The following is a 288,358-nucleotide window of genomic DNA, read 5'->3' on the forward strand; positions in this document are numbered from 1 at the left end:
TGGGAAGAATGCTTGCCTCATATTGAATTTGCTTATAATCGTTCATTGCATTCTACTACTAAGATGTGCCCTTTTGAAATTGTGTATGGTTTCCTACCTCGTGCACCTATTGATTTGTTGCCTCTTCCATCTTCGGAGAAGGTTAATTTTGATGCTAAAGAACGTTCTGAATTGATTTTAAAAATGCATGAGTTAACTAAGGAAAACATTGAACGTATGAATGCTAAATATAAACTTGCTGGAGATAAGGGTAGAAAACATGTTGTGTTTGCACCTGGAGATCTTGTTTGGTTACACTTGCGTAAAGATAGATTTCCTAATCTGCGCAAATCAAAGCTAATGCCACGTGCTGATGGTCCTTTTAAGGTTTTAGAGAAAATAAATGATAATGCATATAAACTTGAGCTACCTGCAGATTTTGGGGTTAGTCCCACTTTTAATATTGCAGATTTGAAGCCTTATTTGGGTGAGGAAGATGAGCTTCCGTCGAGGACGACTTCATTTCAAGAAGGGGAGGATGATGAGGACATCAATACCATTGTTACACCCACAGCCCCTACTGTTACATATACTGGACCAATTACTAGAGCTCGCGCACGCCAATTAAATTACCAGGTACTTTCGTTTCTTGGTAATGATTCTAATGTTCATGAGATTATGATGCTGCCTAAATTGGATACATTTGTTTTGCTTTCAAATGAAGGGCCTAGCTTGGAGAAGGATGAACATTGGAGCAAGAACACGCATGAAGTTGATGGCATGCGCAAGGGGATCAAGAACGGAGTTACAAGTGATGATTTCAGGACTTTGAAGCCGCCATAAGGAGTGCATGAAGCCATGGACGAAATATACAAGATGCCACTTCATAATATTCGTCCATAGGCTATTCTAGGTGCTGCGTCACCTTATTAATGGGCCAGGCCCATGTAATTTCGAAATACTTAAGTATAGGCTATTTTTAGAGTCCGTATGTGTGGGGAAACAAGAGTTAGGGTTGGTTTCGGACCCCACCCTCAAGGGCCACGAAATTCCCCTCTCTTCCTCCATATATACAGCCCTTAGGGCGTCGTTTAGACTTTGGGTTTTGTTTAGATTAAAAGTTCGCCATAGCTGCAACTTCGCGTACTTCGTTTGTGTCCAACGACCAGACCAAGACGTCACAGAACCCCACCTTGATCAATAAAGCTTTCATCTTATATTCGCAATATCCAGATTGCAATCTCAGTTTCTTGCTTGTTCTTCGTTTGCTCGCAGGAAACAGGCCCTCGTGGTCAGGTTGATCGTGCTCCGGCATGGTCAATAACCCCTCGGAAGTTGGTTTAGCGATTGCTAAGGCGCGACGTCTCGCACGTTCGTAGTCGGATCGTCAAGGTCGACTCCCACAGAAAACGATAGCCACCATCTCATCGAAACATCGGGAGACCTTTGCCTCTATCACAAATGGTCATTGGAACGACGTCACACTCCAAAGTGTCTTCGTAGGCGCCAATTTTGAAGGAGACTTGTACTCGATGCTCGACTTGGATAGTGCCAGAGTCGTTAAGCCATTGAACTTTGTAGGGATGTGGGTGCTTCGTCTTGGGAAATTGGATCTTGGAGCAAAGTTCTTCACTTGCGAGGTTATGACAACTCCCTCCATCAATGATGAGCTTGACGGATCTTCCATTGATGCCGACCTTGGTGTGGAATATGTGGCATCTTTGGTCTTCTTCTTGTTGATGTTGAAGAGTCAAGACCTTGGAGACAATGAGAGCGGCACTTGAATCTTCATCACAAAAGACTTGTTCCATGTCTTCTTCGTTCACTTGCCGGTGTATGGCCACTTTCTCAAGGGGTTCCATTTCTCCTTCACTCATTGTGTCGTAAGTGCCGTCATCGTTGAGGATCATGGTCCACTTGTTGGTGCACTCGTAGGACTTGTGGCCTCGGCCTCAGCATGTGAAGCATTTGAAAGAACTCGTCTTGGTGGTCTCATCGGTTGGAGTAGAGGATGATGAAGCTCTCGGCTTGAAGTTGGTCACTGTAGGAGGATGACTTGGAGTTGATGAAGCTTTCTTGGAATTCGACTTGTCGACATTGCTTGTAGAAGGCTTTGTAGACGGTTATGGAGTCGTTGAAGCTTGGGTGTTGGAGAAGCCATATGACTTGGATGAGAACTTGGCATACTTGTAATCATCTTGCACTTGACGTTCCGCTTTGGTAGCTTGACGCACTAGCTCGATGAGGTTACAGTATGGTTGGAAGTCGGCGATCTTCTTGATAGGATGGTTGAGTCCAGTCAAGAAACGTGCCATAGTTTGCTCATGATCTTCCGTGACATTGGCTCGTATCATGGCAATTTCCATCTCCTTGTAGTACTCTTCAACGCTCTTGGTTCCTTGCTTGAGTAGTTGAAGTTTCTTGAAGAGATCGCGGTTGTAGTAGGCAGGCACGAAGCATGCTCTCATGACATCCTTCATTTGCGCCCAAGTAGTGATGGGTGGTTCACCTCTTTCCTCACGGCGCTCGATGACTTGTTCCCACCAAATGAGGACATAGTCTTGGAACTCAAGGGATGCCATCGCGATATTCTTCTCTTCTTCATAGTTGTGCAAACGGAAGATTTTGTCGACCTTCAATGCCCATGAAAGGTACTCTTCGGGATCGTTGCTTCCATTGAACTTGGGCACGGTGAACTTTAGCTTGCCGTAGCGTTGGTCTTCATTGTGTTGGGGTCGGGGATGATGACGCCCATATTATTGATGATTGTCAAGCTCGTGTTGCTCTTGGTGAGGAGGGTTGTCAACCTCATGTTGCTCTTGTCGTGGACGATTCCCATTGTCTTCATGCTCTTGGTGAACTTGATGTCCTTGAGGACCTTGTGGAGGGGCTTGTCAAGCTCGAGGAGGAACTTGAGGAACTTGATGATGCACGCGAGCTTGAAATCTTCGTTCGTGAGCTTCTTCGCGAAGTGCTTCTTCATGTTCACGAGCTTGTCGGCCTCGGTTGGCTACGGCTCGACTTGAATCTTGGAGGGCTTGTTGCGCCTCAAGTGCTTGAGCTTCACGGAGTTGTTGTTCATGACGTTGTGCCTCGGCATCTTGTGCAACTTGGTGTTGACGCGCTCGCTCTTCCTCTTCATGTTGGCGTTGTCGTTTCCGATCTCGTGCTAGCGTGGAAGCCGCTTGGGTTTGATGTTGTCGGTGTCGCGTAGAGGATTGAGGCTTGCTTGACGATCGTTGCACGCGGCACGTCGCAGAGTGTTCGATGTTGGTGTACTTGAGCCAGAGAGGTTGATGTCAGAGTGTCGACTTGAGCGGCTCCGTCTTGATGAGGACGAAGTGGACGAAGAGCGGTTGAGCAACAAAGCGCGAATCTCGTCCATTCTTGCATCGTTCTCTTGCTTGTGATCATCGAGCTTGTGGTCAAAGTAGTCCCTTGTACGTTGCTCGGAGAGTGGCAAGTCGGTGGCGAGGTTGTCGATGCGTTCACTCATTGCTTGTTGCTCTTGATTCAAAGCACGTTGTGCGCCAAAGAGGTGGCTCTTGGTGACATAGGAGTTCATGTCGTCGTCGTGCTCAATGAAGAGTGGGTTGGTAGAAGTACTGGGCCTATCCATCATTCCAAGAGAAAAATGTGAGTGGTAGAAATAGAAGAACGTATACCAAATGTACCTTGACCGAAGTTGAAGGTGGATCAATGATCACTCCAATGTGGACAAGGAAATAGCACAATTGGTACCAATTCTTGTCAGTTTCTTACACCTACACAAGTGAAAGCTTATGGTGGAGCTTGGTTAGGATGGTGGCACAAAATTTGATGCAATTGTAAGGGAGCTTCAATAATGTTGGAAAAGATTCGCAAGATTGGAATGCAACAAGTAGGCCAAGCAATGTAAGGTACACAGAAACACACACGCAAAAAGATGAGTGGGTCGTGCAGCCAAGGATGAGCCAAAATGTGGAATCCACAAAAATGCTCTTGTTGCACAACACTAGAGAGACGCTAGCACGATTGCATAATAGGTGGATACAAAGACGTGTGCACAACCTACTTCGCAAAAATGCAACGACTTCTATCCCAAGTATGCTCTATGCAAGGTGTTTATATGATATTATCCAAGATGATCTAGTATGACAATCTTAATGTTGTATGATGCTATGGTTCTTGCTTAAAAGCTCTTTGCTTATCTTTCCCTTTTTCTTAAAGCTTGTTTGGCTCTTTGTTTTTTGAGCTCTTTTCTCATGCAATGCTTGAAGAACCAAGATAGCAATTGTGTATGCAATGACAACTTTGTGACACAAGAGATGATACCAATATATGCACCAATGATGTATGTATGCTATGGGAAGTATGATCACTCATGTGCACAAATATCGTTGCCAGCAATACTCAAAAGCTAGTCTCGATGGGAAAGCAACGCAAAGGAGTAAGGCTATGATGTCTATCAATGTAATGGCAAGAATGATGTATCACGATAGCAAGACGAGGTTATCGTTCTCGCTTACGGTATGGTGTCAAAATGGTGGCACAAATACCAAGAAGTAGCCGATGTGGTCGTTGTTGATGACTGATAACCCACAAGTATAGGGGATCGCAACAGTTTTCAAGGGTAGAGTATTCAACCCAAATTTATTGATTCAACACAAGGGGAGCCAAAGAATATTCTCAAGTATTAGCAGCTAAGTTGTCAATTCAACCACACCTGGAAACTTAATATCTGCAGCAAAGTGTTTAGTAGCAAAGTAATATGATAGTAGTGGTAATGGTGGTAAAAGGTAACGGTAGCAAAAGTAATGTTTTGGTATTTTGTAGTGATGATAACAATAGCAACGGAAAAGTAAATAAGCGAAGAACAATATATGTAAAGCTCGTAGGCAATGGATCGGTGATGGAGAATTATGCTGGATGCGGTTCATCATGTAACAGTCATAAGCTAGGGTAACATAGAACTAGCTCCAATTCATCAATGTAATGTAGGCATGTATTCCGAATATAGTCATACGTGCTTATGGAAAAGAACTTGCATGACATCTTTTGTCCTACCCTCCCGTGGCAGCGGGGTCCTAGCGGAAACTAAGGGATATTAAGGCCTCCTTTTAATAGAGTACCAGAACAAAGCATAACACATAGTGAATACATGAACTCCTCAAACTACGGTCATCACCAGTAAGTATCCCGATTATTGTCACTTCGGGGTTAACGGATCATAACAAATAATAGGTGACTATAGACTTGCAAGATAGGATCAAGAACTCTCATATATTGATGAAAACATAATAGGTTCAGATCTGAAATCATGGCACTCGGGCCCTAGTGACAAGCATTAAGCATAGCAAAGTCATAGCAACATCAATCTCAGAACATAGTGGATACTAGGGATCAAACCCTAACAAATCTAACTCGATTACATGATAAATCTCATCCAACCCATCACCGTCCAGCAAGCCTACGATGGAATTACTCACGCACGGTGGTGAGCATCATGAAATTGGTGATGGAGGAAGGTTGATGATGATGATGGCGAAGGATTCCCCTCTCCGGAGCCCCGAACGGACTCCAGATCAGCCCTCCCAAGAGAGTTTAGGGCTTGGCGGCGGCTCCGTATCGTAAAACGCGATGATTCCTTCTTCTCTGGTTTTTTCTCCCCGAAAATGAATATATGGAGTCCAGGTTGAGGTCGGTGGAGAGTCAGGGGGCCCATGAGGCAGGGGGCGCGCCTGGGCGCGCCCCCCACCCTTGTGGACAGGTGGGGCACCCCCTAACGTGGATCTTCCTTCCAATATTCATTATATATTCCAAAATAATGCTCCGTTGATTTTCAGGTCATTCCAAGAACTTTTATTTCTGCACAAAAATAACACCATGGTAATTTTGGTGAAAACAGCGTCAGTCCAGCTTAGTTCTATTCAAATCATGCAAGTTAGAGTCCAAAACAAGGGCAAAAGTGTTTGGAAAAGTAGATACGACGGAGACGTATCAACTCCCCCAAGCTTAAACCTTTGCTTGTCCTCAAGCAATTCAGTTGATAAACTGAAAGTGATAAAGAAAAACTTTTACAAACTCTGTTTGCTCTTGTTGTTGTAAATATGTAAAGCCAGCATTCAAAGTTTTCAGCGAAGATTATGAACTAACCATATTGATAATAACATTTAGGTCTCATGTTTACTCATATCAATGACATAATCAACTAGCGAGCAATAATAATAAATCTCGGATGACAACACTTTCTCAAAACAATCATGTTATGATATAACAAGATGGTATCTCACTAGCCCTTTCTGAGACCGCAAAACATAAATGCAGAGCACCTTTAAAGATCAAGGACTGACTAGACATTGTAATTCACGGTAAAAGAGATCCAGTCAAGTCATACTCAATGTAAACTAACAGTAATGAATGCAAACGACAGCGGTGCTCTCCAACTGGTGCTTTTTAATAAGAGGAGGATGGCTCAACATAAAAGTAAATAGATAGGCCCTTCGCAGAGGGAAGCAGGGATTTGTAGAGGTGCTAGAGCTCGGTTTTGAAATAGATATGAATAAAATTTTGACCGGTATACTTTCATTGTCAGCATAACAACCAAGAGATGGCGATATCTTCCATGCTACACACATTATAGGCGGTTCCCAAACAGAACGGTAAAGTTTATACTCCCCCTCCACCAACAAGCATCAATCCATGGCTTGCTCGAAACAACGAGTGCTTCCAATTAACAAGAGTCCCGGGGGAGTTTTGTTTGCAATTATTTTGATTTGATTTGCATAAAGCATGGGACTGGGTATCTCGGTGACCAGCCATTTTCTCGTGAGTGAGGAGTGGAGTCCACTCCTCTTGAGAATAACCCGCCTAACATGGAAGATACGAACAGCCCTAGTTGATACATGAGCTATTCGAGCATACAAAACAGGATATTTATTTGAAGGTTTAGATTTTGGCACATACAAATTTACTTGGAACGGCAGGTAGATACCGTATATAGGTAGGTATGGTGGACTCATATGGAATAACTTTGGGGTTTATGGGATTGGGCGCACAAGCAGTATTCCCGCTTAGTACAGGTGAAGGCTATCAAAAGACCGGGAAGCGACCAGCTAGAGAGCGACAACAGTCATGAACATGCATTAAAATTAATCAACACCGAATGCAAGCATGAGTAGGATATAATGCACCATGAACATAAATATCGTAGAGGCTATGTTGATTTTGTTTCAACTACATGCGTGAACATGTGCCAAGTCAAGCCACTCGAATCGTTCAAAAGAGGATACCATCCTATCATACCACATCACAACCATTTTAATAGCATGTTGGCACGCAAGGTGAACCATTATAAGCTCGTAGCTAATCAAGCATGGCATAAGCAACTATAATCTTTAATTGTCATTGCAAACATGTTTATTCATAATAGGCTGAATCAGGAATGATGAACTAATCATATTTACAAAAACAAGAGAGGTCGAGTTCATACCAGCTTTTCTCATCTCAATAAGTTCATCATATAATCATCATTATTGCCTTTCACTTGCATGACCGAATAGTGTGGATAATAATAATAGTGCACGTGCATTGGACTAAGCTGGAATCTGCAAGCATTTAATTCAAGAGAGAAGACAAGGTAACATGGGCTCTTTGTTAGATCAACGATAATGCATATAAGAGCCATTTTAACATTTTCATTATGTTCTTCTCCTATCGACCCCCAAAGGAAAGAAAAGAAATAAAACTATTTACACGGGAAAGCTCCCAACAAGCAAAAGAAGAACGAGAAATCTTTTTGGGTTTTCTTTTTAATTACTACTACAATCATGGAAACTAAACTAATTAAAAGCTACAACTTTTTTTATTTTTTATTAAGGTTTATTAAACACACAAGAAGAAAGCATAAAAAGGAAAATAAACTAGCATGCATTATACAATGAAAAAGTATGAGCACCGACAACTAGCAGTGAGTGTGTGAACATGAATGTAATGTCGGTGAGAGATACGTACTCCCCCAAGCTTAGGATTTTGGCCTAAGTTGGTCTATGGCCACGGTTGGCCTGGCGGATATCCAAAGTGATAGTTGGGGTCGTACTGGGATGCAACAGCTATTGCCTCATGAGCTGCCGCTTGGAGACGGGCCGTCTCCGTCCTCCTCTTATACTCGTCCGCCTCCTCCCTGGTTATAACATATCTCCCTTTTCCCTGAAAGTCAAAGAAAGCAGGGGCAGGGAGAGCGACATGATAGGTGTGTCGTTTGTCAAAGATTAGTCGGTACTATAGGAACTGATCGTTCCTCTCAACAAACTGATGACGAACCATGGCCTCATAATCCAAATAAACAAGAGGCAACTCAATATCATACCCACGTATGGGTACACCAAGAAAATTAGCCAGACGGGTTGCATAAATTCCACCGAAGAAATCTCCACTAAATCTATTATTATGCAACCTACGTGCAACAATGGCTCCCAAATTATAATGTCTATCTTCTAAAACAGCACTCCTGAGAACACTGAGATCAGGGACACACATGTGACATGCTTCATCCTTACCATTTATGCACCTACCTATGAAGAGAGCAAAATAATGTATAGCAGGAAAATGAATGCTCCCTATGGTAGCGTGTGTTATGTCTCTAGATTCCCCCATAGTTATACTTGCAAGAAAATCTCTAAATTCAGATTTGCGAGGTTCATTAGGACTACCCCATTGTGGAAGTTTGCAAGTAGTGTTAAAATCCTCTAAGTCCATAGTATAAGAATTTTCATAGAGATCAAACAGGACAGTTTGAGAATTGCGTGATGATGAAAATTCAAACCTCCTCACAAAGGAATCACTGAGATAGTGGTACTGGCGGCATTTGTCTGCCTCAAAGCTCTCAAGATCAGCATTACACACATATGAGTTAAATTCTTCATTGATTCCCACTCGATCCATAAAGTCCTCTGAAGGCCATTCACAAGCCCGTACTTGAGCTTCCCTCGGTGGTTCTTCGTCGGCATCGCGCATTGCGAGCCTGGGTCCTTGCTTCCTTGAAGGACCACCTTGGTACATTTTCCTAAACATATTTCTTCCTCTGAAAAAATTCTGAAATTTTAGTAACTTCAAAATAAAAGTGAACCAAACTCAACAATATTGATAGCAACTACTCCTACAAGTGCCTAGAGGCAATATCATGCATCAAAACTACTTTTGACCATACAAATTTGACATGCAAGCTCAAGAACAGGGTCACCTAAGCAGCAAAAATATGCAATGAATAAAGCACTTGAACAAAAACTAGTTGGACCTGGACGAGTCACATACCAAAGAACAATCCCCCAAAATAATTTTGTGAGAGGTGCTTTGAGCAAGGAGATCGAAAATGGTAGCAAAATGAGCTTGGACTCGGGTTTGAACTGGTTAGTGGTGTTTGTGGGAGGAAGAAGGAGTGTGTGGTAGCTGGAATAAGTGGAGGGGAGGCACCGTGGGCCCACGAGGCAGGGGGCGCGCCCAGGGGTAGGGCGCGCCCTCCACTCTCGTGGCTAGGTGCTTGCTCCCCTGCTGTGTTCTCAGTGCCAGATATTCTCAAATATTCCAGAACAAATCATATTTAAATTTCAGGGTATTTGGAGAACTTTTATTTTCGGGGCATTTTTATTGCATGGATAATTCAGAAAACAGACATAAATTACTATTTTTGATTTATTTAATATAAATAACAGAAAGTAAAAAGAGGGTACAGAGAGTTGTGTTTCTAAATTCATCCATCTCATGCTCATCAAAAGGAATCCACTAACAAGGTTGATCAGGTCTTGTTAACAAACTCATTCCGAATAACATGGAACCGGAGAGTTTTCGAATAACACTAGGTTACCTCAACGGGGATATGCACATCCGCAACAATAAGAATATCATATTTCTTCTTGACAGTAGGAAGAGGAAATTCAAAACCTCCAAAAATAATCGATGTAATTTTTCCAATAGAGTTTATACTATGAACTTGAGGTTGTTTCCTTGGAAAGTGTACCGTATGCTCACTGCCATTAACATGAAAAGTGGCATTGCCTTTGGTGCAATCAATAACAGCCCCTCTAGTATTCAAAAAGGGTCTTCCAAGAATAATAGACATATTATCGTCCTTAGGAATATCAAGAATAACAAAGTCCGTTAAAATGGTAACGTTTGCAACCACAGCAGGCACATCCTCACAAATACCGACAGGTATAGCAGTTGATTTATCAGCCATTTGCAAAGATATTTCAGTAGGTGTCAACTTATTCAAATCAAGTCTACGATATAAAGAGAGAGGCATAACACTAACACCGGCTCCAAGATCACATAAAGCAGTTTTAACATAGTTTCTTTTAATGCAGCATGGTATAGTTGGTACTCCGGGATCTCCTAGTTTCTTTGGTATTCCACCTTTAAAAGTATAATTAGCAAGCATGGTGGAAATTTTAGCTTCTGGTATCTTTCTTTTATTAGTAACAATTTCTTTCATATACTTAGCATAAGGATTCATTTTGAGCATATCAGTCAAATGCATACACAAGAAGATAGGTCTAATCATTTCAACAAAGCGCTCAAAATCCTCATCATCCTTTTTCTTGGATGGTTTAGGAGGAAAAGGCATGGGTTTCTGAACCCATGGTTCTCTTTCTTTACCGTGCTTCCTAGCAATAAGGTCTCTCTCTTATCATAGCGTTGATGCTTTGATTGTGGGTTATCAAGATCAACAACAGGTTCAATCTCTACTTCATTGTCATTACTAGGTTGAGCATCAATATGGGCATCATCATTAACATTATTACTAGGTTCATGTTCATTACCAGATTGTGTTTCAGCATCAGAAATAGAAATATCATTAGGATTCTCATGTGTGTCAATAACAGGTTCACTAGAAGCACGCAAAGTCCTATCATTTTTCCTTTTCTTCCTTTTAGAAGGACTAGGTGCATAATAATATTTCTCTGAGAATCTGGCTCAATTCTCTTAGGATGGCCTTCAAGATACAAAGGTTTCCGAGTCATTTGACCACCTCTAGTCATAACTCTAACAACATTATCATTTTTCTTACTATTTAATTCATTGAGCAAATCATTCTGAGCTTTACGTACTTGTTCTACTTGAGTGGTAACCATAGAAGCATGTTTACTAATAAGTTTAAGTTCACCTTTAACATTAGCCATATAATCACCCAAGTGTTCAAGCATATGAGCATTGCATTCTAATTCCCTACCAAAATAAGCATTGAAGTTTTCTTGTTTAACCATAAAGTCATCAAACTCGTCCAAGCATGGGCTAGCAAGCTTAGTAAATGGGATTTCATCTTTATCATATCTATAGAGAGAATTTACTTTACTACCCGTGTCGGGTTATCAAGACCATGTATTTCTTCAATAGGAGGTAAATTAAGACCATGTATTTCTTCAATAGGAGGTAAATTCTTAACATCTTCACCTTTAATACCTTTTTCCTTCATAGATTTCTTTGCCTCTTGCATATCTTCAGGACTGAGAAATAGAATACCCCTTTTCTTCGGAGTTGGCTTAGGAGTTGGTTCAGGAATTGGATTAGGAATTGGATCAGGAAGTGTCCAATTATTTTCATTAGTAAACATATTATTCAATAGAATTTCAGCTTCATCTGGTGTTCTTTCCCTAAAAACACAACCAGCACAACTATCCAGGTGGTCTCTGGAAGCATCGGTTAGTCCATTATAAAAGATATCAAGTATTTCATTTTTCTTAAGAGGATGATCAGGCAAAGCATTAAGTAATTGGAGAAGCCTCCCCAAGCTTGTGGGAGACTCTCTTCTTCAATTTGCACAAAAATGTATATTTCTCTTAAAGCAGCTTGTTTCTTATGAGCGGGGAAATTTTGGAAGAGAAGTAATAAATCATATCCTGGGGACTACGCACACAACCAGGATCAAGAGAATTAAACCATATCTTAGCATCACCCTTATGAGAATGCAAATATCTTAAGGATATAATAGTAGCGAGTTTTCTCATCATTAGTGAACAGGGTGGCTAAGGGAGTCCTGAATTAGGGGGTCTCCGGACAGCCGGACTATATCCATTGGTTGGACTGTTAGACTATGAAGATACAAGATTGAAGACTTCGTCCCATGTCCGGAGGGGACTCTACTTGGCGTGGAAGGCAAGCTTAGGCAACACAGATATGTATATCTCCTCCTTTGTAACCGACCTTGTGTAACCCTGGCTGTAACACCCCAGATATGACTTTTCCAATATGTAATCCAACTCTTGCCGTTTCCGGCCTTAAGTTATTTTATTTTCTCGGGTTCGGGTCTTTGTCTCCGTGTGTTGTTATCGTTGTCATGCATCTCATATCATGTCATCATGTGCATTGCATTTCCATACGTGTTCATCTCATGCATTCGAGCATTTTCCCCGTTGTCCGTTTTGCATTCCGGCGCTTCGTTCTCCTCCGGTGGTCATTTCTACCTTTCTTTCGTGTGTGGGGATTAAACATTTCCGGATTGGACCTAGACTTGCCAAGCGGCCTTGGTTTACTACCGGTAGACCGCCTGTCAAGTTTCGTACCATTTGGACTTCGTTTGATGCTCCAACGGTTAACCGAGGGACCGAAAAGGCCTCGTGTGTGTTGCAGCCCAACACCCTTCCAATTTGGCCCAAAACCCACCAAAACCCTCTCCATCATCTAGTGATAGAGGCTAAGGTGTCCCGATGTTTCGATGAGATGGTGGCTATCGTTTTCTGTGGGAGTCGACCTTGACGATCCGACTACGAACGTGCGAGACGTCGCGCCTTAGCAATCGCTAAACCAACTTCCGAGGGTTATTGACCACGCCGGAGCACGATCAACCTGACCACGAGGGTCTGTTTCCTGTGAGCAAACGAAGAACAAGCAAGAAACTGAGATTGCAATTGGGATATTGCGAATATAAGATGAAAGCTTTATTGATCAAGGTGGGGTTCTGTGACGTCTTGGTCTGGTCGTTGGACACAAACGAAGTACGCGAAGTTGCAGCTATGGCGAACTTTTAATCTAAACAAAACCCAAAGTCTAAACGACGCCCTAAGGGCTGTATATATGGAGGAAGATGGGGGAATTTCGTGGCCCTTGAGGGTGGGGTCCGAAACCAACCCTAACTCTTGTTTCCCCACACATACGGACTCTAAAAATAGCCTATACTTAAGTATTTCGAAATTACATGGGCCTGGCCCATTAATAAGGTGACGCAGCACCTAGAATAGCCTATGGACGAATATTATGAAGTGGCATCTTGTATATTTCGTCCAAGGCTTCATGCACTCCTTATGGCGGCTTCAAAGTCCTGAAATCATCACTTGTAACTCCGTTCTTGATCCCCTTGCGCATGCCATCAACTCCATGCGTGTTCTTGCTCCAGTGTTCATCCTTCTCCAAGCTATGCCCTTCATTTGTAAGCAAAACAAATGTATCCAATTTAGGCAGCATCATAATCTCATGAACATTAGAATCATTACCAAGAAACGAAAGTACCTGGTAATTTAATTGGCGTGCGCGAGCTCTAGTAATTGGTCCAGTATATGTAACAGTAGGGGCTGTGGGTGAAACAATGGTATTGATGTCCTCATCCAATACACTGTCATGTCTTTTGGCCTCGTCAACGCTCCTCCGACGTTCTCTCGCATGATGAACTTCATCTTCAACGCCTACACCAATGACTTCGTTTTGATCTATCTCGACGACATCCTGGTTTCTCGAAGAACAAGGAAGATCATGCCAAGCACTTGCGTTTGGTACTCGATAAGCTCAGAGAACACAAGTTCTACGCCAAGTTCTCCAAGTGCGAATTTTGGCTCGATGAGGTTCTTTATCTTGGTCATATCATCTCTGTCAAGGGCATTGCGGTGAATCCTGAGAAGGTGTCTGCAATTGTGAATTGGGAACCTCCTCAGAACGTGAAGCAACTCCGTAGCTTCCTCGGTCTCGCAAGCTACTGTCGAAGATTCATTGAAAACTTTTCTAAGATCGTGAAGCCTCTCTCAAATCTTCTCCAGAAGCACGTCAAGTACGTTTGGTCTCCGGAGTGTGACATTGCTTTCAACACTTTGAAAGAGAAATTGATCACCGCTCCAGTTCTGACTCCGCCTGATGAATCCAAGCCGTACGAGGTCCTTTGTGATGCCTCTCTCCAAGGTCTTGGCGCAATGTTGATGCAAGAGAATAAAGTTGTTTCTTATACCTCTCGCCAGTTGAAGCCCAATGAGAAGAACTACCCCACTCATGATCTCGAGTTGGCTGCAGTTGTGCATGCTCTTTTGAGTTGGAGACATCTTCTATTGGGAAGAAAAGTGGACATTTTCACTGATCACAAGAGTCTCAAGTACATCTTCACTCAGCCTAATCTCAACCTCAGGCAAACTCGATCGGTCGAAATGATTCAAGAGTATAATCCGAGTATCGAGTATACTCCAGGCAAGGCCAATGTGATTGCTGACGCATTGAGCAGGAAGGCTTACTACAACAGTCTGATTCTCAAGCCTTATCAACCCGAGCTTTGTGAAGCTTTCCGCAAACTTAATCTGCAAGTTGTTCCTCAAGGTTTCCTCGCCAACCTTCAAGTCTCTCCTACCTTGGAAGACCAGATTCGCCAAGCCCAGCTTCTTGATGCTATGGTGAAAAAGGTGAAGATTGGGATTGCCAAGAGTCAACCCAAGTACAAGTGCTACCGCCTTGATGACAAGGACACTCTCTTCTTCGAGGATCGTATTGTTGTGCCCAAAGGTGACCTCCGTAAAGTGCTCATGAATGAGGCTCACAATTCTCTCCTCTCCATCCACCTTGGGAGCACGAAGATGTATCAGGACCTCAAGCAGGCTTATTGGTGGACTCGAATGAAGTGCGAGATTGCTCAATTCGTGAATGAGTGTGATGTCTGCAGAAGAGTGAAGGCAGAACACCAAAGGCCAGCTGGTCTCCTCCAACCTCTTGCCATTCCAGAATGGAAGGTTGACCACATTGAAATGGACTTCGTGACTGGGTTTCCAAAGTCCAAACGTGGCAATGATGCTATATTCGTTGTCATCGACAAACTCACCAAAGTGGCTCACTTTCTGCCTATCAAAGAGTCAATCACTGCAGCTCAATTGGCGGAGCTCTATACCTCTCGAATTGTCTCTCTGCACGGTATTCCACAAGTGATCTCTTCAGACCGTATTACCTCCAAGTTTTGGGATTCGTTTCAGAAGGCCATGGGCACCAACATCTGCTTCAGCACAGCTTTCCATCCTCAAACTAGCGGTCAAGTCGAGCGTGTCAATCAGATTCTTGAAGATATGCTCAGGGCTTGTGTGATCTCCTTCGGCATGAAGTGGGAGGATTGTCTTCCTTATGCTGAATTCTCCTACAACAACAGTTTTCAAGCAAGTTCGGGCAAGGCCCCATTTGAAATTCTGTATGGCAGGAAGTGTCGTACCCCTCTCAACTGGTCTGAAACCGGTGAACGTCAGCTTTTGGGTAATGACTTAATCACAGAGGCAGAGGAAATGTGCAAAGTCATTTGAGATAACCTCGAAGCAGCCCAATCCCGCCAGAAGAGCTACTATGATAGTAAGCACCGTGATTTGGCTTTCGAGATCGGAGATCATGTTTACCTCCGCGTCTCTCCTATGAAAGGTACTCATCGCTTCGGTATCAAAGGGAAGCTTGCCCCCAGATACGTGGGACCTTTCAAGATTGTCAGCAAGAGAGGCGATCTCGCCTATCAACTCGAGCTTGCTTCAAACTTTGCAAATGTTCATGATGTGTTCCATGTCTCTCAGCTTCGAAAGTGCTTCAAGACTCCTGACCGCACCGTCAACTTCGAGGACATTGAGCTCCAAGAAGATCTCTCCTATCGTGAGCACCCCGTTGCTATTCTCAAAGAGACTGAACGCAAGACTCGCAACAAGTCAATCAAATTCCTCAAAGTCAAGTGGTCACACCATTCCGACCGTGAAGCTACCTGGGAACGCGAGGATCACCTCCGTTCTGAGTACCCGACATTCTTTCAGTCCTAGATCTCGGGACGAGATCCTTTCGTAGTGATGAGGACATCAATACCATTGTTACACCCACAGCCCCTACTGTTACATATACTGGACCAATTACTAGAGCTCGCGCACGCCAATTAAATTACCAGGTACTTTCATTTCTTGGTAATGATTCTAATGTTCATGAGATTATGATGCTGCCTAAATTGGATACATTTGTTTTGCTTTCAAATGAAGGGCCTAGCTTGGAGAAGGATGAACATTGGAGCAAGAACACGCATGGAGTTGATGGCATGCGCAAGGGGATCAAGAACGGAGTTACAAGTGATGATTTCAGGACTTTGAAGCCGCCATAAGGAGTGCATGAAGCCATGGACGAAATATACAAGAAGCCACTTCATAATATTCGTCCATAGGCTATTCTAGGTGCTGCGTCACCTTATTAATGGGCCAGGCCCATGTAATTTCGAAATACTTAAGTATAGGCTATTTTTAGAGTCCGTATGTGTGGGGAAACAAGAGTTAGGGTTTGTTTCGGACCCCACCCTCAAGGGCCACGAAATTCCCCTCTCTTCCTCCATATATACAGCCCTTAGGGCGTCGTTTAGACTTTGGGTTTTGTTTAGATTAAAAGTTCGCCATAGCTGCAACTTCTCGTACTTCGTTTGTGTCCAACGACCAGACCAAGACGTCACAGAACCCCACCTTGATCAATAAAGCTTTCATCTTATATTCGCAATATCCAGATTGCAATCTCAGTTTCTTGCTTGTTCTTCGTTTGCTCGCAGGAAACAGGCCCTCGTGGTCAGGTTGATCGTGCTCCGGCGTGGTCAATAACCCCTCGGAAGTTGGTTTAGCGATTGCTAAGGCGCGACGTCTCGCACGTTCGTAGTCGGATCGTCAAGGTCGACTCCCACAGAAAACGATAGCCACCATCTCATCGAAACATCGGGACACCTTTGCCTCTATCAAGTGGTATCAGATTTCCAGGTTGCTTCGTGAGATTTTTACAGTTTTTCGTAGATTAGATCGAGTCTGTTCTTCATACCTACAGTCCACGAAAAAGCCACAAAAAAAAATTAGGGTTAGTTCATCATATCCGAACCAATCTGAGCCTTTGTATAATCTTTTTAGGGTTTTTGCTTTGTTGAATTTGCGGTTGCATCGTCGTGTCAAGTTGCTGGTCTTAGAGTCTAGTCTTTTAGAGTTTCGAGTTCTAGTCATAAGTTGTCACGCCGCCGCCGCACCATCATCATCGCCCATCTACCACCATTGCTTATCCGCCACCGTTCTGAATCCGTATCCATATACCACCACCAATCTGTATCCATATACCACCACCAATCTGTAACCATATATCCACCACCAATCTGAGTTCTTCTCATATTAGGTTTGTTCTTGAGATCAATCTAAATTCCGATTCGTGTTTCCTTGCCTGCGTAGGTCTCGGGAAAAAAAAAATTCACGGGCAAAAATATTTTTTCCCTATCCTATTTTTAGGCTTTTCTGAGTCTTTTGATCCACGTGCCATCATAGTGATTTTTTGTCGCACTTTTTCGTCGTCGCTGCCCTGATTTCCGAAAAAAAAGTGAATTTTTTTTTCGTGCCATCCTATCAGTTGGACGAGGGAAGAGTTTTGATACACTCGCCATTATAGTAATTTTTCGCAAAAAAAAAGAGGAGCGCAAAAAAAAAGAGGTGCGCAAAAAAAAGCAAAAAAAAGTTCCAGAGTGTTCTTTTCCCTTATTTACGTGCAGCGCCGTGATTTTGTTAGTGTTCTAGGCTCGCGTCTCTAGCACGGTCTAGCCTAGGACCAGCACAGTACCGTCGTTGAGCGTTGATTCAACTTTGCATCTCTGAATTGATTATTGCTGACCCTTTTTGCTACCATACTATAAGCCTTCCCAGCTCCACATACCTCTACGTCGTGCGTTTGACTCTCCCTGGCAGTCGCTCTATCCAAGCTTTTGAGAGTTTTGACTACAACGGTTGCCGATCACCGCCTGCTGCTGGGTAAGAACTGGTAAGAATTTGAGATTTGCTTGACGGATTTGTGACACCCGCCACCACCACCTCTTGTTAGTATTCTGTAGGATCATATTCTTGTGTGTTTTCTATTGTTGCTAACCATGGCAGGATCACAAGCCGACGAGACTGACCGGGAGAGCATGACGAATCAGGAGTTGCATGATAAATTTCAGCAAATGATGAATGGACAGGTGCAGGATGTGCTAAACAGATTTGAAGAGGCCATGGAGAAGATAGATGACATGGAGAAGACGTTCGAAACAAAGCTCGATAACAGGTTTAATGAATTGCTCGCGCGTCTTCCACCACCACCACCGGCTGCACCTAACGCACCTCTACAACAACAACAACGACGACTACCTACACATCGTGAAACAGCCCTCCGCCGAGCGAGCCGTCTCCCTCTTGCACCTGGCCAAACTGTTGGTGCTGCTGTTGCTACTTCTGTGGCTCCTGCTGCTGATGCGGAGGAGGATGATTTTGCTGGCGATTACGAGGATGAGGTTGATCAAAATCAGAACTACGTGCCACCACCAGCACAGCAACCATCAGGTCGTCCACATGCAAATAATGGCAATGGTAGGGCTCACCCTCAGGTACGAGATCATGACCATCTCCCTAAACTAAAATTGAATATTCCACCATTTGAGGGTAGATATGTTCCTGATATATATCTTACTTGGGAGTTAGAAACTGAACAACGATTTACATGTTTACAATATCCCGAGGAGAGACGTGTTCCTGCTGCTGTTTGTGCATTCACTAGTTTTGCATGTGTTTGGTGGTCTGAGCATTGTAGATTATATCCCATTCCTGCTACTTGGGCTGCTTTGAAAACTGCTATGCGTACTCGTTGGGTTCCACCATATTATCAACGTGAATTACTTCAAAAATTGCAGCGCTTAAGACAGGGAAAAAATTCTGTAGAAGAATATTATCAGGAATTACAAACTGGCATGATTCGATGTGGTATTGTTGAGGAGAATGAAGCTATGCTTGCACGTTTTATGGTGGATTAAATAGGGAGATTCAGACGATTCTAGAGTATAAGGAGTATACTAATATCACTCGTTTATTCCATCTTGCTTGTAAAGCTGAACGTGAAGTGCAGGATCGACAGGCATTGGCGCAGACTAACTTTTCTGCAGGTCGACCTTCTTCATGGACACCACGTGCATCATCTACTTCCACACGTTCTGCTTCACCGGCGCCTCCGTCAGCTGCCACCTCCAACCGTGATACAATAAAGCAGGCACAATCACCACTATCTGCCAAGAGCACACCTTCTGGGCCTGCAAAGAGCTCTTCTTCATCCATGGCATCAACAGGGCAAACACATGATATTATTTGTCGACGTTGCAAGGGTGGAGGTCATTATGCGAGAGAATGCCCATCTAAGCATGTGATGATTGTTACTGAGGATGGTGGGTATGAGTCCGCTAGTGACTATGATGAGGAGACTTTGGCTCTTATTACACATGACGAACACGGTGGAGACGATTCTGATCATGAGACGCAATACATGGCTCCTGAAGATGCTGACAGGTATGAATGTTTAGTTGCTCAACGTGTTTTGAGTGTGCAGGTTACACAAGCTGAGAAAAATCAGAGGCATAATTTATTCCATACAAAGGGAGTTGTGAAGGAACGTTCTGTTCGCGTGATCATAGATGGAGGGAGTTGCAACAACTTGGCTAGCATCGAGATGGTGGAGAAGCTATCTCTCACCACAAGACCACATCCACATCCTTACTACATCCAATGGTTCAACAACAGCGGCAAGGTTAAGGTAACACGTACTGTTCGTGTGCATTTTAGTATCTCTACATATGCTGATTATGTTGATTGTGATGTGGTACCTATGCAAGCATGTTCCTTATTACTTGGTAGACCATGGAAATTTGATAAAAATTCTATTCACCATGGTAGAAACAATCAGTATACTCTTGTTCATAAGGATAAAAATATTACTTTGCTTCCTATGACTCCTGATTCCATTTTGAAAGATGATATTAATAGAGCTAATAAAGCAAAACAGGAGAAAACTAAGAGTGAAAATCAGATTGTGGCAAAAGAATTTGAGCAACAAATGCAGCCTAATAATAATAAACAATCTAGTGTTGCTTCTGAAATTAAATTGAAAAGTGCATGTTTACTTGCCACCAAATCTGATATTGATGATCTAGATTTTAGCAAATCTGTTTGCTATGCTTTTGTGTGCAAAGAGGCATTATTTTCATTCGAGGACGTGCCTTCCTCTTTGCCTCCTGCTGTCACTAACATTTTGCAGGAGTTCGCCGACGTCTTTCCACAAGACGTGCCACCGGGATTACCACCTATTCGCGGGATTGAGCATCAAATTGACTTAATTCCCGGTGCATCATTACCCAACCGTGCACCATACCGTACCAATCCAGAGGAGACGAAGGAGATTATGCGTCAAGTACAAGAACTGCTCGACAAAGGTTATATACGCGAATCCCTTAGTCCTTGTGCTGTTCCTATCATTTTAGTGCCGAAAAAGGATGGTACGTCGCGTATGTGCGTTGATTGTAGAGGCATTAATAATATTACTATTCGTTATCGTCATCCTATTCCTAGGCTAGATGATATGCTTGATGAATTGAGTGGCTCTACAATATTCTCCAAAGTTGATTTGCGTAGTGGTTACCATCAAATTCGTATGAAATTGGGAGATGAATGGAAAACAGCATTTAAAACTAAGTTTGGATTATATGAGTGGTTAGTCATGCCTTTTGGGTTAACTAATGCACCTAGTACTTTCATGAGGTTAATGAACGAAGTTTTACGTGCTTTCATTGGACGATTTGTGGTAGTTTACTTTGATGACATATTGATTTATAGCAAATCTTTGGAGGAACATTTGGCACATTTACGTGCTGTTTTTATTGCTCTACGTGATGCACGTTTGTTTGGTAACCTTGGAAAGTGCACCTTTTGCACCGACCGAGTATCTTTTCTTGGCTATGTTGTTACTCCACAGGGAATTGAAGTTGATGAAGCCAAGATTGAAGTTATTGAGAGTTGGCCGCAGCCCAAAACGGTCACACAAGTGAGGAGTTTCCTTGGCCTCGCTGGTTTCTATAGGCGTTTTGTGAGAGATTTCAGCACCATTGCTGCACCTCTCAACGAGCTTACAAAGAAGGATGTACCTTTTGTTTGGGGTACCGCACAGGAAGAAGCCTTCACGGTATTGAAAGATAAGTTGACACATGCTCCTTTACTCCAACTTCCTAATTTCAATAAGACTTTTGAGCTTGAATGTGATGCTAGTGGAATTGGATTAGGAGGTGTGTTATTACAAGATGGAAAACCTGTTGCATACTTTTCTGAAAAATTGAGTGGGCCTAGTCTGAACTATTCTACTTATGATAAAGAATTATATGCTCTTGTTCGGACCTTAGAAACATGGCAACATTATTTATGGCCCAAGGAATTTGTTATACATTCTGATCATGAATCTTTGAAACACATTAAAAGTCAAGCAAAACTGAACCGTCGACATGCTAAATGGGTTGAATTCATTGAGACTTTCCCTTATGTGATTAAACACAAGAAGGGTAAAGAAAATGTTATTGCTGATGCCTTGTCTCATCGTTATACTATGCTTTCACAACTTGACTTTAAAATATTTGGTTTGGAGACCATCAAGGATCAATATGTTAATGATGCTGAATTTAAAGATGTATTGCAGAATTGTAAGGAAGGGAGAACTTGGAACAAGTTCGTTCTTAACGATGGATTTGTGTTTCGTGCTAACAAGCTATGCATTCCAGCTAGCTCTGTTCGTCTTTTGTTGTTGCAGGAGGCGCACGGAGGAGGATTAATGGGACACTTTGGCATCAAGAAGATGGAAGATATACTTGCTACACATTTCTTTTGGCCAAAGATGAGACGGGATGTTGAGCGTTTTGTTGCTCGCTGCACTACATGTCAAAGAGCTAAGTCACGACTCAATCCTCATGGTTTATATATGCCTTTGCCTGTACCTAGTCTTCCTTGGGAGGATATATCTATGGACTTTGTTTTAGGTTTACCTAGAACAAAGAAGGGGAGGGATAGCATATTTGTTGTCGTGGATAGGTTCTCGAAAATGGCACACTTTATACCATGTCATAAAAGCGATGATGCTGTTAATGTTGCTGATTTGTTCTTTCATGAAATTATTTGCTTACATGGTGTGCCAAATACTATTGTTTCAGATCGTGATACTAAATTTCTTAGCCACTTTTGGAGATGTTTATGGGCTAAGTTGGGGACTAAGCTGCTTTTTAGTACTACTTGTCACCCCCAAACTGATGGACAAACTGAAGTAGTCAATAGAACATTATCTACTATGCTTAGGGCTGTTTTGAAGAACAACAAGAAAATGTGGGAAGAATGCTTGCCTCATATTGAATTTGCTTATAATCGTTCATTGCATTCTACTACTAAGATGTGCCCTTTTGAAATTGTGTATGGTTTCCTACCTCGTGCACCTATTGATTTGTTGCCTCTTCCATCTTCGGAGAAGGTTAATTTTGATGCTAAAGAACGTTCTGAATTGATTTTAAAAATGCATGAGTTAACTAAGGAAAACATTGAGCGTATGAATGCTAAATATAAACTTGCTGGAGATAAGGGTAGAAAACATGTTGTGTTTGCACCTGGAGATCTTGTTTGGTTACATTTGCGTAAAGATAGATTTCCTAATCTGCGCAAATCAAAGCTAATGCCACGTGCTGATGGTCCTTTTAAGGTTTTAGAGAAAATAAATGATAATGCATATAAACATGAGCTACCTGCAGATTTTGGGGTTAGTCCCACTTTTAACATTGCAGATTTGAAGCCTTATTTGGGTGAGGAAGATGAGCTTCCGTCGAGGACGACTTCATTTCAAGAAGGGGAGGATGATGAGGACATCAATACCATTGTTACACCCACAGCCCCTACTGTTACATATACTGGACCAATTACTAGAGCTCGCGCACGCCAATTAAATTACCAGGTACTTTCATTTCTTGGTAATGATTCTAATGTTCATGAGATTATGATGCTCCCTAAATTGGATACATTTGTTTTGCTTTCAAATGAAGGGCCTAGCTTGGAGAAGGATGAACATTGGAGCAAGAACACGCATGGAGTTGATGGCATGCGCAAGGGGATCAAGAACGGAGTTACAAGTGATGATTTCAGGACTTTGAAGCCGCCATAAGGAGTGCATGAAGCCATGGACGAAATATACAAGATGTTATCTTAATGCATCTATATTTTTGGTAAAGGGTGGAAGGCTCGGCCTCTCGCCTAGTGTTTTGTTCCACTCTTGCCGCACTAGTTTCCGTCATATCGGTGTTATGTTCCCGGATTTTGCGTTCCTTACACGGTTGGGTTATAATGGGAACCCCTTGATAGTTCGCCTTGATTAAAGCTTTTCCAGCAATGCCCAACCTTGGTTTTACCATTTGCCACCTAGCCTCTTTTTCCCTTGGGTTTCCGGAGCCCGAGGGTCATCTTATTTAAGCCCCCCCGGGCCAGTGCTCCTCTGAGTGTTGGTCCAATCGAGCGATGTCCGGGGCTACCAGGGGCAACTCTGGGCTGGCCTACCCGACGTCTGGCTCATCTGAGTGTGCCCTGAGAACGAGATATGTGCAGCTCCTATCGGGATTTGTCGGCACATTCGGGCGGTGTTGCTGGTTTTGTTTTAACTTGTCGAAGTGTCTTGAAGAACCGAGATGCCGAGTCTGATCGGAATGTCTCGGGAGGAGGTCTATTCCTTCGTTGACCGTGAGAGCTTGTCATGGGCTAAGTTGGGACTCCCCTGCAGGGATTTGAACTTTCGAAAGCCGTGCCCGCGGTTATGGGCAGATGGGAATTTGTTAATGTCCGATTGTAGATAACTTGAACCTTAACTTAATTAAAATGAATCAACTGTGTTAGTTACTGTGATGGTCTCTTCTCGGTGGAGTCCGGGAAGTGAACACGGTGTTGGGGTAATGCTTGCCGCAGGATGCCCTCTAGTTACTCGCTCGCGCTTTGCCCTCTCTTCTCGCTCTCTTTTGCGAACATGATAGCCACTGGTAACTCCTCTGGAAATACTTCAGGGAAATCCCTTACCACTGGTACTTTGATGAGGACATCAATACCATTGTTACACCCACAGCCCCTCCTGTTACATATACTGGACCAATTACTAGAGCTCGCGCACGCCAATTAAATTACCAGGTACTTCCGTTTCTTGGTAATGATTCTAATGTTCATGAGATTATGATGCTGCCTAAATTGGATACATTTGTTTTACTTACAATTGAAGGGCCTAGCTTGGAGAAGGATGAACATTGGAGCAAGAACACGCATGGAGTTGATGGCATGCGCAAGGGGATCAAGAACGGAGTTACAAGTGATGATTTCAGGACTTTGAAGCCGCCATAAGGAGTGCATGAAGCCATGGACGAAATATACAAGATGCCACTTCATAATATTCGTCCATAGGCTATTCTAGGTGCTGCGTCACCTTATTAATGGGCCAGGCCCATGTAATTTCGAAATACTTAAGTATAGGCTATTTTTAGAGTCCGTATGTGTGGGGAAACAAGAGTTAGGGTTGGTTTCGGACCCCACCCTCAAGGGCCACGAAATTCCCCTCTCTTCCTCCATATATACAGCCCTTAGGGCGTCGTTTAGACTTTGGGTTTTGTTTAGATTAAAAGTTCGCCATAGCTGCAACTTCTCGTACTTCGTTTGTGTCCAACGACCAGACCAAGACGTCACAGAACCCCACCTTGATCAATAAAGCTTTCATCTTATATTCACAATATCCAGATTGCAATCTCAGTTTCTTGCTTGTTCTTCGTTTGCTCGCAGGAAACAGGCCCTCGTGGTCAGGTTGATCGTGCTCCGACGTGGTCAATAACCCCTCGGAAGTTGGTTTAGCGATTGCTAAGGCGCGACGTCTCGCACGTTCGTAGTCGGATCGTCAAGGTCGACTCCCACAGAAAACGATAGCCACCATCTCATCGAAACATCGGGACACCTTTGCCTCTATCACGTAGTGGTGGAGTGATGTAACACCCCGGATATGACATTCCCAATATGTAATCCAACTCTTGCCGTTTTCGGCCTTAAGTTATTTTATTTTCTCGGGTTCGGGTCTTTGTCTCCGTGTGTTGTTATCATTGTCATGCATCTCATATCATGTCATCATGTGCATTGCATTTGCATACGTGTTCATCTCATGCATTCGAGCATTTTCCCCATTGTCCGTTTTGCATTCCGGAGCTTCGTTCTCCTCCGGTGGTCATTTCTACCTTTCTTTCGTGTGTGGGGATTAAACATTTCCGGATTGGACCGTTTACTACCGGTAGACTGCCTGTCAAGTTTCGTACCATTTGGACTTCGTTTGATGCTCCAACGGTTAACCGAGGGACCGAAAAGGCCTCGTGTGTGTTGCAGCCCAACACCCTTCCAATTTGGCCCAAAACCCACCAAAACCCTCTCCATCATCTAGAGCGTTCGATCATGATCGCGTGGCCGAAAACCGCACCTCATTTGGACTCTCCTAGCTCCCTCTATGCCTATATATAGACCCCTCATTCCAAATCTCGGATCCCCTCGTCTCTAACCCTAAAAAATTGCCCCGCCGCCACCGGACACGTCCGCCCCGCCGTCAGACGAATCCCGCCGCCGCCTCCGGCCAATCAGCGAGCGCCTAGTGGCCCGCGCCCACTTCCCCGCCGCCGGCCCGGGAGGCCCGAACCGGGCCCCCGAGGCCCATCGCGCGCCGCCCGCCGTCCGCCCGCGCCGCCTCTCCTCTCCCGCGACGGCGCCGGACCACCGCCGCCGTCCCTTCGCCGCCCTTCGCCGGCCTGCCGCCGCCCTGCTCCGGCGGGCTTCTCCTCCACCGCCCGGAGTCCGCCGCCCCGCCGCGGACGTCGTCCTCCATCGCCCGGCGCTCGCGCTTTGCCTCCTCTTCTCTCTCTCTTTTGCGAACAGGATAGCCACTATATATGCTAGTCGCTTGCTGCAGCTCCACATATTTTTACCTTGCCTTACCTATAAGCTTAAATAGTCTTGATCGCGAGGGTGCGAGATTGCTGAGTCCCTGTGGCTCACAGATTACTATTACACCAGATGCAGGGCCTGATGATTCCACTCCAGGTGACGCGCTTGAGCTCAAGTGGGAGTTCGACGAGGACTCTCAATGATACTATGTGTCTTTCCCTGATGAACAGTAGTGGTGCCCAGTTGGGGTGATCGGGACCGTGTCGCATGTTGGGTTATCTTTTATTTTGGCGCCATAGTCGGGCCATGAGTGTTTGAATGATGTAATGCTATTTATGTACTTGATTGACGTGGCGAGTGTTAGCCAACTATGTATCTCCCCTTTTATTATCTATATATTACATGGGATGTTGTGAAGATTGCCTAACTTGCGACATATGCCTTCAATGCGATTATGCCTCTAAGTCGTGCCTTGACACGTGGGAGATATAGTCGCATCGAGGGTGTTACACTAGCCCCCTCTGGTGTCTATATAAACCGGAGGGTTTTAGTCCGTAGGACAACATACAATCATACCATAGGCTAGCTTCTAGGGTTTAGCCTCTCTGATCTCGTGGTAGATCTACTCTTGTACTACCCATATCATCAATATTAATCAAGCAGGACATAAGGTTTTACCTCCATCAAGAGGGCGCGAACCTGGGTAAAACATCGTGTCCCCTGCCTCCTGTTACCATCCGCCTTAGACGCACAGTTCGGGACCCCCTACGCGAGATCCGCCGGTTTTAACACCGACATTGGTGCTTTCATTGAGAGTTCCTCTGTGTCGTCGCTGTTAGGCTTGATGGCTCCTACTACCATCGATAGCGATGCAGTCCAGGGTGGGACTTTTCTTCCCAGATAGATCTTTGTGTTCGGCGGCTTTGCACTGCGGGCCAATTCGCTTGGCCATCTGGAGCAGATTGAAAGTTACGCCCCTGGCCACCAGGTCAGGTTTGGAAGCTTAAACTACACGGCCGATATCCGCGGAGACTTGATCTTCGACGGACTCGAGCCTCTGCCTTGTGTGTCACGTGGTCACGATGAGTACGATTTAACTCTACCATCAGACAGTGTTAAGGAGATCGCACCGGCAGCCACTCCGACCCTCAATTCGGAGCCAGTTGCGCCGTCCATGGACGGGTGGATGGACCCCGCCACGGAGGCCTTACCCTCAGCAGCGACCGAGCCGAACATCGACCTTACCTTGCACGAGAGCCGTGTTGTTAAACTGCCGGATCCTTCTCCGGCCACGGACTCCGAACCGCCTGCACCCGTTCCTATCGAATCTGGCTGGGCGCCGATCATGGAGTTTACCTCCATGGATATCTTTCAGCACTCGCCCTTCGGCGATATACTGAACTCATTAAAGTCTCTCTCCTTGTCAGGAGGATCCTGGCCGAACTATGTCCGGCAGGACTGGGATGCGGACGATGAAGAAATTCACGGCCCACCCACCACCCACTTAGTAGCCACTGTCGATGACTTAACCGACATGCTCGACTTCGACTCCGAAGACATCGACGGTATGGACGACAATGCGGGAGACGAAGAGGAACCACTGCCCACAGGGCACTGGACAACCACCTCATCATACGATATATACATGGTGGATACACCCAAAGAAGGCAATGGCGACGAGACAGCGGAGGATGACCCCTCCAAGAAGCAACCCAAGCGCTGACATCAGCGGCGCCGCTCTAACTCCCGCCAAGGCAAAAGTGGTGATACCGGCACAGGAGGTAATAACACTCCGGATAGTGCCAAAGACAACAACAACCCCCTCCAACAAGAGTTAGAGCAGGAGGATGGAGGAGCCAGCCCTCCTGAGAGAGCGGTAGATGGAGAGGCGGAGGATGATAATTACATGCCCCCCTCCGAAGACGAGGCAAGCCTCGGCGATGACGAATTCGCCGTGCCAGAGGATCCCATCGAACAAGAGCGCTTCAAGCGCCGGCTTATGGCCACGGCAAATAGCCTTAAGAAAAAGCAGCAGTAGCTTCAAGCTGATCAAGATCTACTAGCTAACAGATGGACTGAAGTCATCGCGGCCGAGGAATATAAACTCGAGCGCCCCTCCAAGAGTTACCCAAAATGCAGGTTGCTACCTCGACTGGAGGAAGAAGCATATGACGCGGCTGACCGGCCACCTCGTGGCCGTGATAGAAAGGCATTCCAGCGAAAAGCTCAGCCTGCACCCCGACGCCATTCAAATAAAAAAGCATGGGGAAACACGCCAGACCTGCGAGACGTATTGGAGGACAAAGAAAAACATGCAAGATCGATCTACGGATCACAAGGGCGCGCCACTATGCGAGACGGTAAACGTCACGCCGGATACAGTAAAAGTAAATCCGGCCAGGCCAAACACAGAGGGCAAGACCCATTTGAGATGCGTCGCGATATAGCCCAATAAAGAGGCGCCGCACACCCCTTATGCTTCACAGACGAAGTAATGGATCATCAAATCCCAGAAGGTTTCAAACCCGTAAATATTGAATCATACGACGGCACAACAGATCCTGCGGTATGGATCGAGCATTTCCTCCTCCACATCCACATGGCCCGCGGTGATAACTTACACGCCATCAAATACCTCCTACTAAAGCTCAAAGGACCAGTGCGGCACTAGCTTAACAGCTTGCCAGCAGAGTCCATTAGCTGTTGGGAAGATCTGGAAGCCGCATTCCTCGACAACTTTCAGGGCACTTATGTGTGACCACCAGATGCCGATGACTTGAGCCACATAATTCAGCAGCCAGAAGAATCGGCCAGGCAATTCTGGACTCGGTTCCTAACAAAGAAAACAAATCGTCGACTGTCCGGATGCAGAGGCCCTAGCAGCTTTCAAACACAACATCCGCGACGAGTGGCTAGCCCGGCACCTTGGTCAGGAAAAGCCGAAATCTATGGCAGCCCTCACGACACTCATGACCCGCTTTTGTGCGGGAGAAGATAGCTGGTTGGCTCGCAGTAATAACATATCAAAGAACCGTGGTACTTCGGATACCAAGGACGGCAATAGCAGGTCACGTCGCAACAAACATAAGCGCCGCATTAACAGCGATAATACTGAAGATACGACAGTCAATGCCGGATTCAAAGGCTGTAAACCCGGTCAGCGGAAAAAGCCATTCAAAAGAAGCACTCCGGACCCGTCCAGTTTGGACCGTATACTCGATCGCTCATGTCAAATACACGACACCCCTGACAAGCCAGCCAACCACACCAACAGGGATTGTTGGGTGTTCAAGCAGGCCGACAAGTTAATTGCCGAAGACAAATATAAGGGGCCACACAGCGATGACGAGGAAGAGCCCCGGTAGCCGAACACCGGAGGACAAAAGAGGTCCCCCCACAAGTGCGGACGGTGAACATGATATACGCAACCCACATCCCCAAGAGGGAGCGGAAGCGTGCGCTCAGGGACATATATGCGTTGGAGCCAGTCGCCCCAAAGTTCAACCCATGGTCCTCCTGTCCGATCACCTTCGAGCGCAGGGACCAACCCACTAGTATCCGTCATGGCGGATTTGCCGAACTGGTCCTAGACCTAATCATTGACGGATTTCACCTCACTCGAGTCCTTATGGACGGTGGCAGCAGCCTGAACCTGCTTTATCAAGACACAGTGCGCAAAATGGGTATAGACCCCTCAAGGCTCAAACCCACAAAAACGACCTTTAAAGGCGTCATTCCAGGTGTAGAGGCCCATTGCACAGGCTCAATTACACTGGAAGTAGTCTTCGGATCCCTGGATAACTTCCGAAGCGAAGAATTAATCTTCGATATAGTCCCGTTCCGCAGTGGTTATCATGCACTGCTCGGGCGAACCGCATTTGCGAGATTCAATGCGGTACCGCATTATGCATACCTCAAGCTCAAGATGCCAGGACCTCGGGGGGTCATTACAGTTAATGGAAACACAGAGCGCTCTCTCCGAATGGAGGAGAACACTTCGGCCCTCGCAGCAGAAGTGCAAAGCAGCCTCTCAAGGCAATCCACCAGTTCGGCGTTTCAAGACCCAGACACCTTCAAGCCCGCTCGGAGTAATCGGCAACTAGACCGCCTGGCACGATCTGAGCTCGCGTAGCAATGCGGCCCCCACCCCAGTCCCAGCCAAACGTCAAAATCCGTGCAACGCATACATAATTACGCATTAAAAATACCATGGGCACAGGTGGGGAGGGGGGCACAACTACGACACGCCCCAAGACGCGGCTTAAACCGCACTAGGGGATTCCCGCTTTGTTATTTTTCTCTTTTCAGGACTTTAATCTCTGGAAACCTTGTCCGACAGCATGATTGTCGAACACATGATGCAGCAACCAAGGAGGCAGAAAGTTACGTCACACCACAGAACTCCCAAGTGGATTATGATAACGATTGAAATATTTGCTTTAATACTATTCCTCAGCTTGCCCTTGGAAGGGACATGGTCCCACTTTTTTCTTATTGCACTATCTGTATCATTCTGCTTTAACGCACCTTTTTTAATAAACAATGCATAACATTACGACTATTATTGCATTCTTGTTTTATATATTTGTGTTCATTAATGACGCCTTGCAACCGTACACTTTGGTACGGCCAATACACCAGGGGCTTATGTACCCCACAATATGGTGTGAAAAGTCCGAACACTTTCACAAGTGCGGCACCCCGAACTTATAGCATTTATGCATCAGCTCCGAATCATGCCTTTGGTCAAATGTTGGGTTTGCCCGCCTCCTATGTTTTGGTACCTTACGTTCCGCTCTATCGGCTAAGGTAGCGCTAGGAGAACTACTGTGATTGTGCCCCGGTTTTGCTGGGCTAAGCACCTCAGTAGAGAAAGCTAAAACTGACTGTCATGATAAGGCGACAGACTGGTCGCTGTTCGGCGAGGTTTCGAGTCCCTAAGGACTTATGTCGCTTAGAGCGAGGAGCCGGTCCTGTCCGGCTTAAAGGCGTGCATCGCGCCCCGAATTCAGCCTTCCGAATACCAGGGGCTTCGCCAAAATTTAAAATTATAGGATTCTATGGCTAAGTGAGAGTGATAAAGCATTATTAGTTCGGTTGCCTTGTTCGCTGTGCTGAGCACCTCCCTCGAAGGACCCAAAAATGGGAACAAGAGTGCTTATGTTTATCCCGAACACCCCAGCACTCGCGCCATGGGGGCAGAAGCCGAGGACTAGCCATCTCTCAGATTGGATAAACAACCAAACAGAAGGTAATATTTTAAATTCAAACAAGCGTTGCATAGCGCATATGAACAAGTTTTCATAAATACAGGATCACACGAGCAAGTTTCACTCAAATATTACATCTTTCGTGCTCTCGTCCGCTACGAGACGGGCACCCTTCAGAACACCCTCGTAGTACATCTCGGGGTGGCGATGCTCCTTGCCCTCCGGCGGCCCTTCCTTGATCAACTTCACGGCGTGTAGCTTGACCCATTGCAACTTCACACGGGCGAAAGCCCGGCGTGCACCTTCAATGCAGACGGATCGCTTGACGACCTCCAGCCGCAGGTAGGCATCCACAAGCCGCCTCACCAGGCCGAAGTAGCTGTTCGGAAGGGCGTCGCCAGGCCACAGCCGGACTATAAAGCCCATCATGGCCTGTTCGGCCGCCTTGTGCAGCTCGACCAGCTGCTTTAGCTGGTCGCTCATTGGCACCGGGTGTTCGGTCCCAGTATATTGAGACCAGAACAGCTTCTCCGTTGAGCTTCCCTCCTCGGCCTGGTAAAATTGTGCGGCATCGGACAGGCTGCAGGGCAAATCTGCGAATGCTCCTGGAGAGCTCCGGATTCAGGTAAGTAACAGGTAATTTACTTTCACATGCTTGCTTTGCATATAGAATGCCTTACCCGCCGCTATCTTCTTCATTGCATCAATCTCCTGGAGGGTCCATTGGGCTTCGGCCTTGGCATTCTTCGCGCTCTCAAGGGCCGCGGCAAGCTCAGACTCCCGCGTCTTCGAGTCAAGCTCCAACGCCTCGTGCTTCGTCACGAGAGCTTGGAGCTCTTGTTGCACCTCGCCCACCCGCGCCTCCTGCTTTTGTCGTTCGGTGCGCTCCTTGGCCGCTTTGTTTTCGGCCTTGGACAGCGCTTGCTTTAGGGTCGCCACTTCGGCCCTGACCCTTGGCAAATTCATGATGATCCTGTCATTTTGCAATCGCATTCTTTTTATACATATCCATAGACTAGGTATTACTTACCTTTGTTCTCCTCGAGCTGCCTCTTGGCAAGGCCGAGCTCGTCCTTGGACCCTTTAAGGTCCTGCTTCAGTGTGGCGACCTCCGCAGTCAGTGCAGCAGATGCCAGCAGTGAAGCCTGCATACGCATATAGACATACTTATATTAGACTCCTGCGATATTGTTTGATCCTCTGTTCGGCTTTTCTTTGTGAACACCGAACATAGCATCAGGGGCTACTGTCTATGCGGTAACATTTTTTCCTATAGTTTAAACACTTACCTCAAAGCCTGTTAGAAGGCTGGCACAGGCTTCAGTCAGTCCGCTCTTGGCGGACTGAACCTTCTCGATCACCGCACTGATAATAGTGCGGTGCTCTTCGTCGATGGAATCGCTGCGAAGCGCTCCTAGTAGATTGTTTGGTGCCTCTGGATGGACAGAGGTCACCGGCACATGCGTCTTGGCTCTCTTGGAAGGAGGCCGCCTGCTCGAGGCCGGAACCATTGGAGGTTCCTGATGAGGACATCAATACCATTGTTACACCCACAGCCCCTACTGTTACATATACTGGACCAATTACTAGAGCTCGCGCACGCCAATTAAATTACCAGGTACTTTCGTTTCTTGGTAATGATTCTAATGTTCATGAGATTATGATGCTGCCTAAATTGGATACATTTGTTTTGCTTACAAATGAAGGGCCTAGCTTGGAGAAGGATGAACATTGGAGCAAGAACACGCATGGAGTTGATGGCATGCGCAAGGGGATCAAGAACGGAGTTACAAGTGATGATTTCAGGACTTTGAAGCCGCCATAAGGAGTGCATGAAGCCATGGACGAAATATACAAGATGCCACTTCATAATATTCGTCCATAGGCTATTCTAGGTGCTGCGTCACCTTATTAATGGGCCAGGCCCATGTAATTTCGAAATACTTAAGTATAGGCTATTTTTAGAGTCCGTATGTGTGGGGAAACAAGAGTTAGGGTTTGTTTCGGACCCCACCCTCAAGGGCCACGAAATTCCCCCCTCTTCCTCCATATATACAGCCCTTAGGGCGTCGTTTAGACTTTGGGTTTTGTTTAGATTAAAAGTTCGCCATAGCTGCAACTTCGCGTACTTCGTTTGTGTCCAACGACCAGACCAAGACGTCACAGAACCCCACCTTGATCAATAAAGCTTTCATCTTATATTCGCAATATCCCGATTGCAATCTCAGTTTCTTGCTTGTTCTTCGTTTGCTCGCAGGAAACAGACCCTCGTGGTCAGGTTGATCGTGCTCCGGCGTGGTCAATAACCCTCGGAAGTTGGTTTAGCGATTGCTAAGGCGCGACGCCTCGCACGTTCGTAGTCGGATCGTCAAGGTCGACTCCCACAGAAAACGATAGCCACCATCTCATCGAAACATCGGGACACCTTAGCCTCTATCAAGTGGTATCAGATTTCCAGGTTGCTCGGTGAGATTTTACAGTTTTTCATAGATTAGATCGAGTCTGTTCTTCATACCTACAGTCCACGAAAAAGCCAGAAAAAAAATTAGGGTTAGTTCATCATATCCGAACCAATCTGAGCCTTTGCATAATCTTTTTAGGGTTTTTGCTTTGTTGAATTTGCGGTTGCATCGTCGTGTCAAGTTGCTGGTCTTAGAGTCTAGTCTTTTAGAGTTTCGAGTTCTGGTCATAAGTTGTCACGCCGCCGCCGCACCATCATCATCGCCCATCTACCACTTTTGCTTATCCGCCACCGCTCTGAATCCATATCCATATACCACCACCAATCCGTATCCATACACCACCACCAATCTGCATCCATATACCACCACCGCTACCATATACCACCACCGCTGCCATATACCACAACCATATATCCACCACCAATCCGAGTTCTTCTCATATTAGGTTTGTTCTTGAGATCAATCAAAATTCTGTTTCGTGTTTCCTTGCCTGCGTAGGTCTCAGAAAAAAAAAGTCTGGAGACCCCCGGGCAGTTTTTAGGCCAAAATTTTCACGGGCAAATTTTTTTTCCCTATCCTATTTTTAGGCTTTTCTGAGTCTTTTGAGCCACGTGCCATCATAGTGATTTTTTGTCACACTTTTTCGTCGTCGCTGCCCTGATTTCCGGAAAAAAGTGAAAAAAAAAATTTCGTGCCCATCCTATCAGTTTAACGAGGGAAGAGTTTTGAGACACTCGCCATTATAGTGATTTTTCGCAAAAAAAAGAGGAGCGCAAAAAAAAGGAGCGCAAAAAAATAGAGCGAAAAAAAAAGAGTTCCAGAGTGTGCTTTTCCCTTATTTACGTGCAGCACCATGATTTTGTTAGTGTTCTAGGCTCGCGTCTCTAGCACGGTCTAGCCTAGGACCAGCACAGTACCGTCGTTGAGCGTTTATTCAACTTTGCATCTCTGAATTGATTATTGCTGACCCTTTTTGCTACCATACTATAAGCCTTCCCAGCTCCACATACATCTACGTCGTGCGTTTGACTCTCCCTGGCAATCGCTCTATCCAAGCTTTTGAGAGTTTTGACTACAACGGTTGCTGATCACCGCCTGCTGCTGGGTAAGAACTGGTAAGAATTTGAGATTTGCTTGACGGATTTGTGACACCCGCCACCACCACCACTTGTTAGTAGTCTGTAGGATCATATTCTTGTGTCTTTCTATTGCTGCTAACCATGCCAGGATCACAAGTCGACTAGACTGACTGGGAGAACTTGACGAACAAGGAGCTTCATGATACGTTTCAGCAAATGATGAGTGGACAGGTGCAAGATGTGATAAACAGATTTGAAGAGGCCATGGAGAAGATAGATGGCATGGAGAAGACGTTTGAAACAAAGCTCGATAACAAGTTTGCTGAATTGCTTTCGCGTTTTCCACCACCACCACCGGCTGCTCCAGCCGCACCTCTGCAACAAGAGCAACAACATCGACTACCTCCACGTCGGGAAACAGCCCTCTGCCGAGCGAGCCGTGTCCCTCTTCAGTCGGGCCAAACTGCTGGTGCTGCTGTTGATACTTCTGTGGCACCTACTACTGATGTGGAGGAGGATGATTATGTGGGAGATTATGAGGATGAGGTTGATCAAAATCAGAACTACGTGCCACCACCAGCACAGCAACCACCAGGTCGTCCACATGCAAATAATGGCAATGGTAGGGCTCACCCTCAGGTACGAGATCTTGACCATCTCCCTAAACTAGAATTGATTATTCCACCATTTAAGGGTAGATATGTTCCTGATATATATCTTACTTGGGAGTTAGAAACTGAACAACGATTTACATGTTTACAATATCCCGAGGAGAGACGTGTTCCTGCTGCTGTTTGTGCCTTCACTAGTTTTGCATGTGTTTGGTGGTCTGAGCATTGTAGATTATATCCTATTCCGGCTACTTGGGCTGCTTTGAAAACTGCTATGCGTATTCGTTGGGTTCCACCATATTATCAACGTGAATTACTTCAAAAATTGGAGCGCTTAAGACAGGGAAAAAATTCTGTAGAAGAATATTATCAGGAATTACAAACTGGCATGATTAGATGTGGTATTGTTGAGGAGAATGAAGCTATGCTTGCACGTTTTATGGGTGGATTAAATAGAGAGATTCAGACGATTCTAGAGTATAAGGAGTATACTAATATCACTCGTTTATTCCATCTTGCTTGTAAAGCTGAACGTGAAGTGCAGGATCGACAGGCATTGGCGCGGACTAACTTTTCTGCAGGTCGACCTTCATCATGGACACCACGTGCATCATCTACTTCCACACGTTCTGCTACACCGGCGCCTCCGTCGGCTGCCACCTCCAACCGTGATACAATAAAGCAGGCACAATCACCACTATCTGCCAAGAGCACACCTTCTGGGCCTGCAAAGAGCTCTTCTTCATCCATGGCATCAACAGGGCAAACACATGATAGTATTTGTCGACGTTGCAAGGGTGGAGGTCATTATGCGAGAGAATGCCCATCTAAGCGTGTGATGATTGTTACTGAGGATGGTGGGTATGAGTCCGCTAGTGACTATGATGAGGAGACTTTGGCTCTTATTACACGTGAAGAACACGGTGGAGACGATTCTGATCATGAGACGCAATACATGGCTCCTGAAGATGCTGACAGGTATGAATGTTTAGTTGCTCAACGTGTTTTGAGTGTGCAGGTTACACAAGCTGAGCAAAATCAGAGGCATAATTTGTTCCATACAAAGGGAGTTGTGAAGGAACGTTCTGTTCGCGTGATCATAGATGGAGGGAGCTGCAATAACTTGGCTAGCATGGAGATGGTGGAGAAGCTATCTCTCACCGCAAGACCACATCCACATCCTTACTACATCCAATGGTTCAACAACAGCGGCAAGGTTAATGTAACACGTACTGTTCGTGTGCATTTTAGTATCTCTACATATGCTGATTATGTTGATTGTGATGTGGTACCTATGCAAGCATGTTCCTTATTACTTGGTAGACCATGGCAATTTGATAAAAATTCTGTACACCATGGTAGAAACAATCAGTATACTCTTGTTCATAACGATAAAAATATTACTTTGCTTCCTATGACTCCTGATTCCATTTTGAAAGATGATATTAATAGAGCTAATAAAGCTAAACAGGAGACAAATAAGAGTGAAAATCAGATTGTGGCAAAAGAATTTGAGCACCAAATGAAGCCTAATAATAAACCATCTACTGTTGTTTCTGAAATTAAATTGCAAAGTGCATGTTTACTTGCCACCAAATCTGATATTGATGAGCTAGATTTTAGCAAATCTGTTTGCTATGCTTTTGTGTGCAAAGAGGCATTATTTTCATTCGAGGACGTGCCTTCCTCTTTGCCCCCTGCTGTCACTAACATTTTGCAGGAGTTCGCTGACGTCTTTCCACAAGACGTGCCACCGGGATTACCACCTATTCGAGGGATTGAGCATCAAATTGACTTAATTCCCGGTTGATAGAGGCAAAGGTGTCCCGATGTTTCGATGAGATGGTGGCTATCGTTTTCTGTGGGAGTCGACCTTGACGATCCGACTACGAACGTGCGAGACGTCGCGCCTTAGCAATCGCTAAACCAACTTCCGAGGGGTTATTGACCACGCCGGAGCACGATCAACCTAATCACGAGGGCCTGTTTCCTGCGAGCAAACGAAGAACAAGGAAGAAACTGAGATTGCAATCTGGATATTGCGAATATAAGATGAAAGCTTTATTGATCAAGGTGGGGTTCTGCGACGTCTTGGTCTGGTCGTTGGACACAAACGAAGTACGCGAAGTTGCAGCTATGGCGAACTTTTAATCTAAACAAAACCCAAAGTCTAAACGACGCCCTAAGGGCTGTATATATGGAGGAAGAGAGGGGAATTTCGTGGCCCTTGAGGGTGGGGTCCGAAACCAACCCTAACTCTTGTTTCCCCACACATACGGACTCTAAAAATAGCCTATACTTAAGTATTTCGAAATTACATGGGCCTGGCCCATTAATAAGGTGACGCAGCACCTAGAATAGCCTATGGACGAATATTATGAAGTGGCATCTTGTATATTTCGTCCATGGCTTCATGCACTCCTTATGGCGGCTTCAAAGTCCTGAAATCATCACTTGTAACTCCGTTCTTGATCCCCTTGCGCATGCCATCAACTTCATGCGTGTTCTTGCTCCAATGTTCATCCTTCTCCAAGCTAGGCCCTTCATTTGAAAGCAAAACAAATGTATCCAATTTAGGCAGCATCATAATCTCATGAACATTAGAATCATTACCAAGAAACGAAAGTACCTGGTAATTTAATTGGCGTGCGCGAGCTCTAGTAATTGGTCCAGTATATGTAACAGTAGGGGCTGTGGGTGTAACAATGGTATTGATGTCCTCATCATCCTCCCCTTCTTGCAATGAAGTCATCCTCGACGGAAGCTCATCTTCCTCACCCAAATAAGGCTTCAAATCTGCAATATTAAAAGTGGGACTAACCCCAAAATCTGCAGGTAGCTCAAGTTTATATGCATTATCATTTATTTTCTCTAAAACCTTAAAAGGACCATCAGCACGTGGCATTAGCTTTGATTTGCGCAGATTAGGAAATCTATCTTTACGCAAATGTAACCAAACAAGATCTCCAGGTGCAAACACAACATGTTTTCTACCCTTATCTCCAGCAAGTTTATATTTAGCATTCATACGCTCAATGTTTTTCTTAGTTAACTCATGCATTTTTAAAATCAATTCAGAACATTCTTTAGCATCAAAATTAACCTTCTCCGAAGATGGAAGAGGCAACAAATCAATAGGTGCACGAGGTAGGAAACCATACACAATTTCAAAAGGGCACATCTTAGTAGTAGAATGCAATGAACGATTATAAGCAAATTCAATATGAGGCAAGCATTCTTCCCACATTTTCTTGTTATTCTTCAAAACAGCCCTAAGCATAGTAGACAATGTTCTATTGACTACTTCAGTTTGTCCATCAGTTTGGGGGTGACAAGTAGTACTAAAAAGCAGCTTAGTCCCCAACTTAGCCCATAAACATCTCCAAAAGTGGCTAAGAAATTTAGTATCACGATCTGAAACAATAGTATTTGGCACACCATGTAAGCGAATAATTTCACGAAAGAACAAATCAGCAACATTAACAGCATCATCGCTTTTATGACATGGTATAAAGTGTGCCATTTTCGAGAACCTATCCATGACAACAAATATGCTATCCCTCCCCTTCTTTGTTCTAGGTAAACCTAAAACAAAGTCCATAGATATATCCTCCCAAGGAAGACTAGGTACAGGCAAAGGCATATATAAACCATGAGGATTGAGTCGTGACTTAGCTCTTTGACATGTAGTGCAGCGAGCAACAAAACGCTCAACATCCCGTCTCATCTTTGGCCAAAAGAAATGTGTAGCAAGTATATCCTCCGTCTTCTTGACGCCAAAGTGTCCCATTAATCCTCCTCCATGCGCCTCCTGCAACAACAAAAGACGAACGGAGCTAGCTGGAATGCATAGCTTGTTAGCACGAAACACAAATCCATCGTTAAGAATGAACTTGTTCCAAGTTCTCCCTTCCTTACAATTCTGCAATACATCTTTAAATTCAGCATCATTAACATATTGATCCTTGATGGTCTCCAAACCAAATATTTTAAAGTCAAGTTGTGAAAGCATAGTATAACGACGAGACAAGGCATCAGCAATAACATTTTCTTTACCCTTCTTGTGTTTAATCACATAAGGGAAAGTCTCAATGAATTCAACCCATTTAGCATGTCGACGGTTCAGTTTTTCTTGACTTTTAATGTGTTTCAAAGATTCATGATCAGAATGTATAACAAATTCCTTGGGCCATAAATAATGTTGCCATGTTTCTAAGCTCCGAACAAGAGCATATAATTCTTTATCATAAGTAGAATAGTTCAGACTAGGCCCACTCAATTTTTCAGAAAAGTATGCAACAGGTTTTCCATCTTGTAATAACACACCTCCTAATCCAATTCCACTAGCATCACATTCAAGCTCAAAAGTCTTATTGAAATTAGGAAGTTGGAGTAAAGGAGCATGTGTCAACTTATCTTTCAATACCGTGAAGGCTTCTTCCTGTGCGGTACCCCAAACAAAAGGTACATCCTTCTTTGTAAGCTCGTTGAGAGGTGCAGCAATGGTGCTGAAATCTCTCACAAAACGCCTATAGAAACCAGCGAGGCCAAGGAAACTCCTCACTTGTGTGACCGTTTTGGGCTGCGGCCAACTCTCAATAGCTTCAATCTTGGCTTTATCAACTTCAATTCCCTGTGGAGTAACAACATAGCCAAGAAAAGATACTCGGTCGGTGCAAAAGGTGCACTTTCCAAGGTTACCAAACAAACGTGCATCACGTAGAGCAATAAAAACAGCACGTAAATGTGCCAAATGTTCCTCCAAAGATTTGCTATAAATTAATATGTCATCAAAGTAAACTACCACAAATCGTCCAATGAAAGCACGTAAAACTTCGTTCATTAACCTCATGAAAGTACTAGGTGCATTAGTTAACCCAAAAGGCATGACTAACCACTCATATAATCCAAACTTAGTTTTAAATGCTGTTTTCCATTCATCTCCCAATTTCATACGAATTTGATGGTAACCACTACGCAAATCAACTTTGGAGAATATTGTAGAGCCACTCAATTCATCAAGCATATCATCTAGCCTAGGAATAGGATGACGATAACGAATAGTAATATTATTAATGCCTCTACAATCAACGCACATACGCGACGTACCATCCTTTTTCGGCACTAAAATGATAGGAACAGCACAAGGACTAAGGGATTCGTGTATATAACCTTTGTCGAGCAGTTCTTGTACTTGACGCATAATCTCCTTCGTCTCCTCTGGATTGGTACGGTATGGTGCCCGGTTGGGCAATGATGCACCGGGAATTAAGTCAATTTGATGCTCAATCCCGCGAATAGGTGGTAATCCCGGTGGCACGTCTTGTGGAAAGACGTCCGCGAACTCCTGCAAAATGTTAGTGACAGCAGGAGGCAAAGAGGAAGGCACGTCCTCGAATGAAAATAATGCCTCTTTGCACACAAAAGCATAGCAAACAGATTTGCTAAAATCTAGATCATCAATATCAGATTTGGTGGCAAGTAAACATGCACTTTTCAATTTAATTTCAGAAGCAACACTAGATTGTTTATTATTATTAGGCTGCATTTGTTGCTCAAATTCTTTTGCCACAATCTGATTTTCACTCTTAGTTTTCTCCTGTTTTGCTTTATTAGCTCTATTAATATCATCTTTCAAAATGGAATCAGGAGTCATAGGAAGCAAAGTAATATTTTTATCCTTATGAACAAGAGTATACTGATTGTTTCTACCATGGTGAATAGAATTTTTATCAAATTGCCATGGTCTACCAAGTAATAAGGAACATGCTTGCATCGGTACCACATCACAATCAACATAATCAGCATATGTAGAGATACTAAAATGCACACGAACAGTACGTGTTACCTTAACCTTGCCGCTGTTGTTGAACCATTGGATGTAGTAAGGATGTGGATGTGGTCTTGTGGTGAGAGATAGCTTCTCCACCATCTCGATGCTAGCCAAGTTGTTGCAACTCCCTCCATCTATGATCACGCGAACAGAACGTTCCTTCACAACTCCCTTTGTATGGAACAAATTATGCCTCTGATTTTGCTCAGCTTGTGTAACCTGCACACTCAAAACACGTTGAGCAACTAAACATTCATACCTGTCAGCATCTTCAGGAGCCATGTATTGCGTCTCATGATCAGAATTGTCTCCACCGTGTTCGTCACGTGTAATAAGAGCCAAAGTCTCCTCATCATAGTCACTAGCGGACTCATACCCACCATCCTCAGTAACAATCATCACACGCTTAGATGGGCATTCTCTCGCATAATGACCTCCACCCTTGCAACATCGACAAATAATATCATGTGTTTGCCCTGTTGATGCCATGGATGAAGAAGAGCTCTTTGCAGGCCCAGAAGGTGTGCACTTGGCAGATAGTGGTGATTGTGCCTGCTTTATTGTATCACGGTTGGAGGTGGCAGCCGACGGAGGCGCCGGTGAAGCAGAACGTGTGGAAGTAGTTGATGCACGTGGTGTCCATGAAGAAGGTCGACCTGCAGAAAAGTTAGTCCGCGCCAATGCCTGTCGATCCTGCACTACACGTTCAGCTTTACAAGCAAGATGGAATAAACGAGTGATATTAGTATACTCCTTATACTCTAGAATCGTCTGAATCTCTCTATTTAATCCACCCATAAAACGTGCAAGCATAGCTTCATTCTCCTCAACAATACCACATCTAATCATGCCAGTTTGTAATTCCTGATAGTATTCTTCTACAGAATTTTTTCCCTGTCTTAAGCGCTGCAATTTTTGAAGTAATTCACGTTGATAATATGGTGGAACCCAACGAGTACGCATAGCAGTTTTCAAAGCAGCCCAAGTAGCAGGAATGGGATATAATCTACAATGCTCAGACCACCAAACACATGCAAAACTAGTGAATGCACAAACAGCAGCAGGAACACGTCTCTCCTCGGGATATTGTAAACATGTAAATCGTTGTTCAGTTTCTAACTCCCAAGTAAGATTTATATCAGGAACATATCTACCCTCAAATGGTGGAATATTCAATTTTAGTTTAGGGAGATGGTCATGATCTCGTACCTGAGGGTGAGCCCTACCATTGCCATTATTTGCATGTGGACGACCTGATGGTTGCTGTGCTGGTGGTGGCACGTAGTTCTGATTTTGATCAACCTCATCCTCGTAATCGCCAGCAAAATCATCCTCCTCCGCATTAGCAGCAGGAGCCACAGAAGTAGCAACAGCAGCACCAACAGTTTGGCCAGGTGCAAGAGGGAGACGGCTCGCTCGGCGGAGGGCTGTTTCACGATGTGTAGGTAGTCGTCGTTGTTGTTGTTGTAGAGGTGCGTTAGGTGCAGCCGGTGGTGGTGGTGGAAGACGCGCGAGCAATTCATTAAACCTGTCATCGAGCTTTGTTTCGAACGTCTTCTCCATGTCATCTATCTTCTCCATGGCCTCTTCAAATCTGTTTAGCACATCCTGCACCTGTCCATTCATCATTTGCTGAAATTTATCATGCAACTCCTGATTCGTCATGTTCTCCCAGTCAGTCTCGTCGGCTTGTGATCCTGCCATGGTTAGCAACAATAGAAAACACACAAGAATATGATCCTACAGAATACTAACAAGAGGTGGTGGTGGCGGGTGTCACAAATCCGTCAAGCAAATCTCAAATTCTTACCAGTTCTTACCCAGCAGCAGGCGGTGATCGGCAACCGTTGTAGTCAAAACTCTCAAAAGTTTGGATAGAGCGATTGCCAGGGAGAGTCAAACGCACGACGTAGAGGTATGTGGAGCTGGGAAGGCTTATAGTATGGTAGCAAAAAAGGGTCAGCAATAATCAATTCAGAGATGCAAAGTTGAATAAACGCTCAACGACGGTACTGTGCTGGTCCTAGGCTAGACCGTGCTAGAGACGCGAGCCTAGAACACTAACAAAATCACGGCGCTGCACGTAAATAAGGGAAAAGCACACTCTGGAACTTTTTTTTTCGCTTTTTTTTTGCGCTCCTCTTTTTTTTTGCGCTCCTCTTTTTTTTTGCGCTCCTCTTTTTTTTTGCGAAAAATTACTATAATGGCGAGTGTCTCAAAACTCTTCCCTCGTCAAACTGATAGGATGGGCACGAAAAAAAAAATTCCACTTTTTTTTTCGGAAATCAGGGCAGCGACGACGAAAAAGTGCGACAAAAAATCACTATGATGGCACGTGGCTCAAAAGACTCAGAAAAGCCTAAAAATAGGATAGGGAAAAAATATTTTTGTCCGTGAAAATTTTGGCCTAAAAACTGCCCGGGGGTCTCCAGACTTTTTTTTTCCGAGACCTACGCAGGCAAGGAAACACGAATCGGAATTGAGATTGATCTCAAGAACAAACCTAATATGAGCAGAACTCGGATTGGTGGTGGATATATGGTTGTGGTATATGGCAGCGGTGGTGGTATATGGTAGCGGTGGTGGTATATGGATAGAGATTGATGGTGGTATATGGATACGGATTGGTAGTGGTATATGGATAAGGATTCAGAGCGGTGGCGGATAAGCAAAAGTGGTAGATGGGCGATGATGATGGTGCGGCGGCGGCGTGACAACTTATGACCAGAACTCGAAACTCTAAAAGACTAGACTCTAAGACCAACAACTTGACACGACGATGCAACCGCAAATTCAACAAAGCAAAAACCCTAAAAAGATTATGCAAAGGCTCAGATTGGTTCGGATATGATGAACTAACCCTAATTTTTTTTGTGTGGCTTTTTCGTGGACTCTAGGTATGAAGAACAGACTCGATCTAATCTACGAAAAACTGTAAAATCTCACCGAGCAACCTGGAAATCTGATACCACTTGATAGAGGCAAAGGTGTCCCGATGTTTCGATGAGATGGTGGCTATCGTTTTCTGTGGGAGTCGACCTTGACGATCCGACTACGAACGTGCGAGACGTCGCGCCTTAGCAATCGCTAAACCAACTTCCGAGGGGTTATTGACCACGCCGGAGCACGATCAACCTGACCACGAGGGCCTGTTTCCTGCGAGCAAACGAAGAACAAGCAAGAAACTGAGATTGCAATCTGGATATTGCGAATATAAGATGAAAGCTTTATTGATCAAGGTGGGGTTCTGTGACGTCTTGGTCTGGTCGTTGGACACAAACGAAGTACGCGAAGTTGCAGCTATAGCGAACTTTTAATCTAAACAAAACCCAAAGTCTAAACGACGCCCTAAGGGCTGTATATATGGAGGAAGAGAGGGGAATTTCGTGGCCCTTGAGGGTGGGGTCCGAAACCAACCCTAACTCTTGTTTCCCCACACATACGGACTCTAAAAATAGCCTATACTTAAGTATTTCGAAATTACATGGGCCTGGCCCATTAATAAGGTGACGCAGCACCTAGAATAGCCTATGGACGAATATTATGAAGTGGCATCTTGTATATTTCGTCCATGGCTTCATGCACTCCTTATGGCGGCTTCAAAGTCCTGAAATCATCACTTGTAACTCCGTTCTTGATCCCCTTGCGCATGCCATCAACTTCATGCGTGTTCTTGCTCCAATGTTCATCCTTCTCCAAGCTAGGCCCTTCATTTGAAAGCAAAACAAATGTATCCAATTTAGGCAGCATCATAATCTCATGAACATTAGAATCATTACCAAGAAACGAAAGTACCTGGTAATTTAATTGGCGTGCGCGAGCTCTAGTAATTGGTCCAGTATATGTAACAGTAGGCGCTGTGGGTGTAACAATGGTATTGATGTCCTCATCACTGGTGCTTCGCTACCCAACCGTGCACCATACCGTACCAATCCAGAGGAGACGAAGGAGATTATGCGTCAAGTACAAGAACTGCTCGACAAAGGTTATATACGCGAATCCCTTAGTCCTTGTGCTGTTCCTATCATTTTAGTGCCGAAAAAGGATGGTACGTCGCGTATGTGCGTTGATTGTGGTAGTTTACTTTGATGACATATTGATTTATAGCAAATCTTTGGAGGAAAATTTGGAACATTTACGTGCTGTTTTTATTGCTCTACGTGATGCACGTTTGTTTGGAAACCTTGGAAAGTGCACCTTTTGCACCGACCGAGTATCTTTTCTTGGCTATGTTGTTACTCCACAGGGAATTGAAGTTGATAAAGCCAAGATTGAAGCTATTGAGAGTTGGCCGCAGCCCAAAATGGTCACACAAGTGAGGAGTTTCCTTGGCCTCGCTGGTTTCTATAGGCGTTTTGTGAGAGATTTCAGCACCATTGCTGCACCTCTCAACGAGCTTACAAAGAAGGATGTGCCTTTTGTTTGGGTACCGCACAGGAAGAAGCTTTCACGGTATTGAAAGATAAGTTGACACATGCTCCTTTACTCCAACTTCCTAATTTCAATAAGACTTTTGAGCTTGAATGTGATGCTACTGGAATTGGATTAGGAGGTGTGTTATTACAAGATGGAAAACCTGTTGCATACTTTTCTGAAAAATTGAGTGGGCCTAGTCTGAACTATTCTACTTATGATAAAGAATTATATGCTCTTGTTCGGACCTTAGAAACATGGCAACATTATTTATGGCCCAAGGAATTTGTTATACATTCTGATCATGAATCTTTGAAACACATTAAAAGTCAAGCAAAACTGAACCGTAGACATGCTAAATGGGTTGAATTCATTGAGACTTTCCCTTATGTCATTAAACACAAGAAGGGTAAAGAAAATGTTATTGCTGATGCCTTGTCTCGTCGTTATACTATGCTTTCACAACTTGACTTTAAAATATTTGGTTTGGAGACCATCAAAGATCAATATGTTCATGATGCTGAATTTAAAGATGTATTGCAGAATTGTAAGGAAGGGAGAACTTGGAACAAGTTCGTTCTTAACGATGGATTTGTGTTTCGTGCTAACAAGCTATGCATTCCAGCTAGCTCCGTTCGTCTTTTGTTGTTGCAGGAGGCGCATGGAGGAGGATTAATGGGACACTTTGGCGTCAAGAAGACGGAGGATATACTTGCTACACATTTCTTTTGGCCAAAGATGAGACGGGATGTTGAGCGTTTTGTTGCTCGCTGCACTACATGTCAAAGAGCTAAGTCACGACTCAATCCTCATGGTTTATATATGCCTTTGCCTATACCTAGTGTTCCTTGGGAGGATATATCTATGGACTTTGTTTTAGGTTTACCTCGAACAAGGAAGGGGAGGGATAGCATATTTGTTGTCGTGGATAGGTTCTCGAAAATGGCACACTTTATACCATGTCATAAAAGCGATGATGCTGTTAATGTTGCTGATTTGTTCTTTCGTGAAATTATTCGCTTACATGGTGTGCCAAATACTATTGTTTCAGATCGTGATACTAAATTTCTTAGCCACTTTTGGAGATGTTTATGGGCTAAGTTGGGGACTAAGCTGCTTTTTAGTACTACTTGTCACCCCCAAACTGATGGACAAACTGAAGTAGTCAATAGAACATTGTCTACTATGCTTAGGGCTGTTTTGAAGAATAACAAGAAAATGTGGGAAGAATGCTTGCCTCATATTGAATTTGCTTATAATCGTTCATTGCATTCTACTACTAAGATGTGCCCTTTTGAAACTGTGTATGGTTTCCTACCTCGTGCACCTATTGATTTGTTGCCTCTTCCATCTTCAGAGAAGGTTAATTTTGATGCTAAAGAACGTTCTGAATTGATTGTAAAAATGCATGAGTTAACTAAGGAAAACATTGAGCGTATGAATGCTAAATATAAACTTGCTGGAGATAAGGGTAGAAAACATGTTGTGTTTGCGCCTGGAGATCTTGTTTGGTTACATTTGCGTAAAGATAGATTTCCTAATCTGCGCAAATCAAAGCTAATGCCACGTGCTGATGGTCCTTTTAAGGTGTTAGAGAAAATAAATGATAATGCATATAAACATGAGCTACCTGTAGATTTTGGGGTTAGTCCCACTTTTAACATTGCAGATTTGAAGCCTTATTTGGGTGAGGAAGATGCGCTTCCGTCGAGGACGACTTCATTTCAAGAAGGGGAGGATGATGAGGACATCAATACCATTGTTACACCCACAGCCCCTACTGTTACATATACTGGACCAATTACTAGAGCTCGCGCACGCCAATTGAATTACCAGGTACTTTCGTTTCTTGGTAATGATTCTAATGTTCATGAGATTGTGATGCTGCCTAAATTGGATACATTTGTTTTGCTTACAAATGAAGGGCCTAGCTTGGAGAAGGATGAACATTGGAGCAAGAACACGCATGGAGTTGATGGCATGCGCAAGGGGATCAAGAACGGAGTTACAAGTGAAGATTTCAGGACTTTGAGGCCGCCATAAGGAGTGCATGAAGCCTTGGACGAAATATACAAGATGCCACTTCATAATATTCGTTCATAGGCTATTCTAGGTGCTGCGTCACCTTATTAATGGGCCAGGCCCATGTAATTTCGAAATACTTAAGTATAGGCTATTTTTAGAGTCCGTATGTGTGGGGAAACAAGAGTTAGGGTTGGTTTCGGACCCTACCCTCAAGGGCCACGAAATTCCCCCCTCTTCCTCCATATATACAGCCCTTAGGGCGTCGTTTAGACTTTGGGTTTTGTTTAGATTAAAAGTTCGCCATAGCTGCAACTTCGCGTACTTCGTTTGTGTCCAACGACCAGACCAAGACATCACAGAACCCCACCTTGATCAATAAAGCTTTCATCTTATATTCACAATATCCCGATTGCAATCTCAGTTTCTTGCTTTTTCTTCGTTTGCTCGCAGGAAACAGACCCTCGTGGTCAGGTTGATCGTGCTCCGGTGTGGTCAGTAAACCTCGGAAGTTGGTTTAGCGATTTCTAAGGCGCGACGTCTCGCACGTTCGTAGTCGGATCGTCAAGGTCGACTCCTACAGAAAACGATAGCCACCATCTCATCGAAACATCGGGACACCTTTGCCTCTATCAGAGGAGGAACCCGCCTTGCAATGCGAAAGACAATACTGCGTGCCGGACTCATCGTCATTGAAAGCATGGTTCAGGGGCTACTAAGGGAGTCCTGGATTAGGGGGTCTCCGGACAGCCGGACTATATCCATTGGCCGGACTGTTAGACTATGAAGATACAAGATTGAAGACTTCGTCTCGTGTCCGGATGGGACTCTACTTGGCATGGAAGGCAAGCTTAGGCAACACGGATATGTATATCTCCTCCTTTGTAACCTCCGGATGTTACTATCACGTTGGGCGATTACAAGTTTCTTTCTTCTCCGATGGTTCTTGGTAACTCGGATATTGATCTTATTCTCGAGCTGAAGAAGCAACTCGATGTTCAAGAGAGAATGGGTCTCATCCGGCCTAGTTCTTCTCCATGGGGTTGTGGTGTTCTTTTTGTGAAGAAGAAGGATGGAACGGACCGACTTTGTGTTGACTACCGTCCATTGAACAAGAAGACCATCAAGAACAAGTATCCACTTCCCAACATCAATGGGCTGTTCGAACAACTCAAATGTGCCCAAGTATTCTCCAAGCTTGATCTCCGTATGGGTTATCATCAGATTCGAATCCGTGAGCAAGATATTCCCAAGACGGCTTTCAGGACAAGCTATGGTTCATATGAATACACTGTCATGTCTTTTGGCCTCGTCAACGCTCCTCCAACGTTCTCTCGCATGATGAACTTCATCTTCAACGCCTACACCAATGACTTCGTTTTGGTCTATCTCGACAACATTCTGGTTTTCTTGAAGAACAAGGAAGATCATGCCAAGCACTTGCGTTTGGTACTTGATAAGCTCAGAGAACACAAGTTCTACGCCAAGTTCTCCAAGTGTGAGTTTTCGCTCGATGAGGTTCTTCATCTTGGTCATATGATCTCTGCCAAGGGCATTGCGGTGAATCCTGAGAAGGTGTCTACAATTGTGAATTGGGAACCACCTCAGAACGTGAAGCAACTCCGTAGCTTCCTCGGTCTCGCAAGCTATTGCCGAAGATTCATTGAAAACTTTTCGAAGATCGCGAAGCCTCTCTCAAATCTTCTCCAGAAGCACGTCAAGTACGTTTGGTCTCCAGAGTGTGACATTGCTTTCAACACTTTGAAAGAGAAATTGATCACTGCTCCAGTTCTGACTCCGCCTGATGAATCCAAACCGTATGAGGTCTTTTGTGATGCCTCTCTCCAAGGTCTTGGCGCAGTGTTGATGCAAGAGAAGAAAGTTGTTGCTTATACCTCTCGCCAATTAAAGCCCAATGAGAAGAACTACCCCACTCATGATCTCGAGTTGGCGGCAGTTGTGCATGCTCTTTTGACTTGGAGACATCTCTTATTGGGAAGAAAAGTGGACATTTTCACTGATCACAAGAGTCTCAAGTACATCTTCACTCAGCCTAATCTCAACCTCAGGCAAACTCGATCGGTCGAAATGATTCAAGAGTATAATCCGAGTATCGAGTATACTCCAGGCAAGGCCAATGTGATTGCTGACGCATTGAGCAGGAAGGCTTACTACAACAGTCTGATTCTCAAGCCTTATCAACCCGAGCTTTGTGAAGCTTTCCGCAAACTTAATCTGCAAGTTGTTCCTCAAGGTTTCCTCGCCAACCTTCAAGTCTCTCCTACCTTGGAAGACCAGATTCGCCAAGCCCAGCTTCTTGATGCTATGGTGAAAAAGGTGAAGATTGGGATTGTCAAGAGTCAACCCAAGTACATGTGCTACCGCCTTGATGACAAGGACACTCTCTTCTTCGAGGATCGTATTGTTGTGCCCAAAGGTGACCTTCGTAAAGTGATCATGAACGAGGCTCACAATTCTCTCCTCTCCATCCACCCTGGGAGCACGAAGATGTATCAGGACCTCAAGCAGGCTTATTGGTGGACTCGAATGAAGCGCGAGATTGCTCAATTCGTGAATGAATGTGATGTCTGCAGAAGAGTGAAGGCAGAACACCAAAGGCCAGCGGGTCTCCTCCAACCTCTTGCCATTCCAAAATGGAAGTTTGACCACATTGAGATGGACTTCGTGACTGGGTTTCCAAAGTCCAAACGTGGCAATGATGCTATATTCGTTGTTATCGACAAACTCACTAAAGTGGCTCACTTTCTGCCTATCAAAGAGTTAACCACTGCAGCTCAATTGGTGGAACTCTATACCTCTCGGATTGTCTCTCTGCACGGTATTCCTCAGGTGATCTCTTCAGACCGTGGCAGCATCTTTACCTCAAAGTTTTGGGATTCTTTTCAAAAGGCCATGGGCACCAACATCCGCTTCAGCACAGCTTTCCATCCACAAACTAGCGGTCAAGTCGAGCGTGTCAACCAGATTCTTGAAGATATGCTTAGGGCTTGTGTGATCTCCTTCGGCATGAAGTGGGAGGATTGTCTTCCTTATGCTGAATTCTCCTACAACAACAGTTTTCAAGCAAGTTCGGGCAAGGCCCCATTTGAAATTCTGTATGGCAGGAAGTGCCGTACCCCTCTCAACTGGTCTAAAACCGGTGAACGTCTGCTTTTGGGTAATGACTTAATCACAGAGGCAGAGGAAATGTGAAAAGTCATTCGAGATAACCTCAAAGCAGCCCAATCCCGCCAGAAGAGCTACTATGATAGGAAGCACCGTGATCTGGCTTTTGAGATCGGAGATCATGTTTACCTCCGCATCTCTCCTATGAAAGGTACTCGTCGCTTCGGTATCAAAGGGAAGCTTGCCCCTAGATACGTGGGACCTTTCAAGATTGTCAGCAAGAGAGGCGATCTCGCCTATCAACTCGAGCTTCCTTCAAACTTTGCAAATGTGCATGACGTGTTCCATGTCTCTCAGCTCCGAAAGTGATTCAAGACTCCTGACCACACCGTCAACTTCGAGGACATTGAGCTCCAAGAAGATCTCTCTTATCGTGAGCACCCAGTTGCTATTCTTGAAGAGACTGAACGCAAGACTCGCAACAAGTCAATCAAATTCCTCAAAGTCAAGTGGTCACACCATTCCGACCATGAAGCTACCTGGGAACGCGAGGATCACCTCCGTTCTGAGTACCCGACGTTCTTTCAGTCCTAGATCTCGGGACGAGATCCTTTCGTAGTGGTGGAGTGTTGTAACACCCCGGATGTGAATTACCCAATATGTACTCCAACTCTTGCCGTTTCCGGTGTTAAGTTATTTTTATTTTCTCGGGTTCGGGTTTTTGTCTCCGTGTGTTGTTGTCGTTGTCATGCATCTCATATCATGTCATCATGTGCATTGCATTTGCATACGTGTTCATCTCATGCATTCGAGCATTTTCCCCGTTGTCCGTTTTGCATTCCGGTGCTTCGTTCTCCTCCGGTGGTCAATTCTACCTTTCTTTCGTGTGTGGGGATTAAACATTTCCGGATTGGACCGAGACTTGCCAAGCGGCCTTGGTTTACTACCGGTAGACTGCCTGTCAACTTTTGTACCATTTGGACTTCGTTTGATACTCCAATGGTTAACCGAGGGACCGAAAAGGCCTCGTGTGTGTTGCAGCCCAACACCCCTCCAATTTGGCCCAAAACCCACCAAAAGCCTCTCCCTCATCTAGAGCGTTCAATCACGATCACGTGGCCGAAAACCGCACCTCATTTGGACACTCCTAGCTCCCTATATGCCTATATATACCTCCCCCATTCCAAATTTCGGATCTCCCCGTCCAAACCCTAAAAAAACCACCTCGCACCGGCCGGACACATCCGTCCCTAGCCGGACAGCGTCCGTCGCCGCCTCCGGCCATCCGGGGTGTGCCACGTGGCCATCGCCGCCTTCCTCGGCCGCCGGCCCGGGAGGCCCGAACCGGGCCCCCGGGGCCCATCGCGGCCGCCGCCGCCCTTCTCCTTCGCCATCGCCTCCCGTCGCCTCGCCCGATCCACCTCTGCCGCGGATCCGCCGCCCCGCCGCCGTCCAAGGTCGCCGCCGGCGCCGCCCGACCGACCCGCGCCGCCCGCCGCCTCTTCGCTCGCCCGCCGTCCTCGACGCCGACCGCCGCCGCGGCTCACCTCGCCGGCGTCCGCCTCCCCAAGACCCGGCCGGCCCTTCCCCGGCGGCCTCAAGCTCGAACTCCGACGGTCTCCCCGTCCAACTCCGGTGAAGATCCCCCGGCAAACCTCGGGAACCACGCCTCAGATCCAGATCCGGATATTTTGGGTTGACTTTTTGCCCCCGTTTCCAGTAATTTTTGCATACTTCATCGTGCTGTAACTCCTCATCCGTAGCTCCATTTTGGGCATATAGCATATGAAAATGTTCGTATCAGAGAGTACATCGTTTCATCTCATTGCATCATTTTCATTTGAGTTCATCTTGATGCCCGAAATGCTATTAGAAGAATGCTATTTGAGATATTTGTCAGATCTGCTGCTCCAATTAGTTATTTGTCATTTTTGCCATGATTATTGTGTGCATGATATGCCCCTGAGCTCTTCATGAGTTTTGTTATATGTTTTTCCATCTATCCAGAGGTGCAACCCATGTATTTTTGTGATGTGTGTGGTGACTAGCACAAGCTTGCAAAGTGGAGCATTCGTTAATGCTGATTTCAGGGACTTAGCATTTCCACTAAGTCCTTGAGCTGTTTATCTCATATGGCCATATGTTCATGTTGTTTCCTAGTGATCCGTGCCTCTTTTGAGGATGATCAGTAAGGATTTTTTTGTTAATCTTGTAGTGCTCTATCCATCCATGTCTTTGTTTGCAATTATGGAGCACCCTAGCTTGATACAATCGAGCTCTACTTTTGTCATTTCGTGAATCTGGGCAGATTGTCTACTTGTTAGCGATTTTGTCGATGATGTTGTAGTTGATCCGTGCATGCTATGCTATTGTTCTTGCCATGTCTAGCTTTTATTTTGTGTATTCTTGATGGGTGCATGCTTAGATTATCATGACTTGCTCTGTAGTGAGTGCATCGAGCTCGTAAAGATGCCTACTTGATATCTATTTCACCATGCTCCAGTTTTCAGTCTGAGAACTAATTATGTTTTTGCCATGTTCACATGCTTGCAAATGTATTTTCTGATCCCTCTTGGCTCAAGGTCACTAAGGGACTTTTGTTAAGCTCTTTGTGTAGCTCCATGCCATGCTTTACTTTGCCATGTTCAGGTCCTGTAGCATATTGTTTTCATGCTCCAAAAGTGCTATCTGATCTGGAATTCCAGACAAGTGTTAATTTCACTAAGTCCAAAATCTGTTTACCAAATGCATTTTTGCCATGCTTGTTTGAACCTGTTAATGGATGAATTGGCCGTAGCTCAGTGCTAGACTTTTGTGAAGCTTCATGAATAGATCCCTGCCATGTATTTTGTTGTCATGTTTGACTGCTGTAGCATGTTCATCTTGTTGCATTTAGATGGCTACTTGCTATAAAACGCAGAACGTGGTCATATTTGAATTGCTTGCCATTTCCAAACTGTAACTCCGATTCCGGCGTTCTTTATATCGTTTTCAAGCGATTTCTTCTCATCTTTCCAGTGGAACACTTGGATTTCCATGTTGAGGCCAGGTTCATGCTTTCCTTGTCAAATCTTGCATATGCATCTCATATTGCATCCTGCATAGCATACCATGTTTGCATCATATTGTTTGAGCTGTGCACGTGGTTGATTGTGCCCTTGTTGCTTGTTTGTCTTGTTTGGGTAGAGCCGGGAGACGAGTTCGCTAACGAGGAGCCCGTTGAGTTTGCTTTCGAGGATCTAGTCAACTCCGACAACTTTGCAGGCAAGATGATCATACCCTCGAAATCACTACTATCTTTGCTATGCTAGATGCTCGCTCTTTTGCTATGCCTATGCTACGATGCCTACCACTTGCTTATCATGCCTCCCAAATTGCCATGTCAAACCTCTAACCCACCATGTCCTAGCAAACCGTTGATTGGCTATGTTACCGCTTTGCTCAGCCCCTCTTATAGCGTGGCTAGTTGCAGGTGAAGATTGGAGACCGTTCCTTGTTGGAACATTATTTACTTGTTGGGATATGATTATATTACCATGTTATCTTAATGCATCTATATACTTGGCAAAGGGTGCAAGGTTCGACCTCTCGCCTAGTGTTTTGTTCCACTCTTGTCGCCCTAGTTTCCGTCATATCGGTGTTATGTTCCCGGATTTTGCGTTCCTTACGCGGTTGGGTTATAATGGGAACCCCTTGATAGTTCGCCTTGATTAAAGCTTTTCCAGCAATGCCCAACCTTGGTTTTACCATTTGCCACCTAGCCTCTTTTTCCCTTGGGTTTCCGGAGCCCGAGGGTCATCTTATTTTAGCCCCCCCCGGGCCAGTGCTCCTCTGAGTGTTGGTCCAACCGAGCGATGTCCGGGGCTACTAGGGGCAACTCTGGGCTGGCCTACCCGATGTCTTGCTCATCCGGTGTGCCCTGAGAATGAGATATGTGCAGCTCCTATCGGGATTTGTCGGCACATCTGGGTGGAGTTGCTGGATTTGTTTTTACTTGTCGAAGTGTCTTGTAGAACCGAGATACCGAGTCTGATCGGAACGTCTCGGGAGGAGGTCTATTCCTTCGTTGACCGCGAGAGCTTGTCATGGGATAAGTTGGGACTCCCCTGCAGGGATTTGAACTTTCGAAAGCCGTGCCCGCGGTTATGGGCAGATGGGAATTTGTTAATGTCCGGTTGTAGATAACTTGAACCTTAACTTAATTAAAATGTATCAACAATGTGAGTTACCGTGATGGTCTCTTCTCGGCGGAGTCCGGGAGGTGAACACGGTGTTGGAGTAATGCTTGCGCAGGTTGTCCTTTAGTTACTCGCTCGCGCTTTGCCTCCTCTTCTCACTCTCTTTTGCGAACAGGTTAGCCACCATATATGCTAGTCGCTTGCTGCAGCTCCACATATTTTTCCTTGCCTTACCTATTTAAGCTTAAATAGTCTTGATCGCGAGGGTGCGAGATTGCTGAGTCCCTGTGGCTCACAGATTACTTCCAATACCAGATGCAGGGCCTGATGATTCCGCTCCAGATGGCGCGCTTGAGCTCAAGTGGGAGTTCGACGAGGACTCTCAACGATACTACGTGTCTTTCCCTGATGATCAGTAGTGGTGCCCAGTTGGGGTGATCGGGACCGTGTCGCATATGGCTTTATCTTTCATTTTGGTGCCGTAGTCAGGCCATGAGTGTTTGAATGTTGTAATGCTATTCATGTACTTTGATTGACGTGGCGAGTGTAAGCCAACTATGTATCTCCCCTTTTATTATCTATATTACATGGGATGTTGTGATGATTGCCTAACTTGCGACATTGCTTTCAATGCGGTTATGTCTCTAAGTCGTGCCTCGACACGTGGGAGCTATAGCCGCATCGAGGGCGTTACAAGTTGGTATCAGACTCTCACGTTTACACATAGCCCCCTCTATTGTCTATATAAACCGGAGGGTTTTAGTCCATAGGACAACATACAATCATACCATAGGCTAGCTTCTAGGGTTTAGCCTCTCTGATCTCGTGGTAGATCTACTCTTGTACTACCCATATCATCAATATTAATCAAGCAGGACGTAGGGTTTTACCTCCATCAAGAGGGCCCGAACCTGGGTAAAACATCGTGTCCCCTGCCTCCTGTTACCATCCGCCTTAGACGCACAGTTCGGGACCCCTTACCCGAGATCCGCCGGTTTTGACACCGACAGTGGCTATATCATTTAATTTAGTAAGATTGATGAGGACATGACTACCTTGGATACGACCAAAAATATTGCATACATGCATATTTGTCAGGTGATTTCTAATGCAAACTATTCAATAATCTATTTATGTTATCCAGAACAAAAATACTTCACACACTTTTGTGTTTTGTCTAATTGCAGGTGTATGGGACATTTGTACAATCCACAGATGAAGACAAGGGAAAAGGAGAAGTTTAGGTTGTGTTCGAAAAGTCCTCTCACGTCACTTTTGGGCCAAGAGAAGATAGAGTCCAAGTCTCTCACGTTCTGGATTCAGATTCGGACTGCACAGACATACCTGACTCAAAACGCCAACAACTTTTTAATTGGGTGATTCTTTTTTTGTTGGAAACTAGATTTCGTGCTCTTTCCAACCCAATTGGATTCACCTTCAAATTCGTCCAGAGCGTTGAGTTACGGACGAAACAATCTGACGTTGCAGCAGAATCCGAGTCAAACTACAAGCCCAAAGGTGTTGCATCACCTCCACTTGGGCCATGAGCCTTGTACGACTTAGGGTTAGTTTTAGGCTGCCTTGGGACGTCCTCCCACCTCCTTGGCCGCCACCCCTTGCTCCTATATAAGTAGATCTATCTAGTAGCTTTTTCCTTGGGATTTGTTTAGTTAAAAGTTAGCCACTGCAACTTCGTGTACTTCGTTTGTGTCCAACGACCAGACCAAGACTGCTTACGGATCCCCACCATTATCAATACCTCATATATATTTGCAATATTCAGATTGCTTTATCATATTCTTGCTCGCTCTTCGATTGCTTGCAGGAATAGACCTTCGTGGTCAGGCTGACCGTGCTTCCGGCATCGTCAGTAACCTCAGGAGATTGGTTTAGCGATTGCTAAGGCGCAACGTCGTGCACGTTTGTAGTCGGATCGTCAAAGTCGTCTCCACCAAATCGATAGTTATCATCTCATCGAAAGATCGGGACACCCTCGCCTCTATCAAAGATGTGCCACAACTGTTTCAGATTCATAGCCATAGAAAGGATCAGATTCGACTAAAGTAATTATCTCAGGATCAACAGAGAAATCATAATCCTTATCAGTAACAAAGATAGGTGAAGTAGCATAAGCAGGATCATATTTCATTCTAGCATTCAAAGTTTTTTGTTTCATCTTAGCTAATAATTTCTTAAGATCACTCCTATCATTGCAAGCAAGAAAATCTCTAGCAGTTTCTTCATCCATAACATAGCCCTCAGGTACAACAGCTAATTCATATCTAGGGGGAGAGTCTTCATCATCACTTTCATCAATATTATCAGTTTCAATAATTTCATTCTCTCTAGCCCTAGCAAGTTGTTCATCAAGAAATTCACCAAGTGGCACAGTAGTATCAAGCATAGAAGTAGTTTCATCATAAGTATCATGCATAGCAGAAGTGGCATCATCAATAACATGCAACATATCAGAATGAATAGCAGGTGTAGGTGTCGCAAGCTTACTCAAAACAGAAGGTGAATCAAGTGCAGAGCTAGATGGCAGTTCCTTACCTCCTCTCGTAGTTGAGGGATAAATTTTTGTTTTAGCGTCTTTCAAGTTCTTCATAATGATAAGCAGATATAAATCCCAAGTGTCTCAAAGAATAGAGCTATACTCCCTGGCAACGGCGCCAGAAAATAGTCTTGATAACCCACAAGTATAGGAGATCGCAACAGTATTCGAGGGTAGAGTATTCAACCCAAATATATTGATTTGACACAAGGGGAGCCAAAGAATATTCTCAAGTATTAGCAGATGAGTTGTCAATTCAACCACACCTGGAAACTTAATATCTGCAGCAAAGTGTTTAGTAGAAAAGTAATATGATAATAGTGGTAATGATGGTAAAAGGTAATGGTAGCAAAAGTAATGTTTTTGGTATTTTGTAGTGATGATAACAATAGCAACGGAAAAGTAAATAAGCGAAGAACAATATATGGAAAGCTCGTAGGCAATGGATCGGTGATGGAGAATTATGCCAGATGCGGTTCATCATGTAACAGTCATAACCTAGGGTGACACAGACCTAGCTCCAATTCATCAATGTAATGTAGGCATGTATTCCGAATATAGACATACGTGCTTATGGAAAAGAACTTGCATGACATCTTTTGTCCTACCCTCCCGTGGCAGCGGGGGCCTAGCGGAAACTAAGGGATATTAAGGCCTCCTTTTAATAGAGTACCGGAACAAAGCATTAACACATAGTGAATACATGAACTCCTCAAACTATGGTCATCACCGGTAAGTATCCCGATTATTGTCACTTCGGGGTTAACGGATCATAACACAGAATAGGTGACTATAGACTTGCAAGATAGGATCAAGAACTCTCATATATTGATGAAAACATAATAGGTTCAGATCTGAAATCATGGCACTCGGGCCCTAGTGACAAGCATTAAGCATAGCAAAGTCATAGCAACATCAATCTCAGAACATAGTGGATACTAGGGATCAAACCCTAACAAAACTAACTCGATTACATGATAAATCTCATCCAACCCATCACCGTCCAGCAAGCCTACGATGGAATTACTCACGCATGGCGGTGAGCATCATGAAATTGGTGATGGAGGAAGGTTGATGATGACGATGGCGAAGGATTCCCCTCTCCGGAGCCCCGAACGGACTCCAGATCAGCCCTCCCAAGAGAGTTTAGGGCTTGGCGGCGGCTCCATATCGTAAAACGCGATGATTCCTTCTTCTCTGGTTTTTCTCCCTGAAAGTGAATATAAGGAGTCCAGGTTGAGGTCGGTGGAGCGTCATGGGGCCCACGAGGCAGGGGGCGCGCTCCCACCCTCGTTGACAGGTGGGGCACCCCCTGACGTGGATCTTCCTTCCAATATTCATTATATTCCAAAATAATGCTACGTTGATTTCAGGTCATTCCGAGAACTTCTATTTCTGAACAAAAACAACACCATGGCAATTCTGCTGAAAACAGCGTCAGTCTAGGTTAGTTCTATTCAAATCATGCAAGTTAGAGTCCAAAACAAGGGCAAAAGTATTTGGAAAAGTAGATACGACAGAGACGTATCAATGATGCATCCGTGGCGAAGATGAGCGGCGGTGATGTTGATGTCGAACCGTACCTAGATAGCCGAAACACAAAAGGACATGGAACCGCAACTCAAATTCTCAAAGCTCGAAGTGGGAACACGTGTCAGAGTGCGAAATGGGTAAGCAATGGTGGTGGTATGCTGAAGTGGTGATGGTGTATAGGTGGTGGTAGTGCGTATGCGGAAGTGGGGCGGTGGTGGTGATGAAAACTGAAAAAAATCAGTTTCATCAGGGTACTCTAGACGTCCGGTGGTGAGCGGTCGTCCGGTCGTCGGACGTCCGATGGCGAGCGGACGTCTGGTGCCTGGGCACTGTTTGGGCACAGGATGAACTGCACGTGGGCGGGGTGGATGAGGTGAAATTCGTCGAATCCGGGCGATTTCGTGGATGAAAAGGGTGGGGAAAGGGGGAAAAAGCTAGATCCACTCAAGACAAAGAAAATCCACGGATCAAATCCAACAAAATTTCAACACACCAACAAATCACAAAAAAATTGGGGCTATTTTTGTGGGAAGTTTTTGAATTAGGGACGAAATCAACAAGAACTAGGCCAGAAACACAACGAGGAGGCTCCGAAATCATGATCAACGAGGCTCTAGATACCAAGATGATGTAGGGTAGAACCCTAATCGACCGATCTTTCACGAAAGGAGTGGATCCCGCGAAGAACACGAAGAACACGAGGGAAAACACGAGGGGAAGAAAGAGAGAAACACTAAACCAACAAGAAATAGTCACACATATGCTAGATCCTCGAGTACATAAGAGATCACATGATCCACGGACAACTAAGGACGATACAAAGGTAGCCGGTCTTCTACGTGAGGAGGTCTTGAATCCACAAGGGGTTCTTCCCTTAGAGGGGTCTTTAATCCAAAGGGATCTTCTCCGAAGAGGGGCCGCAGTCTCTCTCGTGGAGTAGATCCGATGTGGATGAGCAATGCTCTATCTCTAAATATGAGCTAAACCAATGCAAACCCCAGATAGGATGAATAGGAGGTCTATTTATAGTCTTAGTGTAAATGGGGGCGAAAGGAGGGGGCACATGGGCCTCGGGCCCGAAACTAGACACAACCAGGTACCGGGCGTCCGCTGGGGACCGATCGTCCGGTGGCTCAATGGCGTCCGGACGTCCGGTGGAGTTACCCGAAGTTAGCCCCGAGATTTGTAGGACCATACCAAGTTTTAGAACATATGGGAGAAGTTGCCTACAAGTTGGAGTTACCCGAAGGACTATCAGGAGTTCATGATGTGTTTCACGTTTCCCAGTTGAAGAAGTGTCATGCAGAGATGGTCGATATTCCTCTGAGAGACACAGTGCCTGTAGAAGCAATTCAGTTGGATAATGATTTGACCTACGAGGAGAAACCCATCAAGATTCTCGAGTTTGCCAGCCGAGTTACCCGCGGCAAGGTTATTAAGTTTTGCAAAGTTTAGTGGAGCCACCATACCGAGGATAAAGCCACCTGGGAACGAGAGGAAGACCTACGGAAAGGCCACCCACACCTGATAGAGGCAAAGGTGTCCCGATGTTTCGATGAGATGGTGGCTATCGTTTTCTGTGGGAGTCGACCTTGACGATCCGACTACGAACGTGCGAGACGTCGCGCCTTAGCAATCGCTAAACCAACTTCCGAGGGGTTATTGACCATGCCGGAGCACGATCAACCTGACCACGAGGGCCTGTTTCCTGCGAGCAAACGAAGAACAAGCAAGAAACTGAGATTGCAATCTGGATATTGCGAATATAAGATGAAAGCTTTATTGATCAAGGTGGGGTTCTGTGACGTCTTGGTCTGGTCGTTGGACACAAACGAAGTACGCGAAGTTGCAGCTATGGCGAACTTTTAATCTAAACAAAACCCAAGTCTAAACGACGCCCTAAGGGCTGTATATATGGAGGAAGAGAGGGGAATTTCGTGGCCCTTGAGGGTGGGGTCCGAAACCAACCCTAACTCTTGTTTCCCCACACATACGGACTCTAAAAATAGCCTATACTTAAGTATTTCGAAATTACATGGGCCTGGCCCATTAATAAGGTGACGCAGCACCTAGAATAGCCTATGGACGAATATTATGAAGTGGCATCTTGTATATTTCGTCCAAGGCTTCATGCACTCCTTATGGCGGCTTCAAAGTCCTGAAATCATCACTTGTAACTCCGTTCCTGATCCCCTTGCGCATGCCATCAACTCCATTCGTGTTCTTGCTCCAATGTTCATCCTTCTCCAAGCTAGGACCTTCATTTGTAAGCAAAACAAATGTATCCAATTTAGGCAGCATCATAATCTCATGAACATTAGAATCATTACCAAGAAACGAAAGTACCTGGTAATTTAATTGGCGTGCGCGAGCTCTAGTAATTGGTCCAGTATATGTAACAGTAGGGGCTGTGGGTGTAACAATGGTATTGATGTCCTCATCATCCTCCCCTTCTTGAAATGAAGTCGTCCTCGACGGAAGCTCATCTTCCTCACCCAAATAAGGCTTCAAATCTGCAATGTTAAAAGTGGGACTAACCCCAAAATCTGCAGGTAGCTCAAGTTTATATGCATTATCATTTATTTTCTCTAAAACCTTAAAAGGACCATCAGCACGTGGCATTAGCTTTGATTTGCGCAGATTAGGAAATCTATCTTTACGCAAATGTAACCAAACAAGATCTCCAGGTGCAAACACAACATGTTTTCTACCCTTATCTCCAGCAAGTTTATATTTAGCATTCATACGCTCAATGTTTTCCTTAGTTAACTCATGCATTTTTAAAATCAATTCAGAACGTTCTTTAGCATCAAAATTAACCTTCTCCGAAGATGGAAGAGGCAACAAATCAATAGGTGCACGAGGTAGGAAACCATACACAATTTCAAAAGGGCACATCTTAGTAGTAGAATGCAATGAACGATTATAAGCAAATTCAATATGAGGCAAGCATTCTTCCCACATTTTCTTGTTATTCTTCAAAACAGCCCTAAGCATAGTAGACAATGTTCTATTGACTACTTCAGTTTGTCCATCAGTTTGGGGGTGACAAGTAGTACTAAAAAGCAGCTTAGTCCCCAACTTAGCCCATAAACATCTCCAAAAGTGGCTAAGAAATTTAGTATCACGATCTGAAACAATAGTATTTGGCACACCATGTAAGCGAATAATTTCACGAAAGAACAAATCAGCAACACTAACAGCATCATCGCTTTTATGACATGGTATAAAGTGTGCCATTTTCGAGAACCTATCCACGACAACAAATATGCTATCCCTCCCCTTCTTTGTTCGAGGTAAACCTAAAACAAAGTCCATAGATATATCCTCCCAAGGAACACTAGGTACAGGCAAAGGCATATATAAACCATGAGGATTGAGTCGTGACTTAGCTCTTTGACATGTAGTGCAGCGAGCAACAAAACGCTCAACATCCCGTCTCATCTTTGGCCAAAAGAAATGTGTAGCAAGTATATCCTCCGTCTTCTTGACGCCAAAGTGTCCCATTAATCCTCCTCCATGCGCCTCCTGCAATAACAAAAGACGAACGGAGCTAGCTGGAATGCATAGCTTGTTAGCACGAAACACAAATCCATCGTTAAGAACGAACTTGTTCCAAGTTCTCCCTTCCTTACAATTCTGCAATACATCTTTAAATTCAGCATCATTAACATATTGATCCTTGATGGTCTCCAAACCAAATATTTTAAAGTCAAGTTGTGAAAGCATAGTATAACGACGAGACAAGGCATCAGCAATAACATTTTCTTTACCCTTCTTGTGTTTAATGACATAAGGGAAAGTCTCAATGAATTCAACCCATTTAGCATGTCTACGGTTCAGTTTTGCTTGACTTTTAATGTGTTTCAAAGATTCATGATCAGAATGTATAACAAATTCCTTGGGCCATAAATAATGTTGCCATGTTTCTAAGGTCCGAACAAGAGCATATAATTCTTTATCATAAGTAGAATAGTTCAGACTAGGCCCACTCAATTTTTCAGAAAAGTATGCAACAGGTTTTCCATCTTGTAATAACACACCTCCTAATCCAATTCCACTAGCATCACATTCAAGCTCAAAAGTCTTATTGAAATTAGGAAGTTGGAGTAAAGGAGCATGTGTTAACTTATCTTTCAATACCGTGAAGGCTTCTTCCTGTGCGGTACCCCAAACAAAAGGTACATCCTTCTTTGTAAGCTCGTTGAGAGGTGCAGCAATGGTGCTGAAATCTCTCACAAAACGCCTATAGAAACCAGCGAGGCCAAGGAAACTCCTCACTTGTGTGACCGTTTTGGGCTGCGGCCAACTCTCAATAGCTTCAATCTTGGCTTTATCAACCTCAATTCCCTGTGGAGTAACAACATAGCCAAGAAAAGATACTCGGTCGGTGCAAAAGGTGCACTTTCCAAGGTTACCAAACAAACGTGCATCACGTAGAGCAATAAAAACAGCACGTAAATGTTCCAAATGGTCCTCCAAAGATTTGCTATAAATCAATATGTCATCAAAGTAAACTACCACAAATCGTCCAATGAAGGCACGTAAAACTTCGTTCATTAACCTCATGAAAGTACTAGGTGCATTAGTTAACCCAAAAGGCATGACTAACCACTCATATAATCCAAACTTAGTTTTAAATGCTGTTTTCCATTCATCTCCCAATTTCATACGAATTTGATGGTAACCACTACGCAAATCAACTTTGGAGAATATTGTAGAGCCACTCAATTCATCAAGCATATCATCTAGCCTAGGAATAGGATGACGATAACGAATAGTAATATTATTAATGCCTCTACAATCAACGCACATACGTGACGTACCATCCTTTTTCGGCACTAAAATGATAGGAACAGCACAAGGACTAAGGGATTCGCGTATATAACCTTTGTCGAGCAGTTCTTGTACTTGACGCATAATCTCCTTCGTCTCCTCTGGATTGGTACGGTATGGTGCACGGTTGGGTAATGATGCACCGGGAATTAAGTCAATTTGATGCTCAATCCCGCGAATAGGTGGTAATCCCGGTGGCACGTCTTGTGGAAAGACGTCGGCGAACTCCTGCAAAATGTTAGTGACAGCAGGAGGCAAAGAGGAAGGCGCGTCCTCGAATGAAAATAATGCCTCTTTGCACACAAAAGCATAGCAAACAGATTTGCTAAAATCTAGATTATCAATATCAGATTTGGTGGCAAGTAAACATGCACTTTTCAATTTAATTTCAGAAGCAACACTAGATTGTTTATTATTATGAGGCTGCATTTGTTGCTCAAATTCTTTTGCCACAATCTGATTTTCACTCTTAGTTTTCTCCTGTTTTGCTTTATTAGCTCTATTAATATCATCTTTCAAAATGGAATCAGGAGTCATAGGAAGCAAAGTAATATTTTTATCCTTATGAACAAGAGTATACTGATTGTTTCTACCATGGTGAATAGAATTTTTATCAAATTGCCATGGTCTACCAAGTAATAAGGAACATGCTTGCATAGGTACCACATCACAATCAACATAATCAGCATATGTAGAGATACTAAAATGCACACGAACAGTACGTGTTACCTTAACCTTGCCGCTGTTGTTGAACCATTGGATGTAGTAAGGATGTGGATGTGGTCTTGTGGTGAGAGATAGCTTCTCCACCATCTCGATGCTAGCCAAGTTGTTGCAACTCCCTCCATCTATGATCACGCGAACAGAACGTTCCTTCACAACTCCCTTTGTATGGAACAAATTATGCCTCTGATTTTGCTCAGCTTGTGTAACCTGCACACTCAAAACACGTTGAGCAACTAAACATTCATACCTGTCAGCATCTTCAGGAGCCATGTATTGCGTCTCATGATCAGAATCGTCTCCACCGTGTTCGTCACGTGTAATAAGAGCCAAAGTCTCCTCATCATAGTCACTAGCGGACTCATACCCACCATCCTCAGTAACAATCATCACACGCTTAGATGGGCATTCTCTCGCATAATGACCTCCACCCTTGCAACGTCGACAAATAATATCATGTGTCTGCCCTGTTGATGCCATGGATGAAGAAGAGCTCTTTGCAGGCCCAGAAGGTGTGCTCTTGGCAGATAGTGGTGATTGTGCCTGCTTTATTGTATCACGGTTGGAGGTGGCAGCCGACGGAGGCGCCGGTGAAGCAGAACGTGTGGAAGTAGATGATGCACGTGGTGTCCATGAAGAAGGTCGACCTGCAGAAAAGTTAGTCCGCGCCAATGCCTGTCGATCCTGCACTTCACGTTCAGCTTTACAAGCAAGATGGAATAAACGAGTGATATTAGTATACTCCTTATACTCTAGAATCGTCTGAATCTCTCTATTTAATCCACCCATAAAACGTGCAAGCATAGCTTCATTCTCCTCAACAATACCACATCTAATCATGCCAGTTTGTAATTCCTGATAATATTCTTCTACAGAATTTTTTCCCTGTCTTAAGCGCTGCAATTTTTGAAGTAATTCACGTTGATAATATGGTGGAACCCAACGAGTACGCATAGCAGTTTTCAAAGCAGCCCAAGTAGCAGGAATGGGATATAATCTACAATGCTCAGACCACCAAACACATGCAAAACTAGTGAATGCACAAACAGCAGCAGGAACACGTCTCTCCTCGGGATATTGTAAACATGTAAATCGTTGTTCAGTTTCTAACTCCCAAGTAAGATATATATCAGGAACATATCTACCCTCAAATGGTGGAATATTCAATTTTAGTTTAGGGAGATGGTCATGATCTCGTACCTGAGGGTGAGCCCTACCATTGCCATTATTTGCATGTGGACGACCTGATGGTTGTTGTGCTGGTGGTGGCACGTAGTTCTGATTTTGATCAACCTCATCCTCGTAATCGCCAGCAAAATCATCCTCCTCCGCATCAGCAGCAGGAGCCACAGAAGTAGCAACAGCAGCACCAACAGTTTGGCCAGGTGCAAGAGGGAGACGGCTCGCTCGGCGGAGGGCTGTTTCACGATGTGTAGGTAGTCGTCGTTGTTGTTGTTGTAGAGGTGCGTTAGGTGCAGCCGGTGGTGGTGGTGGTGGAAGACGCGCGAGCAATTCATTAAACCTGTCATCGAGCTTTGTTTCGAACGTCTTCTCCATGTCATCTATCTTCTCCATGGCCTCTTCAAATCTGTTTAGCACATCCTGCACCTGTCCATTCATCATTTGCTGAAATTTATCATGCAACTCCTGATTCGTCATGTTCTCCCAGTCAGTCTCGTCGGCTTGTGATCCTGCCATGGTTAGCAACAATAGAAAACACACAAGAATATGATCCTACAGAATACTAACAAGAGGTGGTGGTGGCGGGTGTCACAAATCCGTCAAGCAAATCTCAAATTCTTACCAGTTCTTACCCAGCAGCAGGCGGTGATCGGCAACCGTTGTAGTCAAAACTCTCAAAAGCTTGGATAGAGCGATTGCCAGGGAGAGTCAAACGCACGACGTAGAGGTATGTGGAGCTGGGAAGGCTTATAGTATGGTAGCAAAAAGGGTCAGCAATAATCAATTCAGAGATGCAAAGTTGAATAAACGCTCAACGACGGTACTGTGCTGGTCCTAGGCTAGACCGTGCTAGAGACGCGAGCCTAGAACACTAACAAAATCACGGCGCTGCACGTAAATAAGGGAAAAGCACACTCTGGAACTTTTTTTTTTTCGCTTTTTTTTTTTGCGCTCCTCTTTTTTTTTTTTTTTTTTTGCGCTCCTCTTTTTTTTTTTTTTTTTTTGCGAAAAATTACTATAATGGCGAGTGTCTCAAAACTCTTCCCTCGTCAAACTGATAATATGGACACGAAATTTTTTTTTCCACTTTTTTTTTTCGGAAATCAGGGCAGCGACGACGAAAAAGTGCGACAAAAAATCACTATGATGGCACGTGGCTCAAAAGACTCAGAAAAGCCTAAAAATAGGATAGGGAAAAAAAATTTTGCCCGAGAAAATTTTGGCCTAAAAACTGCCCGGGGGTCTCCAGACTCTTTTTTTTTTTTTTTTTTTTTCCGAGACCTACGCAGGCAATGAAACACGAATCGGAATTGAGATTGATCTCAAGAACAAACCTAATATGAGAAGAACTCGGATTGGTGGTGGATATATGGTTGTGGTATATGGCAGCGGTGGTGGTATATGAATACAGATTGGTGGTGGTATATGGATACGGATTGGTGGTGGTATATGGATATGGATTCAAAGCGGTGGCGGATAAGCAAAAGTGGTAGATGGGCGATGATGATGGTGCGGCGGCGGCGTGACAACTTATGACCAGAACTCGAAACTCTAAAAGACTAGACTCTAAGACCAGCAACTTGACACGACGATGCAACCGCAAATTCAACAAAGCAAAAACCCTAAAAAGATTATGCAAAGGCTCAGATTGGTTCGGATATGATGAACTAACCCTAATTTTTTTTTGGCTTTTTCGTGGACTGTAGGTATGAAGAACAGACTCAATCTAATCTACGAAAAACTGTAAAATCTCACCGAGCAACCTGGAAATCTGATACCACTTGATAGAGGCAAAGGTGTCCCGATGTTTCGATGAGATGGTGGCTATCGTTTTCTGTGGGAGTCGACCTTGACGATCCGACTACGAACGTGCGAGACGTCGCGCCTTAGCAATCGCTAAACCAACTTCCGAGGGGTTATTGACCATGCCGGAGCACGATCAACCTGACCACGAGGGCCTGTTTCCTGCGAGCAAACGAAGAACAAGCAAGAAACTGAGATTGCAATCTGGATATTGCGAATATAAGATGAAAGCTTTATTGATCAAGGTGGGGTTCTGTGACGTCTTGGTCTGGTCGTTGGACACAAACGAAGTACGCGAAGTTGCAGCTATGGCGAACTTTTAATCTAAACAAAACCCAAGTCTAAACGACGCCCTAAGGGCTGTATATATGGAGGAAGAGAGGGGAATTTCGTGGCCCTTGAGGGTGGGGTCCGAAACCAACCCTAACTCTTGTTTCCCCACACATACGGACTCTAAAAATAGCCTATACTTAAGTATTTCGAAATTACATGGGCCTGGCCCATTAATAAGGTGACGCAGCACCTAGAATAGCCTATGGACGAATATTATGAAGTGGCATCTTGTATATTTCGTCCAAGGCTTCATGCACTCCTTATGGCGGCTTCAAAGTCCTGAAATCATCACTTGTAACTCCGTTCCTGATCCCCTTGCGCATGCCATCAACTCCATTCGTGTTCTTGCTCCAATGTTCATCCTTCTCCAAGCTAGGACCTTCATTTGTAAGCAAAACAAATGTATCCAATTTAGGCAGCATCATAATCTCATGAACATTAGAATCATTACCAAGAAACGAAAGTACCTGGTAATTTAATTGGCGTGCGCGAGCTCTAGTAATTGGTCCAGTATATGTAACAGTAGGGGCTGTGGGTGTAACAATGGTATTGATGTCCTCATCAACACCTATTTTCTAGCCAACCGGAATCTCGAGGGCAAGATTCATCTTAAGGGGGGTAGGTTTGTAACATCCCAAATTTTCAATTTGGAATGTTATACATAGGTCATCATATGCATATCATATTTTATTTGCATCTCGTTCGCGATCCTAGAAATCCTAAGCAACTCAAGGACCCACGGAGAGAGTTGGGGGGTTTCACTATTTTCATATTTGAATTTTTTTCTCAAATTTGAAAAGAGGATCACTTATGTTTCAATATTTTCCCTCTGAAATATTTCCACTATAAAAATAAAAGAGAGGAGATAAAAGGACTTCTCCAAAATAAAGGAAATATTGGAGGAAAAAATGTTAAAATGAAATAAATATTTTTATTTGGATTTTTCTGCTATTTTATTTGAATTAGAAAAATATGCATTTTTCAAAATTGCATTTTTAGGCCAGAAAAATGTTCACTTTGTTCTAAATATTTTATTTAGACGATGAAAATTGTTTTTGGCATTTTCAGAATTTTGTTAATATTTTTTTAGGATTTTTCCTTCAGCGGAATTAATTAAAAAAACGCGAACCGACTCTGGGTCGTGCCCGAGCCGGACACGTCCCGCCCAGCCCCTTTATAAGGCAAGGCCCAAGCCACCCCAGCCCCAAGCCGCTGCCGCCCGAAACCCTAGCCACCGCCACCGCCGCCACTGCCGCCCGTTCGCTGGAGTTCGCCGAAATCGTCGCGCCACCGCCGGGTTTTTTTTCCGGTAAACCCTAGATACGGTTTTATTTCGAGTAGATCGGTTTGGTTTTTCTCGGTTTCGCCGGTTTAGATGGGTTTTTCATTTTTTTTCTCCGTCCAGATCTAATTTACGAACGTTCGTTCGTCTAGATCTAATAACGAACGAATTCGTTCGTTTGCCTCAGTTAGCGGACGCTTGTCCAATATTTTTTTTCTTTTTCAGTTTTATTTTTGCCAGGGACCTATCCGCGATTATTTTTATCGCGGATTAGCCCCTGATCTTCAAACCCTCGCAACTTTTCAACCGTTTGTCCAAATCCAGTGAAACCAACACCAAAATCTTCGTCTGGAACCCCTCTTTTCAGTTAACCAACTTGAACATGATTTTGACAATTTAAAATTTGGTTTCAAGCAGATGTGAATTCGAAGTTCTTTTGATCATAGTTTCAGTTCCGTAGCTCCGATCCGTTTGATTCTTTTTGCAAATCGAAGCTGTTCAGTTGAATTTTCAGTTTGGACTTTCTTATTTGAGTTTTAACCTTGCATCTATGCTTGAGTGGTTATGTATGCTATTGTTTGTTTGTGATAGAATTCCAGGAGTGCGAAGCGTGCTACTACGAGTCTCTAGGGTTTGCAGATCGTCAGCAAGGCAAGTAACACTTTAATCATACCTCTTGATCACCCAGTTGTTATGCATTAGTTTCAACCCTCAAACATTGCATGAGTAGGATCTCTTAACATGTGGGTATTGGGAAGTAGATGATGAGGTAGAACCTATTGCCCTTTTATTATCAAACTCTAGGAGTTACTTCTACGTTATGCTATGCTCGTAGACATGGATTGGGTTTGAGTGTATCCATGACAGATGTGAGATTGTTAATTAATGGTTAACTTAAGGTGGCTACTTAAATACACATCTCGGTGGATTGGATGCGGGCACCTGGAGAATCCAGTGTTGTCCTAGGTATCCCGGAGTACCCGTGTGATCATCCTACGGTTCGCCACCCAGGCTCAAAGGGATCATAAGATTATTCATGCTGGAAACTTCTGTGTGCAGCCACAAGCCATTATGGGCTCTGGCATAGTTAAGTATGTTGTGTGACCTCTTTCAGTGGTAGGCTAGCAGATGTAGGGGATGTAGGTGGTACTGTCTACCCAGAGTAAAGAGTAAATGCTTCTGAAAGACTGTATCTCGGTCATCCGTTTCTCAAACACCATGTAGTGCGAGAAATTCAACGGAGGAGATCGAGTCTTGTGGGTAAAAGTGTGCAAACCTCTGCAGAGTGTACAAACTAATCATGGTTAGGTGTGTCCCTGGTTACGGACATCTTGAGTATCTGGTTCTTGGATTGTCATGTTGATATCATCACTCTATATTAATTTGTTGGGTTATTAATACTGCTTAATTGGGATTGAGTTGGAGGAACCTTCTCAATGTTTATCAACTACCATGATAGTTAAACAAAATATATTCCTTTGTTGGAAGGAAAAATTGGCTTTTCGCAAAAAACATATTAACCATAGAGCCTCCACCAGCCAAATGTGCATATAGTTGTAGCTGTTACTTGTTCATTGCTCTACAATGTTATTTTGCTAGCATATTCCATGTGCTGACCCGTTTTCAGGCTGCAATGTATTATGTTGCAGACTTTTCAGACAAAGAGTAAGGTGCGCTAGGTCGTTGTCGTGCACTCAGCTATGCCGTTGGAGTTGATGGACTCACTTTATCTTCCAAGCCTTTCGCTGTTATCGTATTTAGATGGCCTTAAGCCATATTATTGTAATAAGTACTCTTTTATGAGTTATTCGATGTAATAAGTGTGTGATTGCAACTCTGTTATAAATCCTTCAAGTATTGTGTGTGTGTCAGCATTACCGATCCAGGGATGACACTTAAGCACAGAGATTTGACCGTTGAAGGTCGGATCGCTACATGGAATCAGGGATTTTGCCGTCTGCTAGTCCTTTGCCGTCTGCTGGCAGACAACAAAGAAGGGCTTTGCCATCAGCTACCAAAAAGCGGACGACAAAGAACCGGCAGACGACAAAGAAGGTCTTTGCCATCTATCATTTCTTTCCCGTCTGCTGGCAGATGGCAAAGAATCTTTGCCATCTGCCAGCGGACAGCAAAGAGGTGCTAGCGGATGCTAGTATCCACCCCCCTCTTTGCCATCTGCTGGCGGACGGCAAAGATTCTTTGCCATCTGCTGCCGTACGGCAAATAAGTGGGGCTATCTTTTTTTTGCGGGTAAAAGAAAAACCCGCCCCCACCTCCTCTATCTCTATCCCCCCTCTCTCCACCTCCTCTATATCTATCCCCTCGCGCGAGCAGCTACGGCGGCCTTCCTCGACCCCGCGTCGCTGTGCCACCTCGCCTTCGCTCGCCGGTGCGCGCTGCCACCTCACCGGACCCCAGGAGCCCTGCCGCCTCGCGTTGCCGCCTGCGCCACATCGCGTCGCCACCTCCCCACAAGCTCGCCGCCCCGCCACAGAAGCCTCGTCGCCGGTCGTCCCGACCTTGAGATCCGCCGCCGCCATGGGAGCCAAGCACCGAGCTCCTCTACGCCCTGCCCACGTCCCCGCATCGCCACCGCCTCCACATGCTGCCTCGCACCCGGATCTGGCCCTGGGAGGTCCGGCCACTCTGGATCCGTCCTCCTCCTCGCCGCACGGGCCTCCTCCACGCCAGAGTGACGCCCCTCGTCGGAGCAGCGCCGGCCAAGCCCATCACCATTTTCATCATCATTCAGGTGCTCTTCTGCTCGTTCTCACCCGCCGCCTCCTAGCCATATGTTGTGTACATGTTCCTGATTCATTTATAGTTTCACTTCTGGATCTGCAAGCGGTGACATGTTCGCTGTGCGCATCAATTGCTGTCACCTTGGCCACCTGACGAAGATGGAAGACAGGGATGTGGTTATGGTTTGTTAATTCTGGCTAGGTTCTTTGTTGCTAATTGATGGCTGGTGGAATAGACACGAACTATAGTTGCTGCTCCTCTAGGTTGTGTCGTTGTTGCTGGTTGGAGTGTTGCTCCTTCTCGTGCAGATCCTCCACCTCGTGCTCTCCTCCTCAAGTTGTCAGCCGCCTTGTACTTGGTCTCTTTAGAACTGATGGGAAGACAATATGTTTTACATAGCAATGGGTGCAAGAGCTGGTGAATGCCATATTAGGGTCCATTAATCATTGGAGAGTCGGGATAAAACTGAAAAAATGAATGCCTGAAGGTGACTACTATCTGTTTAGTGGAGTAAACAAGTTCAGGTTGCTCAAGCGTAGTAGCGTGGGATGGATTTGCTTAAGTGTGCTGAGGTTGATGATAGCTTGGTTTTTTGTTCTCCCAGTACGGAACCACCCCCAGCCGTTGTCGCGTTGCACTTGTGCTCTGTTTTAGCGTCCCAGGTCATCTCTCTCTCTCTCACACACACACATAGATCCATTCCCCTTATTCTGCACTTTTCGTCAGCCTAGCAACTTCTGATTTTGTACAATGAAGAATATATGAGGGTGCGAAGAGATTTATTTTAGTACAAGCTAACTTTATCTGTTTTAAGTCATCGTAGAGTGATCCATTAATCTGTGTTAAAAACACACACACAGAGAGAGAGAGAGAGAGAAGAGAGAGATGCCCTTAATTACTTTCTTGCAAGAATGACCTAAGTTTGGTTTCTAAACCCTCAAGTCTATTCAGATTGCCCATTTCTTACAGGACTAATTCAACTAGCCAGTGTAAATTTACCACAACAAATATAAGCTTTCTATACATTGATAACTAGGCTTAATTTGGTGCACTCGCTCAATTCTGAAATTGTTCATATTGATATAGTATACAAGTGGCCTTTCTTTCAGATATTATAGAAGTTGCGCAAACACCCTATGTTGTTGCAGATATAGATAGATACCTCAAGAATACTGGAATGTTAATAGTATGGGAAAGGTAGAGCTCCTATTTTTTATTCTAGCTCCATGCCGTAGGTGAGGTAACCCCTTCTTCCCACATGTTCATGATAATCAAGTAGCCTCCAGAATGAATTGTGATTCTGGTCAGTATCATTAAACATTGGTCATTTGCTTTATTTGTTAGTATTTTGTATCTGTTTCTTTTCTCCTCATTTTTTGAATGTATTATCCTGTACATGATCCACATGGTATAAATAACTGAAATGGATGTGCCAAACAACAAGAAATATCAGCAAACGTCAGTTGATTTTGGGTACGAATTTTGCTTTTTCTGGATTATTAGATTCCCTTTGGTGTTCATAATACTTAGTTGTATTCGGGTAGATTTTTTCATGGATATGCTTTGCATGTGCTCTTCACTATGTAGCATGTCTGATTGCCCTCAGGTTGAGAACCATATTTCACAACAAGCTATTCTCCTTGGCAATAGAACCATATTTTCACTTCTTGTGGATACGACGTGCAGACAAATGCTGAGTTAAAAGGTCATAACTTAACACTAATTTAAGATTGTCTTGATCTCAAGTGCTGGCTTCTACAACATTGCATTTCACCAAGTGAAATGCTACATTTCTACTCCTAACCCATTCTCTCTTTCTTAGTGTTTTTGTTATGCAGGTTGGAAGAAAAGAAGAAGATCCAAAGAAGATCTTAGTAATAAGATACTTTTTAGGAAATTAGATATTTAGTTTTAGGTCATTTCTTGTAATTTCAGATATGGAGTGCTTGTCTTTAGTTTTTGTTTTGACTTTGTGAAACTTGCTACTATTGGTAACATGTGTTGGATATGTGTTCATGGATATGTGTTGGATATATATGTGTTCATGACTATTGGTAATATGTGTTGGATATGCTATATTGGTCAGACACACACACACACTGTGTGTGTGTGTGTTTGATTTTCTATGAAAATGAATTGATATAAGAAAAAACATAATTAAATGGGGCAATATAGGCTCTTTGCCATATGCTGGCAGAGGGCAAAGAGGCCTCTTTGCCATCTGCTGGCAGAGGGCAAAGAGGCCTCTTTGCCATCTGTGAGCAGACGGCAAAGAGCATGCATCCTTTGTCGTTTGCCAATAGATGGCAAAGAGCCATGCTCTTTGTCGTTCGCTGGCTGACGGCAAAGGCCTTTGTATCTTTGCCATCCGCCAGCAGACAGCAAAGTGCCCTTTGCCGTAGCTCGTTCAGCCGGACGTTTTGTCGTCAGCTGGCTGACAGCAAAGGCCTTTGCCGTCCGCAAGGCATGCCTTTGCCGTCAGCCATGGCAGTTGGCAGAGTTCCTGATTCCTGTAGTGTAATGCTGAAAGCAATATTATCCAAACTATGACACTGAAAGAACACATAAAGGAAACCTTCCGGAACACTCCAGAGTCGCTAAAAAGAGGAGATACGTGATACGGTAAGTAAACGGACTCCGAAAAATCCACAAAAATATTTTTTTTTACTTTTGGAATATTTAAAGAATTAGGAAAATAAGAAACTACCAAGAAGGTGACCCTGGTGAGCATAAGACACCAGGGCGCGTCCAGGTGGGTTGTGCCCACCTCGGGTACCTTCCAGACTTCGTTTTTCTTCCGTTTGCTTGTTTCCCAAGATAAAAAATCTTTATATACCCCCTGAACCTATTAACCACGTATCACAAAGAAATCTCATGTTTTCTTTTCCTTGCTGTTTTTTGATAGATCCCATCTACCATGGCCACTTCAAGCTCCTCCAAGGACAAGTTCTTCGAGAACGTCATCAACCCGTATTTGCAGGAAGTCATGCAGCACCCTCAGGCTATCCAGATGCATGAGGGGTGCTGCACATCTGCGATGTGCAAGGTCCCAAAGGGACGGGAACCGTGGAGGCCAGGCTTGAAGCCATGGAGCAGGAGGTCTTCCGGTGCAAGGGGATGGTGGAACATGGACTCAATGCCAATCACCTCATGATCGCGGACTACACCCGTGATCTCAAGGTGGATGGCAAGTCCATGAAGGACATCATCTTCACCTTCAACGAGCAAATCAACTTCCTCCAAAGCCAGATCTATGATCTCCAAAACCAAGTATTTGAATATGAGACGAGGTTTAAAGGTATGAGTTTGGCTGCCAGTTGCAGGACCCGTGAGACTCATTACTCCTCTTATGATGGCGAGCCTCTGCCATGGAAACCCGAGGATAAGATCGCTACTTCATCACCCCCACCTCCTTCTTCATCACCAAAATAAAATTTACGATCAGGTATGGGCACTCCCTTGGCTCGTGCCAAGCTTGGGGGAGGTGCCCCGGTATCGTATCACCTCCACTATCTTTTGCTTTTACTTATCTTAGTTTGATCTATAGTTATCCTTTTATTTAGATGAGTAAAAGTTTAGTTCGATCCTTTATTTTTGAGAGTTTGCTTAGTGATCTATCCTTGTAATCGTGTGCCAGATATATAATCATATGCTAATCTTATGGTAAGTAATGACATCACATAAGGGAGAGTATAAGTAGAAAATTTTATTGGAGATTTACAAACATTGCATTGTTCGATGACGCAATTCATGAAAGAATTAATAAGGGAAGAGAAGATTCACATGCAAGTATACTGTCCTGGACATCTTTTGTGATTGTGAGCCCCCATCAAATTATTATATGCCAAAATTGTTGACGTTGGACAAGGAAGACAACATAATGATTTATGTTTGTTTATATTCACATAGAAGTTATATTATCATAGATCCTTCAACATGTGGTGCTTTCCCCGTATCTTTGCTAGCAAAAAATTCCGCACTAAGTAGAGATACTACTTGTGCATCCAAAAACCCTTAGACCCAAATCTTGTTTTGAGAGTCCACCATACATACCTATGGATTGAGTAAGATCCTTCAAGTAAGTTGTCATCGGTGCAATCGGGCAATAAAAATTGCTTCTAAAAGTGCTAGATCATTTTGTGTAAGAGAAAATTGAGTGTTGTACGAACTTGTGATGGCAAAGAATAAAAGCGACAGACTGCATAATAAAGGTTGCTATCATAAAGGCAATATAACGTGATGTTCATTTTCACTAAGAGATTGAGCATACAAACAAATAAGCGCATGGCAACCTCTGCTTCCCTCTGCGAAGGGGCTATCTTTTACTTTTATGTATTTACTTTTATGCAAGAGTCAATGTATTTCTCTGTATTCCTTTTTATTTTCTCTTTTGGCAAGCATCATGTGGTGAGGAAACATCTAGGCACATATATCTAGTTGAATATGGGTTGCATGAGTTATTATTGTTGACATCACGCTTGAGGTGAATATGTTGGGAGGTGAAACTATAAGCCCCTATCTTTCTATGTGTCTTGTTGAAACGTTTTGCTCATGTGTATGCGGCGAGTCTTAGCAATCATAGAGGACTATATGATGGTTGAGTATGTGGACTTGCCAAAAAGGCTTCGATGCGTGACCCTTCCTGAAAAGATGATGAATTGTAGTTGCAAAGTTGACTGAGAACTTAGTTTGTTGATTTCCAATAGAGTTTATGCTTTATACTTCGATGTTGTGACTAATTATTACTTATTCATAAGAAGTCTATGATAAAAGTTTTATGTTAAAGTTTATTGCTGTTATAATAATATACATGATGCTTCTATGTCCGTATTTTGTTTTTATCGACACCTCTCTCTCTCTCTCTCTAAGCATGAGGACATGTTTTTCGATTTTGTTTTCGCTTGAGGACAAGCGAGGTCTAAGCTTGGGGGAGTTGATATGTCCATTTTGCATCATGTTTTCCTACTAATATTTATATTGTTTTTATGTATAATAATGCTTTTTGGAGTAATTCTAATGCCTTTTCTCTCATAATATGCAAGGTACACACAAAGAGGGAGAATACCGGCAACTAGAATTTTAGACGTGAAAAAGCTACGTCAGGCAACCTATTCCGCACAACTCCAAATGAGCTGAAACTTTAAGGGGAATTTTATGGAATATATAAGAAATATTGGAGCCAATAAGTACCAGAGGGGGCCCACCAGGTGGGCACAACCCACCTGGGCGCGCCAGGGAGCCCATGCGCGCCCTGGTGGGTTGTGCCCTCCTCGGCCCACCTCCGGTGCCCCTCTTCTGGTATATAAATCATTTTGACCTAGAAAAATAAGGACAGGACTTTTGTGACGAAGCGTCGCCGTCTCGAGGTGGAACTTGGGCAGGAGAACTTTTGCCCTCCGGTGGAGCGATTCCGCTGGGGGAACTTCCCTCCCGGAGGGGGTATCATCATCATCATCACCAACAACCCTCCCATCTTGGGGAGGGCAATATCCATCAACATCTTCAACGCACCATCTCCTCTCAAACCCTAGTTCATCTCTTGTGTTCAATCTTTGTACCGGAACTATAGATTGGTACTCGTGGGTGACTAGTAGTGTTGATTACATCTTGTAGTTGATTACTATATGGTTTATTTCGTGGAAGATTATATGTTCAGATCCAATATGCTATTTAATACCCCTCTGATGTTGAGCATGATTATCATTTATGAGTAGTTAATTTTATCCTTGAGGTCACGGGAGAAATCTTGTTGCAAGTAATCATGTGAACTTGGTATGTGTTCGATACTTTGATGGTATGTATGTTGTGATTCCCTACACTACAAAAAAAGAAACATCCATGACGTTTTGGGCCGAACATAATTTTTTTCTGTCATGCTTATGACACTTCTATGACGATAATTGTGACAAAACCCGGTATCATCATAGATGTGGTGGGCTCCTACTTCTATGACAAAAAATCATGAAAGAAAATGGGCTTTTCGTCCTGGGCGGGTCGGAGACGCAGCTGCATGACATTGTTTGGGCCGTCCATGAAGAAAAAACCATGGTAGAAGCGAGGGCGAGGAGAATATCAGGGAGTTCTAGGTTACGGTGGGTGGTCGGGGGCTGAGCGATGTGCGTTTCTCTCATAGACGTATGCGCGTGGTTGCGAGGCGTTGGGCTCTAACTGAACCCAAGTGAGGCATTCGCCTATTGAACCCGAGTGATTGCATTGCAGGCTTTGCATTACTGAACCCGAGCAATCGATCGATCTGGCTGTTAACTGAACCCGATCGAGTGATTCCTTTGGTACTGCTGCTAACTGAAGCCGATCGAACCTGCTACTTCTTGATGAACAGTGAGCATTATTGGGGGGGGGGGGGTGGATGAACAGTTCCCAGTGGGGGGTTGGATGAATAGGACCCCGTGGTAGTAGAGGCCATTACTGCTGGATGAACAGGACCCCGATCGAGCCGGTTGGGGGTGGATGAACAGGACCCCGTGGAGGGCTGGATGAACAGGACCCCGTGGAGGGCTTGTTGAACAATACCCGGTGGAGGGCTAGATGAACAGTAGCCCGTGGAGGGGTTGTTGAACAGGACCCCATGGAGAGGGCTAGTTGAACAGTAGCCGGTGGAGGAGCGGTGGAGGCTAGGTGAACAGGAGCCCGTGGATGAATACTGGCTGGTGGAGGCAGGAGGGGAGACGCCGTGGATGAACAGTCGCAGGTGAAGGCTGGAGGAGGTCGACGGTGGATGAACAGTAGCCCGTGGAGGCTGGAGGAGGTCGACGGTGGAGATGAATAGTAGTCCGTGGAGTCCCATTTTGTGGTACGCTACACCCCTCTCGAGCAACATGACACCCGTTTCGACCGTAGCGCTCCAACACAAGTCCGTTGCCTCCGTTTTGCGGTATGCCACACCCCTCCTAATCAACATGACCCCGTTTCGACCATAGGCACTCGAACACAAGTTGGTTTCCTCCGTTTTGCGGTACGCCAGACCCCTCCTGATGAACAGGATCCCGTTACGACTGTGGCCGGTCGAACAGAAGGCCGTTTCCTCCGTTGAACACAACGACGCAGTTTCTTCGTTCCGACCCAGCCGGTTGGCTGCTGATGAATAGGACGCCATCGCCGCCTCTCCATGTACACGAGCCCTGGCCGTACGTATGTGCGAGTAGGCATTCGAGACCCCGCCCGTATGTATGTACGTGGCCGTATTTACTTTCTTGCACCCTGGTTGTACATACGTGTACATGTTACGTGCGTGCCTCTACTACGACACATGCCCTTCCTTACTCAGCCACGGTTCATCGCTGCAGCCTGCAGACAGACCGATCGACCAGTATGTACATACACGTTCACGACGAAAATGACAACGTGATAGAGGGGGTGGCTGTCCCGATCTTTTGATGAGATGATAACTATCGATTTGGTGGAGACGACTTTGACGATCCGACTACAAACGTACATGACGTTGCGCCTTAGCAATCGCTAAACCAACTCCGAGAGGTTATTGACCACGCTGGAGCACGATCAACCTGATGATAGAGGCAAAGGTGTCCCGATGTTTCGATGAGATGGTGGCTATCGTTTTCTGTGGGAGTCGACCTTGACGATCCGACTACGAACGTGCGAGACGTCGCGCCTTAGCAATCGCTAAACCAACTTCCGAGGGGTTATTGACCATGCCGGAGCACGATCAACCTGACCACGAGGGCCTGTTTCCTGCGAGCAAACAAAGAACAAGCAAGAAACTGAGATTGCAATCGGGATATTGCGAATATAAGATGAAAGCTTTATTGATCAAGGTGGGGTTCTGTGACGTCTTGGTCTGGTCGTTGGACACAAACGAAGTACGAGAAGTTGCAGCTATGGCGAACTTTTAATCTAAACAAAACCCAAAATCTAAACGACGCCCTAAGGGCTGTATATATGGAGGAAGAGAGGGGAATTTCGTGGCCCTTGAGGGTGGGGTCCGAATCCAACCCTAACTCTTGTTTCCCCACACATACGGACTCTAAAAATAGCCTATACTTAAGTATTTCGAAATTACATGGGCCTGGCCCATTAATAAGGTGACGCAGCACCTAGAATAGCCTATGGACGAATATTATGAAGTGGCATCTTGTATATTTCGTCCAAGGCTTCATGCACTCCTTATGGCGGCTTCAAAGTCCTGAAATCATCACTTGTAACTCCGTTCTTGATCCCCTTGCGCATGCAATCAACTCCATTCGTGTTCTTGCTCCAATGTTCATCCTTCTCCAAGCTAGGACCTTCATTTGTAAGCAAAACAAATGTATCCAATTTAGGCAACATCATAATCTCATGAACACTAGAATCATTACCAAGAAACGAAAGTACCTGGTAATTTAATTGGCGTGCGCGAGCTCTAGTAATTGGTCCAGTATATGTAACAGTAGGGGCTGTGGGTGTAACAATGGTATTGATGTCCTCATCATCCTCCCCTTCTTGAAATGAAGTCGTCCTCGACGGAAGCTCATCTTCCTCACCCAAATAAGGCTTCAAATCTGCAATGTTAAAAGTGGGACTAACCCCAAAATCTGCAGGTAGCTCAAGTTTATATGCATTATCATTTATTTTCTCTAAAACCTTAAAAGGACCATCAGCACGTGGCATTAGCTTTGATTTGCGCAGATTAGGAAATCTATCTTTACGCAAATGTAACCAAACAAGATCTCCAGGTGCAAACACAACATGTTTTCTACCCTTATCTCCAGCAAGTTTATATTTAGCATTCATACGCTCAATGTTTTCCTTAGTTAACTCATGCATTTTTAAAATCAATTCAGAACGTTCTTTAGCATCAAAATTAACCTTCTCCGAAGATGGAAGAGGCAACAAATCAATAGGTGCACGAGGTAGGAAACCATACACAATTTCAAAAGGGCACATCTTAGTAGTAGAATGCAATGAACGATTATAAGCAAATTCAATATGAGGCAAGCATTCTTCCCACATTTTCTTGTTATTCTTCAAAACAGCCCTAAGCATAGTAGACAATGTTCTATTGACTACTTCAGTTTGTCCATCAGTTTGGGGGTGACAAGTAGTACTAAAAAGCAGCTTAGTCCCCAACTTAGCCCATAAACATCTCCAAAAGTGGCTAAGAAATTTAGTATCACGATCTGAAACAATAGTATTTGGCACACCATGTAAGCGAATAATTTCACGAAAGAACAAATCAGCAACATTAACAGCATCATCGCTTTTATGACATGGTATAAAGTGTGCCATTTTCGAGAACCTATCCACGACAACAAATATGCTATCCCTCCCCTTCTTTGTTCGAGGTAAACCTAAAACAAAGTCCATAGATATATCCTCCCATGGAACACTAGGTACAGGCAAAGGCATATATAAACCATGAGGATTGAGTCGTGACTTAGCTCTTTGACATGTAGTGCAGCGAGCAACAAAACGCTCAACATCCCGTCTCATCTTTGGCCAAAAGAAATGTGTAGCAAGTATTTCCTCCGTCTTCTTGACGCCAAAGTGTCCCATTAATCCTCCTCCATGCGCCTCCTGCAATAACAAAAGACGAACGGAGCTAGCTGGAATGCATAGCTTGTTAGCACGAAACACAAATCCATCGTTAAGAACGAACTTGTTCCAAGTTCTCCCTTCCTTACAATTCTGCAATACATCTTTAAATTCAGCATCATTAACATATTGATCCTTGATGGTCTCCAAACCAAATATTTTAAAGTCAAGTTGTGAAAGCATAGTATAACGACGAGACAAGGCATCAGCAATAACATTTTCTTTACCCTTCTTGTGTTTAATGACATAAGGGAAAGTCTCAATGAATTCAACCCATTTAGCATGTCTACGGTTCAGTTTTGCTTGACTTTTAATGTGTTTCAAAGATTCATGATCAGAATGTATAACAAATTCCTTGGGCCATAAATAATGTTGCCATGTTTCTAAGGTCCGAACAAGAGCATATAATTCTTTATCATAAGTAGAATAGTTCAGACTAGGCCCACTCAATTTTTCAGAAAAGTATGCAACAGGTTTTCCATCTTGTAATAACACACCTCCTAATCCAATTCCACTAGCATCACATTCAAGCTCAAAAGTCTTATTGAAATTAGGAAGTTGGAGTAAAGGAGCATGTGTCAACTTATCTTTCAATACCGTGAAGGCTTCTTCCTGTGCGGTACCCCAAACAAAAGGTACATCCTTCTTTGTAAGCTCGTTGAGAGGTGCAGCAATGGTGCTGAAATCTCTCACAAAACGCCTATAGAAACCAGCGAGGCCAAGGAAACTCCTCACTTGTGTGACCGTTTTGGGCTGCGGCCAACTCTCAATAGCTTCAATCTTGGCTTTATCAACTTCAATGAAAGCACGTAAAACTTCGTTCATTAACCTCATGAAAGTACTAGGTGCATTAGTTAACCCAAAAGGCATGACTAACCACTCATATAATCCAAACTTAGTTTTAAATGCTGTTTTCCATTCATCTCCCAATTTCATACAAATTTGATGGTAACCACTACGCAAATCAACTTTGGAGAATATTGTAGAGCCACTCAATTCATCAAGCATATCATCTAGCCTAGGAATAGGATGACGATAACGAATAGTAATATTATTAATGCCTCTACAATCAACGCACATACGCGACGTACCATCCTTTTTCGGCACTAAAATGATAGGAACAGCACAAGGACTAAGGGATTCGCGTATATAACCTTTGTCGAGCAGTTCTTGTACTTGACGCATAATCTCCTTCGTCTCCTCTGGATTGGTACGGTATGGTGCACGGTTGGGTAATGATGCACCGGGAATTAAGTCAATTTGATGCTCAATCCCGCGAATAGGTGGTGGGTGTAACAATGGTATTGATGTCCTCATCACCTGGCAATCGCTCTATCCAAGCTTTTGAGAGTTTTGACTACAACGGTTGTCGATCACCGCCTGCTGCTGGGTAAGAACTGGTAAGAATTTGAGATTTGCTTGACGGATTTGTGACACCCGCCACCACCACCTCTTGTTAGTATTCTGTAGGATCATATTCTTGTGTGTTTTCTATTGTTGCTAACCATGGCAGGATCACAAGCCGACGAGACTGACTGGGAGAACATGACGAATCAGGAGTTGCATGATAAATTTCAGCAAATGATGAATGGACAGGTGCAGGATGTGCTAAACAGATTTGAAGAGGCCATGGAGAAGATAGATGACATGGAGAAGACGTTCGAAACAAAGCTCGATGACAGATTTAATGAATTGCTCGCGCGTCTTCCACCACCACCACCGGCTGCACCTAACGCACCTCTACAACAACAACAACGACGACTACCTACACATCGTGAAACAGCCCTCCGCCGAGCGAGCCGTCTCCCTCTTGCACCTGGCCAAACTGTTGGTGCTGCTGTTGCTACTTCTGTGGCTCCTGCTGCTGATGCGGAGGAGGAGGATTTTGCTGGCGATTACGAGGATGAGGTTGATCAAAATCAGAACTACATGCCACCACCAGCACAGCAACCATCAGGTCGTCCACATGCAAATAATGGCAATGGTAGGGCTCACCCTCAGGTACGAGATCATGACCATCTTCCAAAACTAAAATTGAATATTCCACCATTTGAGGGTAGATATGTTCCTGATATATATCTTACTTGGGAGTTAGAAACTGAACAACGATTTACATGTTTACAATATCCCGAGGAGAGACGTGTTCCTGCTGCTGTTTGTGCATTCACTAGTTTTGCATGTGTTTGGTGGTCTGAGCATTGTAGATTATATCCCATTCCTGCTACTTGGGCTGCTTTGAAAACTGCTATGCGTACTCGTTGGGTTCCACCATATTATCAACGTGAATTACTTCAAAAATTGCAGCGCTTAAGACAGGGAAAAAATTCTGTAGAAGAATATTATCAGGAATTACAAACTGGCATGATTAGATGTGGTATTGTTGAGGAGAATGAAGCTATGCTTGCACGTTTTATGGGTGGATTAAATAGAGAGATTCAGACGATTCTAGAGTATAAGGAGTATACTAATATCACTCGTTTATTCCATCTTGCTTGTAAAGCTGAACGTGAAGTGCAGGATCGACAGGCATTGGCGCGGACTAACTTTTCTGCAGGTCGACCTTCTTCATGGACACCACGTGCATCATCTACTTCCACACGTTCTGCTTCACCGGCGCCTCCGTCGGCTGCCACCTCCAACCGTGATACAATAAAGCAGGCACAATCACCACTATCTGCCAAGAGCACACCTTCTGGGCCTGCAAAGAGCTCTTCTTCATCCATGGCATCAACAGGGCAGACACATGATATTATTTGTCGATGTTGCAAGGGTGGAGGTCATTATGCGAGAGAATGCCCATCTAAGCGTGTGATGATTGTTACTGAGGATGGTGGGTATGAGTCCGCTAGTGACTATGATGAGGAGACTTTGGCTCTTATTACACGTGACGAACACGGTGGAGACGATTCTGATCATGAGACGCAATACATGGCTCCTGAAGATGCTGACAGGTATGAATGTTTAGTTGCTCAACGTGTTTTGAGTGTGCAGGTTACACAAGCTGAGCAAAATCAGAGGCATAATTTGTTCCATACAAAGGGAGTTGTGAAGGAACGTTCTGTTCGCGTGATCATAGATGGAGGGAGTTGCAACAACTTGGCTAGCATCGAGATGGTGGAGAAGCTATCTCTCACCGCAAGACCACATCCACATCCTTACTACATCCAATGGTTCAATAACAGCGGCAAGGTTAAGGTAACACGTACTGTTCGTGTGCATTTTAGTATCTCTACATATGCTGATTATGTTGATTGTGATGTGGTACCTATGCAAGCATGTTCCTTATTACTTGGTAGACCATGGCAATTTGATAAAAATTCTATTCACCATGGTAGAAACAATCAGTATACTCTTGTTCATAAGGATAAAAATATTACTTTGCTTCCTATGACTCCTGATTCCATTTTGAAAGATGATATTAATAGAGCTAATAAAGCAAAACAGGAGAAAACTAAGAGTGAAAATCAGATTGTGGCAAAAGAATTTGAGCAACAAATGCAGCCTAATAATAATAAACAATCTAGTGTTGCTTCTGAAATTAAATTGAAAAGTGCATGTTTACTTGCCACCAAATCTGATATTGATGATCTAGATTTTAGCAAATCTGTTTGCTATGCTTTTGTGTGCAAAGAGGCATTATTTTCATTCGAGGACGCGCCTTCCTCTTTGCCTCCTGCTGTCACTAACATTTTGCAGGAGTTCGCCGACGTCTTTCCACAAGACGTGCCACCGGGATTACCACCTATTCGCGGGATTGAGCATCAAATTGACTTAATTCCCGGTGCATCATTACCCAACCGTGCACCATACCGTACCAATCCAGAGGAGACGAAGGAGATTATGCGTCAAGTACAAGAACTGCTCGACAAAGGTTATATACGCGAATCCCTTAGTCCTTGTGCTGTTCCTATCATTTTAGTGCCGAAAAAGGATGGTACGTCGCGTATGTGCGTTGATTGTAGAGGCATTAATAATATTACTATTCGTTATCGTCATCCTATTCCTAGGCTAGATGATATGCTTGATGAATTGAGTGGCTCTACAATATTCTCCAAAGTTGATTTGCGTAGTGGTTACCATCAAATTCGTATGAAATTGGGAGATGAATGGAAAACAGCATTTAAAACTAAGTTTGGATTATATGAGTGGTTAGTCATGCCTTTTGGGTTAACTAATGCACCTAGTACTTTCATGAGGTTAATGAACGAAGTTTTACGTGCTTTCATTGGACGATTTGTGGTAGTTTACTTTGATGACATATTGATTTATAGCAAATCTTTGGAGGAACATTTGGCACATTTACGTGCTGTTTTTATTGCTCTACGTGATGCACGTTTGTTTGGTAACCTTGGAAAGTGCACCTTTTGCACCGACCGAGTATCTTTTCTTGGCTATGTTGTTACTCCACAGGGAATTGAAGTTGATAAAGCCAAGATTGAAGCTATTGAGAGTTGGCCGCAGCCCAAAACGGTCACACAAGTGAGGAGTTTCCTTGGCCTCGCTGGTTTTTATAGGCGTTTTGTGAGAGATTTCAGCACCATTGCTGCACCTCTCAACGAGCTTACAAAGAAGGATGTACCTTTTGTTTGGGGTACCGCACAGGAAGAAGCCTTCACGGTATTGAAAGATAAGTTGACACATGCTCCTTTACTCCAACTTCCTAATTTCAATAAGACTTTTGAGCTTGAATGTGATGCTAGTGGAATTGGATTAGGAGGTGTGTTATTACAAGATGGAAAACCTGTTGCATACTTTTCTGAAAAATTGAGTGGGCTTAGTCTGAACTATTCTACTTATGATAAAGAATTATATGCTCTTGTTCGGACCTTAGAAACATGGCAACATTATTTATGGCCCAAGGAATTTGTTATACATTCTGATCATGAATCTTTGAAACACATTAAAAGTCAAGCAAAACTGAACCGTAGACATGCTAAATGGGTTGAATTCATTGAGACTTTCCCTTATGTCATTAAACACAAGAAGGGTAAAGAAAATGTTATTGCTGATGCCTTGTCTCGTCGTTATACTATGCTTTCACAACTTGACTTTAAAATATTTGGTTTGGAGACCATCAAGGATCAATATGTTAATGATGCTGAATTTAAAGATGTATTGCAGAATTGTAAGGAAGGGAGAACTTGGAACAAGTTCGTTCTTAACGATGGATTTGTGTTTCGTGCTAGCAAGCTATGCATTCCAGCTAGCTCCGTTCGTCTTTTGTTATTGCAGGAGGCGCATGGAGGAGGATTAATGGGACACTTTGGCGTCAAGAAGACGGAGGATATACTTGCTACACATTTCTTTTGGCCAAAGATGAGACGGGATGTTGAGCGTTTTGTTGCTCGCTGCACTACATGTCAAAGAGCTAAGTCACGACTCAATCCTCATGGTTTATATATGCCTTTGCCTGTACCTAGTGTTCCTTGGGAGGATATATCTATGGACTTTGTTTTAGGTTTACCTCGAACAAAGAAGGGGAGGGATAGCATATTTGTTGTCGTGGATAGGTTCTCGAAAATGGCACACTTTATACCATGTCATAAAAGCGATGATGCTGTTAATGTTGCTGATTTGTTCTTTCGTGAAATTATTCGCTTACATGGTGTGCCAAATACTATTGTTTCAGATCGTGATACTAAATTTCTTAGCCACTTTTGGAGATGTTTATGGGCTAAGTTGGGGACTAAGCTGCTTTTTAGTACTACTTGTCACCCCCAAACTGATGGACAAACTGAAGTAGTCAATAGAACATTGTCTACTATGCTTAGGGCTGTTTTGAAGAATAACAAGAAAATGTGGGAAGAATGCTTGCCTCATATTGAATTTGCTTATAATCGTTCATTGCATTCTACTACTAAGATGTGCCCTTTTGAAATTGTGTATGGTTTCCTACCTCGTGCACCTATTGATTTGTTGCCTCTTCCATCTTCGGAGAAGGTTAATTTTGATGCTAAAGAACGTTCTGAATTGATTTTAAAAATGCATGAGTTAACTAAGGAAAACATTGAGCGTATGAATGCTAAATATAAACTTGCTGGAGATAAGGGTAGAAAACATGTTGTGTTTGCACCTGGAGATCTTGTTTGGTTACATTTGCGTAAAGATAGATTTCCTAATCTGCGCAAATCAAAGCTAATGCCACGTGCTGATGGTCCTTTTAAGGTTTTAGAGAAAATAAATGATAATGCATATAAACTTGAGCTACCTGCAGATTTTGGGGTTAGTCCCACTTTTAACATTGCAGATTTGAAGCCTTATTTGGGTGAGGAAGATGAGCTTCCGTCGAGGACGACTTCATTTCAAGAAGGGGAGGATGATGAGGACATCAATACCATTGTTACACCCACAGCCCCTACTGTTACATATACTGGACCAATTACTAGAGCTCGCGCACGCCAATTAAATTACCAGGTACTTTTGTTTCTTGGTAATGATTCTAATGTTCATGAGATTATGATGCTGCCTAAATTGGATACATTTGTTTTGCTTACAAATGAAGGTCCTAGCTTGGAGAAGGATGAACATTGGAGCAAGAACACGAATGGAGTTGATGGCATGCACAAGGGGATCAAGAACGGAGTTACAAGTGATGATTTCAGGACTTTGAAGCCGCCATAAGGAGTGCATGAAGCCTTGGACGAAATATACAAGATGCCACTTCATAATATTCGTCCATAGGCTATTCTAGGTGCTGCGTCACCTTATTAATGGGCCAGGCCCATGTAATTTCGAAATACTTAAGTATAGGCTATTTTTAGAGTCCGTATGTGTGGGGAAACAAGAGTTAGGGTTGGTTTCGGACCCCACCCTCAAGGGCCACGAAATTCCCCTCTCTTCCTCCATATATACAGCCCTTAGGGCGTCGTTTAGACTTGGGTTTTGTTTAGATTAAAAGTTCGCCATAGCTGCAACTTCGCGTACTTCGTTTGTGTCCAACGACCAGACCAAGACGTCACAGAACCCCACCTTGATCAATAAATCTTTCATCTTATATTCGCAATATCCAGATTGCAATCTCAGCTTCTTGCTTGTTCTTCGTTTGCTCGCAGGAAACAGGCCCTCGTGGTCAGGTTGATCGTGCTCCGGCGTGGTCAATAACCCCTCGGAAGTTGGTTTAGCGATTGCTAAGGCGCGACGTCTCGCACGTTCGTAGTCGGATCGTCAAGGTCGACTCCCACAGAAAACGATAGCCACCATCTCATCGAAACATCGGGACACCTTTGCCTCTATCACCAGGGAGAGTCAAACGCACGACGTAGATGTATGTGGAGCTGGGAAGGCTTATAGTATGGTAGCAAAAAGGGTCAGCAATAATCAATTCAGAGATGCAAAGTTGAATAAACGCTCAACGACGGTACTGTGCTGGTCCTAGGCTAGACTGTGCTAGAGACGCAAGCCTAGAACACTAACAAAATCATGTCGCTGCACGTAAATAAGGGAAAAGCACACTCTGGAACTTTTTTTTTTCGCTTTTTTTTTGCGCTCCTCTTTTTTTTTTGCGAAAAATCACTATAATGGCGAGTGTCTCAAAACTCTTCCCTCGTCAAACTGATAGGATGGGCACGAAAAAAAATTTTCCACTTTTTTTTTCGGAAATCAGGGCAGCGACGACGAAAAAGTACGACAAAAAATCACTATGATGGCACGTGGCTCAAAAGACTCAGAAAAGCCTAAAAATAGGATAGGGAAAAAATATTTTTGCCCGTGAAAATTTTGGCCTAAAAACTGCCCGTGAATTTTTTTTTTCCGAGACCTACGCAGGCACGGAAACACGAATCGGAATTGAGATTGATCTCAAGAACAAACCTAATATGAGAAGAACTCGGATTGGTGGTGGATATATGGTAGTGGTATATGGCAGCGGTGGTGGTATATGGTAGCGGTGGTGGTATATGGATAGAGATTGATGGTGGTATATGGATACGGATTGGTAGTGGTATATGGATAAGGATTCAGAGCGGTGGCGGATAAGCAAAAGTGGTAGATGGGCGATGATGATGGTGCGGCGGCGGCGTGACAACTTATGACCAGAACTCGAAACTCTAAAAGACTAGACTCTAAGACCAGCAACTTGACACGAGATGCAACCGCAAATTCAACAAAGCAAAAACCCTAAAAAGATTATGCAAAGGCTCAGATTGGTTCGGATATGATGAACTAACCCTAATTTTTTGTGTGTGGCTTTTTCGTGGACTGTAGGTATGAAGAACAAACTCGATCTAATCTACGAAAAACTGTAAAATCTCACCGAGCAACCTAGAAATCTGATACCACTTGATAGAGGCAAAGGTGTCCCGATGTTTCGATGAGATGGTGGCTATCGTTTTCTGTGGGAGTCGACCTTGACGATCCGACTACGAACGTGCGAGACGTCGCGCCTTAGCAATCGCTAAACCAACTTCCGAGGGGTTATTGACCACGCCGGAGCACGATCAACCTGACCACGAGGGCCTGTTTCCTGCGAGCAAACGAAGAACAAGCAAGAAACTGAGATTGCAATCGGGATATTGCGAATATAAGATGAAAGCTTTATTGATCAAGGTGGGGTTCTGTGACGTCTTGGTCTGGTCGTTGGACACAAACGAAGTACGAGAAGTTGCAGCTATGGCGAACTTTTAATCTAAACAAAACCCAAAATCTAAACGACGCCCTAAGGGCTGTATATATGGAGGAAGTGATGAGGACATCAATACCATTGTTACACCCACAGCCCCTACTGTTACATATACTGGACCAATTACTAGAGCTCGCGCACGCCAATTAAATTACCAGGTACTTTCGTTTCTTGGTAATGATTCTAATGTTCATGAGATTATGATGCTGCCTAAATTGGATACATTTGTTTTGCTTTCAAATGAAGGGCCTAGCTTGGAGAAGGATGAACATTGGAGCAAGAACACGCATGAAGTTGATGGCATGCGCAAGGGGATCAAGAACGGAGTTACAAGTGATGATTTCAGGACTTTGAAGCCGCCATAAGGAGTGCATGAAGCCATGGACGAAATATACAAGATGCCACTTCATAATATTCGTCCATAGGCTATTCTAGGTGCTGCGTCATCTTATTAATGGGCCAGGCCCATGTAATTTCGAAATACTTAAGTATAGGCTATTTTTAGAGTCCGTATGTGTGGGGAAACAAGAGTTAGGGTTGGTTTCGGACCCCACCCTCAAGGGCCACGAAATTCCCCTCTCTTCCTCCATATATACAGCCCTTAGGGCGTCGTTTAGACTTTGGGTTTTGTTTAGATTAAAAGTTCGCCATAGCTGCAACTTCGCGTACTTCGTTTGTGTCCAACGACCAGACCAAGACGTCACAGAACCCCACCTTGATCAATAAAGCTTTCATCTTATATTCGCAATATCCAGATTGCAATCTCAGTTTCTTGCTTGTTCTACGTTTGCTCGCAGGAAACAGGCCCTCGTGGTCAGGTTGATCGAGCTCCGGCGTGGTCAATAACCCCTCGGAAGTTGGTTTAGCGATTGCTAAGGCGCGACGTCTCGCACGTTCGTAGTCGGATCGTCAAGGTCGACTCCCACAGAAAACGATAGCCACCATCTCATCGAAACATCGGGACACCTTTGCCTCTATCAAGTGGTATCAGATTTCCAGGTTGCTCGGTGAGGTTTTACAGTTTTTCGTAGATTAGATCGAGTCTGTTCTTCATACCTACAGTCCACGAAAAAGCCACACAAAAAAAAATTAGGGTTAGTTCATCATATCCGAACCAATCTGAGCCTTTGCATAATCTTTTTAGGGTTTTTGCTTTGTTGAATTTGCGGTTGCATCGTCGTGTCAAGTTGCTGGTCTTAGAGTCTAGTCTTTTAGAGTTTCGAGTTCTGGTCATAAGTTGTCACGCCGCCGCCGCACCATCATCATCGCCCATCTACCACTTTTGCTTATCCGCCACCGCTCTGAATCCTTATCCATATACCACTACCAATCCGTATCCATATACCACCATCAATCTCTATCCATATACCACCACCGCTACCATATACCACCACCGCTGCCATATACCACAACCATATATCCACCACCAATCCGAGTTCTTCTCATATTAGGTTTGTTTTTGAGATCAATCTCAATTCCGATTCGTGTTTCCTTGCCTGCGTAGGTCTCGGAAAAAAAAAAGAGTCTGGAGACCCCCGGGCAGTTTTTAGGCCAAAATTTTCACGGGCAAATTTTTTTTTTCCCTATCCTATTTTTAGGCTTTTCTGAGTCTTTTGAGCCACGTGCCATCATAGTGATTTTTTGTCGCACTTTTTCGTCGTCGCTGCCCTGATTTCCGGAAAAAAAAGTGGAAAAAAAAATTTTCGTGCCCATCCTATCAGTTTGACGAGGGAAGAGTTTTGAGACACTCGCCATTATAGTGATTTTTCGCAAAAAAAAAAGGAGGAGCGCAAAAAAAAAAAGAGGAGCGCAAAAAAAAAGCGAAAAAAAAAAGTTCCAGAGTGTGCTTTTCCCTTATTTACGTGCAGCGCCGTGATTTTGTTAGTGTTCTAGGCTCGCGTCTCTAGCACGGTCTAGCCTAGGACCAGCACAGTACCGTCGTTGAGCGTTTATTCAACTTTGCATCTCTGAATTGATTATTGCTGACCCTTTTTGCTACCATACTATAAGCCTTCCCAGCTCCACATACCTCTACGTCGTGCGTTTGACTCTCCCTGGCAATCGCTCTATCCAAGCTTTTGAGAGTTTTGACTACAACGGTTGCCGATCACCGCCTGCTGCTGGGTAAGAACTGGTAAGAATTTGAGATTTGCTTGACGGATTTGTGACACCCGCCACCACCACCTCTTGTTAGTATTCTGTAGGATCATATTCTTGTGTGTTTTCTATTGTTGCTAACCATGGCAGGATCACAAGCCGACGAGACTGACTGGGAGAACATGACGAATCAGGAGTTGCATGATAAATTTCAGCAAATGATGAATGGACAGGTGCAGGATGTGCTAAACAGATTTGAAGAGGCCATGGAGAAGATAGATGACATGGAGAAGACGTTCGAAACAAAACTCGATGACAGGTTTAATGAATTGCTCGCGCGTCTTCCACCACCACCACCGGCTGCACCTAACGCATCTCTACAACAACAACGACGACGACTACCTACACATCGTGAAACAGCCCTCCGCCGAGCGAGCCGTCTCCCTCTTGCACCTGGCCAAACTGTTGGTGCTGCTGTTGCTACTTCTGTGGCTCCTGCTGCTGATGCGGAGGAGGATGATTTTGCTGGCGATTACGAGGATGAGGTTGATCAAAATCAGAACTACGTGCCACCACCAGCACAGCAACCATCAGGTCGTCCACATGCAAATAATGGCAATGGTAGGGCTCACCCTCAGGTACGAGATCATGACCATCTCCCTAAACTAAAATTGAATATTCCACCATTTGAGGGTAGATATGTTCCTGATATATATCTTACTTGGGAGTTAGAAACTGAACAACGATTTACATGTTTACAATATCCCGAGGAGAGACGTGTTCCTGCTGCTGTTTGTGCATTCACTAGTTTTGCATGTGTTTGGTGGTCTGAGCATTGTAGATTATATCCCATTCCTGCTACTTGGGCTGCTTTGAAAACTGCTATGCGTACTCGTTGGGTTCCACCATATTATCAACGTGAATTACTTCAAAAATTGCAGCGCTTAAGACAGGGAAAAAATTCTGTAGAAGAATATTATCAGGAATTACAAACTGGCATGATTAGATGTGGTATTGTTGAGGAGAATGAAGCTATGCTTGCACGTTTTATGGGTGGATTAAATAGAGAGATTCAGACGATTCTAGAGTATAAGGAGTATACTAATATCACTCGTTTATTCCATCTTGCTTGTAAAGCTGAACGTGAAGTGCAGGATCAACAGGCATTGGCGCGGACTAACTTTTCTGCAGGTCGACCTTCTTCATGGACACCACGTGCATCATCTACTTCCACACGTTCTGCTTCACCGGCGCCTCCGTCGGCTGCCACCTCCAACCGTGATACAATAAAGCAGGCACAATCACCACTATCTGCCAAGAGCACACCTTCTGGGCCTGCAAAGAGCTCTTCTTCATCCATGGCATCAACAGGGCAAACACATGATATTATTTGTCGACGTTGCAAGGGTGGAGGTCATTATGCGAGAGAATGCCCATCTAAGCGTGTGATGATTGTTACTGAGGATGGTGGGTATGAGTCCGCTAGTGACTATGATGAGGAGACTTTGGCTCTTATTACACGTGACGAACACGGTGGAGACGATTCTGATCATGAGACGCAATACATGGCCCCTGAAGATGCTGACAGGTATGAATGTTTAGTTGCTCAACGTGTTTTGAGTGTGCAGGTTACACAAGCTGAGCAAAATCAGAGGCATAATTTGTTCCATACAAAGGGAGTTGTGAAGGAACGTTCTGTTCGCGTGATCATAGATGGAGGGAGTTGCAACAACTTGGCTAGCATCGATATGGTGGAGAAGCTATCTCTCACCACCAGACCACATCCACATCCTTACTACATCCAATGGTTCAACAACAGCGGCAAGGTTAAGGTAACACGTACTGTTCGTGTGCATTTTAGTATCTCTACATATGCTGATTATGTTGATTGTGATGTGGTACCGATGCAAGCATGTTCCTTATTACTTGGTAGACCATGGCAATTTGATAAAAATTCTATTCACCATGGTAGAAACAATCAGTATACTCTTGTTCATAAGGATAAAAATATTACTTTGCTTCCTATGACTCCTGATTCCATTTTGAAAGATGATATTAATAGAGCTAATAAAGCAAAACAGGAGAAAACTAAGAGTGAAAATCAGATTGTGGCAAAAGAATTTGAGCAACAAATGCAGCCTAATAATAATAAACAATCTAGTGTTGCTTCTGAAATTAAATTGAAAAGTGCATGTTTACTTGCCACCAAATCTGATATTGATGATCTAGATTTTAGCAAATCTGTTTGCTATGCTTTTGTGTGCAAAGAGGCATTATTTTCATTCGAGGACGTGCCTTCCTCTTTGCCTCCTGCTGTCACTAACATTTTGCAGGAGTTCGCCGACGTCTTTCCACAAGACGTGCCACCGGGATTACCACCTATTCGCGGGATTGAGCATCAAATTGACTTAATTCCCGGTGCATCATTACCCAACCGTGCACCATACCGTACCAATCCAGAGGAGACGAAGGAGATTATGCGTCAAGTACAAGAACTGCTCGACAAAGGTTATATACGCGAATCCCTTAGTCCTTGTGCTGTTCCTATCATTTTAGTGCCGAAAAAGGATGGTACGTCGCGTATGTGCGTTGATTGTAGAGGCATTAATAATATTACTATTCGTTATCGTCATCCTATTCCTAGGCTAGATGATATGCTTGATGAATTGAGTGGCTCTACAATATTCTCCAAAGTTGATTTGCGTAGTGGTTACCATCAAATTCGTATGAAATTGGGAGATGAATGGAAAACAGCATTTAAAACTAAGTTTGGATTATATGAGTGGTTAGTCATGCCTTTTGGGTTAACTAATGCACCTAGTACTTTCATGAGGTTAATGAACGAAGTTTTACGTGCTTTCATTGGACGATTTGTGGTAGTTTACTTTGATGACATATTGATTTATAGCAAATCTTTGGAGGAACATTTGGCACATTTACGTGCTGTTTTTATTGCTCTACGTGATGCACGTTTGTTTGGTAACCTTGGAAAGTGCACCTTTTGCACCGACCGAGTATCTTTTCTTGGCTATGTTGTTACTCCACAGGGAATTGAAGTTGATAAAGCCAAGATTGAAGCTATTGAGAGTTGGCCGCAGCCCAAAACGGTCACACAAGTGAGGAGTTTCCTTGGCCTCGCTGGTTTTTATAGGCGTTTTGTGAGAGATTTCAGCACCATTGCTGCACCTCTCAACGAGCTTACAAAGAAGGATGTACCTTTTGTTTGGGGTACCGCACAGGAAGAAGCCTTCACGGTATTGAAAGATAAGTTGACACATGCTCCTTTACTCCAACTTCCTAATTTCAATAAGACTTTTGAGCTTGAATGTGATGCTAGTGGAATTGGATTAGGAGGTGTGTTATTACAAGATGGAAAACCTGTTGCATACTTTTCTGAAAAATTGAGTGGGCCTAGTCTGAACTATTCTACTTATGATAAAGAATTATATGCTCTTGTTCGGACCTTAGAAACATGGCAACATTATTTATGGCCCAAGGAATTTGTTATACATTCTGATCATGAATCTTTGAAACACATTAAAAGTCAAGCAAAACTGAACCGTAGACATGCTAAATGGGTTGAATTCATTGAGACTTTCCCTTATGTCATTAAACACAAGAAGGGTAAAGAAAATGTTATTGCTGATGCCTTGTCTCATCGTTATACTATGCTTTCACAACTTGACTTTAAAATATTTGGTTTGGAGACCATCAAGGATCAATATGTTAATGATGCTGAATTTAAAGATGTATTGCAGAATTGTAAGGAAGGGAGAACTTGGAACAAGTTCGTTCTTAACGATGGATTTGTGTTTCGTGCTAGCAAGCTATGCATTCCAGCTAGCTCCGTTCGTCTTTTGTTATTGCAGGAGGCGCATGGAGGAGGATTAATGGGACACTTTGGCGTCAAGAAGACGGAGGATATACTTGCTACACATTTCTTTTGGCCAAAGATGAGACGGGATGTTGAGCGTTTTGTTGCTCGCTGCACTACATGTCAAAGAGCTAAGTCACGACTCAATCCTCATGGTTTATATATGCCTTTGCCTGTACCTAGTGTTCCTTGGGAGGATATATCTATGGACTTTGTTTTAGGTTTACCTCGAACAAAGAAGGGGAGGGGTAGCATATTTGTTGTCGTGGATAGGTTCTCGAAAATGGCACACTTTATACCATGTCATAAAAGCGATGATGCTGTTAATGTTGCTGATTTGTTCTTTCGTGAAATTATTCGCTTACATGGTGTGCCAAATACTATTGTTTCAGATCGTGATACTAAATTTCTTAGCCACTTTTGGAGATGTTTATGGGCTAAGTTGGGGACTAAGCTGCTTTTTAGTACTACTTGTCACCCCCAAACTGATGGACAAACTGAAGTAGTCAATAGAACATTGTCTACTATGCTTAGGGCTGTTTTGAAGAATAACAAGAAAATGTGGGAAGAATGCTTGCCTCATATTGAATTTGCTTATAATCGTTCATTGCATTCTACTACTAAGATGTGCCCTTTTGAAATTGTGTATGGTTTCCTACCTCGTGCACCTATTGATTTGTTGCCTCTTCCATCTTCGGAGAAGGTTAATTTTGATGCTAAAGAACGTTCTGAATTGATTTTAAAAATGCATGAGTTAACTAAGGAAAACATTGAGCGTATGAATGCTAAATATAAACTTGCTGGAGATAAGGGTAGAAAACATGTTGTGTTTGCACCTGGAGATCTTGTTTGGTTACATTTGCGTAAAGATAGATTTCCTAATCTGCGCAAATCAAAGCTAATGCCACGTGCTGATGGTCCTTTTAAGGTTTTAGAGAAAATAAATGATAATGCATATAAACTTGAGCTACCTGCAGATTTTGGGGTTAGTCCCACTTTTAACATTGCAGATTTGAAGCCTTATTTGGGTGAGGAAGATGAGCTTCCGTCGAGGACGACTTCATTTCAAGAAGGGGAGGATGATGAGGACATCAATACCATTGTTACACCCACAGCCCCTACTGTTACATATACTGGACCAATTACTAGAGCTCGCGCACGCCAATTAAATTACCAGGTACTTTCGTTTCTTGGTAATGATTCTAATGTTCATGAGATTATGATGCTGCCTAAATTGGATACATTTGTTTTGCTTACAAATGAAGGTCCTAGCTTGGAGAAGGATGAACATTGGAGCAAGAACACGAATGGAGTTGATGGCATGCGCAAGGGGATCAAGAACGGAGTTACAAGTGATGATTTCAGGACTTTGAAGCCGCCATAAGGAGTGCATGAAGCCTTGGACGAAATATACAAGATGCCACTTCATAATATTCGTCCATAGGCTATTCTACGTGCTGCGTCACCTTATTAATGGGCCAGGCCCATGTAATTTCGAAATACTTAAGTATAGGCTATTTTTAGAGTCCGTATGTGTGGGGAAACAAGAGTTAGGGTTGGTTTCGGACCCCACCCTCAAGGGCCACGAAATTCCCCTCTCTTCCTCCATATATACAGCCCTTAGGGCGTCGTTTAGACTTGGGTTTTGTTTAGATTAAAAGTTCGCCATAGCTGCAACTTCGCGTACTTCGTTTGTGTCCAACGACCAGACCAAGACGTCACAGAACCCCACCTTGATCAATAAAGCTTTCATCTTATATTCGCAATATCCAGATTGCAATCTCAGCTTCTTGCTTGTTCTTCGTTTGCTCGCAGGAAACAGGCCCTCGTGGTCAGGTTGATCGTGCTCCGGCGTGGTCAATAACCCCTCGGAAGTTGGTTTAGCGATTGCTAAGGCGCGACGTCTCGCACGTTCGTAGTCGGATCGTCAAGGTCGACTCCCACAGAAAACGATAGCCACCATCTCATCGAAACATCGGGACACCTTTGCCTCTATCAGGAAGAGAGGGGAATTTCGTGGCCCTTGAGGGTGGGGTCCGAATCCAACCCTAACTCTTGTTTCCCCACACATACGGACTCTAAAAATAGCCTATACTTAAGTATTTCGAAATTACATGGGCCTGGCCCATTAATAAGGTGACGCAGCACCTAGAATAGCCTATGGACGAATATTATGAAGTGGCATCTTGTATATTTCGTCCATGGCTTCATGCACTCCTTATGGCGGCTTCAAAGTCCTGAAATCATCACTTGTAACTCCGTTCTTGATCCCCTTGCGCATGCCATCAACTTCATGCGTGTTCTTGCTCCAATGTTCATCCTTCTCCAAGCTAGGCCCTTCATTTGAAAGCAAAACAAATGTATCCAATTTAGGCAGCATCATAATCTCATGAACATTAGAATCATTACCAAGAAACGAAAGTACCTGGTAATTTAATTGGCGTGCGCGAGCTCTAGTAATTGGTCCAGTATATGTAACAGTAGGGGCTGTGGGTGTAACAATGGTATTGATGTCCTCATCACCTGACCACGAAGGTCTATTCCTGCAAGCAATCGAAGAACGAACAAGAATATGATAAAGCAATCTGAATATTGCGAATATATATGAAGTATTGATAATGGTGGGGATCCGTAAGCGGTCTTGGTCTGGTCGTTGGACACAAACGAAGTACACGAAGTTGCAATGGCTAACTTTTAACTAAACAAATCCCAAGGAAAAAGCTACTAGATGGATCTACTTATATAGGAGCAAGGGGTGGCGGCCAAGGAGGTGGGAGGACGTCCCAAGGCAGCCTAAAACTAACCCTAGGTCGTACAAGGCTCATGGGCCCAAGTGGAGGTGATGCAACACCTTTGGGCTTGTAGTTTGACTCGGATTCTGCTGCAACGTCAGATTGTTTTGTCCGTAACTCAACGCTCCGGACGAATTTGAAGGTGAATCCAATTGGGTTGGAAAGAGCACGAAATCTAGTTTCCAACAAAAAAAGAATCACCCAATTTGGAGTCCGTATGAAAAAGTTGTTGGCGTTTTGAGTCAGGTATGTCTGTGCAGTCCGAATCTGAATCCAGAACGTGAGAGACTTGGACTCTATCTTCTCTTGGCCCAAAAGTGACGTGAGAGGACTTTTTGAACACAACCTAAACTTCTCCTTTTCCCTTATCTTCATATGTGGATTGTACAAATGTCCCATACACCTGCAATTAGACAAAACACAAAAGTGTGTGAAGTATTTTTGTTCTGGATAACATAAATAGATTATTGAATAGTTTGCATTAGAAATCACCTGACAAATATGCATGTATGCAATATTTTTGGTTGTATCCAAGGTATTCATGTCCTCATCACAACGCTACGTACGCTTCGACCAGGTGGGTCCCAACTGTCAGGCACTTCCTTGCGTGCGAAGATGTAGCTGGTGGGTCCCAGCAGTTAGGGGGAAAGATTTTTTCACGAAATACGGTGGCCCGTCCGGTGGGTCCCTGCTGTCAGGTGGAGGAATCATTATTTTGCGCGTAATAAGGATGCACTTCCTTGCTGCGGCCGTGGACACAGCTGTCAGCCTCTCCACGTACAGTACTCTTCCGATGGAAGTCGTTCCTTGACCACATTGACCACGCCGCACCGGGAGCACTAAGGCGGTGAATGACGGTGAGGCCTAGGAAGGGGACGTCGCGGAGCTGGGGAAGACGCGGCAGTGGATGCCCACGTGGAGAGGAGTACGAGGGTTCACTGGTACGGTTGTGGTGTGAGGCGGTCGTCACCATAGAATAACAGGGGGTGTGGGTGAGTAGAGGGATGGCCTGACTAGCGGTGGGAGTACGAGGGGCGGTGAGGCCTCCGCAGCAGCACAGCCGGCCACGGGAGGCAGGAGTAGGCGGCACAACTAGCGCTGGTTTAGGCGGCTGGAGCAAGAGGGCCAGAGGTTGAAGAAGCACTACGGTCGTTGGATGGACATTGTACGGTCACTGGAGCTAGAATCATTCATATTGACTAAGATGACAAAACCCTCCATCCGCGTCAACTTAGTAGGCCCACAAGTCAGCCTCCCACTATGGAGGGGGAGTATTCATTTTTTTGTGCGTAATAAGGAGGCACTTCCTTGTGTGCGAAGATATAGCTGGTGGGTCCGAGCTGTCAGCAGGGGGAACATTTTTTTCGAAATACAGAGGCCCTTCCGGTGGGTCCCAGCTATCAGGTGGAGGAATCATTATTTTGCGTGTAATGAGGCATTTCCTTGTGTGCGGCTGTGTACCCAGCTGTCAGCCTCTCCACGTATAGTCCACTTCCGATGGATGTCGTTCGTTGACCATGTTGACCATGCCGTGCCGAGAGCACCAGGGCGGTGGACGACGGTGAGGCCTAGGAAGGGAATGACACGGAGCCAGGGAATACATGTCAGTGGTTGCCCACGCGGTGGGGAGTACGAGGGTTGACGGGTTCGACTGCCATCGCCGGAAAATAACATGAGGTCTGGGTGCGTAGAGGGACAGCCAGGCCAAGGATGCGAGTATGGTGGGGCCGTGAGGCCTGCCCGACAGCACAGCCGGACATGGGAGGCGGGAGCAGGCACTTCCGCCGGCGCTGGTATGGGCGGCTGGAGCAGGAAGATCAGAGACTGAAGAAGCACGATTGCCGTTAGATTGACATCTAACGGTCTGACGCTGGTAGAGTCGATTGTTGACTAAGTTTATTTTTTGAGAAACCTTGTGTATGCATGAACTTAGTAGGCCCACAAGTCAGCCTCTAAATCTGTGGCACACAACATAGAGCCAATTTGCTATTTTTTAATAATTTGCAGCCCATTTGCTAATTTTTAAGGAATTTATTACAACCAATTTTCTGCCCGGGACTATGGTAAAAAAGTTCAACTTATTTTGCATATTTGATAGAGGTGAAGGTGTCCCGATGTTTCGATGAGATGGTGGCTATCGTTTCTGTGGGAGTCGACCTTGACGATCCGACTACGAACTGCGATACATCGCGCCTTAGCAATCGATAAACCAACTTCCGAGGGGTTATTGACCACACCGGAGCACGATCAACCTGACCACGAGGGTCTGTTTCCTGCGAGCAAATGAAGAACAAGCAAGAAACTGAGATTGCAATCTGGATATTGCGAATATAAGTTGAAAGCTTTATTAATCAAGGTGGGGTTCTGTGACGTCTTGGTCTGGTCGTTGGACACAAACGAAGTACGCGAAGTTGCAGCTATGGCGAACTTTTAATCTAAACAAAACCCAAAGTCTAAACGACGCCCTAAGGGCTGTATATATGGAGGAAGAGGGGGGGAATTTCGTGTCCCTTGGAGGAGGGGTCCGAAACCAACCCTAACTCTTGTTTCCCCACACATACGGACTTTAAAAACAGCCTATACTTAAGTATTTCGAAAATACATGGGCCTGGCCAATAATAAGGTGACGCAGCACCTAAAATAGCCTCTGGACGAAATTTATGAAGTGCCATCTTGTATATTTCGTCCAAGGCTTCATGCACTCCTTATGGTGGATTCAAAGTCCCGAAATCATCACTTGTAACTCTGTTCTTGATTCCCTTGCACATGCCATCATCTCCATGCTTGATCTTGCTCCAAGGTTCATCTTTCTTGTCCAAGCTAGGCCCTTCATTTGTAAGCAAAACAAATGTATCCAATTTAGGCAGCATCATATTCTCATGAACATTAGAATCGTTACCAAGAAACGTAAGTACCTGATAATTCAATTGGCGTGCGTGAGCTCTAGTAATTGGTCCAGTATGTATAGCAGCAGGGGCTGTGGGTGTAACAATGGTATTGATGTCCTCATCATCCTCCCCTTCTTGAAATGAAGTCGTCCTCGACAAAAGTTCATCGTCCTCAGCCAAATAAGGCTTCAAATCTGCAATGTTAAAAGTGGGACTAACCCCAAAATCTGCAGGTAGCTCAAGTTTATATGCATTATCATTTATTTTCTCTAACACCTTAAAAGGACCATCAGCACATGGCATTAGCTTTGATTTGCGCAAATTAGGAAATCTATCCTTACGCAAATGTAACCAAACAAGATCTCCAGGTGCAAACACAACATGTTTTCTACCCTTATCTCCAGCAAGTTTATATTTAGCATTTCATATGCTCAATAATTTCCTTAGTTAACTCATGCATTTTTAAAATCAATTCAGCACGTTCTTTAGCATCAAAATTAACCTTCTCCGAAGATGGAAGAGGCAACAAATCAATAGGTGCACGAGGTAGGAAACCATACACAATTTCAAAAGGGCACATCTTAGTACTAGAATGCAATGAACGATTATAAGCAAATTCAATATGAGGCAAGCATTCTTCCCACATTTTCTTGTTATTCTTCAAAACAGCCCTAAGCATAGTAGACAATGTTCTATTGACTACTTTAGTTTGTCCATCAGTTTGGGGGTGACAAGTAGTACTAAAAAGCAGCTTAGTCCCCAACTTAGCCCATAAACATCTCCAAAAGTGGCTAAGAAATTTAGTATCACGATCTGAAACAATACTATTTGGCACACCATACAAGCGAATAATTTCACGAAAGAACAAATCAGCAACATTAACAACATCATCGCTTTTATGACATGGTATAAAGTGTGCCATTTTCGAGAACCTATCCACGCCAACAAATATCCTATCCCTCCCCTTCTTTGTTCGAGGTAAACCTAAAACAAAGTCCATAGATACATCCTCCCAAGGAACACTAGGTATAGGCAAAGGCATATATAAACCATGAGGATTGAGTCGTGACTTAGCTTTTTGACATGTAGTGCAGCGAGCAACAAAACGCTCAACATCCCGTCTCATCTTTGGCCAAAAGAAATGTGTAGCAAGTATATCCTCCGTCTTCTTGACGCCAAAGTGTCCCATTAATCCTCCTCCATGCGCCTCCTGCAACAACAAAAGACGAACGGAGCTAGCTGGAATGCATAGCTTGTTAGCACGAAACACAAATCCATCGTTAAGAACGAACTTGTTCGAAGTTCTCCCTTCCTTACAATTCTGCAATACATCTTGAAATTCAGCATCATGCACAGATTGATCTTTGATGGTCTCCAAACCAAATATTTTAAATTCAAGTTGGGAAAGCATAGTATAACGACGAGACAAGGCATCAGCAATAACATTTTCTTTACCCTTCTTGTGTTTAATCACATAAGGGAAAGTCTCAATGAATTCAACCCATTTAGCGTGTCGACGGTTCAGTTTTGCTTGACTTTTAATGTGTTTCAAAGATTCATGATCAGAATGTATAACAAATTCCTTGGGCCATAAATAATGTTGCCATGTTTCTAAGGTCCGAACAAGAGCATATAATTCTTTATCATAAGTAGAATAGTTCAGACTAGGCCCACTCAATTTTTCAGAAAAGTATGCAACAGGTTTTCCATCTTGTAATAACACACCTCCTAATCCAATTCCACTAGCATCACATTCAAGCTCAAAAGTCTTATTGAAATTAGGAAGTTGGAGTAAAGGAGCATGTGTCAACTTATCTTTCAATACCGTGAAGGCTTCTTCCTGTGCGGTACCCCAAACAAAAGGTACATCCTTCTTTGTAAGCTCGTTGAGAGGTGCATGAATGGTGCTGAAATCTCTCACAAAACGCCTATAGAAACCAGCGAGACCAAGGAAACTTCTCACTTGTGTGACCATTTTGGGCTGCGGCCAACTCTCAATAGCTTCAATCTTGGCTTTATCAACTTCAATTCCCTGTGGAGTAACAACATAGCCAAGAAAAGATACTCGGTCGGTGCAAAAGGTGCACTTTCCAAGGTTACCAAACAAACGTGCATCACGTAGAGCAATAAAAACATCATGTAAATGTTCCAAATGTTCCTCCAAAGATTTGCTATAAATCAATATGTCATCAAAGTAAACTACCACAAATTGTCCGATGAAAGCACGTAAAACTTCGTTCATTAACGTCATGAAAGTACTAGGTGCATTAGTTAACCCAAAAGGCATGACTAACCACTCATATAATCCAAACTTAGTTTTGAATGCTGTTTTCCATTTATCTCCCAATTTCATACAAATTTGATGGTATCCACTACGCAAATCAACTTTGGAGAATAATGTAGAGCCACTCAATTCATCAAGCATATCATCTAGCCTAGGAATAGGATGACGATAACGAATAGTAATATTATTAATGCCTCTACAATCAACACACATACGCGACATACCATCCTTTTTAGGCACTAGTATAATAGGAACAGCACAAGCACTAAGAGATTCGCGTATATAATCTTTGTCGAGCAGCTCCTGTACTTGACGCATAATCTCCTTCATCTCCTCTGGATTGGTACGGTATGGTGCACGGTTGGGTAGCGATGCACCGGGAATTAAGTCAATTTGATGCTCAATCCCTCGAATAGGTGGTAATCCCGGTGGCACGTCTTATGGGAAGACGTCGGCGAACTCCTGCAAAATGTTAGTGACAGCAGGGGGCAAAGAGGAAGACACGTCCTCAAATGAAAATAATGCCGCTTTGCACACAAAAGCATAGCAAACAGATTTGCTAAAATCTAAATCATCAATGTCATATTTGGTGGCAATTAAACATGCACTTTTCAATTTAATTTCAGAAGCAACACTAGATGGTTTATTATTAGGCTGCATTTGTTGCTCAAATTCTTTTGCCACAATCTGATTTTCACTTTTATTTTTCTCCTGTTTTGCTTTATTGGCTCTATTAATATCATCTTTCAAAATGGAATCAGGAGTCATAGGAAGCAAAGTAATATTTTTATCCTTATGAACAAGAGTATACTGATTGTTTCTACCATGGTGTATAGAATTTTTATCAAATTGTCATTGTCTACCAAGTAATAAGGAACATGCTTGCATAGGTACCACATCACAATCAACATAATCAGCATATGTAGAGATACTAAAATGCACACGAACAGTACGTGTTATCTTAACCTTGCCACTGTTGTTGAACCATTGGATGTAGTGAGGATGTGGATGTGGTCTTATGGTGAGAGATAGCTTCTCCACCATCTCCATGCTAGCCAAGTTATTGCAGCTCCCTCCATCTATGATGACGCGAACATAACGTTCCTTCACAACTCCCTTTGTATGGAACAAATTATGCCTCTAATTTTGCCCAACTTGTGTAACCTGCACACTCAAAACATGTTGAGCAACTAAACATTCATACCTGTCAGCATCTTCAGCAGCCATGTATTGCGTCTCATGATCAGAATCCACTCCTCCATGTTCTTCATGTGTAATAAGAGCCGAAGTCTCCTCATCATAGTCACTAGCGGAATCATACCCACCATCCTCAGTAATAATCATCACACGCTGAGATTGGCATTCTCTCGCAAAATGTCCTCTTCCCTTACAACGATGACAAATAATAAGAGCTTTACAAGCAAGATGGAATAAACGAGTGATATTAGTATACTCCTTATACTCTAGAATGGTCTGAATCTCTCTATTTAATCCACCCATAAAACGTGCAAGCATAGCTTCATTCTCCTCAACAATACCACATCTAATCATGCCAGTATGTAATTCCTGATAATATTCTTCTATAAAAAAATTTCCTTGTCTTAAACGCTGCAATTTTTGAAGTAATTCACGTTGATAATATGGTGGAACCCAATGAGTACGCATAGCAGTTTCAGAGCAGCCCAAGTCGCTGGAATAGGATATAATCTACAATGTTCAGATCACCAAACACATGCAAAGCTAGTGAAAGCACAAACAGCAATAGGAACACGTCTCTCCTTAGGATATTGTAAACATGTAAATCGTTGTTCAGTTTCTAACTCCCAAGTAAGATATATACCAGGAACATATCTACCCTCAAATGGTGTTCAATTTTAGTTTAGGAAGATGGTCATGTACCTCAGGTGGTGGTGCAGTGATAGAGGCTAAGGTGTCCCGATGTTTCGTTGAGATGGTGGCTATCGTTTTCTGTGGGAGTCGACCTTGACGATCCGACTACGAACGTGCGAGACGTCGCGCCTTATCAATCGCTAAACCAACTTCCGAGGGTTATTGACCACGCCGGAGCACGATCAACCTGACCACGAGGGTCTGTTTCCTGCGAGCAAACGAAGAACAAGCAAGAAACTGAGATTGCAATCGGGATATTGCGAATATAAGATGAAAGCTTTATTGATCAAGGTGGGGTTCTGTGACGTCTTGGTCTGGTCGTTGGACACAAACGAAGTACGCGAAGTTGCAGCTATGGCGAACTTTTAATCTAAACAAAACCCAAAGTCTAAATGACGCCCTAAGGGCTGTATATATGGAGGAAGAGGGGGGAATTTCGTGGCCCTTGAGGGTGGGGTCCGAAACCAACCCTAACTCTTGTTTCCCCACACATACGGACTCTAAAAATAGCCTATACTTAAGTATTTCGAAATTACATGGGCCTGGCCCATTAATAAGGTGACGCAGCACCTAGAATAGCCTATGGACGAATATTATGAAGTGGCATCTTGTATATTTCGTCCAAGGCTTCATGTACTCCTTATGGCGGCTTCAAAGTCCTGAAACCATCACTTGTAACTCCGTTCTTGATCCCCTTGCGCATGCCATCAACTCCATGCGTGTTCTTGCTCCAATGTTCATCCTTCTCCAAGATAGGCCCTTCATTTGTAAGCAAAACAAATGTATCCAATTTAGGCAGCATCATAATCTCATGAACATTAGAATCATTAGCAAGAAACGAAAGTACTTGGTAATTTAATTGGCGTGCGCGAGCTCTAGTAATTGGTCCAGTATATGTAACAGTAGGGGCTGTGGGTGTAACAATGGTATTGATGTCCTCATCATGCAGCCCTACTGTTGCGATTTTATGCAGGAGGACGACCTGGTGGTGGTGGTGCTGGTGGTTGCAAGTAGTTCTGATTTTGGTCAACCTCATCCTCGTAATGGTCCTCCACCTCTGCAGTAGCAGCAGGAGAGACAGAAGCACCAACAGTGGGTACAACAGCACCAGAAGTTTGACCAGGCGCAATGGGAACGCGTTGTGCTCGTCCCACTTGATTTGGAAGATGATGTTGTTGTTGTTGTAGAGGTGCGACAGGTGCAGCGGGCGGTGGAAGATGCGCGAGCAATTCATTAAACTTGTGGTCGAGCTTTGTTTCGAACGCCTTCTCAATGCCATCTATCTTCTCCATGGCCTCTTCAAATCTATTTAGCACATCTTCCACCTGTCCACTCATCATTTGCTGAAACTTATCATGTAACTCTTTGTTTGTCATGTTCTCCCAGTCAGTCTCATCGGCTTGTGATCCTGCCATGGTTAGCAGCAATAGAAACACACAAGAATATGATCCTACAGACTACTAGTAATTGGTGGAGAATCACAAATCCGTCAAGAAAATCTCAATTTCTTACCAGTTCTTACCCAGCAGCAGGCGGTGATCGGCAACCGTCGTAGTCAAAACTCTCAAAGCTTGGATACAGCGATTACCAGAGAGAGTCAAACGCACGACGTAGACGTATGTGGAGCTAGGAAGGCTTATAATATGGTAGCAAAAAGGGTCAGCAATAATCAATTCAAAGATGCAAAGTTGAATAAATGCTCAACGACGGTACTGTGCTGGTCCTAGGCTAGACCGTGCTAGAGACGCGAGCCTAGAACACTAACAAAATCACGGCGCTGCACCTAAACAAGGGCGGAGCACACTCTGAATTTTTTATATTTTTTTCACTTACTTTTTACAATTTTTTTGCTCCGCAACAATATTTTTTCGAAAAAGTCTACAAATGGTCTAAAAACTGCCTAGCCAGAATTTTCCAGTCTTCTGCGGGTAGCACGGAATCTCAGGAGTCCTATTCTGTCACGACTCGAAGTATTGCGTGATCTGGAAATCGAAAACAAAGCAACAATTACTGGACTCGGACTGGTGGCGGAGATGAATCTGGTGGAATCTCGGACTGGTGGCGGAGATGAATCTGGTGGAACTCAGACTGGTGGCGGCGATGAATCTGGTGGAAATTGGACTGGTGGCAGATATATGTTGTAGGTGGACTCAGATTGGCGTGATGGCGGCGGATATGTGGTGGCGTATATGGACTCGGATGGGTGGTGAATATGTGGTGGTGAATATGGCAGCGACGATGAAGTTGGTGTGGTGGTGGTATATGGCAGCAACGATGATGATGATGCGGTGGTGATATATGGCAGCGGCGACATGACAACCTGTGAACAGAACTCGAAACTCTAAAGGACTAGACGCTAAGACCAGCAACTTGACACGACGATGCAACCGCAAATTCAACAACGCAAATACAGAAAAGATTATGCAAAGGCTCAGATTGGTTCGGATAGGATGAAGTAACCCTAATTTTTTTGGCTTTGTCCTGGACTATAGGTACGAAGAACAGACTCGATCTAAACTATGAAAAACTGTAAAATCTCACCGAGCAACCTGGAAATCTGATACCACTTGATAGAGGCAAAGGTGTCCCGATGTTTCGATGAGACGATGGCTATCGTTTCTGTGGAAGTCGACCTTGACGATCCGACTGCGAACGTGCGAGACGTCGCACCTTAGCAATTGATAAACCAACTTCCGAGGGGTTATTGACCATGCCGGAGCACGATGAACCTGACCGCGAGGGTCTGTTTCCTGCGAGCAAACAAAGAACAAGCAAGAAACTAAGATTGCAATCTGGATATTGCGAATATAAGATGAAAGCTTTATTGATCAAGGTGGGGTTCTGTGACGTCTTGGTCTGGTCGTTGGACACAAATGAAGTACGCGAAGTTGCAGCTATGGCGAACTTCTAATCTAAACAAAACCCGAAGTCTAAACGACGCCCTAAGGGCTGTATATATGGAGGAAGAGGGGGGGGGATTTCGTGGCCCTTGGAGGAGGGGTCCGAAACCAACCCTAACTCTTGTTTCCCCACACATATGGACTCTAAAAACAGCCTATACTTAAGTATTTCGAAAATACATGGGCCTGGCCCAATAATAAGGTGACGCGGCACCTAAAATAGCCTCTGGACGAAATTTATGAAGTGGCATATTGTATATTTTGTCCAAGGCTTCATGCACTCCTTATGGTGGCTTCAAAGTCCCGAAATCATCACTTGTAACTCCGTTCTTGATTCCCTTGGGCATGCCATCATCTCCATGCTTGATCTTGCTCCAAGGTTCATCTTTCTTGTCCAAGCTAGGCCCTTCATTTGTAAGCAAAACAAATGTATCCAATTTAGGCAGCATCATATTCTCATGAACATTAGAATCATTACCAAGAAACGAAAGTACCTGATAATTCAATTGGCATGCGCGAGCTCTAGTAATTGGTCCAGTATGTATAGCAGCAAGGGTTGTGGGTGTAACAATGGTATTGATGTCCTCATCAATATTTGGGTGGAGCCCAAACTGTTGTAATCCCGAAATGATACGCATTTATTTTTTAAGAACTTATTGATTTGCAAAAACAATTGTTTTGTTTTTGTAAGCAAATAGAACGTGGGACAATTGAGTTGGTTTAAGGGAAAACTAGTGGGAAAAAAATCAACGCGGGGAGGAAGACAACAACAAAATAATAAGGATGTAAATATGAAAAGGGAACTTTATGTATTTTCAATATAACGATACGTGTATATGAACTAGTAAAACTATAGGTAGAGATTAGAAAACGGAATTAGGACATCGCGTTTCAAGAGGAAAATAGAACTGGGTTGTGTGTTTGATTCAGTAAAAAAACTGCCTGCGGATGTTCTAAGACAAAATATAACTAACGATGGCGGGCCAGAGGCCAGTAGATACATGCTAGATCTTTGTGCCCCGTTGTCGTCATGAGCTGGGCATATTAAAAACAAAACCAAGACCACGACATGATTGAGCGTGGAGACATTTGCACCAACATCTCTCCGACAACGACATGTGACGAGTGCCCCAATTGCCATGTGAGGAGAGCCACCACCACATGAGTGACATGAGTGACTCCACCACATGTGACATTGGGAGCATTTCCTATGAGAGGATGAGTGTGACCACCACTAGCCCCACACCTCAGAACATGCCACACATCCTATGTGTGGTTGAGAGTCATTTGAGTAACTCCACCAACCATATGAGTGAGAGCATCCGAGAGGGAGTGAGTGAGCCACAACACTTAGTGAGTGAGGTAGTTGACACGACATGTGAGGCCACTTTGATTTCTAACGACTTAACCTCTACTCCAAGTGTGTTTTCTTCTTTGGTGCTAGGTCTCCTACATGACGACACGCCTATCCTCGACGAGTCCATACCTCCAATGGAGACAACGATGGCCATGGTGGAAGAAGATGCACCACCCACATGGTTCCATCACGATGAAGATGACCACGACTTGGTCTTCGACACCTCACCTACAACACATGGGCGATGCTCCATAGGTAACATAGGTGATGGTGCTTCTCTTGTCCCATTAGTGGACTATCTCACCAATGATTGCTTGCATGATGTAGAAACACCTATTCCCATGCTTCATGCTAGTGCGACTTCTTCATGTCATGACTTACCTATTTATGATGAATATGATGACGAGCATGTCGAGTTGCCTAGTTGTGATGCTATGCTCCATAGGATATCATGTGAAAATTCTTTTGGTCACATCATGTTTGACAATCCATTAACCTTGTCATATGCTATGAGTGAGATATCCCATATTGCATCATTTCAATCTCAACATAGTGACTATGCATGCCCCATTCAAATAAATACCATTTGCACATATGGCATAGATGACGAGATGATGGTCATTGGCTTTTGTCTTTCATGTGATGATATTGATATGCTTCCTTTACATGATTTCCACAATTCATCTCATATGCCATGCCATGAAAATTATTGTGTATCGCATGATTACATCCCGTGTGTGCACCATATGCATTCCATGCACAACAATGCTCTACATATTTCTTGTGATGCATTACACAATTTGAGTCCCCATTATGCTATACATAACAACAAACCTCTCATGATGGATGACATGTTTCTATATCACACATCTCATTTATTTGAGCATTGAATATTTTGTGCTAACCAACACAAGCACGTGCGCATCATGATGGATGATGTGTACATCTACCACGCACACACAATTTTCCTTTTGTCCTTGTTTTGTGTAGGTACTCACGTATACTCGTCAAACCTCTCAATCCCAAGAGTTGACGAAACGAGCTCTTGAGAGCAAAGACGACTTGGGATCCCGTGAACTATCCTTCCCACCGTTCTCTTCGTGCAACGCCGACGCGCATCTCTCTCACTTGGCTCTCACACGGCTATGTGCTATATACCGCTTGTCTTCATGCTCATTTTCCCGTGTTCACTTTGCATGCTATGCTTACTTCTATGCCTTTGCCATGCAATTTTGACCCTTGCTTGCATCTACCCATGATTCACCATTATTCTACTCCTATGTGTATTTGCATGCTTGGTGGAGATCCTTGTTGCTATTGCCATGTTTATCATGTGCCTCATGATATTGATGCTATTTTGCTCATATCCTCCTTTCATGCTTGTGCTATGTCATGTGAATTATTCATGCACACTCTTTGCACCCATGACATGCTTGCCATGATTCCTTCTAGTATGTTGCATCTTCGCACTACTAGCTTGCTTGACTTGATCGCCATGATTGCTTGCTTTATCGCATCACCCATGTTCAACTCTTACTCGCTTTCTTGGGCTGATGACATATATGCTCGTGCCTCTCACATGATATGTCTTGTTCATTTTCGCTTGCCTCCAATTGTTGCATCTATGCTTATTGATCTTGGAGACTTGGACACCTTACTTGTGATGCATGCTTGCTTGATTACGCCTATTGTATTTGGTTGTTCTCGCGTCATATGCCTCCATACTATGAAATGCTCCCTTGTCCTTTCTTATGATGAGCATGATGCATACACTTGTTGGGTATTTTACCACACGATTGATAGGTTTTGCACTTCCGCTAACCTCATTTGTTTTTCGGGTGTTTGTCATGTTCTTTCATTTTGAAGGATTCACAAGGCGGTGCCGTTATGCGACCACTTGGTCATGCGAAGGCATACACGATGTCCAACACCAACTTTTCTGACAATCTCCTAAAGGCGAACTCCTTCCCTTTGAGCCATCCTCAAATACACATATTGGATGGGTCATTCTTTCATTGTTATCTCCTTCTTCTTGTCTACATGTTGCACCTATTGGATGGAGGACCGACATTGAAGATTGGCTCTATGGACCTTCGCATTGAGGAGCGCTCGGGCTTATTGGATGCACCTTCGAACCTCCACTCATGCCACGACATCGAGCATTGGTACACCAACACCTCCATATTTGTTGATTGTGCTCACACTTGTCATGCTCATTGGACATCTTACACACATGACAAATTTGCATCTCATGCATGGATTGACTCCCATTACGATTGCCTTGTTGCATCTTGTATTCCCATGTCATCCATGATATATGAGCTTGTGCATTTCCCTAGCAAATTTGTTGTGATCTTTCTTGATGGCATATTCATACATCATGATCATATTGCCCATTATCAATTGCATGATCACATACTCATCTTGAGCATCCATTGCCATACTCATGCTATTGATAAACCGTCTCACTATGACATCATTTTGCACCATGGTTGCATTCATCATATTCTTGCTTTTGCTACCATGAATGTTGTGCATACATTTCCATATCTTTTGGATAAGCTTCATGCACCTTGTCATGATCAATTGATAGAGGCAAAGGTGTCCCGATGTTTCGATGAGATGGTGGCTTTCGTTTTCTGTGGGAGTCGACCTTGACGATCCGACTACGAACGTGCGAGACGTCGCGCCTTAGCAATCGCTAAACCAACTTCCGAGGGGTTATTGACCACGCCGGAGCACGATCAACCTGACCACGAGGGCCTGTTTCCTCCGAGCAAACGAAGAACAAGCAAGAAACTGTGATTGCAATCTGGATATTGCGAATATAAGATGAAAGCTTTATTGATCAAGGTGGGGTTCTGTGACGTCTTGGTCTGGTCGTTGGACACAAACGAAGTACGCGAAGTTGCAGCTATGGCGAACTTTTAATCTAAACAAAACCCAAAGTCTAAACGACGCCCTAAGGGCTGTATATATGGAGGAAGAGAGGGGAATTTCGTGGCCCTTGAGGGTGGGGTCCGAAACCAACCCTAACTCTTGTTTCCCCACACATACGGACTCTAAAAATAGCCTATACTTAAGTATTTCGAAATTACATGGGCCTGGCCCATTAATAAGGTGACGCAGCACCTAAAATAGCCTCTGGACGAATATTATGAAGTGGCATCTTGTATATTTCGTCCAAGGCTTCATGCACTCCTTATGGCGGCTTCAAAGTCCTGAAATCATCACTTGTAACTCCGTTCTTGATCCCCTTGCGCATGCCATCAACTCCATGCGTGTTCTTGCTCCAATGTTCATCCTTCTCCAAGCTAGGCCCTTCATTTGTAAGAAAAACAAATGTATCCAATTTAGGCAGCATCATAATCTCATGAACATTAGAATCATTACCAAGAAACGAAAGTACCTGGTAATTTAATTGGCGTGCGCGAGCTCTAGTAATTGGTCCAGTATATGTAACAGTAGGGGCTGTGGGTGTAACAATGGTATTGATGTCCTCATCATCCTCCCCTTCTTGAAATGAAGTCGTCCTCGACGGAAGCTCATCTTCCTCACCCAAATAAGGCTTCAAATCTGCAATGTTAAAAGTGGGACTAACCCCAAAATCTGCAGGTAGCTCAAGTTTATATGCATTATCATTTATGTTCTCTAAAACCTTAAAAGGACCATCAGCACGTGGCATTAGCTTTGATTTGCGCAGATTAGGAAATCTATCTTTACGCAAATGTAACCAAACAAGATCTCCAGGTGCAAACACAACATGTTTTCTACCCTTATCTCCAGCAAGTTTATATTTAGCATTCATACGCTCAATGTTTTCCTTAGTTAACTCATGCATTTTTAAAATCAATTCAGAACGTTCTTTAGCATCAAAATTAACCTTCTCCGAAGATGGAAGAGGCAACAAATCAATAGGCGCACGAGGTAGGAAACCATACACAATTTCAAAAGGGCACATCTTAGTAGTAGAATGCAATGAACGATTATAAGCAAATTCAATATGAGGCAAGCATTCTTCCCACATTTTCTTGTTATTCTTCAAAACAGCCCTAAGCATAGTAGACAATGTTCTATTGACTACTTCAGTTTGTCCATCAGTTTGGGGGTGACAAGTAGTACTAAAAAGTAGCTTAGTCCCCAACTTAGCCCATAAACATCTCCAAAAGTGGCTAAGAAATTTAGTATCATGATCTGAAACAATAGTATTTGGCACACCATGTAAGCGAATAATTTCACGAAAGAACAAATCAGCAACATTAACAGCATCATCGCTTTTATGACATGGTATAAAGTGTGCCATTTTCGAGAACCTATCCACGACAACAAATATGCTATCCCTCCCCTTCTTTGTTCGAGGTAAACCTAAAACAAAGTCCATAGATATATCCTCCCAAGGAACATCAGGTACAGGCAAAGGCATATATAAACCATGAGGATTGAGTCGTGACTTAGCTCTTTGACATGTAGTGCAGTGAGCAACAAAACGCTCAACATCCCGTCTCATCTTTGGCCAAAAGAAATGTGTAGCAAGTATATCCTCCGTCTTCTTGACGCCAAAGTGTCCCATTAATCCTCCTCCATGCGCCTCCTGCAACAACAAAAGACGAACGGAGCTAGCTGGAATGCATAGCTTGTTAGCACGAAACACAAATCCATCGTTAAGAACGAACTTGTTCCAAGTTCTCCCTTCCTTACAATTCTGCAATACATCTTTAAATTCAGCATCATGAACATATTGATCTTTGATGGTCTCCAAACCAAATATTTTAAAGTCAAGTTGTGAAAGCATAGTATAACGACGAGACAAGGCATCAGCAATAACATTTTCTTTACCCTTCTTGTGTTTAATGACATAAGGGAAAGTCTCAATGAATTCAACCCATTTAGCATGTCTACGGTTCAGTTTTGCTTGACTTTTAATGTGTTTCAAAGATTCATGATCAGAATGTATAACAAATTCCTTGGGCCATAAATAATGTTGCCATGTTTCTATGGTCCGAACAAGAGCATATAATTCTTTATCATAAGTAGAATAGTTCAGACTAGGCCCACTCAATTTTTCAGAAAAGTATGCAACAGGTTTTCCATCTTGTAATAACACACCTCCTAATCCAATTCCACTAGCATCACATTCAAGCTCAAAAGTCTTATTGAAATTAGGAAGTTGGAGTAAAGGAGCATGTGTCAACTTATCTTTCAATACCGTGAAGGCTTCTTCCTGTGCGGTACCCCAAACAAAAGGTACATCCTTCTTTGTAAGCTCGTTGAGAGGTGCAGCAATGGTGCTGAAATCTCTCACAAAACGCCTATAGAAACCAGCGAGGCCAAGGAAACTCCTCACTTGTGTGACCGTTTTGGGCTGCGGCCAACACTCAATAGCTTCAATCTTGGCTTTATCAACTTCAATTCCCTGTGGAGTAACAACATAGCCAAGAAAAGATACTCGGTCGGTGCAAAAGGTGCACTTTCCAAGGTTACCAAACAAACGTGCATCACGTAGAGCAATAAAAACAGCACGTAATTGTTCCAAATGGTCCTCCAAAGATTTGCTATAAATCAATATGTCATCAAAGTAAACTACCACAAATCGTCCAATGAAGGCACGTAAAACTTCGTTCATTAACCTCATGAAAGTACTAGGTGCATTAGTTAACCCAAAAGGCATGACTAACCACTCATATAATCCAAACTTAGTTTTAAATGCTGTTTTCCATTCATCTCCCAATTTCATACGAATTTGATGGTAACCACTACGCAAATCAACTTTGGAGAATATTGTAGAGCCACTCAATTCATCAAGCATATCATCTAGCCTAGGAATAGGATGACGATAACGAATAGTAATATTATTAATGCCTCTACAATCAACGCACATACGCGACGTACCATCCTTTTTCGGCACTAAAATGATAGGAACAGCACAAGGACTAAGGGATTCGCGTATATAACCTTTGTCGAGCAGTTCTTGTACGTGACGCATAATCTCCTTCGTCTCCTCTGGATTGGTACGGTATGGTGCACGGTTAGGTAATGATGCACCGGGAATTAAGTCAATTTGATGCTCAATCCCGCGAATAGGTGGTAATCCCGGTGGCACGTCTTGTGGAAAGACGTCGGCGAACTCCTGCAAAATGTTAGTGACAGCAGGAGGCAAAGAGGAAGGCACGTCCTCGAATGAAAATAATGCCTCTTTGCACACAAAAGCATAGCAAACAGATTTGCTAAAATCTAGATCATCAATATCAGATTTGGTGGCAAGTAAACATGCACTTTTCAATTTAATTTCAGAAGCAACACTAGATTGTTTATTATTATTAGGCTGCATTTGTTGCTCAAATTCTTTTGCCACAATCTGATTTTCACTCTTAGTTTTCTCCTGTTTTGCTTTATTAGCTCTATTAATATCATCTTTCAAAATGGAATCAGGAGTCATAGGAAGCAAAGTAATATTTTTATCCTTATGAACAAGAGTATACTGATTGTTTCTACCATGGTGAATAGAATTTTTATCAAACTGCCATGGTCTACCAAGTAATAAGGAACATGCTTGCATAGGTACCGCATCACAATCAACATAATCAGCATATGTAGAGATACTAAAATGCACACGAACAGTACGTGTTACCTTAACCTTGCCGCTGTTGTTGAACCATTGGATGTAGTAAGGATGTGGATGTGGTCTTGTGGTGAGAGATAGCTTCTCCACCATCTCGATGCTAGCCAAGTTGTTGCAACTCCCTCCATCTATGATCACGCGAACAGAACGTTCCTTCACAACTCCCTTTGTATGGAACAAATTATGCCTCTGATTTTGCTCAGCTTGTGTAACCTGCACACTCAAAACACGTTGAGCAACTAAACATTCATACCTGTCAGCATCTTCAGGAGCCATGTATTGCGTCTCATGATCAGAATCGTCTCCACCGTGTTCGTCACGTGTAATAAGAGCCAAAGTCTCCTCATCATAGTCACTAGCGGACTCATACCCACCATCCTCAGTAACAATCATCACACGCTTAGATGGGCATTCTCTCGCATAATGACCTCCACCCTTGCAACGTCGACAAATAATATCATGTGTTTGCCCTGTTGATGCCATGGATGAAGAAGAGCTCTTTGCAGGCCCAGAAGGTGTGCTCTTGGCAGATAGTGGTGATTGTGCCTGCTTTATTGTATCACGGTTGGAGGTGGCAGCCGACGGAGGCGCCGGTGAAGCAGAACGTGTGGAAGTAGATGATGCACGTGGTGTCCATGAAGAAGGTCGACCTGCAGAAAAGTTAGTCCGCGCCAATGCCTGTCGATCCTGCACTTCACGTTCAGCTTTACAAGCAAGATGGAATAAACGAGTGATATTAGTATACTCCTTATACTCTAGAATCGTCTGAATCTCTCTATTTAATCCACCCATAAAACGTGCAAGCATAGCTTCATTCTCCTCAACAATACCACATCTAATCATGCCAGTTTGTAATTCTTGATAATATTCTTCTACAGAATTTTTTCCCTGTCTTAAGCGCTGCAATTTTTGAAGTAATTCACGTTGATAATATGGTGGAACCCAACGAGTACGCATAGCAGTTTTCAAAGCAGCCCAAGTAGCAGGAATGGGATATAATCTACAATGCTCAGACCACCAAACACATGCAAAACTAGTGAATGCACAAACAGCAGCAGGAACACGTCTCTCCTCGGGATATTGTAAACATGTAAATCGTTGTTCAGTTTCTAACTCCCAAGTAAGATATATATCAGGAACATATCTACCCTCAAATGGTGGAATATTCAATTTTAGTTTAGGGAGATGGTCATGATCTCGTACCTGAGGGTGAGCCCTACCATTGCCATTATTTGCATGTGGACGACCTGATGGTTGCTGTGCTGGTGGTGGCACGTAGTTCTGATTTTGATCAACCTCATCCTCATAATCGCCAGCAAAATCATCCTCCTCCGCATCAGCAGCAGGAGCCACGGAAGTAGCAACGGCAACACCAACAGTTTGGCCAGGTGCAAGAGGGAGACGGCTCGCTCGGCGGAGGGCCGTTTCACGATGTGTAGGTAGTCGTCGTTGTTGTTGTTGTAGAGGTGCGTTAAGTGCAGCCGGTGGTGGTGGTGGAAGACGCGCGAGCAATTCATTAAACCTGTCATCGAGCTTTGTTTCGAACGTCTTCTCCATGTCATCTATCTTCTCCATGGCCTCTTCAAATCTGTTTAGCACATCCTGCACCTGTCCATTCATCATTTGCTGAAATTTATCATGCAACTCCTGATTCGTCATGTTCTCCCAGTCCGTCTCGTCGGCTTGTGATCCTGCCATGGTTAGCAACAATAGAAAACACACAAGAATATGATCCTACAGAATACTAACAAGAGGTGGTGGTGGCGGGTGTCACAAATCCGTCAAGCAAATCTCAAATTCTTACCAGTTCTTACCCAGCAGCAGGCGGTGATCGGCAACCGTTGTAGTCAAAACTCTCAAAAGCTTGGATAGAGCGATTGCCAGGGAGAGTCAAACGCACGACGTAGAGGTATGTGGATCTGGGAAGGCTTATAGTATGGTAGCAAAAAGGGTCAGCAATAATCAATTCAGAGATGCAAAGTTGAATAAACGCTCAACGACGGTACTGTGCTGGTCCTAGGCTAGACCGTGCTAGAGACGCGAGCCTAGAACACTAACAAAATCACGGCGCTGCACGTAAATAAGGGAAAAGCACACTCTGGAACTTTTTTTTCTCGCTTTTTTTTTTCTCTCCTCTTTTTTTTTGCGCTCCTCTTTTTTTTTGCGAAAAATTACTATAATGGCGAGTGTCTCAAAACTCTTCCCTCGTCAAACTGATAGGATGGGCACGAAAAAAAAATTCCCACTTTTTTTTTCGGAAATCAGGGCAGCGACGACGAAAAAGTGCGACAAAAAATCACTATGATGGCACGGGGCTCAAAAGACTCAGAAAAGCCTAAAAATAGGATAGGGAAAAAATATTTTTGCCCGTGAAAATTTTGGCCTAAAAACTGCCCGGGGGTCTCCGAGACCTACGCAGGCAAGGAAACGCGAATCGGAATTGAGATTGATCTCAAGAACAAACCTAATATGAGAAGAACTCGGATTGGTGGTGGATATATGGTTGTGGTATATGGCAGCGGTGGTGGTATATGGTAGCGGTGGTGGTATGTGGTATATGGATAGAGATTGATGGTGGTATATGGATACGGATTGGTAGTGGTATATGGATAAGGATTCAGAGCGGTGGCGGATAAGCAAAAGTGGTAGATGGGCGATGATGATGGTGCGGCGGCGGCGTGACAACTTATGACCAGAACTCGAAACTCTAAAAGACTAGACTCTAAGACCAGCAACTTGACACGACGATGCAACCGCAAATTCAACAAAGCAAAAACTCTAAAAAGATTATGCAAAGGCTCAGATTGGTTCGGATATGATGAACTAACCCTAATTTTTTTTTGTGTGGCTTTTTCGTGGACTGTAGGTATGAAGAACAGACTCGATCTAATCTACGAAAAACTGTAAAATCTCACCGAGCAACCTGAAAATCTGATACCACTTGATAGAGGCAAAGGTGTCCCGATGTTTCGATGAGATGGTGGCTTTCGTTTTCTGTGGGAGTCGACCTTGACGATCCGACTACGAACGTGCGAGACGTCGCGCCTTAGCAATCGCTAAACCAACTTCCGAGGGGTTATTGACCACGCCGGAGCACGATCAACCTGACCACGAGGGCCTGTTTCCTGCGAGCAAACGAAGAACAAGCAAGAAACTGAGATTGCAATCTGGACATTGCGAATATAAGATGAAAGCTTTATTGATCAAGGTGGGGTTCTGTGACGTCTTGGTCTGGTCGTTGGACACAAACGAAGTACGCGAAGTTGCAGCTATGGCGAACTTTTAATCTAAACAAAACCCAAGTCTAAAGGACGCCCTAAGGGCTGTATATATGGAGGAAGAGAGGGGAATTTCGTGGCCCTTAAGGGTGGGGTCCGAAACCAACCCTAACTCTTGTTTCCCCACACATACGGACTCTAAAAATAGCCTATACTTAAGTATTTCGAAATTACATGGGCCTGGCCCATTAATAAGGTGACGCAGCACCTAGAATAGCCTCTGGACGAATATTATGAAGTGGCATCTTGTATATTTCGTCCAAGGCTTCATGCACTCCTTATGGCGGCTTCAAAGTCCTGAAATCATCACTTGTAACTCCGTTCTTGATCCCCTTGCGCATGCCATCAACTCCATGCGTGTTCTTGCTCCAATGTTCATCCTTCTCCAAGCTAGGCCCTTCATTTGTAAGAAAAACAAATGTATCCAATTTAGGCAGCATCATAATCTCATGAACATTAGAATCATTACCAAGAAACGAAAGTACCTGGTAATTTAATTGGCGTGCGCGAGCTCTAGTAATTGGTCCAGTATATGTAACAGTAGGGGCTGTGGGTGTAACAATGGTATTGATGTCCTCATCATCAATCTTGTTGCACGGACTCATTCTTACATGATGGACACTTTGTGTGCTCTAACCATTGTATTTCCGAGTGTCGTTTGTGTTTGCTATTTTTGCATGTATACCACTCCGGCGACACCTTGGAGTACTTGGATTGCGCAACGTCTTCCACTACGTCCAACTACAAGTCCGTCCACGACTACCGTTTCCATGGTGATGAGGATCACGATCCGAGGTCGGATCTTTCCCAAGGGGGGGAGATGATGCGGAGCATCCCATGTTCATCCCCATGTACACTCCGACTACCCTCCAAGTCCCAATGATACATAAGTTGAGACCTCGACTATTCGCCATTGGACGCAAGGTGAACTCGCTCCTCTTCGAACCATCACTTTCCATACGTGAGACATGGCTACTACCTCAAACATGTGTGCTATGCATGACCAGGAACCAAGAGGAAACCCATGAACAAGGAGGCGAGGACACCAAGTGCGAGGAACAAGAAGAAGAGCTGTGGAAGAAGCTCCAGCCACCGGACGACCGGTCGGGACCGGACGTCTGATGCCTGAAGACCCACCGGACGTCCGGCCCGGACCGGACGACCGGCGCGACCGCACCCGAACCAACATCAGCGGAAGTCTGAAGCTACCGGACGTCCGGCACCCCTATCACAGAACGGATCCGGCGGACGTCCGGAGGAGACCGGACGACCGGACGCTCATGAGACACCGGACGACCGGTCCTTAGCGGACGTCTGGTACCTGGCTGTGTCCAGTTTCGGGCCGAGGCCCATGTACCCCTTCACTTCACCCCCATTTGCACTTAGACTATAAATAGACCCCCTATTCCTTCTAGCTAGGGTTAGCGTTGGTTTAGCTCATACTTAGAGATAGAGCTTCGCTCATCCACATCGGATCTACTCCTCGTGAGAGACTGCGGCCTCTTCGGAGAAGATCCCTTTGGATTCAAGACCTCCTCTTGGAGAAGAACATCAAGACCTCCTCATGGAGAAGACCGGCTACCTTTGTATCGTCCGTTGTTGACTTTGGATCTTGTATCTCACCTTTGTGTTCATCGATCTAGCTCGTGTGTGATATATTCTTGTTGGTTGAGTGATTCTCTCGTGTTTCCTCTTGTGTTTTCCCTCGTTTTCCCCTCGTGTTCTTCACGTTCTTGGACGGGGTCCGCTTATTTCGTGAAAGATCGGGCCATTAGGGTTCTACCCTACATCACACTAGCCCCACACTTGAGAGCATGCCACACATCCTATGTGAGCTTGAGCGCCATTTGAGTGACTCCACCAACCATATGAGTGAGAGCATCCGAGAGGGAGTGAGTGAGCCACAACACTTAGTGAGTGAGGTAGTTGACACGGCATGTGAGGCCACTTTGATTTCTAACGACTTAACCTCTACTACTAGTGTGTTTTCTTCTTTGGTACTAGGTCTCCTACATGACGACATGCCTACCCTTGGTGAGTCCATACCTCCAATGGAGATGACAATGGCCATGGTGGACAATGATGCACCCCCCACATGGTTCCATCAAGATGAACATGGCCACGACTTGGTCTTCGACACCTCACCTACAACACATGAGCGATGCTCCAAAGGTAACATAGGTGATAGTGCTTCTCTTGTCCCACTAGTGGACTATTTCACCAATGATTGCTTGCATGATGTTGAAACACCTATATCCATGCTTCAGGCTAGTGCGACATCTTCATGTCATGACTTACCTATTTATGATAAATATGATGATGATCATGTTGAGTTGCCTAGTTGTGATGCTATGCTTCATAGGATATCATGTGAAAATTCTTTTGGTCACATCATGTTTGACAATCCATTAAACTTGTCATATGCTATGAGTGAGATATCCCATATTGCATCTTTCCAATCTCAACATAGTAACTATGCATGCCCCATTAAAATCAATCCCATTTGCACTTATGGCATAGATGACGATATGATGGTCATTGGCTTTTGTTTTTCATGTGATGATATTGCCATGCTTCCTTTACACGATTTGCGCAACTCATCTACTATGCCATGCCATGATCACATTGCTCCAAATATGCATTGTTTTGAATGTTGTCAATCTTCTCCGTGTGATGTTTCCATTAATGCTCATGAGGAGACCCCCATAGCTTCCTCATACATATTAGGAGATTTTGATGCATTCCATACATTGCATGATTATCATAATTGCTTGCACCATATGCATTCCATGAATAACAATGCTCTACATATTTCTTGTGATGCATTAAACAATTTGAGTCTCCATTATGCTATACATAACAACAAACCTATCATCATGGATGACATGTTTCTATATCACGCATCCCATTTATTTGAGCATTGGCTATTTTGTGCTAACCAACACTTGCACGTGCGCATCATGATGGATGATGTGTACATCTACCATGCACACACAATTTTTCCTTTGTCTTTGTTTTGTGTAGGTACTCACGTATACTTGTCAACCTCTCAATCCCAAGAGTTGACGAAACGAGCTCTTGAGAGCAACGATGACTTGGGATCTCGTGAACTATCCTTCCCACTGCTCTCTTCGCGCCCCGACTACGCGCATCTCCCTCACTTGGCTCTCGCACGGCTATGGGTTATATACCGCTCTCTTGCTCGTTTTACCGTGTTCACTTTGCATGTTATGCTTTCTTCTATGCCTTTGCCATGCAATTGTGACCCTTGCTTGCATCTACCCATGATTCACAATTATGTTACTCCTATGTGTATTTGCATGCTTGGTGGAGATCCTTGTTGCTATTGCCATGTTTATCATGTGCCTCATGCTATTGATGCTATTTTGCTCATATCCTCCTTTCATGCTTGTGCTATGTCATGTGAATTATTCATGCACACTATTTGCACCCATGACATGTTTGCCATGATTCCTCCTAGTACGTCGCATCTTCGCACTACTAGCTTGCTTGATTTGACCTCTATGATTGCTTGCTTTGTTGCATCACCCATGTTCCATTACTCGCTTTCTTAGGTTGATGACATATACGCTCATGCCTCTCACATGATATATCTTGTTCATTGTCACTTGCCTCCAATTGTTGCATCTATGCTTATTGATTGTGGATACTTGGACACTTTACTTGTGATGCATGCTTGCTTGATTGAGCCTATTCTATTTGGTTGTCCTCGCATCATCATATGCCTCCATACTATGAAATGCTCCCTTGTACTTTGTTATGATGAGCATGATGCATCCACTTGTTGGGTATTTTACCACAGGAATGATAGGTTTTGCATCTCCGCTAACCTCATTTGTTTTTCTGAGTGTTTGTCATGTTCTTTCATGTTGAAGGATTCACAAGGCAATACCGTCATGAGACAATGTGGCCATGTGAAGGCATACATGATGTGCAACACCAACATTTGCGAGAATCTCCTAAAGGTGAACTCCTTCCCTTTCAGCCATCCTCAAATATGCATATTGGATGGGTTAATCTTTCATTGTTGTTTCCTTCTTCTTGTCTACATGTTACATCTATTGGATGGAGGACCGACATTGGAGATGGAACCCATGAACCTTCACGTTGAGGAGCGCTCGGACTTAGTGGACTCACCATTGGACCACCACTTCTACCACAACATTGAGCTATGGTACAACACCACCCATAACAAATTTGCATCTTATGCATTGATTGACTCACATTATGATTGCCTTGTTGCACCTATTTCCATGTCATCCATGATATATGAGCTTGTGCATTTCCTTAGCAAATTTGTTGTGATCTTTCTTGATGGCATATTCATACATCATGATCTTATTTCCTACCATCAATTGCATGATCATATCACATTGAGCATCCATTACCATATTCATGCTATTGATAAGCCGTCTCACTATGACATCATTTTGCACCGTGGTTGCATTGATCATATTCACAATACATTTGTGTGCACAATGAATGCTTTTCCTCCCATGAATGCTTTACATGTCATTTTACATCATCTTGATAAGCTTCATGCGCTTTGTCACGAACAATCTTGTCGCACGGACTTATGCTTCTTTGATGGACACTTTGTGTGCGCTAACCATTGTATTCCCGAGTGTCGCTTGTGTTTGTTCTTTTTGCATGTCTACCACTACGGAGACACCTTGGAGTACTTGGATTGCGACATGTCTTCAACTCCATCCAGCTTCAAGTCCGTCGACGACAACCGTTTCCATGGTGATGAGGATCACGATCCGAGGTCGGATCTCTCCCAAGGGGAGAGATGATGTGGAGCATCCTACGTTCATCTCCATGTACACCTTCATAGCATATCAAACCCCAAGTGGACCTACCGGACTTAAGGTGAACCCGCTCCTCTTCAAGATTTACATGAATATCTATGGGACTTGGTCGCTACCTCACCATGGAACATTGTGCATCATTAGGTACAAGGGCGACCGCCGCCAAGCAGCTAAGGAGTTTCCCGGAGGCCAAGGAGAAGGACCCCAAGGCCACAAGGAAGAAGGAGTGCACGAAGATCAAATCTGCACCTCCCAGGTGACCCCGTGCGCATGGGCTACACAGAGAGCTGGCGTCGGAGCACCCCATGCGCACGGGCCTGTACCGTGCCCACGGGACCCCCGTGCACACGGGCCCAGCTTACCCCGTGCGCACGGGCCCTACAGGATGGACGGCTGTGATGGCTGTTTGGGCCTCCTCTTCATCCACCTCGTTCCTCACCTCCAGCCACCTATATATTCTGTACCTAGACCATTTTTTAGGGTTAGCAAAGGATATGTTAGACATATGAGAGCTGTCCTCCATGGATCCACTCCACTAGGAGATCAAGACCTCCTCTTGGAGTGACCAACCTCAAGACCTCCTATGGGAGAAGATCCCTAGTGGATAGATCCCCATCATAGGATCACCAAGACCTCATTCCTCGTAGGATTGGGATGAACTAGCACCTTGTATCTTTCCTTTATTGTGTTTGAATCATTGTATCCCTCTTTGTGTGATTGGATCTAGCATATGTGTGATTGGATCTAGTCAATCGAGTGTTTTTCCTTTTGTGTTCATCTTGTTCTTGGGGATTCCCCCTCCAATTCATGAAAGATCTCCAGTTGGGGTTCCACCCTATATCAATATGGGCCTCCTACAACAAGATAGCTACTGATAGAGGCAAAGGTGTCCCGTCTTTCGATGAGATGGTGGCTATCATTTTGGAGGAAATCGACTTTGACGATCCAACTACGAACGTGCGAGGACGTCGCGCCTTAGCAATCGCTAAACCAACTCCGAGAGGTTATTGACCACGCCGGAGCATGATCAACCTGACCACGAAGGTCTGTTTCCTACAGGCAAACGAAGAACAAGCAAGAAACTAAGATTGCAATCTGGATATTGTGAATATAAGAGGAAAGCTTTATTGATCAAGGTGGGGTTCTGTGACGCCTTGGTCAGGTCGTTGAACACAAACGAAGTATGCGAAGTTGCAACTATGGCGAACTTTTGATCTAAACAAAACCCAAAGTCTAAACAGTGCCCTAAGGGCTGTATATATGGAGGAAGAGGGGGGGAGGGATTTCGTGGCCCTTGGGGAAGGGGTCCGAAACCAACCCTATCTCTTGTTTCCCCACTTATACTTATGTATTTCGAAATTACATGGGCCTGGCCCAATAATAAGGTGACGCAGCACCTAGAATAGCCTCTGGACGAAGTTTATGAAGTGGCATCTTGTATATTTCGTCCAAGGCTTCATGCACTCATTATGGTGGCTTCAATGTCCTGAAATCATCACTTGTAACTCCGTTCTTGTTCCCCTTGCGCATGCCATCAACTCCATGCTTGGTCTTGCTCCAATGTTCATCACTCTTATCCATGCCAGGCAATTCATTTGTAAGCAAAACAAATGTATCCAATTTAGGCAGCATCATATTCTCATGAACATTAGAATCATTACCAAGAAACGAAAGTACCTGATAATTTAATTGGCATGCGCGAGCTCTAGTAATTGGTCCAGTATAGGTAGTAGTAGGGGTTGTGCGTGTAACAATGGTATTGATGATGCGGACATCAATACCATTGTTACACCCACAGCCCCTACTGTTACATATACTGGACCAATTACTAGAGCTCGCGCACGCCAATTAAATTACCAGGTACTTTCCTTTCTTGGTAATGATTCTAATGTTCATGAGATTATGATGCTGCCTAAATTGGATACATTTGTTTTGCTTTCAAATGAAGGGCCTAGCTTGGAGAAGGATGAACATTGGAGCAAGAACACGCATGAAGTTGATGGCATGCGCAAGGGGATCAAGAACGGAGTTACAAGTGATGATTTCAGGACTTTGAAGCCACCATAAGGAGTGCATGAAGCCATGGACGAAATATACAAGATGCCACTTCATAATATTCGTCCATAGGCTATTCTAGGTGCTGCGTCACCTTATTAATGGGCCAGGCCCATGTAATTTCGAAATACTTAAGTATAGGCTATTTTTAGAGTCCGTATGTGTGGGGAAACAAGAGTTAGGGTTGGTTTCGGACCCCACCCTCAAGGGCCACGAAATTCCCCTCTCTTTCTCCATATATACAGCCCTTAGGGCGTCGTTTAGACTTTGGCTTTTGTTTAGATTAAAAGTTCGCCATAGCTGCAACTTCGCGTACTTCGTTTGTGTCCAACGACCAGACCAAGACGTCATGGAACCCCACCTTGATCAATAAAGCTTTCATCTTATATTCGTAATATCCAGATTGCAATCTCAGTTTCTTGCTTGTTCTTCGTTTGCTCGCAGGAAACAGGCCCTCGTGGTCAGGTTGATCGTGCTCCGGCGTGGTTAATAACCCCTCGGAAGTTGGTTTAGCGATTGCTAAGGCGCGACGTCTCGCACGTTCGTAGTCGGATCGTCAAGGTCGACTCCCACAGAAAACGATAGCCACCATCTCATCGAAACATCGGGACACCTTTGCCTTTATCAAGTGGTATCAGATTTCCAGGTTGCTCGGTGAGATTTTACAGTTTTTCGTAGATTAGATCGAGTCTGTTCTTCATACCTACCGTCCACGAAAAAGCCACACAAAAAAAATTAGGGTTAGTTCATCATATCCGAACCAATCTGAGCCTTTGCATAATCTTTTTAGGGTTTTTGCTTTGTTGAATTTGCGGTTGCATCGTCGTGTCAAGTTGCTGGTCTTAGAGTCTAGTCTTTTAGAGTTTCGAGTTCTGGTCATAAGTTGTCACGCCGCCGCCGCACCATCTTCATCGCCCATCTACCACTTTTGCTTATCCGCCACCGCTCTGAATCCTTATCCATATACCACTACCAATCCGTATCCATATACCACCATCAATCTCTATCCATATACCACCACCGTTACCATATACCACCACCGCTGCCATATACCACAACCATATATCCACCACCAATCCGAGTTCTTCTCATATTAGGTTTGTTCTTGAGATCAATCTCAATTCCGATTCGTGTTTCCTTGCCTGCGTAGGTCTCGGAAAAAAAAAGTCTGGAGACCCCCGGGCAGTTTTTAGGCCAAAATTTTCACGGGCAAAAATATTTTTTCCCTATCCTATTTTTAGGCTTTTCTGAGTCTTTTGAGCCACGTGCCATCATAGTGATTTTTTGTCGCACTTTTTCGTCGTCGCTGCCCTGATTTCCGAAAAAAAAAGTGAATTTTTTTTTTCGTGCCCATCCTATCAGTTTGACGAGGGAAGAGTTTTGAGACACTCGCCATTATAGTAATTTTTCGCAAAAAAAAAGAGGAGCGCCAAAAAAAAAGAGGAGCGCAAAAAAAAACAAAAAAAAGCGAAAAAAAAAGTTCCAGAGTGTGCTTTTCCCTTATTTACGTGCAGCGCCGTGATTTTGTTAGTGTTCTAGGCTCGCGTCTCTAGCATGGTCTAGCCTAGGACCAGCACAGTACCGTCGTTGAGCGTTTATTCAACTTTGCATCTCTGAATTGATTATTGCTGACCCTTTTTGCTACCATACTATAAGCCTTCCCAGCTCCACATACCTCTACGTCGTGCGTTTGACTCTCCCTGGCAATCGCTCTATCCAAGCTTTTGAGTGTTTTGACTACAACGGTTGCCGATCACCGCCTGCTGCTGGGTAAGAACTGGTAAGAATTTGAGATTTGCTTGACGGATTTGTGACACCCGCCACCACCACCTCTTGTTAGTATTCTGTAGGATCATATTCTTGTGTGTTTTCTATTGTTGCTAACCATGGCAGGATCACAAGCCGACGAGACTGACTGGGAGAACATGACGAATCAGGAGTTGCATGATAAATTTCAGCAAATGATGAATGGACAGGTGCAGGATGTGCTAAACAGATTTGAAGAGGCCATGGAGAAGATAGATGACATGGAGAAGACGTTCGAAACAAAACTCGATGACAGGTTTAATGAATTGCTCGCGCGTCTTCCACCACCACCACCGGCTGCACCTAACGCACCTCTACAACAACAACAACGACGACTACCTACACATCATGAAACAGCCCTCCGCCGAGCGAGCCGTCTCCCTCTTGCACCTGGCCAAACTGTTGGTGCTGCTGTTGCTACTTCTGTGGCTCCTGCTGCTGATGCGGAGGAGGATGATTTTGCTGGCGATTACGAGGATGAGGTTGATCAAAATCAGAACTACGTGCCACCACCAGCACAGCAACCATCAGGTCGTCCACATGCAAATAATGGCAATGGTAGGGCTCACCCTCAGGTACGAAATCATGACCATCTCCCTAAACTAAAATTGAATATTCCATCATTTGAGGGTAGATATGTTCCTGATATATATCTTACTTGGGAGTTAGAAACTGAACAACGATTTACATGTTTACAATATCCCGAGGAGAGACGTGTTCCTGCTGCTGTTTGTGCATTCACTAGTTTTGCATGTGTTTGGTGGTCTGAGCATTGTAGATTATATCCCATTCCTGCTACTTGGGCTGCTTTGAAAACTGCTATGCGTACTCGTTGGGTTCCACCATATTATCAACGTGAATTACTTCAAAAATTGCAGCGCTTAAGACAGGGAAAAAATTCTGTAGAAGAATATTATCAGGAATTACAAACTGGCATGATTAGATGTGGTATTGTTGAGGAGAATGAAGCTATGCTTGCACGTTTTATGGGTGGATTAAATAGAGAGATTCAGACGATTCTAGAGTATAAGGAGTATACTAATATCACTCGTTTATTCCATCTTGCTTGTAAAGCTGAACGTGAAGTGCAGGATCGACAGGCATTGGCGCGGACTAACTTTTCTGCAGGTCGACCTTCTTCATGGACACCACGTGCATCATCTACTTCCACACGTTCTGCTTCACCGGCGCCTCCGTCGGCTGCCACCTCCAACCGTGATACAATAAAGCAGGCACAATCACCACTATCTGCCAAGAGCACACCTTCTGGGCCTGCAAAGAGCTCTTCTTCATCCATGGCATCAACAGGGCAAACACATGATATTATTTGTCGACGTTGCAAGGGTGGAGGTCATTATGCGAGAGAATGCCCATCTAAGCGTGTGATGATTGTTACTGAGGATGGTGGGTATGAGTCCGCTAGTGACTATGATGAGGAGACTTTGGCTCTTATTACACGTGACGAACACGGTGGAGACGATTCTGATCATGAGACGCAATACATGGCTCCTGAAGATGCTGACAGGTATGAATGTTTGGTTGCTCAACGTGTTTTGAGTGTGCAGGTTACACAAGCTGAGCAAAATCAGAGGCATAATTTGTTCCATACAAAGGGAGTTGTGAAGGAACGTTCTGTTCGCGTGATCATAGATGGAGGGAGTTGCAACAACTTGGCTAGCATCGAGATGGTGGAGAAGCTATCTCTCACCACAAGACCACATCCACATCCTTACTACATCCAATGGTTCAACAACAGCGGCAAGGTTAAGGTAACACGTACTGTTCGTGTGCATTTTAGTATCTCTACATATGCTGATTATGTTGATTGTGATGTGGTACCGATGCAAGCATGTTCCTTATTACTTGGTAGACCATGGCAATTTGATAAAAATTCTATTCACCATGGTAGAAACAATCAGTATACTCTTGTTCATAAGGATAAAAATATTACTTTGCTTCCTATGACTCCTGATTCCATTTTGAAAGATGATATTAATAGAGCTAATAAAGCAAAACAGGAGAAAACTAAGAGTGAAAATCAGATTGTGGCAAAAGAATTTGAGCAACAAATGCAGCCTAATAATAATAAACAATCTAGTGTTGCTTCTGAAATTAAATTGAAAAGTGCATGTTTACTTGCCACCAAATCTGATATTGATGATCTAGATTTTAGCAAATCTGTTTGCTATGCTTTTGTGTGCAAAGAGGCATTATTTTCATTCGAGGACGTGCCTTCCTCTTTGCCTCCTGCTGTCACTAACATTTTGCGGGAGTTCGCCGACGTCTTTCCACAAGACGTGCCACCGGGATTACCACCTATTCGCGGGATTGAGCATCAAATTGACTTAATTCCCGGTGCATCATTACCCAACCGGGCACCATACCGTACCAATCCAGAGGAGACGAAGGAGATTATGCGTCAAGTACAAGAACTGCTCGACAAAGGTTATATACGCGAATCCCTTAGTCCTTGTGCTGTTCCTATCATTTTAGTGCCGAAAAAGGATGGTACGTCGCGTATGTGCGTTGATTGTAGAGGCATTAATAATATTACTATTCGTTATCGTCATCCTATTCCTAGGCTAGATGATATGCTTGATGAATTGAGTGGCTCTACAATATTCTCCAAAGTTGATTTGCGTAGTGGTTACCATCAAATTCGTTGAAATTGGGAGATGAATGGAAAACAGCATTTAAAACTAAGTTTGGATTATATGAGTGGTTAGTCATGCCTTTTGGGTTAACTAATGCACCTAGTACTTTCATGAGGTTAATGAACGAAGTTTTACGTGCTTTCATTGGACGATTTGTGGTAGTTTACTTTGATGACATATTGATTTATAACAAATCTTTGGAGGAACATTTGGAACATTTACGTGCTGTTTTTATTGCTCTACGTGATGCACGTTTGTTTGGTAACCTTGGAAAGTGCACCTTTTGCACCGACCGAGTATCTTTTCTTGGCTATGTTGTTACTCCACAGGGAATTGAAGTTGATAATGTCTAGATTGAAGCTATTGAGAGTTGGCCGCAGCCCAAAACGGTCACACAAGTGAGGAGTTTCCTTGGCCTCGCTGGTTTCTGTAGGCGTTTTGTGAGAGATTTCAGCACCATTGCTGCACCTCTCAACGAGCTTACAAAGAAGGATGTACCTTTTGTTTGGGGTACCGCACAGGAAGAAGCCTTCACGGTATTGAAAGATAAGTTGACACATGCTCCTTTACTCCAACTTCCTAATTTCAATAAGACTTTTGAGCTTGAATGTGATGCTAGTGGAATTGGATTAGGAGGTGTGTTATTACAAGATGGAAAATCTGTTGCATACTTTTCTGAAAAATTGAGTGGGCCTAGTCTGAACTATTCTACTTATGATAAAGAATTATATGCTCTTGTTCGGACCTTAGAAACATGGCAACATTATTTATGGCCCAAGGAATTTGTTATACATTCTGATCATGAATCTTTGAAACACATTAAAAGTCAACCAAAACTGAACCGTCGACATGCTAAATGGGTTGAATTCATTGAGACTTTCCCTTATGTGATTAAACACAAGAGGGGTAAAGAAAATGTTATTGCTGATGCCTTGTCTCGTCGTTATACTATGCTTTCACAACTTGACTTTAAAATATTTGGTTTGGAGACCATCAAGGATCAATATGTTAATGATGCTGAATTTAAAGATGTATTGCAGAATTGTAAGGAAGGGAGAACTTGGAACAAGTTCGTTCTTAACGATGGATTTGTGTTTCGTGCTAACAAGCTATGCATTCCAGCTAGCTCCGTTCGTCTTTTGTTGTTGCAGGAGGCGCATGGAGGAGGATTAATGGGACACTTTGGCGTCAAGAAGACGGAGGATATACTTGCTACACATTTCTTTTGGCCAAAGATGAGACGGGATGTTGAGCGTTTTGTTGCTCGCTGCACTACATGTCAAAGAGCTAAGTCACGACTCAATCCTCATGGTTTATATATGCCTTTGCCTGTACCTAGTGTTCCTTGGGAGGATATATCTATGGACTTTGTTTTAGGTTTACCTAGAACAAAGAAGGGGAGGGATAGCATATTTGTTGTCGTGGATAGGTTCTCGAAAATGGCACACTTTATACCATGTCATAAAAGCGATGATGCTGTTAATGTTGCTGATTTGTTCTTTCGTGAAATTATTCGCTTACATGGTGTGCCAAATACTATTGTTTCAGATCGTGATACTAAATTTCTTAGCCACTTTTGGAGATGTTTATGGGCTAAGTTGGGGACTAAGCTGCTTTTTAGTACTACTTGTCACCCCCAAACTGATGGACAAACTGAAGTAGTCAATAGAACATTGTCTACTATGCTTAGGGCTGTTTTGAAGAATAACAAGAAAATGTGGGAAGAATGCTTGCCTCATATTGAATTTGCTTATAATCGTTCATTGCATTCTACTACTAAGATGTGCCCTTTTGAAATTGTGTATCGTTTCCTACCTCGTGCACCTATTGATTTGTTGCCTCTTCCATCTTCGGAGAAGGTTAATTTTGATGCTAAAGAACGTTCTGAATTGATTTTAAAAATGCATGAGTTAACTAAGGAAAACATTGAGCGTATGAATGCTAAATATAAACTTGCTGGAGATAAGGGTAGAAAACATGTTGTGTTTGCACCTGGAGATCTTGTTTGGTTACATTTGCGTAAAGATAGATTTCCTAATCTGCGCAAATCAAAGCTAATGTCACGTGCTGATGGTCCTTTTAAGGTTTTAGAGAAAATAAATGATAATGCATATAAACTTGAGCTACCTGCAGATTTTGGGGTTAGTCCCACTTTTAAGATTGCAGATTTGAAGCCTTATTTGGGTGAGGAAGATGAGCTTCCGTCGAGGACGACTTCATTTCAAGAAGGGGAGGATGATGCGGACATCAATACCATTGTTACACCCACAGCCCCTACTGTTACATATACTGGACCAATTACTAGAGCTCGCACACGCCAATTAAATTACCAGGTACTTTCGTTTCTTGGTAATGATTCTAATGTTCATGAGATTATGATGCTGCCTAAATTGGATACATTTGTTTTTCTTTCAAATGAAGGGCCTAGCTTGGAGAAGGATGAACATTGGAGCAAGAACACGCATGAAGTTGATGGCATGCGCAAGGGGATCAAGAACGGAGTTACAAGTGATGATTTCAGGACTTTGAAGCCGCCATAAGGAGTGCATGAAGCCATGGACGAAATATACAAGATGCCACTTCATAATATTCGTCCATAGGCTATTCTAGGTGCTGCGTCACCTTATTAATGGGCCAGGCCCATGTAATTTCGAAATACTTAAGTATAGGCTATTTTTAGAGTCCGTATGTGTGGGGAAACAAGAGTTAGGGTTGGTTTCGGACCCCACCCTCAAGGGCCACGAAATTCCCCTCTCTTCCTCCATATATACAGCCCTTAGGGCGTCGTTTAGACTTTGGGTTTTGTTTAGATTAAAAGTTCGCCATAGCTGCAACTTCGCGTACTTCGTTTGTGTCCAACGACCAGACCAAGACGTCACGGAACCCCACCTTGATCAATAAAGCTTTCATCTTATATTCGCAATATCCAGATTGCAATCTCAGTTTCTTGCTTGTTCTTCGTTTGCTCGCAGGAAACAGGCCCTCGTGGTCAGGTTGATCGTGCTCCGGCGTGGTCAATAACCCCTCGGAAGTTGGTTTAGCGATTGCTAAGGCGCGACGTCTCGCACGTTCGTAGTCGGATCGTCAAGGTCGACTCCCACAGAAAACGATAGCCACCATCTCATCGAAACATCGGGACACCTTTGCCTTTATCAATTGATGTCCTCATCATCCTCCCCTTCTTGAAATGAAGTCGTCCTCGACGGAAGCTCATCTTCGTCCCCCAAATAAGGCTTCAAATCTGCAATGTTAAAAGTGGGACTAACCCCAAAATCTGTAGGCAGCTCAAGTTTATATGCATTATCATTTATTTTCTCTAACACCTTAAAAGGACCATCAGCACGTGTCATTACCTTTGATTTGCGCAAATTAGGAAACCTATCCTTACGCAAATGTAACCAAACAAGATCTCCAGGTGCAAAGACAACTTGTTTTCTACCCTTATCTCTAGCAAGTTTATATTTAGCATTCATACGCTCAATGCTGTCCTTAGTTAACTCATGCATTTTTAAGATCAATTCAGCCCATTGTTTAGCATCAAAATTAACCTTCTCCAAAAATGGAAAAGGCAACAAATCAATGGGTGAACGAGGTAGGAAACCATACACAATTTCAAAAGGGCACATCTTAGTAGTAGAATGCAACGAACGATTATAAGCAAATTCAATATGAGGCAAGCATTCTTCCCACATTTTCTTATTATTCTTCAAAACAGCTCTAAGCATAGTAGACAATGTTCAATTGACTACTTCAGTTTGACCATCCGTTTGGGGGTGACAAGTAGTACTAAAAGCAGTTTAGTCCCCAACTTAGCCCATAAACATCTCCAAAAGTGGCTAAGAAATTTAGTATCACGATCTGAAACAATAGTATTTGGCACACCATGCAAGCGAATAATTTCACGAAAGAACAAATCAGCAACATTAACAACATCTTCGCTCTTATGACATGGTATAAAGTGTGCCATTTTCGAGAATCTATCCACGACAACAAATATGCTATCCCTCCCCTTCTTTGTTCGAGGTAAACCTAAAACAAAGTCCATAGATATATCTTCCCAAGGAACACTAGGCACAGGCAAAGGCATATATAACCCATGAGGATTGAGTCGTGACTTAGCTTTTTGAGATGTAGTGCAGCGAGCAACAAAACGCTCAACATCCCGTCTCATCTTTGGCCAAAAGAAATGCGTAGCAAGTACGTCCTCCGTCTTCTTCACGCCAAAGTGTCCCATTAATCCTCCTCCATGCGCCTCCTGCAACAACAAAAGACGAACAGAGCTAGCAGGAATGCATAGCTTGTTAGCACGGAACACAAAGCCATCATTAATAACGAACTTGTTCCTTGTTCTTCCTTCTTTACAATTCTGCATTATATCTTTCAAATCAGCATCATGCACATATTGATCTTTGATGGTCTCCAAACCAAAAATTTTGAAGTCAAGTTGTGAAAGCATAGTATAGCGACGAGACAAAGCATCAACAATAACATTTTCTTTACCCTTCTTGTGTTTAATGACATAAGGGAAAGTCTCAATGAATTCAACCCATTTAGCATGTCAACGATTCAGTGTTCTAGGCTCGCGTATCTAGCACGGTCTTGATAGAGGCAAAGGTGTCCCGATGTCCTCATCATCCTCCCCTTCTTGAAATGAAGTCGTCCTCGACGGAAGCTCATCTTCCTCACCCAAATAAGGCTTCAAATCTGCAATATTAAAAGTGGGACTAACCCCAAAATCTGCAGGTAGCTCAAGTTTATATGCATTATCATTTATTTTCTCTAAAACCTTAAAAGGACCATCAGCACGTGGCATTAGCTTTGATTTGCGCAGATTAGGAAATCTATCTTTACGCAAATGTAACCAAACAAGATCTCCAGGTGCAAACACAACATGTTTTCTACCCTTATCTCCAGCAAGTTTATATTTAGCATTCATACGCTCAATGTTTTCCTTAGTTAACTCATGCATTTTTAAAATCAATTCAGAACGTTCTTTAGCATCAAAATTAACCTTCTCCGAAGATGGAAGAGGCAACAAATCAATAGGTGCACGAGGTAGGAAACCATACACAATTTCAAAAGGGCACATCTTAGTAGTAGAATGCAATGAACGATTATAAGCAAATTCAATATGAGGCAAGCATTCTTCCCACATTTTCTTGTTATTCTTCAAAACAGCCCTAAGCATAGTAGACAATGTTCTATTGACTACTTCAGTTTGTCCATCAGTTTGGGGGTGACAAGTAGTACTAAAAAGCAGCTTAGTCCCCAACTTAGCCCATAAACATCTCCAAAAGTGGCTAAGAAATTTAGTATCACGATCTGAAACAATAGTATTTGGCACACCATGTAAGCGAATAATTTCACGAAAGAACAAATCAGCAACATTAACAGCATCATCCCTTTTATGACATGGTATAAAGTGTGCCATTTTCGAGAACCTATCCACGACAACAAATATGCTATCCCTCCCCTTCTTTGTTCTAGGTAAACCTAAAACAAAGTCCATAGATATATCCTCCCAAGGAACACTAGGTACAGGCAAAGGCATATATAAACCATGAGGATTGAGTCGTGACTTAGCTCTTTGACATGTAGTGCAGCGAGCAACAAAACGCTCAACATCCCGTCTCATCTTTGGCCAAAAGAAATGTGTAGCAAGTATATCCTCCGTCTTCTTGACGCCAAAGTGTCCCATTAATCCTCCTCCATGCGCCTCCTGCAACAACAAAAGACGAACGGAGCTAGCTGGAATGCATAGCTTGTTAGCACGAAACACAAATCCATTGTTAAGAACGAACTTGTTCCAAGTTCTCCCTTCCTTACAATTCTGCAATACATCTTTAAATTCAGCATCATTAACATATTGATCCTTGATGGTCTCCAAACCAAATATTTTAAAGTCAAGTTGTGAAAGCATAGTATAACGACGAGACAAGGCATCAGCAATAACATTTTCTTTACCCCTCTTGTGTTTAATCACATAAGGGAAAGTCTCAATGAATTCAACCCATTTAGCATGTCGACGGTTCAGTTTTGGTTGACTTTTAATGTGTTTCAAAGATTCATGATCAGAATGTATAACAAATTCCTTGGGCCATAAATAATGTTGCCATGTTTCTAAGGTCCGAACAAGAGCATATAAATCTTTATCATAAGTAGAATAGTTCAGACTAGGCCCACTCAATTTTTCAGAAAAGTATGCAACAGGTTTTCCATCTTGTAATAACACACCTCCTAATCCAATTCCACTAGCATCACATTCAAGCTCAAAAGTCTTATTGAAATTAGGAAGTTGGAGTAAAGGAGCATGTGTCAACTTATCTTTCAATACTGATGAGGACATGACTACCTTGGATACGACCAAAAATATTGCATACATGCATATTTGTTAGGTGATTTCTAATGCAAACTATTCAATAATCTATTTATGTTATCCAGAACAAAAATACTTCACACACTTTTGTGTTTTGTCTAATTGTAGGTGTATGGGACATTTGTACAATCCACATATGAAGATAAGGGAAAAGGAGAAGTTTAGGTTGTGTTCAGAAAGTCCTCTCACGTCACTTTTGGGCCAAGAGAAGATAGAGTCCAAGTCTCTCACGTTTTGGATTCAGATTCGGACTGCACAGACATACCTGACTCAAAACGCCAACAACTTTTTCATACGGACTCCGAATTGGGTGATTCTTTTTTTTTGGAAACTAGATTTCGTGCTCTTTCCAACCCAATTGGATTCACCTTCAAATTCGTCCGGAGCGTTGAGTTACGGACGAAACAATCTGACGTTGCAGCAGAATCCGAGTCAAACTACAAGCCCAAAGGTGTTGCATCACCTCCACTTGGGCCCATGAGCCTTGTACGACCTAGGGTTAGTTTTAGGCTGCCTTGGGACGTCCTCCCACCTCCTTGGCCGCCACCCCTTGCTCCTATATAAGTAGATCCATCTAGTAGCTTTTTCCTTGGGATTTGTTTAGTTAAAAGTTAGCCATTGCAACTTCGTGTACTTCGTTTGTGTCCAACGACCAGACCAAGACCGCTTACGGATCCCCAACATTATCAATACCTCATATATATTTGCAATATTCAGATTGCTTTATCATATTCTTGCTCGTTCTTCGATTGCTTGCAGGAATAGACCTTCGTGGTCAGGCTGACCGTGCTTCCGGCATCGTCAGTAACCTCAGGAGATTGGTTTAGCGATTGCTAAGGCGCAACGTCGTGCACGTTTGTAGTCGGATCGTCAAAGTCGTCTCCACCAAATTGATAGTTATCATCTCATCGAAAGATCGGGACACCCTCGCCTCTATCAAGTGGTATCAGTTTTCAGGTTGCTCGGTGAGAATTTCCAGTTTTCCTAAATTAGATTTATTTTCTTACCTATTGTCCAAGAAAAAACCACAAAAAAGAGTTACATCTATTCATCCTTGGTCCAAGCCAGTCTGAGCCTTTGCAATTTTCTTTTCATTGCTTGCATAGTTGAATTATCGGTTGCATCGTCGTGTCGAGTTGCTGGTCTTAGTGTCTAGTTCGTTTAGAGTTTCGAGTTCTGTTCACATTAGTCACGCCACCGCTGCATCATTATCTCTTCCGCTATCCACCACTCATCCATCAATTTCCACCACGTGCTACCCACCATTCATTGTCATAATAATAGTTGAGATCGTTCACATCTTCACTTGATCCAATTTGCATCTTATCTAGTTTGTTTTGGCAAGAGGGAGAAAAAAAGAGAGAAAAAAACGAGAGAAAAAAAAGGAGAGAAAGAAAAAAAAGTGTGAGGAAAAAAAAGAGAGAAGAAAAAAAAACAAAAAAATCGGCACAAACTTTTTCAGAGGAAAGTTGGAGACAAAGTTGTTGATATATCCTGCTTGGCTGTTGTTTCACCTCATTATCTTTACTGCCGTTGTGATCTTCACTTATATCTTGCTGTCCAGAGCTACTTAGTATCCTTCATTGATGCTAGTTGTGCTACGACGTGACCTCATTAGTGTTCTAGGCTCGCGTCTCTAGTTCGGTCTAGCCTAGGACCAGCACAGTACCGTCGTTGAGCGTTTATTCAACATTGCATCTCTGAATTGATTATTGCTAATCTTTTGCTACCATATATAGCCAACCCAGCTCCACATATTTCTACACCGTGTATACGTACGTTCCCCTGGCAATCGCTTTACACAATCTTCAGAGTTATTTGACACCGCTGGTTGCCTGTCACCACCTGCTGCTTGGTAAGAACTTGTAAGATATTGATATTTGCTTTACTGTGAGCGCTTTACCACCACACCCTAGTAGTTCATAGGAACATTATTCTTGAATTTTGTTTCTTGTTTCTACTAATCATGACAGGTTCCGAAGATAGAAGTTCTTGGACGACGGACACATCTTCACCATCACGAGAGTTGGGACAACACACACAAGCACATGGTCAGGTTATCTTTTTACCGTCATTTGAGGGTAGATTTAATCCTACTACTTATCTAGCTTGGGAGCTTGAACTAGAACAAGTTTTTAGTCACCATGACTTTTCTGAACTTGAGCGAGTGCGAGCAGCCACTAGAGCATTTACTGATTTTGCTTCTGTTTGGTGGAGTGTACATTGTAAGAAAAACATGGATAACCAACCCACAACTTGGAAAGTTTTGAAAGCTGTAATGAGACAACAATTTTTCCCTCCTTATTATCGTCGTGAATTGCTTCGCAAATTTGAACAATTTAAACAAGGCAACAACACTGTTCATGCTTACTACCAAGAGTTCAAATCTTATATGCATCATTGTGACATAGAAGAATCTGAGGATGATACAATGAATAGATTTTTTGGTGGTTTGAACCATGATATTCAGGCAAGATTTCAGTATATTCCTCGTTGCATTACTGGTATGTATGTCCGTGCTTGTACCTTTGAGAGACAAATACAGGAGGATGCATTGGGTGACTACAACAACTACTATTCCAGTTCATGCTCACCACCGCCGGTTGGTTACTCCACTATTGCACCTACTAGAGCAGCCCCACCTCAGATTGTGAGCGCGATATCATCTCAAGAGTATGGTACATTGTCAACGTCCGTACCTACATCAGCTACATCTCTGCGAGGTAACAGTAAAGGTCTTGATGATATAACTTCACATGAGAATGAAGCATGCCTAGTTAACTTGAATGCATCATGTGTTGAGTTACCTGTTGATTTGAGCACACCACCTATTTTAGAGACTCTTGTTACTGTCATGAATGCGTCATGTGATCAAACAACTGAAATATCAACAATTTTGAGTGCACCCATTGAATTAACTATTGATGCAAAAGAACCAATGTTTAATCATTTTGATATGACCTCTAATCTTGATGATGATTCTGTGTCCAATGACATATTGCATGTTTGCTTATTTAAGCATGTTGTAGCATGTAAATTTGATGCAAGTAAGGTTTATTCATCGAAGTTAGGATGGTTTAATGATGAACATTGCCAATCTTTTGAAGTGAATAAGAGCTTCACCTATATGTGCAAACTGAGTTGCAATATTTTCATGCCTTCTACTTCTTGTGATAATTTTTTGGCTGTAGATTTTATGAACAATGAAAGTTACACATGTATACATGTGACATATGTGCAAAAATCAAAGGAAGTTAAACTGGATGACATATACATATACCACATGTACACCTTGTCTCTTTTGTTAGCCACATTTCAGATTAAGCAACGCCGAGGACGGCTTTGTTTTCAAAAAGGGGAGGATGATGAGGACATGACTACCTTGGATACGACCAAAAATATTGCATACATGCATATTTGTTAGGTGATTTCTAATGCAAACTATTCAATAATCTATTTATGTTATCCAGAACAAAAATACTTCACACACTTTTGTGTTTTGTCTAATTGTAGGTGTATGGGACATTTGTACAATCCACATATGAAGATAAGGGAAAAGGAGAAGTTTAGGTTGTGTTCAGAAAGTCCTCTCACGTCACTTTTGGGCCAAGAGAAGATAGAGTCCAAGTCTCTCACGTTCTGGATTCAGATTCGGACTGCACAGACATACCTGACTCAAAACGCCAACAACTTTTTCATACGGACTCCGAATTGGGTGATTCTTTTTTTGTTGGAAACTAGATTTCGTGCTCTTTCCAACCCAATTGGATTCACCTTCAAATTCGTCCGGAGCGTTGAGTTACGGACGAAACAATCTGACATTGCAGCAGAATCCGAGTCAAACTACAAGCCCAAAGGTGTTGCATCACCTCCACTTGGGCCCATGAGCCTTGTACGACCTAGGGTTAGTTTTAGGCTGCCTTGGGACGTCCTCCCACCTCCTTGGCCGCCACCCCTTGCTCCTATATAAGTAGATCCATCTAGTAGCTTTTTCCTTGGGATTTGTTTAGTTAAAAGTTAGCCATTGCAACTTCGTGTACTTCGTTTGTGTCCAACGACCAGACCAAGACCGCTTACGGATCCCCAACATTATCAATACCTCATATATATTTGCAATATTCAGATTGCTTTATCATATTCTTGCTCGTTCTTCGATTGCTTGCAGGAATAGACCTTCGTGGTCAGGCTGACCGTGCTTCCGGCATCGTCAGTAACCTCAGGAGATTGGTTTAGCGATTGCTAAGGCGCAACGTCATGCACGTTTATAGTCGGATCGTCAAAGTCGTCTCCACCAAATTGATAGTTATCATCTCATCGAAAGATCGGGACACCCTCGCCTCTATCAAATACCGTGAAGGCTTCTTCCTGTGCGGTACCCGAAACAAAAGGTACATCCTTCTTTGTAAGCTCGTTGAGAGGTGCAGCAATGGTGCTGAAATCTCTCACAAAACGCCTATAGAAACCAGCGAGGCCAAGGAAACTCCTCACTTGTGTGACCGTTTTGGGCTGCGGCCAACTCTCAATAGCTTCAATCTTGGCTTTATCAACTTCAATTCCCTTTGGAGAATATTGTAGAGCCACTCAATTCATCAAGCATATCATCTAGCCTAGGAATAGGATGACGATAACGAATAGTAATATTATTAATGCCTCTACAATCAACGCACATACGTGACGTACCATCCTTTTTCGGCACTAAAATGATAGGAACAGCACAAGGACTAAGGGATTCGCGTATATAACCTTTGTCGAGCAGTTCTTGTACTTGACGCATAATCTCCTTCGTCTCCTCTGGATTGGTACGGTATGGTGCACGGTTGGGTAATGATGCACCGGGAATTAAGTCAATTTGATGCTCAATCCCGCGAATAGGTGGTAATCCCGGTGGCACGTCTTGTGGAAACACGTCGGCGAACTCCTGCAAAATGTTAGTGACAGCAGGAGGCAAAGAGGAAGGCACGTCCTCGAATGAAAATAATGCCTCTTTGCACACAAAAGCATAGCAAACAGATTTGCTAGAATCTAGATCATCAATATCAGATTTGGTGGCAAGTAAACATGCACTTTTCAATTTAATTTCAGAAACAACACTAGATTGTTTATTATTATTAGGCTGCATTTGTTGCTCAAATTCTTTTGCCACAATCTGATTTTCACTCTTAGTTTTCTCCCGTTTTGCTTTACTAGCTCTATTAATATCATCTTTCAAAATGGAATCAGGAGTCATAGGAAGCAAAGTAATATTTTTATCCTTATGAACAAGAGTATACTGATTGTTTCTACCATGGTGAATAGAATTTTTATCAAATTGCCATGGTCTACCAAGTAATAAGGAACATGCTTGCATCGGTACCACATCACAATCAACATAATCAGCATATGTAGAGATACTAAAATGCACACGAACAGTACGTGTTACCTTAACCTTGCCGCTGTTGTTGAACCATTGGATGTAGTAAGGATGTGGATGTGGTCTGGTGGTGAGAGATAGCTTCTCCACCATCTCGATGCTAGCCAAGTTGTTGCAACTCCCTCCATCTATGATCACGCGAACAGAACGTTCCTTCACAACTCCCTTTGTATGGAACAAATTATGCCTCTGATTTTGCTCAGCTTGTGTAACCTGCACACTCAAAACACGTTGAGCAACTAAACATTCATACCTGTCAGCATCTTCAGGAGCCATGTATTGCGTCTCATGATCAGAATCGTCTCCACCGTGTTCGTCACGTGTAATAAGAGCCAAAGTCTCCTCATCAAAGTCACTAGCGGACTCATACCCACCATCCTCAGTAACAATCATCACACGCTTAGATGGGCATTCTCTCGCATAATGACCCCCACCCTTGCAACGTCGACAAATAATATCATGTGTTTGCCCTGTTGATGCCAGGGATGAAGAAGAGCTCTTTGCAGGCCCAGAAGGTGTGCTCTTCGCAGATAGTGGTGATTGTGCCTGCTTTATCGTATCACGGTTGGAGGTGGCAGCCGACGGAGGCGCCGGTGTAGCAGAACGTGTGGAAGTAGATGATGCACGTGGTGTCCATGAAGAAGGTCGACCAGCAGAAAAGTTAGTCCGCGCCAATGCCTGTCGATCCTGCACTTCACGTTCAGCTTTACAAGCAAGATGGAATAAACGAGTGATATTAGTATACTCCTTATACTCTAGAATCGTCTGAATCTCTCTATTTAATCCACCCATAAAACGTGCAAGCATAGCTTCATTCTCCTCAACAATACCACATCTAATCATGCCAGTTTGTAATTCCTGATAATATTCTTCTACAGAATTTTTTCCCTGTCTTAAGCGCTGCAATTTTTGAAGTAATTCACGTTGATAATATGGTGGAACCCAACGAGTACGCATAGCAGTTTTCAAAGCAGCCCAAGTAGCAGGAATGGGATATAATCTACAATGCTCAGACCACCAAACACATGCAAAACTAGTGAATGCACAAACAGCAGCAGGAACACGTCTCTCCTCGGGATATTGTAAACATGTAAATCGTTGTTCAGTTTCTAGATTCTAAGACCAGCAACTTCTGATAAGCAAAAGTGGTAGATGGGCGATGATGATGGTGCGGCGGCGGCGTGACAACTTCTGACCAGAACTCGAAACTCTAAAAGACTAGACTCTAAGACCAGCAACTTGACACGACGATGCAACCGCAAATTCAACAAAGCAAAAACCCTAAAAAGATTATGCAAAGGCTCAGATTGGTTCGCATATGATGAACTAACCCTAATTTTTTTTGTGTGACTTTTTCGTGGACTGTAGGTATGAAGAACAGACTCGATCTAATCTACGAAAAACTGTAAAATCTCACCGAGCAACCTGGAAATCTGATACCACTTGATAGAGGCAAAGGTGTCCCGATGTTTCGATCAGATGGTGGCTATCGTTTTCTGTGGGGGTCGACCTTGACGATCCGACTACGAACGTGCGAGACGTCGCGCCTTAGCAATCGCTAAACCAACTTCCGAGGGGTTATTGACCACGCCGGAGCACGATCAACCTGACCACGAGGGCCTGTTTCCTGCGAGCAAACGAAGAACAAGCAAGAAACTGAGATTGCAATCTGGATATTGTGAATATAAGATGAAAGCTTTATTGATCAAGGTGGGGTTCTGTGACGTCTTGGTCTGGTCGTTGGACACAAACGAAGTACGCGAAGTTGCAGCTATGGCGAACTTTTAATCTAAACAAAACCCAAAGTCTAAACGACGCCCTAAGGGCTGTATATATGGAGGAAGAGAGGGGAATTTCGTGGCCCTTGAGGGTGGGGTCCGAAACCAACCCTAACTCTTGTTTCCCCACACATACGGACTCTAAAAATAGCCTATACGTAAGTATTTCGAAATTACATGGGCCTGGCCCATTAATAAGGTGACGCAGCACCTAGAATAGCCTATGGACGAATATTATGAAGTGGCATCTTGTATATTTCGTCCATGGCTTCATGCACTCCTTATGGCGGCTTCAAAGTCCTGAAATCATCACTTGTAACTCCGTTCTTGATCCCCTTGCGCATGCCATCAACTTCATGCGTGTTCTTGCTCCAATGTTCATCCTTCTCCAAGCTACGCCCTTCATTTGAAAGCAAAACAAATGTATCCAATTTAGGCAGCATCATAATCTCATGAACATTAGAATCATTACCAAGAAACGAAAGTACCTGGTAATTTAATTGGCGTGCGCGAGCTCTAGTAATTGGTCCAGTATATGTAACAGTAGGGGCTGTGGGTGTAACAATGGTATTGATGTCCTCATCAGGTCTAGCCTAGGACCAGCATAGTACCGTCGTTGAGCGTTTATTCAACTTTGCATCTCTGAATTGATTATTGCTGACCCTTTTTGCTACCATACTATAAGCCTTCCCAGCTCCACATACCTCTACGTCGTGCGTTTGACTCTCCCTGGCAATCGCTCTATCCAAGCTTTTGAGAGTTTTGACTACAACGGTTGCCGATCACCGTCTGCTGCTGGGTAAGAACTGGTAAGAATTTGAGATTTGCTTGACGGATTTGTGACACCCGCCACCACCACGTCTTGTTAGTATTCTGTAGGATCATATTCTTGTGTGTTTTCTATTGTTGCTAACCATGGCAGGATCACAAGCCGACGAGACTGACTGGGAGAACATGACGAATCAGGAGTTGCATGATAAATTTCAGCAAATGATGAATGGACAGGTGCAGGATGTGCTAAACAGATTTGAAGAGGCCATGGAGAAGATAGATGACATGGAGAAGACGTTCGAAACGAAGCTCGATAACAGGTTTAATGAATTGCTCGCGCGTCTTCCACCACCACCACCGGCTGCTCCTAACGCACCTCTACAACAACAACAACAACGACTACCTACACATCATGAAACAGCCCTCCGCCGAGCGAGCCGTCTCCCTCTTGCACCTGGCCAAACTGTTGGTGCTGCTGTTGCTACTTCTGTGGCTCCTGCTGCTGATGCGGAGGAGGATGATTTTGCTGGCGATTACGAGGATGAGGTTGATCAAAATCAGAACTACGTGCCACCACCAGCACAGCAACCATCAGGTCGTCCACATGCAAATAATGGCAATGGTAGGGCTCACCCTCAGGTACGAGATCATGACCATCTCCCTAAACTAAAATTGAATATTCCATCATTTGAGGGTAGATATGTTCCTGATATATATCTTACTTGGGAGTTAGAAACTGAACAACGATTTACATGTTTACAATATCCCGAGGAGAGACGTGTTCCTGCTGCTGTTTGTGCATTCACTAGTTTTGCATGTGTTTGGTGGTCTGAGCATTGTAGATTATATCCCATTCCTGCTACTTGGGCTGCTTTGAAAACTGCTATGCGTACTCGTTCGGTTCCACCATATTATCAACGTGAATTACTTCAAAAATTGCAGCGCTTAAGACAGGGAAAAAAATTCTGTAGAAGAATATTATCAGGAATTACAAAAACTGGCATGATTAGATGTGGTATTGTTGAGGAGAATGAAGCTATGCTTGCACGTTTTATGGGTGGATTAAATAGAGAGATTCAGACGATTCTAGAGTATAAGGAGTATACTAATATCACTCGTTTATTCCATCTTGCTTGTAAAGCTGAACGTGAAGTGCAGGATCGACAGGCATTGGCGCGGACTAACTTTTCTGCAGGTCGACCTTCTTCATGGACACCACGTGCATCATCTACTTCCACACGTTCTGCTACACCGGCGCCTCCGTCGGCTGCCACCTCCAACCGTGATACAATAAAGCAGGCACAATCACCACTATCTGCCAAGAGCACACCTTCTGGGCCTGCAAAGAGCTCTTCTTCATCCATGGCATCAACAGGGCAAACACATGATATTATTTGTCGACGTTGCAAGGGTGGAGGTCATTATGCGAGAGAATGCCCATCTAAGCGTGTGATGATTGTTACTGAGGATGGTGGGTATGAGTCCGCTAGTGACTTTGATGAGGAGACTTTGGCTCTTATTACACGTGACGAACACGGTGGAGACGATTCTGATCATGAGACGCAATACATGGCTCCTGAAGATGCTGACAGGTATGAATGTTTAGTTGCTCAACGTGTTTTGAGTGTGCATGTTACACAAGCTGAGCAAAATCAGAGGCATAATTTGTTCCATACAAAGGGAGTTGTGAAGGAACATTCTGTTCGCGTGATCATAGATGGAGGGAGTTGCAACAACTTGGCTAGCATCGAGATGGTGGAGAAGCTATCTCTCACCACAAGACCACATCCACATCCTTACTACATCCAATGGTTCAACAACAGCGGCAAGGTTAAGGTAACACGTACTGTTCGTGTGCATTTTAGTATCTCTACATATGCTGATTATGTTGATTGTGATGTGGTACCTATGCAAGCATGTTCCTTATTACTTGGTAGACCATGGCAATTTGATAAAAATTCTATTCACCATGGTAGAAACAATCAGTATACTCTTGTTCATAAGGATAAAAATATTACTTTGCTTCCTATGACTCCTGATTCCATTTTGAAAGATGATATTAATAGAGCTAATAAAGCAAAACAGGAGAAAACTAAGAGTGAAAATCAGATTGTGGCAAAAGAATTTGAGCAACAAATGCAGCCTAATAATAATAAACAATCTAGTGTTGCTTCTGAAATTAAATTGAAAAGTGCATGTTTACTTGCCACCAAATCTGATATTGATGATCTAGATTCTAGCAAATCTGTTTGCTATGCTTTTGTGTGCAAAGAGGCATTATTTTCATTCGAGGACGTGCCTTCCTCTTTGCCTCCTGCTGTCACTAACATTTTGCAGGAGTTCGCCGACGTGTTTCCACAAGACGTGCCACCGGGATTACCACCTATTCGTGGGATTGAGCATCAAATTGACTTAATTCCCGGTGCATCATTACCCAACCGTGCACCATACCGTACCAATCCAGAGGAGACGAAGGAGATTATGCGTCAAGTACAAGAACTGCTCGACAAAGGTTATATACGCGAATCCCTTAGTCCTTGTGCTGTTCCTATCATTTTAGTGCCGAAAAAGGATGGTACGTCGCGTATGTGCGTTGATTGTAGAGGCATTAATAATATTACTATTCGTTATCGTCATCCTATTCCTAGGCTAGATGATATGCTTGATGAATTGAGTGGCTCTACAATATTCTCCAAAGTTGATTTGCGTAGTGGTTACCATCAAATTCGTATGAAATTGGGAGATGAATGGAAAACAGCATTTAAAACTAAGTTTGGATTATATGAGTGGTTAGTCATGCCTTTTGGGTTAACTAATGCACCTAGTACTTTCATGAGGTTAATGAACGAAGTTTTACGTGCTTTCATTGGACGATTTGTGGTAGTTTAGTTTGATGACATATTGATTTATAGCAAATCTTTGGAGGAACATTTGGAACATTTACGTGCTGTTTTTATTGCTCTACGTGATGCACGTTTGTTTGGTAACCTTGGAAAGTGCACCTTTTGCACCGACCGAGTATCTTTTCTTGGCTATGTTGTTACTCCACAGGGAATTGAAGTTGATAAAGCCAAGATTGAAGCTATTGAGAGTTGGCCGCAGCCCAAAACGATCACACAAGTGAGGAGTTTCCTTGGCCTCGCTGGTTTCTATAGGCGTTTTGTGAGAGATTTCAGCACCATTGCTGCACCTCTCAACGAGCTTACAAAGAAGGATGTACCTTTTGTTTGGGGTACCGCACAGGAAGAAGCCTTCACGGTATTGAAAGATAAGTTGACACATGCTCCTTTACTCCAACTTCCTAATTTCAATAAGACTTTTGAGCTTGAATGTGATGCTAGTGGAATTGGATTAGGAGGTGTGTTATTACAAGAGGGAAAACCTGTTGCATACTTTTCTGAAAAATTTAGTGGGCCTAGTCTGAACTATTCTACTTATGATAAAGAATTATATGCTCTTGTTCGGACCTTAGAAACATGGCAACATTATTTATGGCCCAAAGAATTTGTTATACATTCTGATCATGAATCTTTGAAACACATTAAAAGTCAAGCAAAACTGAACCGTCGACATGCTAAATGGGTTGAATTCATTGAGACTTTCCCTTATGTGATTAAACACAAGAAGGGTAAAGAAAATGTTATTGCTGATGCCTTGTCTCGTCGTTATACTATGCTTTCACAACTTGACTTTAAAATATTTGGTTTGGAGACCATCAAGGATCAATATGTTAATGATGCTGAATTTAAAGATGTATTGCAGAATTGTAAGGAAGGGAGAACTTGGAACAAGTTCGTTCTTAACGATGGATTTGTGTTTCGTGCTAACAAGCTATGCATTCCAGCTAGCTCCGTTCATCTTTTGTTGTTGCAGGAGGCGCATGGATGAGGATTAATGGGACACTTTGGCGTCAAGAAGACGGAGGATATACTTGCTACACATATCTTTTGGCCAAAGATGAGACGAGATGTTGAGCGTTTTGTTGCTCGCTGCACTACATGTCAAAGAGCTAAGTCACGACTCAATCCTCATGGTTTATATATGCCTTTGCCTGTACCTAGTGTTCCTTGGGAGGATATATCTATGGACTTTGTTTTAGGTTTACCTAGAACAAAGAAGGGGAGGGATAGCATATTTGTTGTCGTGGATAGGTTCTCGAAAATGGCACACTTTATACCATGTCATAAAAGCGATGATGCTGTTAATGTTGCTGATTTGTTCTTTCGTGAAATTATTCGCTTACATGGTGTGCCAAATACTATTGTTTCAGATCGTGATACTAAATTTCTTAGCCACTTTTGGAGATGTTTATGGGCTAAGTTGGGGACTAAGCTGCTTTTTAGTACTACTTGTCACCCCCAAACTGATGGACAAACTGAAGTAGTCAATAGAACATTGTCTACTATGCTTAGGGCTGTTTTGAAGAATAACAAGAAAATGTGGGAAGAATGCTTGCCTCATATTGAATTTGCTTATAATCGTTCATTGCATTCTACTACTAAGATGTGCCCTTTTTAAATTGTGTATGGTTTCCTACCTCGTGCACCTATTGATTTGTTGCCTCTTCCATCTTCGGAGAAGGTTAATTTTGATGCTAAAGAACGTTCTGAATTGATTTTAAAAATGCATGAGTTAACTAAGGAAAACATTGAGCGTATGAATGCTAAATATAAACTTGCTGGAGATAAGGGTAGAAAACATGTTGTGTTTGCACCTGGAGATCTTGTTTGGTTACATTTGCGTAAAGATAGATTTCCTAATCTGCGCAAATCAAAGCTAATGCCACGTGCTGATGGTCCTTTTAAGGTTTTAGAGAAAATAAATGATAATGCATATAAACTTGAGCTACCTGCAGATTTTGGGGTTAGTCCCACTTTTAACATTGCAGATTTGAAGCCTTATTTGGGTGAGGAAGATGAGCTTCCGTCGAGGACGACTTCATTTCAAGAAGGGGAGGATGATGAGGACATCAATACCATTGTTACACCCACAGCCCCTACTGTTACATATACTGGACCAATTACTAGAGCTCGCGCACGCCAATTAAATTACCAGGTACTTTCGTTTCTTGGTAATGATTCTAATGTTCATGAGATTATGATGCTGCCTAAATTGGATACATTTGTTTTGCTTTCAAATGAAGGGCCTAGCTTGGAGAAGGATGAACATTGGAGCAAGAACACGCATGGAGTTGATGGCATGCGCAAGGGGATCAAGAACGGAGTTACAAGTGATGATTTCAGGACTTTGAAGCCGCCATAAGGAGTGCATGAAGCCATGGACGAAATATACAAGATGCCACTTCATAATATTCGTCCATAGGCTATTCTAGGTGCTGCGTCACCTTATTAATGGGCCAGGCCCATGTAATTTCGAAATACTTAAGTATAGGCTATTTTTAGACTCCGTATGTGTGGGGAAACAAGAGCTAGGGTTGGTTTCGGACCCCACCCTCAAGGGCCACGAAATTCCCCTCTCTTCCTCCATATATACAGCCCTTAGGGCGTCGTTTGGACTTTGGGTTTTGCTTAGATTAAAAGTTCGCCATAGCTGCAACTTCGCGTACTTCGTTTGTGTCCAACGACCAGACCAAGACGTCACAGAACCCCACCTTGATCAATAAAGCTTTCATCTTATATTCGCAATATCCTGATTGCAATCTCAGTTTCTTGCTTGTTCTTCGTTTGCTCGCAGGAAACAGACCCTCGTGGTCAGGTTGATCGTGCTCCGGCGTGGTCAATAACCCTCGGAAGTTGGTTTAGCGATTGCTAAGGCGCGACGTCTCGCACGTTCGTAGTCGGATCGTCAAGGTCGACTCCCACAGAAAACGATAGCCACCATCTCATCGAAACATCGGGACACCTTTGCCTCTATCACGGTGAATATGTGGTATATGGCAGCAGCGATGATGATGATGCGGTGGTGATATATGGCAGCGGCGACGTGACAACCTGTGAACAGAACTCGAAACTCTAAAGGACTAGAGGCTAAAACCAGCAACTTGACACGACGATGCAACCGCAAATTCAACAAAGCAAATACAGAAAAGATTATGCAAAGTCTCAGATTGGTTCGGATGGGATGAACTAACCCTAATTTTTTTTGGCTTTTTCATGGACTATAGGTATGAAGAATAGACTCGATCTAAACTATGAAAAACTGTAAAATCTCACCGACCAACCTAGAAATCTGATACCACTTGATAGAGGCAAAGGTGTCCCGTCTTTCGATGAGATGGTGGCTATCGTTTTGGAGGAAATCGACTTTGACGATCCGACTATGAACGTGTGAGGACATCGCGCCTTAGCAATCGCTAAACCAACTCCGAGAGGTTATTGACCACTCCGGAGCATGATCAACCTGACCACGAAGGTCTGTTTCCTGCAGGCAAATGAAGAACAAGTAAGAAACTAAGATTGCAATCTGGATATTGCGAATATAAGAGGAAAGCTTTATTGATCAAGGTGGGGTTCTGTGACGCCTTGGTCTGGTCATTGAACACAAACGAAGTACGCGAAGTTGCAACCATGGCGAACTTTTGATCTAAACAAAACCCAAAGTCTAAACGATGCCCTAAGGGCTGTATATATGGAGGAAGAGGGGTTAATTTCGTGGCCCTTGGGGAAGGGGTCCGAAACCAACCCTATCTCTTGTTTCCCCACACATACGGACTCTAAAAACAGCCTATACTTATGTATTTCGAAATTACATGGGCCTGGCCCAATAATAAGGTGACGCAGCACCTAGAATAGCCTCTGGACGAAGTTTATGAAGTGGCATCTTGTATATTTCGTCCAAGGCTTCGTGCACTCATTATGGTGGCTTCAATGTCCTGAAATCATCACTTGTAACTCCGTTCTTATTCCCCTTGCGCATGCCATCAACTCCATGCTTGTTCTTGCTCCAATGTTCATCACTCTTATCCATGCCAGGCCCTTCATTTGTAAGCAAAACAAATGTATCCAATTTAGGCAGCATCATATTCTCATGAACATTAGAATCATTACCAAGAAACGAAAGTACCCGATAATTTAATTGGCGTGCGCGAGCTCTAGTAATTGGTCCGGTATAGGTAGTAGTAGGGGCTGTGGGTGTAACAACGGTATTGATGTCCTCATTAGCGACAAGAAGGTCGAGCAAGGGCCATCCCCTTCGACCACGGCGACTGATACGGAGCATCCCACGACCATCCCCATGGATGCCACCTCAACTATCGAAGCTCCAAGTGGACCAATGACAAGGGCTAGGGCACGTGGTATTCAATCTAAGGTGACATCACTCCTACTTGAGTTTTCCCCCTCTTCAAGTGAGACCTGGCTACTGCCTAAGTTCGAGATACTATGTGTCATCAGGTACAACGCTCAAGACTCGGAGCCGAGGACTGTAGAAGAAGAGACAAGCGTCAACACTCTGGAAAGCCCGGAACTCCCGGCCCCCGGACCTTCCGGCCGACCCGGAGCTTCCGGCCGCCGATGACTTCGACCAGCCCAGGCGTGCCAACTCTCGGGTTAGCCCGGACCCCGTCCCGGACCTTCCGGCGCCCGGAACCTCGGCCTGCCCGGACCTTCCGGCCCCCGGATGCCAGCACATCTTCACCGCGCCAACTCTCTGGTTAGGCCGGACCCTCCCTGGAACCTCTGATGCTCAGAACTTCCGGCCCTGCCTGCGCGCAGCCGCTTGGGACGAGGCCCGTGTACCCTTTCGTCACCTAGACTATATATACTCTATCCCGTACGACTTTTCTAGGGTTAGCGTTGGTTTAGCTCATACTTAGAGATAGAGCTTCGCTCATCCACATCGGATCTACTCCTCGTGAGAGACCGCGGCCTCTTCGGAGAAGATCCCTTTGGATTCAAGCCCCCTTTCTAAGGGAAGATCCCCCCGTGGATTCAAGACCTCCTCACGGAGAAGACCGGCTACCTTTGTATCGTCCTTAGTTGTCCGTGGGTTCGTGTATCGTTCTATGTACCCGAGGATCTAGCACATGTGTGACTTGTTCTTGTTAATTTGAGTATTCCTCTTGTGTTTCCCCTTGTGTTTTCCCTTGTTTCCCTCCTCGTGTTCTTCGCGTTCTTCGCGGGATCCGCTCCTTTCGTGAATGATCGGGCGATTAGGGTTCCACCCTACATCATCTTGGTATCTAGAGCAAGGTTGATCACGATTTCGGAGCCTCCCCGTGATGGTAGTTTTCGCATGTGCTCCGATTGTAGACCCACCAATGCTATCACCGCTTGCTATAGGTATCCCATTCCATGCCTAGATGATATGCTTGATGAGCTTAGCGGTGCCACTATATTTTCTAAAATTGATCTTAAAAGTGGTTACTATCAAATCCGCATACAAGAGGGTGATGAATGGAAAACTGCCTTCAAAACCAAGTTTGGTTTGTATGAGTGGTTAGTCATGCCTATGGGTCTTTCGGAAGCACCGGGCACTTTTATGCGCCTTATGAATCATGTCTTTCGCCCTTACATTGGTATTTTTGTTGTGTTTTACTTCGATGACATTCTTGTGTTTAGCAAATCTATTATAGAGCATGTCACCCATGTCCGCACCGTTTTGCAAACTCTTAGAAAAGAGCGACTCTATGCTAATATGGAGAAATGCCTTTTTGGTGTTGATAAGCTCGTTTTCTTGGTATTTGTTGTTTCTTCTAAGGGTGTTCATGTTGATGAGTCCAAGATTAATGCTATTAAGACTTGGCCGCAACCAACCAACTTGTATCAAGTGCGTAGTTTTCTTGGCCTTGCGGGTTTCTATCGTCGCTTTGTGAAGGATTTTAGCACCATTGCTTTGCCTTTACATGCTTTGAGCAAGAAGAATGCGCCTTTTGTTTGGGGACCATCCCAAGATACCGCATTCAATGAGCTTAAGAATTTGCTTACTCATGCTCCCGTGCTTGCTTTACCAAACTTCGACAAGCCTTTTGAAATTCATTGCGATGGTAGTGGTAATGGCATAGGAGGTGTGTTAACGCAAGAGAAGCGCCCCGTAGCTTACTTTAGTGAGAAACTTTCCGAAGCGCAACTCAATTATCCCATCTATGACAAAGAGCTATATGCTTTAGTCCGCGTTTTGCATGAATGGGAACACTACCTTCGTCCCCATGAGTTTATCATTCATACCGATCATGAGACTCTCAAGTATCTTAAGGGACAAACTAAGTTGAACAAGCGTCATGCTAAATGGAGTGAATTTATTGCGTCTTTTCCCTATGTCATCAAGTACATCAAGGGTAAAGAAAACATAGTAGCGGATGCTCTTTCCCGCATTTGCATGCTTGTCACGCAACTTGAGTTAGATGTCATTGGCTTCGAGCATATCAAAAACTTATATGAGCATGATGCAACTTTTGCCATTCCTTATGCCAAGTGTTTGTCGAATACATCTTGGGAACGCTATTACATCAAAGATGGCTACCTTATGAGAGCTAACAAACTTTGCATTCCTGAGTCCTCGCTTCGTTTGTTGCTTTTGCAGGAATCTCATGGAGGAGGCTTAATGGGACTTCGGACACGACAAGACGTTCTCCACGTTCTCGAAGAGCTACTTTTGGCCTAAGATGTTTCGGGATGTCAATCGTTTCACCAACCGGTGTTCTACATGTCGCAAAGCGAAGTCCAAACCTCAATCTCATGGTCTCTATATGCATTTACCGATTCCATACCAACCTTGGGAAGACATTAGCATGGACTTTGTACTTGGTTTGCCTAGAACTCGAAATGGGAAAGATTCCATATTTGTCGTTGTGGACCGTTTCTCCAAAATGGCACATTTTATTCCTTGTCACAAGATAGACGATGCTTCACATGTTGCTAATCTCTTTTGTAGGGAAATATTGCGTCTCCATGGTGTGCCAAATACAATTGTCTCGGACCGCGACGTCAAGTTCCTTAGCTACTTTTGGAAGACCCTATGCGCCAAGCTCTGAATCAAGCTACTCTTTTCCACGGCGTACCATCCTCAAACCGACGGCCAAACGGAGGTGACAAACCGCACACTCTCCGCTCTACTTCGAGTACTAATCAAGAAGAACATCAAGGATTGGGAGGAGTGTCTACCCGTCGCCGAGTTCACCTACAACCGAGCAAGACACTCAACAACCGGCAAGTCCCCTTTCGAGGTCGTCTATGGATTAAACCCTTTGTCACCATTGGATATTCTACCTCTTCCACTCCAAGAGCGAATCAATTTGGACGCAAGTGCACGAGCGACCCATCTCAAGTAGGTGCATGAAGATACAAGAAACACCATCGAGCGCCAAGTACAACGCCTTGCGACCAAGCTCAACGTCAACAAGCAACCTATGGTCTTCAACATTGGTGATCTCGTGTGGCCACACCTTCGCAAGGAGCGCTTTCCACAAGAACGCAAGTCTAAGCTTCGACCTCGAGCAGATGGACCCTTCAAGGTGCTCGCACGCTACAACGACAACGCTTACAAGATCGACCTCCCGCGCGACAAGTACAACGTGAGCGACATCTTCAACATCAAAGATCTCTCTCCCTTCCATGGTGATGAACAACTCGACCCGAGGACGGATCTTCCCCAAGGGAGGGGAGATGATGCGGAGCATCCCACGACCATCCCCATGGATGCCACCTCAACTATCCAAGCTCCAAGTGGACCGATGACAAGGGCTAGGGCACGTGCTATTCAATCCGAGGTGACATCACTCCTACTTGAGTTTTCCCCCTCTTCAAGTGAGACATGGCTACTCCCTAAGTCCGAGATACTATGTGTCATCAGGTACAACGCTCAAGACTCGGAGCCGAGGACTGTAGAAGAAGAGACAGGCGTCAACACTCTGGACAGCCCGGAACTTCCGGCCCCCGGACCTTCTGGCCGACCAAGAGCTTCCAGCCGCCGATGACTTCGACCAGCCCAGGCGTGCCAACTCTCGGGTTAGCCCAAACCCCATCCCGGACCTTCCGGCGCCCGGAACCTCTGGCTGCCCGGACCTTCCGGCCCCCGGATGCCAGCACATCTCCACCGCGCCAACTCTCCGGTTAGGCCGGACCCTCCCCGGAACCTCCGGTGCCCGGAACTTCCGGCCCTGCCTGCGCGCAGCCACTTGGGCCGAGGCCCGTGTACCCTTTCGTCACCTAGAATATATATACTCTATCCCGTACGACTTTTCTAGGGTTAGCGTTGGTTTAGCTCATACTTAGAGATAGAGCTTCGCTCATCCACATCGGATCTACTCCTCGTGAGAGACCGCGGCCTCTTCAGAGAAGATCCCTTTGGATTCAAGCCCCCTTTCTAAGGGAAGATCCCCCCGTGGATTCAAGACCTCCTCACGGAGAAGACCGGCTACCTTTGTATCATCCTTAGTTGTCCGTGAATTCGTGTATCGTTCTATGTACCCGAGGATCTAGCACATGTGTTACTTGTTCTTGTTAGTTTGAGTGTTCCTCTTGTGTTTCCCCTTGTGTTTTCCCTCATTTCCCTCCTCGTGTTCTTCGCGTTCTTTGCGGGATCCGCTCCTTTCGTGAAAGATCGAGCAATTAGGGTTCCACCCTACGTCAGCGATGAGCACGAACCTCTTCAACAATATGAAGACGGCGCCCATATAGCGACCGCACATGAGACCTTATCTTTGGTCTTGGAGGAGAGTGATGATGTGCCATCTTCGGCCTTCATCCACGGCTACGACTACGACGTGATTGAGCATGGATACATTTGCACCAACATCTCTCCGACACCGACATGTGACGAGATGCCCCAATTACCATGTGAGGAAAGCCACCACCACATGAGTGACATGAGTGACTCCACCATACGTGACATTGAGAGCAGTTACTATGAGAGGATGAGTGTGACCACCACTAGCAACACACTTGAGAGCATGCCACACATCCTATGTGAGGTTGAGAGCCATTTGAGTGACTCCACCAACCATATGAGTGTGAGCATCCAAGAGGGAGTGAGTGAGCCACCACACTTAGTGAGTTAGGTAGTTGACACGGCACGAGAGGCACTATAATTTCTAACGACTTAACCTCTACTACGAGTGTGTTTTCTTCTTTGGTGCTAGGTCTCCTACATGACGACATGCCTATCCTCGACGAGCCCATATGTCCAATGGAGACAATGATGGCCATGGTGGAAGATGATGCACCCCCCACATGGTTCCATCAAGATGAAGATGACCACGACTTCGTCTTCGACACCACACCTACAACACATGAGCGATGCTCCAAAGGTAAGATAGGTGATGGTGCTTCTCTTGTCCCACTAGTCGACTATTTTATGAATGATTGGCTGCATGATGTTGACACACCTATACCCATGCTTCATGCTAGTGCGACTTCTTCATGTCATGACTCACCTATTTATGATGAATATGATGACGAGCATGTCGAGTTGCCTAGTTGTGATGCTATGCTCCATAGGATATCATGTGAAAAATCTTTTGGTCACATCATGTTTGACAATCCATTAACCTTGTCATATGCTATGAGTGAGATATCCCATATTGCATCATTTCAATATCAACATAGTAGCTATGCATGCCCCATTAAAATAAATCCCATTTGCACTTATGGCATAGATGACGAGAGGATGGTCATTGGCTTTTGTTTTTCATGTGATGATATTGCTATGCTTCCTTTACATGATTTGGGCAATTCATGTACTATGCCATGCCATGATCACAATGTTCCAAATATGCATTGTTTTGGATGTTGTCAATATTCTCCGTGTGATTTTTCCATTAATGCTCATGTGGAGACCCCCAAAGTTTCCTCATACATATTAGGAGATTTTGATGCATTCCATACTTGATGAGGACATCAATACCATTGTTACACCCACAGCCCCTACTGTTACATATACTGGACCAATTACTAGAGCTCGCGCACGCCAATTAAATTACCAGGTACTTTCGTTTCTTGGTAATGATTCTAATGTTCATGAGATTATGATGCTGCCTAAATTGGATACATTTGTTTTGCTTACAAATGAAGGTCCTAGCTTGGAGAAGGATGAACATTGGAGCAAGAACACGAATGGAGTTGATGGCATGCGCAAGGGGATCAAGAACGGAGTTACAAGTGATGATTTCAGGACTTTGAAGCCGCCATAAGGAGTGCATGAAGCCATGGACGAAATATACAAGATGCCACTTCATAATATTCGTCCATAGGCTATTCTAGGTGCTGCGTCACCTTATTAATGGGCCAGGCCCATGTAATTTCGAAATACTTAAGTATAGGCTATTTTTAGAGTCCGTATGTGTGGGGAAACAAGAGTTAGGGTTGGATTCGGACCCCACCCTCAAGGGCCACGAAATTCCCCTCTCTTCCTCCATATATACAGCCCTTAGGGCGTCGTTTAGATTTTGGGTTTTGTTTAGATTAAAAGTTCGCCATAGCTGCAACTTAGCGTACTTCGTTTGTGTCCAACGACCAGACCAAGACGTCACAGAACCCCACCTTGATCAATAAAGCTTTCATCTTATATTCGCAATATCCAGATTGCAATCTCAGTTTCTTGCTTGTTCTTCGTTTGCTCGCAGGAAACAGGCCCTCGTGGTCAGGTTGATCGTGCTCCGGCGTGGTCAATAACCCCTCGGAAGTTGGTTTAGCGATTGCTAAGGCGCGACGTCTCGCACGTTCGTAGTCGGATCGTCAAGGTCGACTCCCACAGAAAACGATAGCCACCATCTCATCGAAACATCGGGACACCTTTGCCTCTATCAAGTGATATCAGATTTCCAGGTTGCTCGGTGAGATTTTACAGTTTTTCGTAGATTAGATCGAGTCTGTTCTTCATACCTACAGTCCACGAAAAAGCCACAAAAAAAATTAGGGTTAGTTCATCATATCCGAACCAATCTGAGCCTTTGCATAATCTTTTTAGGGTTTTTGCTTTGTTGAATTTGCGGTTGCATCGTCGTGTCAAGTTGCTGGTCTTAGAGTCTAGTCTTTTAGAGTTTCGAGTTCTGGTCATAAGTTGTCACGCCGCCGCCGCACCATCATCATCGCCCATCTACCACTTTTGCTTATCCGCCACCGCTCTGAATCCTTATCCATATACCACTACCAATCCGTATCCATATACCACCATCAATCTCTATCCATATAGCACATACCACCACCGCTACCATATACCACCACCGCTGCCATATACCACAACCATATATCCACCACCAATCCGAGTTCTTCTCATATTAGGTTTGTTCTTGAGATCAATCTCAATTCCGATTTGTGTTTCCTTGCCTGCGTAGGTCTCGGAAAAAAAAAAGTCTGGAGACCCCCGGGCAGTTTTTAGGCCAAAATTTTCACGGGCAAAAATATTTTTTCCCTATCCTATTTTTAGGCTTTTCTGAGTCTTTTGAGCCACGTGCCATCATAGTGATTTTTTGTCGCACTTTTTCGTCGTCGCTGCCCTGATTTCCGAAAAAAAAGTGGAATTTTTTTTTCGTGCCCATCCTATCAGTTTGACGAGGGAAGAGTTTTGAGACACTCGCCATTATAGTGATTTTTCGCAAAAAAAAAGAGGAGCGCAAAAAAAAACGCAAAAAAAAGGAGCGCAAAAAAAAAGCGAAAAAAAAAGTTCCAGAGTGTGCTTTTCCCTTATTTACGTGCAGCGCCGTGATTTTGTTAGTGTTCTAGGCTCGCGTCTCTAGCACGGTCTAGCCTAGGACCAGCACAGTACCGTCGTTGAGCGTTTATTCAACTTTGCATCTCTGAATTGATTATTGCTGACCCTTTTTGCTACCATACTATAAGCCTTCCCAGCTCCACATACCTCTACGTTGTGCGTTTGACTCTCCCTGGCAATCGCTCTATCCAAGCTTTTGAGAGTTTTGACTACAACGGTTGCCGATCACCGCCTGCTGCTGGGTAAGAACTGGTAAGAATTTGAGATTTGCTTGACGGATTTGTGACACCCGCCACCACCACCTCTTGTTAGTATTCTGTATGATCATATTCTTGTGTGTTTTCTATTGTTGCTAACCATGGCAGGATCACAAGCCGACGAGACTGACTGGGAGAACATGACGAATCAGGAATTGCATGATAAATTTCAGCAAATGATGAATGGACAGGTGCAGGATGTGCTAAACAGATTTGAAGAGGCCATGGAGAAGATAGATGACATGGAGAAGACGTTCGAAACAAAACTTGATGACAGGTTTAATGAATTGCTCGCGCGTCTTCCACCACCACCACCGGCTGCACCTAACGCACCTCTACAACAACAACAACGACGACTACCTACACATCGTGAAACAGCCCTCCGCCGAGCGAGCCGTCTCCCTCTTGCACCTGGCCAAACTGTTGGTGCTGCTGTTGCTACTTCTGTGGCTCCTGCTGCTGATGCGGAGGAGGATGATTTTGCTGGCGATTACGAGGATGAGGTTGATCAAAATCAGAACTACGTGCCACCACCAGCACAGCAACCATCAGGTCGTCCACATGCAAATAATGGCAATGGTAGGGCTCACCCTCAGGTACGAGATCATGACCATCTCCCTAAACTAAAATTGAATATTCCACCATTTGAGGGTAGATATGTTCCTGATATATATCTTACTTGGGAGTTAGAAACTGAACAACGATTTACATGTTTACAATATCCCGAGGAGAGACGTGTTCCTGCTGCTGTTTGTGCATTCACTAGTTTTGCATGTGTTTGGTGGTCTGAACATTGTAGATTATATCCCATTCCTGCTACTTGGGCTGCTTTGAAAACTGCTATGCGTACTCGTTGGGTTCCACCATATTATCAACGTGAATTACTTCAAAAATTGCAGCGCTTAAGACAGGGAAAAAATTCTGTAGAAGAATATTATCAGGAATTACAAACTGGCATGATTAGATGTGGTATTGTTGAGGACAATGAAGCTATGCTTGCACGTTTTATGGGTGGCTTAAATAGAGAGATTCAGACGATTCTAGAGTATAAGGAGTATACTAATATCACTCGTTTATTCCATCTTGCTTGTAAAGCTGAACGTGAAGTGCAGGATCGACAGGCATTGGCGCGGACTAACTTTTCTGCAGGTCGACCTTCTTCATGGACACCACGTGCATCACCTACTTCCACACGTTCTGCTTCACCGGCGCCTCCGTCGGCTGCCACCTCCAACCATGATACAATAAAGCAGGCACAATCACCACTATCTGCCAAGAGCACACCTTCTGGGCCTGCAAAGAGCTCTTCTTCATCCATGGCATCAACAGGGCAAACACATGATATTATTTGTCGACGTTGCAAGGGTGGAGGTCATTATGCGAGAGAATGCCCATCTAAGCGTGTGATGATTGTTACTGAGGATGGTGGGTATGAGTCCGCTAGTGACTATGATGAGGAGACTTTGGCTCTTATTACACGTGACGAACACGGTGGAGACGATTCTGATCATGAGACGCAATACATGGCTCCTGAAGATGCTGACAGGTATGAATGTTTAGTTGCTCAACGTGTTTTGAGTGTGCAGGTTACACAAGCTGAGCAAAATCAGAGGCATAATTTGTTCCATACAAAGGGAGTTGTGAAGGAACGTTCTGTTCGCGTGATCATAGATGGAGGGAGTTGCAACAACTTGGCTAGCATCGAGATGGTGGAGAAGCTATCTCTCACCACAAGACCACATCCACATCCTTACTACATCCAATGGTTCAACAACAGCGGCAAGGTTAAGGTAACACGTACTGTTCGTGTGCATTTTAGTATCTCTACATATGCTGATTATGTTGATTGTGATGTGGTACCGATGCAAGCATGTTCCTTATTACTTGGTAGACCATGGCAATTTGATAAAAATTCTATTCACCATGGTAGAAACAATCAGTATACTCTTGTTCATAAGGATAAAAAAATTACTTTGCTTCCTATGACTCCTGATTCCATTTTGAAAGATGATATTAATAGAGCTAATAAAGCAAAACAGGAGAAAACTAAGAGTGAAAATCAGATTGTGGCAAAAGAATTTGAGCAACAAATGCAGCCTAATAATAATAAACAATCTAGTGTTGCTTCTGAAATTAAATTGAAAAGTGCATGTTTACTTGCCACCAAATCTGATATTGATGATCTAGATTTTAGCAAATCTGTTTGCTATGCTTTTGTGTGCAAAGAGGCATTATTTTCATACGAGGACGTGCCTTCCTCTTTGCCTCCTGCTGTCACTAACATTTTGCAGGAGTTTGCCGACGTCTTTCCACAAGACGTGCCACCGGGATTACCACCTATTCGCGGGATTGAGCATCAAATTGACTTAATTCCCGGTGCATCATTACCCAACCGGGCACCATATCGTACCAATCCAGAGGAGACGAAGGAGATTATGCGTCAAGTACAAGAACTGCTCGACAAAGGTTATATACGCGAATCCCTTAGTCCTTGTGCTGTTCCTATCATTTTAGTGCCGAAAAAGGATGGTACGTCGCGTATGTGCGTTGATTGTAGAGGCATTAATAATATTACTATTCGTTATCGTCATCCTATTCCTAGGCTAGATGATATGCTTGATGAATTGAGTGTGATGAGGACATCAATACCATTGTTACACCCACAGCCCCTACTGTTACATATACTGGACCAATTACTAGAGCTCGCGCACGCCAATTAAATTACCAGGTACTTTCGTTTCTTGGTAATGATTCTAATGTTCATGAGATTATGATGCTGCCTAAATTGGATACATTTGTTTTGCTTTCAAATGAAGGGCCTAGGTTGGAGAAGGATGAACATTGGAGCAAGAACACGCATGAAGTTGATGGCATGCGCAAGGGATCAAGAACGGAGTTACAAGTGATGATTTCAGGACTTTGAAGCCGCCATAAGGAGTGCATGAAGCCATGGACGAAATATACAAGATGCCACTTCATAATATTTGTCCATAGGCTATTCTAGGTGCTGCGTCACCTTATTAATGGGCCAGGCCCATGTAATTTCGAAATACTTAAGTATAGGCTATTTTTAGAGTCCGTATGTGTGGGGAAACAAGAGTTAGGGTTGGTTTCGGACCCCACCCTCAAGGGCCACGAAATTCCCCTCTCTTCCTCCATATATACAGCCCTTAGGGCGTCGTTTAGACTTTGGGTTTTGTTTAGATTAAAAGTTCGCCATAGCTGCAACTTCGCGTACTTCGTTTGTGTCCAACGACCAGACCAAGACGTCATAGAACCCCACCTTGATCAATAAAGCTTTCATCTTATATTCGCAATATCCAGATTGCAATCTCAGTTTCTTGCTTGTTCTTCGTTTGCTCGCAGGAAACAGGCCCTCGTGGTCAGGTTGATCGTGCTCCGGCGTGGTCAATAACCCCTCGGAAGTTGGTTTAGCGATTGCTAAGGCGCGACGTCTCGCACGTTCGTAGTCGGATCGTCAAGGTCGACTCCCACAGAAAACGATAGTCACCATCTCATCGAAACATCGGGACACCTTTGCCTCTATCAAGTGGTATCAGATTTCCAGGTTGCTCGGTGAGATTTTACAGTTTTTCGTAGATTAGATCGAGTCTGTTCTTCATACCTACAGTCCACGAAAAAGCCACACAAAAAAAATTAGGGTTAGTTCATCATATCCGAACCAATCTGAGCCTTTGCATAATCTTTTTAGGGTTTTTGCTTTATTGAATTTGCGGTTGCATCGTCGTGTCAAGTTGCTGGTCTTAGAGTCTAGTCTTTTAGAGTTTCGAGTTCTGGTCACAAGTTGTCACGCCGCCGCCGCACCATCATCATCGCCCATCTACCACTTTTGCTTATCCGCCACCGCTCTGAATCCATATCCATATACCACCACCAATCCGTATCCATATACCACCATCAATCTCTATCCATATACCACCACCGCTACCATATACCACCACCGCTGCCATATACCACAACCATATATCCACCACCAATCCGAGTTCTTCTCATATTCGGTTTGTTCTTGAGATCAATCTCAATTCCGATTCGTGTTTCCTTGCCTGCGTAGGTCTCGGAAAAAAAAAAGTCTGGAGACCCCCGGGCAGTTTTTAGGCCAAAATTTTCACGGGCAAAAATATTTTTTCCCTATCCTATTTTTAGGCTTTTCTGAGTCTTTTGAGCCACGTGCCATCATAGTGATTTTTTGTCGCACTTTTTCGTCGTCGCTGCCCTGATTTCCGAAAAAAAAGTGAATTTTTTTTTTAAAACATCGAAACATCGGGACACCTTTGCCTCTATCAGAGTGGCTCTACAATATTCTCCAAAGTTGATTTGCGTAGTGGTTACCATCAAATTCGTATGAAATTGGGAGATGAATGGAAAACAGCATTTAAAACTAAGTTTGGATTATATGAGTGGTTAGTCATGCCTTTTGGGTTAACTAATGCACCTAGTACTTTCATGAGGTTAATGAACGAAGTTTTACGTGCTTTCATTGGACTATTTGTGGTAGTTTACTTTGATGACATATTGATTTATAGCAAATCTTTGGAGGAACATTTGGAACATTTACGTGCTGTTTTTATTGCTCTACGTGATGCACGTTTGTTTGGTAACCTTGGAAAGTGCACCTTTTGCACCGACCGAGTATCTTTTCTTGGCTATGTTGTTACTCCACAGGGAATTGAAGTTGATAAAGCCAAGATTGAAGCTATTGAGAGTTGGCCGCAGCCCAAAACGGTCACACAAGTGAGGAGTTTCCTTGGCCTCGCTGGTTTTTATAGGCGTTTTGTGAGAGATTTCAGCACCATTGCTGCACCTCTCAACGAGCTTACAAAGAAGGATGTACCTTTTGTTTGGGGTACCGCACAGGAAGAAGCCTTCACGGTATTGAAAGATAAGTTGACACATGCTCCTTTACTCCAACTTCCTAATTTCAATAAGACTTTTGAGCTTGAATGTGATGCTAGTGGAATTGGATTAGGAGGTGTGTTATTACAAGATGGAAAACCTGTTGCATACTTTTCTGAAAAATTGAGTGGGCCTAGTCTGAACTATTCTACTTATGATAAAGAATTATATGCTCTTGTTCGGACCTTAGAAACATGGCAACATTATTTATGGCCCAAGGAATTTGTTATACATTCTGATCATGAATCTTTGAAACACATTAAAAGTCAAGCAAAACTGAACCGTCGACATGCTAAATGGGTTGAATTCATTGAGACTTTCCCTTATGTGATTAAACACAAGAAGGGTAAAGAAAATGTTATTGCTGATGCCTTGTCTCGTCGTTATACTATGCTTTCACAACTTGACTTTAAAATATTTGGTTTGGGGACCATCAAGGATCAATATGTTAATGATGCTGAATTTAAAGATGTGTTGCAGAATTGTAAGGAAGGGAGAACTTGGAACAAGTTCGTTCTTAACGATGGATTTGTGTTTCGTGCTAACAAGCTATGCATTCCAGCTAGCTCCGTTCATCTTTTGTTGTTGCAGGAGGCGCATGGAGGAGGATTAATGGGACACTTTGGCGTCAAGAAGACGGAGGATATACTTGCTACACATTTCTTTTGGCCAAAGATGAGACGGGATGTTGAGCGTTTTGTTGCTCGATGCACTACATGTCAAAGAGCTAAGTCACGACTCAATCCTCATGGTTTATATATGCCTTTGCCTATACCTAGTGTTCCTTGGGAGGATATATCTATGGACTTTGTTTTAGGTTTACCTAGAACAAAGAAGGGGAGGGATAGCATATTTGTTGTCGTGGATAGGTTCTCAAAAATGGCACACTTTATACCATGTCATAAAAGCGATGATGCTGTTAATGTTGCTGATTTGTTCTTTCGTGAAATTATTCGCTTACATGGTGTGCAAAATACTATTGTTTCAGATCGTGATACTAAATTTCTTAGCCACTTTTGGAGATGTTTATGGGCTAAGTTGGGGACTAAGCTGCTTTTTAGTACTACTTGTCACCCCCAAACTTATGGACAAACTGAAGTAGTCAATAGAACATTGTCTACTATGCTTAGGGCTGTTTTGAAGAATAACAAGAAAATGTGGGAAGAATGCTTGCCTCATATTGAATTTGCTTATAATCGTTCATTGCATTCTACTACTAAGATGTGCCCTTTTGAAATTGTGTATGGTTTCCTACCTCGTGCACCTATTGATTTGTTGCCTCTTCCATCTTCGGAGAAGGTTAATTTTGATGCTAAAGAACGTTCTGAATTGATTTTAAAAATGCATGAGTTAACTAAGGAAAACATTGAGCGTATGAATGCTAAATATAAACTTGCTGGAGATAAGGGTAGAAAACATGTTGTGTTTGCACCTGGAGATCTTGTTTGGTTACATTTGCGTAAAGATAGGTTTCCTAATCTGCGCAAATCAAAGCTAATGCCACGTGCTGATGGTCCTTTTAAGGTTTTAGAGAAAATAAATGATAATGCATATAAACTTGAGCTACCTGCAGATTTTGGGGTTAGTCCCACTTTTAATATTGCAGATTTGAAGCCTTATTTGGGTGAGGAAGATGAGCTTCCGTCGAGGACAACTTCATTTCAAGAAGGGGAGGATGATGAGGACATCAATACCATTGTTACACCCACAGCCCCTACTGTTACATATACTGGACCAATTACTAGAGCTCGCGCACGCCAATTAAATTACCAGGTACTTTCGTTTCTTGGTAATGATTCTAATGTTCATGAGATTATGATGCTGCCTAAATTGGATACATTTGTTTTGCTTTCAAATGAAGGGCCTAGGTTGGAGAAGGATGAACATTGGAGCAAGAACACGCATGAAGTTGATGGCATGCGCAAGGGGATCAAGAACGGAGTTACAAGTGATGATTTCAGGACTTTGAAGCCGCCATAAGGAGTGCATGAAGCCATGGACGAAATATACAAGATGCCACTTCATAATATTCGTCCATAGGCTATTCTAGGTGCTGCGTCACCTTATTAATGGGCCAGGCCCATGTAATTTCGAAATACTTAAGTATAGGCTATTTTTAGAGTCCGTATGTGTGGGGAAACAAGAGTTAGGGTTGGATTCGGACCCCACCCTCAAGGGCCACGAAATTCCCCTCTCTTCCTCCATATATACAGCCCTTAGGGCGTCGTTTAGATTTTGGGTTTTGTTTAGATTAAAAGTTCGCCATAGCTGCAACTTAGCGTACTTCGTTTGTGTCCAACGACCAGACCAAGACGTCACAGAACCCCACCTTGATCAATAAAGCTTTCATCTTATATTCGCAATATCCAGATTGCAATCTCAGTTTCTTGCTTGTTCTTCGTTTGCTCGCAGGAAACAGGCCCTCGTGGTCAGGTTGATCGTGCTCCGGCGTGGTCAATAACCCCTCGGAAGTTGGTTTAGCGATTGCTAAGGCGCGACGTCTCGCACGTTCGTAGTCGGATCGTCAAGGTCGACTCCCACAGAAAACGATAGCCACCATCTCATCGAAACATCGAGACACCTTTGCCTCTATCAATACTTTGCATGATTCTCATAATTGCTTGCACCATATGCATTCCATGAATAACAATGCTCTAGATATTTCCCATGATGCATTAACCAATTTGAGTCTCCATTATGCTATACATAACAACAAACCTATCATGATGGATGACATGGTTCTATATCACACATCTCATTTATTTGAGTATTGGCTATTTTGTGCTAACCAACACTTGCACATGCGCATCATGATGGATGATGTGTACATCTACCACGCACACACAATTTTCCCTTTGGCTTTGTTTTGTGTAGGTACTCACGTATACTTGTCAACCTCTCAAACCCAAGAGTTGACGAAACGATCTCTTGAGAGCAAAGATGACTAGGCATCCCGTGAACTATCTGTCCTACCACTCTCTTCGCGCAACGACTACACGCATCTATTTCACTTGGCTCTCACACGACTATGGGCTATATACCGCTTGTCGCTTCATGTTCATTTTACCATGTACACTTTGCATGCTATGCTTGCTTCTATGCCTTTGCCATGCAATTGTGACCCTTGTTTGCATCTACCCATGATTCACCTTTATGCTACTCCTATGTGCATTTGCAGGCTTGGTGGAGATCCTTGTTGCTATTGCCATGTGAACCATGAACCTCTTTTTCTCATATCTTGCTTCCATACTTGTGATAGGTCATGTGCATTATGTATGCCCACCATTTGCACACATGACATGCTTGCCATGGTTACTCCTAGTACATTGCATCTTCGCACTACTAGCTTGCTTTACTTGATCGCTATGATTGCTTGCTTTATCGCATCACCCATGTTCCACTATTACTCGCTTTCTTGGGTTGATGACATATATGCTCATGCCTCTCACATGATTTGTCTTGATCATTGTCTCTTTTCTCCATTAGTTGCATCACTCATATCACCTTGTATTGAGTGCCAACTTGCTATGCTTGATCATGGAGACTTGGACATATTACATGTGATGCATGCTTGTTTCATTGAGCCTATTGTATTTGGTTGTTCTCGCATCATATGCCTCCATACTATGAAATGCTCCCTTGTCCTTTCTTATGATGAGCATGATGCATACACTTGTTGGGTATCTTACCACCCGAATGATAGGTTTTGCACTTCCTCTAACCTCATTTGTTTTTGCGAGTGTTTGTCATGTTCTTTCATTTTGAAGGATTCACAAGGTGGTACCATCACGAGACATATTGGCTATGTGAAGGCATACAAGATGCGCAACTCCAACATCCTTGGGACATTTCTAAAGGTGACCTCCTTCCCTTTGAGCCATCTTCAAACAAGCATATTGGATGGGTCATGATAGAGGCAAAGGTGTCCCGATGTTTCGATGAGATGGTGGCTATCGTTTTCTGTGGGAGTCGACCTTGACGATCCGACTACGAACGTGCGAGACGTCGCGCCTTAGCAATCGCTAAACCAACTTCCGAGGGGTTATTGACCACGCCGGAGCACGATCAACCTGACCACGAGGGCCTGTTTCCTGCGAGCAAACGAAGAACAAGCAAGAAACTGAGATTGCAATCTGGATATTGCGAATATAAGATGAAAGCTTTATTGATCAAGGTGGGGTTCTGTGACGTCTTTGTCTGGTCGTTGGACACAAACGAAGTACGAGAAGTTGCAGCTATGGCGAACTTTTAATCTAAACAAAACCCAAAGTCTAAACGATGCCCTAAGGGCTGTATATATGGAGGAAGAGAGGGGAATTTCGTGGCCCTTGAGGGTGGGGTCCGAAACCAACCCTAACTCTTGTTTCCCCACACATACGGACTCTAAAAATAGCCTATACTTAAGTATTTCGAAATTACATGGGCCTGGCCCATTAATAAGGTGACGCAGCACCTAGAATAGCCTATGGACGAATATTATGAAGTGGCATCTTGTATATTTCGTCCATGGCTTCATGCACTCCTTATGGCGGCTTCAAAGTCCTGAAATCATCACTTGTAACTCCGTTCTTGATCCCCTTGCGCATGCCATCAACTCCATGCGTGTTCTTGCTCCAATGTTCATCCTTCTCCAAGCTAGGCCCTTCATTTGAAAGCAAAACAAATGTATCCAATTTAGGCAGCATCATAATCTCATGAACATTAGAATCATTACCAAGAAACGAAAGTACCTGGTAATTTAATTGGCGTGCGCGAGCTCTAGTAATTGGTCCAGTATATGTAACAGTAGGAGCTGTGGGTGTAACAATGGTATTGATGTCCTCATCATCCTCCCCTTCTTGAAATGAAGTCGTCCTCGACGGAAGCTCATCTTCCTCACCCAAATAAGGCTTCAAATCTGCAATGTTAAAAGTGGGACTAACCCCAAAATCTGCAGGTAGCTCAAGTTTATATGCATTATCATTTATTTTCTCTAAAACCTTAAAAGGACCATCAGCACGTGGCATTAGCTTTGATTTGCGCAGATTAGGAAATCTATCTTTACGCAAATGTAACCAAACAAGATCTCCAGGTGCAAACACAACATGTTTTCTACCCTTATCTCCAGCAAGTTTATATTTAGCATTCATACGCTCAATGTTTTCCTTAGTTAACTCATCCATTTTTAAAATCAATTCAGAACGTTCTTTAGCATCAAAATTAACCTTCTCCGAAGATGGAAGAGGCAACAAATCAATAGGTGCACGAGGTAGGAAACCATACACAATTTCAAAAGGGCACATCTTAGTAGTAGAATGCAATGAACGATTATAAGCAAATTCAATATGAGGCAAGCATTCTTCCCACATTTTCTTGTTATTCTTCAAAACAGCCCTAAGCATAGTAGACAATGTTCTATTGACTACTTCAGTTTGTCCATCAGTTTGGGGGTGACAAGTAGTACTAAAAAGCAGCTTAGTCCCCAACTTAGCCCATAAACATCTCCAAAAGTGGCTAAGAAATTTAGTATCACGATCTGAAACAATAGTATTTGGCACACCATGTAAGTGAATAATTTCACGAAAGAACAAATCAGCAACATTAACAGCATCATCGCTTTTATGACATGGTATAAAGTGTGCCATTTTCGAGAACCTATCCACGACAACAAATATGCTATCCCTCCCCTTCTTTGTTCTAGGTAAACCTAAAACAAAGTCCATAGATATATCCTCCCAAGGAACACTAGGTACAGGCAAAGGCATATATAAACCATGAGGATTGAGTCGTGACTTAGCTCTTTGACATGTAGTGCAGCGAGCAACAAAACGCTCAACATCCCGTCTCATCTTTGGCCCAAAAGAAATGTGTAGCAAGTATATCCTCCGTCTTCTTGACGCCAAAGTGTCCCATTAATCCTCCTCCATGCGCCTCCTGCAACAACAAAAGACGAACGGAGCTAGCTGGAATGCATAGCTTGTTAGCACGAAACACAAATCCATCGTTAAGAACGAACTTGTTCCAAGTTCTCCCTTCCTTACAATTCTGCAATACATCTTTAAATTCAGCATCATTAACATATTGATCCTTGATGGTCTCCAAACCAAATATTTTAAAGTCAAGTTGTGAAAGCATAGTATAACGACGAGACAAGGCATCAGCAATAACATTTTCTTTACCCTTCTTGTGTTTAATCACATAAGGGAAAGTCTCAATGAATTCAACCCATTTAGCATGTCGACGGTTCAGTTTTGCTTGACTTTTAATGTGTTTCAAAGATTCATGATCAGAATGTATAACAAATTCCTTGGGCCATAAATAATGTTGCCATGTTTCTAAGGTCCGAACAAGAGCATATAATTCTTTATCATAAGTAGAATAGTTCAGACTAGGCCCACTCAATTTTTCAGAAAAGTATGCAACAGGTTTTCCATCTTGTAATAACACACCTCCTAATCCAATTCCACTAGCATCACATTCAAGATCAAAAGTCTTATTGAAATTAGGAAGTTGGAGTAAAGGAGCATGTGTCAACTTATCTTTCAATACCGTGAAGGCTTCTTCCTGTGCAGTACCCCAAACAAAAGGTACATCCTTCTTTGTAAGCTCGTTGAGAGGTGCAGCAATGGTGCTGAAATCTCTCACAAAACGCCTATAGAAACCAGCGAGGCCAAGGAAACTCCTCACTTGTGTGACCGTTTTGGGCTGCGGCCAACTCTCAATAGCTTCAATCTTGGCTTTATCAACTTCAATGAAAGCACGTAAAACTTCGTTCATTAACCTCATGAAAGTACTAGGTGCATTAGTTAACCCAAAAGGCATGACTAACCACTCATATAATCCAAACTTAGTTTTAAATGCTGTTTTCCATTCATCTCCCAATTTCATAGAAATTTGATGGTAACCACTACGCAAATCAACTTTGGAGAATATTGTAGAGCCACTCAATTCATCAAGCATATCATCTAGCCTAGGAATAGGATGACGATAACGAATAGTAATATTATTAATGCCTCTACAATCAACGCACATACGCGACGTACCATCCTTTTTCGGCACTAAAATGATAGGAACAGCACAAGGACTAAGGGATTCGCGTATATAACCTTTGTCGAGCAGTTCTTGTACTTGACGCATAATCTCCTTCGTCTCCTCTGGATTGGTACGGTATGGTGCACGGTTGGGTAATGATGCACCGGGAATTAAGTCAATTTGATGCTCAATCCCGCGAATAGGTGGTAATCCCGGTGGCACGTCTTGTGGAAAGACGTCGGCGAACTCCTGCAAAATGTTAGTGACAGCAGGAGGCAAAGAGGAAGGCACGTCCTCGAATGAAAATAATGCCTCTTTGCACACAAAAGCATAGCAAAAAGATTTGCTAAAATCTAGATCATCAATATCAGATTTGGTGGCAAGTAAACATGCACTTTTCAATTTAATTTCAGAAGCAACACTAGATTGTTTATTATTATTAGGCTGCATTTGTTGCTCAAATTCTTTTGCCACAATCTGATTTTCACTCTTAGTTTTCTCCTGTTTTGCTTTATTAGCTCTATTAATATCATCTTTCAAAATGGAATCAGGAGTCATAGGAAGCAAAGTAATATTTTTATCCTTATGAACAAGAGTATACTGATTGTTTCTACCATGGTGAATAGAATTTTTATCAAATTGCCATGGTCTACCAAGTAATAAGGAACATGCTTGCATAGGTACCACATCACAATCAACATAATCAGCATATGTAGAGATACTAAAATGCACACGAACAGTACGTGTTACCTTAACCTTGCCGCTGTTGTTGAACCATTGGATGTAGTAAGGATGTGGATGTGGTCTTGTGGTGAGAGATAGCTTCTCCACCATATCGATGCTAGCCAAGTTGTTGCAACTCCCTCCATCTATGATCACGCGAATAGAACGTTCCTTCACAACTCCCTTTGTATGGAACAAATTATGCCTCTGATTTTGCTCAGCTTGTGTAACCTGCACACTCAAAACACGTTGAGCAACTAAACATTCATACCTGTCAGCATCTTCAGGAGCCATGTATTGCGTCTCATGATCAGAATCGTCTCCACCGTGTTCGTCACGTGTAATAAGAGCCAAAGTCTCCTCATCATAGTCACTAGCGGACTCATACCCACCATCCTCAGTAACAATCATCACACGCTTAGATGGGCATTCTCTCGCATAATGACCTCCACCCTTGCAATGTCGACAAATAATATCATGTGTTTGCCCTGTTGATGCCATGGATGAAGAAGAGCTCTTTGCAGGCCCAGAAGGTGTGCTCTTGGCAGATAGTGGTGATTGTGCCTGCTTTATTGTATCACAGTTGGAGGTGGCAGCCGACGGAGGCGCCGGTGTAGCAGAACGTGTGGAAGTAGATGATGCACGTGGTGTCCATGAAGAAGGTCGACCTGCAGAAAAGTTAGTCCGCGCCAATGCCTGTCGATCCTGCACTTCACGTTCAGCTTTACAAGCAAGATGGAATAAACGAGTGATATTAGTATACTCCTTATACTCTAGAATCGTCTGAATCTCTCTATTTAATCCACCCATAAAACGTGCAAGCATAGCTTCATTCTCCTCAACAATACCACATCTAATCATGCCAGTTTGTAATTCCTGATAATATTCTTCTACAGAATTTTTTCCCTGTCTTAAGCGCTGCAATTTTTGAAGTAATTCACGTTGATAATATGGTGGAACCCAACGAGTACGCATAGCAGTTTTCAAAGCAGCCCAAGTAGCAGGAATGGGATATAATCTACAATGCTCAGACCACCAAACACATGCAAAACTAGTGAATGCACAAACAGCAGCAGGAACACGTCTCTCCTCAGGATATTGTAAACATGTAAATCGTTGTTCAGTTTCTAACTCCCAAGTAAGATATATATCAGGAACATATCTACCCTCAAATGGTGGAATATTCAATTTTAGTTTAGGGAGATGGTCATGATCTCGTACCTGAGGGTGAGCCCTACCATTGCCATTATTTGCATGTGGACGACCTGATGGTTGCTGTGCTGGTGGTGGCACGTAGTTCTGATTTTGATCAACCTCATCCTCGTAATCGCCAGCAAAATCATTCTCCTCCGCATCAGCAGCAGGAGCCACAGAAGTAGCAACAGCAGCACCAACAGTTTGGCCAGGTGCAAGAGGGAGACGGCTCGCTCGGCGGAGGGCTGTTTCACGATGTGTAGGTAGTCGTCGTTGTTGTTGTAGAGGTGCGTTAGGTGCAGCCGGTGGTGGTGGTAGAAGACGCGCGAGCAGTTCATTAAACCTGTTATCGAGCTTTGTTTCGAACGTCTTCTCCATGTCATCTATCTTCTCCATGGCCTCTTCAAATCTGTTTAGCACATCCTGCACCTGTCCATTCATCATTTGCTGAAATTTATCATGCAACTCCTGATTCGTCATGTTCTCCCAGTCAGTCTCGTCGGCTTGTGATCCTGCCATGGTTAGCAACAATAGAAAACACACAAGAATATGATCCTATAGAATACTAACAAGAGGTGGTGGTGGCGGGTGTCACAAATCCGTGAAGCAAATCTCAAATTCTTACCAGTTCTTACCCGGCAGCAGGCGGTGATCGGCAACCGTTGTAGTCAAAACTCTCAAAAGCTTGGATAGAGCGATTGCCAGGGAGAGTCAAACGCACAACGTAGAGGTATGTGGAGCTGGGAAGGCTTATAGTATGGTAGCAAAAAGGGTCAGCAATAATCAATTCAGAGATGCAAAGTTGAATAAACGCTCAACGACGGTATTGTGCTGGTCCTAGGCTAGACCGTGCTAGAGACGCGAGCCTAGAACACTAACAAAATCACGGCGCTGCACGTAAATAAGGGAAAAGCACACTCTGGAACTTTTTTTTTCGCTTTTTTTTTGCGCTCCTCTTTTTTTTTTGCGCTCCTCTTTTTTTTGCGCTCCTTTTTTTTTGCAAAAAATTACTATAATGGCGAGTGTCTCAAAACTCTTCCCTCGTCAAACTGATAGGATGGGCACGAAAAAAAAAATTCACTTTTTTTTTCGGAAATCAGGGCAGCGACGACGAAAAAGTGCGACAAAAAATCACTATGATGGCACGTGGCTCAAAAGACTCAGAAAAACCTAAAAATAGGATAGGGAAAAAATATTTTTGCCCGTGAAAATTTTGGCCTAAAAACTGCCCGGGGGTCTCCAGACTCTTTTTTTTTTCCGAGACCTACGCAGGCAAGGAAACACGAATCGGAATTGAGATTGATCTCAAGAACAAACCTAATATGAGAAGAACGGATTGGTGGTGGATATATGGTTACAGATTGGTGGTGGTATATGGATACAGATTGGTGGTGGTTTATGGATACGGATTGGTGGTGGTATACGACTTGATAGAGGCAAAGGTGTCCCGATGTTTCGATGAGATGGTGGCTATCGTTTTCTGTGGGAGTCGACCTTGACGATCCGACTACGAACGTGCGAGACGTCGCGCCTTAGCAATCGCTAAACCAACTTCCGAGGGGTTATTGACCACGCCGGAGCACGATCAACCTGACCACGAGGGCCTGTTTCCTGCGAGCAAACGAAGAACAAGCAAGAAACTGAGATTGCAATCTGGATATTGCGAATATAAGATGAAAGCTTTATTGATCAAGGTGGGGTTCTGTGACGTCTTGGTCTGGTCGTTGGACACAAACGAAGTACGCGAAGTTGCAGCTATGGCGAACTTTTAATCTAAACAAAACCCAAAGTCTAAATGACGTCCTAAGGGCTGTATATATGGAGGAAAAGGGGGGAATTTCGTGGCCCTTGAGGGTGGGGTCCGAAACCAACCCTAACTCTTGTTTCCCCACACATACGGACTCTAAAAATAGCCTATACTTAAGTATTTCGAAATTACATGGGCCTGGCCCATTAATAAGGTGACGCAGCACCTAGAATAGCCTATGGACGAATATTATGAAGTGGCATCTTGTATATTTTGTCCATGGCTTCATGCACTCCTTATGGCGGCTTCAAAGTCCTGAAATCATCACTTGTAACTCCGTTCTTGATCCCCTTGCGCATGCCATCAACTCCATGTGTGTTCTTGCTCCAATGTTCATCCTTCTCCAAGCTAGGCCCTTCATTTGAAAGCAAAACAAATGTATCCAATTTAGGCAGCATCATAATCTCATGAACATTAGAATCATTACCAAGAAACGAAAGTACCTGGTAATTTAATTGGCATGCGCGAGCTCTAGTAATTGGTCCAGTATATGTAACAGTAGGGGCTGTGGGTGTAACAATGGTATTGATGTCCTCATCAGGTCATTCTTCCATTGTTGTCTCCTCCTTCTTGTCCACATGTTACATCTATTGGATGGAGGACCGACATTGGAGATGGAACCCATGTACATTCAAGTTGAGGAGCGCTCGTACTTATTGGATGCACCTTCGAACCTCCACTTATGCCACGACATCGAGCATTGGTACTCCAACACATCCGTATTTGTTGATTGTGCTCACACATGTCATGCTCGATGGACATATCATACACATGAAAAAAATCATCTTAATGCATGGATTGACTCACATCATTATTGCCTTGTTGCATCTTGTATTCCCATGTCATCCATGATATATGAGCTTGTGCACTTTCTTAGCAAATTTGTTGTGATCTTCCTTGATGGCATATATATACATCATGATCATATTGCTCATCATCAATTGCATGATCACATACTCATATTGAGCATCAATTGCCATATTCATGCTATTGATAAACCGTCTCTTTATGACATCATTTTGCACCATGGTTGCATTGATCACATTCACAATACATTTGTGTGCACAATGAATACTTTTGCTCCCATGAATGCTTTGCATACCATTCCATATCTTTTGGATAAGCTTCATGCACCTTGTCATGATCAATCTTGTCACATGGACTCTTTCTTATTTGATGGACACTTTGTGTGCGCTAACCATTGTATTTCCGAGTGTCGTTTGCGTTTGCTCTTTTTACATGTATACCACTCCGGCGACACCTTCGAGTACTTGGATTGTGCCATGTCGTTCTCTTCGTCCAACTACAAGTCCGTCCACGACAACTGTTTCCATGGTGATGAGGTTTTAGATCTGAGGCCGGATCTTTCCCAAGGGAGGGGAGATGATGCGGAGCATCCTACGATCACCCCATGTACACTCGAGCATACGCCATTGGACACAAGGTGAACTCGCTCCTTTCCGAATCTTCCCTTTCCACAGGTAATACATGGATGCTACTTCAAGCGCGGACCTTGTGCATACTCAGGTACACCCGAGGAGATCATGGAGAACCCAAGGACCAAGGCCAAGCGTGCGCGGAAGCGACGACAGAAGAAGATGGAGACAGCTCCAGGACCCGGACATCCGGCCCCAGGCCCGGGCATCCGGCTGCTGGAGACGACCCCTACAGCAACAGCCTCCCAGCTGCCAAGTGCTACAGGCCCTGGAAATCCGGACACCGCCGAACCCGAGAGCAACAAGACCAACCCCGCCAGCCCGGACATCCGGCCCTCCGTGAACGCCCGAACATCCGGCTCATCGGCCGGACATCCGGCCTTCCCTGCCTGCCTGCAGTGCATCTAGGCCGAGGCCATGTACCCCTTCGCCCCATAGACTATATATACTCCCCCTCCACCTATGTTCTGGGGTTAGCATTGATTTAGCTCATTTTAGAGATAGAGCATTGCTCATCCACATCGGATCTACTCCACGAGAGAGACCGCTACCTCTACGGAGAATATCCCTTTGGACTCAAGACCTCCTTGCAGAGAAGAACATCAAGACCTCCTCACGGAGAAGACCGGCTACCTTTGTATCATCCGTTGTTGACTTTGGATCTTGTATCTTCCTTTGTGTTCATGGATCTAGCGCATGTGTGATCATACTTGTTGGTTTGAGTGTTCTCTTGTGTTCCCCTTGTGATTTTCCCCTCGTTCCCCTCCTCGTGTTCTTCGTGTTCATCGTGGGATGCGCTCCTTTCGTGAAAGATCGGCCGATTAGGGTTCTACCCTACATCACTTTCCGCGCACAAGGAGGAGCAAGATGCAAGGATGGAGGAGATTCGGACCTTGTTGATCAACCGTTCTTCCCCTTGATCATCCTCAAGGCGGCGACGTTCAAGTCACAAGTCTTCGGAGCGCAAAAATGATGCAAGCGCAAGTCGTCCACGTCCACATCTCCATGGCGACCACCATCGCGTTCGTGATCCACCTCGTCATGAAGGACAAGTCACCTCCAAGCAACATGTGCACGACGACGACGAACCTACTACGAGCTCAAGTGCGACAACGACACCATCAACATGAAGATGCTCGCCAAGCGCAAATGTACAAGTCCCAACAAGCCCTACTTCACGCCAAGCCCAAACATCATGAGCACAAGAGAAGACTGCGAGACGAGCACCACCAAGACGGAGCTACGACTACAACAACCACTGTGGCATCTTCGCCAAGTGCTATCAAGGCATCTTCACCATCGGACGTACAACATCTTCGCCTACTTCCCATGAGTTTGCCTACATCGACATCTTCACCAACGAGGCGACCACCTACGAGCAAGGGCGGCACTTCCATCTTCGGAAGCCCCTCAAGGAAGATGGCCGAGCATGGGAATTTCCTTTCGGTCATGGAGACGAGCTACGAGGTGCCACATCATATGGGCCTCCAACAACAAGACGACGACAAGAAGGTCGAGCAAGGGCCATCCCCTTCTACCATGGCAACGAGCACGAACCTCTTCAACAACATGAAGACGACGCCCATATTGGACTCATACTCCGAGTCAAGCTACGAGACCGCACATGAGACCTTATCTTTGGTCTTGGAGGAGAGTGATGATGTGCCATCTGCGGCCTTCATCCACGGCTACGACAACGACATGATTGAGTATGGAGACGTTTGCACCTACATCTCTCCGACACCCACATATCATGAGATGACCCAATTGTCATGTGAGGAGAGCCACCACACCACAAGTGATATGAGTGACTCCACCATATGTGACATTGAGTGCATTTCCTATGAGACGATGAGTGTGACCACCACTAGCCCCACACTTGAGAGCATGCCACACATCCTATGTGAGGTTGAAAGCCATTTGAGTGACTACACCAACCATATGAGTGAGAGCATCCAGGAGGGGGCGAGTGAGCCACAACACTTAGTGAGTGAGGTAGTTGAGATGGCATGTGAGGCCACTATGATTTCAAATGACTTCACCTCTACTCCGAGTGTGTTTTCTTCTTTGGTGCTAGGTCTCTGATGAGGACATCAATACCATTGTTACACCCATAGCCCCTGCTGCTATATATATTGGACCAATTACTAGAGCTCAGGCACGCCAATTGAATTACCAGGTACTTTTGTTTCTTGTTAATGATTCTAATGTTCATGAGAATATGATGCTGCCTAAATTGGATACATTTGTTTTGCTTACAAATGAAGGGCCTGGCATGGATAAGAGGGAAGAACACTAGAGCAAGACCAAGCATGGAGATGATGGCATGCGCAAGGGGATCAAGAACGGAGTTACAAGTGATGATTTCAGGACTATGAAACCACCATAAGGAGTGCATGAAGCCTTGGACGAAATATACAAGATGCCACTTCATAAATTTCGTCCAGAGGCTATTCTAGGTGCTGCGTCACCTTATTATTGGGCCAGGCCCGTGTATTTTTGAAATACTTAAGTATAGGCTGTTTTTAGAGTCCGCATGTGTGGGGAAACAAGAGTTAGGGTTGGTTTGGGACCCCTCCTCCAAGGACCACGAAATTCCACCCCCTCTTCCTCCATATATACAGCCCTTAGGGCATCGTTTATACTTTGGGTTTTGTCTAGATTAAAAGTTCGCCATAGCTGCAACTTCACGTACTTCGTTTGTGTGCAATGACCAGACCAAGACGTCACATAACCCCACCTTGATCAATAAAGCTTTCATCTTTTATTCGCAATATCTAGATTGCAATCTCAGTTTCTTGCTTGTTCTTCGTTTGCTCGCAGGAAATAGACCCTCGTGGTCAGGTTGATCGTGCTCCGGCGTGGTCAATAACCCTCGGAAGTTGGTTTAGCGATTGCTAAGGTGCAACGTCTTCGCACGTTCGTAGTCGGATCGTCAAAGTTGATTCCCACATAAAACGATATCTATCTCATCGAAACATCGGGACACCTTCGCCTCTATCAAGTGGTATCAGATTTTCAGGTTGCTTGGTGAGATTTTACAGTTTTTTGTAGTTTAGATCGAGTCTATTCTTCATACCTATAGTCCACGAAAAAGCCAAACAGAAAATTAGGGTTAGTTCATCCTATCCGAACCAATCTGAGCCTTTGCATAATCTTTTCTGTATTTGCTTTGTTGAATTTGCGGTTGCATCGTCGTGTCAATTTGTTGGTCTTAGCGTCTAGTCCTTTAGAGTTTTGAGTTCTGTTCACAGGTTGTCATGTCGCTGCTGCCATATATCACCACCGCATCATCATCATCGCTGCTGACATATACCACCACCGCACCAAGTTCATCGCCGCTGCCATATACCACCACCACATATTCACCGCCAATCTGAGTCCATATACGCCACCAAATATCAGTCGCCATCACACCAATCCGAGTCCACCTACAACATATATCCGCCACCAGTCTGAGTTCCACCAGATTCATCTCCGCCACCAGTCCGAGATTCCACCAGACTCATCTCCGCCACCAGTCCTAGTCCGAGTCCAGTAATTGTTGCTTTGTTTTTGATTTCCAGATCACGCGATACTCTAAGTCATGACAAAGTAGGACTCCCCAACTTCCGAGCCATCCGCAGAAGAAAAATAGTTCCAAACTCAAAAAAAAACTAAGTCTGGAAAATTATGGCTAGGCAGTTTTTAGACCATTTGTAGACTTTTTCAAAAAAAAATTGTTGCGGAGCAAAAAAAAGAGGAAAAAAGTGAAGAAAAAGAAAAAAATTCAGAGCGTGCTCCTCCCTTGTTTCCGTGCACCGTCGTGATTTTGTTAGTGCTCTAGGCTCGCGTCTCTAGAATGGTCTAGCCTAGGACCAACACAGTACCGTCGTTGAGCGTTTATTCAACTTTGCGTCTCTAAATTGATTATTGCTGACCCTTTTTGCTACCATATTATAAGCCTTCCCAGCTCCACATACCTCTACGTCGTGCGTTTGAATCTCCCTGGTAACCTCTCAATCCAAGCTTTGAGAGTTTTGACTACGATGGTTGCCAATCACCGCCTGCTGCTGGGTAAGAACTGGTAAGAATTTAAGATTTGCTTGACAGATTTGTGACTGTCCACCACACCATCACCACGAGTTCCCAGTAGTCTGTAGGATCATATTCTTGTGTGTTTCCATTACTGCTAACCATGGCAGGATCACAAGCCAACGAGACTGACTGGTAGAACATGACAAATAAAGAGTTACATGATAAGTTTCAGCAAATGATGAGTGGACATGTGGAAGATGTGCTAAATAGATTTGATGTAGGGTGGAGACCCTAATCGCCCGATCTTTCACGAAAGGAGCGGATCCCGGGGAAAACACGAAGAACACAAGAGGAAATCACTAAACCGACACGAATAAGTCACACATGGGCTAGATCCTCGAGTACATAGAACGATACACGAATCCACGAACAACTAGGGACGATACACGGTAACCGGTTCTTCTCCGTGAGGAGGTCTTGTATCCACAAGGGGATCTTCCCTTGAAAACGGGTCTTGAATCCAAGGTGGATCTTCTCCGAAGAGGGGCCGCGGTCTCTCTCGAGGAGTAGATCCGATATGGATGAGCAATGCTCGATCTCTCAAATGAGCTAAACCAATGCTAACCCTAACTAGGAGGAGGTGGAGGAGTATATATAGTCTAGGCGAATGAAAGGGTAAGTGGCTTCGGCCCAACACACGGGCGGGCGCACAGGCGTCGGACGTCCGACAGGTACCGGACGTTCGGTGGCTCGCAAGGGTCCGGTCGTCCGGTTCATGTTGGATGTCTGGCGTTTTGGCTTTGGACAGGTGGTGTCGGACGTCCAGTCGGCGTCGGTCGTCCGGGCGCTGGAGAGTGTCGTACGTCCGGGCAGTGGGTGTCGTCGGACATCCGGTGGCTCCGAACGTCCGTAGATTCGGCTCGGGTCCTCAGGGGCCGGACGTCCGGGCTGGGCCGGTCGTCCGGTGGCTGTAGCTTCGCGCAGCTTCTTCTCTTGGTCCTTGTACTTGGCGTCCTCGCTAGCTATTCCGTTGGATGTGGTGACTTCGTGGCTTTCCTCCAAGTACCTGATCATGCATAGAACACACGTTGGAGGTAGTAGCCATATCTCACATGTAGAAAGTGATGGTTCGGAGAGGAGCGAGTTCACCTTGTGTCCAATGGCATATGTTCGAGGTCTCGTCATATGTCCAATTGGGGTTTGGAGAGTAGTCGGAGTGTACATGGGGATGAACGTGGGATGCTCTGTATCATCTCCCCTCCCTTGGGAAAGATCCAACCTCGGATCGTGATCCTCATCACCATGGAAATGGTTGTCGTAGACGGACTCAAGAAAGTTTCCAAGGATGTTGGAGTTGTACATTATGTATGCCTTCACATAACCAATATGTCACATAACGACACCGCCTTGTGAATCCTCCAAAATGAAAGAACATGACAAACACTCGGAAAAAGAAATGAGGTTAGTGCAAGACCTATCATTCGAGGGGCGAGATACCCAACAAGTGTTTTCATTATTCTTATCATAAGAAAGGACAAGGTGTGGTATGGTATGAAAGCACATGATGCAACTACAACCAAAGACAATAGGCTTAAACAAGCAAGCATGCATCACAAGTAATATGTCCAAGGCTCCACGATCATTAAGCATATAGGCAACTATTGGAGGCAAGCGACAATGAACAAGATATATCATGTGAGAGGCATGAGCATATATGTCATCAACCCAAGAAAGCGAGTAAGAGTGGAACATGGGTGATGCAACCAAGGAAGCAATCATAGCGATCAAGTCAAGCAAGCTAGTAGTGCGAAGATGCAACATACTAGAGGTAATCATGGAAATCATGTCATGTGTGCAAATAGTGGGCATACAAAATGCACATGACATTTCACAAGCATAAAGGCAAGATATGAGCAAAATAGCATCAATAGCATGGGGCACATGATAAACATGGCAATAGCAACAAGGATCTCCACCAAGCATGCAAATACACATAGAAGTAGCATAATGGTGAATCATGGGTAGATGCAAGCAAGGGTCACAATGGCATGGCAAGGCATAGGAGCAAGCATAGCATGCAAAGTGAACACGGTAAAATGAGCATAAGGTGACAAATGGTAAATATCCCATAGCCGTGTGAGAGAAAAGTAAAAGAGATGCGCGTAGTCTTTGCGCAAAAGGAATGGTGGGAAAGATAGTCCACGGGATCCCAAGTCATCGTTGCTCTCAAGAGCTCGTTTCGTCAACTCTTGTGATTGAGTGGTTGACGAGTATACATGAGTACCTACACAAAGTAAAGACAAAGGGAAAATTGTGTGTGTGTGGTAGATGTACACATCATCCATCATGATGTGCACGTGCGTGTGTTTGTTAGCACAAAATAGCCGATGCTCAAATAAATGAGATGCGCGATATAGAAACATGGCATCCATCATGAGAGGTTTGTTATGATGTATGTCATAATGGAGACTCAAAGGATGTAATGCATCATGAGAAATATCTAGAGCATTGTTATTCATGGAATTCATATGGTGTACACTATCATGGGAATCATGCAAAGTATGAAATGCATCAAGATCTCCTAATATGTATGAGGAAACTATGGGGGTCTCCTCATGATCATGAGTAGCAACATCACATGGAGAATATTGACAACATCCAAAACAATGCATATTTGGAACAATGTGATCATGGCATGGTATAGTAGATGAATTGCGCAAATCATGTAAAGGAAGCATGGCAATATCATCAGAAGAGAAGCAAAAGCCAATGCCCATCATCTCGTCATCTATGCCATAAGTGCAAATGGGATGTATTTTAATGGGGCATGCATAGTTACTATGTTGAGATTGAAATGAGGCTATATGGGAGATCTCACTCATAGCATATGACAAGTTCAATGGATTGTCAAACATGAAGTGACCAATAGAATTTTCACAAGATATCCTATGAGGCATAGCATCACAACTAGGCAACTCAACATGCTCATCATCATATTCATCATAAATAGGTAAGTCAAGGCATGAAGAAGTCTCACTAGCGTGAAGCATGGTAATAGGTAGGTCAACATCATGGGAGCAATCGATGTCAAGATAGTCCACTAGTGGGACAAGACAAGTACCATCACCTATGTTACCTTTGGAGCGTCGCTCATGTGTTGTAGGTGAGGTGTTCAAGATCGTCTCGTTGTCATCTTCATCTTGATGGAACCATGTGGGGGGTGCATCATCGTCCACCATGGCCATCATCGTCTCCATTGGAGGTATGGACTCGTCGAGGATAGGCATGTCGTCATGTAGGAGACCTAGCACCAAAGAAGAAAACACACTCGGAGTAGAGGGTAAGTCGTTAGAAATCATAATGGCCTCACATGCCATGTAAACTACCTCACTCACTAAGTGTTGTGGATCACTCACTCCCTCAAGGATGCTCTCACTCATATGGTTGGTGGAGTCACTCAAATGGCGCTCAACCTCACATAGGATGTGTGGCATGCTCTCAAGTGTGGGGCTAGTGGTGGTCACACTCATCCTCTCATAGGAAATGCTCTCAATGTCACGTGTGGTGGAGTCACTCATGTGGTGGTGGCTCTCCTCACATGGAAATTGGGGCATCTCGTCACATGTCGTTGCCGGAGAGATGTTGGTGCAAATGTCTCCATGCTCAATCATATTCATCATTTGCTGAAATTTATCATGTAACTCCTGATTCGTCATGTTCTCCCAGTCAGTCTCGTCGGCTTGTGATCCTGCCATGGTTAGCAACAATAGAAAACACACAAGAATATGATCCTACAGAATACTAACAAGAGGTGGTGGTGGCGGGTGTCACAAATCCGTCAAGCAAATCTCAAATTCTTACCAGTTCTTACCCAGCAGCAGGCGGTGATCGGCAACCGTTGTAGTCAAAACTCTCAAAAGCTTGGATAGAGCGATTGCCAGGGAGAGTCAAACGCACGACGTAGAGGTATGTGGAGCTGGGAAGGCTTATAGTATGGTAGCAAAAAGGGTCAGCAATAATCAATTCAGAGATGCAAAGTTGAATAAACGCTCAACGACGGTACTGTGCTGGTCCTAGGCTAGACCGTGCTAGAGACGCGAGCCTAGAACACTAACAAAATCACGGCGCTGCACGTAAATAAGGGAAAAGCACACTCTGGAACTTTTTTTTTTCGCTTTTTTTTTGCGCTCCTCTTTTTTTTTTGCGCTCCTCTTTTTTTTTGCGAAAAATTACTATAATGGCGAGTGTCTCAAAACTCTTCCCTCGTCAAACTGATAGGATGGGCACGAAAATTTTTTTTTTCACTTTTTTTTTTCGGAAATCAGGGCAGCGACGATGAAAAAGTGCGACAAAAAATCACTATGATGGCACGTGGCTCAAAAGACTCAGAAAAGCCTAAAAATAGGATAGGGAAAAAATATTTTTGCCCGTGAAAATTTTGGCCTAAAAACTGCCCGGGGGTCTCCAGACTTTTTTTTTTCCGAGACCTACGCAGGCAAGGAAACACGAATCGGAATTGAGATTGATCTCAAGAACAAACCTAATATGAGAAGAACTCGGATTGGTGGTGGATATATGGTTGTGGTATATGGCAGCGGTGGTGGTATATGGTAGCGGTGGTGGTATATGGATAGAGATTGATGGTGGTATATGGATACGGATTGGTAGTGGTATATGGATAAGGATTCAGAGCGGTGGCGGATAAGAAAAAGTGGTAGATGGGCGATGATGATGGTGCGGCGGCGGCGTGACAACTTATGACCAGAACTCGAAACTCTAAAAGACTAGACTCTAAGACCAGCAACTTGACACGACGATGCAACCGCAAATTCAACAAAGCAAAAACCCTAAAAAGATTATGCAAAGGCTCAGATTGGTTCGGATATGATGAACTAACCCTAATTTTTTTTGTGTGGCTTTTTCGTGGACTGTAGGTATGAAGAACAGACTCGATCTAATCTACGAAAAACTGTAAAATCTCACCGAGCAACCTGGAAATCTGATACCACTTGATAGAGGCTAAGGTGTCCCGATGTTTCGATGAGATGGTGGCTATCGTTTTCTGTGGGAGTCAACCTTGACGATCCGACTACGAACGTGCGAGACGTCGCGCCTTAGCAATCGCTAAACCAACTTCCGAGGGGTTATTGACCACGCCGGAGCACGATCAACCTGACCACGAGGGCCTGTTTCCTGCGAGCAAACGAAGAACAAGCAAGAAACTGAGATTGCAATCTGGATATTGCGAATATAAGATGAAAGCTTTATTGATCAAGGTGGGGTTCTGTGACGTCTTGGTCTGGTCGTTGGACACAAACGAAGTACGCGAAGTTGCAGCTATGGCAAACTTTTAATCTAAACAAAACCCAAAGTCTAAACGACGCCCTAAGGGCTGTATATATGGAGGAAGAGAGGGGAATTTCGTGGCCCTTGAGGGTGGGGTCCGAAACCAACCCTAACTCTTGTTTCCCCACACATACGGACTCTAAAAATAGCCTATACTTAAGTATTTCGAAATTACATGGGCCTGGCCCATTAATAAGGTGACGCAGCACCTAGAATAGCCTATGGACGAATATTATGAAGTGGCATCTTGTATATTTCGTCCATGGCTTCATGCACTCCTTATGGCGGCTTCAAAGTCCTGAAATCATCACTTGTAACTCCGTTCTTGATCCCCTTGCGCATGCCATCAACTTCATGCGTGTTCTTGCTCCAATGCTCATCCTTCTCCAAGCTAGGCCCTTCATTTGAAAGCAAAACAAATGTATCCAATTTAGGCAGCATCATAATCTCATGAACATTAGAATCATTACCAAGAAACGAAAGTACCTGGTAATTTAATTGGCGTGCGCGAGCTCTAGTAATTGGTCCAGTATATGTAACAGTAGGGGCTGTGGGTGTAACAATGGTATTGATGTCCTCATCATCAATCATGTCCTGGTCGTAGCCGTGGATGAAGGCCGAAGATGGCACATCATCACTCTCATCGAAGACCAAAGATAAGGTCTCATGAGCGGTCTCGTAGCTTGACTCGGAGTATGAGTCCAATAGTGGCGCCGTCTTCATGTTGTTGAAGAGGTTCGTGCTCGTCGCCGTGGTCAAAGAGGATGGCCCTTGCTCGACCTTCTTGTCACCATCTTGTTGTTGGAGGCCCAAATGATGTGGCAACTCGTAGCTCGTCTCCATGACCGAAGGGAAATTCCCATGCTCGGCCATCTTCCTTGAGGGGCTTCCGAAGATGGAAGTGTCGCCCTCACTTGTAGGTGGTCGCCTTGGACTTGATGAAGTCAATGTAGGCGTACTCATGGGAAGTAGGCGAAGATGCCGTACGTCCAAAGGCGAAGATGCCTTGATAGCACTTGGCGAAGATGCCGAAGTGATTGTTGTAGCCGTAGCTCCGTCTTGGTGGTGCTCGTCTCGCGATCTTCTCTTGTGGTCATGATGTTTGGACTTGGCGTGAAGTAGGGCTTGTTCGGACTTGTACGGTTGCGCGTGTTGAGCATCTTCATGTTGATGATGTCGTTGTCATGCTTGAGCTCGTAGTAGATGTCGTTCATCGTCGTTGTGCACATGTTGCTTGGAGGTGACATGCCCTTCATGACGAGATGGATCACGAACGTGATGGTAGTCGCCATGGAGATGTGGACGTGGACGACTTGCGCTTGTGTCGCTTGGGCGCTTCGAAGAGGATCGATGTACTTGGCGCCACCTTGAAAATGATGGAGGGGAAGTAGACTTGATCAAGGCCCGAATCTCCTCCATCCTTGCATCTTGCTCCTCTTTATGTGCGGAAAGCTTCTTGTCGATGTAGTCCCTTTTCCTCGCTTCGTAGTGACGAATGTCAATGGAGAGGTTCTCGATGCGCTCTCGCGGTCTTAATTGTGCGCCTTGCATTTGTCGTTGTAGATCGAAGATTGACGCTTTGGTGATGTAGTTGTTCACGCTGTAGTTGTTGTGGAAGACCGGAGATGAAATGCCTTGCCTATCCATCACAAGATTCGAGCCAATATGAATGGAGAAAGAGAAGAACGAATACCAAATGTACCTTGACCGAAGTTGAAAGTGGATCAATGATCACTCCAATATGGATAAGGAAATAGCACAATTGGTACCAATTCTTGTCGGTTTCTCACACCTACACAAGTAAGGCTTATGGTGGAGCCCGGTGAGGATAGTGGCACAAAAATTTAATGCAAAATGTTAGCAAGAGTCAATAATGTTGAAAAAGATTCACAAATTCGCAGGTGTAACAAGTAGACCAATAGCAATATGTGGCACACGGAAACACACACATGGATAGATAAATGGGGTCGTGCAACCAAGGATGAGCACAAAATGTGGAATCCACAGAAAACACTCGTGTTGCACAACTCAAGAGAGACGCTAGCATGATTGCTCACTAGGCGGATACGACACTTGTGCACAACCTATAAGATGCAAAATGGATAACTTTCTATCCCAAGTATGCTATGTATGTATGGTTCCCGGTGTTTCTCACAAGGTGATCCAAGATGATCTTATATTCAATGTGGTATGATGCTATGGCTATTGCTTACGAGCTCTTTTGTTTCTCTCTTTTTCTTTGCTTAAAAGCTTATTCTCTTTTTTTGTATGGCCACTTTGCAAAATGCACAAACCAAGATAGCAATTGTGTATATGCGGGAACAATCTTGAGGCACACGAGATGATATGATACCGATATAATATGGTATGTATGCAATGTATGGTGTAGGTCACTAATGTGCACAAGTAACGTTGCCGGCAATACTCAAATGGCTTGTGTCGATAGGCAAGTAATGCAAAATGTGCTAGGGGTTATCAATGCAATGGCAAGGGAATGTACAATGGAGGGATACCACGATACCAAGATGATATGGAGGTTACCTTCCTTGGCGATGATGAGTAGCGGTGTTCTTGATGTAGATACCAAGATGATGGAGACTCGTCCCTAAGTAGCCGAAACACCTTAAGAAACGGAAAAACTGCGAACTCAAAATCTCAAGGACAAAAGTCAAATGGTGGTAGCGAAATGCGGTGGTGTTGCACTAGGCAATGCGGGAGTGGAGGTTATGGTGGTGGACTATACACGGTGTCGGAGTTGAAAGCACGGTCCCTAAGTAGTCGAAACACCTTAGGAGACACAACTCACAACACAAACAAATTGGGTTAATTTGGGGTAGTGGAAGTGTATGGTGGGCAAGGTCATGCAGAAGCGGTGGTGTTGGTTGATGTAGAAGCAACCATCCCTAAGTAGCCTAGACACCTTAGGAGACTCGAATCACTCCTCAAGCAACCACTAACGCTACGGGGAACAAAATTGGTTAGGTTGCGGAAGTCGGTGGTGGTGTAGCGGATGATGTGATGGAAGCCCTAGGCAAAGATGCCAAAATTATCAAACATTGATGGAGTCAAATGGTGATGGTAGTATTTTTGTGGGGAGGGGGATGTCAAGAGCTTCAAAACGAGCTAAAGAACGTCAAAAACGGAGTTCAGATCAATTAGTTATGGCCGAAACAAAAATCAGCCGAAGTTGATATCTACAGGTAGCGGACGTCCGGAAAAAACAGTCGTCCGGTCGGGTCGGAAATCCGCTGATTCTGCTCGGGTTAGGGGGTTCCGGTCGTCCGGTAAGGTCGGACGTCCGGTGGTTCCTGCGGCTCCGGGCGTCCGGTAAGGTGACGGTCGTCCGGTGTATCGGGGCAACTCCAGATCTGAGATTCGGGACGCGATTTTGGGCGGAAATTGGGGATTTTGGGGTCAAAATTGATGAGATTTCGTGGATGAAAGATGGGGATTTTCAACAAATGCTATGGCTATTGCTTACGAGCTCTTTTGTTTCTCTCTTTTTCTTTGCTTAAAAGCTTATTCTCTTTTTTTTGTATGGCCACTTTGCAAAATGCACAAACCAAGATAGCAATTGTGTATATGCGGGAACAATCATGAGGCACACGAGATGATATGATACCGATATAATATGGTATGTATGCAATGTATGGTGTAGGTCACTAATGTGCACAAGTAACGTTGCCGGCAATACTCAAATGGCTAGTCTCGATAGGTAAGTGACGCAAAATGGGCTAGGGGTTATCAATGCAAAGGCAAGGGAATATACAATGGAGGGGTACCACGATACCAAGATGATATGGAGGTTACCGTCCGTGGTGATGACGAGTGGCGGTGATCTTGATGATACCAAGATGATGGAGACTCGTCCCTAAGTAGCCGAAACACCTTAGGAAACGGAAAAACCGCGAACTCAAAATCTCAAATGTCAAATGGTGGTAGCGGGGATGCGGTGGTGGTTGCGGAAGCTCAAAGGGATTGCGGAAGTGCAATGATGGGTTGTGGAGTACGCAATGCGGAAATGGAGGGTAAGGTGGTGGACTATACACGGTGTCGGAGTTGGAAGCACGGTCCCTAAGTAGACGAAACACCTTAGGATACACAACTCACAACACAAATGAAATTGGGTTAGGTCGGGGTGGCGGGAGTGAGGTGGGCAAAACTATGCGGAAGTTATGGTGGTGGTGGTGGTTGATGAAGAAGCAACCATCCCTAAGTAGTCTAGACACCTTAGGAGACTCAAATCACTCCTCAAGCAACCACTAATGCGATGGGGAACAAAATTGGTTAGGTTGCGGAAGTCGGTGGTGGTGTAGCGGATGATGTGGTGGAAGCCCTAGGCAAAGATGCCAAAGTGCACAAAATTTGATGGAGTCAAGAGATGTTGGTGGTATTTTTGTGGTAAGGGGGATGTCAAGAGCTTCAAAACAAGCTAAAGAACGTCAAAATCGGAGTTCGGATGAATTAGTTATGGCCGAAACAAAATTTCAGCGAAGTCAGTTTTTACAGGTAGCGGACGTCCGGAAATGGACGGATGTCCGGTCGACGGACGTCCGGTCGGGTCCGAAATCCGCTAATTTCAGCTCGGGTTAGGGGTTCGTCCGGTAAGGTCGGACGTCCGGTGCTTCCTGGGTCTCCGGACGTCCGGTAAACCAACGGTCGTCAGGTGGGTCGGGGTCAACTCGAGATCCGAGATTCGGGACGCGATTTTTGGCGGAAAATGGGGATTTTGGGGTCAAAATAGATGAGATTTCATGGATGAAAGATGGGGAAACTTGGGGAGATGCTAGATCCACTTGAAACCAAGAAGATCCATGGATCAAAATCAACAAAACATCATCAAACCAACAAATCACAAAAAAAATTGGGGCTATTTTTGGTGGGGATTTTCAAATTTAGGACGAAATCAAGCAAAAGAAGGCTAGAAAACGGTGGGGGAGGCGCCGAAATCGTGATCAACGTGGCTCATGATACCAAGATGATGGTATCAAGAGACAAGCTGGCTCTGATCCAAGATGATGTAGGGTGGAGACCCTAATCGCCCGATCTTTCACGAAAGGAGCGGATCCCGGGGAAAACACGAAGAACACGAGGATGAATGGAAGGAAAACACAAGAGGAAATCACCAAACCGACTCGAATAAGTCACACATGGGCTAGATCCTTGAGTACGTAGAACGATACACGAATCCACAGACAACTAGGGACGATACACGGTAACCGGTTCTTCTCCATGAGGAGGTCTTGTATTCAGAAGGGGATCTTCCCTTGAAAAGGGGTCTTGAATCCAAGGTGGATCTTCTCTGAAGAGGGGTCGTGGTCTCTCTGGAGGAGTAGATCCGTTATGGATGAGCAATGCTCTATCTCTCAAATGAGCTAAACCAATGCTAACCCTAACTAGGAGGAGGTGGAGGAGTATATATAGTCTAGGCGAATGAAAGGGTAAGTGGCTTCGGCCCAACACACGGGCGGACGCACAGGCGTCGGACGTCCGGTGGCTCGCGAGGGTCCGGTCATCCGGTTCATGTCGGACGTCCGGCGTTTTGGCTCTGGACAGGTGGTGTCGGACGTCCGGTCGGCGTCGGTCGTCCGGGCGCTGGAGAGTGTCGGACGTCCAGTGTCTGACGGTCGTCCGGGCGCTGGGAGTCGTCGGACGTCCGGTGGCTCCGGTCGTCCGTAGATTCGGCTCGGGTCCTCAGGGGTCGGACGTCCGGGCTGGGCCGGTCGTCCGGTGGCTGTAGCTTTGCGCAGCTTCTTCTCTTGGTCCTTGTACTTGGCGTCCTCGCTAGCTGTTCCGTTGGATGTGGTGACTTCGTGGCTTTGCTCCAAGTACCTGATCATGCATAGAACACACGTTGGAGGTAGTAGCCATATCTCACATGTAGAAAGTGATGGTTCGGAGAGGAGTGAGTTCACCTTGTGTCCAATGGCGTATGTTCGAGGTCTCGTCATATGTCCAATTGGGGTTTGGAGAGTAGTCGGAGTGTACATGAGGATGAACATGGGATGCTTCGCATCAAGATTTGAGGAGTCCATGGAGAAGATAGATGGCATTGAGAAGTCGTTCAAAACAAAGCTCGATAATAAGTTTAATGAATTGCTCGCGCGTCTTCCACCGCCCGCTGCACCCGTCGCACCTCTACAACAACAACAACAACATTGTCTTCCAAATCAAGTGGGACAAGCACAACACGTTCCCATTGAGCCTGGTCAAACTTTTGGTGCTGCTTTACCTACTGTTGGTGCTTCTATAGCTCCTACTGCTACTGCAGAGGTGGACGACCATTACGAGGATGAGGTTGGTCAAAATCAGAACTACATGCAACCACCAGCACCACCACCAGGTCGTCCTCATGCATATCATCACAACGGTAGGGCTGCACCACCACCTGAGGTACGAGATCATGACCATCTACCTAAACTGAAATTGAATATTCCACCATCTGAGGGTAGATATGTTCCTGATATATATCTTACTTGGGAGTTAGAAATTGAACAACGTTTCACATGATTACAATATCCTGAGGAGAGACGTGTTCCTGCTGCTGTTTGTGCTTTCACATGCAAAACTAGTGAACATTGTATGTGTTTGGTGGTCTTAACATTGTAGATTATATCCCATTTCAGCTACTCAGGCTGCTTTAAAAGCTGCTATGCATACTCGTTGGGTTCCACCTAATTATCAATGTGAATTACTTCAAAAATTGCAGCGTTTAAGACAAGGAAAAAATTCTATAGAAGAATATTATCAGGAATTACAAACTGGCATGATTATATATGGTATTGTTGAGGAGAATGAATCTATGCTGATAGGGGCAAAGGTGTCCCGATGTTTCGATGAGATGGTGGCTATCGTTTTCTGTGGGAGTCGACCTTGACGATCCGACTACGAACGTGCGAGACGTCGCGCCTTAGCAATCGCTAAACCAACTTCCGAGGGGTTATTGACCACGCCGGAGCACGATCAACCTGACCACGAGGGCCTGTTTCCTGCGAGCAAACAAAGAACAAGCAAGAAACTGAGATTGCAATCTGGATATTCGCAATATCCAGATTGCAATCTCAATTTCTTGCTTGTTCTTTGTTTGCTCGCAGGAAACAGGCCCTCGTGGTCAGGTTGATCGTGCTCCGGCGTGGTCAATAACCCCTCGGAAATTGGTTTAGCGATTGCTAAGGCGCGACGTCTCGCACGTTCGTAGTCGGATCGTCAAGGTCGACTCCCACAAAAAACGATAGCCACCATCTCATCGAAACATCGGGACACCCTTGCCTCTATCAGTAGGGGCTGTGGGTGTAACAATGGTATTGATGTCCTCATCATCCTCCCCTTCTTGAATTGAAGTCGTCCTCGACGGAAGCTCTTCTTCCTCACCCAAATAAGGCTTCAAATCTGCAATATTAAAAGTGGGACTAACCCCAAAATCTGCAGGTAGCTCAAGTTTATATGCATTATCATTTATTTTCTCTAAAACCTTAAAAGGACCATCAGCACGTGGCATTAGCTTTGATTTGCGCAGATTAGGAAATCTATCTTTACGCAAATGTAACCAAACAAGATCTCCAGGTGCAAACACAACATGTTTTCTACCCTTATCTCCAGCAAGTTTATATTTAGCATTCATACGCTCAATGTTTTCCTTAGTTAACTCATGCATTTTTAAAATCAATTCAGAACGTTCTTTAGCATCAAAATTAACCTTCTCCGAAGATGGAAGAGGCAACAAATCAATAGGTGCACGAGGTAGGAAACCATACACAATTTCAAAAGGGCACATCTTAGTAGTAGAATGCAATGAACGATTATAAGCAAATTCAATATGAGGCAAGCATTCTTCCCACATTTTCTTGTTATTCTTCAAAACAGCCCTAAGCATAGTAGACAATGTTCTATTGACTACTTCAGTTTGTCCATCAGTTTGGGGGTGACAAGTAGTACTAAAAAGCAGCTTAGTCCCCAACTTAGCCCATAAACATCTCCAAAAGTGGCTAAGAAATTTAGTATCACGATCTGAAACAATAGTATTTGGCACACCATGTAAGCGAATAATTTCACGAAAGAACAAATCAGCAACATTAACAACATCATCGCTTTTATGACATGGTATAAAGTGTGCCATTTTCGAGAACCTATCCACGACAACAAATATGCTATCCCTCCCCTTCTTTGTTCTAGGTAAACCTAAAACAAAGTCCATAGATATATCCTCCCAAGGAACACTAGGTACAGGCAAAGGCATATATAAACCATGAGGATTGAGTCGTGACTTAGCTCTTTGACATGTAGTGCAGCGAGCAACAAAACGCTCAACATCCCGTCTCATCTTTGGCCAAAAGAAATGTGTAGCAAGTATATCCTCCATCTTCTTGACGCCAAAGTGTCCCATTAATCCTCCTCCATGCGCCTCCTGCAACAACAAAAGACGAACGGAGCTAGCTGGAATGCATAGCTTGTTAGCACGAAACACAAATCCATCGTTAAGAATGAACTTGTTCCAAGTTCTCCCTTCCTTACAATGCTGCAATACATCTTTAAATTCAGCATCATTAACATATTGATCCTTGATGGTCTCCAAACCAAATATTTTAAAGTCAAGTTGTGAAAGCATAGTATAACGACGAGACAAGGCATCAGCAATAACATTTTCTTTACCCTTCTTGTGTTTAATCACATAAGGGAAAGTCTCAATGAATTCAACCCATTTAGCATGTCGACGGTTCAGTTTTGCTTGACTTTTAATGTGTTTCAAAGATTCATGATCAGAATGTATAACAAATTCCTTGGGCCATAAATAATGTTGCCATGTTTCTAAGGTCCGAACAAGAGCATATAATTCTTTATCATAAGTAGAATAGTTCAGACTAGGCCCACTCAATTTTTCAGAAAAGTATGCAACAGGTTTTCCATCTTGTAATAACACACCTCCTAATCCAATTCCACTAGCATCACATTCAAGCTCAAAAGTCTTATTGAAATTAGGAAGTTGGAGTAAAGGAGCATGTGTCAACTTATCTTTCAATACCGTGAAGGCTTCTTCCTGTGCGGTACCCCAAACAAAAGGTACATCCTTCTTTGTAAGCTCGTTGATAGGTGCAGCAATGGTGCTGAAATCTCTCACAAAACGCCTATAGAAACCAGAGAGGCCAAGGAAACTCCTCACTTGTGTGACCGTTTTGGGCTGCGGCCAACTCTCAATAGCTTCAATCTTGGCTTTATCAACTTCAATTCCCTGTGGAGTAACAACATAGCCAAGAAAAGATACTCGGTCGGTGCAAAAGGTGCACTTTCCAAGGTTACCAAACAAACGTGCATCACGTAGAGCAATAAAAACAGCACGTAAATGTTCCAAATGTTCCTCCAAAGATTTGCTATAAATCAATATGTCATCAAAGTAAACTACCACAAATCGTCCAATGAAAGCACGTAAAACTTCGTTCATTAACCTCATGAAAGTACTAGGTGCATTAGTTAACCCAAAAGGCATGACTAACCACTCATATAATCCAAACTTAGTTTTAAATGCTGTTTTCCATTCATCTCCCAATTTCATACGAATTTGATGGTAACCACTACGCAAATCAACTTTGGAGAATATTGTAGAGCCACTCAATTCATCAAGCATATCATCTAGCCTAGGAATAGGATGACGATAACGAATAGTAATATTATTAATGCCTCTACAATCAACGCACATACGCGACGTACCATCCTTTTTCGGCACTAAAATGATAGGAACAGCACAAGGACTAAGGGATTCGCGTATATAACCTTTGTCGAGCAGTTCTTGTACTTGACGCATAATCTCCTTCGTCTCCTCTGGATTGGTACGGTATGGTGCCCGGTTGGGTAATGATGCACCGGGAATTAAGTCAATTTGATGCTCAATCCCGCGAATAGGTGGTAATCCCGGTGGCACGTCTTGTGGAAAGACGTCGGTGAACTCCTGCAAAATGTTAGTGACAGCAGGAGGCAAAGAGGAAGGCACGTCCTTGAATGAAAATAATGCCTCTTTGCACACAAAAGCATAGCAAACAGATTTGCTGAAATCTAGATCATCAATATCAGATTTGGTGGCAAGTAAACATGCACTTTTCAATTTAATTTCAGAAGCAACACTAGATTGTTTATTATTATTAGGCTGCATTTGTTGCTCAAATTCTTTACAATCTGATTTTCACTCTTAGTTTTCTCCTGTTTTGCTTTATTAGCTCTATTAATATCATCTTTCAAAATGGAATCAGGAGTCATAGGAAGCAAATTAATATTTTTATCCTTATGAACAAGAGTATACTGATTGTTTCTACCATGGTGAATAGAATTTTTATCAAATTGCCATGGTCTACCAAGTAATAAGGAACATGCTTGCATCGGTACCACATCACAATCAACATAATCAGCATATGTAGAGATACTAAAATGCACACGAACAGTACGTGTTACCTTAACCTTGCCGCTATTGTTGAACCATTGGATGTAGTAAGGATGTGGATGTGGTCGTGTGGTGAGAGATAGCTTCTCCACCATCTCGATGCTAGCCAAGTTGTTGCAACTCCCTCCATCTATGATCACGCGAACAGAACGTTCCTTCACAACTCCCTTTGTATGGAACAAATTATGCCTCTGATTTTGCTCAGCTTGTGTAACCTGCACACTCAAAACACGTTGAGCAACTAAACATTCATACCTGTCAGCATCTTCAGGAGCCATGTATTGCGTCTCATGATCAGAATCGTCTCCACCGTGTTCGTCACGTGTAATAAGAGCCAAAGTCTCCTCATCATAGTCACTAGCGGACTCATACCCACCATCCTCAGTAACAATCATCACACGCTTAGATGGGCATTCTCTCGCATAATGACCTCCACCCTTGCAACGTCGACAAATAATATCATGTGTTTGCCCTGTTGATGCCATGGATGAAGAAGAGCTCTTTGCAGGCCCAGAAGGTGTGCTCTTGGCAGATAGTGGTGATTGTGCCTGCTTTATTGTATCACGGTTGGAGGTGGCAGCCGACGGAGGCGCCGGTGAAGCAGAACGTATGGAAGTAGATGATGCACGTGGTGTCCAGGAAGAAGGTCGACCTGCAGAAAAGTTAGTCCGCGCCAATGCCTGTCGATCCTGCACTTCACGTTCAGCTTTACAAGCAAGATGGAATAAACGAGTGATATTAGTATACTCCTTATACTCTAGAATCGTCTGAATCTCTCTATTTAATCCACCCATAAAACGTGCAAGCATAGCTTCATTCTCCTCAACAATACCACATCGAATCATGCCAGTTTGTAATTCCTGATAATATTCTTCTACAGAATTTTTTCCCTGTCTTAAGCGCTGCAATTTTTGAAGTAATTCACATTGATAATATGGTGGAACCCAACGAGTACGCATAGCAGTTTTCAAAGTAGCCCAAGTAGCAGGAATGGGATATAATCTACAATGCTCAGACCACCAAACACATGCAAAACTAGTGAATGCACAAACAGCAGCATGAACACGTCTCTCCTCGGGATATTGTAAACATGTAAATCGTTGTTCAGTTTCTAACTCCCAAGTAAGATATATATCAGGAACATATCTACCCTCAAATGGTGGAATATTCAATTTTAGTTTAGGGAGATGGTCATGATCTCGTACCTGAGGGTGAGCCCTACCATTGCCATTATTTGCATGTGGACGACCTGATGGTTGCTGTGCTGGTGGTGGCACGTAGTTCTGATTTTGATCAACCTCATCCTCGTAATCGCCAGCAAAATCATCCTCCTCCGCATCAGCAGCAGGAGCCACAGAAGTAGCAACAGCAGCACCAACAGTTTGGCCAGGTGCAAGAGGGAGACGGCTCGCTCGGCGGAGGGCTGTTTCACGATGTGTAGGTAGTCGTCGTTGTTGTTGTTGTAGAGGTGCGTTAGGTGCAGCCGGTGGTGGTGGGGGAAGACGCGCGAGCAATTCATTAAACCTGTCATCGAGCTTTGTTTCGAACGTCTTCTCCATGTCATCTATCTTCTCCATGGCCTCTTCAAATCTGTTTAGCACATCCTGCACCTGTCCATTCATCATTTGCTGAAATTTATCATGCAACTCCTAATTCATCATGTTCTCCCAGTCAGTCTCGTCGGCTTGTGATCCTGCCATTGTTAGCAACAATAGAAAACACACAAGAATATGATTCTACAGAATACTAACAAGAGGTGGTGGTGGCGGGTGTCACAAATCCGTCAAGCAAATCTCAAATTCTTACCAGTTCTTACCCAGCAGCAGGCGGTGATCGGCAACCGTTGTAGTCAAAACTCTCAAAAGCTTGGATAGAGCAATTGCCAGGGAGAGTCAAACGCACGACGTAGAGGTATGTGGAGCTGGGAAGGCTTATAGTATGGTAGCAAAAAGGGTCAGCAATAATCAATTCAGAGATGCAAAGTTGAATAAACGCTCAACGACGGTACTGTGCTGGTCCTAGGCTAGACCGTGCTAGAGACGCGAGCCTAGAACACTAACAAAATCACGGCGCTGCACGTAAATAAGGGAAAAGCACACTCTGGAACTTTTTTTTCGCTTTTTTTTTGCGCTCCTCTTTTTTTTTGCGCTCCTCTTTTTTTTTGCGAAAAATTACTATAATGGCGAGTGTCTCAAAACTCTTCCCTCGTCAAACTGATAGGATGGGCACGAAAAAAAAAATTCACTTTTTTTCGGAAATCAGGGCAGCGACGATGAAAAAGTGCGACAAAAAATCACTATGATGGCACGTGGCTCAAAAGACTCAGAAAAGCCTAAAAATAGGATAGGGAAAAAATATTTTTGCCCGTGAAAATTTTGGCCTAAAAACTGCCCGGGGGTCTCCAGACTTTTTTTTTCCGAGACCTACGCAGGCAAGGAAACACGAATCGGAATTGAGATTGATCTCAAGAACAAACCTAATATGAGAAGAACTCGGATTGGTGGTGGATATATGGTTGTGGTATATGGCAGCGGTGGTGGTATATGGTAACGGTGGTGGTATATGGATAGAGATTGATGGTGGTATATGGATACAGATTGGTAGTGGTATATGGATAAGGATTCAGAGCGGTGGCGGATAAGCAAAAGTGATAGATGGGCGATGATGATGGTGCGGCGGCGGCGTGACAACTTATGACCAGAACTCGAAACTCTAAAAGACTAGACTCTAAGACCAGCAACTTGACACGACGATGCAATCGCAAATTCAACAAAGCAAAAACCCTAAAAAGATTATGCAAAGGCTCAGATTGGTTCGGATATGATGAACTAACCCTAATTTTTTTGTGTGGCTTTTTCGTGGACTGTAGGTATGAAGAACAGACTCGATCTAATCTACGAAAAACTGTAAAATCTCACCGAGCAACCTGGAAATCTGATACCACTTGATAGGGGCAAAGGTGTCCCGATGTTTCGATGAGATGGTGGCTATCGTTTTCTGTGGGAGTCGACCTTGACGATCCGACTACGAACGTGCGAGACGTCGCGCCTTAGCAATCGCTAAACCAACTTCCGAGTGGTTATTGACCACGCCGGAGCACGATCAACCTGACCACGAGGGCCTGTTTCCTGCGAGCAAACGAAGAACAAGCAAGAAACTGAGATTGCAATCTGGATATTGCGAATATAAGATGAAAGCTTTATTGATCAAGGTGGGGTTCTGTGACGTCTTGGTCTGGTCGTTGGACACAAACGAAGTACGCGAAGTTGCAGCTATGGCAAACTTTTAATCTAAACAAAACCCAAAGTCTAAACGACGCCCTAAGGGCTGTATATATGGAGGAAGAGAGGGGAATTTCGTGGCCCTTGAGGGTGGGGTCCGAAACCAGCCCTAACTCTTGTTTCCCCACACATACGGACTCTAAAAATAGCCTATACTTAAGTATTTCGAAATTACATGGGCCTGGCCCATTAATAAGGTGACGCAGCACCTAGAATAGCCTATGGACGAATATTATGAAGTGGCATCTTGTATATTTCGTCCATGGCTTCATGCACTCCTTATGGCGGCTTCAAAGTCCTGAAATCATCACTTGTAACTCCGTTCTTGATCCCCTTGCGCATGCCATCAACTTCATGTGATGAGGACATCAATACCATTGTTACACCCACAGCCCCTACTGTTACATATACTGGACCAATTACTAGAGCTCGTGCACGCCAATTAAATTACCAGGTACTTTCGTTTCTTGGTAATGATTCTAATGTTCATGAGATTATGATGCTGCCTAAATTGGATACATTTGTTTTGCTTTCAAATGAAGGGCCTAGCTTGGAGAAGGATGAACATTGGAGCAAGAACACGCATGGAGTTGATGGCATGCGCAAGGGGATCAAGAACGGAGTTACAAGCGATGATTTCAGGACTTTGAAGCCGCCATAAGGAGTGCATGAAGCCATGGACGAAATATACAAGATGCCACTTCATAATATTCGTCCATAGGCTATTCTAGGTGCTGCGTCACCTTATTAATGGGCCAGGCCCATGTAATTTCGAAATACTTAAGTATAGGCTATTTTTAGAGTCCGTATGTGTGGGAAAACAAGAGTTAGGGTTGGTTTCGGACCCCACCCTCAAGGGCCACGAAATTCCCCTCTCTTCCTCCATATATACAGCCCTTAGGGCGTCGTTTAGACTTTGGGTTTTGTTTAGATTAAAAGTTCGCCATAGCTGCAACTTCTCGTACTTCGTTTGTGTCCAACGACCAGACCAAGACGTCACAGAACCCCACCTTGATCAATAAAGCTTTCATCTTATATTCGCAATATCCATATTGCAATCTCAGTTTCTTGCTTGTTCTTCGTTTGCTCGAAGGAAACAGGCCCTTGTGGTCAGGTTGATCGTGCTCCGGCGTGGTCAATAACCCCTCGGAAGTTGGGTTAGCGATTGCTAAGGCGCGACGTCTCGCACGTTCGTAGTCGGATCGTCAAGGTCGACTCCCACAGAAAACGATAGCCACCATCTCATCGAAACATCGGGACACCTTTGCGTCTATCAAGTGGTATCAGATTTCCAGGTTGCTCGGTGAGATTTTTACAGTTTTTCGTAGATTAGATCGAGTCTGTTCTTCATACCTACAGTCCACAAAAAAGCGTCAAAAAAAAATTAGGGTCAGTTCATCATATCCGAACCAATCTGAGCCTTTGCATAATCTTTTTAGGGTTTTTGCTTTGTTGAATTTGCGGTTGCATCGTCGTGTCAAGTTGCTGGTCTTAGAGTCTAGTCTTTTAGAGTTTCGAGTTCTGGACATCAGTTGTCACGCCGCCGCCGCACCATCATCATCGCCCATCTACAACTTTTGCTTATCCGCCACCGCTCTGAATCCTTATCCATATACCACTACCAATCCGTATCCATATACCACCATCAATCTCTATCCATATACCACCACCGCTACCACATACCACCACCGCTGCCATATACCACAACCATATATCCACCACCAATCCGAGTTCTTCTCATATTAGGTTTGTTCTTGAGATCAATCTCAATTCCGATTCGTGTTTCCTTGCCTGCGTAGGTCTCGGAAAAAAAAAAGAAGAGTCTGGAGACCCCCGGGCAGTTTTTAGGCCAAAATTTTCACGGGCAAAAATATTTTTTCCCTATCCTATTTTTAGGCTTTTCTGAGTCTTTTGAGCCACGTGCCATCATAGTGATTTTTGGTCGCACTTTTTCATCGTCGCTGCCCTGATTTCCGAAAAAAAAAGTGAAAAAAAAAATTTCGTGCCCATCCTATCAGTTTGACGAGGGAAGAGTTTTGAGACACTCGCCATTATAGTATTTTTTCGCAAAAAAAAAGAGGAGCGCAAAAAAAAAGAGCGCAAAAAAAACGCGAAAAAAAAAAGTTCCAGAGTGTGCTTTTCCCTTATTTACGTGCAGCGCCGTGATTTTGTTAGTGTTCTAGGCTCGCGTCTCTAGCACGGTCTAGCCTAGGACCAGCACAGTACCGTCGTTGAGCGTTTATTCAACTTTGCATCTCTGAATTGATTATTGCTGACCCTTTTTGCTACCATACTATAAGCCTTCCCAGCTCCACATACCTCTACGTCGTGCGTTTGACTCTCCCTAGCAATCGCTCTATCCAAGCTTTTGAGAGTTTTGACTACAACGGTTGCCGATCACCGCCTGCTGCTGGGTAAGAACTGGTAAGAATTTGAGATTTGCTTGACGGATTTGTGACACCCGCCACCACCACCTCTTGTTAGTATTCTGTAGGATCATATTCTTGTGTGTTTTCTATTGTTGCTAACCATGGCAGGATCACAAGCCGACGAGACTGACTGGGAGAACATGACGAATCAGGAGTTGCATGATAAATTTCAGCAAATGATGAATGGGCAGGTGCAGTATGTGCTAAACAGATTTGAAGAGGCCATGGAGAAGATTGATGACATGGAGAAGACGTTCGAAACAAAGCTCGATAACAGGTTTAATGAATTGCTCGCGCGTCTTCCACCACCACCACCGGCTGCACCTAACGCACCTCTACAACAACAACAACGACGACTACCTACACATCGTGAAACAGCCCTCCGCCGAGCGAGCCGTCTCCCTCTTGCACCTGGCCAAACTGTTGGTGCTGCTGTTGCTACTTCTGTGGCTCCTGCTGCTGATGCGGAGGAGGATGATTTTGCTGGCGATTACGAGGATGAGGTTGATCAAAATCAGAACTACGTGCCACCACCAGCACAGCAACCATCAGGTCGTCCACATGCAAATAATGGCAATGGTAGGGCTCACCCTCAGGTACGAGATCATGACCATCTCCCTAAACTAAAATTGAATATTCCACCATTTGAGGGTAGATATGTTCCTGATATATATCTTACTTGGGAGTTAGAAACTGAACAACGCTTTACATGTTTACAATATCCCGAGGAGAGACGTGTTCCTGCTGCTGTTTGTGCATTCACTAGTTTTGCATGTGTTTGGTGGTCTGAGCATTGTAGATTATATCCCATTCCTGCTACTTGGGCTGCTTTGAAAACTGCTATGCGTACTCGTTGGGTTCCACCATATTATCAACGTGAATTACTTCAAAAATTGCAGCGCTTAAGACAGGGGAAAAATTCTGTAGAAGAATATTATCAGGAATTACAAACTGGCATGATTAGATGTGGTATTGTTGAGGAGAATGAAGCTATGCTTGCACGTTTTATGGGTGGATTAAATAAAGAGATTCAGACGATTCTAGAGTATAAGGAGTATACTAATATCACTCGTTTATTCCATCTTGCTTGTAAAGCTGAACGTGAAGTGCAGGATCGACAGGCATTGGCGCGGACTAACTTTTCTGCAGGTCGACCTTCTTCATGGACACCACGTGCATCATCTACTTCCACACTTCTGCTACACCGGCGCCTCCGTCGGCTGCCACCTCCAACCGTGATACAATAAAGCAGGCACAATCACCACTATCTGCCAAGAGCACACCTTCTGGGCCTGCAAAGAGCTCTTCTTCATCCATGGCATCAACAGGGCAAACACATGATATTATTTGTCGACGTTGCAAGGTGGAGGTCATTATGCGAGAGAATGCCCATCTAAGCGTGTGATGATTGTTACTGAGGATGGTGGGTATGAGTCCGCTAGTGACTATGATGAGGAGACTTTGGCTCTTATTACACGTGACAAACACGGTGGAGACGATTCTGATCATGAGACGCAATACATGGCTCCTGAAGATGCTGACAGGTATGACTGTTTAGTTGCTCAACGTGTTTTGAGTGTGCAAGTTACACAAGCTGAGCAAAATCAGAGGCATAATTTGTTCCATACAAAGGGAGTTGTGAAGGAACGTTCTGTTCGCGTGATCATAGATGGAGGGAGTTGCAACAACTTGGCTAGCATCGCGATGGTGGAGAAGCTATCTCTCACCACAAGACCACATCCACATCCTTACTACATCCAATGGTTCAACAACAGCGGCAAGGTTAAGGTAACACGTACTGTTCGTGTGCATTTTAGTATCTCTACATATGCTGATTATGTTGATTGTGATGTGGTACCGATGCAAGCATGTTCCTTATTACTTGGTAGACCATGGCAATTTGATAAAAATTCTATTCACCATGGTAGAAACAATCAGTATACTCTTGTTCATAAGGATAAAAATATTACTTTGCTTCCTATGACTCCTGATTCCATTTTGAAAGATGATATTAATAGAGCTAATAAAGCAAAACAGGAGAAAACTAAGAGTGAAAATCAGATTGTGGCAAAAGAATTTGAGCAACAAATGCAGCCTAATAATCATAAACAATCTAGTGTTGCTTCTGAAATTAAGTTGAAAAGTGCATGTTTACTTGCCACCAAATCTGATATTGACGATCTAGATTTTAGCAAATCTGTTTGCTATGCTTTTGTGTGCAAAGAGGCATTATTTTCATTCGAGGACGTGCCTTCCTCTTTGCCTCCTGCTGTCACTAACATTTTGCAGGAGTTCGCCGACGTCTTTCCACAAGACGTGCCACCGGGATTACCACCTATTCGCGGGATTGAGCATCAAATTGACTTAATTCCCGGTGCATCATTACCCAACCGTGCACCATACCGTACCAATCCAGAGGAGACGAACGAGATTATGCGTCAAGTACAAGAACTGCTCGACAAAGGTTATATACGCGAATCCCTTAGTCCTTGTGCTGTTCCTATCATTTTAGTGCCGAAAAAGGATGGTACGTCGCGTATGTGCGTTGATTGTAGAGGCATTAATAATATTACTATTCGTTATCGTCATCCTATTCCTAGGCTAGATGATATGCTTGATGAATTGAGTGGCTCTACAATATTCTCCAAAGTTGATTTGCGTAGTGGTTACCATCAAATTCGTATGAAATTGGGAGATGAATGGAAAACAGCATTTAAAACTAAGTTTGGATTATATGAGTGGTTAGTCATGCCTTTTGGGTTAACTAATGCACCTAGTACTTTCATGAGGTTAATGAACGAAGTTTTACGTGCTTTCATTGGACGATTTGTGGTAGTTTACTTTGATGACATATTGATTTATAGCAAATCTTTGGAGGAACATTTGGAACATTTACGTGCTGTTTTTATTGCTCTACGTGATGCACGTTTGTTTGGTAACCTTGGAAAGTGCACCTTTTGCACCGACCGAGTATGTTTTCTTGGCTATGTTGTTACTCCACAGGGAATTGAAGTTGATAAAGCCAAGATTGAAGCTATTGAGAGTTGGCCGCAGCCCAAAACGGTCACACAAGTGAGGAGTTTCCTTGGCCTCGCTGGTTTCTATAGGCGTTTTGTGAGAGATTTCAGCACCATTGCTGCACCTATCAACGAGCTTACAAAGAAGGATGTACCTTTTGTTTGGGGTACCGCACAGGAAGAAGCCTTCACGGTATTGAAAGATAAGTTGACACATGCTCCTTTACTCCAACTTCCTAATTTCAATAAGACTTTTGAGCTTGAATGTGATGCTAGTGGAATTGGATTAGGAGGTGTGTTATTACAAGATGGAAAACCTGTTGCATACTTTTCTGAAAAATTGAGTGGGCCTAGTCTGAACTATTCTACTTATGATAAAGAATTATATGCTCTTGTCCGGACCTTAGAAACATGGCAACATTATTTATGTCCCAAGGAATTTGTTATACATTCTGATCATGAATCTTTGAAACACATTAAAAGTCAAGCAAAACTGAACCGTCGACATGCTAAATGGGTTGAATTCATTGAGACTTTCCCTTATGTGATTAAACACAAGAAGGGTAAAGAAAATGTTATTGCTGATGCCTTGTCTCGTCGTTATACTATGCTTTCACAACTTGACTTTAAAATATTTGGTTTGGAGACCATCAAATATCAATATGTTAATGATGCTGAATTTAAAGATGTATTGCAGAATTGTAAGGAAGGGAGAACTTGGAACAAGTTCGTTCTTAACGATGGATTTGTGTTTCGTGCTAACAAGCTATGAATTCCAGCTAGCTCCGTTCGTCTTTTGTTGTTGCAGGAGGCGCATGGAGGAGGATTAATGGGACACTTTGGCGTCAAGAAGACGGAGGATATACTTGCTACACATTTCTTTTGGCCAAAGATGAGACGGGATGTTGAGCGTTTTGTTGCTCGCTGCACTACATGTCAAAGAGCTAAGTCACGACTCAATCCTCATGGTTTATATATGCCTTTGCCTGTACCTAGTGTTCCTTGGGAGGATATATCTATGGACTTTGTTTTAGGTTTACCTAGAACAAAGAAGGGGAGGGATAGCATATTTGTTGTCGTGGATAGGTTCTCGAAAATGGCACACTTTATACCATGTCATAAAAGCGATGATGTTGTTAATGTTGCTGATTTGTTCTTTCGTGAAATTATTCGCTTACATGGTGTGCCAAATACTATTGTTTCAGATCGTGATACTAAATTTCTTAGCCACTTTTGGAGATGTTTATGGGCTAAGTTGGGGACTAAGCTGCTTTTTAGTACTACTTGTCACCCCCAAACTGATGGACAAACTGAAGTAGTCAATAGAACATTGTCTACTATGCTTAGGGCTGTTTTGAAGAATAACAAGAAAATGTGGGAAGAATGCTTGCCTCATATTGAATTTGCTTATAATCGTTCATTGCATTCTACTACTAAGATGTGCCCTTTTGAAATTGTGTATGGTTTCCTACCTCGTGCACCTATTGATTTGTTGCCTCTTCCATCTTCGGAGAAGGTTAATTTTGATGCTAAAGAACGTTCTGAATTGATTTTAAAAATGCATGAGTTAACTAAGGAAAACATTGAGCGTATGAATGCAAAATATAAACTTGCTGGAGATAAGGGTAGAAAACATGTTGTGTTTGCACCTGGAGATCTTGTTTGGTTACATTTGCGTAAAGATAGATTTCCTAATCTGCGCAAATCAAAGCTAATGCCACGTGCTGATGGTCCTTTTAAGGTTTTAGAGAAAATAAATGATAATGCATATAAACTTGAGCTACCTGCAGATTTTGGGGTTAGTCCCACTTTTAACATTGCAGATTTGAAGCCTTATTTGGGTGAGGAAGATGAGTTTCCGTCGAGGACGACTTCATTTCAAGAAGGGGAGGATGATGAGGACATCAATACCATTGTTACACCCACAGCCCCTACTGTTACATATACTGGACCAATTACTAGAGCTCGCGCACGCCAATTAAATTACCAGGTACTTTCGTTTCTTGGTAATGATTCTAATGTTCATGAGATTATGATGCTGCCTAAATTGGATACATTTGTTTTGCTTTCAAATGAAGGGCCTAGCTTGGAGAAGGATGAACATTGGAGCAAGAACACGCATGGAGTTGATGGCATGCGCAAGGGGATCAAGAACGGAGTTACAAGCGATGATTTCAGGACTTTGAAGCCGCCATAAGGAGTGCATGAAGCCATGGACGAAATATACAAGATGCCACTTCATAATATTCGTCCATAGGCTATTCTAGGTGCTGCGTCACCTTATTAATGGGCCAGGCCCATGTAATTTCGAAATACTTAAGTATAGGCTATTTTTAGAGTCCGTATGTGTGGGGAAACAAGAGTTAGGGTTGGTTTCGGACCCCACCCTCAAGGGCCACGAAATTCCCCTCTCTTCCTCCATATATACAGCCCTTAGGGCGTCGTTTAGACTTTGGGTTTTGTTTAGATTAAAAGTTCGCCATAGCTGCAACTTCTCGTACTTCGTTTGTGTCCAACGACCAGACCAAGACGTCACAGAACCCCACCTTGATCAATAAAGCTTTCATCTTATATTCGCAATATCCAGATTGCAACCTCAGTTTCTTGCTTGTTCTTCGTTTGCTCGCAGGAAATAGGCCCTGGTGGTCAGGTTGATCGTGCTCCGGCGTGGTCAATAACCCCTCGGAAGTTGGGTTAGCGATTGCTAAGGCGCGATGTCTCGCACGTTCGTAGTCGGATCGTCAAGGTCGACTCCCACAAAAAACGATAGCCACCATCTCATCGAAACATCGGGACACCTTTGCGTCTATCATCATGCGTGTTCTTGCTCCAATGTTCATCCTTCTCCAAGCTAGGCCCTTCATTTGAAAGCAAAAGAAATGTATCCAATTTAGGCAGCATCATAATCTCATGAACATTAGAATCATTACCAAGAAACGGAAGTACCTGGTAATTTCATTGGCGTGCGCGAGCTCTAGTAATTGGTCCAGTATATGTAACAGTAGGGGCTGTGGGTGTAAAAATGGTATTGATGTCCTCATCATATGCTTGCTTGTTTTATGGGTGGATTAAATAGAAAGATTCAGACCATTCTAGAGTATAAGGAGTGTACTAATATCACTTGTTTATTCCATCTTGCTTGTAAAGCTGAACGTGAAGTGCAGGATCGACAGGCATTGGCGCGAACTAACTTTTCTGCAGGTCGATCTTCATCATGGACACCATGATGTAGGGTAGAACCCTAGTGGCCCGATCTTTCACGAAAGGAGCGAATCCCGCGATGAACACGAGGAGGGAAACGAGGGAAAAATCACGAGGGGAACACAAGAGAACACTCAAGCCAACAAGAAATAGTCACACATGTGCTAGATCCTCGAGTACATAAAGTAAGATACACGATCCACGATCAACTAGGGAGATACACGGTAACCGGTCTTCTCCGTGAGGAGGTCTTGAAGTTCTTCTCCAAAAGGAGGTCTTGAATCCAAAGGGATCTTCTCCGTAGAGGCCGCGGTCTCTCTCGTGGAGTAGATCCGATGTGGATGAGCAATGCTCTATCTCTAAAATGAGCTAAACCAATGCTAACCCTAAAACATAGGTGGAGGGGGAGTATATATAGTCTAAGGGGTGAAGGGGTACATGGGCCTTGGCCCAGATGCACTGCACGCAGGCAGGGGAGGCCGGACGTCCGGGCGACGGGCCGGATGTCCGGGGCTTCACGGAGAGCCGGATGTCCGGGATGGAGGAGCTGACTTTCTTGATCTCTATTTGGATGGTGCCGGATTTCCGGGGGTGAGGCCGGATGTCCAGGACTTGGTGAGGCGTCGGATGTCCGGGGTTGACGCCAGATGTCCGGGGCCTGTAGCACTTGGCGGCTGGGAGGCTGTTGCTGTAGGGGTCGTCTCCAGCGGTAGGATGTCCGGGCCTGGGGCCGGATGTCCGGGTCCTGGAGTTGTCTCCGTCTTCTTCCGTCATCGCTTCCCCGCACGCTTTGCCTTGGTCCTTGGGTTCTCCATGGTCTCCTCGGGTGTACTTGAGTATGCACAGGGTCCGCGTTTGAAGTAGCATCCATGTCTTACATGCGGAAAGGGAAGATTCGGGGAGCGAGTTCACCTTAGGCCCAAAGGCGTATGCTTGAGTGTACATGGGGATGATCGTAGGATGCTTCGCATCATCTCCCCTCCCTTGGGAAAGATCCGATCTCGGATCATGATCCTCATCACCATGGAAACAGTTGTTGTGGACGGACTTGTAGTTGGACAGAGTTGAAGACATTGTGCAATCCAGGTAATCCAAGTTGTCGCCGGAGTGGTATACATGCAAGAAAAGCAAACACAAACGACACTCGAAAATACAATGGTTAGCGCACACAAAGTGTCCATCAAGGAAGTATGAGTCCGTGCGGCAAGAATGTTCATAACAAAACACATGAAGCTTAGGAAGATGATATGAAATGAGATGTAAAGCATTCATTGTGCACACAAATATATTGTGAATGTGATCAATGCAACCACGGTGCAAAATGATGTCATAGAGAGACGGTTTATCAGTAGCATGAATATGGCAATGGATGATCAATATGAATAAGTTATCGTGCAATTGATGGTAGGCACTAAGATCATGATGTATGAATATGCCATCCAGGTATATGACAACAAATTTGATAGAGGTAAAGGTGTCCGATGTTTCGATAAGATGGTGGCTATCGTTTCTGTGGGAGTCGACCTTGACGATCCGACTACGAACATGCGAGACGTCGCGCCTTAGCAATCGCTAAACCAACTTCCGAGGGGTTATTGACCACGTCGGAGCACGATCAACCTGACCACGAGGGTCTGTTTCCTGCAAGCAAACGAAGAACAAGCAAGAAACTGAGATTGCAATCTGGATATTGCGAATATAAGATGAAAGCTTTATTGATCAAGGTGGGGTTCTCTGACGTCTTGGTCTGGTCGTTGGACACAAACGAAGTACGAGAAGTTGCAGCTATGGCGAACATTTAATCTAAACAAAACCCAAAGTCTAAACGATGCCCTAAGGGCTGTATATATGGAGGAGAGAGGGCGAACTTCGTGGCCCTTGGTGGAGGGGTCCGAAACCAACCCTAACTCTTGTTTCCCCACACATATGGACTCTTAAAACAGCCTATACTTAAGTACTTCGAAAATACATGGGCCTGGCCCAATAATAAGTTGACGCAGCACCTAGAATAGCCTCTGGACGAAATTTATGAAGTGGCATCATGTATATTTCGTCCCATGCTTCATGCACTCATTATGGTGGCTTCAGAGTCCTGGAATCATTACTTGTAACTCCGTTCTTGTTCCCCTTGCACATGCCATCATCTCCATGCTTGAACTTGCTCCAAGGTTCATCTTTCTTGTCCAAGCTAGGCCCTTCATTTGTAAGAAAAACAAATGTATCCAATTTATGCAGCATCATATTCTCATGATTATTAGAATCGTTACCAAGAAACGAAAGTACATAATAATTCAATTGGCGTGCGCGAGCTCTAGTAATTGGTCCAGTATGTATAGCAGCAGGGCTATGGGTGTAACAATGGTATTGATGTCCTCATCATCCTCCCCTTCTTGAAATGAAGTCGTCCTCGACGAAATTTCATCGTCCTCACCCAAATAAGGCTTCAAATCTGCAATGTTAAAAGTGGGACTAACCCCAAAATCTGCAGGCAGCTCAAGTTTATATGCATTATCATTTATTTTCTCTAACACCTAAAAAGGACCATCAGCACGTGGCATTAGCTTTGATTTGCGCAAATTAGGAAATCTATCCTTACGCAAATGTAACCAAACAAGATCTCCAGGTGCAAACACAACATGTTTTCTACCCTTATCTCCACCAAGTTTATATTTAGCATTCATACGCTCAATGTTTTCCTTAGTTAACTCGTGCATTTTTAAAATCAATTCAGCACGTTCTTTAGCACAAAATTAACCTTCTCCGAAGATGGAAGAGGCAACAAATCAATAGGTGCACGAGGTAGGAAACCATACACAATTTCAAAAGGGCAAATCTTAGTAGTAGAATGTAATGAACGATTATAAGCAAATTCAATATGAGGCAAGCAATCTTCCCACATTTTCTTGTTATTCTTCAAAACAGTCCTAAGCATAGTAGACAATGTTCTATTGACTACTTCAGTTTGTCCATCAGCTTGGGGGTGACAAGTAGTACTAAAAAGCAGTTTAGTCCCCAACTTAGCCCATAAACATCTCCAAAAGTGGCTAAGAAATTTAGTATCACGATCTGAAACAATAGTATTTGGCACACCATGCAAGCGAATAATTTCACGAAAGAACAAATCAGCAACATTAACAACATCATCGCTTTTATGACATGGTATAAAGTGTGCCATTTTCGAGAACCTATCCACGACAACAAATATGCTATCCCTCCCCTTCTTTGTTTGAGGTAAACCTAAAACAAAGTCCATAGATATATCCTCCCAAGGAACACTAGGTACAGGCAAAGGCATATATAAACCATGAGGATTGAGTCGTGACTTAGCTTTTTAACATGTAGTGCAACGAGCAACAAAACGCTCAACATCCCGTCTCATCTTTGGCCGAAATAAATGTGTAGCAAGTATGTCCTCCGTCTTCTTCACGCCAAAGTGTCCCATTAGTCCTCCTCCATGCACCTCCTGCAACAACAAAAGACGAACGGAGCTAGCTGGAATGCATAGCTTGTTAGCACGAAACACAAATCCATCGCTAAGAACGAACTTGTTCCAAGTTCTCCCTTCCTTACAATTCTGCAATACATCTTTAAATTCAGCATCATGCACATATTGATCTTTGATGGTCTCCAAACCAAATATTTTAAAGTCAAGTTGTGAAAGCATAGTATAACGACGAGACAATGCAACAGCAATAACATTTTCTTTACCCTTCTTGTGTTTAATAACATAAGGGAAAGTCTCAATGAATTCAACCCATTTAGCATGTCTACGGTTCAGTTTTGCTTGACTTTTAATGTGTTTCAAAGATTCATGATCAGAATGTATAACAAATTTGTTTGGCCATAAATAATGTTGCCATGTTTCTAAGGTCCGAACAAGAGCATATAATTCTTTATCATAAGTAGAATAGTTCAGACTAGGCCCACTCAATTTTTCAGAAAAGTATGCAACAGGTTTGCCATCTTGTAATAACACACCTCCTAATCCAATTCCACTAGCATCACATTCAAGCTCAAAAGTCTTATTGAAATCAGGAAGTTGGAGTAACGGAGCATGTGTCAACTTATCTTTCAATGTCGTGAAGGCTTCTTCCTGTGCGGTACCCCAAGCAAAAGGCACATCCTTCTTTGTAAGCTCGTTGAGAGGTGCAGCAATGGTGCTGAAATCTCTCACAAAACGCCTATAAAAACCAGCAAGGCCAAGGAAACTCCTCACTTGTGTGACCGTTTTGGGCTGCGGCCAACTCTCAATAGCTTCAGTCTTGGCTTTATCAACTTCAATTCCCTGTGGAGTAACAACATAGCCAAGAAAAGATACTCAGTCGGTGGAAAAGGTGCACTTTCCAAGGTTACCAAACAAACGTGCATCACGTAGAGCAAACAACACGTAAATGAAAGCACGTAAAACTTCGTTCATTAGTCTCATGAAAGTGCTAGGTGCATTAGTTAACCCAAAAGGCATGACTAACCACTCATATAAACCAAACTTAGTTTTAAATGCCATTTTCCATTCATCTCCCAATTTCATACGAATTTGATGGTATCCACTACGCAAATCAACTTTGGAGAATATTGTAGAGCCACTCAATTCATCAAGCATGTCGTCTAGCCTAGGAATAGGATGACGATAACGAATAGTAATATTATTAATGCCTCAACAATCAACACACATACGCGACGTGCCATCCTTTTTCGGCACTAAAATGATAGGAACAGCACAAGGACTAAGAGATTCACGTATATAACCTTTGTCGAGCAGCTCCTGTACTTGACGCATAATCTCCTTCGTCTCCTCTGGATTGGTACGGTATGGTGCACGATTGGGTAGTGATGCACCGGGAATTAAGTCAATTTGATGCTCAATCCCTCGAATAGGTGGTAATCCCGGTGGCACGTCTTGTGGGAAGACGTCAGCGAACTCCTGCAAAATGTTAGTGACAGCAGGGGGCAAAGAGGAAGACACGTCGTAGAATGAAAATAATGCCTCTTTGCACACAAAAGTATAGCAAACAGATTTGCTAGAATCTAGCTCATCAATATCAGATTTGGTGGCAAGTAAACATGTACTTTTCAATTTAATTTCTGAAGCAACAGTAGATGGTTTATTATTAGGCTTCATTTGTTGCTCAAATTCTTTTGCCACAATCTGATTTTCACTCTTATTTTTCTCCTGTTTTGCTTTATTAGCTCTATTAATATCATCTTTCAAAATGGAATCAGGAGTCATAGGAAGCAAAGTAATATTTTTATCCTTATGAACAAGAGTATACTGATTGTTTCTACCATGGTGTACAGAATTTTTATCAAATTTCCATGGTCTACCAAGTAATAAGGAACATGCTTGCATAGGTACCACATCACAATCAACATAATCATCATATGTAGAGCTACTAAAATGCACACGAACAGTACGTGTTACCTTAACCTTGCCGCTGTTGTTGAACCATTGGATGTAGTAAGGATGTGGATGTGGTCTTGTGGTGAGAGATAGCTTCTCCACCATCTCCATGCTAGCCAAGTTATTGCAGCTCCCTCCATCTATGATCACGCGAACAGAACGTTCCTTCGCAACTCCCTTTATATGGAACAGATTATGCCTCTGATTTTGCTCAGCTTGTGCAACCTGCACACTCAAAACACGTTGAGCAACTAAACATTCATACCTGTCAGCATCTTCAGCAGCCATGTATTGTGTTTCATGATCAGAATCCTCTCCACCGTGTTCTTCTTGTGTAATAAGTGCCAAAGTCTCCTCATCATAGTCACTAGCGGACTCATATCCACCATCCTCAGTAGCAATCATCACACGCTGAGATTGTCATTCTCTCGCAAAATGTCCTCTTCCCTTACAACGACGACAAATAATATCACTTGTGTGCCCTGTTGATGCCATGGAAGAAGAAGAGCTCTGCGTAGGTCCGGTAGGTGTGCTCTTGGCAGATAGTGGTGGTTGTGCCTGCTTTCTTGTATCACGGCTGGAGGTGGCACCTGATGGAGGTGCTGGTGGAGTGGAAGTAGAGGATGCACGTGGTGTCCATGATGAAGATCGACCTACCGAAAAGTTAGTTCGCGCCAATGCTAGTCGATCCTGCACTTCACGTTCAGCTTTACAAGCAAGATGGAATAAACGAGTGATATTAGTATACTCCTTATACTCTAGAATGGTCTGAATCTCTCTATTTAATCCACCCGTAAAACGTGCAAGCATAGCTTCATTCTCCTCAAGAATACTCTGGCATGATTAGATGTGGTATTGTTGAGGAGAATGAAGCTATGCTTGCACGTTTTATGGGTGGATTAAATAGAGAGATTCAGACCATTCTAGAGTATAAGGAGTATACTAATATCACTCGTTTATTCCATCTTGCTTGTAAAGCTGAACGTGAAATGCAGGATGGACTGGCATTGGCGCGAACTAACTTTTCTGTAGGTCGATCTTCATCATGGACACCACGTGCATCCTCTACTTCCACTCCACCAGAACCTCCATCAGGTGCCACCTCCAGCCGTGATACAAGAAAGTAGGCACAACCACCACTATCTGCCAAGAGCACACCTATCGGACCTACGCAGAGCTCTTCTTCATCCATGGCATCAACAGGGCAAACACATGATATTATTTGTCGACGTTGCAAGGGTGGAGGTCATTATGCGAGAGAATGCCCATCTAAGCGTGTGATGATTATTACTGAGGATGGTGGGTATGAGTCCGCTAGTGACTATGATGAGGAGACTTTGGCTCTTATTACATGTGAAGAACACGGTGGAGACGATTCTGATCATAAGACGCAATACATGGCTCCTGAAGATGCTGACAGGTATGAATGTTTAGTTGCTCAACGTGTTTTGAGTGTGCAGGTTACACAAGCTGAGCAAAATTAGAGGCATAATTTGTTCCATACAAAGGGAGTTGTGAAGGAACGTTCTGTTTGCGTGATCATAGATGGAGGGGGCTGCAATAACTTGGCTAGCATGGAGATGGTGGAGAAGCTATCTCTCACCACATGACCACATCCACATCCTTACTACATCCAATGGTTCAACAACAGCGGCAAGGTTAAGGTAACACGTACTGTTCGTGTGCATTTTAGTATCTCTACATATGCTGATTATGTTGATTGTGATGTGGTACCTATGCAAGCATGTTCCTTATTACTTGGTAGACCATGGCAATTTGATAAAATTTCTGTACACCATGGTAGAAACAATCAGTATACTCTTGTTCATAACGATAAAAATATTACTTTGCTTCCTATGACTCCTGATTCCATTTTGAAAGATGATATTAATAGAGCTAATAAAGCAAAACAGGAGACAAATAAGAGTGAAAATCAGATTGTGGCAAAAGAATTTGAGCACCAAATGAAGCCTAATAATAAACCATCTACTGTTGTTTCTGAAATTAAATTGAAAAGTGCATGTTTACTTGCCACCAAATCTGATATTGATGAGCTAGATTTTAGCAAATATGTTTTGATGAGGACATCAATACCATTGTTACACCCACAGCCCCTACTGTTACATATACTGGACCAATTACTAGAGCTCGCGCACGCCAATTAAATTACCAGGTACTTTCGTTTCTTGGTAATGATTCTAATGTTCATGAGATTATGATGCTGCCTAAATTGGATACATTTGTTTTGCTTACAAATGAAGGGCCTAGCTTGGAGAAGGATGAACATTGGAGCAAGAACACACATGGAGTTGATGGCATGCGCAAGGGGATCAAGAACGGAGTTACAAGTGATGATTTCAGGACTTTGAAGCCGCCATAAGGAGTGCATGAAGCCATGGACGAAATATACAAGATGCCACTTCATAATATTCGTCCATAGGCTATTCTAGGTGCTGCGTCACCTTATTAATGGGCCAGGCCCATGTAATTTCGAAATACTTAAGTATAGGCTATTTTTAGAGTCCGTATGTGTGGGGAAACAAGAGTTAGGGTTGGTTTCGGACCCCACCCTCAAGGGCCACGAAATTCCCCCCTCTTCCTCCATATATACAGCCCTTAGGGCGTCGTTTAGACTTTGGGTTTTGTTTAGATTAAAAGTTCGCCATAGCTGCAACTTCGCGTACTTCGTTTGTGTCCAACGACCAGACCAAGACGTCACAGAACCCCACCTTGATCAATAAAGCTTTCATCTTATATTCGCAATATCCCGATTGCAATCTCAGTTTCTTGCTTGTTCTTCGTTTGCTCGCAGGAAACAGACCCTCGTGGTCAGGTTGATCGTGCTCCGGCGTGGTCAATAACCCTCGGAAGTTGGTTTAGCAATTGCTAAGGCGCGACGTCTCGCACGTTCGTAGTCGGATCGTCAAGGTCAACTCCCACAGAAAACGATAGCCACCATCTCATCGAAACATCGGGACACCCTCGCCTCTATCAAGTGGTATCAGATTTCCAGGTTGCTCGGTGAGATTTTTACAGTTTTTCGTAGATTAGATCGAGTCTGTTCTTCATACCTACAGTCCACGAAAAAAAAGCCACAAAAAAAAAATTAGGGTTAGTTCATCATATCCGAACCAATCTGAGCCTTTGCATATTCTTTTTAGGGTTTTTGCTTTGTTGAATTTGCGGTTGCATCGTCGTGTCAAGTTGCTGGTCTTAGAGTCTAGTCTTTTAGAGTTTTGAGTTCTGGTCATAAGTTGTCACGCCGCCGCCGCACCATCATCATCGCCCATCTACCACTTTTGCTTATCCGCCACCGCTCTGAATCCATATCCATATACCACTACCAATCCGTATCCATATACCACCACCAATCTCTATCCATATACCACCACCGCTACCATATACCACCACCGCTGCCATATACCACAACCATATATCCAACACCAATCCGAGTTCTTCTCATATTAGGTTTGTTCTTGAGATCAATATAAATTCCGAGTCGTGTTTCCTTGCCTGCGTAGGTCTCGGAAAAAAAAAAGTCTGCAGACCCCCGGGCAGTTTTTAGGCCAAAATTTTCACGGGCAAATTTTTTTCCCTATCCTATTTTTAGGCTTTTCTGAGTCTTTTGAGCCACGTGCCATCATAGTGATTTTTTGTCGCACTTTTTCATCGTCGCTGCCCTGATTTTCGAAAAAAAAAGTGAAAAAAAAAATTCCGTGCCCATCCTATCAGTTTGACGAGGGAAGAGTTTTGAGACACTCGCCATTATAGTGATTTTTCGCAAAAAAAAGGAGCGCAAAAAAAAGGAGCGCAAAAAAAAAGAGCGAAAAAAAAAGTTCCAGAGTGTGCTTTTCCCTTATTTACGTGCAGCGCCGTGATTTTGTTAGTGTTCTAGGCTCGCGTCTCTAGCATGGTCTAGCCTAGGACTAGCACAGTACCGTCGTTGAGCGTTTATTCAACTTTGCATCTCTGAATTGATTATTGCTGACCCTTTTTGCTACCATACTATAAGCCTTCCCAACTCCACATACATCTACGTCGTGCGTTTGACTTTCCCTGGCAATCGCTCTATCCAAGCTTTTGAGAGTTTTTGACTACAACGGTTGCCAATCACCGCCTGCTGCTGGGTAAGAACTGGTAAGAATTTGAGATTTGCTTGACGGATTTGTGACACCCGCCACCACCACCACTTGTTAGTAGTCTGTAGGATCATATTCTTGTGTGTTTCTATTGCTGCTAACCATGCCAGGATCATAGGCCGACGAGACTGACTGGGAGAACTTGACGAACAAGGAGCTTCATGATACGTTTCAGCAAATGATGAATGGACAGGTGCAAGATGTGATAAACAGATTTGAAGAGGCCATGGAGAAGATAGATGGCATGGAGAAGACGTTTGAAACAAAGCTCGATAACAAGTTTGCTGAATTGCTTTCGCGTTTTCCACCACCACCACCGGCTGCTCCTGCCGCACCTTTGCAACAACAGCAACAACACCGACTACCTCCACGTCGGGAAACAGCCCTCCGCCGAGCGAGCCGTGTCCCTCTTCAGTCGGGCCAAACTGCTGGTGCTGCTGTTGATACTTCTGTGGCTCCTACTGCTGATGTGGAGGAGGATGCTTATGTGGGAGATTATGAGGATGAGGTTGATCAAAATCAGAACTACGTGCCACCAACAGCACAGCAACCACCAGGTCGTCCACATGCAAATAATGGCAATGGTAGGGCTCACCCTCAGGTACGAGATCATGACCATCTCCCTAAACTAAAATTGAATATTCCACCATTCGAGGGTAGATATGTTCCTGATATATATCTTACTTGGGAGTTAGAAACTGAACAACGATTTACATGTTTACAATATCCCGAGGAGAGACGTGTTCCTGCTGCTGTTTGTGCTTTCACTAGTTTTGCATGTGTTTGGTGGTCTGAGCATTGTAGATTATATCCCATTCCGGCTACTTGGGCTGCTTTGAAAACTGCTATGCGTACTCGTTGGGTTCCACCATATTATCAACGTGAATTACTTCAAAAATTGCAGCGCTTAAGACAGGGAAAAAATTCTGTAGAAGAATATTATCAGGAATTACAAACTGGCATGATTAGATGTGGTATTGTTGAGGAGAATGAAGCTATGCTTGCACGTTTTATGGGTGGATTAGATAGAGAGATTCAGACGATTCTAGAGTATAAGGAGTATACTAATATCACTCGTTTATTCCATCTTGCTTGTAAAGCTGAACGTGAAGTGCAGGATCGACAGGCATTGGCGCGGACTAACTTTTCTGCAGGTCGACCTTCATCATGGACACCACGTGCATCATCTACTTCCACACGTTCTGCTACACCGGCGCCTCCGTCGGCTACCACCTCCAACCGTGATACAATAAAGCAGGCACAATCACCACTATCTGCCAAGAGCACACCTTCTGGGCCTGCAAAGAGCTCTTCTTCATCCATGGCATCAACAGGGCAAACACATGATATAATTTGTCGACGTTGCAAGGGTGGAGGTCATTATGCGAGAGAATGCCCATCTAAGCGTGTGATGATTGTTACTGAGGATGGTGGGTATGAGTCCGCTAGTGACTATGATGAGGAGACTTTGGCTCTTATTACACATGACGAACACGGTGGAGACGATTCTGATCATGAGACGCAATACATGGCTCCTGAAGATGCTGACAGGTATGAAAGTTTAGTTGCTCAACGTGTTTTGAGTGTGCAGGTTACACAAGCTGAGCAAAATCAGAGGCATAATTTGTTCCATACAAAGGGAGTTGTGAAGGAACGTTCTGTTCGCGTGATCATAGATGGAGGGAGCTGCAATAACTTGGCTAGCATGGAGATGGTGGAGAAGCTATCTCTCACCACAAGACCACATCCACATCCTTACTACATCCAATGGTTCAACAACAGCGGCAAGGTTAAGGGAACACGTACTGTTCGTGTGCATTTTAGTATCTCTACATATGCTGATTATGTTGATTGTGATGTGGTACCTATGCAAGCATGTTCCTTATTACTTGGTAGACCATGGCAATTTGATAAAAATTCTATACACCATGGTAGAAACAATCAGTATACTCTTGTTCATAAGGATAAAAATATTACCTTGCTTCCTATGACTCCTGATTTCATTTTGAAAGATGATATTAATAGAGCTAATCAAGCAAAACAGGAGAAAACTAAGAGTGAAAATCAGATTGTGGCAAAAGAATTTGAGCAACAAATGCAGCCTAATAATAATAAACAATCTAGTGTTGCTTCTGAAATTAAATTGAAAAGTGCATGTTTACTTGCCACCAAATCTGATATTGATGATCTAGATTTTAGCAAATCTGTTTGCTATGCTTTTGTGTGCAAAGAGGCATTATTTTCATAGGAGGACGTGCCTTCCTCTTTGCCTCCTGCTTTCACTAACATTTTGCAGGAGTTCGCCGACGTCTTTCCACAAGACGTGCCACCGGGATTACCACCTATTCGAGGGATTGAGCATCAAATTGACTTAATTCCCGGTGCTTCGCTACCCAACCGTGCTCCATACCGTACCAATCCAGAGGAGACGAAGGAGATTATGTGTCCAGTACAAGAACTGCTCGACAAAGGTTATATACGCGAATCCCTTAGTCCTTGTGCTGTTCCTATCATTTTAGTGCCGAAAAAGGATGGTACGTCGCGTATGTGCGTTGATTGTAGAGGCATTAATAATATTACTATTCGTTATCGTCATCCTATTCCTAGGCTAGATGATATGCTTGATGAATTGAGTGGCTCTACAATATTCTCCAAAGTTGATTTGCGTAGTGGATACCATCAAATTCGTATGAAATTGGGTGATGAATGGAAAACAGCATTTAAAACTAAGTTTGGATTATATGAGTGGTTAGTCATTCCTTTTGGGTTAACTAATGCACCTAGTACTTTCATGAGGTTAATGAACGAAGTTTTACGTGCTTTCATTGGACGATTTGTGGTAGTTTACTTTGATGACATATTGATTTATAGCAAATCTTTGGAGGAACATTTGGAACATTTACGTGCTGTTTTTATTGCTCTACGTGATGCACGTTTGTTTGGAAACCTTGGAAAGTGCACCTTTTGCACCGACCGAGTATCTTTTCTTGGCTATGTTGTTACTCCACAGGGAATTGAAGTTGATAAAGCCAAGATTGAAGCTATTGAGAGTTGGCCGCAGCCCAAAACGGTCACACAAGTGAGGAGTTTCCTTGGCCTCGCTGGTTTCTATAGGCGTTTTGTGAGAGATTTCAGCACCATTGCTGCACCTCTCAACGAGCTTACAAAGAAGGATGTGCCTTTTGTTTGGGGTACCGCACAGGAAGAAGACTTCACGGTTTTGAAAGATAAGTTGACACATGCTCCTTTACTCCAACTTCCTAATTTCCATAAGACTTTTGAGCTTGAATGTGATGCTAGTGGAATTGGATTAGGAGGTGTGTTATTACAAGATGGAAAACCTGTTGCATACTTTTCTGAAAAATTGAGTGGGCCTAGTCTGAACTATTCTACTTATGATAAAGAATTATATGCTCTTGTTCGGACCTTAGAAACATGGCGACATTATTTATGGCCCAAGGAATTTGTTATACATTCTGATCATGAATCTTTGAAACACATTAAAAGTCAAGCAAAACTGAACTGTAGACATGCTAAATGGGTTCAATTCATTGAGACTTTTCCTTATGTCATTAAACACAAGAAGGGTAAAGAAAATGTTATTGCTGATGCCTTGTCTCGTCGTTATACTATGCTTTCACAACTTGACTTTAAAATATTTGGTTTGGAGACCATCAAAGATCAATATGTTCATGATGCTGAATTTAAAGATGTATTGCAGAATTGTAAGGAAGGGAGAACTTGGAACAAGTTCGTTCTTAACGATGGATTTGTGTTTCGTGCTAACAAGCTATGCATTCCAGCTAGCTCCGTTCGTCTTTTGTTGTTGCAGGAGGCGCATGGAGGAGGATTAATGGGACACTTTGGCGTCAAGAAGACGGAGGATATACTTGCTACACATTTCTTTTGGCCAAAGATGAGACGGGATGTTGAGCGTTTTGTTGCTCGCTGCACTACATGTCAAAGAGCTAAGTCACGACTCAATCCTCATGGTTTATATATGCCTTTGCCTGTACCTAGTGTTCCTTGGGAGGATATATCTATGGACTTTGTTTTAGGTTTACCTCGAACAAAGAAGGGGAGGGATAGCATATTTGTTCTCGTGGATAGGTTCTCGAACATGGCACACTTTATACCATGTCATAAAAGCGATGATGCTGTTAATGTTGCTGATTTGTTCTTTCGTGAAATTATTCGCTTACATGGTGTGCCAAATACTATTGTTTCAGATCGTGATACTAAATTTCTTAGCCACTTTTGGAGATGTTTATGGGCTAAGTTGGGGACTAAGCTGCTTTTTAGTACTACTTGTCACACCCAAACTGATGGACAAACTGAAGTAGTCAATAGAACATTGTCTACTATGCTTAGGGCTGTTTTGAAGAATAACAAGAAAATGTGGGAAGAATGCTTGCCTCATATTGAATTTGCTTATTATCGTTCATTGCATTCTACTACTAAGATGTGCCCTTTTGAAATTGTGTATGGTTTCCTACCTCGTGCACCTATTGATTTGTTGCCTCTTCCATCTTCGGAGAAGGTTAATTTTGATGCTAAAGAACGTTCTGAATTGATTTTAAAAATGCATGAGTTAACTAAGGAAAACATTGAGCGTATGAATGCTAAATATAAACTTGCTGGAGATAAGGGTAGAAAACATGTTGTGTTTGCGCCTGGAGATCTTGTTTGGTTACATTTGCGTAAAGATTTCCTAATCTGCGCAAATCAAAGCTAATGCCACGTGCTGATGGTCCTTTTAAGGTGTTAGAGAAAATAAATGATAATGCATATAAACTTGAGCTACCTGTAGATTTTGGGGTTAGTCCCACTTTTAACATTGCAGATTTGAAGCCTTATTTGGGTGAGGAAGATGCGCTTCCGTCGAGGACGACTTCATTTCAAGAAGGGGAGGATGATGAGGACATCAATACCATTGTTACACCCACAGCCCCTACTGTTACATATACTGGACCAATTACTAGAGCTCGCGCACGCCAATTAAATTACCAGGTACTTTTGTTTCTTGGTAATGATTCTAATGTTCATGAGATTATGATGCTGCCTAAATTGGATACATTTGTTTTGCTTACAAATGAAGGGCCTAGCTTGGAGAAGGATGAACATTGGAGCAAGAACACGCATGGAGTTGATGGCATGCGCAAGGGGATCAAGAACGGAGTTACAAGTGATGATTTTAGGACTTTGAAGCCGCCATAAGGAGTGCATGAAGCCTTGGACGAAATATACAAGATGCCACTTCATAATATTCGTCCATAGGCTATTCTAGGTGCTGCGTCACCTTATTAATGGGCCAGGCCCATGTAATTTCGAAATACTTAAGTATAGGCTATTTTTAGAGTCCGTATGTGTGGGGAAACAAGAGTTAGGGTTGGTTTCGGACCCCACCCTCAAGGGCCACGAAATTCCCCCCTCTTCCTCCATATATACAGCCCTTAGGGCATCGTTTAGACTTTGGGTTTTGTTTAGATTAAAAGTTCGCCATAGATGCAACTTCGCGTACTTCGTTTGTGTCCAACGACCAGACCAAGACGTCACAGAACCCCACCTTGATCAATAAAGCTTTCATCTTATATTCGCAATATCCAGATTGCAATCTCAGTTTCTTGCTTGTTCTTCGTTTGCTCGCAGGAAACAGACCCTCGTGGTCAGGTTGATCGTGCTCCGGCGTGGTCAGTAACCCTCGGAAGTTGGTTTAGTGATTGCTAAGGCGCGACGACTCGCACGTTCGTAGTCGGATCGTCAAGGTCGACTCCCACAGAAAACGATAGCCACCATCTCATCGAAACATCGGGACACCTTAGCCTCTATCACAAGCATTCAAGAGGCGATTCACCAAAGAAGTGTCGTCATCATGCAAAGCATATGGTGTGACAAAGGATTGTGACATGGCATATAAGCGCATAAATTGAGCACAAGCAAAGATATCATGGGGACAAGCATGTAAATGGTTGTCATCAACCGCATGAAGTGAGCAAGTATGAATCATTGGTGATGTAACAAGGCAAGCAATCATAGGAATCAAGTCGTGCAAGCTAGTAGTGCAAAGATGCAACATACTAGAGGAAAGCATGGCAATCATGTCATGTGAGCAAATAATAGTCATAGGCAATGTACATGAGATATCGCAAGCACGAACACAAAGAAAGATCATAGTATCATCATAGGCATGGGGCACAAAGCAAACATGGCAATAACAAGCAATGTCTCCACCAAGCTTGCAAATACACATACAAGTATGAGAATCAATCATCATGTGTAATGCAAAGCATGGGTCACGAATGCATGGCAAAAGCATAGTATTGAGCACATCATGCAAAGTGAACATGGCAAGATGGGCATAGAATATGTAGTGGACAATAACCCATAGCCAAGAGAGGGTCATGTAGAAGAATTGCACGAAGTCTTTGCGCGAAGAGAGCGGTGGGAAAGACAACCATGGGATCCCAAGTCATCGTTGCTCTCTAGAGCTCGTTTTGTCAACTCGTGGGATTGTGAGGTTGACAAGTATTCATGGGTACCTACACAAAAGAAACACAAACCAAAGAAATTGTGTGTGTGGTAAATGTACACATCATCCATCATGATGTGTATGTGCACGTGAGAGTTAGTACAAGATAAGCATCGCTCAAAGAAATTTGATGCATGGTATAAGAACATGTCATCCATCATGAAAGAATAGTTATTGTGTATAACATGATGTAGGGTAGGAACCCTATAGGCCGATCTTTCACAAAAGGAGCGGAATCCCGCGAAGAACACAAAGGGGAAAACGAGAGAAAACACTCAAACCAACAAGTATGATCACACATGTGCTAGATCCTCGAAACACAAAGAGAGATACAAGATCCAAAGTCAACAACGGACGATACAAGAGGTAACCGGATCTTCTCCGTGAGGAGGTCTTAAATCCACAAGGGGATCTTCCCTTAGAAAGGGGGCTTGAATCCGAAGGGATCTTCTCCGCAAGGAGGTCTTGAATCCAAGGTGTATCTTCTCCGTAGAGGCCGTGGTCTCTCTCGTGAAGTAGATCCAATATGGATGAGCGTAGCTCTATCTCTCAAATGAGCTAAACCAACGCTAACCCTAACTAGGAGGGGGTGGAGGAGTATATATAGTCTAGGCGAATGAAAGGGTAAGTGGCTTCAGCCCAACACACGGGCGGGCGCACAGGCGTCAGACGTTCGACAGGTACCGGACGTCTGGTGGCTCGCGAGGGTCCGGTCGTCCGGTGCATGTCGGACGTCCGGCGTTTTGGCTCTGGACAGGTGGTGTTGGACGTCCGGTCGGCGTCGGTCGTCCGGGCGCTGGAGAGTGTCGGACGTCGGTGTCTCCGGTCATCCGTAGATTCGGCTCGGGTCCTCAAGGGCCGGACATCCGGGCTGAGCGGGTCGTCCGGTGGCTATAGCTTCGCGCAGCTTCTTCTCTAGGTCCTTGTACTTGGCGTCCTCGCTAGCTGTTCCGTTGGATGTGGTGGCTTCGTGGCTTTCCTCCAAGTACCTGATCATGCATAGAACACACGTTGGAGGTAGTAGCCATATCTCACATGTAGAAAGTGATGGTTCGGAGAGGAGCGAGTTCACCTTGTGTCCAATGGCGTATGTTGAGGTCTCGTCATATGTCCACTTGGGGTTTGGAGAGTAGTCGGAGTGTACATGGGGATGAACGTGGGATGCTCCGCATCATCTCCCCTCCCTTGGGAAAGATCCGACCTCGGATCGTGATCCTCATCACCATGGAAACGGTTGTAGTAGACGGACTTGTAGTTTGTCGAAGTTGAGGACATGGCGCAATCCAAGTAGTCCAAGGTGTCGCCGGAGTGATAGACATGCAAAAAGAGCAAACACAAGCAACACTCGGAAATACAACGGTTAGTGCACACAAAGTGTCCGTCATGTAAGAATGAGTCCGTGCGGCAAGATTGGTTGTGACAAAATGCACGAAGCTTATCAAGATGATCTAGAATGAGATGCAAAGCATTCATGGGAGGAAACGTAATCATTGTGCACACAAATGTATTGTGGATGTGATCAATGCAACCACGGTGCAAAATGATGTCATAGTGAGACGGTTTATCAATAGCATGAATATGGTAATGGATGCTCAATGTGATGTGATCATGCAATTGATGGTAGGCAATAAGATCATGATGTATGAATATGCCATCAAGGTATATCACAACAAATTTGCTAATGAAATGCACAAGCTCATATATCATGGATGACATGAGAATACAAGATGCAACAAGGCAATCATGATGTGAGTCAATCCATGCATAAGATGCAAATTTGTCATGTGTATGATATGTCCATCGAGCATGACATGTGTGAACACAAACAAAAAATATGCAGGTGTTGGTATACCAATGCTCGATGTCGTGGCATGAGTGGAGGTTCGAAGGTGCATCCAATAAATCCGAGCGCTCCTTAACTTGAAGGTCCATGGGTACCATCTCCAACGTTGGTCCTCCATCCAATAGATGTAACATGTAGACAAGAGGAAACAACAATGAAAGAGTGACCCATCCAATATGCATATTTGAGGATGGCTCAAAGGGAAGGAGTTCACCTTTAGGAGATTATCGCAAATGTTGGTGTTGCACATCGTGTATGCCTTCACATGACCAAATTGTGTCATGACGGTATCGCCATGTGAATCCTTCAACATGAAAGAACATGACAAACACTCGGAAAAACAAATGAGGTTAGCGGAAAACCTATCATTCGTGCGGTAAAATACCCAACAAGTGGATGCATCATGCTCATCATAAGAAAGGACAAGGGAGCATTTCATAGTACGTGATGAGGACATCAATACCATTGTTACACCCACAGCCCCTACTGTTACATATACTGGACCAATTACTAGAGCTCGCGCACGCCAATTAAATTACCAGGTACTTTCGTTTCTTGGTAATGATTCTGATGTTCATGAGATTATGATGTTGCCTAAATTGGATACATTTGTTTTGCTTTCAAATGAAGGGCCTAGCTTGGAGAAGGATGAACATTGGAGCAAGAACACGCATGAAGTTGATGGCGTGCGCAAGGGGATCAAGAACGGAGTTACAAGTGATGATTTCAGGACTTTGAAGCCGCCATAAGGAGTGCATGAAGCCATGGACGAAATATACAAGATGCCACTTCATAATATTCGTCCATAGGCTATTCTAGGTGCTGGGTCACCTTATTAATGGGCCAGGCCCATGTAATTTCGAAATACTTAAGTATAGGCTATTTTTAGAGTCCGTATGTGTGGGGAAACAAGAGTTAGGGTTGGTTTCGGACCCCACCCTCAAGGGCCACGAAATTCCCCTCTCTTCCTCCATATATACAGCCCTTAGGGCGTCGTTTAGACTTTGGGTTTTGTTTAGATTAAAAGTTCGCCATAGCTGCAACTTCGCGTACTTCGTTTGTGTCCAACGACCAGACCAAGACGTCACAGAACCCCACCTTGATCAATAAAGCTTTCATCTTATATTCCCAATATCCAGATTGCAATCTCAGTTTCTTGCTTGTTCTTCGTTTGCTCGCAGGAAACAGGCCCTCGTGGTCAGGTTGATCGTGCTCCGGCGTGGTCAATAACCCCTCGGAAGTTGGTTTAGCGATTGCTAAGGCGCGACGTCTCTCACGTTCGTAGTCGGATCGTCAAGGTCGACTCCCACAGAAAATGATAGCCACCATCTCATCGAAACATCGGGACACCTTTGCCTCTATCAAGTGGTATCAGATTTACAGGTTGCTCGGTGAGATTTTACAGTTTTTCGTAGATTAGATCGAGTCTGTTCTTCATACCTACAGTCCACGAAAAAGCCACAAAAAAATTAGGGTTAGTTCATCATATCCGAACCAATCTGAGCCTTTGCATAATCTTTTTAGGGTTTTTGCTTTGTTGAATTTGCGGTTGCATCGTCGTGTCAAGTTGCTGGTCTTAGAGTCTAGTCTTTTAGAGTTTCGAGTTCTGGTCATAAGTTGTCACGCCACCGCCGCACCATCATCATCGCCCATCTACCACTTTTGCTTATCCGCCACCGCTCTGAATCCTTATCCATATACCACTACCAATCCGTATCCATATACCACCATCAATCTCTATCCATATACCACCACCGCTACCATATACCACCACCGCTGCCATATACCACAACCATATATCCACCACCAATCCGAGTTCTTCTCATATTAGGTTTGTTCTTGAGATCAATCTCAATTCCGATTTGTGTTTCCTTGCCTGCGTAGGTCTCGGAAAAAAAAAGTCTGGAGACCCCCGGGGAGTTTTTAGGCCAAAATTTTCACGGGCAAAAATATTTTTTCCCTATCCTATTTTTAGGCTTTTCTGAGTCTTTTGAGCCACGTGCCATCATAGTGATTTTTTGTCGCACTTTTTCGTCGTCGCTGCCCTGATTTCCGAAAAAAAGTGGAAATTTTTTTTTCGTGCCCATCCTATCAGTTTGACGAGGGAAGAGTTTTGAGACACTCGCCATTATAGTAATTTTTCGCAAAAAAAAAGAGGAGCGCAAAAAAAAGCGAAAAAAAAAGTTCCAGAGTGTGCTTTTCCCTTATTTACGTGCAGCGCCGTGATTTTGTTAGTGTTCTAGGCTCGCGTCTCTAGCACGGTCTAGCCTAGGACCAGCACAGTACCGTCGTTGAGCGTTTATTCAACTTTGCATCTCTGAATTGATTATTGCTGACACTTTTTGCTACCATACTATAAGCCTTCCCAGCTCCACATACCTCTACGTCGTGCGTTTGACTCTCCCTGGCAATTGCTCTATCCAAGCTTTTGAGAGTTTTGACTACAACGGTTGCCGATCACCGCCTGCTGCTGGGTAAGAACTGTTAAGAATTTGAGATTTGCTTGACGGATTTGTGACACCCGCCACCACCACCTCTTGTTAGTATTCTGTAGAATCATATTCTTGTGTGTTTTCTATTGTTGCTAACCATGGCAGGATCACAAGCCGACGAGACTGACTGGGAGAACATGACGAATCAGGAGTTGCATGATAAATTTCAGCAAATGATGAATGGACAGGTGCAGGATGTGCTAAACAGATTTGAAGAGGCCATGGAGAAGATAGATGACATGGAGAAGACGTTCAAAACAAAGCTCGATGACAGGTTTAATGAATTGCTCGCGCGTCTTCCACCACCACCACTGGCTGCACCTAACGCACCTCTACAACAACAACAACGACGACTACCTACACATCGTGAAACAGCCCTCCGCCGAGCGAGCCGTCTCCCTCTTGCACCTGGCCAAACTGTTGGTGCTGCTGTTGCTACTTCTGTGGCTCCTGCTGCTGATGCGGAGGAGGATGATTTTGCTGGCGATTACGAGGATGAGGTTGATCAAAATCAGAACTACGTGCCACCACCAGCACAGCAACCATCAGGTCGTCCACATGCAAATAATGGCAATGGTAGGGCTCACCCTCAGGTACGAGATCATGACCATCTCCCTAAACTAAAATTGAATATTCCACCATTTGAGGGTAGATATGTTCCTGATATATATCTTACTTGGGAGTTAGAAACTGAACAACGATTTACATGTTTACAATATCCCGAGGAGAGACGTGTTCCTGCTGCTGTTTGTGCATTCACTAGTTTTGCATGTGTTTCGTGGTCTGAGCATTGTAGATTATATCCCATTCCTGCTACTTGGGCTGCTTTGAAAACTGCTATGCGTACTCGTTGGGTTCCACCATATTATCAACGTGAATTACTTCAAAAATTGCAGCGCTTAAGACAGGGAAAAAATTCTGTAGAAGAATATTATCAGGAATTACAAACTGGCATGATTAGATGTGGTATTGTTGAGGAGAATGAAGCTATGCTTGCACGTTTTATGGGTGGATTAAATAGAGAGATTCAGACGATTCTAGAGTATAAGGAGTATACTAATATCACTCGTTTATTCCATCTTGCTTGTAAAGCTGAACGTGAAGTGCAGGATCGACAGGCATTGGCGCGGACTAACTTTTCTGTAGGTCGACCTTCTTCATGGACACCACGTGCATCATCTACTTCCACACGTTCTGCTTCACCGGCGCCTCCGTCGGCTGCCACCTCCAACCGTGATACAATAAAGCAGGCACAATCACCACTATCTGCCAAGAGCACACCTTCTGGGCCTGCAAAGAGCTCTTCTTCATCCATGGCATCAACAGGGCAAACACATGATATTATTTGTCGACGTTGCAAGGGTGGAGGTCATTATGCGAGAGAATGCCCATCTAAGCGTGTGATGAATATTACTGAGGATGGTGGGTATGAGTCCGCTAGTGACTATGATGAGGAGACTTTGGCTCTTATTACACGTGACGAACACGGTGGAGACGATTCTGATCATGAGACGCAATACATGGCTCCTGAAGATGCTGACAGGTATGAATGTTTAGTTGCTCAACGTGTTTTGAGTGTGCAGGTTACACAAGCTGAGCAAAATCAGAGGCATAATTTGTTCCATACAAAGGGAGTTGTGAAGGAACGTTCTGTTCGCATGATCATAGATGGAGGGAGTTGCAACAACTTGGCTAGCATCGAGATGGTGGAGAAGCTATCTCTCACCACAAGACCACATCCACATCCTTACTACATCCAATGGTTCAACAACAGCGGCAAGGTTAAGGTAACACTTACTGTTCGTGTGCATTTTAGTATCTCTACATATGCTGATTATGTTGATTGTGATGTGGTACCGATGCAAGCATGTTCCTTATTACTTGGTAGACCATGGCAATTTGATAAAAATTCTATTCACCATGGTAGAAACAATCAGTATACTCTTGTTCATAAGGATAAAAATATTACTTTGCTTCCTATGACTCCTGATTCCATTTTAAAAGATGATATTAATAGAGCTAATAAAGCAAAACAGGAGAAAACTAAGAGTGAAAATCAGATTGTGGCAAAAGAATTTGAGCAACAAATGCAGCCTAATAATAATAAACAATCTAGTGTTGCTTCTGAAATTAAATTGAAAAGTGCATGTTTACTTGCCACCAAATCTGATATTGATGATCTAGATTTTAGCAAATCTGTTTGCTATGCTTTTGTGTGCAAAGAGGCATTATTTTCATACGAGGACGTGCCTTCCTCTTTGCCTCCTGCTAACATTTTTCAGGAGTTCGCCGACGTCTTTCCACAAGACGTGCCACCGGGATTACCACCTATTCGCGGGATTGAGCATCAAAAGATTGGGACACCCTCGCCTCTATCAAGGAAAAAGCTAATAGATGGATCTACTTATATAGGAGCAAGGGGTGGCGGCCAAGGAGGTGGGAGGACGTCCCAAGGCAGCCTAAAACTAACCCTAGGTCGTACAAGGCTCATGGGCCCAAGTGGAGGTGATGCAACACCTTTGGGCTTGTAGTTTGACTCGGATTCTGCTGCAACGTCAGATTGTTTCGTCCGTAACTCAACGCTTTGGATGAATTTGAAGGTGAATCCAATTGGGTTGGAAAGAGCACGAAATCTAGTTTCCAACAAAAAAAGAATCACCCAATTTGGAGTCCGTATGAAAAATTTGTTGGCGTTTTGAGTCAGGTATGTCTGTGCAGTCCGAATCTGAATCCAGAACGTGAGAGACTTGGACTCTATCTTCTCTTGGCCCAAAAGTGACGTGAGAGGACTTTTTGAACACAACCTAAACTTCTCCTTTTCCCTTGTCTTCATATGTGGATTGTACAAATGTCCCATACACATGCAATTAGACAAAACACAAAAGTGTGTGAAGTATTTTTGTTCTGGATAACATAAATAGATTATTGAATAGTTTGCATTAGAAATCACCTGACAAATATGCATGTATGCAATATTTTTGGTCGTATCCAAGGTAGTCATTGCAACTTCGTGTACTTCGTTTGTGTCCAACGACCAGACCAAGACCGCTTACGGATCCCCACCATTATCAATACCTCATATATATTTGCAATATTCAGATTGCTTTATCATATTCTTGCTCGTTCTTCGATTGCATGCAGGAATAGACCTTCGTGGTCAGGCTGACCGTGCTTCCGGCATCGTCAGTAACCTCAGGAGATTGGTTTAGCGATTGCTAAGGCGCAACGTCATGCACGTTTGTAGTCGGATCGTCAAAGTCGTCTCCACCAAATCGATAGTTATCATCTCATCGAAAGATCGGGACACCCTCACCTCTACCAGTACGGAGGCATATGATGTGAGAACAACCAAATAGAATAGGCGCAAGCAAGCAAGCATGCATCACAAGATGTATCATGTGAGAGGCATGAACATATACGTCATCAACCCAAGAAAGCAAGTAATAATGGAACATGGATGATGCGACAAAGCAAGCAATCATATGAATCAAGGCAAGCAAGCTAGTAGTGCGAAGATGCAACGTACTAGAAGGAATCATGTTAAGTATGTCATGTGTGCAAATGGTAGTCATGAATAATGCACAAGACACATCACAATCATGAAGGCAAGGTATGAGCAAAATAGCATCAATAGCATGGGGCACATGATAAACATGGCAATAACAAAAAGGATCTCCACCAAGCATGTAAATACACATAGGAGTATCATAATGGTGAATCATGGGTAGATGCAAGCAAGGGTCACAATTGCATGGCAAAGCTATAGAAGCAAGCATAGCATGCAAAGTGAACACGGTAAAATGAGCATGAAGCGACAAGTGATATATAGCCCATAGCCATGTGAGAGCCAAGTAGAAGAGATGCGCGTAGTCCTTGCGCGAAGGGAATGGTGGGAATGATAGTCCACGGGATTCCAAGTCATCGTTGCTCTCAAGAGCTCGCTTCGTCAACTCTTGGGATTGAGAGGTTGACGAGTATACATGAGTACCTACACAAGACAAAGACAAAGGAAAAATTGTGTGTGGGTGGTAGATGTACACATCATCCATCATGATGCGCACGTGCTTGTGTTGGTTAGCACTAAATAGCCAATGCTCAAATAAATGAGATGCGTGATATAGAAACATGTCATCCATCATGAGAGGTTTGTTGTTATGTATAGCATAATGGAGACTCAAAATGTGTAATGCATCACAAGAAATATGTAGAGCATTGTTGTGCATGGGATGCATATGGTGCACGCAATTATGGGAATCATGCAAGGTATGAAATGCATCAAGATCTCCTAATATGTATGAGGAAACTATGGGGGTCTCCTCATGAGCATTTATGGAAACACCACATGGAGAATATTGAAAACATCGAAAACAAGGCATATGTGGAACATTGTGATCATGGCATGGCATAGTAGATGAATTGCAAAAATCATGTAAAGGAAGCATGGCAATATCATCACAAGAAAAACAAAAGCCAATGACCATCATCTCGTCATCTATGCCATAAGTGCAAATGGGATTTATCTTAATGGGGCATGCATAGTTACAATGTTGAGATTGAAATGATGCAATATGGGAGATCTCACTCATAGCATATGATGAGGACATGACTACCTTGGATACGACCAAAAATATTGCATACATGCATATTTGTCAGGTGATTTCTAATGCAAACTATTCAATAATCTATTTATGTTATCCAGAAGAAAAATACTTCACACACTTTTGTGTTTTGTCTAATTGCAGGTGTATGGGACATTTGTATAATCCACATATGAAGATAAGGGAAAAGGAGAAGTTTATGTTGTGTTCAAAAAGTCCTCTCACGTCACTTTTGGGCCAAGAGAAGATAGAGTCCAAGTCTTTCACGTTCTGGATTCAGATTCGGACTGCACAGACATACCTGACTCAAAACGCCAACAACTTTTTCATACGGACTCCGAATTGGGTGATTCTTTTTTTGTTGGAAACTAGATTTCGTGCTCTTTCCAACCCAATTGGATTCACCTTCAAATTCGTCCGGAGCGTTGAGTTACGGACGAATATTATGAAGTGGCATCTTGTATATTTCGTCCAAGGCTTCATGCACTCCTTATGGCGGCTTCAAAGTCCTGAAATCATCACTTGTAACTCCGTTCTTGATCCCCTTGCGCATGCCATCAACTCCATGCGTGTTCTTGCTCCAATGTTCATCCTTCTCCAAGCTAGGCCCTTCATTTGTAAGAAAAACAAATGTATCCAATTTAGGCAGCAATCATGGAGTCGTAGTCACCTAATGCATCCTCCTGTATCTGTCTCTCAAAGGTACAGGCACGGACATACATACCAGTAATGCAACGAGGAATATACTGAAATCTTGCCTGAATATCATGGTTCAAACCACCAAAAAATCTATTCATTGTATCATCCTCAGATTCTTCTATGTCACAATGATGCATATAAGATTTGAACTCTTAGTAGTAAGCATGAACAGTGTTGTTGCCTTGTTTAAATTGTTCAAATTTGCGAAGCAATTCACGACGATAATAAGGAGGGAAAAATTGTTGTCTCATTACAGCTTTCAAAACTTTCCAAGTTGTGGGTTGGTTATCAATGTTTTTCTTACAATGTACACTCCACCAAACAGAAGCAAAATTAGTAAATGCTCTAGTGGCTGCTCGCACTCGCTCAAGTTCAGAAAAGTCATGATGACTAAAAACTTGTTCTACTTTAAGCTCCCAAGCTAGATAATTAGTAGGATTAAATCTACCCTCAAATGACGGTAAAAAGATAACCTGACCATGTGCTTATGTGTGTTGTCCCAACTCTCGTGATGGTGAAGATGTGTCCGTCGTCCAAGAACTTCTATCTTCGGATCCTGTCATGATTAGTAGAAACAAGAAACAAAATTCAAGAATAATGTTCCTATGAACTACTAGGGTGTGGTGGTAAAGCGCTCACAGTAAAGCAAATATCAATATCTTACAAGTTCTTACCAAGCAGCAGGTGGTGACAGGCAACTAGCAGGGTCAAATAACTCTGAAGATTGTGTAAAGAGATTGCCAGGGGAACGTACGTATACACGGTGTAGAAATATGTGGAGCTGGGTTGGCTATATATGGTAGCAAAAGATTAGCAATAATCAATTCAGAGATGCAATGTTGAATAAACGCTCAACGATGGTACTGTGCTGGTCCCAGGCTAGACCGAACTAGAGACGCGAGCCTAGAACACTAATGAGGTCACGTCGTAGCACAACTAGCATCAATGAAGGATACTAAGTAGCTCTGGACAGCAAGATATAAGTGAAGATCACAACGGCAGTAAAGATAATGATGTGAAACAATAGCCAAGCAGGATATATCAACAACTTTGTCTCCAACTTTCCTCTGAAAAAGTTTGTGCCGATTTTTTTGATTTTTTTTTCAAGAATGGGATTGACTCAAGCTTTCAAACACCAAAGGAATCGCTAAATTCCGAGTTGATATGAGGAGTCAAAAAATTCGAAAACTGGCCTGAAAAACTGGAATAAGCTGTGTTCATGAACTTCGGAGGACAAAAAGACCTATTTAGAAGCCGATTTTGAGGTGCCAAATATTGAACTAGCTTCTTCAACTATTTAGATGCGACTCGTCGCTAGCTTTTGTTTGAGTACTCGCGGAGGCAAAACGGACTTCGTATGAGGAAGTTATGCCTGTTTTACTGAACAGTGCACAAAACAGATTCCAGTCCGAATTCAACTACGAGATTGAGTCTAAAAAGACCCGAATTTTGTTTTTTTTTCTTCTCTCTTTTTTTTCCTCACACTTTTTTTTTTCTTTCTCTCCTTTTTTTCTCTGACTTTTTTTCTCTTTTTTTCTCTTGCTTTTTTTTCTCTCTTTTTTTCTCCCTCTTTTCAGAACAAACTAGATAAGATGCAGATTGGATCAAGCGAAGATGTGAACGATCTCAACTATTATTATGACAATGAATGGTGGGTAGCACGTGGTGGAAATTGATGGATGGGTGGTGGACAGCGGAAGAGATAATGATGCAGCGGTGGCGTGACTAATGTGAACAGAACTCGAAACTCTAAACAAACTAGACACTAAGACCAGCAACTCGACACGACGATGCAACCGATAATTCAACTATGCAAGCAATGAAAAGAAAATTGCAAAGGATCAGACTGGCTTGGACCAAGGATGAATAGATCTAACTCTTTTTTGTGGCTTTCTTTTGGACAATAGGTAAGAAAATAAATCTAATCTAGGAAAACTGGAAATTCTCACCGAGCAACCTGAAAACTGATACCACTTGATAGAGGCGAGGGTGTCCCGATCTTTCGATGAGATGATAACTATCGATTTGGTGGAGACGACTTTGACGATCCGACTACAAACGTGCACGACGTTGCGCTTTAGCAATCGCTAAACCAATCTCCCGAGGTTACTGACGATGCTGGAAGCACGGTCAGCCTGACCACGAAGGTCTATTCCTGCAAGCAATCGAAGAACGAGCAAGAATATGGTAAAGCAATCTGAATATTGCAAATAAATATGAAGTATTGATAATGGTGGGGATCCGGAAGCGGTCTTGGTCTGGTCGTTGGACACAAACAAAGTACACGAAGTTGCAATGCCTAACTTTTAACTAAACAAATCCCAAGGAAAAAGCTACTAGATGGATCTACTTATATAGGAGCAAGGGCTGGCGGCCAAGGAGGTGGGAGGACGTCCCAAGGCAGCCTAAAACTAACCCTAGGTCGTACAAGGCTCATGGGCCCAAGTGGAGGTGATGCAACACCTTTGGGCTTGTAGTTTGACTCGGATTCTGCTACAACGTCAGATTGTTTCGTCCGTAACTCAACGCTCCGGACGAATTTGAAGGTGAATCCAATTGGGTTGGAAAGAGCACGAAATCTAGTTTCCAACAAAAAAAGAATCACCCAATTCGGAGTCCGTATGAAAAAGTTGTTGGCGTTTTGAGTCAGGTATGTCTGTGCAGTCCGAATCTGAATCCAGAACGTGAAAGACTTGGACTCTATCTTCTCTTGGCCCAAAAGTGACGTGAGAGGACTTTTTGAACACAACATAAACTTCTCCTTTTCCCTTATCTTCATATGTGGATTATACAAATGTCCCATACACCTGCAATTAGACAAAACACAAAAGTGTGTGAAGTATTTTTGTTCTGGATAACATAAATAGATTATTGAATAGTTTGCATTAGAAATCACCTGACAAATATGCATGTATGCAATATTCTTGGTCGTATTCAAAGTAGTCATGTCCTCATCATATGGCCATGAAGAAGCGTGAGTTTCACAACTTGCGCCAAGGAGGACGGACAGTTGGCCAGTATGTGGAGGACTTTAGTAAGTTAGCACGTTATGCCCCAGATCACGTCGCTACGGATGCAACTAAGCAGGAGAAGTTTCTAGAAGGACTGAATGATGAGTTGAGCATGCAGTTGATGGTAGCAAGCTTCAACAACTACCAGGAGTTGGTAGATCGTGCTCTTGTGATTGAAGGGAAGCAGCAGCAAATTGAGAATCGCAAGAGGAAGTATGGACAAGGAAAATATACTTCAGGAGCTCAGCAGAAGCCACGTTTTACCCCTAGACCAGGAGGACATTTTCAGCATACCCATGGAGGAGGTAGCTCGCACAATCACAATGGCACCAAGAATGGTAATGGCAATGGAGGAAGCAACGGCCAGAACCGCACCAACCCCTCAACCCCGGCCAAGAAGGACCTAAGCCAAGTCACTTGTTTTAAGTGTTCGAAGACAGGACATTATGCAAATGAATGTTCTGAATTGCAAAATGGAAATAGCAATGGAAGTTCTGGGAAGAAGCCCAACCCTTTTAACAGGGGACAGGTGAACCACATTAGCGTGGAGGAGGTCGAAGCTCAGCCCGATGCAGTAATAGGTAAGTTTTTGGTTAAGTCATTTACTGCACTAGTTCTTTTTGATACTGGCGCATCGCATTCATACATCTCAAGGGGATTTGTGGATAAGTATAATCTACCAACCCAAGCCCTTAGGTCACCCATGTTAGTAACCTCGCCCGGAGCAGAGTATGTGGCTAGTCTATGGTGTGATCGGTTACTATTAAGGATTGGTAACTATGTTTTTCCCTCAGACCTAATAGTATTGGAATCCCAAGGATTGGATGTGATATTAGGCATGGATTGGTTATCAAAGTATGAAGGGAATATTGAATGTGCTAGCAAGTCAATTTTGCTTACCACACCAGAAGGGAGAAGGATCAAGTATGTATCCCGGCATGTGCCAAAGATGACTCAAGTAAATTGCCTAACAGGAGTTGTGCAGGAGGAAGTACCAGTGGTAAGGGATTTCCCTGATGTATTTCCAGAGGAGTTGCCAGGCATGCCACCGGATAGAGATATTGAGTTTTTGATTGACCTATTGCCAGGCACGGGGCCAATATCAAAGAGACCATATAGGATGCCAGCAAAGGATTTGGTGGAAATTAAGAAGCAGATTAAGGAGTTACTGGATAAGGGATATATTTGCCCAAGTTCTTCACCTTGGGGATCGCCAGTACTACTAGTGGAGAAGGATGGATCGTTAAGGATGGTTGTTGATTATCGAGGATTGAATGAAGTAACGATCAAGAACAAGTACCCACTACCAATGATCAATGATCTGTTTGATCGATTGCAAGGAGCTAAGGTATTTTCCAAGATCGATCTGCGATCAGGATACCACCAGTTGAAGATTCGAGAACAGGATATTCCGAAGACAGTTTTTACCACCAGGTATGGGCTGTATGAGTATACCGTTATGTCATTTGGTCTGACTAACGCACCTGCCTATTTTATGAACATGATGAACAAAGTGTTTATGGAGTTTTTGGATAAGTTCGTCGTAGTGTTCATTGCTGATATCCTGGTTTATTCGAAGAATGAAGAGGAACATAAGGAGCATTTGCGTTTGGTACTTGGAAAGCTTAGAGAACATCAATTATATGCCAAGTTCAGCAAATGTGAGTTTTGGTTGAAGGAAGTAGGATTCCTCGGACATGTTATATCTGGAGAAGGTATAGCAGTAGATCCCACTAAAGTTGAAACTGTGACCAAGTGGGAAGCCCCAACAACAGTTGGATAGATCCGGAGTTTTCTTGGACTCGCAGGATACTACCGGAGATTTATTGAGAATTTCTCAAAGATTGCGAAGCCTATGACTGAGTTGTTGAAGAAGAATACCAAGTTCATATGGACAGAGGAATGTGAGGCTAGTTTCCAGGAGTTGAAGAAACGCTTAGTTACCTCACCAGTATTGATCTTGCCAGACTAGACCAAGCATTATGAGGTGTATTGCGACGCTTCATGTCGAGGACTTGGAGCAGTGCTTATGCAGGAAGGGAGAGTTGTTTCATATGCCTCAAGACAACTGAAGCCTCATGAGTTGAATTATGCTACGCATGATTTGCAGTTAGCAGCCGTAGTGCATGCATTGAAGACATGGAGACATTTTCTCATTGGAAATCATTGTGAGGTGTACACGGATCATAAGAGCTTGAAGTACATTTTCACATAGAAGGAGTTGAATCTCAGACAAAGGAGATGGTTGGAGCTTATCAAGGATTACGATATGAAATTGCATTATCATCCTGGAAAGGCTAATGTAGTAGCAGAGGCATTAAGCCGCAAGAGCCATGTCAATAAGTTAATGACGGGAGAAATACCAAGGGAGTTAGCCAAAAATCTTCGTGAACTATGTTTGGAAATAGTTCCGAGAGGCTATATAGCAGCATTGGAGATTCAGTCAACCTTGATGGATAGAATCAGAGAAGCTCAGAAAGCTGACAAAGAGATTGCCACTATAAAGGAGAAACTGAGCAAAGGAAAAGCTAAAGGATTTCGTGAGGATGAGCACGACACCCTATGGTTTAAAGACCGTATTTACGTGCCCAATGACCCGGAGATCAGGAAGTTGATTTTGCAAGAGGCACACGACTCACCGTATTCAATTCACCCAGGAAATACCAAGATGTATCTGGATTTGAAGGATATTTTCTGGTGGACCGGAATGAAGAAGGATATTGCGGAGTATGTAGCAGTTTGTGATGTATGCCAGAGAGTAAAGGCAGAGCATCAGAAGCCAGCAGGATTGTTACAACCATTGCCGATACCCGAATGGAAGTGGGATAAGTTAGGCATGGATTTTATCACGGGATTACCCAGGACTCGTTTAGGCTATGACTCAATTTGGGTTGTAGTTGATCGATTGACGAAAGTAACTCATTTCATCCCAGTAAAGACCACTTACACCAGTGCTAAGTTGGCAAAGATATACATGACCAGGATCGTATGTCTGCATGGAGTTCCAAGGAGTATCATATCAGATAGAGGAACCCAGTTTACCTCAAAGTTCTGGAAGCAGTTGCACGAAACTTTGGGAACCAGGCTGGAATTCAGTACAACATTTCATCCACAGACATATGGACAGACCGAGAGAGTCAATCAGATTTTGGAGGATATGCTGAGAGCTTGTGCGCTAGATTATGGATCTAGTTGGGACAATAATTTGCCATATGCAGAGTTCTCTTACAACAACAGTTACCAAACCAGTTTGAAGATGGCCCCTTTCGAAGCTTTGTACGGAAGGAGGTGCAGGACACCGTTGTCATGGGAGGAAGTTGGAGACCGCCAGTTGTTTGGACCTGACTTGATTAAAGAGTCTGAACAGAAGGTGAAGTTGATTCGCGATAGGCTCAAGGTAGCCCAGTCCAGATAGAAGAGTTATGCAGTTATGCAGATTCTAAACGAAAGGAGACCGTTTACGAAGTTGGAGATAGAACTTATCTTCGAGCATCTCCACTTCAGGGAACAAAGCATTTTGGAGTTAAAGGGAAGTTAGCGCCACGATTTGTAGGACCATATCGAGTTTTGGAGCGTATGGGAGAAGTGGCCTACAAGTTGGAATTGCCCGAAGGATTGTCAGGAGTTCATGATGTGTTCCACGTTTCTCAGTTACAGAAATGTCACGCGGAGATGGCTGACATACCGTTGAGAGACACGGTGCCTTTGGAAACTATTCAGCTGGATAACGATTTGACCTACGAGGAGAAACCAGTCAAGATTCTCGAGTTTGCCAACCGAGTTACTCGCAGCAAGGTTATCAAGTTTTGCAAAGTTCAGTGGAGCCACCACACGGAGGATGAAGCCACCTGGGAGTGAGAAGAAGATTTGCTCAAAGACCACCCTCACCTATTTTCTAGCCAACCCGAATCTCGAGGGCGAGATTCATCTTAAGGGGGGTAGGTTTGTAACATCCCAAATTTTCAATTTTGAACGTTATACATTAGAGCATCATGCATATCATATTTTATTTTGCATTTTGGTTGATCCTAGAAATCCTACGCAACTCAATGACCCACGGAGAGAGTTGGGGATTTCGTTATTTTCATATTTGAGTTTTCTCAAATTTTGACAATAGGATCATTTGATTTTATTTATTTTATCATCAATTATTTCTATTACAAAAATATGAGAGAGGGAATAAAATGACTTTCCCAAAATAAAGAAATATTGAGGATTTAATAATAAAATCAAATAAGATTTTATTTCGGAGTTTTTCGGTGTTTTATTTGAATTTAGGAAAAATGTGCGTTTTTCAAAATTGCATTTAGGGGTCAAATAAATGTTCACCTTGTGCGGCTTGATTTTAGAAGCCCGTGAAAATTTATTTCGGAATTTGTGGAGTCCATTTAGTATTTCTTTTTATTTTTCTACCGAGCGAAATAATAAAAAAACGAACCGACCTACGGGCCGTGTCCGACTAGGACTCCGGCCCGAGGGAGGGCTTTATAAGCCGGGGCAGCCCACCCCAAGGGAAACACTAGCCAGCCCCCAGCCCAGCCGCCGCCACCGCCTTAGCCGCCGCCGTGCCGCCGCCGCCGGATCCCGCCGCTGAGGTTCGTCGCGCCTCATTTTCCGTGCCGAAAAAAAAGAAAAAAAAAATTATTCGGCGGTCGTCGTTTTTCTTTTTCTTGGATTAAATCCGCGATTTTTCTGATCGCGATTCCTGACCCGATTTTCGTTTTAGTATAACTTTTCGCTTGTTTATCGGAATCAGGTGATTCAAGCGCCTAGGGATTCGCCTCGAAACCCTCTATCCGTTTAACCAACTTAAACAAGTTTTTGCTACTGTAAAATTTTCCCTAGATCCAGATTACTAGAACGAAGTGTTTTCTTTCGCCGTTTGACTTTCGTTGCTTCGTTCGATTTGATTCTTTTTGCCAACCGGAGTTCTTAAGTTGAACCTTCTGGTTAGATCTCTTATTTGAGTTTTACCTCTGCATTAGATGAGTACTTATTGTATTCTTGTTTGTTTGTCTGTGATAGAGTACCCGGAGTGTGCCGCCTGTTACTTTGAATCGTTAGGTTTCGCGGATCATCAGCAAGGCAAGTAACACTTTGATCATACCTTTTCTATTACCCAGTTTTATTGCATTAGATCAATCCTCACACATTGCATGATTAGGATCTAATTAAATTGTGGGATGGGAAGTAGATGAGGTAGTACCTATTATCTGTTTATTATCAAACCTTTGGGAGTTACATCTACGTTTGCTTATTATGCCATGCTATGCTAGTAGACGTGGATTGGGTGAGTGAAATCCATGACAGATGTAAGATTGTTAATTAAAGGTTTATCTAAGGTGGCAACTTAAACACACATCTGGGTGGATTGAGGCACCTGGGTATTCCAGGACTTGCCTGTTTTCTTTTGGACCGCCACCCAGGCTCAAAGGGATCATGCGACTATTCATACTAGAAACTTCCATGTGCAGCCACAAGCTATTATGGGCTCTAGCATAGTTGACTAAGTTGTGCGAACTCTTACAGTGGTAGACTAGCAGATGTAGGGGGTGTAGGTGGTACGGTCTACCGGACCGTGAGGTGCTAGCGCTTCTGAAAGACTATGTCTCGGTCATCCGTCCTCTCAAACACCCTGTAGTGCGAGAAACCAAACGGAGGCGATCGAGTCTTGTGGGGAAAAGTACGCAAACCTCTGCAGAGTGTAATAAACTAATCATGGTTAGCCGTGTCCCCGGTTATGGACATCTTGAGTATCTAGTACTTGGATTATCATGTGAATCTCAACATGTTACTCTAAATTAATTTTGTTGGGTTATGTTAAAGATGATGCTTAATTGGGATTGAGAATGCTGTCAACCATTCTCAATGTTTAACCACCACCATGATAGTAATTAAATTTTATTCCTTTGAAGTAGGGAAAAATTGGCTTTACGCAAAACAGTAACCATAGAGCCTTTCCACCAGCCAAATATGCATATAGTATAGCTGTTTCATTCCATTATTCTCTATGTGTTACCTTGCCAGTATATTTCATGTGCTGACACGTTTTCGGGCTGCAACGTTAATGTTGCAGACTTTTCAGACGATGATTAAGGAGTTTTTAGGTCGTGGTTCTATACTCAGTGATGCCGTTGGAGTTGATGGACTCACTTATCTTCCAAGCCTTCCGCTGTTATCGTTATTAGATGGCCTTAAGCCATATGTATTTGTAATAAGTTCTCTTTTGAGACACTCGATGTAATAAGTGTGATGAGGACATCAATACCATTGTTACACCCACAGCCCCTACTGTTACATATACTGGACCAATTACTAGAGCTCGCGCACGCCAATTAAATTACCAGGTACTTTCGTTTCTTGGTAATGATTCTAATGTTCATGAGATTATGATGCTGCCTAAATTGGATACATTTGTTTTGCTTACAAATGAAGGTCCTATCTTGGAGAAGGATGAACATTGGAGCAAGAACACGAATGGAGTTGATGGCATGCGCAAGGGGATCAAGAACGGAGTTACAAGTGATGATTTCAGGACTTTGAAGCCGCCATAAGGAGTGCATGAAGCCTTGGACGAAATATACAAGATGCCACTTCATAATATTCGTCCATAGGCTATTCTAGGTGCTGCGTCACCTAATTAATGGGCCAGGCCCATGTAATTTCGAAATACTTAAGTATAGGCTATTTTTAGAGTCCGTATGTGTGGGGAAACAAGAGTTAGGGTTGGTTTCGGACCCCACCCTCAAGGGCCACGAAATTCCCCCCCTTCCGCCATATATACAGCCCTTAGGGCGTCGTTTAGATTTTGGGTTTTGTTTAGATTAAAAGTTCGCCATAGCTGCAACTTCGCGTACTTCGTTTGTGTCCAACGACCAGACCAAGACGTCACAGAACCCCACCTTGATCAATAAAGCTTTCATCTTATATTCGCAATATCCAGATTGCAATCTCAGTTTCTTGCTTGTTCTTCGTTTGCTCGCAGGAAACAGGCCCTCGTGGTCAGGTTGATCGTGCTCCGGCGTGGTCAATAACCCCTCGGAAGTTGGTTTAGCGATTGCTAAGGCGCGACGTCTCGCACGTTCGTAGTCGGATCGTCAAGGTCGACTCCCACATAAAACGATAGCCACCATCTCATCGAAACATCGGGACACCTTAGCCTCTATCAAGTGGTATCAGATTTCCAGGTTGCTCGGTGAGATTTTACAGTTTTTCGTAGATTAGATCGAGTCTGTTCTTCATACCTACAGTCCACGAAAAAGCCACACAAAAAAAAATTAGGGTTAGTTCATCATATCCGAACCAATCTGAGCCTTTGCATAATCTTTTTAGGGTTTTTGCTTTGTTGAATTTGTGGTTGCATCGTCGTGTCAAGTTGCTGGTCTTAGAGTCTAGTCTTTTAGAGTTTCGAGTTCTGGTCATAAGTTGTCACGCCGCCGCCGCACCATCAATCTCTATCCATATACCACCACCGCTACCATATACCACCACCGCTGCCATATACCACAACCATATATCCACCACCAATCCGAGTTCTTCTCATATTAGGTTTGTTTTTGAGATCAATCTCAATTCCGATTCGTGTTTCCTTGCCTGCGTAGGTCTCGGAAAAAAAATAGTCTGGAGACCCCCGGGCAGTTTTTAGGCCAAAATTTTCACGGGCAAAAATATTTTTTCCCTATCCTACTTTTAGGCTTTTCTGAGTCTTTTGAGCCACGTGCCATCATAGTGATTTTTTGTCGCACTTTTTCGTCGTCGCTGCCCTGATTTCCGAAAAAAAAAGTGGAAATTTTTTTTTCGTGCCCATCCTATCAGTTTGACGAGGGAAGAGTTTTGAGACACTCGCCATTATAGTGATTTTTCGCAAAAAAAAAGAGGCGCAAAAAAAAAGAGGAGCGCAAAAAAAAAGCGAAAAAAAAAGTTCCAGAGTGTGCTTTTCCCTTATTTACGTGCAGCGCCGTGATTTTGTTAGTGTTCTAGGCTCGCGTCTCTAGCACGGTCTCTAGCTCGTTGTTAGTGTTCATGGTCTTTCTCACGCCTAAACATTGCAAAACAGTAACATGGTCTGTAGTACTTGGTAGTAAATCTTCTGCATCATTGTAAGTAATGGACAAATACGTTGGTGTATAAGCTGCATATTTTGGCACAACCTCGACAACAATAGGATCGACAACTACACTGGTATTTGGTATAGTCATGGACCTATCATCCTCTCCTCCATGAAATGAAACCGTCCTCGGTTTCAAATCAGTCTTTTCAGCAATACTTTTATCTACGGACTGAACGACGGCCGTACAAACTCCAGTAGCTTCAACCTTCTTCTTTTCTTCTTCTTTTTGCTCTTTTATCTTCTCAAGATGATCTTTCCTCCAAGAAATAAAACGATCCTCGTCCATGGACACAAGGTCAAACTTCTTATCCCGCTTGACGTGATACATATTTGCAACATGGTCATATGTAGCATGGTGCTCCTTGTACCACGGCTCTCCCAACAACAGATGACATGACACCAAGGAGACCGGAATCACGTCGCACAAAACATCGGAAAAAAATTTCCCAACAAAAACGGTACCTTGGTTTGGTGTGTGACAGTGAGCTCTTCATGACCCCAATGAAAACAGTATGGTTGTGGATGTGGTGTCATTGATAGCTTCAGCTTCTCCACCATCTCGATGCTTGCAGCGTTGATCAAATTCATGTGATCGATCGTCATGGCACATGATCTCTCTCTCACCACCACCCGAGTGTGACAAAGCCCGGCCCAGCGGCCTTCCTCCTCCAACTGAAATCCATAGCTTAACTTACTGAATGACGATGCCCTTGCCATCTTCTCATAGTGTCGTGAACAACCTGTTGCTCTGAATACCACCTGATGTAGACCGAAACTCAATGTGAGGTCCGATCCGTTGTTGCGGCCCGACCTTTGATGAGGACATCAATACCATTGTTACACCCACAGCCCCTACTGTTACATATACTGGACCAATTACTAGAGCTCGCGCACGCCAATTAAATTACCAGGTACTTTCGTTTCTTGGTAATGATTCTAATGTTCATGAGATTATGATGCTGCCTAAATTGGATACATTTGTTTTGCTTACAAATGAAGGTCCTATCTTGGAGAAGGATGAACATTGGAGCAAGAACACGAATGGAGTTGATGGCATGCGCAAGGGGATCAAGAACGGAGTTACAAGTGATGATTTCAGGACTTTGAAGCCGCCATAAGGAGTGCATGAAGCCTTGGACGAAATATACAAGATGCCACTTCATAATATTCGTCCATAGGCTATTCTAGGTGCTGCGTCACCTTATTAATGGGCCAGGCCCATGTAATTTCGAAATACTTAAGTATAGGCTATTTTTAGAGTCCGTATGTGTGGGGAAACAAGAGTTAGGGTTGGTTTCGGACCCCACCCTCAAGGGCCACGAAATTCCCCTCTCTTCCTCCATATATACAGCCCTTAGGGCGTCGTTTAGACTTGGGTTTTGTTTAGATTAAAAGTTCGCCATAGCTGCAACTTCGCGTACTTCGTTTGTGTCCAACGACCAGACCAAGACGTCACAGAACCCCACCTTGATCAATAAAGCTTTCATCTTATATTCGCAATATCCAGATTGCAATCTCAGCTTCTTGCTTGTTCTTCGTTTGCTCGCAGGAAACAGGCCCTCGTGGTCAGGTTGATCGTGCTCCGGCGTGGTCAATAACCCCTCGGAAGTTGGTTTAGCGATTGCTAAGGCGCGACGTCTCGCACGTTCGTAGTCGGATCGTCAAGGTCGACTCCCACAGAAAACGATAGCCACCATCTCATCGAAACATCGGGACACCTTTGCCTCTATCAACCTTTCACAACACTCCACCACCAGCAGTAGCAACCTCTCGCTCGCGCACGCGATATGCACGAAATAGAGGGTTTGAACCTTATGGCCCAGCACGAGAAAATCAAACTTGACGATGATACTCACGCGCAAAAACAATTTCTATAAAGAGATCGCAACACAGAGGTTTTCTAAAGATCCCTCCAAAACTTGATACGGGTGTCTACCCTGAAAAACGCATCGTGTCTATTTCATAAAACAATAACCTGCCGTACAATGCCTCGTATCATGGCTTTATATAGTAGCCGACCAAACTTTGACCTCGTACACGCACAAAAGAAAAATAAAGTAAATCCTAAACAAATCTAGACTCTCATTAAAGATACTTGGCCTAGTAATTTTGGTACAAGCGCTCCCGACTTGTGCAATCAGGAGGGGCCCACCCGACATCTCTTAGGCTTAAAAACTCCCAAATACATGTAGTCCTTTTGTTGATCTTTTCCTTGCGTGGCAGAAATAAAAACAGAAAGGATCTACTCCTAGTAGTTTTAATCCTTACGTAGCATGCAAGATTGGATAGGTGAGCTTGACCTATAGCTTTATTGGACTCCTTCCCATACACGAACAGGTCCTGTTCCGGTGTCCATGACAATATAGATAAAAATTCAAAGTGAACACCATCTGGACTCCAACCGAAAATTGGTGGCAGCTGAACTTGTTTTATATTTGCTCGCACATCAACGACTGCTTGGTCATCTGTACGAATGCATGCATTGTTAGACATGTTTTGCATACCTAGTGCATGGTTCATGGTCTTTCTCACGCCTAAACATTGCAAAACAGTAACATGGTCTGTAGTACTTGGTAGTAAATCTTCTGCATCATTGTAAGTAATGGACAAATACATTGGTGTATAAGCTGCATATTTTGGCACAACCTCGACAACAATAGGATCGACAACTACACTGGTATTTGGTATAGTCATGGACCTATCAACGTGCCACCGGGATTACCACCTATTCGAGGGATTGAGCATTAAATTGACTTAATTCCCGGTGCTTCGCTACCCAACCGTGCACCATACCGTACAAATCCAGAGGAGACGAAGGAGATCATGCGTCAAGTACAAGAACTGCTCGACAAAGGTTGTATACGCGAATCCCTTAGTCCTTGTGCTGTTCCTATCATTTTAGTGCCGAAAAAGGATGGTACGTCGTGTATGTGCGTTGATTGTAGAGGCATTAATAATATTACTATTCGTTATCGTCATCCTATTCCTAGGCTAGATGATATGCTTGATGAATTGAGTGGCTCTACAATATTCTCCAAAGTTGATTTGCGTAGTGGATACCATCAAATTCGTATGAAATTGGGTGATGAATGGAAAACAGCATTTAAAACTAAGTTTGGATTATATGAGTGGTTAGTCATGCCTTTTGGGTTAACTAATGCACCTAGTACTTTCATGAGGTTAATGAACGAAGTTTTACGTGCTTTCTTTGGACGATTTGTGGTAGTTTACTTTGATGACATATTGATTTATAGCAAATCTTTGGAGGAACATTTGGAACATTTAGGTGCTGTTTTTATTGCTCTACGTGATGCACGTTTGTTTGGAAACCTTGGAAAGTGCACCTTTTGCACCGACCGAGTATCTTTTCTTGGCTATGTTGTTACTCCACAGGGAATTGAAGTTGATAAAGCCAAGATTGAAGCTATTGAGAGTTGGCCGCAGCCCAAAACGGTCACACAAGTGAGGAGTTTCCTTGGCCTCGCTGGTTTCTATAGGCGTTTTGTGAGAGATTTCAGCACCATTGCTGCACCTCTCAACGAGCTTACAAAGAAGGATGTGCCTTTTGTTTGGGGTACCGCACAGGAAGAAGCCTTCACGGTATTGAAAGATAAGTTGACACATGCTCCTTTACTCCAACTTCCTAATTTCAATAAGACTTTTGAGCTTGAATGTGATGCTAGTGGAATTGGATTAGGAGGTGTGTTATTACAAGATGGAAAACCTGTTGCATACTTTTTTGAAAAATTGAGTGGGCCTAGTCTGAACTATTCTACTTATGATAAAGAATTATATGCTCTTGTTCGGACCTTAGAAACATGGCAACATTATTTATGGCCCGAGGAATTTGTTATACATTCTGATCATGAATCTTTGAAACACATTAAAAGTCAAGCAAAACTGAACCGTAGACATGCTAAATGGGTTGAATTCATTGAGACTTTCCCTTATGTCATTAAACACAAGAAGGGTAAAGAAAATGTTATTGCTGATGCCTTGTCTCGTTATTATACTATGCTATCACAACTTGACTTTAAAATATTTGGTTTGGAGACCATCAAAGACCAATATGTTCATGATGCTGAATTTAAAGATGTATTGCAGAATTGTAAGGAAGGGAGAACTTGGAACAAGTTCGTTCTTCACGATGGATTTGTGTTTCATGCTAACAAGCTATGCATTCCAGCTAGCTCCGTTCGTCTTTTGTTGTTGCAGGAGGCGCACGGAGGAGGATTAATGGGACACTTTGGTGTCAACACTGTTCAAGATATCTTCCGATATTCCGATAAATTGGCTGATTTATCGCTTACCAGTGTCTGACCGATAAGATATATCGGCCGATAAATCAACCGATATGACGATAAATCGGCCGATATGCCGATAAACTGGCCGATTTACCCCTTATCATGGGTCGACCGATAAGTTCCCGATAAGTGATATCCCCAACATTTGCGTCAATAAGACGGAGGATATACTTGCTACACATTTCTTTTGGCCAAAGATGAGACGAGATGTTGAGCGTTTTGTTGCTCGCTGCACTACATGTAAAAAAGCTAAGTCACGACTCAATCCTCATTGTTTATATATGCCTTTGCCTATACCTAGTGTTCCTTGGAAGGATATATCTATGGACTTTGTTTTAGGTTTACCTCGAGCAAAGAAGGGGAGGGGTAGCATATTTGTTGTTGTGGATAGATTTTCGAAAATGGCACACTTTATACCATGTCATAAAAGCTATGATGATGTTAATGTTGCTGATTTCTTCTTTCATGAAATTATTCGCTTGTATGGTCTGCCAAATACTATTGTTTCAGATCTTGATACTAAATTTCTTAGCCACTTTTGGAGATGTTTATGGGCTAAGTTGGGGACTAAACTTCTTTCTAGTACTACTTGTCACCCCCAAACTGATGGACAAACTAAAGTAGTCAATAGAACATTGTCTATTATGCTTAGGGATGTTTCGAAGAATAATTAGAAAATGTGGGGAGAATGCTTGCCTCATATTGAATTTGCTTATAATCGTTCATTGCATTCTACTACTAAGATGTGCCCTTTTGAAATTGTGTATGGTTTCCTACCTCGTGTACCTATTGATTTGTTGCCTCTTCCATCCTGAGAGAAGGTTAATTTTGATGCTAAAGAACGTGCTGAATTGATTTTAAAAATGCATGAGTTAAGTAAGGAAAACATTGAGCATATGAATGCTTGATGAGGACATCAATACCATTGTTACACCCACAGCCCCTACTGTTACATATACTGGACCAATTACTAGAGCTCGCGCACGCCAATTAAATTACCAGGTACTTTCGTTTCTTGGTAATGATTCTAATGTTCATGAGATTATGATGCTGCCTAAATTGGATACATTTGTTTTGCTTACAAATGAAGGGCCTAGCTTGGAGAAGGATGAACATTGGAGCAAGAACACGCATGGAGTTGATGGCATGCGCAAGGGGATCAAGAACGGAGTTACAAGTGATGATTTCAGGACTTTGAAGCCGCCATAAGGAGTGCATGAAGCCTTGGACGAAATATACAAGATGCCACTTCATAATATTCGTCCATAGGCTATTCTAGGTGCTGCGTCACCTTATTAATGGGCCAGGCCCATGTAATTTCGAAATACTTAAGTATAGGCTATTTTTAGAGTCCGTATGTGTGGGGGAACAAGAGTTAGGGTTGGTTTCAGACCCCACCCTCAAGGCCCACGAAATTCCCCCCTCTTCCTCCATATATACAGCCCTTAGGGCGTCGTTTAGACATTGGGTTTTGTTTAGATTAAAAGTTCGCCATAGCTGCAACTTCGCGTACTTCGTTTGTGTGCAACGACCAGACCAAGACGTCACAGAACCCCACCTTGATCAATAAAGCTTTCATCTTATATTCGCAATATCCCGATTGCAATCTCAGTTTCTTGCTTGTTCTTCGTTTGCTCGCAAGAAACAGACCCTCGTGGTCAGGTTGACCCTGCTCCGGCGTGGTCAATAACCCTCGGAAGTTGGTTTAGCGATTGCTAAGGCGCGACGTCTCGCACGTTCGTAGTCGGATCGTCAAGGTCGACTCCCACAGAAAACGATAGCCACCATCTCATCGAAACATCGGGACACCTTAGCCTCTATCAAGTGGTATCAGATTTCCAGGTTGCTCGGTGAGATTTTTACAGTTTTTCGTAGATTAGATCGAGTCTGTTCTTCATACCTACAGTCCAGGAAAAAAAGCCACACAAAAAAAATTAGGGTTTGTTCATCATATCCGAACCAATCTGAGCCTTTGCATAATCTTTTTAGGGTTTTTGCTTTGTTGAATTTGCGGTTGCATCGTCGTGTCAAGTTGCTGGTCTTAGAGTCTAGTCTTTTATAGTTTCGAGTTCTGGTCATAAGTTGTCACGCCGCCGCCGCACCATCATCATCGCCCATCTACCACTTTTGCTTATCCGCCACCGCTCTGAATCCATATCCATATACCACTACCAATCCGTATCCATATACCACCACCAATCTCTATCCATATACCACCATCGCTACCATATACCACCACCGCTGCCATATACCACAACCATATATCCACCACCAATCCGAGTTCTTCTCATATTAGGTTTGTTCTTGAGATCAATCTAAATTCCGAGTCGTGTTTCCTTGCCTGCGTAGGTCTCGGAAAAAAAAATTCACGGACAAATTTTTTTTCCCTATCCTATTTTTAGGCTTTTCTGAGTCTTTTGAGCCACGTGCCATCATAGTGATTTTTTGTCGCACTTTTTCGTCGTCGCTGCCCTGCTTTCCGAAAAGAAAAGTGAAAAAAAAAATTCGTGCCCATCCTATCAGTTTGACGAGGGAAGAGTTTTGAGACACTCGCCATTATAGTGATTTTTCGCAAAAAAGAAGAGGAGCGCAATAAAAAGGAGCAAAAAAAAAGAGCGAAAAATAAAAGTTCCAGAGTGTGCTTTTCCCTTATTTACGTGCAGCGCCGTGATTTTGTTAGTGTTCTAGGCTCGCGTCTCTAGCACGGTCTAGCCTAGGACCAGCACAGTACCGTCGTTGAACGTTTATTCAACTTTGCATATTGATTATTGCTGACCCTTTTTGCTACCATACTATAAGCCTTCCCAGCTCCACATACATCTACGTCGTGCGTTTGACTCTCCCTGGCAATCGCTCTATCCAAGCTTTTGAGAGTTTTTGACTACAACGGTTGCCGATCACCGCCTGCTGCTGGGTAAGAACTGGTAAGAATTTGAGATTTGCTTGATGGATTTGTGACACCCGCCACCACCACCACTTGTTAGTAGTCTGTAGGATCATATTCTTGTGTGTTTCTATTGCTGCTAACCATGCCAGGATCACAAGCCGACGAGACTGACTGGGAGAACTTGACGAACAAGGAGCTTCATGATACGTTTCAGCAAATGATGAATGGACAGGTGCAAGATGTGATAAACAGATTTGAAGAGGCCATGGAGAAGATAGATGGCATGGAGAAGACGTTTGAAACAAAGCTCGATAACAAGTTTGCTGAATTGCTTTCGCGTTTTCCACCACCACCACCGGCTGCTCCTGCCGCACCTCTGCAACAACAGCAACAACACCGACTACCTCCACGTCGGGAAACAGCCCTCCGCCGAGCGAGCCGTGTCCCTCTTCAGTCGGGCCAAACTGCTGGTGCTGCTGTTGATACTTCTGTGGCTCCTACTGCTGATGTGGAGGAGGATGCTTATGTGGGAGATTATGAGGATGAGGTTGATCAAAATCAGAACTACGTGCCACCAACAGCACAGCAACCACCAGGTCGTCCACATGCAAATAATGGCAATGGTAGGGCTCACCCTCAGGTACGAGATCATGACCATCTCCCTAAACTAAAATTGAATATTCCACCATTTGAGGGTAGATATGTTCCTGATATATATCTTACTTGGGAGTTAGAAACTGAACAACGATTTACATGTTTACAATATCCCGAGGAGAGACGTGTTCCTGCTGCTGTTTGTGCTTTCACTAGTTTTGCATGTGTTTGGTGGTCTGAGCATTGTAGATTATATCCTATTCCGGCTACTTGGGCTGCTTTGAAAACTGCTATGCGTACTCGTTGGGTTCCACCATATTATCAACGTGAATTACTTCAAAAATTGCAGCGCTTAAGACAGGGAAAAAATTCTGTAGAAGAACATTATCAGGAATTACAAACTGGCATGATTAGATGTGGTATTGTTGAGGAGAATGAAGCTATGCTTGCACGTTTTATGGGTGGATTAAATAGAGAGATTCAGACGATTCTAGAGTATAAGGAGTATACTAATATCACTCGTTTATTCCATCTTGCTTGTAAAGCTGAACGTGAAGTGCAGGATCGACAGGCATTGGCGCGGACTAACTTTTCTGCAGGTCGACCTTCATCATGGACACCACGTGCATCATCTACTTCCACACGTTCTGCTACACCGGCGCCTCCGTCGGCTACCACCTCCAACCGTGATACAATAAAGCAGGCACAATCACCACTATCTGCCAAGAGCACACCTTCTGGGCCTGCAAAGAGCTCTTCTTCATCCATGGCATCAACAGGGCAAACACATGATATTATTTGTCGACGTTGCAAGGGTGGAGGTCATTATGCGAGAGAATGCCCATCAAAGCGTGTGATGATTGTTACTGAGGATGGTGGGTATGAGTCCGCTAGTGACTATGATGAGGAGACTTTGGCACTTATTACACGTGACGAACACGGTAGAGACGATTCTGATCATGAGACGCAATACATGGCTCCTGAAGATGCTGACAGGTATGAAAGTTTAGTTGCTCAACGTGTTTTGAGTGTGCAGGTTACACAAGCTGAGCAAAATCAGAGGCATAATTTGTTCCATACAAGGGGAGTTGTGAAGGAACGTTCTATTCGCGTGATCATAGATGGAGGGAGCTGCAATAACTTGGCTAGCATGGAGATGGTGGAGATGCTATCTCTCACCACAAGACCACATCCACATCCTTACTACATCCAATGGTTCAACAACAGCGGCAAGGTTAAGGTAACACGTACTGTTCGTGTGCATTTTAGTATCTCTACATATGTTGATTATGTTGATTGTGATGTGGTACCTATGCAAGCATGTTCCTTATTACTTGGTAGACCATGGCAATTTGATAAAAATTATGTACACCATGGTAGAAACAATCAGTATACTCTTGTTCATAACGATAAAAATATTACTTTGCTTCCTATGACTCCTGATTCCATTTTGAAAGATGATATTAATAGAGCTAATAAAGCAAAACATGAGGCAAATAAGAGTGAAAATCAGATTGTGGCAAAAGAATTTGAGCACCAAATGAAGCCTAATAATAAACCATCTACTGTTGTTTCTGAAATTAAATTGAAAAGTGCATGTTTACTTGCCACCAAATCTAATATTGATGAGCTAGATTTCAGCAAATCTGTTTGCTATGCTTTTGTGTGCAAAGAGGCATTATTTTCATTCGAGGACGTGCCTTCCTCTTTGCCCCCTGCTGTCACTAACATTTTGCAGGAGTTCGCTGACGTCTTTCCACAAGACGTGCCACCGGGATTACCACCTATTCGAGGGATTGAGCATCAAATTGACTTAATTCCCGGTGCTTCGCTACCCAACCGTGCACCATACCGTACCAATCCAGAGGAGACGAAGGAGATTATGCGTCAAGTACAAGAACTGCTCGACAAAGGTTATATACGCGAATCCCTTAGTCCTTGTGCTGTTCCTATCATTTTAGTGCCGAAAAAGGATGGTACGTCGCGTATGTGCGTTGATTGTAGAGGCATTAATAATATTACTATTCGTTATCGTCATCCTATTCCTAGGCTAGATGATATGCTTGATGAATTGAGTGGCTCTACAATATTCTCCAAAGTTGATTTGCGTAGTGGATACCATCAAATTCGTATGAAATTGGGTGATGAATGGAAAACAGCATTTAAAACTAAGTTTGGATTATATGAGTGGTTAGTCATGCCTTTTGGGTTAACTAATGCACCTAGTACTTTCATGAGGTTAATGAACGAAGTTTTACGTGCTTTCATTGGACGATTTGTGGTAGTTTACTTTGATGACATATTGATTTATAGCAAATCTTTGGAGGAGCATTTGGAACATTTACGTGCTGTTTTTATTGCTCTACGTGACGCACGTTTGTTTGGAAACCTTGGAAAGTGCACCTTTTGCACCGACCGAGTATCTTTTCTTGGCTATGTTGTTACTCCACAGGGAATTGAAGTTGATAAAGCCAAGATTGAAGCTATTGAGAGTTGGCCGCAGCCCAAAACGGTCACACAAGTGAGGAGTTTCCTTGGCCTCGCTGGTTTCTATAGGCGTTTTGTGAGAGATTTCAGCACCATTGCTGCACCTCTCAACGAGCTTACAAAGAAGGATGTGCCTTTTGTTTGGGGTACCGCACAGGAAGAAGCCTTCACGGTTTTGAAAGATAAGTTGACACATGCTCCTTTACTCCAACTTCCTAATTTCAATAAGACTTTTGAGCTTGAATGTGATGCTAGTGGAATTGGATTAGGAGGTGTGTTATTACAAGATGGACAACCTGTTGCATACTTTTCTGAAAAATTGAGTGGGCCTACTCTGAACTATTCTACTTATGATAAAGAATTATATGCTCTTGTTCGGACCTTAGAAACATGGCAACATTATTTATGGCCCAAGGAATTTGTTATACATTCTGATCATGAATCTTTGAAACACATTAAAAGTCAACCAAAACTGAACCGTAGACATGCTAAATGGGTTGAATTCATTGAGACTTTCCCTTATGTCATTAAACACAAGAAGGGTAAAGAAAATGTTATTGCTGATGCCTTGTCTCGTCGTTATACTATGCTTTCACAACTTGACTTTAAAATATTTGGTTTGGAGACCATCAAAGATCAATATGTTCATGATGCTGAATTTAAATATGTATTGCAGAATTGTAAGGAAGGGAGAACTTAGAACAAGTTCGTTCTTAACGATGGATTTGTGTTTCGTGCTAACAAGCTATGCATTCCAGCCAGCTCCGTTCGTCTTTTGTTGTTGCAGGAGGCGCATGGAGGAGGATTAATGGGACACTTTGGCGTCAAGAAGACGGAGGATATACTTGCTACACATTTCTTTTGGCCAAAGATGAGACGGGATGTTGAGCGTTTTGTTGCTCGCTGCACTACATGTCAAAGAGCTAAGTCACGACTCAATCCTCATGGTTTATATATGCCTTTGCCAGTACCTATTGTTCCTTGGGAGGATATATCTATGGACTTTGTTTTAGGTTTACCTCGAACAAAGAAGGGGAGGGATAGCATATTTGTTGTCGTGGATAGGTTCTCGAAAATGGCACACTTTATACCATGTCATAAAAGCGATGATGCTGTTAATGTTGCTGATTTTGATAGAGGCTAAGGTGTCCCAATCTTTCGATGAGATGGTGGCTATCGTTTTCTGTGGGAGTCGACCTTGACGATCCGACTACGAACGTGCGAGACGTCGCGCCTTAGCAATCGCTAAACCAACTTCCAAGGGTTATTGACCACGCCGGAGCACGATCAACCTGACCACGAGGGTCTGTTTCCTGCGAGCAAACGAAGAACAAGCAAGAAACTGAGATTGCAATCTGTATATTGCGAATATAAGATGAAAGCTTTATTGATCAAGGTGGGGTTCTGTGACGTCTTGGTCTGGTCGTTGGACACAAACGAAGTACGCGAAGTTGCAGCTATGGCGAACTTTTAATCTAAACAAAACCCCCGGAAAAAGCTACTAGATGGATCTACTTATATAGGAGCAAGGGGTGGCGGCCAAGGAGGTGGGAGGACGTCCCAAGGCAGCCTAAAACTAACCCTAGGTCGTACAAGGCTCATGGGCCCAAGTGGAGGTGATGCAACACCTTTGGGCTTGTAGTTTGACTCGGATTCTGCTGCAACGTCAGATTGTTTCGTCCGTAACTCAACGCTCCGGATGAATTTGAAGGTGAATCCAATTGGGTTGGAAAGAGCACGAAATCTAGTTTCCAACGAAAAAAGAATCACCCAATTCGGAGTCCGTATGAAAAAGTTGTTGGCGTTTTGAGTCAGGTATGTCTGTGCAGTCCGAATCTTAATCCAGAACGTGAGAGACTTGGACTCTATCTTCTCTTGGCCCAAAAGTGACGTGAGAGGACTTTTTGAACACAACCTAAACTTCTCCTTTTCCCTTGTCTTCATATGTGGATTGTACAAATGTCCCATACACCTGCAATTAGACAAAACACAAAAGTGTGTGAATTATTTTTGTTCTGGATAACATAAATAGATTATTGAATAGTTTGCATTAGAAATCACCTGACAAATATGCATGTATGCAATATTTTTGGTCGTATCCAAGGTAGTCATGTCCTCATCATCCTCCCCTTTTTGAAAATAAAGCCGTCCTCGGCATTGCTTAATCTGAAATGTGGCTAACAAAAGAGACAAGGTGTACATGTTGTATATGTATATGTCATCCATTTTAACTTCCCTTGATTTTTGCACATATATCACATGTATACATGAGTAACTTTATTGTTCATAAAACCTAAAGCCAAAAAATTATCACAGGAAGTAGAAGGCATGAAAATATTGGAACTCAGTTTGCACATATAAGTGAAGCTCTTATTCTCTTCAAAAGATTGGCAATGTTCATCATTAAACCATCCTAACTTCGATGAATAAACCTTACTTGCATCAAATTTACATGCTACAACATGCTTAAATAAGCAAACATGCAATAAGTCATTGGACACAGAATCATCATCAAGATTAGAGGTCATATCAAAATGATTAAACATTGGTTCTTTTGCATCAACAGTTAATTCAATGGGTGCACTCAAAATTGTTGATATTTCAGTTGTTTGATCACATGACGCATTCATGACAGTAACAAGAGTCTCTAAAATAGGTGGTGTGCTCAAATCAACAGGTAACTCAACACATGATGCATTCAAGTTAACTAGGCATGCTTCATTCTCATGTGAAGTTATATCATCAATACCTTTACTGTTACCTCGCAAAGATGTAGCTGATGTAGGTACGGACGTTGACAATGTACCATACTCTTGAGATGATATTGCGCTCACAATCCGAGGTGGGGCTGCTCTAGTAGGTGCAATAGTGGAGTAACCAACCGGCGATGGTGAGCATGAACTGGAATATAGTTGTTGTAGTCACCCAATGCATCCTCCTGTATCTGTCTCTCAAAGGTACAAGCACGGACATACATACCAGTAATGCAACGAGGAATATATCGAAATCTTGCCTGAATATCATGGTTCAAACCACCAAAAAATCTATTCATTGTATCATCCTCAGATTCTTCTATGTCACAATGATGCATATAAGATTTGAACTCTTGGTAGTAAGCATGAACATTGTTACTGCCTTGTTTTAATTGCTCCAATTTGCAACGCAATTCACGACGATAGTAAGGAGGAAAAAATTGTTGTCTCATTACAGCTTTCAAAACTTTCCAAGTTGTGGGTTGGTTATCAATGTTTTTCTTACAATGTACACTCCACCAAACAGAAGCAAAACCAGTAAATGCTCTAATGGTAGCTCGTACTCTCTCAAGTTCAGAAAAATCATGGTGACTAAAAACTTGTTCTACTTCAACCTCCCAAGCTAGATAAATAGCAGGATTAAATCTACCCTCAAATGATGGTAAAGAGATAACCTGACCATATGCTTGTGTGTGTTGTCCCAACTCTCGTGATGGTGAAGATGTGTCCGTCGTCCAAGAACTTCTATCTCTGGAACCTGTCATGATTAGTAGAAACAAGAACCAAAATTCGAGAATAATGTTCCTATGAACTACTAGGATGTGGTTGTAAAGTGCTCACAATAAAGCAAATATCAATATCTTACAAGTTTTACCATGCGGCAGGTGGTGACAGGCAACCAGCGGTGTCAAATAACTCCGAAGATTGTGTAAAGCGATTGCCAGGGGAACGTGTGTATACACGGTGTAGAAATATGTGGAGCTGGGTTGGCTATATATGGTAGCAAAAGATTAGCAATAATCAATTCAGAGATGCAATGTTGAATAAACGCTCAACGACGGTACTGTGCTGGTCCTAGGCTAGACCGAACTAGAGACGCGAGCCTAGAACACTAATGAGGTCACGTCGTAGCACAACCAGCATCAATGAAGGATACTAAGTAGCTCTGGACAGCAAGATATAAGTGAAGATCACAACGGCAGTAAAAATAATGATGTGAAACAACAGCCAAGCTGTTTTACTGAACAGTGCACAAAACAGATTCCAATCCGAATTCAACTACGAGATTGAGTCTAAAAAGATCAGAATTTTGTTTTTTTTTCTCTTTTTTTTCCTCACACTTTTTTTTTCTTTCTCTCCTTTTTTTCTCTGACTTTTTTTTCTCTTTTTTTTCTCTCGTTTTTTTTCTCTCTTTTTTTCTCCCTCTTTCCAAAACAAACTAGATAAGATGCAGATTGGATCAAGTGAAGATGTGAACGATCTCAACTATTATTATGACAATGAATGGTGGGTAGCACGTGGTGGAAATTGATGGATGGGTGGTGGACAGCGGAAGAGATAATGATGCAGCGGTGGCGTGACTAATGTGAACAGAACTCGAAACTCTAAACGAACTAGACACTAAGACCAGCAACTCGACACGACGATGCAACCGATAATTCAACTATGCAAGCAATGAAAAGAAAATTGCAAAGGCTCAGACTGGCTTGGACCAAGGATGAATAGATCTAACTCTTTTTTGTGGCTTTTTCTTGGACAATAGGTAAGAAAATAAATCTAATCTAGGAAAACTGGAAATTCTCACCGAGCAACCTAAAAACTGATACCACTTGATAGAGGCTAAGGTGTCCCGATCTTTCGATGAGATGGTGGCTATCATTTTCTGTGGGAGTCGACCTTGACGATCCGACTACGAACGTCCGAGACGTCGCGCCTTAGCAATCGCTAAACCAACTTCCGAGGGTTATTGACCACGCCGGAGCACGATCAACCTGACCACGAGGGTCTGTTTCCTGCGAGCAAACGAAGAACAAGCAAGAAACTGAGATTGCAATCTGGATATTGCGAATATAAGATGAAAGCTTTATTGATCAAGGTGGGGTTCTGTGACGTCTTGGTCTGGTCGTTGGACACAAACGAAGTACGCGAAGTTGCAGCTATGGCGAACTTTTAATCTAAACAAAACCCCCGGAAAAAGCTACTAGATGGATCTACTTATATAGGAGCAAGGGGTGGCGGCCAAGGAGGTGGGAGGACGTCCCAAGGCAGCCTAAAACTAACCCTAGGTCGTACAAGGCTCATGGGCCCAAGTGGAGGTGATGCAACACCTTTGGGCTTGTAGTTTGACTTGGATTCTGCTGCAACGTCAGATTGTTTCGTCCGTAACTCAACGCTCCGGATGAATTTGAAGGTGAATCCAATTGGGTTGGAAAGAGCACGAAATCTAGTTTCCAACGAAAAAAGAATCACCCAATTCGGAGTCCGTATGAAAAAGTTGTTGGCGTTTTGAGTCAGGTATGTCTGTGCAGTCCGAATCTTAATCCAGAACGTGAGAGACTTGGACTCTATCTTCTCTTGGCCCAAAAGTGACGTGAGAGGACTTTTTGAACACAACCTAAACTTCTCATTTTCCCTTGTCTTCATATGTGGATTGTACAAATGTCCCATACACCTGCAATTAGACAAAACACAAAAGTGTGTGAAGTATTTTTGTTCTGGATAACATAAATAGACTATTGAATAGTTTGCATTAGAAATCACCTGACAAATATGCATGTATGCAATATTTTTGGTCGTATCCAAGGTAGTCATGTCCTCATCAGATTTGTTCTTTCGTGAAATTATTCGCTTACATGGTGTGCCAAATACTATTGTTTCAGATCGTGATACTAAATTTCTTAGCCACTTTTGGAGATGTTTATGGGCTAAGTTGGGGACTAAGCTGCTTTTTAGTACTACTTGTCACCCCCAAACTGATGGACAAACTGAAGTAGTGATAGAGGCAAAGGTGTCCCGATGTTTCGATGAGATGGTGGCTATCATTTTCTGTGGGAGTCGACCTTGACGATCCGACTACGAACGTGCGAGACGTCGCGCCTTAGCAATCGCGAAACCAACTTCCGAGGGGTTATTGACCACGCCGGAGCACGATCAACCTGACCACGAGGGCCTGTTTCCTGCGAGCAAACGAAGAACAAGCAAGAAACTGAGATTGCAATCTGGATATTGCGAATATAAGATGAAAGCTTTATTGATCAAGGTGGGGTTCTGTGACGTCTTGGTCTGGTCGTTGGACACAAACGAAGTACGCGAAGTTGCAGCTATGGCGAACTTTTAATCTAAACAAAACCCAAAGTCTAAACGACGCCCTAAGGGCTGTATATATGGAGGAAGAGGGGGGAATTTCGTGGCCCTTGAGGGTGGGGTCCGAAACCAACCCTAACTCTTGTTTCCCCACACATACGGACTCTAAAAATAGCCTATACTTAAGTATTTCGAAATTACATGGGCCTGGCCCATTAATAAGGTGACGCAGCACCTAGAATAGCTTATGGACGAATATTATGAAGTGGCATCTTGTATATTTCGTCCATGGCTTCATGCACTCCTTATGGCGGCTTCAAAGTTCGCCATAGACGAAATATACAAAGGAGTGCATGAAGCCATGGACGAAATATACAAGATGCCACTTCATAATATTCGTCCATAAGCTATTCTAGGTGCTGCGTCACCTTATTAATGGGCCAGGCCCATGTAATTTCGAAATACTTAAGTATAGGCTATTTTTAGAGTCCGTATGTGTGGGGAAACAAGAGTTAGGGTTGGTTTCGGACCCCACCCTCAAGGGCCACGAAATTCCCCTCTCTTCCTCCATATATACAGCCCTTAGGGCGTCGTTTAGACTTTGGGTTTTGTTTAGATTAAAAGTTCGCCATAGCTGCAACTTCGCGTACTTCGTTTGTGTCCAACGACCAGACCAAGACGTCACGGAACCCCACCTTGATCAATAAAGTTTTCATCTTATATTCGCAATATCCAGATTGCAATCTCAGTTTCTTGCTTGTTCTTCGTTTGCTCGCAGGAAACAGGCCCTCGTGGTCAGGTTGATCGTGCTCCGGCGTGGTCAATAACCCCTCGGAAGTTGGTTTAGCGATTGCTAAGGCGCGACGTCTCGCACGTTCGTAGTCGGATCGTCAAGGTCGACTCCCACAGAAAACGATAGCCACCATCTCATCGAAACATCGGGACACCTTTGCCTCTATCATCTTGGCTATATGTGATAGAGGCGAAGGTGTCCCGATGTTTCGATGAGATAGATATCGTTTTCTGTGGGAGTCGACTTTGACGATCCGACTATGAACGTGCGAAGAGGTCGCGCCTTAGCAATCACTAAACCAACTTCCAAGGGTCATTGACCGCGCCAGGGCACGATCAACCTGACCACGAGGGTCTATTTCCTGCGAGCAAACGAAGAACAAGCAAGAAACTGAGATTGCAATCTGGATATTGCGAATAAAAGAGGAAAGCTTTATTAATGAAGGTGGGGTTCTGTGACGTCTTGTTCTGGTCGTTGGACACAAACGAAGTACATGAAGTTGCAGATATGGCAAACTTTTAATCTAAACAAAACCCGATGTCTAAACGACGCCCTAAGGGCTGTATATATGGAGGAAGAGGGGGCAATTTCGTGGCCCTTGGAGGAGGGTTCCGAAACCAACCCTAACTCTTGTTTCCCCACACATGCGGACTCTAAAAACAGCCTATACTTAAGTATTTCGAAAATACATGGGCCTGGCCCAATAATAAGGTGACACATCACCTAGAATAGACTCTGGACAAAATTTATGAAGTGGCATCTTGTATATTTCGTCCAAGGCCTCATGCACTCCTTATGGTGGCTTCAAAGTCCCTAATTCATCACTTGTAACTCCGTTCTTGATCCCCTTGCGCATGCCATTGTCTCCATGCTTGAACTTGTTCCAAGGTTCATCTTTCTTGTCCAAGCTAGGCCCTTCATTTGTAAGCAAAACAAATATATCCAATTTATGCAGCATCATATTCTCATGAACATTAGAATCGTTACCAAGAAACGAAAGTACCTGATAATTCAATTGGCGTGCACGAGCTCTAGTAATTGGTCCAGTATGTATAGTAGCAGGGGCTGTGGGTGTAACAATGGTATTGATGTCCTCATCAATATGCATCAGAGAAAATGATGTGGTTAGGGACCTCCATGTTTATGAATCCTTCTTGCAAACAATATGTACATCAGCAAGAGATCATCATGCACATGTTTGTGATGCATATACTTACCTTCTGGTCTTGAGCTGGCTTTGGAAGGAGTGGACTTGAGAAAACATGGTTAGCTAACACAAGAACACTCTAGGTAAAGCAATTTCAGGAAACCACAAGAGTACGAAGACTGGGATGACATGTAATGGGTGAGCACTGAGTACTTCATTTAGATATTGACATGTCCCCAAAGATCTAAACATATGCAAAGAATTTCAAAGATTTTTCTCCCCTAGACATAACCTCTTTCTCCCCCTGAACCTAATATTGGATAATGGGAGAAGGTAGGGTGTGAGAAAATTAGAGCAAGAAATGGTAATATTAGCCAAAATCAGAGCAACAAGAATATTAGCAATTGCTAAGATCAAACATGTTGACATGTCTTTCCCCTCTTAAAGACATGTGACTTCTATCCTCTTTTGTCAACAAGCATCTATAGTAGAGCTTAGATGTGATCATATGATAAGATTTGATGGTCTCTCTCCCCCTTTGACATCAACTTCCAAGAAGGGCACTTCTAGATTATGAGTCAAATAGGTGTGGTCTTCGAGAGTCACTACAAAGCAACATGTAGTCTAAGATGCTGATAGAGGATAGAATCATTGAGTGGAGCTGAAGAAAATAGGTAACAAGAAATGGCAAAACATTTTCTCAGAGTTGAAATCGGTGACCCCGGTTGTTTCCTTTCGGTGACGCCGAAATGACAGAGTCACAGAAAGTTCAGATCGGTGAGACTGAATCAGTCCATGTCACTGGTACCAATGAACTGTTCACAAGGAGACCTTGTGTTTCGGTCGAGCCAATTGGTTTAGATCGGAGGGACCGAGTTCAACACATAGTAAAGATTTTGTCAACTCAGCTCTCTTGACAAATGAAATCTCACAAGAATTTGCATGGTATTAATAGAAAGATTTGCAATGAATTAACAACAATGCCATGGAAGAAAATCAGGAAAGAGATCTAGATGAAGTTTTTTTATAAGGGGAAACAAAATAGCAAGAAATATATGCAAGAACACAAAGTAAATGAGTAAAGGCACACTAGAGAACTTCATCGAGAAGGGGTCAGCGACAAAGTCACCTATGTTAGAGTATATTGATTAAGGAGTCAAGTGATAGCACTTGATCATAGGTTATACTCATCGTTTAAGCTCAAAATGGGGTTACCATTTTTTATTTAAGCATTTTGATGTATTCACATCTCGTTGAGTTGCTTTGACTCATGACTTGGGGCAATGCTTCTCTAAGATGGAATGACATACCTTGGGTTGTGGTGTTGATCTTGATCATGTAGTCGAACTTGTGTTGGATGCTCAAGGTTGATGTCGCTCATCAAGAGTTGGGAGCATCACTTGGAGTTTAAGTTCATCTTCCTACATAGGTTAGACTTGCAAGGAAGAGCACTTGTGATGTAGGGTAGATCCCTAATCGGCCGATCTTTCACGAACGGAGCGGATCCCGCGATGAACACGAAGAACGCGAGAAGGGAAACGAGGGAAAAAACACAAGGGGAACACAAGAGAATCACTCAAACCAACATGAACGATCACACATGCGCTAGATCCATGAACACACAGGAAGATACAAGATCCAAAGTCAAGAACGGACGATACAAGAGGTAACCGGTCTTCTCCGTCAGGAGGACTTGATGTTCTTGTCCGTGAGGAGGTCTTGAATCCAACGTGGATCTTCTCCATAGAGGGGCCGCGGTCTCTCTCGTGGAGTAGATCCGATGTGGATGAGTAATGCTCTACCTCTAATATGAGCTAAACCAATGCTAACCCTAGCTAGAAGGAATAGGAGGTCTATATATAGTCTTAGTGCAAAAGAGGGGGCGAAGGGGTACATGGGCTCCGGCCCAACACGAAACAGCACACAGGCGTCGGACGTCCGGGAGTCACCGGTCGTCCGAAGGCTCGCGAGGGTCCGGACATCCGAGGCCTATCGGACGTCCGTAGATTCGGCTCAGGTGGTCTTCTGTCGGTCGTCCGGTCAGGGTCGGACGTCCGGCCGTCGGTCGTCTGTGGGACTCCGGAAATCCGTAGATTTGGCTCGGGTGCGGTGGCGTCGGTCGTCCGGTCGGTGTCGGACGTCCAGAGCTTGGAGATCGTCGGACATCCGGTCCTGGCCGGTCGTCCGGAGCCTGTAGCTTCCTCTTCATCGCTTCTTCTTCTACGTCGTCACGTCCATCTTCCTCTTCTTCTTATCCTTGCTCCTTAGCTTCTCCATGATACCTGAGCATGCATAAAGTATCCGTATGATGTAGTAGCCATGTCTCATGTGCATCAAAGTGGAAATGTGAGAGGAGAGATGTCACCTCAGTTTCAAGAGCTCTTGCACGTGCTTGTGTCATGGGTCCAAGAGGTGTCGTAGGAGATGATAGAGGCAAAGGTGTCCCGATGTTTCGATGAGATAGATATCGTTTTCTGTGGGAGTCGACCTTGACAATCCGACTACGAACGTGCGAGACGTCGCGCCTTAGCAATCGCTAAACCAACTTCCGAGGGTTATTGACCACGCCGGAGCACGATCAACCTGACCACGAGGGTCTGTTTCCTGCGAGCAAACGAAGAACAAGCAAGAAACTGAGATTGCAATCTGGATATTGCGAATATAAGATGAAAGCTTTATTGATCAAGGTGGGGTTCTGTGACGTCTTGGTCTGGTCGTTGGACACAAACGAAGTACGCGAAGTTGCAGCTATGGCGAACTTTTAATCTAAACAAAACCCCCGGAAAAAGCTACTAGATGGATCTACTTATATAGGAGCAAGGGGTGGCGGCCAAGGAGGTGGGAGGACGTCCCAAGGCAGCCTAAAACTAACCCTAGGTCGTACAAGGCTCATGGGCCCAAGTGGAGGTGATGCAACACCTTTGGGCTTGTAGTTTGACTCGGATTCTGCTGCAATGTCAGATTGTTTCGTCCGTAACTCAACGCTCCGGATGAATTTGAAGGTGAATCCAATTGGGTTGGAAAGAGCACGAAATCTAGTTTCCAACGAAAAAAGAATCACCCAATTCGGAGTCCGTATGAAAAAGTTGTTTTCGTTTTGAGTCAGGTATGTCTGTGCAGTCCGAATCTTAATCCAGAACGTGAGAGACTTGGACTCTATCTTCTCTTGGTCCAAAAGTGACGTGAGAGGACTTTTTGAACACAACCTAAACTTCTCCTTTTCCCTTGTCTTCATATGTGGATTGTACAAATGTCCCATACACCTGCAATTAGACAAAACACAAAAGTGTGTGAAGTATTTTTGTTCTGGATAACATAAATAGATTATTGAATAGTTTGCATTAGAAATCACTTGACAAATATGCATGTATGCAATATTTTTGGTCGTATCCAAGGTAGTCATGTCCTCATCAGATTTGTTCTTTCGTGAAATTATTCGCTTACATGGTGTGCCAAATACTATTGTTTCAGATCGTGATACTAAATTTCTTAGCCACTTTTGGAGATGTTTATGGGCTAAGTTGGGGACTAAGCTGCTTTTTAGTACTACTTGTCACCCCCAAACTGATGGACAAACTGAAGTAGTCAATAGAACATTGTCTACTATGCTTAGGGCTGTTTTGAAGAATAACAAGAAAATGTGGGAAGAATGCTTGCCTCATATTGAATTTGCTTATAATCGCTCATTGCATTCTACTACTAAGATGTGCCATTTTGAAATTGTGTATGGTTTCCTACCTCGTGCACCTATTGATTTGTTGCCTCTTCCATCTTCAGAGAAGGTTAATTTTGATGCTAAAGAACGTTCTGAATTGATTTTAAAAATGCATGAGTTAACTAAGGAAAACATTGAGCGTATGAATGCTAAATATAAACTTGCTGCAGATAAGGGTAGAAAACATGTTGTGTTTGCGCCTGAAGATCTTGTTTGGTTACATTTGCGTAAAGATAGATTTCCTAATCTGCGCAAATCAAAGCTAATGCCACGTGCTGATGGTCCTTTTAAGGTGATAGAGAAAATAAATGATAATGCATATAAACTTGAGCTACCTGTAGATTTTGGGGTTAGTCCCACTTTTAACATTGCAGATTTGAAGCCTTATTTGGGTGAGGAAGATGCGCTTCCGTCGAGGACGACTTCATTTCAAGAAGGGGAGGATGATGAGGACATCAATACCATTGTTACACCCACAGCCCCTACTGTTACATATACTGGACCAATTACTAGAGCTCGCGCACGCCAATTAAATTACCAGGTACTTTCGTTTCTTGGTAATGATTCTAATGTTCATGAGATTATGATGCTGCCTAAATTGGATACATTTGTTTTGCTTACAAATGAAGGGCCTAGCTCGGAGAAGGATGAACATTGGAGCAAGAACACACATGGAGTTGATGGCATGCGCAAGGGGATCAAGAACGGAGTTACAAGTGATGATTTTAGGACTTTGAAGCCGCCATAAGGAGTGCATGAATCCTTGGAACACGAAGAACGCGAGAAGGGAAACGAGGGAAAAAACACAAGGGGAACACAAGAGAATCACTCAAACCAACATGAACGATCACACATGCGCTAGATCCATGAACACAAAGGAAGATACAAGATCCAAAGTCAAGAACGGACGATACAAGAGGTAACCGGTCTTCTCCGTCAGGAGGACTTGATGTTCTTGTCCGTGAGGAGGTCTTGAATCCAACGTGGATCTTCTCCATAGAGGGGCCGCGGTCTCTCTCGTGGAGTAGATCCGATGTGGATGAGTAATGCTCTACCTCTAATATGAGCTAAACCAATGCTAACCCTAGCTAGAAGGAATAGGAGGTCTATATATAGTCTTAGTGCAAAAGAGGGGGCGAAGGGGTACATGGGCTCCGGCCCAACACGAAACAGCACACAGGCATCGGACGTCCGGGAGTCACCGGTCGTCCGAAGGCTCGCGAGGGTCCGGACATCCGAGGCCTATCGGACGTCCGTAGATTCGGCTCAGGTGGTCTTCTGTCGGTCGTCCGGTCAGGGTCGGACGTCCGGCCGTCGGTCGTCTGTGGGACTCCGGAAATCCGTAGATTTGGCTCGGGTGCGGTGGCGTCGGTCGTCCGGTCGGTGTCGGACGTCCGGAGCTTGGAGATCGTCGGACATCCGGTCCTGGCCGGTCGTCCGGAGCCTGTAGCTTCCTCTTCATCGCTTCTTCTTCTACGTCGTCACGTCCATCTTCCTCTTCTTCTTATCCTTGCTCCTTAGCTTCTCCATGATACCTGAGCATGCATAAAGTATCCGTATGATGTAGTAGCCATGTCTCATGTGCATCAAAGTGGAAATGTGAGAGGAGAGATGTCACCTCAGTTTCAAGAGCTCTTGCACGTGCTTGTGTCATGGGTCCAAGAGGTGTCGTAGGAGATGATAGAGGCAAAGGTGTCCCGATGTTTCGATGAGATAGATATCGTTTTCTGTGGGAGTCGACCTTGACAATCCGACTACGAACGTGCGAGACGTCGCGCCTTAGCAATCGCTAAACCAACTTCCGAGGGTTATTGACCACGCCGGAGCACGATCAACCTGACCACGAGGGTCTGTTTCCTGCGAGCAAACGAAGAACAAGCAAGAAACTGAGATTGCAATCTGGATATTGCGAATATAAGATGAAAGCTTTATTGATCAAGGTGGGGTTCTGTGACGTCTTGGTCTGGTCGTTGGACACAAACGAAGTACGCGAAGTTGCAGCTATGGCGAACTTTTAATCTAAACAAAACCCCCGGAAAAAGCTACTAGATGGATCTACTTATATAGGAGCAAGGGGTGGCGGCCAAGGAGGTGGGAGGACGTCCCAAGGCAGCCTAAAACTAACCCTAGGTCGTACAAGGCTCATGGGCCCAAGTGGAGGTGATGCAACACCTTTGGGCTTGTAGTTTGACTCGGATTCTGCTGCAATGTCAGATTGTTTCGTCCGTAACTCAACGCTTCGGATGAATTTGAAGGTGAATCCAATTGGGTTGGAAAGAGCACGAAATCTAGTTTCCAACGAAAAAAGAATCACCCAATTCGGAGTCCGTATGAAAAAGTTGTTTTCGTTTTGAGTCAGGTATGTCTGTGCAGTCCGAATCTTAATCCAGAACGTGAGAGACTTGGACTCTATCTTCTCTTGGTCCAAAAGTGACGTGAGAGGACTTTTTGAACACAACCTAAACTTCTCCTTTTCCCTTGTCTTCATATGTGGATTGTACAAATGTCCCATACACCTGCAATTAGACAAAACACAAAAGTGTGTGAAGTATTTTTGTTCTGGATAACATAAATAGATTATTGAATAGTTTGCATTAGAAATCACTTGACAAATATGCATGTATGCAATATTTTTGGTCGTATCCAAGGTAGTCATGTCCTCATCATATTTGTTCTTTCGTGAAATTATTCGCTTACATGGTGTGCCAAATACTATTGTTTCAGATCGTGATACTAAATTTCTTAGCCACTTTTGGAGATGTTTATGGGCTAAGTTGGGGACTAAGCTGCTTTTTAGTACTACTTGTCACCCCCAAACTGATGGACAAACTGAAGTAGTCAATAGAACATTGTCTACTATGCTTAGGGCTGTTTTGAAGAATAACAAGAAAATGTGGGAAGAATGCTTGCCTCATATTGAATTTGCTTATAATCGCTCATTGCATTCTACTACTAAGATGTGCCATTTTGAAATTGTGTATGGTTTCCTACCTCGTGCACCTATTGATTTGCTGCCTCTTCCATCTTCAGAGAAGGTTAATTTTGATGCTAAAGAACGTTCTGAATTGATTTTAAAAATGCATGAGTTAACTAAGGAAAACATTGAGCGTATGAATGCTAAATATAAACTTGCTGCAGATAAGGGTAGAAAACATGTTGTGTTTGCGCCTGAAGATCTTGTTTGGTTACATTTGCGTAAAGATAGATTTCCTAATCTGCGCAAATCAAAGCTAATGCCACGTGCTGATGGTCCTTTTAAGGTGATAGAGAAAATAAATGATAATGCATATAAACTTGAGCTACCTGTAGATTTTGGGGTTAGTCCCACTTTTAACATTGCAGATTTGAAGCCTTATTTGGGTGAGGAAGATGCGCTTCCGTCGAGGACGACTTCATTTCAAGAAGGGGAGGATGATGAGGACATCAATACCATTGTTACACCCACAGCCCCTACTGTTACATATACTGGACCAATTACTAGAGCTCGCGCACGCCAATTAAATTACCAGGTACTTTCGTTTCTTGGTAATGATTCTAATGTTCATGAGATTATGATGCTGCCTAAATTGGATACATTTGTTTTGCTTACAAATGAAGGGCCTAGCTCGGAGAAGGATGAACATTGGAGCAAGAACACACATGGAGTTGATGGCATGCGCAAGGGGATCAAGAACGGAGTTACAAGTGATGATTTTAGGACTTTGAAGCCGCCATAAGGAGTGCATGAATCCTTGGAACACGAAGAACGCGAGAAGGGAAACGAGGGAAAAAACACAAGGGGAACACAAGAGAATCACTCAAACCAACATGAACGATCACACATGCGCTAGATCCATGAACACAAAGGAAGATACAAGATCCAAAGTCAAGAATGGACGATACAAGAGGTAACCGGTCTTCTCCGTCAGGAGGACTTGATGTTCTTGTCCGTGAGGAGGTCTTGAATCCAACGTGGATCTTCTCCATAGAGGGGCCGCGGTCTCTCTCGTGGAGTAGATCCGATGTGGATGAGTAATGCTCTACCTCTAATATGAGCTAAACCAATGCTAACCCTAGCTAGAAGGAATAGGAGGTCTATATATAGTCTTAGTGCAAAAGAGGGGGCGAAGGGGTACATGGGCTCCGGCCCAACACGAAACAGCACACAGGCGTCGGACGTCCGGGAGTCACCGGTCGTCCGAAGGCTCGCGAGGGTCCGGACATCCGAGGCCTATCGGACGTCCGTAGATTCGGCTCAGGTGGTCTTCTGTCGGTCGTCCGGTCAGGGTCGGACGTCCGGCCGTCGGTCGTCTGTGGGACTCCGGAAATCCGTAGATTTGGCTCGGGTGCGGTGGCGTCGGTCGTCCGGTCGGTGTCGGACGTCCGGAGCTTGGAGATCGTCGGACATCCGGTCCTGGCCGGTCGTCCGGAGCCTGTAGCTTCCTCTTCATCGCTTCTTCTTCTACGTCGTCACGTCCATCTTCCTCTTCTTCTTATCCTTGCTCCTTAGCTTCTCCATGATACCTGAGCATGCATAAAGTATCCGTATGATGTAGTAGCCATGTCTCATGTGCATCAAAGTGGAAATGTGAGAGGAGAGATGTCACCTCAGTTTCAAGAGCTCTTGCACGTGCTTGTGTCATGGGTCCAAGAGGTGTCGTAGGAGATGATAGAGGCAAAGGTGTCCCGATGTTTCGATGAGATAGATATCGTTTTCTGTGGGAGTCGACCTTGACAATCCGACTACGAACGTGCGAGACGTCGCGCCTTAGCAATCGCTAAACCAACTTCCGAGGGTTATTGACCACGCCGGAGCACGATCAACCTGACCACGAGGGTCTGTTTCCTGCGAGCAAACGAAGAACAAGCAAGAAACTGAGATTGCAATCTGGATATTGCGAATATAAGATGAAAGCTTTATTGATCAAGGTGGGGTTCTGTGACGTCTTGGTCTGGTCGTTGGACACAAACGAAGTACGCGAAGTTGCAGCTATGGCGAACTTTTAATCTAAACAAAACCCCCGGAAAAAGCTACTAGATGGATCTACTTATATAGGAGCAAGGGGTGGCGGCCAAGGAGGTGGGAGGACGTCCCAAGGCAGCCTAAAACTAACCCTAGGTCGTACAAGGCTCATGGGCCCAAGTGGAGGTGATGCAACACCTTTGGGCTTGTAGTTTGACTCGGATTCTGCTGCAATGTCAGATTGTTTCGTCCGTAACTCAACGCTCCGGATGAATTTGAAGGTGAATCCAATTGGGTTGGAAAGAGCACGAAATCTAGTTTCCAACGAAAAAAGAATCACCCAATTCGGAGTCCGTATGAAAAAGTTGTTTTCGTTTTGAGTCAGGTATGTCTGTGCAGTCCGAATCTTAATCCAGAACGTGAGAGACTTGGACTCTATCTTCTCTTGGTCCAAAAGTGACGTGAGAGGACTTTTTGAACACAACCTAAACTTCTCCTTTTCCCTTGTCTTCATATGTGGATTGTACAAATGTCCCATACACCTGCAATTAGACAAAACACAAAAGTGTGTGAAGTATTTTTGTTCTGGATAACATAAATAGATTATTGAATAGTTTGCATTAGAAATCACTTGACAAATATGCATGTATGCAATATTTTTGGTCGTATCCAAGGTAGTCATGTCCTCATCAGATTTGTTCTTTCGTGAAATTATTCGCTTACATGGTGTGCCAAATACTATTGTTTCAGATCGTGATACTAAATTTCTTAGCCACTTTTGGAGATGTTTATGGGCTAAGTTGGGGACTAAGCTGCTTTTTAGTACTACTTGTCACCCCCAAACTGATGGACAAACTGAAGTAGTCAATAGAACATTGTCTACTATGCTTAGGGCTGTTTTGAAGAATAACAAGAAAATGTGGGAAGAATGCTTGCCTCATATTGAATTTGCTTATAATCGCTCATTGCATTCTACTACAAAGATGTGCCCTTTTGAAATTGTGTATGGTTTCCTACCTCGTGCACCTATTGATTTGCTGCCTCTTCCATCTTCAGAGAAGGTTAATTTTGATGCTAAAGAACGTTCTGAATTGATTTTAAAAATGCATGAGTTAACTAAGGAAAACATTGAGCGTATGAATGCTAAATATAAACTTGCTGCAGATAAGGGTAGAAAACATGTTGTGTTTGCGCCTGAAGATCTTGTTTGGTTACATTTGCGTAAAGATAGATTTCCTAATCTGCGCAAATCAAAGCTAATGCCACGTGCTGATGGTCCTTTTAAGGTGATAGAGAAAATAAATGATAATGCATATAAACTTGAGCTACCTGTAGATTTTGGGGTTAGTCCCACTTTTAACATTGCAGATTTGAAGCCTTATTTGGGTGAGGAAGATGCGCTTCCGTCGAGGACGACTTCATTTCAAGAAGGGGAGGATGATGAGGACATCAATACCATTGTTACACCCACAGCCCCTACTGTTACATATACTGGACCAATTACTAGAGCTCGCGCACGCCAATTAAATTACCAGGTACTTTCGTTTCTTGGTAATGATTCTAATGTTCATGAGATTATGATGCTGCCTAAATTGGATACATTTGTTTTGCTTACAAATGAAGGGCCTAGCTCGGAGAAGGATGAACATTGGAGCAAGAACACACATGGAGTTGATGGCATGCGCAAGGGGATCAAGAACGGAGTTACAAGTGATGATTTTAGGACTTTGAAGCCGCCATAAGGAGTGCATGAATCCTTGGAACACGAAGAACGCGAGAAGGGAAACGAGGGAAAAACACAAGGGGAACACAAGAGAATCACTCAAACCAACATGAACGATCACACATGCGCTAGATCCATGAACACAAAGGAAGATACAAGATCCAAAGTCAAGAACGGACGATACAAGAGGTAACCGGTCTTCTCCGTCAGGAGGACTTGATGTTCTTGTCCGTGAGGAGGTCTTGAATCCAACGTGGATCTTCTCCATAGAGGGGCCGCGGTCTCTCTCGTGGAGTAGATCCGATGTGGATGAGTAATGCTCTACCTCTAATATGAGCTAAACCAATGCTAACCCTAGCTAGAAGGAATAGGAGGTCTATATATAGTCTTAGTGCAAAAGAGGGGGCGAAGGGGTACATGGGCTCCGGCCCAACACGAAACAGCACACAGGCGTCGGACGTCCGGGAGTCACCGGTCGTCCGAAGGCTCGCGAGGGTCCGGACATCCGAGGCCTATCGGACGTCCGTAGATTCGGCTCAGGTGGTCTTCTGTCGGTCGTCCGGTCAGGGTCGGACGTCCGGCCGTCGGTCGTCCGTGGGACTCCGGAAATCCGTAGATTTGGCTCGGGTGCGGTGGCGTCGGTCGTCCGGTCGGTGTCGGACGTCCGGAGCTTGGAGATTGTCGGACATCCGATCCTGGCCGGTCGTCTGGAGCCTGTAGCTTCCTCTTCATCGCTTCTTCTTCTACGTCGTGACGTCCATCTTCCTCTTCTTCTTATCCGTGCTCCTTAGCTTCTCCATGATACCTGAGCATGCATAAAGTATCCGTATGATGTAGTAGCCATGTCTCATGTGCATCAAAGTGGAAATGTGAGAGGAGAGATGTCACCTCAGTTTCAAGAGCTCTTGCACGTGCTCGTGTCATGGGTCCAAGAGGTGTCGTAGGAGATGATAGAGGCAAAGGTGTCCCGATGTTTCGATGAGATAGATATCGTTTTCTGTGGGAGTCGACTTTGACGATCCGACTACGAATTTGCAAAGACGTCGCGCCTTAGCAATCGCTAAACCAACGTCCGAGGGTTATTGACCACGCCGGAGCACGATCAACCTGACCACGAGGGTCTATTTCCCGCGGGCAAACGAAGAACAAGCAAGAAGCTGAGATTGCAATCTGGATATTGCGAATAAAAGAGGAAAGCTTTATTAATGAAGGTGGGGTTCTGTGACGTCTTGGTCTGGTCGTTGGACACAAACGAAGGACGCGAAGTTGCAGCTATGGCGAACTTTTAGTCTAAACAAAACCCCAAGTCTAAACGATGCCCTAAAGGCTGTATATATGGAGGAGAGAGGGGGAATTTCGTGGCCCTTGGAGGAGGGGTCCGAAACCAACCCTAACTCTTGTTTCCCCACACATACGGACTCTAAAAACAGCCTATACTTAAGTATTTCGAAAATACATGGGCATGGCCCAATAATAAGGTGACGCAGCACCTAGAATAGCCTCTGGACGAAATTTATGAAGTGACATCTTGTATGTTTCGTCCAAGGCTTCAGGCACTCCTTCTGGTGGCTTCAAAGTCCTGAAATCATCACTTGTAACTCCGTACTTTATCCCCTTGCGCATGCCATCATCTCCATGCTTGAACTTGCTCCAAGGTTCATCTTTCTTGTCCAAGCTAGGCCCTTCATTTGTAAGCGAAACAAATGTATCCAATTTAGGCAGCATCATATTCTCATGAGCATTGGAATCGTGACCAAGGAACGAAAGTACCTGATAATTCAATTGGCGTGCGCGAGCTCTAGTAATTGGTCCAGTATGTATAGCAGCAGGGGTTGTGCGTGTAACAATGGTATTGATGTCCTCATCATCCTCCCTTTCATGAAATGAAGTCGTCCTCGACGAAAGCTCATCTTCCTCACCCAAATAAGGCTTCAAATCTGCAATGTTAAAAGTGGAACTAACCCCAAAATCTGCAGGTAGCTCAAGTTTATATGCATTATCATTTATTTTCTCTAACACCTTAAAAGGACCATCAGCACGTGGCATTAGCTTTGATTTCGGCAAATTAGGAAATCTATCCTTGCGCAAATGTAACCAAACAAGATCTCCAAGTGCAAACAAAACATGTTTTTCTACCCTTATCTCCAGCAAGTTTATATTTAGCATTCATACGCTCAATGTTTTCCTTAGTTAACTCATGCATTTTTAAAATCAATTCAGCACGTTCTTTAGCATCAAAATTAACCTTCTCCGAAGATGGAAGAGGCAACAAATCAATAGGTGTACGAGGTAGGAAACCATACACAATTTCAAAAGGCACATCTTAGTAGTAGAATGCAATGAACGATTATAAGCAAATTCAATATGAGCAAAGCATTCTTCCCACATTTTCTTATTATTCTTCAAAACAGTCCTAATGATAGAGGCAAAGGTGTCCCGATGTTTCGATGAGATGGTGGCTATCATTTTCTGTGGGAGTCGACCTTGATGATCCGACTACGAACGTGTGAGACGTCGCGCCTTAGCAATCGCTAAACCAACTTCCGAGGGGTTATTGACCACGCCGGAGCACGATCAACCTGACCACGAGGGCCTGTTTCCTGCGAGCAAACGAAGAACAAGCAAGAAACTGAGATTGCAATCTGGATATTGCGAATATAAGATGAAAGCTTTATTGATCAAGGTGGGGTTCTGTGACGTCTTGGTCTGGTCGTTGGACACAAACGAAGTACGCGAAGTTGCAGCTATGGCGAACTTTTAATCTAAACAAAACCCAAAGTCTAAACGACGCCCTAAGGGCTGTATATATGGAGGAAGAGAGGGGAATTTCGTGGCCCTTGAGGGTGGGGTCCGAAACCAACCCTAAATCTTGTTTCCCCACACATACGGACTCTAAAAATAGCCTATACTTAAGTATTTCGAAATTACATGGGCCTGGCCCATTAATAAGGTGACGTAGCACCTAGAATAGCCTATGGACGAATATTATGAAGTGGCATCTTGTATATTTCGTCCATGGCTTCATGCACTCCTTATGGCGGCTTCAAAGTCCTGAAATCATCACTTGTAACTCCGTTCTTGATCCCCTTGCGCATGCCATCAACTCCATGCGTGTTCTTTCTCCAATGTTCATCCTTCTCCAAGCTAGGCCCTTCATTTGTAAGCAAAACAAATGTATCCAATTTAGGCAGCATCATAATCTCATGAACATTAGAATCATTACCAAGAAACGAAAGTACCTGGTAATTTAATTGGCGTGCGCGAGCTCTAGTAATTGGTCCAGTATATGTAACAGTAGGGGCTGTGGGTGTAACAATGGTATTGATGTCCTCATCACCTAAGCATAGTAGACAATGTTCTATTGACAACTTTAGTTTGTCCATCAGTTTGGGGGTGACAAGTAGTACTAAAAAGTAGTTTAGTCCCCAACTTAGGCCATAAACATCTCCAAAAGTGGCTAAGAAATTTAGTATCACGATCTGAAACAATAGTATTTGGCACACCATGCAAGCGAATAATTTCACGAAAGAACACATCAGCAACATTAACAGCATCATCGCTTTTATGACATGGTATAAAGTGTGCCATTTTCGAGAACCTATCCACGAAAAAAATATGCTATCCCTCCCCTTCTTTGTTCGAGGTAAACCTAAAACAAAGTCCATAGATATATCCTCCCAAGGAACACTAGGTACAGGCAAAGGCATATATAAACCATGAGGATTGAGTCGTGACTTAGCTTTTTGACATGTAGTGCAGCCAGCAACAAAACGCTCAACATCCCATCTCATCTTTGGCCAAAAGAAATGTGTAGCAAGTATATCCTCTGATAGAGGCAAAGGTGTCCCGATGTTTCGATGAGATGGTGGCTATCGTTTTCTGTGGGAGTCGACCTTGACGATCCGACTACGAACGTGCGAGACGTCGCGCCTTAGCAATCGCTAAACCAACTTCCGAGGGGTTATTGACCACGCCGGAGCACGATCAACCTGACCACGAGGGCCTGTTTCCTGCGAGCAAACGAAGAACAAGCAAGAAGCTGAGATTGCAATCTGGATATTGCGAATATAAGATGAAGGCTTTATTGATCAAGGTGGGGTTCTGTGACGTCTTGGTCTGGTCGTTGGACACAAACGAAGTACGCGAAGTTGCAGCTATGGCGAACTTTTAATCTAAACAAAACCCAAGTCTAAACGACGCCCTAAGGGCTGTATATATGGAGGAAGAGAGGGGAATTTCGTGGCCCTTGAGGGTGGGGTCCGAAACCAACCCTAACTCTTGTTTCCCCACACATACGGACTCTAAAAATAGCCTATACTTAAGTATTTCGAAATTACATGGGCCTGGCCCATTAATAAGGTGACGCAGCACCTAGAATAGCCTATGGACGAATATTATGAAGTGGCATCTTGTATATTTCGTCCAAGGCTTCATGCACTCCTTATGGCGGCTTCAAAGTCCTGAAATCATCACTTGTAACTCCGTTCTTGATCCCCTTGCGCATGCCATCAACTCCATTCGTGTTCTTGCTCCAATGTTCATCCTTCTCCAAGCTAGGACCTTCATTTGTAAGCAAAACAAATGTATCCAATTTAGGCAGCATCATAATCTCATGAACATTAGAATCATTACCAAGAAACGAAAGTACCTGGCAATTTAATTGGCGTGCGCGAGCTCTAGTAATTGGTCCAGTATATGTAACAGTAGGGGCTGTGGGTGTAACAATGGTATTGATGTCCTCATCATCCTCCCCTTCTTGAAATGAAGTCGTCCTCGACGGAAGCTCATCTTCCTCACCCAAATAAGGCTTCAAATCTGCAATGTTAAAAGTGGGACTAACCCCAAAATCTGCAGGTAGCTCAAGTTTATATGCATTATCATTTATTTTCTCTAAAACCTTAAAAGGACCATCAGCACGTGGCATTAGCTTTGATTTGCGCAGATTAGGAAATCTATCTTTACGCAAATGTAACCAAACAAGATCTCCAGGTGCAAACACAACATGTTTTCTACCCTTATCTCCAGCAAGTTTATATTTAGCATTCATACGCTCAATGTTTTCCTTAGTTAACTCATGCATTTTTAAAATCAATTCAGAACGTTCTTTAGCATCAAAATTAACCTTCTCCGAAGATGGAAGAGGCAACAAATCAATAGGTGCACGAGGTAGGAAACCATACACAATTTCAAAAGGGCACATCTTAGTAGTAGAATGCAATGAACGATTATAAGCAAATTCAATATGAGGCAAGCATTCTTCCCACATTTTCTTGTTATTCTTCAAAACAGCCCTAAGCATAGTAGACAATGTTCTATTGACTACTTCAGTTTGTCCATCAGTTTGGGGGTGACAAGTAGTACTAAAAAGCAGCTTAGTCCCCAACTTAGCCCATAAACATCTCCAAAAGTGGCTAAGAAATTTAGTATCACGATCTGAAACAATAGTATTTGGCACACCATGTAAGCGAATAATTTCACGAAAGAACAAATCAGCAACATTAACAGCATCATCACTTTTATGACATGGTATAAAGTGTGCCATTTTCGAGAACCTATCCACGACAACAAATATGCTATCCCTCCCCTTCTTTGTTCGAGGTAAACCTAAAACAAAGTCCATAGATATATCCTCCCAAGGAACACTAGGTACAGGCAAAGGCATATATAAACCATGAGGATTGAGTCGTGACTTAGCTCTTTGACAGGTAGTGCAGCGAGCAACAAAACGCTCAACATCCCGTCTCATCTTTGGCCAAAAGAAATGTGTAGCAAGTATATCCTCCGTCTTCTTGACGCCAAAGTGTCCCATTAATCCTCCTCCGTGCGCCTCCTGCAATAACAAAAGACGAACGGAGCTAGCTGGAATGCATAGCTTGTTAGCACGAAACACAAATCCATCGTTAAGAACGAACTTGTTCCAAGTTCTCCCTTCCTTACAATTCTGCAATACATCTTTAAATTCAGCATCATTAACATATTGATCCTTGATGGTCTCCAAACCAAATATTTTAAAGTCAAGTTGTGAAAGCATAGTATAACGACGAGACAAGGCATCAGCAATAACATTTTCTTTACCCTTCTTGTGTTTAATGACATAAGGGAAAGTCTCAATGAATTCAACCCATTTAGCATGTCTACGGTTCAGTTTTGCTTGACTTTTAATGTGTTTCAAAGATTCATGATCAGAATGTATAACAAATTCCTTGGGCCATAAATAATGTTGCCATGTTTCTAAGGTCCGAACAAGAGCATATAATTCTTTATCATAAGTAGAATAGTTCAGACTAGGCCCACTCAATTTTTCAGAAAAGTATGCAACAGGTTTTCCATCTTGTAATAACACACCTCCTAATCCAATTCCACTAGCATCACATTCAAGCTCAAAAGTCTTATTGAAATTAGGAAGTTGGAGTAAAGGAGCATGTGTTAACTTATCTTTCAATACCGTGAAGGCTTCTTCCTGTGCGGTACCCCAAACAAAAGGTACATCCTTCTTTGTAAGCTCGTTGAGAGGTGCAGCAATGGTGCTGAAATCTCTCACAAAACGCCTATAGAAACCAGCGAGGCCAAGGAAACTCCTCACTTGTGTGACCGTTTTGGGCTGCGGCCAACTCTCAATAGTTTCAATCTTGGCTTTATCAACTTCAATTCCCTGTGGAGTAACAACATAGCCAAGAAAAGATACTCGGTCGGTGCAAAAGGTGCACTTTCCAAGGTTACCAAACAAACGTGCATCACGTAGAGCAATAAAAACAGCACGTAAATGTTCCAAATGGTCCTCCAAAGATTTGCTATAAATCAATATGTCATCAAAGTAAACTACCACAAATCGTCCAATGAAGGCACGTAAAACTTCGTTCATTAACCTCATGAAAGTACTAGGTGCATTAGTTAACCCAAAAGGCATGACTAACCACTCATATAATCCAAACTTAGTTTTAAATGCTGTTTTCCATTCATCTCCCAATTTCATACGAATTTGATGGTAACCACTACGCAAATCAACTTTGGAGAATATTGTAGAGCCACTCAATTCATCAAGCATATCATCTAGCCTAGGAATAGGATGACGATAACGAATAGTAATATTATTAATGCCTCTACAATCAACGCACATACGCGACGTACCATCCTTTTTCGGCACTAAAATGATAGGAACAGCACAAGGACTAAGGGATTCGCGTATATAACCTTTGTCGAGCAGTTCTTGTACTTGACGCATAATCTCCTTCGTCTCCTCTGGATTGGTACGGTATGGTGCACGGTTGGGTAATGATGCACCGGGAATTAAGTCAATTTGATGCTCAATCCCGCGAATAGGTGGTAATCCCGGTGGCACGTCTTGTGGAAAGACGTCGGCGAACTCCTGCAAAATGTTAGTGACAGCAGGAGGCAAAGAGGAAGGCGCGTCCTCGAATGAAAATAATGCCTCTTTGCACACAAAAGCATAGCAAACAGATTTGCTAAAATCTAGATCATCAATATCAGATTTGGTGGCAAGTAAACATGCACTTTTCAATTTAATTTCAGAAGCAACACTAGATTGTTTATTATTATTAGGCTGCATTTGTTGCTCAAATTCTTTTGCCACAATCTGATTTTCACTCTTAGTTTTCTCCTGTTTTGCTTTATTAGCTCTATTAATATCATCTTTCAAAATGGAATCAGGAGTCATAGGAAGCAAAGTAATATTTTTATCCTTATGAACAAGAGTATACTGATTGTTTCTACCATGGTGAATAGAATTTTTATCAAATTGCCATGGTCTACCAAGTAATAAGGAACATGCTTGCATAGGTACCACATCACAATCAACATAATCAGCATATGTAGAGATACTAAAATGCACACGAACAGTACGTGTTACCTTAACCTTGCCGCTGTTGTTGAACCATTGGATGTAGTAAGGATGTGGATGTGGTCTTGTGGTGAGAGATAGCTTCTCCACCATCTCGATGCTAGCCAAGTTGTTGCAACTCCCTCCATCTATGATCACGCGAACAGAACGTTCCTTCACAACTCCCTTTGTATGGAACAAATTATGCCTCTGATTTTGCTCAGCTTGTGTAACCTGCACACTCAAAACACGTTGAGCAACTAAACATTCATACCTGTCAGCATCTTCAGGAGCCATGTATTGCGTCTCATGATCAGAATCGTCTCCACCGTGTTCGTCACGTGTAATAAGAGCCAAAGTCTCCTCATCATAGTCACTAGCGGACTCATACCCACCATCCTCAGTAACAATCATCACACGCTTAGATGGGCATTCTCTCGCATAATGACCTCCACCCTTGCAACGTCGACAAATAATATCATGTGTCTGCCCTGTTGATGCCATGGATGAAGAAGAGCTCTTTGCAGGCCCAGAAGGTGTGCTCTTGGCAGATAGTGGTGATTGTGCCTGCTTTATTGTATCACGGTTGGAGGTGGCAGCCGACGGAGGCGCCGGTGAAGCAGAACGTGTGGAAGTAGATGATGCACGTGGTGTCCATGAAGAAGGTCGACCTGTAGAAAAGTTAGTCCGCGCCAATGCCTGTCGATCCTGCACTTCACGTTCAGCTTTACAAGCAAGATGGAATAAACGAGTGATATTAGTATACTCCTTATACTCTAGAATCGTCTGAATCTCTCTATTTAATCCACCCATAAAACGTGCAAGCATAGCTTCATTCTCCTCAACAATACCACATCTAATCATGCCAGTTTGTAATTCCTGATAATATTCTTCTACAGAATTTTTTTCCTGTCTTAAGCGCTGCAATTTTTGAAGTAATTCACGTTGATAATATGGTGGAACCCAACGAGTACGCATAGCAGTTTTCAAAGCAGCCCAAGTAGCAGGAATGGGATATAATCTACAATGCTCAGACCACCAAACACATGCAAAACTAGTGAATGCACAAACAGCAGCAGGAACACGTCTCTCCTCGGGATATTGTAAACATGTAAATCGTTGTTCAGTTTCTAACTCCCAAGTAAGATATATATCAGGAACATATCTACCCTCAAATGGTGGAATATTCAATTTTAGTTTAGGGAGATGGTCATGATCTCGTACCTGAGCGTGAGCCCTACCATTGCCATTATTTGCATGTGGACGACCTGATGGTTGCTGTGCTGGTGGTGGCACGTAGTTCTGATTTTGATCAACCTCATCCTCGTAATCGCCAGCAAAATCACCCTCCTCCGCATCAGCAGCAGGAGCCACAGAAGTAGCAACAGCAGCACCAACAGTTTGGCCAGGTGCAAGAGGGAGACGGCTCGCTCGGCGGAGGGCTGTTTCACGATGTGTAGGTAGTCGTCGTTGTTGTTGTTGTAGAGGTGCGTTAGGTGCAGCCGGTGGTGGTGGTGGAAGACGCGCGAGCAATTCATTAAACCTGTCATCGAGCTTTGTTTCGAACGTCTTCTCCATGTCATCTATCTTCTCCATGGCCTCTTCAAATCTGTTTAGCACATCCTGCACCTGTCCATTCATCATTTGCTGAAATTTATCATGCAACTCCTGATTCGTCATGTTCTCCCAGTCAGTCTCGTCGGCTTGTGATCCTGCAATGGTTAGCAACAATAGAAAACACACAAGAATATGATCCTACAGAATACTAACAAGAGGTGGTGGTGGCGGGTGTCACAAATCCGTCAAGCAAATCTCAAATTCTTACCAGTTCTTACCCAGCAGCAGGCGGTGATCGGCAACCGTTGTAGTCAAAACTCTCAAAAGCTTGGATAGAGCGATTGCCAGGGAGAGTCAAACGCACGACGTAGAGGTATGTGGAGCTGGGAAGGCTTATAGTATGGTAGCAAAAAGGGTCAGCAATAATCAATTCAGAGATGCAAAGTTGAATAAACGCTCAACGACGGTACTGTGCTGGTCCTAGGCTAGACCGTGCTAGAGACGCGAGCCTAGAACACTAACAAAATCACGGCGCTGCACGTAAATAAGGGAAAAGCACACTCTGGAACTTTTTTTTTTTCGCTTTTTTTTTTTGCGCTCCTCTTTTTTTTTTTTTTTTTTTGCGCTCCTCTTTTTTTTTTTTTGCAAAAAATTACTATAATGGCGAGTGTCTCAAAACTCTTCCCTCGTCAAACTGATAGGATGGGCACGAAATTTTTTTTTCACTTTTTTTTTCAGAAATCAGGGCAGCGACGACGAAAAAGTGCGACAAAAAATCACTATGATGGCACGTGGCTCAAAAGACTCAGAAAAGCCTAAAAATAGGATAGGGAAAAAATATTTTTGCCTGTGAAAATTTTGGCCTAAAAACTGCCCGGGGGTCTCCAGACTTTTTTTTTTTTTCCGACACCTACGCAGGCAAGGAAACACGAATCGGAATTGAGATTGATCTCAAAAACAAACCTAATATGAGAAGAACTCGGATTGGTGGTGGATATATGGTGGTGGTATATGGCAGCGGTGGTGGTATATGGTAGCGGTGGTGGTATATGGATAGAGATTGATGGTGGTATATGGATACGGATTGGTGGTGGTATATGGATATGGATTCAGAGCGGTGGCGGATAAGCAAAAGTGGTAGATGGGCGATGATGATGGTGCGGCGGCGGCGTGACAACTTGTGACCAGAACTCGAAACTCTAAAAGACTAGACTCTAAGACCAGCAACTTGACACGACGATGCAACCGCAAATTCAACAAAGCAAAAACCCTAAAAAGATTATGCAAAGGCTCAGATTGGTTCGGATATGATGAACTAACCCTAATTTTTTTTGTGGCTTTTTCGTGGACTGTAGGTATGAAGAACAGACTCAATCTAATCTACGAAAAACTGTAAAATCTCACCGAGCAACCTGGAAATCTGATACCACTTGATAGAGGCAAAGGTGTCCCGATGTTTCGATGAGATGGTGGCTATCGTTTTCTGTGGGAGTCGACCTTGACGATCCGACTACGAACGTGCGAGACGTCGCGCCTTAGCAATCGCTAAACCAACTTCCGAGGGGTTATTGACCACGCCGGAGCACGATCAACCTGACCACGAGGGCCTGTTTCCTGCGAGCAAACGAAGAACAAGCAAGAAGCTGAGATTGCAATCTGGATATTGCGAATATAAGATGAAGGCTTTATTGATCAAGGTGGGGTTCTGTGACGTCTTGGTCTGGTCGTTGGACACAAACGAAGTACGCGAAGTTGCAGCTATGGCGAACTTTTAATCTAAACAAAACCCAAGTCTAAACGACGCCCTAAGGGCTGTATATATGGAGGAAGAGAGGGGAATTTCGTGGCCCTTGAGGGTGGGGTCCGAAACCAACCCTAACTCTTGTTTCCCCACACATACGGACTCTAAAAATAGCCTATACTTAAGTATTTCGAAATTACATGGGCCTGGCCCATTAATAAGGTGACGCAGCACCTAGAATAGCCTATGGACGAATATTATGAAGTGGCATCTTGTATATTTCGTCCAAGGCTTCATGCACTCCTTATGGCGGCTTCAAAGTCCTGAAATCATCACTTGTAACTCCGTTCTTGATCCCCTTGCGCATGCCATCAACTCCATTCGTGTTCTTGCTCCAATGTTCATCCTTCTCCAAGCTAGGACCTTCATTTGTAAGCAAAACAAATGTATCCAATTTAGGCAGCATCATAATCTCATGAACATTAGAATCATTACCAAGAAACGAAAGTACCTGGTAATTTAATTGGCGTGCGCGAGCTCTAGTAATTGGTCCAGTATATGTAACAGTAGGGGCTGTGGGTGTAACAATGGTATTGATGTCCTCATCATCCTCCGTCTTCTTGACGCCAAAGTGTCCCATTAATCCTCCTCCATGCGCCTCCTGCAACAACAAAAGACGAACGGAGCTAGCTGGAATGCATAGCTTGTTAGCACGAAACACAAATCCATCGTTAAGAACGAACTTGTTCCAAGTTCTCCCTTCCTTACAATTCTGCGATACATCTTTAAATTCAGCATCATGAACATATTGATCTTTGATGGTCTCCAAACCAAATATTTTAAAGTCAAGTTGTGAAAGCATAGTATAACGACGAGACAAGGCATCAGCAATAACATTTTCTTTACCCTTCTTGTGTTTAATGACATAAGGGAAAGTCTCAATGAATTCAACCCATTTAGCATGTCTACGGTTCAGTTTTGCTTGACTTTTAATGTGTTTCAAAGATTCATGATCAGAATGTATAACAAATTCCTTGGGCCATAAATAATGTTGCCATGTTTCTAAGGTCCGAACAAGAGCATATAATTCTTTATCATAAGTAGAATAGTTCAGACTAGGCCCACTCAATTTTTCAGAAAAGTATGCAACAGGTTTTCCATCTTGTAATAACACACCTCCTAATCCAATTCCACTAGCATCACATTCAAGCTCAAAAGTCTTATTGAAATTAGGAAGTTGGAGTAAAGGAGCATGTGTCAACTTATCTTTCAATACCGTGAAGGCTTCTTCATGTGCGGTACCCCAAACAAAAGGCACATCCTTCTTTGTAAGCTCGTTGAGAGGTGCAGCAATGGTGCTGAAATCTCTCACAAAACGCCTATAGAAACCAGCGAGACCAAGGAAACTCCTCACTTGTGTGACCGTTTTGGGCTGCGGCCAACTCTCAATACCTTCAATCTTGGATTTATCAACTTCAATTCCCTGTGGAGTAACAACATAGCCAAGAAAAGATATTCGGTCGGTGCAAAAGGTGCACTTTCCAAGGTTACCAAACAAACGTGCATCACGTAGAGCAATAAAAACAGCACGTAAATGTTCCAAATGTTCCTCCAAAGATTTACTATAAATCAGTATATCATCAAAATAGACTACCACAAATCGTCCAATGAAAGCACGTAAAACTTCGTTCATTAACCTCATGAAAGTACTAGGTGCATTAGTTAACCCAAAAGGCATGACTAACCACTCATATAATCCAAACTTTGTTTTAAATGCTGTTTTCCATTCATCTCCCAATTTCATACGAATTTGATGGTATCCACTACGCAAATCAACTTTGGAGAATATTGTAGAGCCACTCAATTCATCAAGCATGTCGTCTAGCCTAGGAATAGGATGACGATAACGAATAGTAATATTATTAATGCCTCGACAATCAACACACATACGCAACGTACCATCCTTTTTCGGCACTAAAATGATAGGAACAGCACAAGGACTAAGGGATTCACATATATAACCTTTGTCGAGCAGCTCATGTACTTGACACATAATCTCCTTTGTCTCCTCTGGAATGGTACGGTATGGCGCACGGTTGGGTAATGATGCACCGGGAATTAAGTCAATTTGATGCTCAATCCCTCGAATAGGTGGTAATCCCAGTGGCACATCTTTTGGAAAGACATCAGCGAACTCCTGCAAAATGTTAGTGATAGCAGGAGGCAAAGAGGAAGTCACGTCCTCGAATGAAAATAATGCCTCTTTGCACACAAAACCATAGCAAACAGATTTGCTAAAATCTAGATCATCAATATCAGATTTGGTGGCAAGTAAACATGCAATTTTCAATTTAATTTCAGA

Source organism: Triticum urartu, chromosome 5A (assembly GCF_056163025.1).
Source record: "Triticum urartu cultivar PI428250 chromosome 5A, HENAU_Tu73, whole genome shotgun sequence".
Taxonomy (NCBI): domain Eukaryota; kingdom Viridiplantae; phylum Streptophyta; class Magnoliopsida; order Poales; family Poaceae; genus Triticum; species Triticum urartu.